The 288,358-nt window shown below is 43.0% G+C and overlaps 9 protein-coding genes across 13 annotated transcripts; 5 read left to right on the top strand and 4 right to left on the bottom strand.

Moving 5' to 3' along the window:
• Positions 1-15,155: 15,155 nt before the first annotated feature.
• Positions 15,156-17,116, bottom strand: foxa2 (forkhead box A2; the record flags this gene model as incomplete). The annotated part of the gene is made up of 2 exons (XM_084568691.1): positions 15,156-16,331; positions 17,045-17,116. 2 exons carry the CDS (start codon positions 17,114-17,116, stop codon positions 15,156-15,158), a joined length of 1,248 nt encoding a protein of 415 aa, XP_084424817.1.
• A 9,295-nt stretch (positions 17,117-26,411) lies between these two features.
• prkd3 (protein kinase D3) lies at positions 26,412-62,900 on the bottom strand. Of its 2 annotated transcripts, none has more exons than XM_084569535.1 (19): positions 62,602-62,900; positions 61,210-61,852; positions 44,281-44,419; positions 40,288-40,419; positions 39,626-39,783; positions 38,524-38,719; positions 38,361-38,438; positions 38,086-38,272; positions 36,940-37,063; positions 36,635-36,712; positions 33,637-33,913; positions 32,317-32,369; positions 31,863-31,935; positions 31,670-31,776; positions 31,357-31,518; positions 30,484-30,582; positions 30,127-30,394; positions 29,596-29,681; positions 26,412-28,344 (listed from the first exon to the last, which is right to left on the bottom strand). In XM_084569535.1, exons 2-19 carry the CDS (start codon positions 61,489-61,491, stop codon positions 28,171-28,173), a joined length of 2,673 nt encoding a protein of 890 aa, XP_084425661.1. In that variant the 5' UTR covers positions 61,492-61,852; positions 62,602-62,900; the 3' UTR covers positions 26,412-28,170. The 2 variants fall into 2 exon arrangements, with proteins under 2 accessions (XP_084425661.1, XP_084425662.1); XM_084569536.1 differs by having other exon boundaries at positions 38,524-38,716.
• Positions 62,901-63,268: 368 nt separating this feature from the next.
• Positions 63,269-70,622, bottom strand: mocs3 (molybdenum cofactor synthesis 3). The gene is made up of 13 exons (XM_084569762.1): positions 70,473-70,622; positions 69,006-69,138; positions 68,802-68,894; positions 67,389-67,509; positions 66,609-66,683; positions 66,283-66,400; positions 66,066-66,174; positions 65,914-65,976; positions 65,269-65,432; positions 65,071-65,118; positions 64,415-64,511; positions 64,199-64,306; positions 63,269-63,774 (listed from the first exon to the last, which is right to left on the bottom strand). Exons 1-13 carry the CDS (start codon positions 70,563-70,565, stop codon positions 63,617-63,619), a joined length of 1,380 nt encoding a protein of 459 aa, XP_084425888.1. The 5' UTR covers positions 70,566-70,622; the 3' UTR covers positions 63,269-63,616.
• Positions 70,623-71,217: 595 nt separating this feature from the next.
• qpct (glutaminyl-peptide cyclotransferase) lies at positions 71,218-77,956 on the top strand. The gene is made up of 7 exons (XM_084568787.1): positions 71,218-71,421; positions 73,941-74,087; positions 74,276-74,557; positions 76,064-76,231; positions 76,846-76,945; positions 77,354-77,470; positions 77,554-77,956. The coding sequence occupies exons 1-7, from the start codon at positions 71,290-71,292 to the stop codon at positions 77,733-77,735; spliced, it is 1,128 nt and encodes a 375-aa protein (XP_084424913.1). The 5' UTR covers positions 71,218-71,289; the 3' UTR covers positions 77,736-77,956.
• A 3,318-nt stretch (positions 77,957-81,274) lies between these two features.
• Positions 81,275-127,088, top strand: LOC311505532 (connector enhancer of kinase suppressor of ras 3-like). The gene is made up of 25 exons (XM_084569150.1): positions 81,275-81,644; positions 96,493-96,656; positions 100,572-100,774; positions 101,715-101,802; positions 105,462-105,503; positions 106,374-106,493; positions 106,702-106,761; positions 107,367-107,435; positions 107,534-107,680; positions 108,984-109,108; positions 109,567-109,754; positions 109,855-109,941; positions 111,423-111,673; positions 113,837-113,874; positions 115,348-115,390; positions 120,009-120,062; positions 120,499-120,538; positions 121,040-121,209; positions 123,221-123,294; positions 123,572-123,643; positions 123,730-123,791; positions 124,124-124,248; positions 124,432-124,750; positions 125,180-125,361; positions 125,525-127,088. Exons 1-25 carry the CDS (start codon positions 81,593-81,595, stop codon positions 125,723-125,725), a joined length of 2,976 nt encoding a protein of 991 aa, XP_084425276.1. The 5' UTR covers positions 81,275-81,592; the 3' UTR covers positions 125,726-127,088.
• A 2,989-nt stretch (positions 127,089-130,077) lies between these two features.
• scaf8 (SR-related CTD-associated factor 8) lies at positions 130,078-153,301 on the top strand (the record flags this gene model as incomplete). Its single annotated transcript, XM_084569846.1, has 20 exons — positions 130,078-130,206; positions 131,096-131,179; positions 144,493-144,537; positions 145,168-145,329; positions 145,689-145,845; positions 145,972-146,099; positions 146,270-146,446; positions 146,545-146,624; positions 146,748-146,859; positions 147,176-147,307; positions 147,451-147,560; positions 148,207-148,400; positions 148,485-148,585; positions 148,916-149,029; positions 149,213-149,369; positions 149,705-149,835; positions 150,412-150,553; positions 150,643-150,690; positions 150,784-151,005; positions 151,404-153,301. Exons 1-20 carry the CDS (start codon positions 130,177-130,179, stop codon positions 153,299-153,301), a joined length of 4,224 nt encoding a protein of 1,407 aa, XP_084425972.1. The 5' UTR covers positions 130,078-130,176.
• On the top strand, positions 153,269-241,312 carry tiam2a (TIAM Rac1 associated GEF 2a). Of its 4 annotated transcripts, XM_084569836.1 has the most exons (28): positions 174,154-174,216; positions 182,892-182,973; positions 195,456-195,538; positions 196,372-197,553; positions 200,666-201,119; positions 201,564-201,736; positions 202,535-202,759; positions 205,973-206,158; positions 206,447-206,590; positions 209,507-209,563; positions 214,874-215,050; positions 215,545-215,649; positions 215,743-215,821; positions 215,909-215,998; positions 216,089-216,307; positions 218,469-218,563; positions 229,419-229,652; positions 230,416-230,484; positions 231,477-231,602; positions 232,071-232,179; positions 234,278-234,457; positions 234,685-234,803; positions 235,563-235,671; positions 235,926-235,984; positions 236,094-236,196; positions 236,449-236,542; positions 237,574-237,728; positions 239,144-241,312. In XM_084569836.1, exons 4-28 carry the CDS (start codon positions 196,378-196,380, stop codon positions 239,842-239,844), a joined length of 5,238 nt encoding a protein of 1,745 aa, XP_084425962.1. In that variant the 5' UTR covers positions 174,154-174,216; positions 182,892-182,973; positions 195,456-195,538; positions 196,372-196,377; the 3' UTR covers positions 239,845-241,312. The 4 variants fall into 4 exon arrangements, with proteins under 4 accessions (XP_084425963.1, XP_084425964.1, XP_084425962.1 ...); XM_084569837.1 differs by lacking the exons at positions 174,154-174,216; positions 182,892-182,973 and adding an exon at positions 153,269-153,315; XM_084569838.1 differs by lacking the exon at positions 182,892-182,973 and having other exon boundaries at positions 174,083-174,216.
• A 3,448-nt stretch (positions 241,313-244,760) lies between these two features.
• tfb1m (transcription factor B1, mitochondrial) lies at positions 244,761-276,661 on the bottom strand. Its single transcript, XM_084568641.1, has 8 exons — positions 276,625-276,661; positions 274,425-274,571; positions 273,808-273,959; positions 273,565-273,673; positions 273,328-273,479; positions 271,935-272,054; positions 246,750-246,877; positions 244,761-245,798 (listed from the first exon to the last, which is right to left on the bottom strand). Exons 2-8 carry the CDS (start codon positions 274,555-274,557, stop codon positions 245,510-245,512), a joined length of 1,083 nt encoding a protein of 360 aa, XP_084424767.1. The 5' UTR covers positions 274,558-274,571; positions 276,625-276,661; the 3' UTR covers positions 244,761-245,509.
• Positions 259,064-260,044, top strand: LOC311505203 (claudin-20; the record flags this gene model as incomplete). The annotated part of the gene is made up of 1 exon (XM_084568642.1): positions 259,064-260,044. Exon 1 carries the CDS (start codon positions 259,316-259,318, stop codon positions 260,042-260,044), a length of 729 nt encoding a protein of 242 aa, XP_084424768.1. The 5' UTR covers positions 259,064-259,315.
• Positions 276,662-288,358: the final 11,697 nt, after the last annotated feature.

Here is a 288,358-nt window from a genome sequence, read left to right as displayed (position 1 = left end):
AATGGAACAAGTCTTTAATGCAACTGGAGGCCATTTAACATCCCCGCAATTAATTAACATGCCCTAATCTCAGTTTGCTCTCCATCTTGAACTGTCAATGAAAAGTCCAGGGCTCATTTCACGCCTGTCAAAGTGGGCTTTAGAGAAACAGGAGGGGAAACGGGGAAAAGAAAAAAAGCAACGCATGAACTTACTTTCACAAAGCAGGGCCACATTTATCTAGCGGGGGAGATTAGGTTTGCACAGCCACATTCTTATAAAGCACTAAAAGGGTCGCAGACAAACTCTTATCTTCCATTTACCTCAGCATGGCAATGGTTCTTTATTGAAAGTTAGTCTCGACCCCACCCTAACCGCCCACCCCGCCACCCCGAGCGCTAATAATACTGTATGGGACTTGGAGAGGATAGTGGGACCACAAACATTTATGGCTGAAAACGCGGCACAAGAGCGGGCAAAGTGGCCACTCAATGCAGGATGCTTGGTGTGCCGAGAGTCAATCATTAACGTGGCACTTTTAGTGATATCTGCTCTCTCTCTCGCAGACTAGAAGTCACAAGATAAATGAAGGTTGCGGCTCAGGGAATGAAGTAAGACTCCATCTCACAGACTTAGGTGCTTTAGCAAACATACCGACCCACTCACAGGTTTCCTTTGAGATGTTTGTAGACGGTTCTCAAGCCTCACTCAGACAATATGTTCTCAACGGCAGTGAAATGACTTAAGTTTTTTTTTTTTTTTTTTTTTTTTTCGCTGGCGTCAATAAAACACTTCCTGAAATCTATGATGGAAAGCTCTCTGCCTCTCAACCTTCCCCCATCAAATATACTAACTTCTCATTTGTTTTCTACTTCCTTATTTTGTTGTTAACAACCTTAATGGAATGATTTTCACCAAAAAATGCAAACATCGTGTTTCATGTCGATGTAGCATGACGGAGGAGATTTTCATTTCGTGTGTGAGCGTCATGCAGCAATAAATCTTTCCCTTTCTTACATGCAGCTTGACTTCACTACAGTGTGTTTATTTGCTTACCCTGGTCACCAGTGATAAGGGCCACCGATGTCCCCAAAACTGTAGCTCACAATCTACCTCTTGGTAACAACACGCCTATGTTTCCACCAACACATTTGCAGTGTGCAACCCACAATAACACGAAAATAAAGAAACGTAGGCGCTAATAAATCCTCTGACTCTGCTATCAGGAAATAAATTAGGTCGAGCGGAGTCAAAGGATGGGCTTAACAAGTGTATGTTTCGAACAAAAGTTCCTGTTTCAGGAGGGAAGGTGCATGGGTGATGGATAGCTCGGCAAACATAGTTGACATACCTGGCCAATGCCATGGGCCGGTCACAACCCAGGACTGAGAGGGACATTGTGTGAGTGTTTGAGTGTGTGTGAGTGCATCAGCTCTTCCACAGCTATCCCTCTTCCCTCCGAGGCTTGCTCTCCCTCCTCTCCTCCACTCGGGCCGTGGGGATCACTTCAGTCAGCAGAGCCCTGTTTGACAGAGACACAGCCTCCATATAAATCCCATCCTCCTATTTATTTGATGTGCAGTTCTACTAGGACGCCTTCGATCCGTCCTCAGGGAGCCCGCATCTCAAAACACTCAAATAGTCTGGGTGCGCAGATAAGCACGGGCCTGGAATTATACTCCCAAATTCCCAAATCCTTATAGAGCATTGTCCCGTTTCATTTTAAAGCATAGAATACATAGCCTGAAAACTGCCACGTGCTATAGAAGTGAGCTGCTGTAATTTAATATATTGTATTTATGCGTTATATATAAAAGATAAATTTGATAAAAAAGGAATTTATGAAGGGGAAAAAAAAAACATGTTTTTTTTTTTTTTTTTCAAGAGTGCTGTTTGGAGCGTGGGAGATGGGTCAGTGCAGTCTGGTGGATGAGTGGTAGACCTTTTACGGGGAACACCCAGGAATGTTTAGTTAACTCGCCCGTCGCATTCAAGCATGTGTGTCAAAGGTGTTTACAGGGTGTTGACACTCACACACTGGCAGAGAGGTAACGTTAACGGTATAGCCTCTGGCTGCACTGCATTTTCAATGGAACTGATGCGGAGCAGTGAAAATCCTCCAGCACAGAACAGAAAAAAAAACACTTGTGCAATTCATTTTTTACCTACACAGGTGTTAATGCAACAAACAAAAAGTGCCCTTTTCACATTAATTGTAAATAATACAACATTAAGAGCACATTTTTAATGATTTCTTATTTTTGTCAGTATGTAATATTTGTGCTTTACATTTATTTAATACTTCAATTATTATTTAAAATTTGCCTGAAAAAACACACAAAAAAAAGTGAGTTAAAACTGACACAGAATTGGCTCCATATAGCACAAAAACATAAATGGGATTGTCTGAGCTCCAGGGGAGAAAATCACCAATAAATAATTCTGGTTTACAGGAACCTGGTGAGACTGATTTCATCAAGTATTGACCCAAGAGTGAGTAAATTTGAAACCCAATATTAAATTATTTTTCATAGTATATAAAATTATATAGTTTGTTAATCTAATATATACATGTTTAGTTTTTTCTTTATAATTTATGAAATTTAGATAATTATCTGTCCTCAAATTCCATCACTACATAATGAGTTAGATCAATAATATTATTAGACAAAATGTGATTTTGAGATATATATGTATATATATATTGTAATTTCTTCTATAAAACCTGTTTAATCATAGATTAAAATATATGTATTTACCTTTTTAATCTAAGTAGTTTTCTTGATAAATCTTAATCTGGCCTTATACAGAGTTGTTTTTTGTGTTTTTTTTTTTTTACAACATTCAAATCTTTCTTATTTGTTTTTTTTTTGGTGGTTATAATATGAATAAAAGCTAATTGCTCTGGTGGTAAATTTAATGACGCAGTAATATGTGGTATCTCCGATTAAACCACGCTGATAATGTGTAGTTTAATTTCCCTTCGTGTGATGCCTTGGCAATAAAACACAATTACGCTGCCATATATCCACTCGCTGCAGCAAAGGGCAAACACAAGGTATGTAAATATAGATGTTTGATGACTGAAAATTGTGTGACTATAAATCACATTTCCACGTGGAAAAAAACAAAACAAAAAAAAACACAAAATTCTGTATGTGATTTGATATGTGTCGATGAAATATGACTTGTCACAAATTATTAGGTTTCATTTTAACAAAAAATGTTTTCATCCAACACAGAGGAAGATTTTGAATATTGTAATTTTCAACATACAGAAAAAGAAAAATACTTATATTAGTATTCAAATTTTGAAAAAGTATTTATAAGTCACAGTAATTTTGTCTGTAATATCTAAATTTAAAATAAAAACAGATGTATGAAAAAAATTGATCATAGATTGTGTTCTTTTTAATCTGAAATTGAAATGCCAAAAATCTAATCACACGCAAACCGTAACAGCAAGCTAGCTCTCTGCCTGTCTGTCTCTCTGTCCATATGACCACCCACAGAGCTGTGGGGCATGAAGTGGATGGCTCCAGCCATGTTCCTACCAGCTACACTGACCTACAGGTGACAAAACAGCCAACCTGTTAAAGTGCCTGTACATCCAATTACTTTAGGTCACATCACATCCACATTTAGCGACTGAACCACACACCAGAGAGCTGCAGCCATCACTCACACCGCCATTGTTTAAGGGTAATTGGAGGAGTGTTGTAAGTTTCCTATGACTCACGCGGCTCTTTTCTCCACCCATGAATGCTGGGAGATTGTAGGCTGTGGTTAACTTTAAAAACGGAGTCCTCTCAACTCATAAATTACACGGCCACGGACAACCTTAAGCGGTGTTGAAATGCCTCGAACAGAGCTTTATTTCAGCGTTGCTGGAGCGTGAAGCTGAGAGCACCACCCCACAAGGAGCCTGGCTCTCACAGGCACAAATAAGACAGCCATTTATCATGCCATACCTGAGGTCTGACATGCTGGCAAAACCCCGCCGGTGCACCATAGGTGGATGTGAAAACAAGCACTTACTGTTTCTCGATGATGTTTCTCTTTGAGGTATTGCTTCCGTAACAGGTCATATCTTTTTTTCTTTTTCTTTTCTTTCTTTTTTCTTTTGACAAGGACACCTGTGAATAAAGTGTGGTCTTAAATTTTAAATTTCTGCCCCAAACAAAAGGGTTTTCCTTCCTGGGACCTGCCTTGGCACAACTACTGGCACTTTGAAATCTGATCTGATAGATTAAGAGCTTAGCCAATAGAATAAACCATTGTGCAGTCATCGTGGGTGAAAAAAAGAACAGTTTAATGCAGTGTGTTTAAGTGTAAAAGATGCTTGTAACCGAATATTATCACCCTCTTCAGATACATTAGAACTCTTTAGAAACATATACAGAAGATGCATTTAAGTGCTTGTATGAATGTGACAATAAAAACAGAGCCAGTGGACATCTTTTCTCAAAGGCTTCCTTCACAACATCATATTGTGTTGAAATTATCCTCAGTCTGACCACCCAGGGGGTCCCTGACACCACAACCTTTACAGAGGGGGATGGGCTCCTCTGTCTGTGTGTTTGTGTTTGGGCAAGTGTCTGATCACATGCATGAATATGCTCCTTCATCTTATGTGTATTGATCTTCCTCTGACGTCCCGCTTTTCTTCATCTTGTCTTTTTTTATTTTTTTTAACTTGTTTGTTTATTTGCTTCAGATTCATTTACTATTGTCATTTTATTCCCGGCAGACCTCGGCGGGGAAGCGCACTGCTTCCATTTCCTGCCACGCAGACAGCGTCACACGGATCGAGTGTGAATATGCATTCGGCAGAGAACTGGTCAATGTAAATGCAAACACAAACCAACACACCAAAACAAAAGGGCACAATATGGATCCTTCTCTCAGCCAGGGCCACTACACTTGCTCTGTTTGCCCTCTCTTCTGGTTGGAGTTGCCATTAGGTCATATAATGGCCGCATCTCATTTCTCCCTCAAGAGCCCTCAGAGGCTTTCTGCTTTTGGCTGGAAAAGCACATTTCTGTCGGGTGCTAGAAACAAGAGTCCTGACTTTAAATTTACTCACATTCCACATCCAACTCTTAATTGTTGAGTTAAATAGATTTAAGCTACTCAGAGAGAAAAAAAATTCAGCCTCATGGATTAAAAAAAACAAAAAAAAAACGCCTGAGTTTCGTTATCGCACTCGGTGCTTGACTTGTGCTTCCTACTCTAAGACAAGAAGAGGGGTCAGCTGCCCCACCCCCTCGGCCACCAGCCTGCCTTTTATGGCAAAGTGAGAGCAATTCAACCCCTAAACGAGTACACATGCTAAGGTGAACGGAGATACACGCGATAACCCGTTCAATTAGAAAACACGGTCATGGCAGGCAGAATGTGGACAGATAAATGACCATACAGTATGGCGTACAATGGGAATTAAAAGTATAGGGCAGCTGGGCTCTTATCTGGCCGGGGAAGAAGAAACCAGGCAACAAAGGGAGGCCTAAGACTAAGAGGCTTGATGCATGGGAAAGCCATGGGCCGGCCATTGTGGCTGCCCTTCTGCTGAGCAAATAGTCCAAACTGTTCATTCCCCATCTCCCATTCTCTCGCCGGTACATTGTTTGTGTCCTTGCATTTCATTCTGACTGGGGAAGATTGCTCTCAGGGCCAGTGAGCAAACAGTCCAGAAAAGAGCCAGCTATCTCCTGCCGTTCCCAGGAGAACTAGCATTTTTATTTCAGCTCCAAGCTGTCAAAGGATTGGAGAGTTTATGTCAGGATCCTGAATTAATTGCTTTAAGCCTCGGGGCCGACGCCGGCGTTTTTATCACCAAATGTTCGGTAAAATGTTTCCTAGCAAATTATGCAGCCTCCAACCGCCCCGCCCCACTCACCACCTCCTCACTCAATGGCCAAACATTTGGTATTGGATACATACAGGATGAGTTTCACACAAATGATGTGTTTAGTTGTTGTGACGGCACAATGGCGTGAATAGTGATGGGCTATAGCGCGGCTGTCGAGGATTTGGTGGAATGAAGGCAAACAGAAAACTTTTGTGTGCGTGAGTGAGTGTAAATGTGTGTGTTTTCTTTTTTTTTTTTTCTTTTTTTCTTCCACAACGGTAGGTGCACGAGCCAAGCTTGGCAATAAAAAATGAGTAAGCTTACAGATGCCTCAATAAACCATAGCTGTTGAGACATTTGGTGGACCAAGCTTTAGAGGCTCCAAACTGTCCCCCTGAACTGCCAAACTGACTTCAGAACCGTCTGTCATGCTCGTATCCATCCCTTGCTCCTGCTCACTTAATAACTATACACTGTATATCATACATTTGGATCTGCATAACTTTCATGAATGCCTACAATCCATATGGCTCCATATAAGTACTACTTTGTCAACTCAAACAACTAATTTAAAGACAAACTTTGGACAGCATTTCATTGCAGTGCACTGATATCTTTATTAATAATAGAAAAAATAACACTCGATACAGTTTTGGCTTCTTGCACAATTTGAATCCAAATTGTATCTATCTCACATATCCCTTTTATCCTATCTTTTTATTTTTTGGCAGTAGAAAATTGCTTTTTACCAACTTCGTCATATCTGGATGTTGTGTTTTGATGGCCAACAAACATGACAAAAACAGGCAGTCCAACGGTTCCCATTTTAAAAGCCTGTGAGTGGAGCAGTGAACCTTCACATTTGCATCAAAAAGTATTAACAGTATCTCGCCATATTCTGCTGTTTGTATTAGTAAGCCCTCATACAGACAACCTGTCACTGACCCATTGCTGACTGCAATAAATCAAGGTGGATGTCCTCTTATCTAAATACTGATATGGCGTTCTTCCCAAAAATATTCAACTCATCACATGAACGTTTTGCATATGAAGGGAAGTCCGCGAGAAATTTGCATCAGCACATAAATGCAACTGACACCTTGACCTCAAACAGTCGCTGGTTATAACAAGTCTGAACCCACAGTGAATTTAACTGTTGCCAAAGGCATCGCAAATATTTTATGGTTATCATTCTCCCGAGCACTTGAAGATAAGGGTATCCCGGCTCTGACCAATAAATCTGCCGGTTGACTCCTTAATCTGAAAGGATATTAAGTGACAAACACCGTGATGTTTCTGTCAGCGTCAAGCAGGCGAGGGTTAAATAGTGTGTATCAGGGGACTACTCTGCAGTGGGGGAAACATACAGGCCTCATCCTTCACCATAATCTGCTCAACAGCCCTATAGACACCTCCCGGCTTTCCTCGATCCTTCAACCAAGCATCCGTCTCTCCTTTATAAATAACACGGCCATTTATATGGGATTAAATTGGGGATTAATTTGATTCAAGTCAGGGTATGGGAATTCATTAGCAGGCTGACAGTGGCCCTATACATGGGGAGAATTTAATTTGAATTTCCCCAAGGGAAGCACTATGAAGCACTGGAGCCGTGTTGAAATGGAGGTCTGAAAAGACAAGGGGGGATATTGTTACGCTCTTTAGATTTGGACACTGCTAAGGTGACTCTTTATTGCTGTTGACTGGTTGTTATCAAGTTAAGATGAACATTTTTATTAGATGAGAGTGGATGGACCATGCTTAAGGGAGAGATTGGTTTATCTGAAGGAAAAAGGCTAAGCCTCACATTTGGCCTTGTCTGTCTGTGTGGATCGAGAGAAGTTCTTGACATCCACATGACAGTGGGGAAGTATGCACAGCTTCTTTCGCACCGATTCGGTTCTCACTCGTACGGTATTAAAATGAGCACATTATTTGAATGTCAGTGATTCTCATGAATGTTGAAATGGCATATCGTCCGCAGCCATTCCCGACAAGCTGCGTGGTGTAAAGTAAAGACATTAAATTCAACTTGGGCCCAGATTACAGAATTCACCCCTGCAGAACAGCGTCCTGGCATTCTCTAAATTGGACAAGTCCCATTGTAAGATAGCCTATCATTGTGCACATGTCTGCGTAGGAGAACATATGCAGGACAAAATATTCCGTAGTTTGTTATTCCGAGGACAGCTCTGGGGGCACATGGGCTTGTTTGCCTTTGCTGGAAGAGGAGATTGGATTGGGGGTTTAAATGAATCGCTGGCGCGCCACGTTTATAGGTTTCATTAACTTTTAATGAGTTGGGTGTCCTTCGCTGTGATTGGCTGGCAAAGGATTGCCTTCACTTCCTGGAACTGGAGCTGAGGGGGAAGTGAGGAGATGCTGCAGCCTGTTGGCTTCCATGTCATGGCCATGTGCTGCTGAATGTACCACAGAGGGTGGAAATGGCTCAGAAAAAGGGGATATAATGTGGTACTATTCATCAGCGCTGGCAAGAGCTGAAACCTGGAGGTATGGAGCCTCGAGGGGAATAAGGAAACCGTGGCAGACCAATCACAGCCAAGCAGGCGTCTCTTTACCACCGCTGACTGACATATCATTTTATGGTAGCTCTGCCAACGAGGTTTGATCTCAAAGACGGGCATGAGACCCGCTGGGAAATGCCTGCAGAATTACCAAAAGAGTCACCAATACCTAACTTCATATTTTGAGCATCTTTAATCTCCATCCAATATGGTATCTTTCTGCCTGGTTGATCACACTTCTATTATCTTGCATGGAGGGGTTTTTCTGTATGCTTTATGTTTCCCCCTCAGAAGCTAATCTCCCCCTCCAATGTGAAGCTGAGCCTCACTTCAGTGCTCCTGAGAAACAAAAGCGCTGGCGGGTCATCTCCATTTTATCTCTGACATAAGATGGAATGCTCCTCTTCAAAAGTTGACATTATCTTCATCACCTTTGATATTCAGTCTGGTCCCTCTGTACAGACTGGTTTGGTAGGTGAAGGCTGCCTCTCGTCCATTTGCATGACGACAGAGCTGTGTTGCAATACTTCTGCGAGGATAAACGCTGACCATCCATCCACTTCCAGCCTTATAAAAGCAGCAGGGTAGTGAGAGGCGCCCCGTCCTGGCCTGAATAGATTGCCTTTAGGTCACTGCATGTCCCACCAGCTGCTGCCTCACAGTACTCAATGGGCATTGTTGACGGACCTCTCTCTCACTCCTTCTCTCGCTCTCTCTCTCTCTCTCTCTCTCTCTCTCTCTCTCTCTCTCTCTCAGGACATGAAGGAGTCCTGCACTGGAATGTCACATAGTCGTGTCAGAGTAGTGCGGACACATCACAGTTAGCGTCCGCATTCTCACCCTGTCCATCCTGCCATCTCTCTCTCTCTCTTTTTCTGTCTCCCCGGCGCTCTCTTTCGCACACACACACACCTCCTCCTTTTCATCATCATCATCAAAACACATCCGATGACCTTTCCACACATTTAGATGTGTCTACATCTCTGTTTTATTCCCTGTGAAAACTATCAGCATTTTACTGCGCATTTATTAATAGTGAAAAGTGAATAGTTAAAATATGAAGAAACTGCTTCATGTGCACAGGATAGCAATACATTTTGCACTTCAAGATCAACAAGGGGGCAGAAGAACAGCCTTCTGTATAGTTTCTTTCTCTTGCAGTTTGTAAAAAAATATCTAAATGATACACATATAGTAACTAATAAAGTAATACTTTTTTATGAAGAGGCCACACTCACTAAAACTAAGCAGCTCGTTTACAACAGGCAGTCTGCCTGTGGTTTAATTTATCCAGACTTTTGACATATTTTTCCAGTTTTTCCTTCTCTCAAAATAAAATATCAACTTAATCTAAATAACCGGCCCCAGACTAAACGCTTGAGGCCTTTTAGGAGCCCAAATGCACAATGCTGCTTGCAAATTACATAGCCAACAATTAGATTTTCAACTGCTAAATGCTGAAATATATTTGCCCAGTGTGCAATTCCAGTTAACTTTATGTTGTTTAATCAATGTGGTTGAAAATTCTGGGAAAACTCTACAATGTAGGTAAAGAAATATATGAATATTTATGTGCAGTTTTTACATTTTAAACTTAACATAATTAAAAACCTTATAATATGACAATAGAAATAATTGATTTTGCGTTTTAATTTACAAACTAGCAAACACATTTTTATGTAACAGAAATGTCTGTTTTTAATATTTTAATTTGTGAGCTCCTCCTGAATTCTAATAAATCTATTACAAACAGGCTAAATGAAAATACCTAACAATAATAAAACATGACGGTCTGTAAAGACAGCATGGGGACGGAACTGTATTATTCCAGCTGCAATATAGAATAAAATGTGTATTCATCCATCACATCAACAGACGATGACATTTAATATTTTCGTCCAAATCTTAATTCATTTACTTAAAATTTAAACTAAATGAATTTGCATCCCCTGTTTTTATTTTCAGACGCTTCTCGGAACAATTCAAAAATACATATTCCTCTGCTGATGAGCGCGGAGAAAACTGGAGACACGTACGGTGGCTGGACGGTCGGGACAGCGGAGCGTCGCACCGGTCTGGGCCGCCTGCTGAGAAACCATGGGTGGCTTTGAGTTTTGACTTTGTGGTCCCTTTAATATACTGAGGGACGGCAGTTTGCCTTGCTAAGATATGGGATTAGGAGTGTTTCTGGTGAAAGAGGAGTTAAGTCGGGCTAGTGTGGACGGTCCCTCCCCTGCAAAAGGCTGAGACAGAATTACAGCTTGTTGGACCGGTGTCCCGCCGTCGCCATGGAGACAGATCTACTTGGGTGTTCCAGGGCTGCAGCGCTGCAGAGAGCCTATATAGGTGCGGCAGGCACCCTGCTGTGTGCACTATATAAAACCATCTGACTCCCTCAAATTACAACCTGGTTTAATAAACTGACACATCCTGATGAGTCCAGCAATTACCAATGATCGAAGAGTGTTTATCATCAGGCCGATCGGAGGATTGATTCGTCTCATCCGCGCACGGATGCAGACTTGACTGCTCCGTCTGCTGCGCCCCTGACGCCAATAATCCTAAAATATTTCAAGCGATTTAAATGTATTAATTCCCCTCTTCCATGGATAAAACTCGGATCTTATAAATGGCAGCTATATGTGCCATCACCCTGCTATATCCTGTTCAGTTGACGCCCATGGGTGGATGCGCATGTGGCTTAAATAGCGTACTGAGTCATTCACTGAAAATAGGGGCCCAAACTCGCCGAGGCATTAAAACGCATCGCTGTAGGGGAAATGTCTCACTTTGCTGGGTCTGGTGCAATTAGAAGCTATTTAGAGACAAAGAAGAAAAATGATGCAAACCGTCTATTGTCTCGGTAGCCTACAGTCTAAACATTTGAAAAGAAGCCGTGATTTTGTTCGTAGACCGTTTTGTGGAGCAGAAAATCATCCGCTCATTTATTGATTCTGTGCATATTTGTAAAGAAGCTTTATCGGATTTCTATTCCATGTATTATTTTCCGGTGTAGTGGACCTGCAGCCGAAGTCAGATTGCCAGCAGAAGATGCGTCTGGACGCATTGTGCCTCTGAGAGAAAAGAAAAAAAAAAAAAAAAGACTTCAGGCCTTAATCAAAAAATATGCAAACATGAGCGTAAGAAATGCAGAGAAATCAGGTTAGCGAAGTAAAGAAAAGGAGAGAAAAAAAAAAAAGATCAACAGGCTGAACCATCCTTTATTCAGTTGCTATAACAACAGATGTGCTCCTCTGTGATGGCGCGGCAGAGGAGCTGCGGAGGTATCCTCCACCGTGATGGGGGAAGCCTGTATGAAGTTAGGGGAAGGTGCTGCGAAGTGGCCTCGGTGCACTTTCGTCCTCCAGTACAGACTGAGGTTGGCTACCTTTGAACCGGCCAATCTCCAAAAGGCCATTCCCGTCTCAGTGCGCGCGAGAGGGGGCTTGACTGGGGTAAAGGGTCGGAGGAGAGTTGGGATACAATAGTTTGAGGTATTTTCGAGTGCTCTCCTGCTCGTTAAAATTTAAACACGGACACTTGGACGTTATTTGTAAAGGCACCAGTGCGGAAATATTTAGCCACCATTATTATTATTATCATTATTATTATTATTATTATTATTATTATTATTATATTTTTAATAAGTTATTAATCATGATTTAGTTTTAAAAGATTACCAGGAACAATTGCTTTTACGCATCAAAGCGTTCCAGTTTCTGAACCAAATAAAGACGTGTAGCCTTTAATTTGTCCCTTAATAATTTTTTATGTATATTTGATTATTGTTATATAGATATTAGAGCATACAATTAACAATAAATCAGTCTAAATCGATGTATAGATTGTTATATAAACGCTGTAAGGGGTCAGTCGCTTTTATGGCATCCAGAGCGTCAAGCTTGATAGCAATCAGCCGCACACTGCAAAAAATACCATCATGTCCTCAGACTCTCATGTGTCTGTGAACAAGAGAAGAGATCCGCTGGTTTCATCAGCTAGAAACGTCATTGCTTTTCCAGAAAAAATAAAATATATGTTACATATTCTTTACATTATTTTCTTCCTTTTTCTAAAAAAAAAAAAAAACGCCAGAAATTGAAACAAGCGGAATAATGTAATCAGCGCAAAATTTGTTCCGAAAACTCATATCAACAATCGGCTTAATCACTTCCTTGCCATTGTTTTGCAGTGCAGAGACACTGATCCCTCCATCAAGCATCTCAGAGATACACAGAAACTTGACGCAGCCTCCAGCGCACAACCTGCAGATCTCCTCGGCTTTGCACCACCCTGTCGCGAAATCCAATACGTCTCATGAATTTTAGGATATCAGCCTCAGCCTCAGCCCCCCCACCCACTACCCCGTGCATGCCCCGGGAACGGCCCGTCAAATCATCCCTCCCTCCGAGCCACCCTCCCCACCCAAGAAAAAAAAAAAAGAACACAAAGCTTTAAGGACTTTATATAGAAATAAAAGCTTCATACCTGTGCAAAATAGCCGGCTCTTGTTGTTGGCAAGCCGCACAGGAGCCCATTGTAGAAGCTCGCCTTCTGCCTTCTGCAAAGGGCTCCAGACATCACGGCATTTATTTGAGCTCAAACTCTGTCACTGTTGACTTTAGCACAAAGCAAAGATTTCACTGCCCCGCTAGTTAAAAAAAAAAAATGATTATTTTACAGAGATATCGATCAGTGTGCTATAAAAAAAAATCAGCTTAGCATTATATGTCTAAAATGAATAGAACGAAATTTAATGTCTGTGTAAATTTACAGAGCCGCGGCGTCCTATTCAAAGTTTACACTTGTGCAATTTGGTTTGTGTGTGTGTGTGTGTACTCTTCCTATATGTGGGCATAGCCTCCACTCTATTGTTTACTGGCTTTGTTTATTCGCAGATCACGCTGTTTAAAGTACGATCTGTAAAGAGGGTCTGGAGAATAAACGCGCACTTTAGGCCCTACGTGTTCAGAAGTCGAAGGGCTTGTGGTTTGGTTATAAAGAGGGGGGGGGGGGGGGGGGGGACTGTCCCCAAACTGCCTGGCCTTGGATTTGAGCTCGGGGCAGGAGGGGAGCTGGATTCATTTGGTCGCAACTAGCCTATCTTATCTAACAAGAGGGGAGGGTCCGGCTACTTTAAAAAATAGGGAGTAGACAATGGAGGCCCAGATTGTGGGGAGAGAAGTTAGAGCATCACATTCAGGCGCCTCTGTTCCCAAATCAGCCCCCTTTTCCAGCGACCATTCTCCTGCGCCACGGGAGGCTGTTTTATGTGACAATGACACTTAATCTTATTCACTGATCTAAACTTTGCTGTGTGAGGGACAGAGGGAGAGAGAGACGTGTGACTGACAGGCAGACATGATGTTTGAGTGACATTTTCACTCACAGTGTGCCTCACTGTATGTGTGGGAATTTGATTGGCGGTTTTAATGCATGCAAATGCTCACTCTCCGACAAGCTCTTCTAAAATATAGTAATTAAATGGTACCCTACTATCAGTGTATTATTATTATTATTTAAGTTGTATTTCCTGATGTGAATTTCTGCAGAAAAACACACATGTCCATTCATCTGAGGCAAGCTTTCCTTTCCTGGGTTGCTGTCATCACTTTAGTTTCATAATATTGCAAAGTAAAAGCTGACTATTTATATATATATATATGAGAGAGATAGATATAGATATTTCTTAATTTGAGATGAATGAGCATATATTTGTTTTGTTTACATTTCCTGGATGACAAATTGTTGCGCATTGTTCCCGGATTAATCCAGCAAAGCTATTAATCCCTGCAGAAAGCGTGCGCCCTTATTAGAGGAACACATTCCACACCATGTTAAAAACAAAATAACTAGTGTCAAACCTTTTACTTTTTTTCACTTTTTTGCTTCTTTTTTTAATTTATTTTTTTTGCGCAAAATGTGTAGTTATTTTATTTGTGTTATTCTTCGTGCCAAAGCTGGATAAATGAGAAATAAGTGTGTTAAGATCTATGCTCCTCTTTACTCTCCAACGATTTTAATCTTTAAACATTTGATGAGTATTAGTAATGCAAATTATTAAAATTAGTTATTTCTTTTAATATTTATGCCTACAGCTGTGACATAAACACTGTGTGAGCTCTTAGTTGGAGCAAAAATCCTGCAAACCTAATTTAATATAATGCTGGAAACACTAATTTAATACTAAAATGTTAAGTTGTAAATAATCATAATAATAAAACAAGTAGAGTTCCAACCACTTTCAGTGCTTGAACCCATAATAATAATAGTAATGCAAATAATAATAATGATAATAATTGTCAAACACCATCGTATTCAGAAAACAAAACCATTAACACTTTAATATAGATTCTGTTCTTGTCACTACAAGAATACACATATACAAGCCATAAATAGGAATTACACAAATGATTGAAGAAATCCTGCGAGGCATTTAAATTCATTGAGGAATCCAGTGATGCAGATGGAGGCTATTTTACAGCAACTTCTTGTTTGTCTTTGGGGTCCATTCCTGAAGCCGACTTCTGAACAGATCTCGTCACATTATCGTTACTTAATTAATTCGTCCATTATTATTATTATTATTATTATTATTATCATCGTCATCATCAACAACATCCGCTTTCAAAATAATTAGGCTACTAACAAACTCGACAACTAAAACGGTGGGAAACGTCAAAAATATCTGAAATACATATTGTACACAAAGTCTATATTTTTTTTTTTTTTCGTCGTTTTTACAAATGTACAAATCGAATGGGAAGAAAGTCCACGTCGGCTGCGAGGGGTGCAGGAGTTTATGAGGAGTTCATGATTGGCCTGGAATACACGCCTTGGTAGTAGGCTGTGTCAGGTATGGATGAGGAATCCAGGCCGGCTTTCCCCGCCATGGAGCCCATGGAAAGAGCCCCCGCCATGGGGGAGCCGTAGCCGGAGTAATGCATCACCTGCTCGTAAGTCTTTAGGTCCATTTTATGATGCTGCTGCTCCGAGGACATGAGATTATTGATGGAGAAGGGGTGGTTGAAGGAGTAGTGGTGCTCCGGCTTCAGGTGTGCGTCGTGCGCAAGGACCGAGTGATGCTGAGACATGAGGTGCTGCCCCTGCGACACGGGGGAGGCGGCGGTGTGCTCCGGGCTCAGGGCCTGGCTCGCCTTCATGTCCGACATGGACCTTTTGTGGTCGCTGGAGGAAGTGTTGGAGTGCGGGGACTCGTTGCCGTTGCAGCTCTCTGAGCTGCTGTTGGAGGAGCCGCCGTCTCCAGGCTTGCGGCTGGAGTCCTTCATGGGCATCTTCTTTTCGCACTTGAAGCGCTTCTGCCTCCTCAGGTAGCAGCCGTTCTCGAACATGTTCCCGGAGTCCGGGTGGAGAGTCCAAAAGGAGCCCTTCCCGGGCTTATCCGGCGACCTGGGCACTTTCAGGAAACAGTCATTGAACGACAAAGAGTGGCGGATGGAGTTCTGCCAGCGCTGCTGGTTCTGTCGGTAAAAGGGGAAGAGGTCCATTATCCACTGGTAGATCTCGGCCAGTGTCAGCATCTTACTGGGAGACTGCTGGATGGCCATGGTGATGAGGGAAATGTAGGAATACGGGGGTTTGGCGTGCGTGTAGCTCCTGCGGTAGGTCTTAGGGTCCCTGGACCTGTTGATGTTAGACTGTCCGTATATGGGGCTCATGGCGTTCATGTTGGTGTAGGATGTCAGGGCGTTCATAGACGCGGGCTGCGCGGTCATGGGGCTCATACTGGGGCTCAGGGCTGCGCTCATGGCCGTCATGCCCGCGCCCATGCCGTTCATGGCTCCGGTGCCCGGCGACATGCCGGTCATGGAGGGACTCATGCCCGTGTTGACGTATGACATGTTCATGGAGTTGGCCGTCATGTTGGCAGTGCTGCTCATGCCGGACATGCTCATGTAGGTATTCATCGAGTTCATTCCCAGGCCCGTGTTCATGTTGCCAACTGAGGTGTAACACTGTCAATGAGGGGAAAGAGGCAATCATGAGTTTCATTTGGCACTGGCATTATTTAGCGAGGAATTAAATGGAACTGAAATGATCAAATACAAATATTAGTTATTCTTTAAGTCTAATAAAATCACATTATTATTTATCCAATATCATTTTCAGAAAATGTCTTCTTTTTAGTGCGCATCGCTTCGTAAACGCTGAAGCGGTTCAGTAGGCGTTTGCGCGTGAATCCGCGCAAAAACGCTTTAAAAATAAAAAGGCACATGCACACATTTAATAATGTATTTATTCCCGCAAGTGTGCCGACTAGACTGAGCAAATTAATCCGCTAAAAAAATGTGCAATGTCGCTGGAAATGTTTACACCCTATTTGACTGTGCTCACAGGGAAATAGCGACTGCAGCACAAATATTTGAATCAGCCTCCCCGAAATCAAACAGTGCAGATGTTTATCGAGAGGAAACGTGACAAAAAATAATCTGTTTTAGCAAAGACACGTATAGACTTATGAAATTATAATCCGAGTGAAAAGTTTCTTCCCCCCCTACATGTCAAGCAACTTTGTTAGGATAGCGCGCTGCGTGGAGATGGGGGAGGATTTGGAGGCGCCTCAAGTCAATATTTGATCACAAAGTTAATATTATCTCAGGGCTAATATTGAGTTGTATAAAATGGGATCGGCTTTAGACGGAAAAAAATATATATTTAAGGTACCCACCTCAGGCTCTCCGTAGTAGGTGCTCCAGTCGGTGTGTTCGTGTCCTTCCATTTTAACTGCTCCAAGCATCATGGAGGACTTTCACAAAGCGTCTCCCAGCAGAGGAAAAGCCAAAAAGTCTCTCTAATAGCAGGTGACTGGGGACCACTGGGCGTGTTTGGGTCGTCGGTGTGTCCCTTCGTCGAGAACTGGCGCATGTGCGTCTTATGGAGCCAGCCGTGAGACGCGTCTGTCAGTGACTGGAGTTCAAATGACGCTCCGTGCTGCTTGTTAACGCTGTGATATAGCTCTGTGCGCTAGGCAAGCCTCCAATCCCTACTTCTACGCCTTGGGCCCTATTTGAATAATCTCCTCGCACCTAGGCGTGAGACTCCTCAAGCTTCTCCCCCCACCCCCAATTGTACACCTGCGCCGACTGAAAAGAACAGTTTCATATGAAAAGCTTCATTATAAACTAATCTTATTGTATTTTGGCTGGGGAGGGAGGGAACTATAAAAAGGAATGTTTGGCGCTCTTCCTTGGTGTGCTTCTTTCATTACGCACATCCTCCAACGTGCTTATCATAATCCATTTTTATTGCGTTGTGTTCGAGGAATTTATAGCCCGAGCCTGCCAGTAACAGTTGAGCATTTTACTGCAGCAGCACCGAAGAACACGAAAAGGTTCATCGAGTAGTAGACACGCGCATAAATGAATGTTTTTAGGCAAATAAAACCACTGACTGATGCTTGTGTCACACACACACACACACACACACACTGCAAGGGTTGTGTTACAGCATGGATGCAGATGTTGATATTAAAGTGCACACATTCAAACATCAGTGATGTTTAACCTGAGTAGAATAATGATCCTATAGCTGCAGTGTCTGCAGTGTCTCCATGAGTCCAGCTTTTTTTTTGTCTTAAAAAGTGACTTAATGTTACAGTGACATTAAGTGAATAATATAAACGCTGTGAAACAATTCAAATTAAAACGTCCTTTGTTTCACGCGCCCTCCTCGTTATTATTTTCCTCAACTATTGCGTGACATTTGCCTGATTTTGTAATGACAGAATGACTGTTGTTTTAATTAGTGTTGAATGTGGCTTCAGAGCGCCCTCTGTCGGACGATTCCTCCAACTGGCTCTGCTGTTTGTGGCACGCTGAACTCAAGGAGACTGTGGAACATTTTTAAAAAATCGCTAGAATGTGTGCTTTTCTTTTGCGTTTTGACACCAAAAATATTTTTAAAAAATACTAAGGCACATTAAGGTGCAATATTAATATTAATAATAATAATATCGATCCCCAAACCCACCTTTTTTATTTGCCGAATCTAGCATATAGTCTATATAAATATTAATTGGGCTAATTTATCCATCACACAGACTGTTTTGGTTCCACTCCTAAACATTAGAGGTTTACCTTTACGCTTTGCCGTCGCAATAGTCGACGGCTAAAGGCCTGGTTTGACGAGGGCCCCCTTAATACTCCGGACCCGTACAGTATTTGTATGACACAAACATCAAGGTGAGGCTGCAGAGCGGTGCCAGCCACGTGTCAGTAGTTGTACATCTATTTGACCGCATATTTACGCAAGAGCATAACTATCAGTATAGAGCCCCATTAGTAAAGGCGAGTAAACCCGTCGTGTTGACGAGGGACTAACACGGTCTGCTTAACTTGGAAATGAGATCATGAGAAAAAAAAAAAAAAAAAAAGCTGCGTGCGTGTGTGTGTGTTTGAGGATTTGGGATTGCACCGGCGGAGAGCTGGAGGTGGTCAGACCTGCGCCTTGTCGGCTCCACTCACTCAATATTTCTAATAATTCAAATGGCATTCATTTTGACAGCGGCAAAACGTTTTAAAGCGAACATCCATCTAACGCTCCTGCAGACTAGGATTTGGATTCTTTTACGCAAAGATATGTGTTGTAATTCCGAGTCCACATTTTAAATATAAATAAAATATTAAACATTTAAATCAGCTGTGCTCGTATTCACGCGCGATTCTGTTGCACAAATGTTCTAAAATAGTCCCGACCTGCCTCAGACCTCTGTGTGCATGTAGACCAGCGTTACGCAATCATCTCGAGTGCCTTTCAATGTCAAAAATGTGGGACATTTTCCACGCAAGTGTGCAAACAACAATCGACTGTTTTCTTCAGTGTTAAGTCTAAAAAATCAAGTGTACCTGGCCTGAAAATACAAACAATCGATGCGGGCATTTGGAAATCTGCAGACACAAAACCCCAGTATTCTAAAACCGACCCTGACCTGTGTGACATTGTGTTCTTGAATGAGACATGTTGCTAATTCCGCGGTTAATCATCAACGTGACAGAGTCCTCTGGCATGGGTGAAGGTCACATTTTGGATTTAGTCAAAAACAAAAACTTCGCCTGAGGCCTCCATCCAGTTGCTATAGCACCCTTTTTAGTGTTTTGTATTTATCTTCTGGTGTGTGTGTGTGCGTGTGCGTGTGTGTGTCATATCTCACAAAGGTTCCTCCACAACAATAAAATTGGCACGATTCCCTTTTCACATGAGGCATAAAAAAAAGTTGGGCAACATCGCTTCTGGGCTATAGGTCTGCCTATGTAGAGCTAGAGAACTGTAACACGACTCCTTCATGTCTCTGTTAGGCCTGTCAGAGGGACAAATCCTCCTGAACAAAGGTATTGAAACCAGTTTTGTTCTGTTGATATGCTATTTTTAATGTGTTATGGTCTCGGTTTTTGAAAGCAGAGCAAATTGTGTGCGCTCACATACCGTGCTGGAGATTTCTCAAAGGCGCGTCTTCAGTTGCAACATCGCGAGAAAATGCACTATTTATTTACAACAAAAGCAACAAAGTCAGCCCTGCGAATTTGATCGAGCCTGCAACGGTGGTAGTAGTCGTGTTGGAGCCAGCTTTAGCTCGCTGATCCTTCATGGATGAGTGTCAGGTGATAAGTGAAATGCCACAGCTCCAGATGCACTGCGCTGCGCTTATACACAAACACATGTAAGCCCGTTACTGAATGATGAAACATTAAGTCGCATTTGCACTAATGCCACAAGCCATAGTGCAAATGAAAGGCATTTTTTATTTTTTTATTTTTTGAACGTGCAAGAAATGTGTTGTTGTTTTTACTTTAACCATACAAATTCCACAGCTCTCATTGTGTTTTGCACAATAAAATCTTGTGTAATTTTCTGTTATTCCAAAGGAAACTGAGCAACAGGCGTATTGATCTAAAGTCCGAATCTTCCAAACTTAAATGCAGTCAGATGATCAAATATTAACTTTGGTTTATTTCATCAGCGAGAGATTTTAATCTGCAGTGTGCAAGTTTTTAAAAAACAAAACAAAAAACAAAATGCTGTTCTCCACACACTTACGGGAACACAGTAACGACCGTTGCTTGCAACATTCCCTGTGAGTCATTGTGTTCCCTGCTCAGGCTTTCACCTTGTGCATACACTGCACACGAGAGCAGAATTGCATTTACTTGCACTCACAAGACTGAGTCAAAGCAGCCGGCGCAGCTCATAGTGGTCACGTAAAGTCGACATGGCTATTCCAGTGAATTCACATATATCTTAGTATCCTGACCATGTGACCACCTCTGCATCTGCTGCTAGATTCATCGCTCTCTCCATCAGTTAGCCTCCATGATGATCAGCGTTACATTTCACACCTTCAAGTGTTGTCCCTTCTCTGGTTATGACGAGGGAAACGGCTACTAAGTGGAGAAAGTTTAATGACTCAGTTAAAGAAGTGAAAGCACAGCACCTAGGCCCTAAAATGATTTCGTGGGTGCAGGCCGGGGGTGTAGGGGTGTGTGTGGGGGGGTGGAAACAGGGTGCTTTGGGAGAGGGAGGCGGAACACTTGGAGCATTCCTTCAAACACCCGGGAGTTGTTGACGGGAACGTGTTAACTTTAAGTTTCAGCTTTCAAAGTAAGGATTTTTTTTTTTCTTTCTTTCCCAACTGAAATTAAAAGATCCACTTAAGAATGTGCCCTTTTTGTGCCCTTTGTTGCAAGCCGCACAAAACAGCACGGGGCGAAAGGTTAAGCGCCTAATTCGTCAAAATAAAATTAATAACCGGAGTTTTCCTCTTGGAAAGTGTTGGGGGGGAAAAAAAAAAAAAATGTTTGCTGCCAACTTTGCCTGTGGTGACAGTAAACATTCCAGAGCCGGGCTGGAGTTTGGACTTGCCATTATCTGCCACAGCTGTGACAACGCCTGTTGGCTGCAGGTTTGTGGCTGGCCACACTGTGTTTACCTGGAAATGAATCTGAAAAGCGGCCGGACTGGGAAGGCACACAAGCCGGCTAAATAAAAACCCAGAGTGGCCATTGCAACGGGACGCGGTGGGAGGGAGTCCAAAGTTATTGCGCTGGCCGCGGCGGGCCGGGGCGCAAACACAGGCGTAAACGCACTAAGGATATCCTCAAACACGCACCTTTTGATATTGAGAGGAATGCGGCGAGGAATGCCATTCGATATGTTTTATGTTGACTGTATCCAGGGCAGTGCAGATCCAATACTCGCCTCTTGTCATGGTAAAGGGTCCTGTGTTGACCGCCCTTCATTTATCAAACAAGGTGACAGTTTATCTATTGGACCACAGGGGTAGAGTGAGGAAGGTGGGATCCCGAGAGATGCGCGGATCAGATGACACTAAAGAATGCACCGGCCTTTGATTGTTGCAGGGTGATGGTTTGATTTCCTAAAACAGGATGAAGTGTCATGTTCCAATTCATAACTAATGCGCTAAAATTTACTAGTGCTTTATAGTCGGACATCAATAAGACCAGATTGTAGGCTGCCAGGATGTAAAAGCTGCCTTCAGATCTATAAATAAAAGATTGACGACATTTATAACTGCACATTCGGTGTCCTTTTTAAAACAGTGGAAGGAGAACAACCTAAGAACAGGATTCTTTGTAACCTAGAGCCCCATATGTTGGTGTTTTAATGACTCATTTATTAAATATGCTAGTTGAAGGCATTTTAGAAGGGACACCTTGTGAGAAAACAATTCCTAATTTCATGTATAATTAAAGCTCTTTCTCCCTCTCAGGACAGGCATCAGGACCTGATAAAAAGAACTGAATCGATATTATAATTGAATACTATATACACATGCATTCTGACACTGATGCCGTGGCTCCTTGCAACGTCTGAACTTTCTAAGAAACGTGGCCGGGATGTGTATTAGAGCCGGAAGATTTAATATCACCAAATCAGCACATTGTTATTCATTAGTGGACCAACCGCAGAGTCAATACACATTTAATCACAGACTGGAGGCAATTAAAACGGGAGGGGGGCCGCTGGTGCTATGTTAATTGGAGTGCCAGGCTCCCATGGGAAGCTCCGCGGCTAAATATCACTACAATCAAGCCCAATGCGATAATCCGCGACGGGCTATTGGCGTTCGCACGCGCCCGCCGCGCTGTCACATCCCCAGTCAGCGTGGACGAGAGGGCAAACGTGGCCCCGTGATTAAAAAAGTTGCGCGGCGGTAATGAAATGGACTTTCTGATCCGAAGCGTCTCGAAGGCCGGTGGCATCCCTTCCATGACAGTTAAATTAGTTCATCAACGTTTTTTAATCTAGTGTCGGTTTGATACAGAGGTGTGAAATAGATGTATATGTCAAACCGCAGCGATGCTCGGCCTCCTTAAATCTGCTGAACGGCAGCCGGTGCTGAGAGGCCTCTTGAGAAAACACGTACGCGCACACACACACACACGGGACACACACATCTCTACATCTGAGCGGTCCATTTCCTTTTTCCATCAATCACTCAGTCAGCCGGCGAGTGAGGTTCATATCTGCCGCCGTCTTATCTGTATTCCAGGCTGATGGGGAAATTCAAGTTTGGGATTACCTCTGACTACTGACCCGAGCCCATCTCAGACAACCGGCCGACCCCGCGCTTTCATTATCCTCTGCTTTCAAAGCGCCACACAACAAAAACTCCGTCTCTCTCTCAGCTGAGAGGAGAATCGCTGCGGGAATATCTAAAAACCCAGAGCGCGGCCGTCCTTGTTTTGCATACATGAGGATGGAAATTAAAAGCTGATAGAGGAGAATTTCTATCTGCTCTACGTTAGAGGAGAGCCGATATCTTGCTGCCGCCGACCAGCCAGCCTGTCGTCTCCTTCCTGTAAGGGCCAAGGGCCCATCCATATGCAGATGGCTAATTTGTAGTGTTTACACAGGAGCATGGAGGGGGCCGACAACTCATGAAGAGGGCTGAAAAGAGGCTGCCTACGTGTCACCCCAGGAGTCCGCTGTTAAAACCTGCCCCACCAGAGCAACAACATAAGTGTCCAATCTGTGTTTGCTTACCCGCGGACACCGGTGACTGAGACCGGGGCCCATAAATTGTGCTTTTTCTTCTTTTTGTTTTTTTTACAGGCCCTGACAGCTAACAGGCTATTGGGAACAGGGGCCCAATGACACAGCCACTCAACAGATTAGCACCTCATCAGCCTCCTGCAGCTTTTAACAAATACGGTCCCTGCCTCCTTCAAGACACAATAGGGCGGCCACCGCTAAACAGCCCCCCGGCAGGAGAGCCCCCTCCCTCCACCAGCCACAAAACTTCCTGGTCTGCTCTTTCTCTGGGCCACAGCTGCACCAAGAGGGCCTTCCCCAGTCCCTCAGCCCACCCCGACCCCAATTGGCAAGACGTGTGTATTTCAGGTGAGCAAATATTGCCACTTGCCTGAGAGTTCAATGGCCGTCCCTTTCTGAGGTTGCGTATTGCGCCGGCCTGCCTTGCAGCAGGGGCACATGTGGCCTCACACAGCAACTGGTCCACGGGACGGGTCAGGGGAATTCTCCAGACACAGCTGGAGTCAGCAAATCAAACATACCTATACAGCTCATCTGCATTTTCCCAGCTTTCATTTCCTCCCTCCGCGGCTTTTACAACAAAAGAACGACTCGGTGCCCCTCACAAGCCACCACACACAAAGCTTTGACCTGTGTTCCTGCAATACACAGTCTATAACGCTGACACGGGAGCGTCCTACTAGAGCGTTATTATACTGTCGGCGGCTAAAATAGCCTGAAACTGCCATGATTCAGGCCATTTAGGTGAAAGGTAAACACGCGAGGGAATAGAAAGTTGATCTTGTCAACCACTTGCAATGTTTTTGGACATCTTTGTCTCCAATACACACACGCTCAAGGTGCACGCGTTGACGGGAGCATGTTAACTTTCAGCTTTCAAATTAAGGATTTTCTTTTTTTCCAACTGAAATTAAAAGAAGAATGAATTAAGAATGTGCCCTTTTTGTGCCCTTTGTAGCAAGCCAGGGGAAATACCCCGGGTGCTGTGAGATTGTAGATAGTGTTTCTTGGGCGGGATGCCTTTCATCAAGGACACAAAACACACAAAAGTGTGGGCAGCGTGTCAGTTCTAGCGAGTTAAGAGGAGAGGGCACATGACCGATAACGTGAGAACAAAGTATCGTATGTTTCAGTAAAGGGGCTTTATTGCAGCATTTACCGAAAACGTAGTGTAGTGAATCACTGTTTGCCGCCAGAGGGACGGCATTGTGAGGTGGGATGAACGCCACACCAACAGGTCCCTCAGATAAAGGCCGAGACCACGAGCAAAGAGTAACAGGGCCAGCTTGGGTAAAGGCTAGAGGCCCGTGGCTGCAGCCATCTGTGTATTGGGTCAGAAGATGATGTGTCAGCGCGCACTGAGGACCACCTTGATCACCCCTGGAAGTCAAACAGAACAGTGTGGGTAGCCGTGTCCTGGGAGGCCTCCTCTGCCATCACAGTGAAATGGAACCGGCCCAGAGAGCAAACAAGATCTCTCCCCATTCCCCACCCCACCCCAGACCAACCTCGTCTGGGTGATGGGTTTTTCTGTTGTTCTGTTTGTTTGCTTGTTTGGTCTGGAGCCCATGGATACCCCAGCATGGAGCAGAGAGGAGAAGAGCGGGAATGGAGGACGCGGAGGAGAGGTGGTTGCGGATGAGGGCGGCGGGAGGGTGTGGGGGGGGGGGGGGGTGAGGATGCGTAACACGCAGGCCTCCCCTTGAGGTGACGAGAGACCTGCCGAGAAGCCACCAGGAAAAGCTGCTCAACAAATATCCAGTATACACAGACCCTAGGATCAGGGGCAACAGATACACATGGCTGTTCTTGATCTTTTAACAGATGCTACTTCTGACATCCTGTAGTTTTTATTCAAATAAAAAATTAGCCTCTCAAATGTGACACTCTGCGATTCAGGGTCACTTCTACACGGTGCAGACTTTAACACTCATGACTTCATGGTAACATTTGTGACACTCGTTGTGGGGAAAATAATTACCTGTATCTATGGTATCTAGGTAACCAAATGTAGTTTTCAGACTCACTGTGGTGTTACAGTTTCAGAGGATTAACCAACAGAGAGTGACACCTTCTGGCTGGAAAGAGAACTGTTCTCTCATTGGACGTCAGCCCTGTGGCCACATGACATTTATTGAAGGAGACTTGTCAAACAGTCATTTCCTTCCATTCTAATAAATTATCCTCATAGCTTCTACATGTTTCATATCGTATAACCTTCAATATAAATTCACGTGTGTGCATAAACACTACAACTAAAAAATCTTTAAAGATCCCTGAGAGAAAATACTCTTTGGTTTTTCCCAGCTTATGTTCAGCAACTTATTTTTAATTCTTAAAATCATTTCCCCCCTAACTTGAAAAAAAAAAAAAAAATAATGTAGACACGAAGTGTTTACATAACTGAAAACTCTACTCTCAGTGCGACGTACTTTCCACATTGCGCTTCTGTGAGTTACAGACGGTGAGTAACTTCTGACCTTGATGTGGTGTCAAGAAATTACTGTGAAGTAGAGCTCAGAGACGTGTGAGTGATGAGTACAGGTGCAACGTTGACGGAATTTACACTAAATTCATCCTCAGAAGAAGAAAGCCAGGGGCGACTAAAACCTTCGCACCGCTGTCCAGCCAGAGGAGGGAGACATTGCATCTATTTTTGTCTCACACACTTCTTTACACGCTGTGTGATTATGGAAAAAAGCTGCGCCAAATGATGAGATATGTTTATCACTGAACGTTCAAAGACCAAACTCAGTTTGTTGTATTTAATCCTGTTCAGTGAGTAAATGTCTCCCCAGCTGAGGTTAATGGGGTCATGTGGACTGCAGGAGAAGTCCACATCTTGAAATAATTTAAGCTAACAGATAGAGGAGAGTATCGAGTATCTCTTCCGGGAAAAAAAAAAAAGATACCGCTGCAATAAGGTCGGTCATGATTGCTACCAGTGGTCAGTTGGTATCAAGAGAAGCTCACTTCAAACGTGTCTAAATTAATAACAGCTGTCTGTTGTACTTGACGGTGAAGTGTCCCCTCAAACAATAGGTCTATTCAGAAATATAGTCAAGGAACAGAAACATGTCATTTATTCAACACGCGTTTGATAATTGAAGGGAATTTGCGTTTATCATGAGGGATTTCAAAGGCTTCCACAAACCCCCCCGCGTCACCACCGCCCTCTTTAACTAAGTCATTACTCGCTAGTGGTGAGCGGCTGGCTCGGTGTGGTGCAACAATCACATCCAGCTGCTGTGAATGGGATCTGACATACGCAACCGCTACACGCACACAACACCATCATATATAAAACTACAAGCCAGGGCTGCTTATCCACACAAACCTTCTGTCTTTTATTGTGAAGCACTTGTTAGGTGAAAGGTGGTGTATAAGTGTACTTACTTTTGTACAGGTCTGGAGTTTGAACAGAAAGAGATCTTAAGACATCTGTTTACGGCTTTTATTCCATTGGTATGTACGGAAATATACAAAACACTGACACCTGCCAATCCAGCGGCAACAGAGACAGGAAATGGACAACAGGAAACAGGAACATACTCCCAAAACACACCAACGGGGCCCAACTACAAGACTGTAGTAATATAAACTCCCATGTGAATTAAATTGCCGATATACCCGGTTTCTACTTTCTCTACTGTAGGCAGAAGAGATGCTGAAGAAAATCATTTTGTTCTGTGTAAAATCTTCCAGAACTGGAGTCCTTTAAAAGTCACATTCAAGAAAAGGGAACACATGATGTTACAAGAGTCCATAGCTTGTTGTAACCTCATGTCGAGCAGGCTCCATCTCCCTACAGTTCAGGGTTATGGTCTTCACAAGTAATTCACAATTACAACAAAGGAAAAGAGTTTGGAAACGCTGAAATTAAGACGTTTTATTTGGTCAGGGTCTCTTAGTTTCTTCTCCAGGGAAAGTCGATCCAACTCCCACACTACAAGCTGCCACAATGCTCTGACGACACGTCAAATAACTGCTGGGATCTGTGGCAGGGAAGCCGATACTGTGTGAGCTACATAAACTTTCGACTGATTATCGCACTTTACCACTTTGCAACCTACGCTAAAAATGCAAAAACAAGTTTGCTTTCCGTAGCAGCGAATAGTGTTTCTATTCAGTTGCTATGTTCGGTAGTAACACTGTGCAAACACCTACCACAATTTCAAAAAAAAAAAAAAACATACAAATACATGTGATAGTTCCAGTTTCATGTCAAAGGACAGTCTCACAAATAGTTCAGAGATGAGAACAAACTCATGTGTTTAATTCTCAGGCTGTAAATCCCTTGTGAAAAGTGCCCTTTACTCCTGGTGTAAGCTTTTCTTTGTGGCTGAACTCCTCTCTTACATCAAGAACATAGCCATTATTACTCAAAGTTGTCCAAAACTGTGTGCATTAACATTATTTGTTGTTAGGTTCAACTTGTGGATTTCGGCTGCAAACATGAACCAAAAATTGAGCAAATCCATGGAATGTTTTCATACTGTAGAGAGAGAAAGAAAGAGAGAACCCTCCTTTCTCCAAACAGTTTCTTAATGCGTATCTGTGGCACGCATCTTCACCTGCTTGTAGCAGTGCATCACGCTACAAATTCTGTTGGGTTTTTCCCACTTTTACAGCCACTGGAGAGTAATTCTCCATCTGATTGGCTTCTTGGTTTCCACAACAAACAGTTCTGAAGGGAAATACCTGCTGCTCCCAAAGCTTCATGCAAAAAGTCCCTGTGACAATCCCTGTCCTCGATACATGTGATGTAATAAGCCCCCCGTGCCACTAGGGGTCCTCTTCCATGTCATCCAGGTTGGGAGCCATGATGAAATGTTTGGGGTAAACGAGACTGTGCTCGTCTGCGTACTCCTCCCAGCGGGCGTCGTCGCTCTCGTGGGTGATGTAGCGCTCTCCTCGCCGCGTCTCAAACTCCCGCAGGTCAAGCCACGTCTGATAGTCCTGAGGAAAAGAAACATTTTGTCTCGTCAATGCATTGTCCTCATTAGAGGGATACTGACATAAGGGGCATTTTGATTTCAACTCTTGGCATTTATGTTTTAGAGGACTTCTCTTTATGGACATACACACAACAGTCATTCACACTAATATCCCAGTCCATTGTTCTGAATTGTCTGTGTTTGATAAGAATGTAAGCAGGTTTTTTTTTTAAGTAGGTACAGTTTCCAATTAAGTCATGTTGGATATGCAGATATTAGTTGGGTGTTAGGAGCATTCTTTGGACATATTAAAAAAAAAAACACCTTCCATTCATATGTGTCTCAGTTGGGGGGTTTTTGCTGCAGTTTGCGACACACGCATCTGTTCTGTTAATAATCTGCTCTGTGTCAGAATGAGAATCAGAATACTTCATTAATCCTTCAAGGAAACTGTTTTGTTGCTGTTGCTCCCATAAAGTGACAGTTGCTAGTTAACAGAGCAAATACAATAGAATAAAAGTAATACAAAAATGTATAAAAATAAAGTAAGATGCATTTAAAGTAGTCTTAGACACAAAAACACTAGTCAACAGTTCGCAAGGCTGGTGATGCCCGAATGAGGGAAAACCTCACATTCCAGGTAGGAAGGAGAAACATGCCCACTTTAAAACATCTTAAAAAGTTTTTTGGATATGCGTCACTATCATAGTGCCAAACTTTTCTGAAAGGTGGTTGAAGGGATTCAAGTGGTTGAGAGGCCAACAGTGGTGGAAAGCTTTGGTGGAGAGAAGCAAAATAGCGGGTGAAACTAAATATGTATGGCAGTCATACTCATATCCATAGCCTTATTGTTGTTCTTTCATTTTAATTTTCTAATCATGATCAGAAAGTTTAATGTTGCCATGGCGATGGTGAATGGACAACCCTAGTACATGGAGAGTCTTGCAGAGACAGCTGTTAACAGTTCCTGTTTCCACTGTAACCATGAAAACTGTCTGTGGCTCTTGAATGAAACATCTTTAGTTCTTCAGTTCACAACTAAATATTCTTCTTGGATGAGTGGACAAACATCTTCAAGAAACCCTACAAGTCCAGTTGCCCTTGATTTCAGTTTTTTTTTTTTTTTTTTTTTTTTGGACACGATGACCTGGATGACTGAGAATCTTCACAGACATTATGAGATTGAGTTATGACTCACTCTGTGTTTTTATCACACTCATTCGGAGTGTGATTAAAAACTCAATTTAAAAGCGGCAATGAACAAATTTATCACCTGTAACCAGGGGTGGCTGAGACACTTGTCCACGCTGTACCTCTTCCTCATCTTGACTTGGAGGAGATTGTTGATGAGATCTGTGGCTGTGAGGGAAAATGATAATGAGCAGACTGTAGCACAAACGAAACTTAAAGCTATATCATCTCATGCTAACGGCATACAGTGTAGAGGCAAGATATGAAAAAAAAAAACTAACGATGGCAACTGCTAATAAAAACTAAATTCAAGCATTCTGTAGTTGAACCATTAACATCAACATCTTCATCAGTTGTTTTACTTTGTACTATACTGTAGAGTATGGACAGCTGGGTAGAACTGAAAGTGATTCATCACAGTCAACCACAGTCTACCAAATGTCAGGCGAAAGTTCAGACGACCCAGACGTGTAGGTGGGGAGGACACTCCTGTCTAAATATCAGTTTGACACCAAAGTACAGGTGGAACCAGGCCACCGACAACTTAAATTAAGCAAAGGTGAAATCTGGCTAGAAAGGAGAAACTAATCAGACACATTATTAGTCTTCCTACCCTCTGCAGAGATGTCCTTCCAGGGAGTAGGAGGGTACATGAAGGCAGCATTCTGGATCTGGTCATTAATGTCCTCGTCCTCATTAAAGGGGAAGGTCCCGCTCAAGCTGACGTACACAATGACTCCCACTGACCACATGTCTAAGGAGCGGTTGTAGCCTTTACTGCGCAGCACCTCTGGAGCCAGGTAAGCCGGAGTGCCCACCACCGACCGCCGAAAGGACTTCTCACCAATGATACGAGCAAAGCCGAAGTCACACAGCTTTACCTGGAAGAAGGCCCAAAAAGCGTGATCAGCATACGCACACATGCGTAAAGACAAAACAAAAAGATAAATACACATTTTTTTGTTTTTACCTGAGGAAAAGGCTCAGCAGAGGCCAGCAGTACATTCTCAGGCTTCAAGTCACAGTGAACAATGTTTTTGAAGTGCAGATGTCTCAAGGCCACCAGGATCTGTTGCAAACACAAGTCCCATAATCACAGACTTAGCTAAAAAAATCCAGATGACAAAATTGTAAACTCATGCGTCTAAAAGTTTTAATGTATGGAGCGTATGCTATAAACAAAGAGCTGTTTGTATAATGTATGCAGTGGAACCTCTGGTGTGGCCATATGGAAAAAATAGTAGCAATATAAGCATACTAATGCCCTTAAATACTTCCATCTTGACCAGTACCTTCACATAAAGACATATGATCTCATCTCATCATCTCATCTATATTCACGAGGCCTGGCGTAAGCTAGCGCTGCACGCATGTCTGCCTGTGGCCCTGCACCAAAACCACAGCAGGCCTGGCTCTCCTATCCTGACCCTGCGTTTGACAGAAGTCCTCCCTGCCACATCAGAGCCAGGCCCGCCGCAGCTAATGGGGCTGTTGTTAATGGCCCCGCTCCCGTTTGGGACCAGGCATCCACGGAGGCCCAGGGGCCCTGCTGCTCTTCTAATCAGGCCGCAAAGCCACCAGCACACTGCAGGCTGTAATCCACGGCAGGGGAGGAGGCCGTGATGCCATGCAGACCAGTCCCGTAAACAATTCCCCCCAATCAGCTCACCGCAAGAATAAACATGCCCTGTAGCTGAAGCAGAGGCTCATCGGACCCCAAAACAGGACGGGGAGAGGAGGAGGAAAGCCAAGCTAGAACTTTAAGGGAATAGATAAAAACTATGGAGCATTCTAGTTAAAGGTGGTATGAGAGGAAATAGGACGGAGATGAAGCTACACAGACCTGTGTTACTAGGAATTTTGTGATTCGTTCAGGCAGTTTGCTCTTCTCGCTTGACAGGATCATCTCCAGCATGTCGCCGTGCAGCTTCTCCATGACAACAAACACCCGCTCCGGTGTCTCAAACATACACTCCAAGTTAACGATACCAGGGTGATGAAGATTCTGAAGAAACAGAACAGATAAAACATGTGATATCTTTGACATAAATCACAGTCCTGAGCATGCGGAGTAAACCAAAAGGCACCGGAGAGAGCCTCTCATACTTAGTGTACATGCTATTTATAGAAAACTGTTGATTGGATTGTGTCATTACCTGTAATATGGCCACCTCGTTTCTTAGCTGGCTCTCCTGCTTGGTTGGAAATCTCATCTTGTCTATAACCTTGATGGCCACATCCCTGCCACTCTTTCTGTGTTTGCCTGAAACATTTCAAATTAGTAACTTTAAATAGCGTCCACATTTAACAGTATATAAAATGTAAGTTTTAATAAAAAGTGAAACATACCTCCATACACAATGCCAAACTGGCCTGATCCCAGCACTTCATCACAGAATATTTGGTACACCGAGGCAATATCCTACGCAGACACAACATGCACTGAATTACTGTATGTGCTAACTTTCCTTGCTGGAACTGGCAGTCATTAACAGTTACATCATTTATGGTTTGGATAAACTGTTGTTCTTCCAATATATTTTCTGCTGTTGCCAAATATATAACTTTCACTCAATGCAGAAGTGGAACTGAGACAAAAACCCCATGACCAAAATTGAGTTTTCAGCTTCCCCATTTGTGCAGAAGAAAAGCTTCCACTGGACATTTTAGTAGAAGAAACAGTAGGATACAATTTCTGATCTCACCACAACAGCTACTTTAATAGCACATGCATGCATGCCTTTGCAGGCTGTGCTGGGAAATTGTGCAACGGCATCTGAAAGAAAAAAGAAGCTCTACTCACCACATTCTCCTGGATCTGGCAGTTAGACACAGATATGCTGATGGACAGCTCTTCTGGAGGGGAAAACACATGATGTTTCCACATTTAACAACTCAAGAAACACCGCTTCACCACTGCACAAAGAAGCCAGTGAATCCTTAAGTAATTGTAGTCACAGATGAATTGCTCACATTCTGGTACTTCTTTCTTCAGTCTTATCACAGCTGCATGCAATAAGTCACAGCCCCACATAATGAAGCATTTTATTACACAATAAATTGGCTATAAAATTGATCTGGAAAACTATGTGTGACTGAATGGTGCAAGTATGCAATGCATTTCAAAACTGGGAATTTAAGCAGCCGCAGGGGCTAATTCTGCGTAGTAGCCAATGAATAGAGAGCCAGAGATAAAAGGGAGTAGAAAACTTAACGTTGAGATCGTTTAGCTAATGCCACACACAAAAATGTAATTTCAATCTTGGAAAACATGCTTTGATTTCGACTGACGGAAATGACCACATGAGTTACACTGATATTTGCAGATGAAATATTAATATGACTTCATATACTTAATAAATTAATCCAGATCTATGGAGCAAGAGCATCTTTAAACAATGTGTTTCCAATCCGGACCAGAGAAGTGGTTGTGTAAGCAGCATAATGAATCTCTTTTATGTCACTGCCTTGTCTTCTAATATCGTGGCAATGCTTAGTGTCCTCAGCCGCTACTGAGCACAACTCATGTGAATAACTGATCTACAAATCAATTTATAATGGTGAAACCTTAAAAAGATAGCACACAGACGTTTTAATCTCTTTTGAAATTTAGAGTAAAATCTCTGTCATAACCAATAAGAGTCAAGCTCAGTATCTACAGTCAAGCCACATTAGTAATCATCACTGTCATTATCAAACACAGACTTCACAGCCTCGCTTCCTTTGACCCAGACAGTAAAGCAGGAGTTTCCCTCTAGATCAAAAGTTAAGCCAGGTCATCAAAGTATTGTTCTAATGCCAAACTAAGGTTTTACAAAGAGAAGCCTTCTTTCTATTTGGCCAAACCTCACGTAATCAAAGTCAGAAACGCCTTTCATTTGTCATGGACCTTGCAGAAATCAGAAAAACCTGACAATATAACAAGTCATCACTGAAAGTGGAATCACAGACTCATGTGTGAACTCAGGATACAGTCACAAACTGACTGTGTTATTTCTTTTGCAGTTTTAGTATCTTTTAACCCTCTAAGTTCTGTTCTATGGTTAATATACAATTATGTTTCTAATTTCAGATGTTTTTTACCGTGTTTTAGGACTATAGAGTCGTAATAAATTTCACTTACTGTGATCTTTGCCCTGACCAGCAGCACTGGCCACGCTAGGCTGGGGGGTGACGGGCATCAAGGCCTGTCTGATGGCCTTCTCCCAGCCTTGGGCCACCTCCATGCCGACTCCAGAGGCGGCCAGCGCAGGGCTGTGGTAGTGGCTGCCGTTGTTCTCCCCGACATAGTAGACCATGGTGGCTGTGATGATCTCAAAGCAGTGAGGGTTGCTGCCCTGGGCCAGACTGCTGTAGTCTCTGGACTGTTCTACCTGGAGGATCTCAGACAGAGGGATTTCCTGTCGGGACAGAGAGGGACAGCTAATATGAGAAACAGCAAACGCTATAAACTGTGTTCTTCAAATAAATAACAAGCGAAAGATGAATTAAACTTTGAGGCATAAATTATTTGTGCTCAATGAATGAGAACTAGAAAGGAAGGCTCCAACATTAGAAGGGACCAAAACACACACAGACATACAGTACATGCCCAGCCACATACTGTTTGTATATATATGTTATATTTGCTTGGAAATAATAATAATACAAAAAAAAAATGTTAGAAAATCGAAAAATCATCAGAAAATACCTAAATCTCTAAATAAATGCTAAAAAGAAATACTTGTTCTTTAACAACTCATTTGACATGGTCTTATTTAAAGAAATGAAAACATAAAACCTTATCAAAGCAGAGAAGCTGGTCAACCAAATGATACAAATGTTATACCTACATAATAAAATGACACACAGTAGATAAACAGTACACTATAGATAGAGGTAGTAACACTCACACACTCCAAAAGTCTCCACACTCTGTATTTTCAGCTCTAACTTGGTCCTTCCCTCTTCTCTCTCTTATGAGCACCAACAGAAAGGACAGTTGCAGTACACTTTAAAAGTCCCCCGTTCCCCTTCAAACTCATTGTCAAATCAAGGAGCGGAGGGAGGGTCAAAAATAAGTTTAAAAAAAAAAAAACACGGCATTTCCAGCCAATGGGGGCTCACAGAGGCACACGCTGTCCTCTCCGCGTGGCTCACCACAGAGTATCAGATGAAGTGCTTGTGGTAAGCGGGGCCTGGTCACGTGAGTGGGCCCTGCGGCAGCCGAAGTGCTCTGGTTCCCTGATTACAAGGCAGGGCCAGCCAGAGGCCCCATCTGAGCACGAGCCGCTGGCGCTACCGCTAGCCACTGAGACGAAAGACAAGGCAACTACCGTTCCTCACCAGGGTAGGGTGTGAGTGGGTGGGTGGGTGTGTGTGTGTGTGTGTGTGTGTGTGTGTGTGTGTGTGAGACAGGACTCAGTCTGGCAGAGACAGAGAGAAGCCCCCTCACCCCATAAAGGGTTCTTCAGAGAAAGCCACAAGTACAGGGGTCTCATCTTCAAACGAGGAGCCGTTATGGCTTCCAAATGGTGAAAATGGCTGCCATGCCTGGCAAGCAAGCCACCACACGACCACCATTAATCAGATTGGAGGTATAAAGAAAAGGGGAGAAGGGAGGACAGTGGCCACACACTGATGAACAGCAGGCTAGAAACCAGGAAATGAAAGGAAAATGCCCAAGACACACTGTTTCCCCGAGGAGCTTATGGAGAATCTGTGGTTTCAGAAAAGAAACCTCAGAAAGAACCTTTTTTTCCCCTCTATGTACATGAAATGTTATTTATCACAGATAAATCTTCTACTCTGACTGAACAGGCATGGAACAAAGACTAAACATTGGAGCATAAAAGAAGAGCTTTACGGCTAGCCTTCAATTAGCCTCCTGAAGGTTTTTAACGTAGCAGAGTGCCAAGTTGATAATAAAGAACCACATAAAGCTGCCTGTAAACACACCCTGAGGAGTCGGTCCCCGCTGAGGTTTCCTCTCCAAGGCTTTAGTGGCAGGAGATACAGGGTGTGACAGAATAATTGGGAGCGAAGAGAGAGGGAAGTTGTTTTCAGGCTTGCTTCACAACCAACTTGGATGGAGATAGTGATAAAGAAGAAAAGCAGGACCCTAGATGCAGCTGTGTACAATAGCACCTGTTTGACACGCACAAGTGAACTGGAAACTCTGCATCCTACACACCATCCCACTGCGACATACCTCTGACCACAGCTCAAGGAGGTGTCAACGTCTCAAAACTCACAAAGCCACTCGAACAATATAGCAATTATATCCCCCTTCCTACACACACAACCACCAACACACATGTGGAAGTCTTTACCTTGTAGTGCTGTAGTTCCCTCCCTCAGGCCTCACTGTGTAATTACTGCACTATTAAGCCCCTGCGGCAGTGTAATGACTGACTACGGTGTTGCCACTGAGCGGGAAGTGTCACTCGTTCTCCACAACTGATTTTACACACGAAATTACAGCATTTTACTCAAAGCCACTTTAAAATGAGTTCAGATTAAAAAAGATTAAGATGTTAAAAGCTCACTGTGTTAATTAAATCTCAATTAAATCACATCCTAGAATAACTCAAAATGCTAGTGTCAAGCTCCTTTTTTTATATCGTCTAAATTTTGACTTTCCCTTCAAAAATATATTGTCTGAATTTTGACTTTCCCTTCAAAACCCCTTCAAATGTCCCATCTGTTGAGGTAGTGACAACACAAAAGCTGAAACTAAAACAACAGTTCATCAAGTTACCCTTTCACTTCATGCAGGGAAGAAACTAGGCTGCCGAGAGAAAAACCACAGGGGAAATTTCAGCAGCCTGAATTGACCTCAAGGTAGATTACAATTTTAACACTCCAGACCTTCAGCTGAGTCACCTACTTGTAAGAGTTCATTGACATACTGTAGCTCTCATAAGTGTGACAGACAATAGTTATACCTAAATGAGTGAGTAACAAGACAGAAGTACAGAGGTAAGACTTGACTCCTGGGAGGGCTTTATAGATATAATCTAACACAGATTTGCATTAAGCTGAACAGTTTTCTGACATTTTAATGAATGTGTGCGTTTAATGTGGAGGACAAGACATGTTTTGCCTTCACAACATGGCAGAGATGATAGATTTGAGCTTACTTTGTAGAACTTGGCTCCAGTGTCGTTCTGGAAGAGACTCAGACTCTTGCTGTCCAGCCTCCAGTAATGTCTCTTCCTCTGTTAACAGGGGGAAAAAAGAAGCAAGTTTACAAAATGGCAAAACATGCAACCACCTACCGATATAAAACGAGTGTAAATTTTTTATTTCACAAGGAAAATACCTTCTGTGCTGAATTCAACACATGTGAACAGCTTTGGAGAAGGAGTTTTCCCCAGCATACAGGCTGAGCACAGCTATTTCAGACTGGGCTCCTCTGTTGGGCTTTTGGGGTTATCAGTCTTACCAGGTTGTCCCTGCTTGTATAATGAACCATCCAGCCCTCCTTCACCACAGTGGAGCTCCGCCTCTTGGTGTGTTTGATGGACTGGACCACCCGCATCAGAGGGATGTTGCTGCTAGTGGAGGGGCTGGAAACAGAAAGACAAAATTTTTTATTGATGATTATCATAATTCTCCGAGAGCTCATTAAAATGTAATGCTAACTGATTATATTTTAATTCACCCATAACCATTCCATGAAGACTTTTATATTTGCTTTTCTAACTATCCAGTGTCTGGTAGGGCTTCCCTGACAGAGGTCCTGCATAGGAAGTGATGCGTTTTATGTTTTCAGCAATAGCAACGCTGCTGGAAACATAAAACGTTGCTGCTGGTGTAGAATAAACACACGAATTGGGCAGTTAGACCTGGTGGTTAAAACATAACCGCAAAGTCCCCGGTTTGAATCAGGCGGGTGACCTTTATTGAATGTCTCCTTCCTCCTTCCTCGTTTCCTGTCACTCTTTACTGAGTTCAATAAAGACAAAATCCTAAAAATATATATATATATATTATCACTGTGATAATAATGTCCACACCAGCCATTTTTACATATAACTGCCAAGTGAAGTTGAAGCAAATTTTGAAATATCGCAAAAGAGAAAAGACAGAACTAAGTTACACAAAGCTAAAGTAAACAGAATAGAAAATGGAGAGGTTGAAAACCAAAAATCAAAACAAAACCCGGAAGAAGAAGAAACTCTGCCCTGGAGAAAAATAGTAAGAGGGCATCTGGACTTTGTTCAACAGAGCAAGTTGTACTTATTATTTCATGTCAGCTACTTCGAAGTCAAGACAAAGAAAAGCAATGATTGTAATGCACACACCAAGGCCCACACGACAGCCATGGGTGCCATAACATCATCTTTCAGAGGAGAAAAAGAGTCTCTAGAAGATGAAACAGCTGGTCAGTTATGCGTGTTAAGTGTTTGCTATGCCAAGTATTTGGAAATAGAGTTTCCATCTTCAGTATAAACACTAACACATTTAAAAAGGCAAACCTCAAGCAAACTGTTTTTGTACTTTATGGAGACACAGCAAGAAAATTAACACAACACCAACAAAAAAATACAGAAGTGAACAACATGTAATTAAATCAACTTCTTTATACCTAATAGTCTTGATGGGCTCTTCATCCTTCTCTCTATCCAACAAGGGAGAATCCATGTCGAACATCCTCTCATCTGGGGTGGGCGATTCTTCTGGATCGTCCAGTCCTCTGCCACCATCCATGTCACTGCTGTCTACCTCCATGGTATCCATGGTAGTGTCTGAGTCTGGCCCAGGGCTGGCTGGCTCTTCACATTCATATCAAATGCGTTCAGTATTTGAAATTGCAAATATCAGAGATACAGAATACACTTTGAAACCGTACGTAGAACTTACCTCCGTTGAAGTCCACCTCCCCCAAACAGTCTCTTGGTACCTTTGAAGCACACCGTTTATGGCAGTTAAATCTGCAATCTGGTGAATAAATTATAAAAAGGACTCAGCAAACATTGACATTTTATTCTGAAATTAACTGCAATGTCTTCATCAGTTGTCCCACCTTTGCACTGCATGCCCTGGCGAAAGAGACCCTTGAGCAGACGCTTGCAGTACTGGCAGATAGTAGGACGAGTGTAGGTGTGAATAGCGAAGGTGTGCGGCACCTTAACCCGCGTCTTCTCCATCCTATCCATCCAGATAGGCCTGCCGCTCCAGGACAGGATGCGCTTCCCTGCCTCCTGATGAGACCTCTGCTGCTGAGGTTGGAAGGATGGAAAAGAGGGAAGGTGGAGGGATTGTTAGAAGAATTAAAAACCATATGCAGGAAGTAAGCAAAGGGAAGAACACAGGAAGAGCATCCTCAAAGGGAGTATTTGAGTGATAGAGCAAGACAGGGAGAAAAATGACATGGCAGTAGAACAAGGGAAAGAAATTACTGAAGGAAGGGGGGGGCTGTCATGGAGAGTTAGCATGACTTTGAATATTAAACACAACCACACTGATCTTAACAATGTTATTAGATCTGTCATGTTTTCCCACATATGAGCATTTAGTTGTGATTTTATAGGAATAAATTGAGCAATCTGGACGCTCCACACAGAAAGAGGAAGGAAGCTTTGATCATTCTTTGATCATATCTATTCAAACAAGTGAATAGATACATAAACTTGGACTTCAATAGACTTTTAATTCCATTAGCATAATTACATTTCCTGATGACCTTTTGCAGGGACACAGACAAGAGGGGAATATTTCAGTGTGGGCTTATGCAAAAACTGTTTCATAAGGCCTCACAGAGGATCTCTCCACAGAGCTCTGTGCAGCACAATTCAATTTTCTGCATCAGTGGTATTCTACAACACGGCCCAAGAGATTCACCAATGGAAAAGAGCCAAATATGATGAGTTTAGAAACATTTAACGGCGCAGAGATATGTGAGCCGCATGTCGATTGACTGCCTTACATTCTTGGCCAATTCACCTAGCTTCCAGTATGATTTACGATGGTGTCAAAGCTCCAGCCGGTTCATTTCATATGTGTGTATAAAAAAAATCATCACATCAACCCTTTCATTCACAGCTTAAGCGGATACTAAATTCTTTCTACACTGCTCCCTGCATAGTCATGTGGTTGTTCACTTCTGTCCAGCAAAAATAACTCACCTCATCCGGGACAACCACTGCATTTTCAGCAGGTAGTGGTCGAGGGACTGAAAGCGATGGTCCTGGCAGTGAAACATTGGACAATCGCCTCTTCCGGACACCAGTACAGTTATTTGGAATCTTGAAGGCACAACGCTTGTGGTAGTTCAGCCCACATCCTTGCAACATAAAAGCATATGTGAGTCACAAAAACTCCATCCGAAAAAGAAGAAATGTTTCATTTTGCAAATTGGCCACAAGGTGGCCCACTTATAAGTGACTTCACTGGTAAATAAATCAACGCAATTCATAGTTTGTGAAGAATTCAAATGCACACTAATGCCATGAAAAGAACATTATATCGATCTGATTCATCATGAAAAGTGAGCCAGAGTGCCTTAACTCCACTGGGATCTAACTGTCAAGCATAAATTGCTACAGAGGCCAGACCGAATCATTCCTGATTGCTTGTTTATGTCCCTGATACTTTCTCAAGGGCAGAGACGTGGTGTGTTTGTGTCTATCTGTGTTTGAATACAGTGAGGGTGAGGCTGGATTTTCCTCAGATACACTATAAGGTCCTGGAGAAGTTACAACATTGAAAATAACACTGTGGGTTCAGCTGCTTTCATGCAGGTTTGTGTGTGTGTGGGTGTGTGGGTGTGTGGGTGTGTGCTTCTAACCTTCACATTTGAGCCCCTGTCGGACAAGACCCCATAGCATCTCCCCACAGTAGTCGCAGAAGGTTGGGGCCTTGTAGGAGTGGACATAGAGGGCATGGGGTCGGATCTGGAAATCTTCAACTGTGGCTTGAGCTGGAACCAAAACAACACGTGGTATGACTAAAAAGAATTAAGAAAACAGTTTGGCGGTCCAGTGGTTAGCACCACTAATGCAGAAGTCTGCCTGTTCTCCCTGTGCTTTCCTGGGTTTTCTCTGGGTACTCTGGGTTCCTCACACATTCATAAGATATGCATGCTAGGTTAATCTTCCCAGGGAAGATCTTCCCAGCAAGTGCTCCTCTGCAAACATATAACTGCTATATCCTCATAGCAGCAGTAGAGGGCGTCACACCTGCAGTGACACAACTTCAGTTTAATCATCCCTTCTATCTAGTGACAGGGCACACCCACAAGGCACCAGAAAAATGCAGTACCGTCCCGTTATATCAGTCCATCTTTGTTATTATGAACATAAGATGAAATCCAGCAGAAGTCTGATCATGTCTCTCTTCCCGTTTCTCTCTTATTTTTTTCCCTTATTCCTCCGCTGTTTTGTGTGAAACAAGACACACTGAGCTCATTGTTGGAAAGCAAGACTTGGCTCATCATGGCAGTGAATCATCAAAGATGTGATGATGAGTAAGATATGGAGGTAAATGCTGCCAAACGTGTGTGTACATGACTGAAGCTTGTCTTCTCTGAGCATACCTCACTGTCCTTATGCAATCATTTATGTGTCCACAGTCACCAACACAGGAAGGCAAGGTTAATCTTTACACTTAAGGTTAAACAGCAAAACCTGTGTGGTGGTAGTGATGTCAGCTCATGTTTGTAAGTGCTTGGGCTTTGAGATGACTCAACCGAACACGACAAGTGAGGTTATTATCAGCTGTTGTTACTGTGACGAAATTCAGCCTTGAAAGACTCGTGGGCAATACAAAAAAAATATACATATATGTTTAAAACGAATGAGAAAACATCCGTAAAGTAAGACTTGAAGAAACAAAAACTTTAAATGTTACAAGCAGAGAAAAGAATGTTACATTACCAGAGTCAGGACAGGTCTGTGGTCAATTTTCACATCAAACCAAATAAATAAACAAGCTTAAGTTCATTTGAGTTATTCAGATTTAAGGTACCACTAATACTGGAAGAGGTCATCTGAGGTGACTCTGTTCAGATTGTTTCTTCATTTCAGAGAACTATGACGGCTGGTTGGCAGCTTGAGTTTGATTTGAAAGAGAAGAAAGAGATCAGGCATGTCACATGTCATGAGGCGAATATTGCTCCATGGCACAGATACATAAAAGGCGCCATTCATGAGCTTATTCACACACGTTTGCAAAACAACTGGCTGCTTCTCAGCAGTCGCACTATTATGTAATGCTTGCCGCGCTAATTAGCATCAGACAACACCAAACACAAACTTGACGCGTTGTTTTTCGCAGCACTTCTCACAGGGCTGAGAGGCTCACATGAAAGCACTATCTGTTTCCATTTTTGCAGACCCAAAGTTTCCATCTAACAAAATAAGGTTGCCAACTGTATGACAAACAGAAGTTATTGAAAAATATCAATTTCATGGTTGTTGTCTACCCCAGTGTAATCTTTCTCTTTTGTGTGCCTTTTAGGATTGTCAGCTTGCTCTCCGGCCGAGACCGGGTGATGTTCTTTGTTGTGTTTCTCAACAGGTGTAGCAGTTGCTGCTTGGTGTATCCCTCTTTTTCTCTCCATCCCCCCCCCCCCCCCTTTTTCTCTCAACTCCTGTCCACTCTATCTTTCTTTCTCTTTCTCTCTCCGTGTCAGGTTCAGCAATATTATGTAAAGGTCCATCCACCAACATGTATAAAAAATAAAATAAAGTTTAACTGAGATTATCAAGAGGAGCCTTATCATTCATAAAGCTCCCCTTGGCAAATCAAAATCTGCTCAGCACAATATGAAGAACAGATCATTATTCTGCTTGCCTCGATGCTGGACAGGACAAAAAAAAAAAAAAAAAAAAGAAAAATATCAATTTCACCGAAGAAGAAGCCTGTGAAAGTGGATGGGAATTTAAGAGGAGTGAAAAACAGAACAAAGGGACAATCGGTCAGGCCAAACCTCAAACCTCATGGGCAGAGATGGCCTGCGCAGTGTCCGCTGTGTCCAGGGCCGCCCCGCACATCAGAGCATGTTTACACTCCACGGGTCTACTACAATCACTTACTGCAGGAAAAACAAGCCCCTTTTCTTTGAGCTCACAGCCAAGAAAAAGCCACTTCTGCCTCTCTCTTGCAGGGAGGGAGATATTCAGACGACTCTCTCCCACAGCCGCAGAATCCAACAACACGCTGGTTGAGGGAAAATGAACGGAAGATGACAGGAGACAAATTGTGGGGCGGAAAAAGGTTCATATTTTCTCTGAACCAAATGAAAGGCTTGGGAATGTGGATCTCTCAGTTTGGGATTCTCAAACAAAGATCAAGTGTCTGACATGCAAAGACTCTCATGAAGAAGGCCAATTTCATTGAGATTAAAATCTAAAAAATGGCTTGCATTGCATAGTGTGTAGCAAATCTGAGATCCTCAGCAGCGGTTTTCATCAGTTATATCTCAGGTTATAAATCGTCTAGCTTCGCTGTTGCAGCTTACACCTGCAGATGGATTTGTTGAGGTAGGAGGGATTAGAATGAGAGAAAGCGAGGAGGGAAGGAGAGCCAGAAAGACTGACACAAAAGAGAGCACAAGACAAACACAGACAGTCAGAAACAAAAAGAAGGAAGTTCTCCAGTCTTTAGTCTACATTCCTCAGCCCTGATGCTTGAAGTATCCTCAGATCCTGAAACTATACAATCATCCGCAATCTAAATCCCTGCAAACAATACTCTCAGCTCAGGAGAGAGGGAGATATTCAGCACAGGTGGTATCAGGTACTTCCCAGTGGAGACAGATGGTGCAGGAGAACAGATTAGAGCCGAACAGATACTCTAAGCCATTTGTTGGTCTCAGCACTGCAAAGGAAGCTGATTCATTCATCTCAGGAAATGACAGAGAAAAACCTGACACCTGTGTAGCTGCTGCAAAGGTGGCCAATCTGCTAGATAGCTGTCACGAAAACAAAATGCAAACTTATTACTAAATGAAAGAGTGGAGTGTTGAGTGTTTCAGGCAGCAAAGTTTTGGAGAGGACTCTCACAGGGAGCAGCTGACCCACTGAAGTGCCCTTCAACAAAACACAACACGCTGTGTTTACTGGAAGGTGTGTCAACTATGACGAGGCACAAAATGTATCAAGTGAAGCTTCCTCCAGTGTATTAGTCTTAGACCATTGTTTGGACTTTAAAACACTTGGTTTATACTGGTCGGAGGAATTTTATGTCCATTTTTCTCCTGTTTTGGAAGTCTAAAGAAGCATGACAGTCTGTTTGGAGAGAAGCAGAGTGAACCAACGCTGTGCCAGCAAACACAGTGTAATGTATTAAAAGCTGTGTATAAGAAAAGACTGAAAAAACGCTGCAAACTGTCTGGACGAATTATATCTCAACTTTGTACCTGACCTTTTCGCCCTCCATGGGTCAAAACATATTTAAGGTTTCCTGCTGGATTTCTCTCAAACTGATCAATTTTAGCAGTCTTTATTTTCGCATCTTACACTGCATTCAAAGTTTAATAAATATGTCCTTAAATTACCAACTGATAATGACCCAATGCATCCATGAGGTATGACACTGAGTTATTTGGATAATTTATTTGAATTGTTTAAAATTAAAATAGTTACATCAAGATGTATAACCTCTGTAATTTTGTATTTTTTGTATATGTAAGAACAACAGTTCAAGAAAGTCTGGTGAGCCTAAGGTTGACGAAGAGCTGAGTTAGTAGCTGATTTTAGTACTACTTTGTTCACATCTCAGCTCAACTAAATGTGCAGAAACTCTTTGTCATTCCACAGTTCCACTCCATTTTACTTACCCGAGAGCACCACTTCAATGAGGTCTCCTTCATGGATGTCTTCTACAGAGGTCAGCTTCTGCAGGATGTTCTCGTCATTTAAGTTGTGGCGGAACAGCAGGATCTTGTCGTACATGCCAAAGAAGCCGCACTCTGGGAACTGGAGAGAAGTGGAGATACAGGTGAAGTTAAAACTTGAGTAAAAGCTCTAGTGAAACAGTTAAGATGCTTGTGAAATTCTAAGCCTGACAAATGATAAAAGATGTAAATTGTCTATACATGTCTAAGGCTCAAAGTCTGGACGTTTATGCACTGTGGAGGATCCACATCTAACACAGAAAACAAAAAGAGATACAGATAAACCAGTTCATTCATATTCACAACCTGTTCTGTTGCAAATCTCCTGCAAATACACTCAAGCACACACACACTCTCATATCACGTCTTGTCCTGCGTCTTACATCACCACTGGTATGGGGATTTGAGTACTCTGAACCCAGTGGCTCAGGAAGAGAGCTCATGTTCAACCTCTTTTCCTCCCTTCAAAGGAATCTACACCATAAAGTAGGGGGAAATGCAACTAAGAGGACCCTTCAGTGAAGACTAATACCACGTTTTCTCCACTGCAATCAAAATGAGCGGCCCACATTTGTTTTCATCAAGTCATAAACCCCAGGTGTTCTGCTTTGTGCCAGTTTTATGAGCAAATCGTTTTATTTCATACTATTTCCAGGAATACAATGACATCTTAATTAGAACCAGAAATTGTTCTACTGCTGAGCAACGTATTGGGTGCACGTTTCAGTTATAAAATGTGCACACTAATAATTTCCGACACAAAGACAGATCATCAAGATTCTAACGTTACCAAAGCCCGTCACCATCGATGCCAGGGTCTTGATCAAACTGTCATGAACTGGAGCTGAGTAAATGGCACTAAGTCATATGATCAACGACTGGGGCGGCGATGAGGGTGGGAGAGGGAGACGAGGAGGAGGAGGTAAACATCCTGAGAGGAGTAGAGGAGAATCAACGCACAGGAAGTGCAGCTCCAGTCAATACTGAGTCACTTCCTGTACTGAGGGCAGCCCTTAACCTCTTGGAGAGCAATGTTCTTGTCACAAGCATAAGGCCATAATGAAAATATATGACCACATACTGTACACAGTATATGTGCATACATCTACTGTACATATGGAAAAATGGTGAAGTGGCTCTGCAGCGAATCTTAATCATTCTGAAAAGGAATGTCACACCATTAAAGGGTAATTTAAAGAAATAATAATAAGACATCTGTTTAGCACTCTCCTTTACTCTTAGATTTTTAAAGCTCATGGGTGACATGTGTTTTGAATACCACGGAAAAGCTTCTCCATCTCTTGCACAGCACAACAATACTTTAGCACACCTGACACCTGACAGTGTGGAAAAAGTCGGTCAACAGTAGATGTTCAACGGTATCCTGCAAGGTTTGTATCAAAGTGGAAATTGGGGTATTGTAGTTATACTGTACGGCAAGAGCCTAGTATTGATGCCAAGCAGACTGGTATTGAAGCATCCAACAGCTGTTTCCCCATGCACCAGGGTCACACACAATGGGCCAGGCAGAACAATGCCACCGTGGCCTGGGAGCACCAGCGGTTGGCACAGTGTCTGGGCACGGGACACATAAGACACCTGGAGCCTTGTAACTGCCAAGAAACACAGAGACAGCAAGACAGATTCATGGCTTCGCAAAACACAGATGTATCAGATGACTTGTGTCAACAAAGATCGAAGGATGAAATGCTAAAATGTAAAAATGTAACTCTGCAAAGAAAGTGATCACTTCTGAAGCTTGTTGTAGTACTTGAGGCAATAGAGTGGACTACTGGTTGGATAGAGAAACACTTAACAAAGCACCTGGTCCCACTGATCCCACCCTGCGCTCTGATCTCCCTCTGTGGAAGGGAACAATTTCCCCTTAGGGATCTGCAAGCCACAACATCGCAACAAAAGTCTTCACTTCTTGTACGGCTATGGATTTTTCCCCACTGGTCAAGGGGTGTTGCTTACAAAAGCATTCATGAACTATAGACTCACTTCAGACAACATGTAGCTCCATAAATGAACAACACATTGTTTTAACATCAATGCTGCTTAAGGAAGATGCATTGCCAACAATGACATATTGTACTAAATATTAGGATGGCAACAACTTGTTGATGTAATCAGTGACATTGATTATGTAAATATGTTCATTTGCGCTGGATAAGTTTAAGCATTGCAATGTTTACATTAATCCAAGATTAAGGGTTTAATGGTTAGTGTGCACTTTCCACTGGCAAGTTGTAAGCTGTCTGTTTAGGTGTTTACAGACCTATAAAAGTGATGTAGACATTACGCTTTAAGTGTAATGTAACTTCTGACAGGTAAAAAATACAGTTGCATTTTCATTACAATCAGCACAAGCAATTGATGTTAAATCATACTAAATACCATCTTTGTTAAACTGCACCTCCACTGTACTGGAATACAAGTAGACATCAAACCACCAGATATTTTAAAACCAAAACTATCAGTGCTGTTAAATACTATTATTTGTAACTGTAATGTTTTAATGTAATTTATAAATATGGTATTATAAATATTGCTCTAACAATGTGGCAATTAAATGTTAAAAATTACTTCAGAACCTTCTATGGGGATCAGTCCTAAATGAAGGTACTAAAGTTGTTTGAGGTTAATGATTGCATTCTGCATCTTATGTTTATTTAACAAACTATGCTTCAAACTCAACAAAGCCCTTTCTAAGTGCAGTAACAGTCTGGATGTTCTCTTCTTATTCCTGTGACTTTTCCCTCTCAGACAAAGTGTGCTGCATTTGTTAGCACTCTATTAGACTGGTGACCTGTCAGGGCAGATGCCTCCTCTCTTAGCCTGTGCATGCTGCTCTAGTTGAGTCATTAATGTGCTTTTATGGCACTTGTAAAGTCACATTTCACTTTTTCTCCCATTCAGGAGATACATGTATGTGTTAAGCGATGATTTGTATTCATCTGACACACACTAACACATACATGGAGATATAATATGACATTCATTTATTTTATCCCTGTATATAGATAATTTCAGCTAAATCCAAACTACTGAAATATGAACATGAGAGACTAAAGGTTATACGGAAACAAAAGGTTATGAATGCAAAACAAGGCACGTGCTCGTGCAATGGAACGTTTCCAACTCGCCCCCCTTCTTCTGACATACGTACCTACAGCACATCCTAAAACCCTGTCACGCTTTCAGGTGATTAATGCTACGTGGCTCAAACCATCACCACCACAGCCGCGGGAAGGGGGGCATCCTTCCTGAGACGGCTGCAGTGTCACGGTGGGGTTTTCCTCCACTTGCCTGACACGCCTGCTCTCAGACACTCACACTAATATTGCAGTCGATGCCCAAATCTAGCCAGCTCAAGTCACCTCCTCTTGGCACCTTGCGCAGCACTTTCCACTGTACAGAATGGGTCCCATTCCAGAGCAGGAGCTCTGCAGGCAAGCACGTAATGGCTATGGGGGCAAAGGACAGTACTTTTTTCCATGCCCCATTAAAGCAAGAGGAAGCCAGAGGTACAAGAACAATAGATTGGCAGGTCTAGGACGCTATTTTAACAGTTTGTTGTTCCGATCACACCGATAAAGTGATAACTGATGGTTAACCTGTGGGGGCATACATGTAGAAAGCAGATTCCTATACACATTTTCTCCACCCTGCATGTAAAAATATACCATTCACCTACACCGTGCTCTCATGCATATATATATATGTATATATATACGCCCTTATACCATCACCCACACATGCTACAGCAGACATCTCTGAAGCCCGTAGTGACTAAGCATGTCTTTTGTCATCTTCAAACACAAATCCATTCAGTTGAGCAGCCGCGACCACACACGCACACCAAAGACCCGGGTGCAGAGGAGCTGCGTGTGAGGTCCACAAGTCAGGCTGGAAAGACGAGTGGAAAGGGGCTTTGCAGTAGTAAGCTTTTGTTAAACGAGCTAATCCGCCATTGATATGCTAAATCCTGTTATAAGGAAAGAGTAAGAGGCAAGAGAGAAGAGGAAGGAGGGGAGATGATCGAGGGAGTGGGACAGAGCTGAAATATGGGGACAAATTACCTCAAATTAAAAAAAATGATCGTGTATGAAAACCCAAGTGTTTCATTCTGCGCTGTGGCACATTGACACTAATTACACTGTGGTACACAAAATGATAAATTAGGAAAATTACTCAACCATGTTCATTTCACAATGCATGTAAAATTAAAACTGGCAAAACACAATCTCTGCCGAATCTCTTGGTACAGGTGTGCGATATCATAAAAACTATAATCTGAAGGCATTAAGTGATAGTGGCCATTAAAAGCTTTTATCAAAACAGTATAGCGTGCATTTGATTACGCAGTTAGACATTTGTGTTCCTCTGCATGTGTGATGTGTGGCAGAGGTGGCTGGAAAAAAGGAAGCAGGTTTAAAAGCAGAACACAGGCTCTGACAGAAGGCCATGTGATTACAGTAAGGAAAAGTATGCTGCATGACCTGAGGCCGCCTCGCACCTTTATTAGTGTGGCAGCAGGCCAGACAGATGTGGAGCAGTTACAGTGAAACCTTCTGCAACAGATCATTGTGCGTGAGTTAAAAGTTGGACAAAAATTGGCTTCGTTATTAAACGAGTGCTCATAAAAATGTGTAGGGCAGCACGCAAATGTAGAACTGCAGCTAACAATTATTTTCATCTGTCATCTTGTCTATGAAATGTCATTAACATTATATCAAAAAAATCTGCCTCATTTATAAATGTTTTCACGCCTACGTGTAAACTGAGGAAAAGCAAATAAGAAGGATGCATTAAAAATTATTTAAATGACAAACCAATGATCAAAAAACTGCTGCCAATTGTTATTCTGCCGTTAGCCTATTGATTATTTCAGCTCTTCAAATGCATCTGTTTCTTCTTCATTTTTCACTTTCAGCATTTCAATCACACAAACAGTGTTGTAGTCTACCAACAAAGGATTTTTGTTAAAAAAATACTCTTCAAAGTATTTAAAAAAAAGCTAATTTTGTAATACTAGCAAGGAAAAAGTGGTCTTGTTACCTCTGGCATCCCACTATCATGTGATTTGTTATTGATAATTCTGACTCATTAGATTATGCTATTCTTCCTTTTTACACTGTAAATAACTTCTCCCAGTCAGATACCCATTGTATGAGGCTGAAAGTGGCAATATCAAAAATGCTGATTTTAATACAAGACTCACTATGTGTCACCTAAAGAAGTGGCAAAATGATTGATCTTATGGCCCCTAGATAACATTATATAAAAATCCTTGTATTTATTGTATTTATTTGAGACTGTGTGTCTTTGGAGACATTCCCCCTAAAAATCACATGCCAGTCAGTGACGTATGACCCTTCTCCCAGCAGGGGCCAGCCTTCAACTGAGTGATGAAGCCACACAGGAGGCTCTGCAATTATCACTTATAGCCATAGGTGCTGCCAAATAGAACAACACTGAGGTCTTTGTGTCTGCCATTTTAAGTTTCACAGAAAATGCTGTGAACTTCCATTATGCAAAGCAATATAATCATCTTGTAAGACTTTTCCAAACTGACAGAACAATGCAATAACAGCCCAGCATTTTTTTTTACAAGACTATCTTCCAAACCTTGTGATCTAGATGTGTTTTCTTATGTGAAAAGTCTAAATATCCAACATCTTCTCTCTGAGAAGAGAGATTTGGGAATTTTGAAGTTGTTTTGGCGTTTCAATCGGACAGTGAACCTTGAGAAATAAACCTGAAAATGCTAGAGTGAATGGAAAACCTAAGACATGTTTCGTAGCCCATTCAAATTCAAATGCTAGCAAGGAAACTGTCAACGCAGAACATGAATAAGCAGCCCTCCCACTCCCCCTTTGCTTCTGAGGTTCCCTTGAGCAGACACTTTGCTCAGGGCGGAAGACAACTGTTCTCGTGATATCCTCAAGTGTAATTGTACAGAAATTAATGGATGCATGTACACTGTGCTAAAGCTATGCAACAGCACAGAGTAAATATTATCTAAAAAAAAAACTGTGAAGGTAGAGGGTTCTTGTGAAACATTTAACCAGAGTCAGGAGGTAGCAGGCCTCCATTCATTTAGCTTGAGGTGGCAAGATGAAGACTGTCACAAGATCAGTATGATACAAGGTGCTTTTATTCACCATATAAATACGTCCATTGATTGATAACCTTGCAATTATAATAGCGCTAAGATCAGATCACACTGCCCCAGAGACAGAACCATAACCAGAAGATGAAGATGGAAGATTTCTTTGTGGTGTAATACAGTTCACGTCTTATAAAGACATGAAAAGAGAGTTTATAAAATGGCCCACATTTTCAAATTTGTTCAATAACTACAAACATGAGCTTGATGAGTTTTGATGTATAGCAGATTTAATTAGCAACATGTGCTGCATCAGCGTGCAGTCAGTTGTGAAACCATGAGTTCCACTGAGCCGTAGTGAGGGTTTCAGAAATAGGAAAACTGTTTTTTTAATGTCTAAACAATGGGGGAACCATTGTTTGACTTTGAGGTGCATTTTAACGCCCACAACAGAGGAAAATACTCTTCAATACTTGAGCTCATCAAACGCCTGCATTGGAAAATCCAATTATGTGCTCACGAGAACCTAGGGGGAAAGCTGTGTAATTACTTTGTTGAAGTCACATCAAACACAATGTGGAAAACTGTGTTAATTTATTAAAGTCAACAGTGGAATTGTCTTTGTTTTCATTACACATTATTAATGTAATACCAAGCAAAAAGTTTTCCATGCTGCACGGTACAAGAAACACATGTGCAGCAGCTTACTTAACGATAACTAGATGTGGGCAATAGCAGCAGCCAAATAATTAATTTGTCACTTGGAGTGATGCATCAAAAGAGGGCACACTGGAAACACTCTGGTTTTCCACTGTCCCGTTCAACATTAAGTGCTCTTGGTCCTCCATTAACAGTTTCCACATATGTTGGCTGAATTAATTCTAAATAATTCACTTTAATGGTACAGATCTACCCTCTGTAGTGTAGGCACGAAGCAAATTAAGTAAAAATACGTATTGATTGAATTGAGTTTTATATAGTCTTCTCTCTGTTTGTTTTAGCTTTCACCCAGCAAATAGTCCCCTCATATTGAGCTGTACAATGTTGAGTTGTGATCAAGTAGGGAAGGTTTGCATGAACCACTCTCCTCGTGGAGAAAGCCAACTGTGCACAAGCAATTGTTGCTTTACCTAGGACTGGAGGTAATGCCATTAAACCATTAAAGAAAAAGTTAAAGTTATTAGCCATAACTAACTTAACAAGAAAACAAACATATTTCCCAGGGTTGGACTATTCTTTGTTATGTCTGTTCCAGCTCAAGTACATTTTGGTTAGCATCTCAGTGATATTAACAGTGAAAACTGATATTCGAGATTTTAAAAATGAGAACAATGCAGAATTTATTTTATAGTAAGCAAAAACTACAAAAGATCCCCAAACATGAATTAAACTGAATTAAAAAGGGTCTGTGGCCACAATATGTACTAACTACTAGTATTGGTATTTACATATCAGCTTCCTGTCAATATTGCTCCGTGTAACACCACAATATACTGTAGATCTAGCATGTCAAGCAAATCCCTTCTGCTCCGCAGCCAGTGTATGGAAAGAATGGTCGAAACGCATGCTTCATTTCAACAGCACATTACATAAAATTGTTTGCTCCTCCGTTTGGAAGCACAAGCCAAGAAAAACACACTACAGCTGGAGGCAGAAAAGTGTGTGTGTGTGGGGGATGTGTAACTGACTGACAAAGCACAACCCTCGTATGGTTTATATTCGAGAAGGTAGCTCTGCACACTTTTGGGATCAGACAAACTCTTCCCATCTCTTTAAAAAACATAATATGGGCTTCTTTTCCACTGCAAAAGGAAGACTTCACTTCAAGTGAACTCACCACATGCAACGGAAAGGAAACTCATGTGGTAGCTTAGCGGCAAGAGAAGCTGAGACTTTCTCACTCTACAGGCTGACTAACTTGTTTTCTTCCATGTGGTGGAATATGGCTCATGGTTCATTCATAGCTTTTACTGTATGAGGCTGTGTCATCACGGAACACAACACTGTGCTCTCCAAACCAATGGATCCAGTCTGTAACACACCTGATTATTCAGAATTTTAGCCGAGCATGAAATAAAGCTTGACTCAAAATATAAATGGTGCACAGTAAATTTCAATGTGCTTGACGGCGAAGCGATGCACTGTCAAAATTGTGACACACACTGCACAAACTAAAAACCTTAGCAGCAGCAGTCAGTCTGTTTTACGTAGCCAGCTCATTCTGCTGCTCTGTATGAACAGGGGTCAACATAATTTCAATGCAACTGATTGTTTGACCAAGATCTCAAGGCGCTGAACCACTTCTCAACTCTTGTCTTATATCTGTATGTTTCAGAGAAGTGTGAACACTGCGGCTCAGACATAGCTGACTCGTACTGAAAGATGAGAAACGCAGAGGTTTGAAAAAGTGCCAAACTTTCCTGTGCACTTAATTCACTGCTTTTCCTTCTTATTGTAAGCTGAGGCCTGTGTATGTGTCTGATTACGGCCTGTGTGAACACTATATTCCTGCTGCAGACAAGGTGGAATCACAACTCTAACCACCGTGCTTAGGTCTATGGCCGTGTCCAGACCACAGAATAGTATGAGACTCTACACCTGTCATTCTAGACCCAGTTCAATCATCAGGAGACTCTAGGAAAACTATACCGTTTACCCAATTTACATCCACCGAAATAGCTGATGGTTTCCAGCCAAATCTCCTCCTGGTTTAAAAAATGTCGCTGTGAAGCACTCCAAAGAAAATCCCACAATTATTTCACTAGGCTTTTGATTATTTGGATCTGGACAAACAATACTCTTCTGTGGCAATTTGGCCTAAAGTACAAAAGCACTGCAGTGAAGTGGAGATAATGGTGGTGAGGTCACTGTTTGGTTACTAGCCACTGAATCCTCAATGAGAGCCAGGTGGCTTTTGGCCTAACAGCACTAGTTTATTACTTATTTTTTTTACAAAAACTGCCCCATATCTTTTCAGTGACAATGTCCTATACATGTGTGGGTGTTTGCTCGCATGCATCTGTTTATGTTTGAGCGTGTGCATGAGCTATACATGCATTAACAGTGTCTAGAGGCCAGGCAGAGAAGAGGAAGGCTGAGTCACAGGATCTAAGGCCTCGCAGGAAAAGAACAGTGTGATCTAAGAGATGCTTGGCCAGGCCCCCGCACACTGCTGATGAGTTATAGTCCTGCTGCGATCCTCCACCCCAAAGATATACTGGAGAATACACTCCATCTCTCTGCCCTGGCCTGGATTAGCTGGGGACAGCCGCCAGATTCACCTCCACACGGGGCAAATAAACAGGTGAACGTGGGGGGGATTTGTGTGAGATTGATGGCAACTGCACTTTCTCTTGTTCCGGTAGAGCCAGAGGTCAGAAGGTGTGCAATAATAGCAGGATGTAGGAACAGGCTGCTGTTGCTCAACAAAAACATGAATAATTGCTGTGGTTTCTGTTGCAGAAAGTGGTTTAGGAGCAACTTTAGGACAGCTTGAGGTTTTCACTTTCTCTGTGATTAATAATCAGGACCTACTTTAACAGATGTTGAACTAGCCGTTTCACAGAAATACAACTGTACCTATCCAAAAGAACTGCGCTAAACTAAATACTCGGTGCAGCTAAATTCCAACACTCAAGCTGTCCCCTTCTTCAAAACAGAGACACCAACAGGCAATTTCTCTGAATGTTTAAACACACAGACAAGAATAATAGCAAGTGCAGCGTAGATGAAAAGCCATTTGAACGCAGACACACAGACTGAACAGGCTGTGCTGCTCTGCCGACCACAGCAGATTGGAGAGCGGGAGCAGAGAGAATATGGAAACAGGGAGCGGCTCTGAGGGGAACTAACCAGCGAGTGTGGCTGGAGAAAAAGACACAGTCACAAAGGGAGTCATGCTGAGTGGCTCACTGTTGCCCTTGGGTTTAAAAATTCCCAATCAAACTAAAGCGGAGTTTTTGTACAACTATGGTCAGTTTGGACTGTGGTGCTTTTTATTAGGGGAAAATGTTTCTTATTAAACGAGTATTTTATTATTAAACCAGTTCCTTTGTAAGTCAGGGGGTTTCTGGTTGTATCAACATGTAATTTCACTTCCTCCGCCACCTTCCTATCACTTTGACAGATCACTCTCTATGCTGAAAGACAGGAAAGGCACACAGCGCTAAGACCACAGAACAACAACACAGAATAAGACAGCAATCAATAATGATATGACTGAGTGGCCACAACAGGGACCATATGGTCTTTATAGCGTGACACTAGAAGCATTTTTAGCATGTTAACATGTTAATAGATAGAATATGGTCATAAATATAACATCTGCTTGTACTAGCTTTTTGAGCTGGAGTAACATTAGTGATTAACTAGGTCAAGTAGGCCAATGTTAATATGTTGAATGGAGTCCTTGTCATTAAGCCAGTTTACCTCCTTTTCTTCAGCATTTGTCATGCTTGAAGTCCTTTAAGAGTGCTGAGGTTGTCAGTAAGTGCAGTCAAGGTGGAACCCGGTTAAAAGATCGGAAAACTAAAACAGTTAATGAGTAAATTAATAAAGGAAATGAGATATCCCTTTTCAGCAAACCGTGTCATGCCACAGTTACAATTTTATGAATGGAAACTAGTATGGGTCTCTCAGGAAGTACACCTAAATCACTACATGTGGTTGGCTTCACAAGCACAAAGTCACCGGGATTCCTGAGTATTAAATAGTTCTGCATTGTTGCTGCCTACCACTTCAACATTATCACAATCAAAGCCCTTTCTGCCAGCATTAGAAGAGATTGGAGTGATGCGAGATTATCTCCCACCACTGGGTAAAGTCAAGTATGGTGAAGGGCATTTGGGCAAACTAAAAGCACAGAAAACCCAAAGCAAAGCCACACTTGGTGGCAGGAGCAGCCTTCTACTGATGGTTTTGGCACAGAACATCAGCGCCCACAAACCCCTCTGTGCCCCATGCTCAGGGCCTTGCCAATAGGGCTGTCCCAGCCTCCCCTGCCCCCTTTCCCCTGAGAGGACCACGCTTCTCCACTCTGTCATTCGCTGACTCTTGTGGCCTGGACCTGTGTTCTGCCTTGCCACTTTACATTTGAAGGAGAGCAAGGCGGCAGAAATGTGCACTGCAGATGTTAGAAATTACTTAGCTCACTTAACTTCAGAGATACCCCCCCCACCCCACCCCACCCCCCTTCCACAAATTACTCCAAGACTGGGGAAATTGATAGATTCCTTGTGCAAGGCTTTTGAGTTGTACATGGACAGACTTTTTTTTTCACAATCCCCTTCGTGATATCAATTTAGTCAATTCCATTGCTTTGGAGTGAGCCTGCAAATGAACACTGAAAACCAACTGAGCTGGAAAAAGGACCAGTACCACTGGTGAATATTAACGGGTGACCTGTTTCTTCTTGAGCAGGAGCTCAATGAGCTTTCCAGGAAACGTCTGGCCCCATGTATATCACACATAAAGCCTTGTGCTGTTGGAACGTCCTCTGGGGTGAAATATGTCCGTCAAGTCCATAGGAACATGCAGATGTGGGCTTACATTGTCAAAGGGCAGGAGGGAGGGAGATGGTGGTGATTTATTTCCCGTGTGCTTTGGTTAGTGTTGGTCGATGTGAAATGCAGTTTCTCCATTTTCCATCTGCACCCTTCTTTTGAGCTATATTCTTCTCTCATTTTCTTCCCCTTATAGCGTTTCATTTTACTCTTGCTACTTTCTTGTTCCAAGTCCCTGTAATGAAGCTTAAACCACATAAAGACATTAGGAAAGAAGGCTAGTGAGAGCACAGTCATTTATTGATTCTATATTCTATATTTCACTAAAGCTAGATATTCAGGTCGCAACTGAACACAACAGTCTTTGACAAATAGCACCCTAAGGTAGAATCACAATGGAAGCATACAAATGTAAACCAAAGACAATCTTCTCTACTGTTGCAACTTGATCTAATTAATCTTGAAAAGGAATGTTGAGCTGATCTTGTTTTCACTGCCAACTGTTACCTTGCATCATGCAAGTGATATTACTCAAAGGTTTAGAACAATCCAAATCCTTCTGTTTTTATAATACTTGCTATTTTCCAGTATGTTGTCCAATGTAGCCCATTTCTGTCTCAAAAAGGCCTTTGTCTCGCTAATTACAGAGGCAGCTGTACAGCCCTCAACCAGAGACTGGGAGTTACAGCACTGACAAAACCAGTGGGGAAACCTGTGGCCGAGGCAGCTGCCCTCCACAGCATTTCCAGCTGTAGTGAAAATACAGCAACATCTTAAGGACAAGAACTAAAATCTAAGTATTCATAGAACAATTTTTCCCATCACCTATGCCAAATCACTTCACATTTCCTTCCTTCTGCTACCATCCTCTTTGATTAAGACAGTAACTTTTAAGTGTCCCCAAGCAACACTGTAAATGATTGGCTTATATCAAACTGCCAACAATTCACCAGTTAATTCTATTGTGCTGTTTGGAGGATACTAAAAATAATTTCACAGAGACTTAAAAACTAAAATATGTTGAACACGCAATTGGCATTGCAGCAGCATTCATCAAAACTTAGATATTTGACAGATATTTAATAATACCAAGGCAAGTGTTTAGCTCCAAATATTTCAGTTGCCTTACAGTTTAATCCCACCCATACCCAGCAACATCACATCATCCTCCAAAAATGCCTGGGTGAGGAGGAATGTTCTGTAGCTGGCTGGCTTTCTAGGCTGACCAGCTGGCTAACTGGGATTCATTCTCAGAGAGTCGTGAACTTTTGTCCCGCCACTGCTCCCTGGCTGGCTGCACGAGAGGACTTGGGCGACACCAAACAGGAAACACTCAACAAGTGGAAGCTATGGATGTTTATCTCGCACCATTCATCAAGCCCCAAAATCCAGACAGAGAAGTCAGGACCCAGCTTCTGAAACAAGGCTGTCCCAACTTAGAGTTGCATGTAGCCACAGCGGGGCCGTCAAGGGGCCATCGTGGGTTAGATCTGGGCTTGACAGTAACAGACTGGGGGGGTCTCCGCCACCCTGGTTCCCCCTTGTGATTTCTCACAGTCTTCAAGGAGCCTGGCTTAGAGCTGATGCTCTCATGCCAAGTGGTGACACTAAAAAGCTCATATTTTTCAGTATTCAGTAGATTGCAGGAGCAGTGACCGTAATTGTTGCTCTGAGAGATTGAAGCTATCAAAATCAGGTTGCACCATACTAAGGTTGACCTTAACCGCTAAGGTTGATGATTGTAGCCCAAATCACGATTATCAAAACCAACTTCAGACTAGCACAGAGAGCATAAAAAAGTAGTTGTATTTTGTGATAGCTGGCCAAGTCATGTGGTTGAGTCTTAAGCAGGAAGAGGAATGAAGCGTACAAAATCTATACAATCCACAGCTATTTTAAAAGGCTGCCTGACTCTTTGTCAAACAATGAGACTGATTCAAATCTAAAGGATGAAGAAAAAAATACAGATTGTCCACCTTGGAGGCATGATGCATTATTCACAATAAAACAGAGCATGTACAAACATCAGGAAATTTTATAACTGTGCAGCCACCCCTCTAAAGCATTTGTGATGGCATACTGGTTTGTATCCGTGCAAATAATAAGTATATTTAATAATTGTTGTCTGGTAAACGAAAAGATCTTCAGTCAGTTTGGCAAGCCAGAGATGGTACTAAGATAAATTTAGTAGTAGAAAAGTAAAGCACTCACTCACAAAACCAGCGTCTGTGCTTAAGCTATGGTCCCAATCTTTAAGGGGATACCCAGACTGTGACTACAGATTTTACGATATCAATGCCACAGCAAAAATAGCAGACAGAGTAGCAGTAAAGCTTTCTGTTTATTAAGAGTGTAATTTTTTGTGATCGATTGGGCTCATACTTGCTGAATCACACTGTGCTGCATTTTCACCAAGAGGGTTCAACAAACAAAATCTTTCCAAGCCTTGGGCAGGCTTTTTTTTTTTTTTAGTAAACAGGTGGTAAATGTCAAGTGGTTACAGCACAATGTGTTTTGATCATGCACAATGCATTTGTCTGAACTTGTAGTGGTACGTCAACAAATCTTATGCTCAAATGTAATTTACGTAATTCCCTTACACTGACTATAAAACATGCTATATTAATCCTAGAGGTCAGTGAGAAGTAGTAGTTGGCTGTTTTGGCGGGAAAAGGCAGAAAGAAGACAAGACACAGAGGAGGAATTCAACTTCTAGTACGCCTTCAAGCCCATTTCCAAGGAAAAGTGCATCTAGCTTGCTGTTTTCCATGTGCCAGCACAGTGACTCAGATAATCAGCAGGGAAGGTGGACAAATTGCCACTGTAATACAAGGATGAAGATATCAAGATATCAACATGGTCAATATCACGGTTTGCATGCAACAAATTCCCATTCTGACACGCACAAACATCTGACACAGCAGAAAATCTGACAACGAACAGCACAGATTAAAGTTGGGATAAGAATCCCTGTTTGTTGCATGGCTGAGTGGTGAGTCACTTAGTGAAGCAGGCCAGCTCTCAGCGGAGGAAACAGCACCACAGATGGGGAATACACTTCCATCCAGACTCTATCTCCACGCAGATATTACCACATAAAGTTTAAAGCCTTTTCCTGTCTTGCCTCTGCTGACAGACACCTGACGTTCTGCTGACTGGAGGCATCCTGGGACTGCTAGCTGGGGTTAGAGATCCTCAGCTGGGAAAGCTGGCCAGGATGAGAGGACTTTGCAAAAAGGCTTACTGCTGTCATGCATATTTTAGAACAAGAAGTGAGGCAGGGATGGACTGAAAGCACACAAGGCCTACAGTCATATTTTCCATTGATATCAAAGCCATATGGCCGGATTTCATGAAATAGTTGAGGCAGTACACTGCTTTTGACAGTGTTTAATAGAAGAAATGCACTATAATGAGGATGAACTGGCTGGATATGCTCTATGGTGACCATGTACAGTGTACTATGATAAACAGAATATACAGAATGTCCAGATAGTTATCATGTTCATAGCTTTGTCACAGGTTTTCCCACGAGTGTCGACCATAAATCACATTCTTTCCTGCCACATCTTAACCGGTTCCATAGAACCTTTAGATGAATGCATGTGTTACACAGCGATAAAACTGTACAAACGTAAGAAATCCTGATCTTAGTAGATTATCAGCACTCGTTCACACTGATTATGTGTAAGGGGTTGCCTTTAAAGTTTCTCATTTCCCACCCTTTTCCTGTTACAGATTCTTGCAACTATGCCAATATGTTACAGGATCCATGTAAATATGCGCAGTGATGAGATTTTCTGCTCTGCGGACCAGAACTGTTCATAACTAGCTAGTGAGAATCAGCAGACCTCGTAAAGAACAACAACATTACCCTGCTCCTCTGGAATGTCAGCTTGGACAACATGGAAGCAGAGGACACTGGCTCCACACAGACAGCTCCTTCACTATCTTCCATTTGTTGTCCAACACAAGTTTGCTGCCAATTCTCTTTTTTCTTTATTTTAATTGTCATCATCTCAAACACCAGTGTGGATCTGACCTACCGAAATGTTCAGATTCGAGTGGCTGATGAAAGTGCTTTGATTAATCACTCTGTTTTATTCAGCCAGTGATAATTACAGCCACAAATGGAGTAATCATCGTTATTTGCTAGAGGTTAAAGAACGGCAACATGTGAAAGCACACAGAAGCCATTTCATTATTTCTGCAGGCTTTGCACACCATTAATCCCACACAGCTGTGAAGTACAGTTCATGGGCTCAAAGAAGACAATAGCTGAATAAGAGGTTCAGAGCACCTATATATGTTTAGAAATACTGTATATAAGAGACACATAATAGGTGCTATTAATTGCGGATTGTAAAATAAATGCGCAAACGTACTGTTGAGTTTCATTATTCAGTTTATGTGTAGTGCTTTTTGTATTCGTGGAAGGGCAATCAACATGTTTGTCTGACGTAGACAACCACTTCGTATAAAGGTCATGCTGCTTCTTATATGAGGCCGTTTCAAATTAAAAACAAAAATTAAAACGTTTAACCCTCATTCTTACTTTGATAAACAGGCACGCAACGCAACACAGACGAGGACCCAAACCAGAATCAGCGCACTGAAGCACAAACGAACGAGAACAGGGAAATTAAAGCTGGCGCCGTTGATTTGCACTTAGGATGCTCTCACACAACCAAATATGACATATAGAATGATGCACTTGTGTTTAAAGCATGTCATTATGAAGAGTGTCATTATGAAGCATTACCCATGTTTTGGAAAATAAAATAGGTCCAACATACACCAGAAGCGCATAACCCCTGTGTAATTTTGTATATCTGTCTGCATATGATTTTGTATACATGCACTTGGATCGTGTCCAGTAACTTTACGCCGCAATGTAAATAACTGGCACCACTCGACTGTGCCCTGTAACTGGAGGAGCATCCATGCTGTTGTGTGCATGCTTCTGTGGCGTTTGACTCATTTGCAGGCACATGGCCCACACGTCTGCTTTGGAACACAAAACCTAAACAGATGAATATGCTTGAAGACGGCAGACCACATGATGGTGCATCACCACGTCGGTCCTCTGCTGCCTTCAGTGTTACTGCTTAAGTTTAAAGCGAAGTGACTATAGTGTGTATGGATGTGTTTGTGGAAAACCTTTCACTCCTGAGTAGATTAGAAAAAGAAATGGTTGATGATGGATTACGACTGAAAACAGAGTGTGGGTTATATGAAACTTAATGACATCCCTACCTTCTGATCCACTATGGAGCACACCAGGTCCTTGACAGATGACAGCGACAGGTCACTGGCCTCCAGGTTCACCGTCTCTCTTGTCAGTCCAATCTGCAGCAGGAAGGAGACCCCATGGAAGGAGCTGCGCGAGTTGGTGGGGCTGGGGGCGCTGTGACTGCCGTTGGACAGCCGCGTGTAGAGCGGCCCGGTCGTGCTCGGAGACAGGGCAGAGGACGGGTGGTGCGGATGGAGAGAGTGGAGGAAGGCTCGAGGTAAGGACGGGGGAGAGGAGGCAGACATTGGGTTTCTTCCAGTTGCAACGTGAAGCGCCGAATAGTGGAGGATTCAATGAGAAAAATGCGCAGCTGGATCTCTGCGGGCAGGCTCGTGGTAGGGGGAACCTTTGGTCCTCATCAGTAGTACTGAGTCAGCCCTGGATGTTTTTATAATCTGGCATTGTCTTTTCTGAAATTAAGAGGATGATAACCTAGCCACCCACCTGAGCTGACACAACTCATTCACTAGATGGACAGGTGATGGAGGGCGAGTCTCTGGACAATCTGCAGACCTATGCAGTAAAATCCCTGCAACATACTTCATATCCTGGAGTTGTGTTCCTTCTCCTTACTGAAGTCAGTAATCCACTCTGACCACAGGAAGCCTGTCACCACAAACACACACAAACACACACACTGCCTTTTTTTTACGATGAAAAAAGTATTCACCTATCTGAAAACACTATAAAATGCCTGGTATGTGAATAAATCATCTATTGCTCATCATATTGTGCACATTTAATTCAGTTAAATTAATTGAGAAAAACACATTTTGTTTATATGCCTTTACTGGATTTCTTCTTAAGGTTATACATTGTTCTTGTAGATAATCTTTGAAACTATTATTTGTGCTGTTTGCCTCACTTTAGCCTTGTATCGTACTTCCCTATCTAAAAACCTATATTGCCTTGTATTAACTGAACCGTACTAAAAGTGCCACGACGTTAGCATTTGTGTATTTTATATTTACTTTGCACGTTTCTATCGACTTTTTTGGTCTTTTGGTCAGTTTAACATAAATGTTCCTACTACGTGCCTTCATGCTGCTGAGCAAAACAAGTAAATAAAAGCCGACAAGACACGTAAAAGTCGATAGAGCGTGTCATTTGAGTGTTTACACATATTCAAACTTCGCAAACATCTGGAAGCAGAGCTTCTGAACATCTGCACCCCTCCCACTTTCGATTGGCTCGCTGGCAGAGCACAACCCGAGCCGAGAATGCCAGCAAAACAAGTTATACAAGCCATGAATGTCCACTTTCTGGGGGCACCGTGATGCACCCGAGCCCTGTCTCCGTGTGAAGCCCGTTTAAAACCAAACGTTGAGCGGAATGTTTCTGAAATTATACTTTACCTTCACTCCCAGCGAAGGGCGCTTTTCTTTCCATTGTGAGCGGACTGAAGAAACTTTTTAACTCCATCAACGGAGGGAAGCGGAGACTACTCAAGTTCCTGCGTTTTTCTGGAAGTAACACACGAAAGCGCAGCGTCGTCAACTAAACACGATAAACTTTAGCTTTGCATTCGGCCTCGCTCAGTCTAACCGTGCCGTCCATTTATTTTCTCTTATCTTTTATTCCAGTTTGTAAATTCATGCGCATCTTATTATCCTTCCAGCTGTGACTACTCCCCCTGCTTGACGAGAACAAGAGCCGCGAGCGTCGCTGGGGCTTGGAGTCTTTTCGTTATCGGCGCGTAACTGACTTTCCGTGTGTGGGTAGGAACACGTGAACTACACTCCGCGGGAAGCAATGGCGCCTCCGACGGACCTCGACCCAGTGCGCATGTGCATTTCTTTTCCGTTATTTCAACTTGGCCAGAAGAAAAAAAAACTTTACTCCACATGACCCGGATCAGTTTGTAATGCATTGATCAAAAGTAAGGTGCAGGAGTCTAAGGGGCCCTTGAAGGGGTTCCTATATGTCTACAGCTAACCGAGGAATAAATTACACTTTCACTGATTAAATAAACAACTACAAAGTAAAGTTGTTTTCTGCTAAGATTTAATCTCCACTGGTCATGTTAATGCATGAACATCTAAGGAGTTTGTGGTTAAACGTCAAAGTTTACTGCAGTAAATACAATCCAACGTGAAACTGCTAACTTCTAAAGACCAACAGAAACAGGAAGGGGGACGTGATTTTGCAACTGTGCCTTCGTGTTATTTCACTGGCAACTCACTAATACGCTATAAATTACACAACCCGTTTTAGGAACTTTGCTATATGTGAGATTTTGCAATTCAGCAGTGACATTTAAAACAATGTACTCATTTGCAAGATACTCAGAACATACATAAATGAAAAACAACAAAGATGGCAGGCTGAATGCAGTGTTTTTATTCTTAAAAAAAAGTCATATCAAATGCACTAATACTGCGGGAATGCAGGGTCTATTCTCTTCGCCCAAGCCATGAGGCCACCGCAGATGTCTTTCGCTATGATGCCATCCACCTCTGACCCACTCATCTTCTCTAAACGTCGCACCGCCTTCTGAGAGTCGTTGCCTTGCTTGCAAATCACATACACTGAAAAAAATAAAAAACAGAGAGAAAACAATGTGAAAATGAAACTGCGGAGAGTTAACGTGATAGAGCAATTTACAGGATTCAACCAAACAGGAGTTTGAATAAAGAGTTTAAGGTTTAAAATCGCCGATAAGCTAAAACTTCACAAAGCTAAATTTAGCTCACTGATTAAGGAACGCCCCCAAAATAACATTTTGAATGTTAATTTCCCCAAAGCAGGCCAGCTGCTCAGGTTGACCGTACATGTTTTGGAAAAGGGGTCACCTAGCAACCCCATTACAACCCGCTTCTAGCCGTCCAAAATAAGCCTCCGGCCCTGCAGTATGAGACTACACAGCGGATTGTGAATATGCACAAGTGACTCTGCGTGCCTGTTCATTTCAAACAACACGTCCAGACTCTAAGCGGTGTTTTGCCATGTTACCTGTTGGCCGGCAGTCACCTGCCATCTGCTGTTTCAATCCGCTGATTCTTTCCTGAAGTAACTGGAGATGTTCACTCTTCCTCTCCTCTAAACTTGAAAGGGGAATATCTGGCAGCGGTATAAGGAGGTTAATTTCGCAGAAATGGAAACAAGGATTTAATATGAAGAGACAGTACATAATTATGGTCTTGTAACAACAACAAAAAAAAAGGATACTGAGGGAGAAAGGTAGGTGGCAGATATCCACCTCCACAAGAGGGCGCACATCCAACAAGAGATGGGGCCCAGCGTTGTCCAATATCGATTTGTAATCCTGTAAATACATTAAAGCAGCCCTTAATGCACAAACACTGCTAAAATAAGCAAGAGGTGTAGCTTTGTTTTGGAAAAATACATTGATTTATATCTTCAGTTACACAGGGAAACTAAAATGACTCACAGCAAATGTTGCTTGGATTTGTAATAGGGAGGGAGTATGAGCATTTTAACTGCTTTTCCCTAAATAGCAGGAAGCAAAACTGTTTCTAACCGGAGCCCCTTGCACAATCTCAAATGCACCCCAATCAATCATGATCCCCATCTCTGTGCTTAATGACTAAGCGGGTTTCAAAGCGCCAGTCCTGCAGAAATATAAACAGATGCAATCCACTACCAGTGCTCTCGGTGCCAAACAGAACGTGTTATTCTTTCCCATAGAAAATCTACAGGCACATTTTAAGTCATTTCCCATTTGGGGCTGGGTCAGCACTGAGATGTAATCAGTTTATGAATGCACATGAAAACTGAGAAAATTGGGAGTAATCATACAATAAACAGCGCTAAATAGGGGGAGTCACGCAATGACCAAGTGTTCTGGGGTATATAATCCCTACCTGTACAGTGATCCTCTGATCTGTGGACAGCAGGTTGAGCCTGCGGCACTGAAAAGAGAATTTTCCTGTAATTAGATGTACTTTCTAAATGTAATGGTCATGAAATTCAATTGGTGAAAGAAACACTTTACTCCAACATTCCAATGGAAATGGGCAAGACCCCATGATACAAGGTGCCCCAAGGTGCTTATGACCAACCTTATCTGTGGCAGCAGACCCACAGAAAGCCTCGTAGTCCACCAGCTCGGTCACACTTGGGTTCTCCCCACACACTGCACAGCCAGCCTGCTTGGGCCGAAGCCTGATGGACCTGAATCTGGGATCTTGAGCGTCGAACAGCAAGAGCTTCTGGCCGCAGGAAGCTGGCACGCCCCAGTCAAGGGAAATACAGCTTTTTGAAAAGTACCACCACATTAGTTGACTCACAAGATCCTCCCGCATGTCTCCCACTTGTATATTAATGCCACAGCAACATTCATGAGTACAACAGTACAATGATTCCCTGGCTGACGCATTATGGCCAGGTGTTAGTGCGTGTATGACAATGCCACGCAGAAGGCAGGATAGGGCAAGTCTAATCTCTGCTGTAACTCCTAGTATTAGCAACAGAGCTACATACAGCAGATTAATGAGAAAACACCAAATAGTCCAAAGAATGTAGACAAAAAAATGTCTGTTTTTGCTTTGTTTTCTTAGAAACACCTCTCCCTCCCATCCTTAACTTTGCTACAATGAAATCCCTTCCAGGAGTTCATTGTCGATTCATTCCAATGACTAGGCAAAAAACTCCATGAAGGTTGCTGTATGCTACATGGGAGTAAAAACCTAAAATAAAAAGGATACAGCCTTGTCCAGAGGCAATCTTGAGGACTTCCAAAGCTTGCAAGCAGCCCATTATCCCTGGAACTTAAATAAAAACGGAAAGTTTTACCAAGAACTGTTATTTACACAGACTGCTTTCAGTACAAAGTTAATGACTTCTGAGAAAGACTCACCCACTCCTAACACCCCTCCATCAGAACAGTTGGTCACTGTCTCTGGGGGTGGGGGCACAGGGTATAAACATCTGTAGCAGGGGCCTCCGCGGTAGTTATATACAGTCAACTGCACACACACAAACACGCAAATCATATGGCAGATCTCAAGCAGACTGGCCACATTGATGGGATGGGGGGGGGGGGGGGGGGGAAAGAGGGCCGATTTCCACCATACCTGACCCTCCATCCGCAAAGCACTTGCCGACACGAGAGGCTTGCCGCTGAGCACACAGGCATCATTCACCAGATAACGAGTGGGGACGTTATCGGAGCAATCAGCTACAATGTCGTATATGAGGTCAGCTGGAGTTAAGGTGTCCTCATAGGCAGAGTTCATCAGCACAACAGATTACTTCCAGTTTCCTGAAGTAAGGCTCTTCGCGAAGTACGATAAGTAGCCACAAGCCTGAGTAAGACCTAGCAGATGGCAGCTATAACATGTATTCATGATGGACAATTAGCCACGGGCAGGTCTGTGCAGCAGATGTAGGCTGAGGATACTGTTGAATGAGTTGCAAGGCGTTCTCCGGGGAGAGCTGCAGGTGGTAGGGAACGCACTCCACTGTGGAATTTAGCCTGCAGAAGTAAATTCACACTCAGATATGGCCATTTATTCATAAAAAAAAAAAAACTCTGATCTTTACTTTCATAATTAGCAGATCCAATACAAACAATGGTCTTAAAATATATTCTATAAGGTAATGTGGTAAATGGGCCAAAATATGAGTTCTGAAAGACATGGGAGATTAGACTGTGTATCTTCTCTGTCCCTACCAAGTCTTTGTGTCTACAATATAAAAGAGCCGAATGTAAACAAACAAAATCAGGCTAAACTTATTTTCTGTTGCAAGTTGTACTATGCACGTAGTACATTTACATTAAACATTAAATATGGCTGAGTTACTTGCTAGTCAGAGAAATGGCGCCCTCATGTGGCTGTAGCTACACAGTGTTCGTTTCAACCACAGCAGGCCCACTGTGAGGTAAAAAAAGGCAGCAAAAACAGCTGTCTCTAAAATAACATGTTTACACAATATTTGTAGACTGCGGAGAAATACACAACCGAATATAACCCGTGGTGAGACTGGAAAGCGCCAGTGTACATTATAAAGTAACCAAAGGCTCACATTAAGCATAAAAGTACACCATTTATCTCAGTTGCTGAACATTTACTAATAGCATCACACTACTTCTACGTTTCAGTTCCCTCAGCTGTTTTGGCACACAAACAAGAGTTGATTTCTCAGACACGCTGCTACATCCACATGTACGGTTTCCTACCTTCTAACAGCGCTGGCAGCAGACAGAGCCTTGGCTTGGCCCTGTTTCTCCTCTCCGTGGAGCACCTGTCTGTGCAGGTTACTGAGCTCCACTTCATCGTAGTCTAGCAGACCGAGGCGCCCTGGGGAGAGGCAAACTTGTACTTGTGAATCAGACCTTTATACCAGTGGCAAGCCATCGCCATTAAACCCAAATAGAGCGAAGTGACAAGGTGAACATTTGGCAGACCTCCCTTGCACTTCTTAAATATATATATACAAAATCTAACTGAAACATTAAACATGTAATGCAATTCTAACCCCGAAATATATTCCCAAAATAAGTCATAAATATTAACTTAAAAATTCTCAATGTGTCTCTTGTTTTGTTGATAACTGTAGTCCCACTCTAAGGAACCATTATTTCCACCTTGTGGTTGTATGCCTCCATCAATTCAGGTTGCAGGTTACATCCATGTCTGTCCTGCCTGCCTCATTTATATTAATGACGCTGAAGGAATCAAATGAAAGTGTTTTTCTTCTGCTTAACATCATAATGACCCTTTGTTGGCGTTCTCATTGGTCTGCTGACCACCAACCAGGCGGCTCCTACCATCAAGTCCCGATTTCCTGCGTTACTGTTGCTAGGTTAGACATGCAACGGTAGCCATGCGGGGGTCCATTCCTATAGAAAACACCGAAAACCTGTAATAACAGTAATGCATCTAGTAATAGTCTAGATGTAATGTGGTGGTGAGACAGCTAGCGTTAGCAGCTGTGCCGACATTGGAAAAATGACTAGTTTTATCATCAGTTTTCAGTTGTTATATATGGTTATTTCCTTCCACTGTACCCACACTTGTTGACTGTACATTTTCACATTTTTGAAGAATCATTTTTTTATCTCTCACCAACCGATTTTCAACATGTTTTTATGGGAATGGACCCTCGAATGACAAAAGTTTGTCTAGCCTAGCAACAGCAATATAGGGAGTCAAGATTGACAAAGGGCCCTCTAGCTGATAGTCAGAAGACCAACGAAGGCCAACGAAGAGTACGATTGGTTAAATTTCAGCCAAAAACATGTTTAGTGAGGTCAGTGACCTTTGAACATCCTGAGTTCCTTAGATGTTGGCGACTTTTTACTCTTGATATTTTTTCTGCCCTTTTGTATGCTGTTGTAAACTGCTATTTCCCCAGTGAAGGACAAATAAAGGTTTTTCTTAATCTTCTTAATCTTAATCTTACAAAAGAATAGGACATATGAACAGACGGGTGAACAGACTACAGCTGTCAGTGGTGCAGAAGCAAACTGTCGACAGCTTAACAACCACTCCACAACCATATATTTATTCAAAGGACAAACAAAACAGGGTAAATGATTTATCAGTTTGGCATGATGTCATAATGTGCATTGATCGACTAGATTACCTACCAATGCCAGCTGCTGCAAGATACTGTGCGAGGGGGCAGCCTAGTCCTCCACAGCCCACAATCAGCACTGATGTCTTGGATAAGTTTAGCTGACCTGTGGGCAGTAAAGACTCACTCTTTTGTATTCAGTCATAACATAAACCTCGCTAAACAGAAGGCTCACTGCACTGTACATTAGAATAACTCTGTTTGTGGCCAACTGTACCTTGTACACCCAACTCCGGTAGAAGGAGCTGTCTGCTGTAGCGCATGATGTCCTCATTACTGAGAGCTGGTTTGGGTGTCAGGGGGGTTAGGGGTGTCACTTTGTCATGCAGCTCTGGCACAGAGTCATGGCTCTGAAATCACATGAATATTATTACACAAAGTAGGACAAATTGAGTTTGGTCCCTATGTATTTGGACACAGACTCAGTTTTTATTTTAGCTATTTATCAAAACATATCCAAATTACAGTTGTAATTGCTTCCTTGGTGAAGAAACATGCCCATAAAACAGCTTTTGAGTCCAGTGCCAACAACATTTGACTGTATACCCTCAAATTAACTTAGCTGAAAGTCTCCAGTTTAAGATCATATACAATATATAACAATAACTTAAATACACTCACTTGTCAAAACATTAGGAACATCTGAGAAACAATATAACAGTGGACGCCCCCCTTCTCGACTGTTCTAATGTTCAGTTTATGTTGAAACAGTGTAAGAAAGGTGGTAATTCAAATGAATGATCATTGATTGGAGGATGTAAGTTGTGGAGCTGTTTAACTGGATTTAATTAAAAGTGTTTGTTATTTACTTGTTACTTATTCCATAGTACTACAAACCACAGGCTCCAAACTGAAAACGCAGTTCAATCAACAGCTCCGTCTGTTATTTTAAGCAAATTCTAAATATGATAACCTTCGTGAAGCTAAGATTTAATGCAGGACTGTTGTATTAGACGTCTTTATTTTCACAAGTGTACCTAATGAACTGGAAAAGTGTTTGAGCGTGTGTGTAAACAGCTAAAAGAACAACTGTGCCCAAAAACATATGAAGCTAAATGTGTATTGTACAAGGCCTTTGAACCTTGTGTCATCACATTACACAACATACTACAATAATATAATGGGTAATGTATATACTGCACGTCTTTTTTCTTTATATCACTTACTAATAAATTGTGTCTTTTTTTATCATTCTGAAATGTTTGGCTTGAATCTCTGAATGCAGTGATGCATATATCGCCCTGGTTTTAGTTCATAACTGTGTATTGATTTTCATTCTGTGTGATGCTGTGATTGTGTGATCACCCAGTTATTGAACAATTCAGACTGGTGTCCTCACGTGTTTATTTTTCAACGCTCTATTTGTGCAGGTTATTTATTGATCACTTTCACGTGTTCCTCTTGATAGCTGGGAAAAGGAGCTACAGCAATGTCTGTATTAACCATTTGTCTCAGCTGTCACCGGTTTCTACTGGTTAACTCTCCCCTCACCATCAGATAGGTAGTTCCCTAACTAACTATCAATCTAGTCAGCTGTTTAATAAGCTTCCAGGTTTATGCTAGCTAAAGGAGTAATTAAAAAAAAAAAAAAAAAAAAAGCAATGCAGTCTCAATTTATGTTGGCTAAACTAGGCTACAAGGATGATAGCATTAAAACATCGGAATGTATAACTCTGCTTCATACCTTTTCTAGTTGTGCCAATTTATTCTTCAGAGCAGCAATCTCCTTTTCTTTCTCCTCCAGCTGTGCCTTCAAGCAGCAAACCTCCTCGGCCATCGCTGCTGACAAGCACAGAGGGAAAAAACCCAAAAGAGAATCTTAAAGTCTGCTTTATGTGTGTTTTAACGGCGTGAGAGAATGATGTTGACATATGAAGCACACGGCGCAAACTTCCGGGTTGACCACGTGGAAACGAGATCACGTGACAGGTGACGCAGAAAGCGCATGCCGTACTTTCGGGGGGAAAAAATAATTAAATAAATAAGAAATTAAGAAATATTTTGCTCTTAATTTACTGGTTTAGCTTAGTTTTATTATTTAAAAATATAAAAGAAACAAAACAACGAAAAGTTCGTGTGTTTTTTAGGGCATCTTTTGTTGTTGTTTTTTTGGATCTGAGCTGTAACTTCAGTCTGGGAATCATTTTATATCATTTTGTTTTTTTGTTTTTTGTATTGTTTTTATTAAGTATGCCGTTAAGTAAGCCATTTTAATACTGGCCAGTAATTAAAAGACAGGTTGTGTCGTGTGACCTCTAGGCTGTGGATATACGTGTTGGTTAACTGGTGAAAATGATCAGTTCATTCAGAGGACTCAATGGGTTCATTGTGTTATCATTTGTGTTGTGACACCCATGCATGTGGGTCTTGGTAGTGGGTGAAGCGCGCACACACACCCACGCACACACACTGTAGTGACGCTCTGTGGCTTTAGAGAGAGCCTCGGGTCCTCCCTCCTGCTTTTCACATGATCTGAAAGCCTTCACAGAGGAGAGACAGGAATGTGGAAAGGAGCAACAACATCGATGGCTGAGCGAAGCCACGGTCCCTCCGTAATGCGTTTGTTTTACGCCGCGGCCATCTGGGTGACAATCGTCCAGTGCACCAACGGACTCCCCTGGACGCAAGAGAAGGTAAATGAATGAAATTGATTTGCTCACGTCTAAAGGTACTGTGTCATTCTCTGGCATCCAAAACGCTTCTAAAAGTGAAACCATTAAGAAACTTTCTATGTGCAGTGCCTTTACGTATCTATTATATATATAGCTTTCTTATGACTGTTCTGAAATGACTGATTGTAATTAGGAATTAACTCACAATATCTAATTTTAATTATTTAAAAGCATATGAATCAAATATTTATTGAGCCAGTCTAATTACAATAGGGGAAAATAATTACATTTAGTGTTTTTGTGTTGTGTTTGTGTGTGCATGTGTTTAATTTTATAGATGGATGATGGATGGATATTGTCTGTACTCAAGCTGCTATTATTCCTTATGAGAGAATGGCACTGCAAGTTGGCAAGAAGCATCTGAATAAATGCATTTAATGTGTAATGTTTAATTCATGATGCTCAAACAACTATCTGTGTAATTCTCCTGAGATGCACCTGGGCATGCCTGGACATTCATGATCCTCATCTATGTTCCCCTTCTCCTCCTCTCCTCTTTGCCTTGTTGCTATGGCAGCACAGCCATCACTATTGATCCTCCAATTGTGGGTCTTGGTATTTATAGAGCTTAAGTGGACCCCCTTTTAACCCTCCGCGAGCTCAGTGAGCCCCAGCTCTTTGGAGGGCTGTATTCAGCCTGTGTCACCGCATAATTATACCGTGTGCCACTGCACTGCAATTACGGGATTGATGTATGAGTCAGCCAGCACGGGTCCGGCTCACACTGAGAACAGGTTTTGTAAGTGTATGTTTATGCCTCAGTTGTAATGAACAGACTTATGGAATGTGCCCTCCTCCTTTTGTCTTCAAGGAAGTACAAACGCTGACTGTGATTTTCCAGAAATATAGTTCATTCTAAAGGCTTCCTCAAACCTAAGCGGTGCTGGAACGAGGAGCCAGTTTGTCAATCTGTCAGTCAAGTCAATTTATAATTTGAGTCCTTTATTAAGAACATTTGGGGGTTCGAACAGCTCAGATGGGAGTGAGAAGAAACTGAAAATAGTTCATTTTCCACCTAATATGGATTTAATAATTCTTTTCATTTCCACCACATTGCTAACTGCACTCTCCCAATGGAGGGTCAGTTAGAGGAGAGAGAATTAGAGGATGAACCAGTGCAGACAGACACTGGCGATGACTTGTCTCTGATATTTACCGTCAGCGTTTTCTCTCCTGCTCCCTGTCCATGTTTGTTACCAGGACAACCGAGGTTTGCAGCAGGTGAACTTTGAGACCAAATGAAAAAGAGCCATGGGATCGGAGGATCAATATGTTTTTCTTTTAAGCTCCTGACTGTAATTTAGCTTTCATTCATTTGATCCTTAAGCATGAAACCTGAATCCGCAATGTGTTCCTTAAACAGCACAAATCTAGCTTTTTTTTTTAAACTATTCTTGTCCTAGAACAAGAAACGCAGTAGCAAGTTAACATGTGTCCTTTTCTTATCTATCTCTCTTCACTAGAGCCTTGTTTCGCTAAAGCAGCCCTCAGGTGTAGCTGAAGCCTTTCAATCAATATCCCTTCACACAGCTCTAATTGGCTCTTGTGTCTCTGGAGATGTTTTCCACAGCTTATCTAGAACAGCAATAACATCGTTACCACAAGATCAAAAGCTTTTTAAGACAATACGCTTCTGTCTAAGGGACTTTGCAATATGTATCAACAATAAAACCGCCAGGCGTCAATGTGAATAACATTGATGGTCTCATTAGGATGTAATGTTCTTCTGGGAAACCTGGGTCCTTTTACGTCGAAGTTACTTTGATGCCTGCCACCACCTGAACATGATTTATCAGACCAGACCGCTTTCTTCCATTGCTCTGTGATCCAGTTCCATCGTGGTACTTTTGGCAGTGGACATGTGTCAGCATGGGAACCCTGACTGGCACCTTTCTATCAGAACCATCAGCAACTTTCTCAGCAATTTAACCTCCAGTATCTGGTCGATACGACCACATAGGCCAGCCTTTTGCATCAATGAGTCTTGGTCGCCACTTGCCCATTATTCTTGCTTCTAACACATCAACTTGAAGGACAAAATGTTCACTCACTGCCAAACATATCCCACCCACTAATAGGTGCCATTATAAAGGGATAATCAGCACTATTCACTTTACCGGTGATAATTACCAGTTGGTCATAATGTGTGGCTGACCGGTGTACATCCCTTGCACATGTGAAACACTGAAATTCAAAATTCCCCTGTTAGTTCACCTTAGTGAGTGTTTTCCTGTCATGCGAGCGGATGAACTGACTGTTGTGACACACTAACATCAGCGGCTCCGCTGTCTGTGTCATAATATTGTTACTCAACTTGAATGCATCATAGAAAGACTTCCCAGACTCTTATTACAGATTTACTGATGTAAAAGAATGACTAGTTCCATACTACAAAGGATCCCATCACATAATTGCTGTTCATGATGTACAGTTACGTCCTTTCTTAGTAATAATTTTTCGTTTTCTTCGGCCCCTTGCAGCTCCAACACAGAGCCATCACACTAACACAAGATGAGATCCAAACTGCCCTGTCTCACACTGATCTGGAGCAGATGTGGCAGAGGGACCTGAGGCCGCTGCTGGTCACCAGGTATCCAGGATCTGCAGGCAGCCAGGCTGTGCAGCAAGTAAGTTGTCATCACCGCCACCAGCATCACGCCTGTCAAGACATACATCTGTTTGATAAACGGCCAGAAAAATATTCTGGCACTTATACCTCCAAGGAAACGCTTCAGCTATTTATCAAGGTGGTGATAAGGTGAGGCAATGATTGAATGCTCATTACTTCAAGTCATCTCTGTGTGTCCTTTCGCAGCACATCAAAACCACCCTTGAGTCTCTCGGAGCGGGCTGGGAGGTGACAGAGGACAAGTTTGTGTCACAGACGCCCTATGGGTCCCTTCCCTTCAACAACTTAATCGCTACCCTCAACCCATCCGCCAAGCGCCGCCTGGTCCTGGCCTGTCACTATGACTCCAAGTACTACCCGCCGCAGTGGCACGGAAGGGAGTTCCAAGGCGCCACCGATTCTGCTGCTCCCTGCGCCATGATGTTGGAGCTGGCTAGAGCCCTGGATGAGGAACTGAAAGCTCAGAAGGTAGTGGACCAAGCTGCAGAATACAATATGATAAAATATTACATTATATATTATTATTAGCAATAGGCTTAGCAGAGATACTTAAGCCATTTATGGAGGGGTAATGTGTTTGGTGTGCTTTTGTGGTTGTGGCCAGCAATGACTTGAGTGTGGCCATGAATCATACAAACGTCACACAACAATAATACCAAAGGCTGAAAGTTCCAGGAAAAACATGAACAAAACATGTACCGAAAAAGACCAGTACCTAGAACTCGGTGACTATCACTAGAAATTGTGACAATATCACTCAGACTTGAAAAACACCTCCGGTAAAATGTTTCCCTTTTCCTGCCAACCTTGATGACGTGAATCTTCAGCTCACAAATATGGCTACTGTTTGACTGAAAAAAAGAATTCATGAAGACAAACAGCTAAAACCATAGAGGAAGGGATTATTACAGTCATAGACACATCTACCCATTCGCTCACACAAGCACGCACACATTCACACACCAGTGCCACGCACTGGGAGCAACTGGGGGTTCAGTGTCTTGCTCAAGGACACTTCGGCATGTGGCACATTCTGGGGATCGAACCGCTAACCCTCTGGTTCGTGGACAACCCGCTCTACCTACTGAGCCACAGCCGCCCCTTGTATATATATACTGTACATCCTTGTGCAGTAAATACAGAAACTACTGTGCCCATGTTCATAGGCAATGAAGGGACAGAATGCTCAGTGCGCCAGTGTGGCTCATCAGTTTTAGACACCAGTAAAGCTATACATACTATACTTGGTAACATCAGATCATACTTCATTTTGGTCTCTTCATGAGAATTATGAACTACAAAAAGTACTCCCAATAAGTCAGCAAATAAAAGGGGTTTTCCACCTCAGATATTTGACACGTCACAGCAGGAAAGTACATTTAATGTACCATCGCTACATAAAAGGAAACTGCACACTTGTAGGTGAAGGAAATCATTTAAATCTAAGTGTCTATTCCCAAACTCAAAGGCAACAATAACATTTTAATTGAAAGCTTTTTATATTTTGGTTGTTCTAGAGAACCCAATGCAAACGGCCCCCATTGGACGCGTAAAGAAAACATTAGCATTCATGATGCTCGCTCCTCTGCCCTTTTCCTGTCTCACAGCTGAGCTCAGACGCCTGTCTACTGGGTGGACAGTGACACTGCCCGTGACAGGGAGATCAGCCGAGGGTCATGTTTATCGGACTCAGCGGTCTCTCACAAAGGTCACTGTGAGAATATGAGTCACAGTGAATACAAATACATCGGCTGGCCTGGAGGAGGACATATAATCAATATCACAGCTGATAAATCAGGTTGCAGATATTGTTAGAGTTGCATATTTTTGGGAAAGGCTAATAAACCAAATTAAAGTTCAAGCAAGAACAACTTCTTATCATTGTATGTAATGTCACCTAAATACCACTAGATGGCAGCAAAACTCTTACAGTGGAAGCAACTGCTTAATCTTTTCTTTTTGTCTTCTATGCAGGCCTCCAATTCTGACCTGACCCTGCAGTTGCTCTTCTTCGACGGCGAGGAGGCTCTTTTCCAGTGGACCTCCACAGACTCCCTGTACGGCTCTCGCCACCTGGCCCAGAAGATGGAGAGCACCCCGCACCCCGCAGGAGCCACGGACACCAACCAACTTCACGGCATAGTACACATCAGCCCTTCTCATCCCTCTCTGTTCAGACTAGGCAGGATTAGCATAATCAGTTAATCACACTCAAGATCATCCTTTTGTTAGCCCACATTAGTTTCAATGCAATCTCCTTAGCCCTGATCTCTGTTTACGCACACAGCCCACACCTGAACAAGGGAGGTGCAAGCCATCCATTTTATCATCTGGGAAGCTTGGAAAACTTTATATGGATCGACATTTATTACACAGTGTATGATAAAATTATGTCACAGTGACTGATTATATTTTCCTGTATCCTAGCTATGGAGAGCAGCTATTTATCAACACACAGAGACATTCCTGTGTGCACAGACAGAGATAAAGCAGACAGCATCTTGTGTGTTATAGCACGAACGAGAGAAGCGCAAAAGTGCACGGAAGACGTGGAGAGAATGGGTGTGTTTTGTGCGGCTTGTGGAGAAAGTAATGTCATGGAACATATGATGTCAACATTACACCTCAAAGCAGCGCCACAGAGCCGTGATCGCTGTGGGAACGGGTTTCTTGTCAGAGAGTTATCTTCAGGATGTGCAGACAGAGTTTCTCACGAGAGCTCACCAGCGCCGTTTCCTCGCTCTCTTCTCCTCCAGGACCTGTTTGTGCTGCTGGATCTGATCGGAGCTCCTAGCCCTCGCTTTGGCAACCAGTTCCCCGCCACGGCGCCCTGGCTCTCCAGACTCCAGAACATTGGTGAATAATTACAACGATTTTTCATAATTTTAGGTGCCATAGAGGTCTTTTTGCTCCAGTGAAGGTGTGCCGCAAAGATGAATCATCACTAGTCATTGATACATCAGTCATATTGTTCAGCATCATATGGAGGCTGGTGTGACACATATACTGACACTCAAATTATTCCATTGACTTGTGTCACGCTGTACTTTTTACTTCATTGCTGCTTGTGCAACATTTGAGCCAACTGATGACATTCGTGAGACTTTCTTGCTAATGCTGCTGCGCACGCTTGATGAATGGCTGATGAAACCACATACACACAGTCACAATGAAGCAACTTCTTGACCTTTAAGCCATTAATAAATAATCCCCAAGAATGGTTTTCCCCTCAAACTAAAATAACTATTTTTGTGCTCTAAATAGAAAAACGCCTGCACTCCATGAACCAGCTGCTGGAGCATCCTAACAGCGTGCAGTATTTCTGGCCTGATCTCGCTGTGGGCCACGTGCTAGATGATCACATACCGTTCCTAAACAGAGGTATAGGCACCAACAACATCTCATGATATGACACCCACTGTGTTTGTCACTTGGGTGATCCTCATCCTGTGCTTCTCCGTCAGGTGTGCGGGTCCTCCACCTCATCCCCTCCCCCTTCCCCTCCGTGTGGCACACGTTTGACGACAACGAGCAGAACCTGGACCGCTCCACCATCCAGAACCTCAACAAGATCATGCAGGTTTTTGTTCTGGAGTACCTCGACGCCAGACCCACCGTCCCTTCGAACCCTCAAAATGCCCCGTAAACCTCCCGGCATACCCTTCATCTGTTGACGTTTCAACTGTGGTGAAGATCTTCAGCTGTTTGGACTAAAAGAACCCATGGCAAATACTATTTATACCTATCCACATGTACATCTTGATTAATGACTAAGATAAGATGCTGAACCTCAACTCTGGGCATCAGATGCTAGAAGTGCTTGACGTTACACACCTTTTATTTTGAAAGTCTAAATAAAAAAATCTAAGTAAATATTTTGTCTTTTGTGTGTAATATAAAATATATTTTTCTTTTCTAAAGATCAGGAAAGACTAAAGCATTGTATCTTCTTCCCTTCAACTCCCCGACATCAAGATCAGCACACAGGCTCTTCAGTGTACTGTATGTTTTACTACACTGGTCGCATTATATCAACCAAGGACCCTCATTTACACTTTGAAGAACTCTCTTAGCGTCGGATCTGGTCTGCTTGCCTCAGGGAGGAGTAAGAAGAACAGTGGAGTACTTTATTTTACATTCAAAAGTCAAAAGCTGTGATCATTTTATTGTGACCTATTGTGAGAACAGCTTAAGCCACATGTTTATAGTCTTGTAATGACATCAAGCATCCCTAATCTGTTGTGTTGTCTGACAAACACATCCACAGGGATGTTACAAAACATACCAGCCAGAGCAATCGGTGACGCACGTGAGGTGGTGCCAGCCTCTGTGTTTTAGCGACGGCGTATGTGACATTTCCTCTCCGACATTAAATCTCAGCAGTGTTTAGAGAACAAACCTGTCTGTAACAGGAAGTGCGGTTGATTTGTTCTAAAGCAACATTTTTAGCTCTTTATATCCTGCCATCTTAAATAGTGAAGTGGATGACTTCCTGTGCTGAAGTTTCATGTGTTGCCTTTTGTTTGTATGACATTATTAGCCTGATTTTACTGTAGATACCAGAATAATATACACTGCCAAACCTGGACTTCCTGTATGAAGACTGGCATAAACATTGATTCAGAAAACAAAGAAGATCATGCCGCGTTTGCTTATTTTTATACATCTTTGTTTTAGTGTTAGTGTTTCAGAAGCTGGGGATAAAGATCAGATCCCCCTCTAATGATCTAACGTGACCTTTTGCATGAGGAAGTGTGAACTTTTCCTCTAACTTGCAACGCCAAGAATAGCCGATATTTCTCCTCCGGTTTTGCGTCTCAAGCCTTTTCCCATCTCTGAGACCAAACACTGTTTCCATCCCTCCCTTCCCTCTCACCTCAACCACAGTCCCGTGATCCCTTTAATCCTATCAGGAGGCCCTCCCCTGAATTCCACACCACCTAAATCCCCTTCAGTCCAGACCGCTCCCGTGAAAAGTGAACAAGGTCTTGACCCCGCTTGCTGCAGGGAGAAATGTTTGCAATGCCTGGCAACGATTTACACCAAAATATGTCTTGTCTTTAAAGAGATGAAAAGCATAAGTGGGAAAGGGCCATTAGCAACACTGTTGTTTATGTGTGTGTTGTATAGTTTCCACCCAAAATACCTGCTTTATAGGACCCCCTTAAATTCTTTTTGGCACTAATCAGACTCATCCACACGCTATTAGTTCTTTTAAGCTATACAGATTTTATATATAAATTTACCTCAGACACTTTACCTGTCAGTCAATGTCAAAAATTAGGCTGCTTAAGAAAATAGCTTCACTTTGCTTTAACCAAAGAAACGGCTCTTTTTCACATTATATCTTTGCTCAGATCAGCCTGCACGGAAACCAGCAGGTTTGAACACAGAAGAAAAGGTGAGGTAAAACCAAAGTTGTATGACGCTGCATTGTGGTTTCCAGTTAGTCTGTGACAACAAATTGATGCATGCCCAGGTTTAACGACAGCAGAGCTTAATCTGCTGCTGATTACGGTACACAACAGCCTCCAGCTGAACATAGTGGAGTGGTACACACTCGCTCTCATGCAAGGTGTGATTCACGCTCCAAGCAAGGTTGTTTTTTTGTTTTTATTTTCGCAAGGTTGCTTACTTGACTTTAAAAGGGAAAGAACAAAATCAACTGCATGCTAAATTTAGGTTTACAAGTTTACAAAGCCTTAAAAGGCAAAATAACTTTTTAAAGTAAAGACACATTTTTTATTTTTCCTGGACAACATTTTTAAAATATAGATTCTATGTAACGTGACCTTTACACGTTCTCATTTATGTAGCAGCCACCTGTTGCATAGTTGTAAAACCGCCATAGCAGCTGCTTTCACCAGTGCCAGTTTGCATCATGTTACACGGTAAAAATCAGACCACGAAAATAAGAATTTGTAGGGTCGTGTACGAACTGAATGAATATCACATTTTACCACAGCCACTGGAAAAAAATAACAACAAAATGATTTCAGGTGGTATCTATGAAATCTACTCAACCCCTTTTTATGTGCGTTTCAACCGCGTTCCCTTTCTGTTCCTCTCTTTCAAAACCGCTTTCAGGTTTTTATGAAAAGACAATAGCACAACGTGACTAATTTCCTCTAAAAGAAGTATGACTGGGACTCATTATACTCATTATAGTCTGTGTGCTGGGACCGTGGAGTAGGATGCAACTATGTGACTTGCAAAGAGGCAATGTGCCAACAGAGAGCAGTGGTGAGTCATATTCAGTTTAACGGGAAGAACAAGTCTGTGCTGCCTCTGTTGTTTTCCTCACATGACATTCATTCATTCATTAATCTTGTGTAACCGCTTGTCCTGTGAGGGGTAGCGGGAGTGGGCTGGATCCTATCCCAGCTGTCATTGGGTGAGAGGTGGGCTATATCCTGGACAGGTTGCCAGTCTATCGCAGGGCTAACACAGAGAGACAGACAACCAGTCACACTCACATTTAAACCTAACGAGCATGTCTTTGGACAGTGGGAGGAAGCCGGAGTACCTGGAGAGAACCCACACAAACACAGCGAGAACATAGAAACCACACACAGAAAGACCCCTTCTTTATCAGCCCTAACCATCACTCTAATGTGTCACCCCTCACATGACACTGTGACTGCAAATCCGACTGAACAAATTCACCTAGTATCAGCTTAATAGCTTAATGCCACCTAAGCAATAGTTTTGCAGTGTTAGATAGACCAATGTATGATAGACCAATGTACGTTTAAGAACAAAAAACGTGCATAATTTATTTTCAAAATAACAAACTGCACAGCACACTGGTTAATAACACTGATACTCACGCCTCCACTTTTCAAATGAGGGCGGTGAACTCACAGAAACTACCTACATCACACGATGCATTCTGGTGCTCTCCGTAAATCTGTGTTTACCCCTAACTAACCGGTAATAAATACAACAAACGCTTAAGTACAAACATTTAAGTTGTTTTTTTACTAAGAATAATTGTAAAATTTGTTGTTATAAAATTAGTGGGAAAGGAATTATTGCGGCAGCAGAAATGAAAAGCATCACGGTGATTAGCTTTGGTTCGATAAACTTGTGCCTTCGTTAAAGGTATTTACATCGTTATCAAATAATGTCAGTGAAATGAGAATATCATTCATTAACTCCTAAACTAAAGGTTTATCAGTGTGCGGGTAAAGCAAACAGGCTCGGTTCTTGTCGGTTTGTTATTTTGATCCCAAATTGTCATTTTTCCCAGTATTCCCACCAGCACCTGAAGGCAGCATTAATCCCAACCCGGTCGGAGAGGAGCTGTGGGGGATTTCAGTCCTGCCTCCCGTCAAGCGTGTACAGAGTTGTTCAGAGAGTGAACACAAACACACGGACAGCACCGGAGCTGCTGAGAAGAATGTGACAGAAAATATTTCATTTAATTCTCTCTCAGCGTCGCCACGTTTTGTTTTTTGTTGGGGGGGCACTCATAGTGTCTGATATATTAGTGGAGAAGCCATGGAGCCGATAACGAAGTGGACACCAAAGCAAGTAGTCGACTGGATGAAAGGTGAGTCTGAAGCACTTTTATGCTAATTAACGTGTCGTCGCCAAATATTAGACTGTTATTAGCAACACCAACCTTAGCCCAGTACTCTTCAAACGCTTTTATGTGTTAACTCTGAGCCGGTTATCTCTGTTTAGTTTCGTAGAAACTGTGTGACAGCATACCTTCACTGAGGCGTTTAACAATAGGACTGCCTTCCCTTTACTCTCACTAACAAACGGTGACATACAGTTAGCTGTACAACTAGCTTCTTGATGCTAAATTTATGCTAATTAAAATGTTAGAGTTATACTATAGGGTTTTACTCAAAGTCACGTTTATAAGTTGGGCTTTATACTTTAGTTAGATGCATAAATGTTCCGTTCAGTCCCAAATAAATAGTTTTCCCAAATGTTTTAATTATTAATTTTTGTTTCAAAAATAATGTGAATCGACTCTAATGTAACCCTCCAAAAATTTGCCCAAGGGTCTAAAACCATGTTATTGTGTAACTTATGAGGAATGACTCGGAGCACTCTCACCACAGCATACACTCATTCATTTCACACATAACTTTTAATGAAGTCATGCTGATGAGTGTTCATTATCTTGTGAAGCTGAGTTTGGGAATCACCGCTCAGTGAACTCTGTGGAAGACAAGATCATTTAAAGAGATATCTTTTTGTTACTCCTCTTAAAGAAAACCACACACACACGCGGCACTTGTTTCAGGCACTGAGAGGAATGCTCGCTATGGCAGTGACATCATTATTCTCTGAACCTGACTTCAGTCACAGCATAGGTATGTCTAGGCTAGGGACGCCAAGTGTTTTGTGGAACACAGAAAAGGTGAAGTTTCTGTATATAATACAGCAAACTGAGTCATGGTCTGTTTATGTGACCGAGATATTTACTCTAAAGGACTTTCAGAAACTACCCTAAACAAATCATTGGTGGTTTACATGTGATCCCATAATATGTAACACTAGCAAAGCTCTCCTGTTAGTTTTTGGAAGTATAACGGTGTCGTTAAAGAGCTGATAGAAGCGCGCCTGTCAGTGCTCATCTATAGTTGGGAGTTAAGGGGGATTGTGCAGGGGTTAGTTTCCGTGCATGGTGTGAAAAGAGCCCGGCTGGGGCATACATGGATGGAGGATTAGTTGTCTATACAGACCCCGCTGCTGTTGGCATCTTGAAAATCTGACTCAGCAGTTGTCTCTGTTGGAACTAACGACTGGATTTGTGCACTCCTGCAAACACAGTTGAAGCGGAGAACTATCTAAAATGTAGCATGGGAACATTTCATACACCCTTTTCACATGCAAATAATTAATGAAAATCATGTTGAAGACAAGGTTGAAGACTTGCATTGGTCTTTCATTCAAAATTACTTCAAATACAAGCTTGTCTTGTAATTGTTGTCATGTTTAGACTTAATCAGAAGATATTATTGCAGCTTCATACTTGAAATTAAGCAAATTGTAAGATGCAGACATTCAGGAGTAACCCCAGAATCTTCTCCTTCCTTATTGCAATCCAGCTTGGCTAAATAACCATTTGTTTTAGTTAGAAAGTGTCTGTGGGTGTAGAATACTATTACTTTGCAAGCAAGTAGGTCTGCCTTTAAGCAGTCAGAGCCACAAAACAAACGAAGCACTCAACTAAAATTCAAAATACAGCTCTTGTTGTTGCCTGTAGCTGCAGGAACCAGTCTCTGTAGATGTTGTCAAGACTTTTGTTAAAATTAAGCATATCCTATTCAGGTTAGCTCGTGCTCCAACATCATTGTATTCAAGAAAAACAAAGCCACTAAAAGGAAGTCCAGAAGTCACCAACAATGTCCTTAGAAAAGACCTTGTTTTGTCCTCAGTGACCACTGTACAGTTTACAGCTACAACATAGCATGTAACCACTGATGTTGTTCGACTTAAAGACAGCTTGTGTAATCCTTTCATACCAAAATAAGCATCAAACTGAAGCAAAACCCATGTTGAGAGCAGGGTCATGGCCTTATATTGACCTGTTCACACCAATGGCAAACATGGCTGTTTGCAGATTCGTTGTGGTGGTGTGACAAAAGTCAAATTAAAGTCTGAGGAAGGCCTGGATGAAGGCTTCTGCTCTCATTTGCCTCAGGTTGTTTTCCTCTGTAGGACAAGGATTGCTCTTGTGTATTGAGGCAGTTGTTAATCACTTGCATTGTTCAAGGAGATCAAGTGGTGGTTGGTGAATGTTTATTGCCAGTGAAAGGGCGTTTGATTCTTTCAGTTTAAACACTGTTGTTTTTTTGTTTGGGGACTAGAAATGCCCCGAAGCGCATTTCCTTCACCGCAAGCTCTGATCTTCCAGCTGGACCTGTGGTGTCGTGTGATTGGTATGCCATATGTCATGCGTGGGACTACTTGCCCTCGGGGGAAGTTTGCACTTTCCTAATGACAATGTATTTTTGGTAAATACAGTTTTAGGACGTTGCAACGCTTTTTAAATTGAATTGGTGTCAGATTTGAATGCCTGAATCAAGTGACTTTAATACACTGACCTACATACTTAATGTTTGCAAAGTCAAAAGTTTAAATCATATGCTGCAAGTCATTTTCCAAATATAGGCTTGAATTCACATGGGTAGTGCTTCAGGCAGCATTCAGGAAATGTTTAGCTGAATAGTTCTCATTCACCAATTGCTTTTTTTTTTTTTTTTTTTAATACTCTACATTTGTCTGCCCTGTAGTTACTGGTAGTCTGTGACTGCCAGGTGTTAACAAGGCGTCTCAGACATGTAAACCTGTACAACTACTGTCTGCCTGCTTGCACTTCGGCAGACACTGGACGTCCGCCAGCGTTTGCTGTACTTAAATACTGGCTAATCAAATTTCAAAGCCCTGTATTTAGCATGAGGTCCTAAGTAAAGTTGCTGATCTAGTGGACATCTATAAGTTAACCCATTTAGACCGAACAGCCCTGTTGGACACACATTTATACATTTAACGACAGTTGCAGATGTGTGATATTTCCAATCACCTTCAATCAGAAGTCTGACCCGATTGGTCAGCAAAGGTGTACGAGTGTATATGTGTCAGTCTCATGCCTCTCAAGTAGCACCAAGGTGCCAAGAAGGCAATTAGCCTGTCAGAGAGGCGGCAAACACGTGCTGAATGTGCTTTTGTCTTTGACCAAGAGCGTGCCTGGAAAAATAGCAGGGTTGTGTTGGAGTCCACGCATGCTGAGTGACTTCGCTGATGGCTACTTTCAGCAGGCTTATCTGCAGAGATGATAGGAAGGTGTGGGCAATGATGGCCCATGATCTTTATCTGGCTAAAGCAGAGACTTCCTAAACAGGAGCGTGAACAGACGTTGTGCAGACACTTCTGCCTTATTAAGATATCCACTACCTCTGGCTCAATCAGGAAAGTGGAGTTCTGTGTTTGGATAGTCACCACAGGCATCATTAATCCATTTGAGCAACCCTTATGCTTCAGAGGCTGTGTGTATATGCATCCGGGATAACAGGTGTCAAATTAATCCAAACACATTTTTTAAATACAGCCCCTTACATCCTCTTTACTTGTAAAGGGAAGTAACAAGGTGGGATAATTGATTGACCTCAACCTTCCTGCAAAGTTAAAAGTCTTTGTCATTTACCAGTTTCCAGTCATCCAATTATGCAACTTTTAAAATGTACCTATTGTTCCCAATAGATGTGCAGATAACCATGGTACATTTCCATAGAAAATAGCCTTTAGTGTTCAGAAGTGCTGTAAGAGGATTCCCCCTGGAGAGATGCTACTGAAAGGGACTGTTGTGGTTTTGTCGCTGTCAGACCTTCCAGGGCCTGTTTCTCACACGGCATGGGCGTACCAGCCTGATAGCCTCAGGAGCTATGGGGTTTTATAAAGAAGTCATCAATTGTTCATGTGACTCTTCTAATCTAGTGTTGAAGAGACAAAGACAAAAACAAGAGTATGCGTTTTGATATATTTTAGGGCTAAATAATGTGTTTTTTTAAATTTTTATTTTAATACAATCTTCTAAACAGCATCTTCTGTTTGGATATGCCAAACTAGGACTTTTTCAAAATGTAGGATTTTTCCATTAAGACACGTAGGTTATTCTAACGTTAAGTCTTGTTTAAGGAGTACGTTCAGCATATGCGTTTTTTTTCTACAGTTTGTGATGCACGGCCTCTTTGTTACGATCTGCTCTGTGTGTTGTACACATAATAACCAGCCAATAGTTTGCAAGGCTGGAGACATGTGGTCAAAGGTAGAGTCCACATTTCTGGTCAGAATGTGAAACGCACAAACTGTACTTTTAAACATAAAGACTTGGCAGGTTTTCTTGAAATGTCACAAGGTCAACCTATTGTAGAAGGTGGTAGAATAATTGAAAGAGGCACACATTGTTTATCATTCATGTGTACAGCACTTTACAGAGCTGATGATTTTTTTTTTTATCAGCAAACCAATATTGTTTGAATTTACATATCTATTTAACAGAGGCAATGTCAACCTATATATCAGCCTACTCTGGGCAAGCCTATTTTGCTTTTTATTCAAATCTAAAATATGCATTGCAAATCTCCCAGATGATCCGCGCTTAGTAGGACCTACAAGCCCTAAGAGCATTGGCACAGTCTGCCTTAAGAGCTTTGGCCATGAAGCTGCATGCTTAGGTCAAGGAAATCAAAGCTCCAACATAAGGTGGCAGAGCAGGTTAGTGTTTAAATACAAGTCACACGTTCACTGGCCATCTCGTGCAGGCATGCCAAGTGCCTGCCCTCACTCACCGGTCTAAGTTGCATGCCATGATTATATCTAAAAACTCACACTTGATGTCATGTGACTGACATAGCCTAAAACTGCTACTGCACCAGATCTATGCTTGTACGGTGACTTAAACTCACAGAGAAGGAATGGGGAAGCGTATGCCTGTGTTGGTATTGCCATCAAAGCACTGCTAATGCATTTATGCTCAGATAATCACAAAAAATGAGAGGAATGCAGTTACTGCCGCTTTTTTTTCTTCCTACCAAACCAAACAAGCAGCTCTGTGAATGAGCAGTCAAAACAGGTCACACATGTTGCATTCGGGGCTACCGATAGCTTTTAACGGATTTAAAATGCTCAAGCCACTCAGGCTGATGGTCCTCCTCGCTACACAAAGCTTTTTCACCTTGCCACCTGCTTACGCTATAATGGAGTGTAATGTCATTATGATCACGAAGTGATCTGCAGTTTTATGAACTGTTATGCACTTTTGGGTTTAGCTGGGCACTTGGGTGAGTGCCAGGATCAGAGCTTGTCCTGTACATGTCCAGACTAGTCCACATTTTCTCAGTCATCCACAGAGACTGAATTCCTTACTCACTGTTCTCACGGTTTAAATGGCAGTCTGTGTTGGAAATAAAATCTCAAGGTTAAACTTTAAGATAATTCTCTAACTCCTATTTTGCAACCCATCCTGTTTATACTTGCATAATGAGATGGTGTCGGGGTCTTGTTTGTATAACATGCAGACTGTGTGTTGATCTCATTGCTTATGTTTGTGTTTTCACTTGACTGTGATATCTCTTTGCGTCTATCAGCTTTCTTTTTCACTGGTTATATTAGAGGGTGCTGAAAGATAAGGCTGCTATAATGGTCCAGTCAGTGTTTTCAGAGCATTGATGAGCCCTCAGGTCCACGATAGCATGTTTACTCTCAATGGGGAGATGAGAAACGTGACAAAAACACCTGGACAATTAAAGAAACCTCCATACAGTACTTGTGGTTGTTTGTCCACGTCAACTGTAACACACAAAAGGTGCATATGATTCCGTCATTGAAAGGTCAAGAAGCTGATAAGACGACACGACTGTGCCAAGCTTCTACTTTCATTTTGTTGTCATGGGAATCCTCAGAAAATTCCGCAACCACAGTCTAGTGAAGTCATCCTTCTACAGATTATTTCTTTTACTCTCTGCCCATTTTTGTCTGGACTTTCCCCACACAACCATGAGTACCATCATTTGATGATTTCCTTGTTCTCACTCCAGACAGGTAACTCATTGGAATACTTAGAAAAAACTACCTTTTTTTGTCATATTGGAATTTCTCCTTTCTACGTACTAAACTTAAAATCATCTGCTTTGCGTTTTGTTGGGGCCCAGTAGTCTACAAATGTCTTCATATATCTCAGCTAATCTTGACGAAAAGACTGGAAACCTCAGCAATATTAAAAAAAAAAAATTTCTAGACAATGCGTCGTTGAATGGATATTAGAGAAATGTGTGTTGAACTTGTTTAAACAGTGAGAGGTGGTTCCTCTTCGAGAGAAGAAGAAACATTCATGGGAGATTGTTGGTGCTTCCCTTTGTCTCCATTGGTGCAAACACCTGGGAATACCCTGTCACCTGCCCTTCATCTCTGTTTGTATGCTGTTTGTTTCCAGTCAACAGCTCATTTGTCATTCATATGAACACGGCTGTCTCTTTTCTTACTCTGTCATGACTGTGAGGGAAACCCACAACAGGTGCCGGCAAGACAACAAACACAGTTCACCTGCAAATGGGTGGTTTTTGTGGGGAGAGAGATTACCGTGTGTGTGTTTATGAAGAATCCATCATTGGTTGAAAGTATTAAAAAGATAATGTAAGGACACACATGCCAGAATATCGGTAGAGTAACACAATACAGCACAACATGCATTGTATGCGTGCGTCATAGGTGCCCTGTCCTGGCCTGTGGGTGACACAGTCATTCGCTGCTATCTTTCACTGAAGATGACTCAACCTCCCCCACCCTCGCCCCCTCTCAGCGGGGAAAAGGCCGTAGGCAGACCCAGTGATGCCTTACGTTACATAATTCATTCAAGTGCTCCATTCTGTTGTTTTATGAGTCATAATGAATTTTCAGGAAAAGCCTGTTCTCTCTGCACTCGTGTTTATGCGTCTGGTGTGACATTTGAATGTGTGATTGTGTGCTTTTGTCATTTTCATTAGACCTCTACAGTAGGATGGACAGACTAATGATGTTCTCACTCTTTTTGACCTCTTTCTGTTCTTCCCCTGACCTGGACACAAGCCAGCTATAAATTTCTGGATCGTGGCATCTTGCTCAGTGTCTCTCTCTCTCTCACTTACACACAGCCTCTTTTAATGTCCCCCAAAACCTTTGCGCCCCCACCATGCCCAACCTCTCGCCACTTCCCCTGTCACTATAGTAACCTTAATTACATTTACAGCCTCGGCCAGTTCTTGTTGACAGCCATTGTGGCTGAGGGGATGACCACCAGTAGCACTTTGCGCTGCCACAGCAAAATGCTCCGGCAGGGTTTAACTGGGGTAGAAAGCAGGCTAACATTTGTGTGTGGACAAGCCTGGCTGGCTAAGGGACCTCATCTGTGCCACTGCCAGATATCAACCCACTGTCAGTTTTGATTGAATAAATCCTCATCTTTGCTTGGCTTCAGATTCTTTCTTTCTACTTTTTCAGCTGGGCATTTTAGCAAGATTTGAGAGGGGATTCACCCTCTGGGAGATTTATGGCAATTAGCAGGCTATTATCCAAAGATGCTTATTGAAGTCCATATAAGGAATATAGCGAACACTATATCCATACAAGCCACTAGGGGAAAATAACTTGAAGGCTTGTTTTGTCTGTCTTGTCTGTCTCATAAAAGCCAAATAACGCATTGTCATACAACAACTGAGCACAATGGATGCAAAATTAAATTTGGCTCTCCAAGAAAATATACTCACATGCAACAGTAGAAGGATAGCACGCAATTCCCATGACAAACTAAATGAGTAGGGCTCATTTCCTCCCCCAAACCTTGTTCGTCTTTATTGTGGTTTCCATAGGCAGCTATTATGGTGCTGGTAAATTGGTCTGTAATCAGCATGCAGGGCCACCCTGCATCATACACCAGACATGTGATGGGAAAGTACTAAAGTGAGTTTTTCCTACGACCTGTTTATATGGCAGTTACATTGACTTTGAAGTTTACTGAGAGATGTCACATCCAAACATGTTTTTTGTCTTTCCGTGTCTTTCTCTGTGTCTTGCTTTCATTTCCCCACTTTTTGGCCTGGAAAGCACAGCACTCTTTAATTATAGGTTTTTTTTTTTTTTGTCTCAAGGCAGTGATGAATAGGTGTAACGAAGTGATTGTTTGACACAGGAACAGAGCTGTCTTTTATGAAACATCCCATCTTCAGTAGAGACTCTCAGGCCACACAGAGTGTCCTCCTTATTACTTTCTGATTGAGCATCTGTTATGATATAAACTGCAAAACAGTGACCCATTCTCAAAATACAAAATTGACTTTATCTATTGTATTGTTCACTTTCAAAACACAAAGGCCATGACTATCTTGTGTGTTGTGAACAAGCGGAACCACAACAATATGAACATTGGAGGGGTCAGGGAAGACACAATGTTGTGGTGGGCGGAGAGGGAGTAACTGAGAAGAGAGACAGGAGGGGGAATTTGAGACATTTTTGAGGTCTTTGTTGCTTTCTTTAGTGGCTGTTTATGCTAGTGGTAATGCGCTGCAGCATGGCCAGGCGGTCAACTGGCTGGAGAATGATAACCTCAGAAGATGTTGCTCCCACCCCTGCAGTCACAGTACTTGGACAAACAATTAGTGTCTCTTTCAAGAAAGACGGCTGGTTTGTATGCAGTTTTATAAGACTAACCTTGAATAGTCCTCTGGGGATGCGCCCATAAATATATAGAATATCCATGTACAACTCCATTTTACCAGACTTTCACATGTTACATAAAGAGGAAGAAGATTGTCCTGAGGACTTCAGTACATTCATCTGCTCCAGTTCCAGGGCACTGACTTGGAACACTTGGAACAGAGCTGTCATTGAAAGACTAGTTTGACATTTTTAGAAATTTTACTTTTCAAATCTATTAAATCACATTTTGTTTCCCAAACTGACTTTAGCTTCAGTCTTACTTTTTTTTTATTTATTTTTTTTTACACCTGAGCTTTCCCTATTCATTGCAAGCACAGAAAGAAATGTATCTGATACCCCTGAAAATGCTTATGCAATTCAGCATCTTTAATAATACTGGTTTCTCGCTATCAGGATGTACAGTAAGCTCTCCGTGTCATTGGTATCTACTGTACCTTTGCACGTCTTTTTCAAACTGCCAAAGCATACCCAGTGTAACTGGAATGCAGGGAATGCTAGGTATTACAGGCCATGTGGAGGAAGTAATTGTTAAAGGAAACTAATAATATCCATGGTTCAGAGAGTGCAGGCTACATTCTTGGTGTTGACCAATCTGGGAATCCAGTGGCTGTCGCCTGATGGCTCAGACTCTGGGGGCAATTGCTGATGTTTCAGTGCTTCTCGTGTAGCCAGTGGTTATCTGGGCATCCAGGGTCAAAACTTCCTCTTCAGTGTTCAGTGTTTACAGCCCAACTAGATACCTTGGATGTGAGAATGGTTTAGAGGCAACATCTACGACCAAAATGTTTCACTCGCCTGTTTACATTCACTTAACAGTTTTTGTTCGAGGTATTTGACAAAGGGTATGACTGGGTGTGCTGACTTTTTCTCTCCTTACGGACTAACATAGATTAACATACATGCATGCAACCAAAGCACACTCAAAAGTCATTGGTCAACACCACTAAAGAGTACGTACAGATTCTGCAAACAGACATTTACATATGTGTTTGGAGACTAGGCGTCGAGAAACTATATGTGAAGCAAGTCTGACAAGAAACAACTGAGTGATGTTTCAATTGTAAACTCAGTGACCCAGTCAACCAGTTTTTCAGATTATCTTTTCCACGCCTCAACTGTTACGGTTGCTGCTGTTTTGCACTCGTTAATGCCTCTAGCAGTTTTCTTATCCCCTTTTTTAGTATATTTCTTGCTCTATCATGTTTTTCCTCATCTTCTCAGCTGCTTGTGACATGAACATGCTGTGCTCCTCTGCTCTGACCGGCATCGCCTCCAGACCTGACCTCTCCCCTTTCTCCAGTCAATATTACCTGAGCTGTCCATCTACTCCCAAACACATTCAAACTTAAAAAACGTCCCGAGGTAGCCGTCATGTGACTGGGGTTGTGTGATGCTAGAGGTGAGGATTAACTTAACCCGAGGGCTGGTACGCAGGCTTGCTGATGTGCTTCAGCCACGACGGCCCCATGAACTTTGACCCTTCTTCTCTCATCAGTCATCATCCATCACCGTTTAAGAAACAGAGCTGCTTTTGTCTCCTGTGGAGGGGCTAGCCTCAGCTGCTTTTTCTCACTTATGAAGCCCACAGGGACATGTCACTGCCATTTTGTAGTTGTCTGTGTTTGAGATTAGGGTACATGAAGTGAAACACTCTTTGTTAGTTCGAGGAAGTAATGATAAGATTAGAACATGGGTTGCTCAGGGCCATAGCCCGTTAAGCAGTCAGAGATAGATAGTACTAGAAAATGCTGTCATGTGAATAAACTAGCCTCCATGTTACCAGCACCAGCACAGTTCCAGGAGTTACTTAACCTGATCCGATGCAGATCTTATTTAGTCTCTTATTTTGTCTCTGAACTATGACTTGTTCGGGAGTGAAGAATCCCTAAGTAACACCCTGTACTGTCCACAGATGAGGACACAACAGGCGCGACGGAGAGATGTAGAGCATCATTGTGTAACTCCTATCCCCAGTTCTCAGTGTGTGTGTGCGGGCTTTGTTGTCCTGTGAAGTCATGCATTAGAGGATAGCTTAGCAGCAGCCGAGAGGAGCTTTTTCTTTCTTTTAATTACAGCACGGCCGGGTCCAGCCAGAGACCATTGTGCCAGAGTGCTGCGAGTTCCCACAATGGAGCTGCTCAGCGGAGAACAATGAGTCAAATTCCTGCCCGTTCCCCACAGGTTCAGAGGCCGGGCTGACAAATAAAGACAGTGGAGTTACAGTGGCTTTGCTATTCTACACCCAGTAGCTTTCCCACTGGCCACCCCAGTGGGGATATTGGTTTGTGTGTGTCCCTATTTGTTTGTGTGTGTCTGTGTAAGTGTGTGTGTGTGTGTTGCACGCTGACTACAGGGTGGCTACTGCTCCCACTGGGAGCACAGGCAGGGGTTGAAAGATGGGGGAGGGAGCTTGTTTGGTTCTTTCTGTAGGAGCTGAAAGACTGTTCGCTCTTTTACAAGTGTAATCAAACCCCTGAGAACGAAAAGTTGGCAACCAGTAGCTGCATTGAAGGCATTGTTGATCAAAACTGATCAGCAATTTTCTAAGGACAGAGCGCTGGACTTGTGTGCGATGGCATGTTCAGACCTGTGTCCTGTTCTTTAATGTGTTAGTCAGCTCAAAGGGAGTCCTGGACTATACTGAATGTACTAGGCCACTTTAAATCCGGTCTCCTGTTTTTGTGTTGCTGTATGGACAGGAATTGTTGACATTAAGACAGGAATAGCCCAGCCATTTGCAAGAGGAAAGGTTCTGTTGTTTATATTGCCAAAAATGTGTGCTTAAACAGCCTTTAAGTAGGCTGCATAGCTTGAAGGCGTCCCACTGGGTCCAGTTCCATTTGTGTTGTACAAACTGTCCAGTTCTTGCTTGTCCAGCTGTCCCAAAATATGCCTGTTTGAGAGTGTTTATCCATACTTACACTGAAACGGTTGTGTTGGTAACCTGTTCTGCACATTATCACAGTTTGCTGAATTTCAGGTGGTGGGTGGTAAGAAAGACCCCACAGTGAACAGCAGGTGCCTCGGTTAAGAGAGACACTGGCATATGCCACTCACCTCCTACACCGTGTTACTGATCAGGTTTCCTTCACATCCCCCCTTCTTCCTTGTACACTTTTAATTATGTGTGAAAATACTACTCTGATCAGTTCGATTGCACAGACTTACAGGAATTTATCTTTCTTATAATTTTCCACAGTCAATCCACTCATAATAAATGTTTATGTTGTGGGATCTACTGTTTTTTTGTAAAACATTCTCTGAATGTATGGGGGCAATAGATGTTTGTCCAGCTTCGCATTGCAGTTGACATTGGTGCTTTGTGTCTGTGCCTCTGCTTCACAGTTACGCCCACTTGGTCTGGTTTGAGGACATTTGCCAAGTGGTTCACAGAGGTCATAAAAGTCCTCCAAAGTGTTTCATCCTTTGCAGGCTTTTGAGAAGCGTTCACACAGTGCCTCCCTCCTGCTTCACCCCTCACAATTCACAATAACGTGACAGTCTATCTCTTTTACTGGTTTCTCTGCCCTTAATGAAAATTGATAGTCTCTCACACATGCACATGCCCAAGCTGCCATTGATTGGGGCCCAATAAATGTTTTATAAGCCTCACTGTAAAGACACCCCTTTTTTATTCAGAAGGTGTCAGTGGTTGAGTCCAGAGGGATCTATATGGTATGGTGTGGTCCTTCTTGGGGGACCTGAATTTAGTTGGATAGTGTTTCATTTGCCCTATTCTCAGTAACTTGTGGGGTTTAAGTTCTTTCTCTTATGGGCATTCACATTTACAGATGTTTTTATTTGAAAACTCATGCAAATGAGATTGGAGTGAATTTCCCAATTCTCTGATGTTTGACTTCTGGGGCTGGATAGGTGGGGAGGAAACTCCAATAAATAAAAGAATAAAATAGAAATAAGGACAGATTCTGTTTTCCCATACCTAGTCTGTTTAGATGATATCATCACTCAGCTAAAGAACATGGGTACAACAGAAGCCTTAAGTCTTGGTGTAACTAAAACCGCAACTTTCTTTTGTTGGCGAAGACGGTGGCACCATTCCACAGGAAATGCCTTTTTAACACAGCAGGAAGGAGAAACTTTGCCCCCTCGAGATCCCAAGTCTTTGTTTGCATCTAATCGCATTAAGTGACTGGCCCAGTGTTTGTATTTGGCTTGTGCTCACGTCGGTGTGGAGTCCGGCCAGTGCTCAGTGCTTTTCTTGCAATTTGAAGTTGATCTGCTTGAAATGCCGGCCACTCGGGGGTTAAGCTTAAAATTCTCTGAAGTCCTGCCGAACAATTATCATTCCAAGGAATGAGGAAAATTTAATGAGCCTAGCTGGAGTTGACTTGTGTGGAGGCTAATGGTTAACAAGTCGTGATGGTTTTTCCCTTTGATTCAGAGGAAATAAATTGAGCTTTCACGTGCATAATATTTTCTCTGGGATTAAAAATGCTGCCATAAGTTAACTTTGATGCCATAATGTACTTTTAATGGCTTTAGATGGCGTCCTGAACCAAATATGTTTGAGCTGAACTTGAAGCAACAGAAAAATTTGAACTATTTCTCTTAAAAGTTCATGACAAGTAAGAAAGTTAAAGTGTCTTTAAGAAGTTTGAAGCAAAAGAATTTCCATATTTACTTCATGTTAACCAAAATAACCAACTAGTTGTCAACACATTTAGATTCATGTCTTTATGTTGTGCATAAATTGTGCATAAAGTGCATAGAAAAACAGTATGTGGCATAATATTTTTCAAACTGAGCCCCACCCACCTCAAACCAGCAAGACAAGCTCAGAGAAAAACATAAATTCCTCAAATGCCTCATGATATGAAATAACCAAAACTGTTCCATTTATAGTCAAAAAATGGTGTTCATGTAGAAATACCATCACTTTGATGACTGACAGAACAAGAGTCTTTACAACATGATAACAATTGGTCTAAACTTTCATTTATAATTCATCTGTGCTTGTTTTGTGTCAGCAATTTGAAACAAGATACTTTCTAATGCAGAATATGTGCTATGTATAGTTGCATTATTATTAAATATATATCAGCAAAAACATTCATTTTCTGGTTTTGTTCTTGTAGCATGTTGAGACAGTGCTCCAGTCTAGTCGTGTTTGGTCAGCGCTGACTGCCATATTGAATACACACAAGTGTCTTTGTCTTTGCTTTATGCAAACTGTCAACAACAGATGCACGGAGTGAGTGTCACAGAGGCATAAAAACGTGAGTGCCATTCAGAAATATAGCCACAGAACACACCCACTGGGTCTTGACTCATACTTTGAATTTTATATGGATGCATGTGCCGATGTGACATGTGGCTAAAAAGTCATGCTTTCTGCAACTTAAATGTCAAACTGAAAATGGATCTACCTAGGCTCGTCCCATGCTGGGGAATGTTATTTGTGTGTGTGGTGCGGTCTGAAAGAGTTTGGGTGTCTTGCAGCTGACAGGTCTTTCAGAGATGCAGGGCGCAGGGCCATGTAGCTGCAGCTGCCCCCTCTCAGTACACTCTTTGATGGGGAGAGAAGTGGCGTTTACTTCCACACCCGCCGCAAGACATGCACACAAAAACACATTCATAAAGGCTAACTTTTCCTCCTCTGTTGTCTCAACATTACTTGTTGGTCCTAACTTTGCATGCATAGCAGCAGTTTTGTGAATATGTAATGTTAAAGTATAGAATTACTCTACAGTATTAGAAAAGCCAGTTCAATGTAAATTCATGTGAGGTACGTCCTTGTATGTTCAGTAACCGCAGCTGTTGGCAGTGTAACAGTCCAACTCATTTGTTATTGAGCTCCAAATAGTAGCAAAGGGACGGCCCCTGATACTGGCCCGTTTATTGCAAACACCCACACCCACACTACATCCATACACACACACAAATATCCATTGTTTAACCAGCCCAACAGACTTAGAAGTCTCAACCGTTACTCTATTGATGCCGCGTTTATCTAGCAAAGATAGCGGCCCCACCTGTTCCTTATCTGCACTGTACATACACACATTTACAGTATAAGGGCAAATGCTAAAGGATCTAACAACACCTGAGAGCATTGTTTTTGTTTTGCATCGGGACAAAGAGGCTTATGAATGACAACAACACACTGGTGTATTTGAAGGTTTGTCTAATGAGTCCTCCTGTTTTCCCTTTTCGCCTCGTGTGGTCAGGTTTGGATGACAGCTTGCAGCAATATGTTACCAACTTTGAGCGGGAGAAGATCAGCGGGGAGCAGCTGCTGAAGATTACACATCAAGATCTGGAGGAGCTCGGCGTGGCCAGGATCGGACACCAGGAACTGGTGCTGGAGGCCGTCGACCTGCTCTGTGCTCTGGTCAGTACCTTTTAATGTGGCTGATCACATGTTTATCAGCAAGGATGTTACAGATGAAAGCATAACTGTGTGAGTTAATTATACCTTTAGGATGCTCTTTTGTAATAAATTTTTGGACACTGGTCTCTGGCCCTCCCCCTCTTAGTGTCCACAGCCACTAAAAACTCAGCCTGTAGTTTCTGGTTCGGCAACTAAAGGAAGCAGCGAAGCAGAAGGGATCATAATTTCCCACACAGCTCAGCGGGGTGTGGAGGCACCAAAACACACAAAGAAGCCAGAGGAGAACACTCGGAGAAGAGGAGAGTCTGGGTCAGAGGGGCTTTGGGCTCTACTTAACAGTTTGTGGGAGCTGTGGGAGATCATTAGAAGCAGTTAATAGTGATTATCATGTAGCATGTAGTGGCAGTTTGATCTGTTAGTAGATCCTTCTTTCTCTCTTTTTGCAAACATCAAATACATACATACTGAAGATATGTTTGCTTTCGGTCTCAAATATACTGACAGAAATATCAGACAACTGGTTTCATTCTTAATGCCGCAGCCTTCTGCACACCCCAACAGCTTTTGGTCCATTTCAAGATCTCATGTTTGGCTCCTATTAGTCACTTTGAGAGACAGTTCAGTAGGTGTCCATCATCCCAGCTCCCAGATGAACTTCCAACAAAAATGTCTCTGCCTTCAACTTTCCAGCACGAAAGGAGTGATGAAAACCGTCCATGCTCCAACTGAAAGAGAACCAGGTTTTCCAGCAGATGGGATCGATTTGGAGTTTTATCACTTCCTGTGCCATAAAAGTCCCAGATTGTGGTCCCTGCGTTTTGATCAGCGTCAGCATTTCTGTCTTTATGCTCTCTTAAAATGCTTTACATTAATCTTTTGCAGCATGTTTATTTTTACCCCGAAGAAACGTAAAAGTTCCATTTTTTCCTCCCATACGCGGGGCTGCTCCTCTCACAGATGCTGAAGTGAAAGCTGTGGCTTAAATATGTGTGAATCAGCTGATTTAATGTCTCAGGAAATAAAATTTCTGTGTCAGTGATCCATGTTCTCAGTGCACAAAAGCCATGTATCAGTTTTCGTGCTTCCTGAGCATTATCATTGCTTGGCTTTTTTGCTTTGTGATGGAGCAGATAAATTAAGTTACTGAGATAGGCGCTCTGCACGGCAGTCGGTAGCTGCAACCTTGAGCTGAAATATATCCTGTGATGACCAAGGTCAACAACCACTCTGTCTGTTTAACTCTGACAGAGACATGCAAATTTCATTCATCTATTTCCTTTGAGGATGTTTATCAGCATACACTGTTATCTACCCTGTTTCTCTCATCTTTCTATAAGATGAGATATGAACCTACCCTCTATCAGTTTACAGTGAATTATCTGCCTTTAACCATTTGAATGTACATACACACAGAAACACCTGGCACGTATTTGGTTCCTTCTTTTGCCTTGATGGATTTACTCCTTATAGAATTTGTGCCATATGGTACATCACTTGGCCCCATAACCTCTTTTATTATCAAAATAATCAGAACCAGATATTTGTTCATCCCTATAACCTTTTTGCATTGCTGCAGTGAAAGCCCAAGTAGTTTTGATCTTTTTGCTCTAATGTTCCCATAAAATGTGATGTGAGTTTGTAATCCCGTATATGTATATGTGTTTGCGCCGTAAAGTGTTATGCACTTAGGAGAGGGAAGTATTTGGCACACTGTACTCTCACCCTTCCTCTGTTTTCTCTAAGACATAAGGCCAGGAATTCTGCACTCTCTGCCACCTTTAACCTCTGATTGAAGCAGTGCAGCTAAATGTTTTTTGTCCGTTAGGGGGTTTTCTCATTAAGAATGAGGCCTCAGCATTACACAGGTCCCATGGGAGGAAGTGAGGCCCAGATTCAATTAGCTTTAACAGAGGCAAGGTCATTGCTACCGACAGGAACTCAGGCCACCAGCACCCGAAACCCCCACACTTTCTCACACTCTCCCCCGGACTTTCTCCTGCTTTATTTACTGTTCGGTCAGACACTTCCTGTGGAGTTGCTACTTTGGCTTTGGTCTTAATTTTTTTTTTAAATGTTGAGGCATGGGTACATACGGTATCTTTATGTCCTGGCAGTTTAAACCAAAATTGTACTGATTAATGACCGAGCGTATAGCCCTTTAGGAAACATTCATAGTCATGCTTCTCCTCCACTCACAGTTGAAACTGCTGTCTAGGGACAAAGAAAGAACATTTCAATTCATTTTACTGGACTTCTTTTAGCCTTGATGTCTTCTGCAGAGTCGGTGCTGAAACCTAACACATCTTTATTTGTACCCAGACCTCAGCATCCCACTCAAAGTCCACCACATCATGATATTCACACATACACATACATTAGCTGTATCCCAAAGCCGCTGAGCGTACAGTATATAACACATTAGCCGTAGCTCATCATAGGCTGCAGTGCTGCTGTAAATGTTAATCTGTCCCAAGGTATAATGTAAGACTAACCTTAGATGGTGTACTCCCTATCCAGGCTATAGACATTTGTATCTTTTATAGTCAAGTCAGATCTATGATGCCTGTGGTGAGGGCAGGAAGCTCTGTGTTATTATAGCCGTTCTCCATTTCTCCTAAGGACACTTAAAGTATATCAGTATATAGTTTCTTCAAAGAGGCCTGGCTAGAGCTTACACGAAAAAATATTCCGCCATGTTGATTCTAGATTAACGCAGTGCCCCTTAAAAAAAAAAAAAAAAAGACGCTGAAAGAATTTGGCTCGAAATGTTGTTATCGGAATGAAAAATTGTATTCGACTGAAACCACAGATTTTTCCTCAGACGTGGCTTCTAGCTCAGCTGGCAATGCGGGACAAAAGCTCGCTGGACATCTGTGAGCTAGTCAGAGCCGGTGTGACTGTGTGATTAGCCTGCTAATGAGAAAGCCAGGAGAGATGTTTGATCTGGAAAATGCTCATGCTAAAAGTTCCACTTTGAATATGCGATTGGCTGATTGAGAATCCAAGCCATACAATAATCTCTTTTTTATGTATCCCCTGATTATATTTGCGTACCTTCTAATGCGGTTTCAACAATCCGTTTCATATCAGGAGTGGCGTGAGTAAAGCTGCCTACAGCTACTGTTTGACTAGTCCAATTATTCCAGTGTTTTCTTCGGGACTCAAATGAGTGAATTGATCTGTTTTTTGAGCACATGTTGGAGCGTGGCAGTGGAATAAAGGGAGACACTAACCACTTGCAGATCTCCTTTGTTGGTTGCCAAACACGTGTTGTTATACTCCTTGCAAAGCATATTTAGCTGCTGGCATGTCACACATGGAGCAGCATTGCTGGCAGCAATGCAACACCCAGTAAGCTGATATTTACCAGGACAGGGGCCAGACTAGCCCTCCTCTGCTTACCTATAGCACATTACATATATAACACATTATTCCAGTCATATTTTTTCAGTCACAACACTCAGTTCAGTTGTAGCCCTGCTGTATTTCAGTTCATAGCTGGTTTGTACTGTACTTGGTGACCCTTCAAGACGCTGAGCATGGCTGCTTTGTGCATGTTAACAACCTATAAATAGAGGAATGCAGAGGGAGGAAGTAACCACAGCACAAGAATGCAAACTTTGCCCCACTCGATAGGACTCAGGTGATGGCACGTGCACACCCTCAACGCACTCCCTGGAACAAATTCAGAGACTGGCGGGGCAATATCATGCCCATGTTTTCCTCACAGACGAGTGCACTTAAATCATATCTGTCAAAGAAATGATTACAGACATTCACAGTGCAGGAAACAACATGTTTTCCTGGGGCAAAAAAAAGCACACGCCTCCAATGTGTAGACCGTGTAAAAGGATTTTTTGCTTAGCTCTTTTTCTTTCTTTTTTTTGTAAAATATTATATTTTGTTTTGTTTCAGAACTATGGAGTGGAGACGGACAACTTGAAGAATCTGGTCGTGAGGATGAGAGCTGCCACCAACAGTCTGCACATGGCTACATCTGACCGCAGAAAAAGCCCCGCGTACGATGGAAGCACCTCACGCAAGCCTCCCAATGACTTCCTTACCTCTGTGGTGGAGCTGATCGGCGCCGCAAAGAGCCTGCTGGCTTGGCTCGACAGGTACGAACACTCCATCATCACCGATTACCTGATCGAGTCAGATATCACAAGGGCAAATACCGCTCTGGTTTTTTATAGAGACCTTGTGGTTCCATACAGTATTTAATCTAGCTATAATGGTCAAGCAGATATTTTTTTTTTAAAACAGTTTGCACCAGCCATTGCATGTCAACTTAATATTATACACAGAAACTGGCAGAGTACCCTGTACTCTCTTGTTGACCTTCCCCAAACACATTACACCATAAAAGCAGAGCATATTAAGCAGGATGCCAGGATTAAGTGTTAGCTGGATGAAATTAAGCTTCTCGTTCTGTGGCAGGCTTGGCTAAAGCGGGCGCAGTGATGTCATTGTATAAAGGATAGCTGCAATGTTGAGATGAGAACAGACATTTCTGTGAACTCTATCAAAGAAATGTTGTAAATGAAGATTTTAATACAGTTTTAGTATTTGTTCTTTTAGTTTGTCAGCGTCTAAACAGCATGAAATGGTATTTGTTCACCGTCTTTTTTATAATGCATTGTCCTGTTATACTCAGTTTTAAGACAGCTGATGGTCGTTGTTCAGATGGAAAGTCTACAAAAATACTTAAGCACACAAGAAAAGTTAACTTGACTATATGAAGTAAGTTCCATCTGCAGGTCAGCCTGCTGCTCTAATCAAATATAATCATCCATAATGAGATATTCCAGGGACTGCAAGGTGGTTTCAGGAGTCATTTTGGAGATCATAAGTGTACGTTTTAGATAGAAAGACAGGAGAAAGAGGCAGATAAGGATATAAAATGGCACCAGAATGGTGACATTCTTGAGTAATAAGTGTTTTTGTGGCCAGTCACACAAACGCAGTCTTCTGAGTGACGGTTGAGAACTTCAACTCAACTCTGCAATCTGTCACTGGTTTCCCATCTTCTCACTTTCTCCCTTTGTTTGCTTGCAGGACGCCTCTTACAGGGATCAGTGACTTCACAGCCACCAAGAACAAGATCATTCAGCTGTGCCTGGAGCTCACCACCACAGTTCAACAGGTCTGCACGCCAGTTGGTTCAACAGTACACGTGTAGCTAGCCCCTAGGAAATATGCACACAAACACACATAGCTTTTTTTTCCACTGAGCACATACCACCCTAGGGGCACAGACATGCAGGATAATGTGTAGGAGAAAAGCGTTATGGGAAATGTGGTCTGGCAGCCATGACAGAAGCCTGAAGCCAGCAGTCTGAGCACATTATTGCAAAAACTGATGTTTTTCTTGGGATGTTTTCCTCCTCATGCAGGCTAATGAGGAGACCCCCTTGCTGTGGGGACGTTTAATGGTAAACGTCGCTTTTGTGTTTGCAGTTTCATAAAACCCATGAGCGTTCTTTTAAAGGTGGCTGCCAACATTCCCCAGGCTACCGTACTCCTTCAGCCATGTGGTTCCTGTTTTTGCTGCTCCGAGACGCTCGCAGTGGGAGACCAAGGCGTCTGAAAGTAAATTCCTGTGTGTAGGTTTAATGCAGGGATGAGGAGGCGGTGCATCTGATTGCCAGAAAGATGGCTTACAGATAAAATGGAGCAGCAGCAGCAGACATCCTTTATATTCCACTACTTTCTGCAGAGAATTGCTCTGGCATTGCATCATGGTACAATTTGCGGCCCGTTTCATGCAACCTGTGGTGGTTGGTCATACATACAGACTTTTAAACAAATGGAGCTGGTGAGTTTCTTCAGTATCAATGTCAGGAGTTGTACAGTATGTATGTACATTTTATCCCTTGTGGGTTTATCTCAAGTAAAGCCTGTAAGAAACTCATTTTACGCTGCCAGTGAACGTGACTGCTTAGACTGCAGGTGTCATTTTTTAGAAGGTTATTGCATCAAAATAAATTCCTTTCCCAGAGTGCCTATTTCCTAGCCAAAGTCTGGGATTTCACCAGCTCTGATGATTTACTATGGGTGTCTCGGTCATGGCCATCCAGGAGAAGCGGGGGTATACATTTCCCACACTGCCATTTGAAGTAGAGAGGTTATGGTGCAGAATAAACTCCTGGTAGGTGCTGAAAGAGTCTCGTAAGACTTCAGCGATTAGTTTCCTCTCACAGCTGGAGCAGAGATGCAGTTTGGTCCCCTAGCTTTAAAGCTAGTCAGATGAGGGAGGCCTATTTCTAATCCCATCATATAAGTATCTAGACGTTCACTTAGACTTGGAAGGCTCCTGACTTTGTTTCTCATTAGTTTGGATTTTTCAGTCGGCTTATTTTTCCTAACTTTTGGGCCGGCATACGAAGCACTGGTTAATAAAACAGGTTGCACGTTAGTCTGCCGCAGTGATTAGTTTTATGATGGGGGAGGGCGGCGTGAGGTTTGCCCAGGCCGTTCATGAACTTCAGCCAAGAATTAGGGCTTTTCAGATCACACAATTTATGTGTTCTGTCTGAATGCAGCCTGTGTGTACACACACAATGAGGCACGGTTGTAAAACTGTGAACGCATCACCCATCTTGGCTGACCCAACGGCTTGGAGGTTGTTGTCTTTCAAAGAGTGCATTTTTCATTGGTCCCCCATGTCTTTTGTTCATGCCTCCCACTCGTGCATTGTTGGAAGTGCATATGAAGTTTATTTCTTTGCGTTTTTTTATTTTTTTTAAAGTAGAAAAACAGATTCTATTGTGTAGGCTGAAACTGGGATTTATGAAGTACATCCATCACCACCATCATATATTGATACCATATGACTATCAGGATGTCAGAAGACCAGGTCTCCAAGAAATACTGCAGTCCATGGACTTTTTTGCTACTGATGTAAAGTCAATCCAGGTTCCCGCACCGTGCCAGCACTCCTCTCTCTCAGCCACTTCATTGCTCGGCCATGTAAATCCGCTCTGGTGGCAGATCAAAGACCCAGAGAGCTGCACACAGAGAGTCATCTGATCCACACTGGTTGTGGGATCAAGTCCATAATGTGAGGGATCAGTACACACAGAGAATTGTCCCTCAGCCTCTCACAGTGCTTAGTTAGGATCTGGCCCCTATCTGGTACAATGTCTTTGGTTTTGACTAAGATATGGGATTACTTTTGATGTCACAAACAGATTTTGGAAGGATGGTCCATGACATTGTTTACACATAATTTGATACCAAGAAGTAAGAGAAAAGTTCTGAAATATAAAAGAGACAACTCATGTCTGCAGCTCATAATTATGCTGTTTTGCTTCATGACCTCTAAACATCAAAATATGTATTTTTAGTTCAACCCTCTTGGCTCAGTCAACAGTTTAGTCATCCAAACATGGGTCAGTCTCTAAAAGAAATATGCAGTTGCTTGTTTACATAAGCTTAGTCAAATTCCCTCTGAACCCACAGTAGATTCTTGGCTGACATAGAATACATTGTATGGAAACATGATTTTGGGACCTGTGTAAGTCAAATCAAAACTATTGCTTTTTTTTCCTACCTTATGTTTATTTCAGCTTTTCTGTTTTCTGCTCAGTAAGGGGAACACGGCAAAGTCACGTGTATAATACATAATACAACAGAGCTCAGTGCTTCAAGCAGGGATTCAAACACAGATTGAAAAGAATATTTAGGGAGCACAAGATGTTTCGTGCTTCGATGTGAAGCCGTCGCTCACGGCCACAGAAAGCCATTGCAAATCTTGCGAGTGCAAACAAACCAACGGGGTGACAAGCCAAGAGCGCTTGAAAACACACGCTCCCCTTTAGCCCAGTGGAATGTGCAAGCTATGGAAATATGGAAAAAGTAGCTCGACCCCCATTCGCTGTCTGCACAATGGATTTACAAAGAGCAACAGAGCAGGCCTTGTGCACGATGCATGCCAGTGCATGTCGCTGATACCATAAGGACTACAGCACCAGTTTATTTTGTGTTGACAAAGGCTTGTGAATTGTGAGGGCTTTCGAGACACAGAGACTTGTTTTATATTTTTTGTGCTCTCAGGTTTTGGCAGAAGCCTCTCACCTGTGTTTTGACGGATGACTTCCCTCGGGTCATTCCCAGCACAGAGCCATTTTCATGAGCAGGCAGCCCCCCGCCCCCTCCACATTCACTGTGAACCCCCTTCCCTCTAACCATTGGCCCTTTCACCACCAACAACACAGTTGTCAGGGGAGGCTGTTGCCTCAGCTGTGTCAAGTCCAGCTGCATGAAAGCTATGTTAGGACACTTGGAGGAGACGGTGGACAGTTTCCCGGCTGACTTTGCAGATTATATCAGTGGCTTCTTTGCCCAGTCACAGCTATTGTCTTGTTAGACTTCCAGAGACCTCCTCCTCCACTGGCCGACACACTTGCCACTGTGGAAAGCAGCATTGCATCTAAATGTTCCACTGTTTGGAAGATTTTCTGAACACATGATCATATGTTTCCCTTCATGCCTTCTACACGTTGTTAGTTGTTACCGTTCAAGTGTTTATATGGTTTTCACGTTGCAGTATAGTAAACTGAACCACAGAGGACATTATGTAATTTTAGCATCCACATAATTTAGGCAAACGGGTCATTTAAAACTAAAAGCTGTTTATTTGTGGCTGTTTTTTTTCTCCGTTCTATATGAGGAATTCTGATTATATCGTATTTGCCCTACCCCTATACTTTTTCTCTCTCAAGCCATCGAATAATTTCTTCCTTTTCCGTGTTGTTTACTGCTCTCAAGCCTAATCTGTCATCACTGTCTTCTCTGGAACAGGACTGCAGTGTTTACGAGATGGAAGAAAAGATCCTGGACGTTGTAAGTATGCTGTAATTCTTCTTTTTGTTTCTCATATTGTAAACTAAACGAGAGCCAGAAGTTCCTATAAAGCGGAAAAAAAGTCATTTCAGTCTTTTTACGTAGAGATTGTGTGACATGCTCTCAGCAGCAAGGTCAATTTTCTGAGTGAATAGATCAGACAGGTCCATAGGATCGCTGGTGGAGGAGGCGGCTCTAATACGCCCTAGCCATCAATCAGTGTTTCCTGTTGCTGACACTCTCCAGACTCCATGGACTAACACTGTGCTTACTCTAGCACAGCCCACAGCGGAGTTGTCTTTGTCCCATCCTTTTGTACTCCCTTCTTTTTGTCTCCTTTTTTTTTTAATTCTGAATGTATCTTATTTGTCCTCATTTTCAGCCTTTTTTTGTTCTCATGTTTTGGGTTTTACCATAAGCTCAACTCCACATAAAGTTTAAAGCACTGGTTTTAAACAAAATGCTTTAGAAAAAAAACTCTAATGATGACAAATTACAGTTTTTACCCTTTAACGAGCAAGGAACAAAGAAGGGGTGTGTGCACAGGACTGATTCAGTGTTGTGCGTCCACTGTTACATCCAGCTAATAGCAGTGTAATAGTCCCTCTTTGTCTATTAATCTTTGCAGTAAACATACACAAACAAAGAAGCATTTCGATAGGGAGTAGTTTAACCTTAACTGATGAACGATAAGGTCTTTGTGTCATACAAAAATGTTATGAGTCGCAGTGTAACCCGAATAGTTGTAACCTGTAAACCACACAATAACTCCACTGACTACTATAGGCACAATGCACCATTAGAGGATTTAGCCTCTTGTTCATCCAAATGTATTTACCGATGCATTTTGCTGTGCCTTTTCCTCTGCAGTCTAAGATTTTGAACAACATCTGCGATCAGACCGTGAGAACCACCTCTGACCCCCTGATGAGCCAGTCGGCCTGCCTGGAGGAAGTGCAGCTGACCGATATCAATCCTGGCGAGGGTCTGGTGAGGATTCTTTTTTCTGTTCTTTTCTTTTTTTTGACGAACTCTAAACTTGCTGTCTGCTCCTTGGATTAGCTGACCAGGAATGCGTGCAATGTGTGTGAAATTGAGGCCTTCGCATCTCTGTCATACATTTGTCTCCCTCAGGGAACATTTTTGTGTTTTTACCCGAATCATAAATAAGGTTTATTGTTTGTTTTTCTAAACTCAGGGAATGTACATCAAGTCAACATATGATGGGTTACATGTCATCACCGGAACCACAGAGCATGTAAGTATAACCGTACGCTGACCAGTGAATACAGTGCAGCCCTTGATACACTCTGTCTTAAAAACAAAGCTGATATTACTTGCACTCTCATCCTCCTCCTCCTCCACACCTTCTTCTTCACTCTCTTGTTACAATATCTGAAGGAGTTAAGAGTTGCTCATGTGTAAAGGGAACAGTGTCTTAACTCGACTAACCAGTAAACATCACAAACAGCCTCCACAAAAAGAAGTCCTACCTTTTTTCTGCGCACTGAGACAGTCAGTCAGTGACTAACGCGGCAGCATCAATGCCACGGTTGGATCCTCACGCCTCCGGTCCCTAATCATGAATCAGAACCTGAATCATCAAAAATAATGACTAGTTAATCCCGTTTGCCGCCTGTGTGACACAAAAACAATTCAACTGATATTCATACACGGAGGGAGGCGTTTCCTCGTGACTTTGAACTTACAGTGTTTGTTTATCAGATTTCGTTTTTGAAATGAGAATTATAAACCCAGACTGTTGGAATCAGGCAGGAATAGCAGCAAAGTAGCGTCCAGATTCAGTAAGAATAATAAGTTGTGTGCAGCAGTTTTATAAATGTGTGTATGTTTGTTGTTTAGTCGCCTGCAGACCTGACTAGGAAGATCCATGCGGGCGATGAGGTGATCCAGGTTAACCAGCAGACAGTGGTGAGTATAGCATTTCACATATTTACATAGAGTAATACTGAGCACACAGTGGGAGTATTAATAGAGCTGAGTGTGTTGTTTTGCGTTCTGTTAACCAGGTGGGCTGGCAGCTGAAAAATCTTGTTTTCAAACTGAGGGAGGACCCTAAAGGTGTGGTACTGCTTCTTAAGAAGAGGCCCACAGGCACAACAGGTTTCACCCCCGCCCCACTTAAGAACATGCGCTGGAAGCCTCCGGTACCTCAGGTACACACACACACACACGCACACGTGCATTCACGTGTACACACTTCCTTCTTTCACCTTTGAATATCAACAAAAAACTGTGCGACTAATCATTGTCAACCAATTATCAGCTTTTTAGGGAGTTGGTTCCAAAGCGGCAAGTTTAGACAGAGCCACCCAGAAAACGCTGCTGGCTGAATTGAATGCAACATTGAGTTTTTTCTTCATGCACAACAATAGAGGCAAACAAAGTCCCATGATGTCATTCAGTCTTAGAGATAAAGCTGCCCACTTCTTTTGTTTGTGTCTGCTTAGCTCGTATTAGGTGATGTTAGAAGAAAACAATAGGATTTAAATAATGTATATGGGTGCACTCTGTTTTCCCAAATGTATGTTGTTCAAAGAAAGGTCAAAGGTAGCTGAGCCAATAAGGTTATATGAGTGTAATCCAATTTGCTATCCATCATCATGTGAACACATTAGGCTTACCCACATCTCTGCACCTGAGTCCCTTTTAAAGGACAGGGCAGCAACAGGCCCATTGCAAACCTCCGGCACTGTCTTATCATGCACAGCCTGCTTTATAGCTGAGAGGGCAAAATGAGATCATATCAGTAAGGAGTGGGGTTCTCAGAACAACAAAGAGGCTCTGAACACAAAGGTGTCCAGTGTCAACATGTGCGCAAAGCTTCTTGTTTTAACAAGTAGTCAGTGATATCAGAGGCAGCCATCTCAGTTTATCTGTGATAATACGGCTCCAGACGGAAAAGCGGAGACAACTCGTCACCTTCATACAAGAGTGAATGACACCAGCTTTGTATTAGTGTACAGTATCTACACATGGTAGCTATTTGGACAAGAAAAGAAGGAAGTGATTCAAGAGATCGTAGATTGGATGTTTAGTTTGTCATTATCACATCTTCTGCGTTGCATCTACACATATATCATTTTCTCTGATGAGACAGGCCGAGTCGTACATTTAGTCAAGGACACAGTGTTGTTGAGTGTTGGGAAACATAACTGTGGGGAATGAGTGCGTAACTCACAGGCTATTTTGGACTTCACTCACAATCTTTCCATACCTCAAACAAGAAGGTTTATGCTCAGTGAAATGCACGCGAGCACTTAAACGTCTCACCACATCTGGTGGGCTCCTCCCATTTGCCAGTAAGTCATATTTAGGCTTAATGTGGGATTTGAAGAAACGAGAATGGAGACTGATACTATACATCCAGTGAGAAGGGATAAGTAGATGCACGCTGTAGGTCATATCATGTGGTCTGAGAGATACTTTCAACTAATAATTGTCCTGTATGTTTTTCAGAATAATTCCTCCCTGATCAGAACCCAGTCTCCCTGTGGCTCAGCTAATGGATCGACCAAAAAGGAGAAGCCAGCTATCTTGGATTTGTACATCCCCCCTCCTCCTCCAGTGCCATACACCCCACGGTGAGCTGCCCTGTTTTATCTGCAGTGTTTACAATAGTTTTTTAGGATTGGTTTCAATGCAGCAAGTTGAGCTCAAAAACTTAAGGAAAAGTTAGATTTGCCAGCCTGCAGTGAGAACATCAACCTTTGCCACGTCTCCTTAGTCAGAACTTTAAGGCTGGTGGATAATGAGTGTGCCTCAGGCCCTCAATCGCCTTACTTCTTCCCCCTCCTACTGCACATTTGTTGTTCTTGTCTTCAACCCACTCTGCTCCCACCACTCGTAGTCCTTATGCAACAAGTGTTTTATCTTCCACCTTCCACCTCTTATTTATTTCACTGAAATTAGACAGGGTCGTTAACATAACATCACTTGCCTACAAATCACCCTCATTGTGATATGTGTCTTTGTACAGTAATACTGAGGAATGTCACGTGGACCTGTGATTAAATAAACAATCATTTGTTCCTCTACGCAGAGAGGCGAGAACAGAATCCTTCCCCAGCATTACTAAAAGAACAAAGGGCTCTGAGTCACCCAACTCCTACCTGGACCAAGAGAGCAGACGGCGCTGCACTGTCGCCGATTATGACAAGCTAAGCGTTGGCTGTCCCATCGAAGCCAACGTGATACAGCCCAGGATGAGGGAGCATAAGTCTTCACGTGGTCAGTAGTAGCCTCTCATCGTGGATGTTCCACTGATAGATATTGAGTAAACATGTCGGTAAAATTATGAAATTGACAAATATGAAACTCTTGTCTTAAGGTAAGCCTCGGCCACTGTCCATGCCAGCGGACACCAGCGTTGGAATATATGATCCTTATGCTAAACCCTGGGCTCATGGAAGGAAAGGTACATACGTACACATGTTTTTGCTTTTAGGTTAGTTAGTACTAACCTTGTAGTAACCTCACTTGAGGTTAAACTACTCTTCAAGTACTCCAAACTACTCCTCTGTAGTTTGACATGGGTGCTTTTAAATACTTAAGTTTGTACAAATGATCAGTGACAAAGCTACAATATAGAAATATTTTGCTAGGTGTAAGTGTTAAAAGTTTTTATTCATGTTGTCATGACCCCATTAAAATAAATTAGTCTGACTGAAAATGGGGTCAGAAATTCCTTTTGTTTATCTTCAGTAATAATGCATTTATTAAAACCTAAATGGGATCCGATAACATTATTTGAACTCTCTTCAGTGTTCCTCTGACAACGATTTCACATGTCTATAATATCAAATTGAGCATCATATTTTAAATGCGCTAAATTAAGTGCTCACATTGCTTTATTATGAAAAACAAATCTGAACAAAGTGAAGAAGAGGTAGAAGCATTTTTTCCCCAAAGTCTTTATAGATTTTTCGTTTGCTTACAATATTTATGGTTGGTATAGTACAACCCTCCATCCTACCTGTAGAAGCATATTTGTAACACAGGCCTTACAAACACTTCATACCAAATTTAAAAACTCTTGCGTGATGTTTTTTTTGTGAATAATAAATACAACATTTATTTATATATCCCTACATTAGCATTACAAAGAGCTTTGCACAAAACAAGCAGATCATAAAAGAAAGTAGTGACTGGATGAGATTACAAGTAAATAGAACAAATACAGTATGAATGACTTAAGATGCCTGCAAGGAGCTTTTAAGCTATGAATAAAAAGCTGATTAAAAAAGACTTTGTTAAATCTGGTGAGAGTGTAGGAGCCATAATAGAAATATATTTGATTGTTTGCTGCGATATGTGTAACTGGGGTGTGTCTATTAATCTAATACTACTAACTAATCTTGACCAGGTGACGTGTTCCACCTGAAAGGAAAACAGTTTTTGACAGCTGAAGCATCGTTCACATTGTGTTGTTCTATGGAAACTAAAGTTCCTTAGAGAATAAACAGACTCTGAGTCTACAATATAACATTTTGTCTCTATGTTTTTATTCATCAGTAAGATCAGAATGTCAATTAGAGTTCCGGTTCAGTGGCTTTAAATGTTGGCTGAGCTTCCATAACGAGGTTAAATCATTAAACACGAGCTTTCTCATCATGTTACACATTTTATACACATTTGTCTTTGCCAACCTAAAAGGAATGCCCTGTGTTGCTGCGAGTATTTGTGGGCTGCCTGATGACAACTTAATGAGAGGTCTTGCAGATTTCACATTAATAGCACTTGGCAAAACCGTTTTCAGTCTATGATTGAGGACTCTTGAGGTCTGTCTGTGCTTGTTCAATGTTATCAGAGAATAGATGGAAAACAACTTACTGTTTTTAGTAGCTCAACATACTGCGTTGTTGGAAACAACTGTTAATACTTGTCTGTCTGCTCTAGGCGAAGACCTCCTGTACAGATACCTGAGCAACGAGCGGATCCCCACCATTGCCGAGGAGGTCCCCTCAGTGTCTCCGCCCTACAGGCCCGCAGGGGAACGCCATCTCGTCCGAGTGGACCACATCCGGGGCAGCCGCTACTACTCCAACTCGGACCTCCACAACAGCGCCACCATCCCCTACCAGGACGACGTGAAAAAGGCCCCCGTAGCCCCCATCTCCAAGCGCACGTCGACAGAACGCTCACTACTGGTCAGTTGGATCACGCGGCTTAAGCTATTGACTCACTGATGATGTGCTTCCTGTCCGGGGCTTCCTGTTCCTGTCTTGTGTCCTTCTTCAGTGCCTTTGATATCTAATGTCCAGCTGTCTTTTTGGCAGCTTCGGGCTTTCTCACACTCCTCTCTCCCCAAACCTCCATACTTCCCTGGTGTTACTACTACTACCAACTACTACTCCTCAACCAAACTTGCTTTTGTAGTGCTCACCACATTAAGTCATCAACCCTTTAACACTGCCCACAACCCTCATCTCTGACTACAAGCCTCAGCCTCAAGAGGATACAGCTTGTTCAGGTTTAGAAAACTTTTGCCTTGTGTGCTGTTTATGGACTTGATTCTCTGTACATATTAAGTTATGTCATGTTTCATTTCAAATCTGGTACCGCTATTTAATACTTTAGACACTGACATTTTGAAAAAAAAACTTGCCTGATATCCCTTCAGATGTGCTTCTTTGGTTTTTATTTGCATAAATAATTTATAAGTGAAAATTGTGTGTACAATTGTTAGCGAAACTGCTTTTGTTTTCATGTAACTTTCTTGTTTTTCATGAACCGTTAGCTACCGTCATTACCGTCTGCCAATGGTTGCCTCTTGTAAGCTATGCACAAGATTTCCAGTCACTTTAGTTGACTATGCTGCATTGGTTGGCCGAAGGGTGTTTATATCTTGTCGACAGCAAATATTTGTGCATGTTTTGAGGCTATGCACTCCATTCACTGAACTTTTGTATCCTGTGTTTCAGTTTACTCTTCAATTACCCACCTAAAGGGCCTATGCTATACGTACAGCTGGTTGACAGTAACAACTGGTCTTTTAAAGCCAGTGTTTTGAACCAATCTTTTAGGACACGCAGGTTGAGCGGCCTTCTGTTAGCTCACGCAGATCAGACAGAATGACAGTATTATTTAAGAAACTACAGGGAAGACGTGTCTGCTGTTGCTTTATCTGCCTTTTTGTAAGATTTGAATAGCGATTTATTAAAAATTGGAGTTCATTTCAGTGAATTTTTGTATTGTCTTTATTTTACCAGTGAATGTGGAATGACTGCTAAATATAATGTATGGGATGGCAATGTTTGTGTCTATACATACTTTAAATTAGTTATTTTATCAGTACGTTAACAGTTAGTAAATGAAAGGCAGCTTTAGTCACCACACAGTCTCTCAAACCTGCTTCGGCCTTTGAGTTGAACCCTACGTCTGTTTTTTAAGCATGTGGTGAAATGGGATAGCTTATGTCGAGTTACCTTTTCTCTGTAACTCGGATGGTGATGGTTATGCAACCACTTCCCTCTTTGATGAACTTTAAAGTCCAGCTGGGGGACCATATGGTCAAAACAGGTTTTTCCAGCTGGGGATCTTTGTCCTGCACATATGTTGTCCTTTAAACATTTAAACGGCAGGTTAGGATTACCTGCCCATTCGTTTCTATTGATTTTTGAAGACCCTGAGAAGGATCGGCAGCTTTCATCAAGGAACTGAAGATCTGACCTGCCATCAGGAACGACCCACCGCTCTCAGCAATCCGCCCGTGTTTTTTTTCCTCTGTGCATGTATTTACTGGTCCAGAGGAGGCTCTTTTCTTATCTGTCCTTCACTTCTTCTTCCCCATGCCTTGCTCTGCCCAAGCTTGCTGAGCTGTAGTCTCCTGCGGTCCCCACTAATTTGCACTTTCCGAAAACCTGTGGTCTGCCTAAATGCTACCTGTGCTCTGTTTAAACCACTGCATAAGTTTGCTAACCACTAACATTTTATGCCTGCACATCACACATGGTTACAAGGGAATGATAAGCAGAATCATTGCTAGTATGTGCATGCGGATATAAACTTTCTGTCTTCTTTAAATACTCCCTTTTTTTACTCTCCAATCACAGATATGTATATATGGATGCAAAGAATGCTTTGGTCTAGATGTCACATGCTATTAAATGCATGTATAATTTAATTCCCTGCAAGGAAAGATAATTCACTTTTTTACTGCTAAATTTAAGGTACAACCACACAAATGATGGCAGCTACTTATATAAAATAATCACAAAAGGAGAACTAATCTGAAGGTTTGTTGGTGTGTCTCAGTCAGATTGAGGCCTTCAGAGCTCACGTGTTAACACTTAAATCTTTATGTATCACAGGGATCTGACTGGCACTCTAGCAGTGACTTCCTCAACCGGTGAGTTCCTCTCCCACACATGCATACAGACACACGAGAAAAAGTAGCCAATAGGTCAAATGAGAAGAGCAGGGTGGGTCTATTTTTCCAAGAGGGAGTGACAGTCAGCGGGCTGTGGAATCTTTTTAAAACAAGTCAGCGGGGGGGGGGCTGCTTTTATGATCAGAATCATCTGTTTAATTAACACTTCAAAGCCTTTACAGATGATTTATGTTTTTTCTGAGCATTACAAGCCTCACTTCTCACTTGTGAATTGATTTAGAGCTTGTTATTCAACTGGTTGATGCATTTGTAAACACATTTGTCTGTCTGGACCCCCGGAAGCCAACATCTCCCACTCACCAACGTGTCCATCCACCTCCGAAACACCATCGCACGCTGAGGAATCTTTACAAATGTCACTCATGTGACAAATCCCGATTCTTCTTCCAACTATAAATAACCCCACCCCACTGCGATACGTGACGACATTCGAGGATTGCTGCGCTCTCTCCAAATCCACTCTATCCGCTCTGGTCTTGGATGCAGGGCCTGAGGAAGCGTGACTCCCCACATTAACGCGGCGGTCGATGACTAAATGCCTTGCACAATAACCCCACCTTCCCCGGCATTTCTATTCCAAGAGCCTCTCACTAGAGCGTCACATCCGTTTCATTGCACACTTGATCAAAACACGTCACTCACATTTACCATACCTATTAGATGCCGTAGTAAAGCAGATGACTCATCGCCGGTGGTGTTCATGAACGAGTGACACCGGTGAAGAAAATGGTATTTGATTGACAGTGGATGTAATTAAATGTCGTATTCATTTTGGTTTATCAATCTGTGGAAACAAACCTGTTTCTTTCCTCACGACAAAGCATAAAATGTAATGTCTTTCTGTCATATGTCAAAAGTACTGTAAACAAGCATGCCAAAAATAATGATGATCAGGATCTCCTTCATCAAGCTACTCGTTTAAAGAGGGGACAAAGATGTGAAAATGTATGGGGGACAGGAGGAGAAGAACGAAAAAATGTCAGCAATCAAAAGGCAGGAAAAAAAAAACGAGTCAATTTCATACTCTGAAATTGCAGGGTGAGGCCCAGCTGAGGTAAATTGAGTATTCTGAGCAGTGGGAATGAGCTTCTTGTCTGCCCATGCTGCTGTGGCTGGTTTCCAAACGTATTATCAGAACCACTGGCACACCAGCTAAACGCCAGCCCTTAAACGGCCTCCGTGGTCGCCGTCTTTGTTCAGGCCAAATCAAAATGAGCCAGATTGGAACACAGATAAAGATAATGACTGGTTATGAGTAAGCTGGGAAGCAATGAGTATGTGTTGGAAGTTTTTAAAAGACACTTTTGTCTGAGCGAAAGTATGATGATGTTGGCTGAGGCAACTCGGCGCATGAGATTAATTTATGTGGCGTGTTTTGAAGCCTTTCGACTGTTGTGTTGACTTTTCATGTGTCTGTCTCGTTTCTTACAGGTATAACCAGACACATATACGATCCTGGTCCTTCTCTCAAGCTGTAAGTAACAAATCATCAGCGCCTCTGACTGAAAAAAAAAATAATTAAGCGTCACCCAGTCTGTGAAATCACCTCCTTAAATCTGAGTTTGCTGCATCTACAGTGCGATGTGAGGAATGCTGCTGGCCTCAGCGGGAGGTGGTGAAACCGAGAGCCTCAATTACAGGCTCATTACATCTCACACAGAGATAAGACAGCATAGACGATATCTCTATCACATACAAACTACCAGACAGTATGCAGAAATTCAACCTGCTGACCATGCTTCTTCCCTGAAGCTTTACTGCCCAGTTAGCACCTTCGCTTTGTGTTCATCCAAACTTAAGATGGTCATTGTCCACAGAGGACTCGTCTTAATGACTTTGGTGATCCCGGGGTTTTTCCACTATGAGGATGACATCTTATATTTTAAATGAAATGGATTGCCATGGAACTTTTTACAAAAGTTCCCCTGAATTCTTACATTTAAATCCCTAAAAATCCCCAGCAGGGTAAATTGTAAATTTAAATCTTGCACTATCAGCAGGTCAACACTTTTTCTTTTTTATATATTATTTATCATGATATTGTTAGCCTTAGCTTTACTTTGCTGATCACTAATCTGCAAATGTTAGCATGCTAAAATGCGAACCAAAAATGGTGCCGATACATACTACAACAGCAGCATGTTAGCATTTAGCACTTCCTTACACGGCCGCAAACATGGCTTTGTTTTTCAGTAGAAAAGTGATCGTGTCCCAACTAGCTTTGGGAGATGTATGAAACGACCATTAGTATAAACTGAGGATTGCTTTGTTGTCTCTCTGCACACACAGAAACCATATGCTGCATTACCACCATGGGTTACTGTCAGCCCCTCTGTGGCACATGCCACTTATATACGTCCTCAGGGGTCAGATGGATTAGGCACATAGTCCGTTATGGCAAGTGAGCAAGTCACATTTGGACAGATTTATGGTCCAATTGCGACCTCACTGTTGCACCAACCAAGGAAACCTTGACCTTACTGTCAGCCATTTATATACAATAGAGTATATACGATACTGTCAGTGTGTATATTCAGGTATGGCTACTGCACAGAAGAAAACAAATTCATCTTAACCAAAATCCAGATTTATTGTCTTTTAAACCTGCATTTACAGCTTCATTGAACAAGATCTAAACCGAGGTCGCGATCATTTCCAGGTCAACTGGGCAGTAACCACCAGCAGCAGGCGAGGGCCGTCAAGCACCACCAAACTGAGCAAGCTAGAATCTGATATCATTTCCAGCCCTGCACCCTTCCCCCCCCCCTTTACACTGTGTGAGATTCCCCAGCCGAATAATAGCTACTCTGTACTCTCGGTTTCTGGGTGGGACAGTGGGGGCCGTTAACTAAGTGCCATGACAATTCTCAGCATGGATCGTGATGGGAGATTGAGTGCTACAATGGTGTGACCAATCGGCATTCCCGTGAATCCTGGAGGCCTTTGACTTGAGTCGCAGGCAAGATTACCTCACTTCCACCAAAACACAGTTTTGGCTAAAAGCCTCTTTAAATCACCCCCGAACTGGCATGCCGCGGCGTTTCCTTCATCACAGAAATGACAAGAATGTGAATTGTGCTGAAATATTCCATTCACTTCAACACGTTTAATTGAAATGTTAAAGGATTTGTGGGGGTAACTCAAGCAAGTTACTTGATATGGATGAGAATGAAAGGGGGTGACAAATGGGAAGGGGGACAAAGAGGAAGCTACAGTGTGAGAATGTGAGAGATATAAAGGGAGGGGGTCTCTCTATAGTCACTTAAGAGCGATCACTGCGGTACAATAGCAAGTGGAAAGAGAGAAGAGGCCCCTGTCTATTTCAGTAGAAATGAATTAGAGACTATAATAACGCAGGAATGTGTCTGCTGGTTTGCCGCCACCCCTGCGCAGACAGACACAGGCCAGAACATCCAAGCCTCTGCACAGATACAGCCCGAGCAGTGATGTTGTGGCTGCAAAACCCGCTCCCCACTGAGAGAGCGAGGGGTGTTGATGGCCAGGCCACAGCTTCCCCGAGCAAAGAGTGGACTCTGTAACATGAAACACTTGTTTTTCCTCATTCTCCTGGGAGGCGGACTATTGGTGGTTTTCTCCACTTCTCTTAAAGCGATAAAAGTGAGAAATTTTTTTTTTTTTTTTTTTTTAGCACTCATCTAGCTCTAGTCATGACCCTAACACATTACTGATATGTGAAACTTATTCAGTAGGTGCGCTCTGAAGGACACTTTAAGGAATTTGACTGGTATTTGAAATGTTCTTGCAAATCATAACAGATGATTTCAATTACCCAAACAAGTCTTCTGAGTTGAGTAGGTCAGTCCAGTCTACATGTGATTTATTTAATTTAATGACGGTAGCTAAAATAAATAGTATTAAGTTGTGGTTCAGTTACAGAGAATGTGTCCTTTGAGTGTTTAGTCTTTGTTGCTTATTTGGCTGTTACATAGCGGGGACTTGGCGACACCCAGTGGTCAGATGTGGTAACAGCGAGTGCTTTTTGGGGGGAAACTTTTAATTTTGCCTGAGTGTAATATTTAAAATATGCAAAAACGAAAATCAGCTCATAGCTTATAGATGTATTAAACGAACGAAAACACGTGTAATTCGTGTTGCTTTAAGGTTTGGGGTGAGGCAGCTCCCCCTCTTTGAAGTGTGGAGGGTAACACCCAAAGGGAACCTGAATTCACCTGAAACCAGCCGAGCCTCCTTTCTTCTACTTTGAGTTTATCTTTGTGTCTGGGCCCTTGACATGCTCGCCAAGGTTTGGTCAGACTTTGAGCGGAGCTTACGGGGCAAACTACTTTCGCTGAGGTTGTGGTGGCAGGTACAGTGTGTGTGTGTGTGTGTGTGTGTGTGTTTTTTTGTTTTTTAAAAAATGTCTCAAACTATTTAATTGGGCTACTTCTGTTGACATTGTCCCTGCTAGCTAAAGCTAAAGCTACTAGTCAACAGCCACACATGAAGCTAGGTGCTAACGTTGCTAGCTGGAGTATAACCGCTTCTACTTTCTGTATTATTTGTGTTTTACTGAAAAATCTTGAACATTTACGTAATTTAAAATTTGAAAAATGTGTATTACTGAAAAGAGCTTAAAATAAATTTAGATTTTGGCCGCAAACACACCTTTTTTAATATTAATATTTTTTATTTTTCACTAAAGAACTATTTCTATTTGTCACAGTTTTTGTTCTGTTTGGAGGTTCAGTACTTATTTTTATTTATTTATTTTAACTTCTTTTGCATAACTAAACTGTTTTGCTTCAGTATCTCCTAATTTTGAAGTGCTCCTCTTATTATATCTCATATCTATTATATCTTAGATTTAAAGCCAAACATGTAGATAGCTGATGTTGGCCCACTGCTCGCACCAGTCAAGGAATACGGGGAAATATTGTATACAGATGTGGATCATGTCACAAGTCATACTGAATTCAACAGGAAGTTGGTTACTAAACACTAGCACTGTCAGCCAATGTAGTGCTGTGGTTTTTGTGGTGATCATCATCTAGCTGCCACAGCCAGCCAGCATACTCAGAGCACCCGGAAAACAAGATATGATGCACAGATGTTGTGCAAGACAGTAACACGCATGCACACATATTTATATATATGATGACTGATACAAAGCAGTGTAGATAAGACCTTCTGTCAGTGCTTTGCAATTACTCAGAGGATATTAACGCTTGACTACTTGCTTCTTTAAAGTCTGTGTAAAAAAAAAAAAAAAAAAAAAAAAGTTATGAGGCTCTCTTATTTCCTCTTCTCATTGAGGGCGTATGTAGATGACTCTGTGGTGAGTGATTGAATGAAACAACTGCAACAACACCCCGGGCACTTTGTGCGACCCGCCACCTGGTTCACATTTCCTGAGGCTGGTTTTTCTTGCATGGGGCAAAATGTTAAGGTTAGAAAAAAACTAGACCATGGGAGTGATTTTTCAGCTCTACAGAGAAGTGTGAAGTTGTGTGAAGAATATCTGTAAACTCGTCCCCAGTAGTGTAGTTAATCAAAAAAAGACTTTTTCTCTCTGGTCATTTTGTCGCCTTTGCAAATAGGGAACTCAGGACTGCAGAGGAAGTTGGTCAATAATGGCAACTTGGATTTCTCAATTTCATTGTTCATTTACGATGTTAAATTGCACAGTGAAAGGTTACAAAGTTTTTTTGTTACTGTTGTAAAGAGAACATTTTGGGTTGTAGTACTGCAGAAGATTAATCAAGTTTATTCAGACACCTCTTGGTACTTGCTGTACGTGTTATAGGTTAATGAAACTGCTGACTGATTCTGTGAAGTGTGAGTCAGTGCTTTTCACTATCGTTAACTTTTTCTGTGTTTTTTTTTTTACTTTGACTCAACTTCTGCTTTTTCAACTCTCAACTGCTTTTTCTTAACATTGATGTGTTTCTTTAACTCTACAAAACCAAAAAGCAAATTGTGAAACAGTGTCTGCTGTGGAACCATGACGCCACTTCCTTTTGTCACGATGGGGGAAAAAAAATTTGCCTTTTTCTACCCATTTATCTGTGGGCTGTAATACTTTCAACCTACACATCTGTGGATAAGGTGTTTCTTCTGGTTTCTTTCAACAGGCTGCCTTCCCCATATCTGTGACTCCTTCTATGGCCGCCGATGATTATAACCCTGTGAGTGTTTCCTCTTTGTTTTTTTTTAGTGACATTAACTTGTCCTTGCCACTAATGATATAGAAACGCTGTTCACCATTTAACAGAGGTGGAGACACATCTACTTCTCCTATTTTATGATGACCAAGCAAAGTAGTTTTAGAGTTAGTAGTTTATGTGTTGCTGGGTGGATAAGAGACCAAGGTTTGTTTTTCTCTCTTTTTAGTTTAATTTGAAAGGTGATCAAATAGAAACAAGCTAGAACATCAAGTCATAGATGAGGATGTTAGGGGGTGTAGTACTGTGTGTACAGAGAACAGCAGAGAGAAAATGCATGTGACACTTGATGTGAGAAACAGGATGTTTCAGGCAGCTTCTTCTTCTGAGGCTGCCGATTTGCCCCTCTCGTCTCCTGCCTCTGACTCTCTGACCTCCCTTTGTCCCCGTTCCTCCAAAGGTCTCCCTCCGACACAAATCCAAGAAGAAGAGTCGAGGAGGTAAGCCCACTCTCATCACTTTGACTTTTTGTGTGCCTGCAACTGTAATTTGGACCACCAGTGGGCGGGTGTGAAGTGGCAGGGCAATTAGTGTGTACAGAGGGATTTCAGACAACGCTTACTTACTTTCTCTTCACTTTCTCTTCGTCTTCACCAGCGTCTTGTGTTCTTCTAACAAGCTAACTTTAATTTTTGAGTTGTTATTGCTAACTGTTTCAAATTGTAACAGGTAGGCTGCACGTGTCACAGCACTTTTGAATTGACTGCCTCTGAATGTTGTGTGGGTTTGTTCAGTGCTATTTATAGAGTGCATTTTGTTATTGACCAAACGCAGTGGCCTATTTTGCCTTGAATGGAAAGGTTTTGGTTGTTTGTGTTGGGTCGTTACACTCTGCAACCCTTTGCTTCCTCTAATGCTGTGCTTGCGCTTAACTGTGGCTTTGTTTCTCTGTGGACTGAGGTGAGGAGGACTTTGTATTTATGTGTGTTTCATGTGCACAGGCAATGGTACAATGAGCAGAAGACGGATCTCAGTCAAAGAGCTGGGTCAGCCAGACCACCAAGGCTGGCTGTACAGGAAGAAAGAGAGCACAGGCTTCTTGGGTATCAAATGGAAGAAGTACTGGTTTGTGCTGAAGAAGACGTCTCTCTACTGGTACACCAACCAGTTGGTGAGTAAAACACCCTTTTATCACTAGACCTAATGATGTAGACGTGCTCATGTCCTAGCTTGGTGCTATTCAGATGAGTCCACACAAACCCTGTTTTTTTTTTTTTGGTACCAGAACAAATACAAGCACGAGGGAGTTACAGTCTCGGCAATCTGTCGGTGATCCTGTGGTCTTTGTCGCTTTTCGTTCTTGAATATTGTCCATTTCATCCATTTTTCTCTGAGTTGAGCTTCCTCTAGTCTTAGGCAGTGTGTCACCTTTTCCATTGTGTAGATATCTCCTACAATCTGTGTCCACTGATCCTGCGTAGGTGGGTCCTCCTTTCCCCAATTCATCGTAATAACTTTTTTACTGGCTATTAGTAATATTTTTACCAAGTATCTGTCCTTTGATTGTATATTTTCTTCACATAAGTTACATAGATATAGTATGTACAAGCTATATGATAGCGAATCATATGACATTTTCCAAAATTTTATTATTTTTAGGGGTGGGACTCGATTAAAAAATTTAATCTAATTAATTAGAGGCTTTGTAATTAATTAATATCGATTAATCACATTTTAATCGCAAAAAAAAATTTGCCCCAAAAAGCTACTTTTTTCTTTTTTTTTATGTATTTTAGTGGACGACTGAATGAAATAATGGACACAGACATGAATATTGTAAACTCAAGCTCTTTCAATGTCTGGAACAATGCTTTTAATTACATTTCAATTCAAAACAGTAGAAAAAGAAAGAAAATATCCCTGGCCAAAACCAAACAGACCTAAAGTTAAAGTGCTATTTTAAGTACTTTTTCAGAGCGGTATTGATTTTAAATGGTAAAAACAAATAAAAATAAGAAAAATGTTTGGGCTGCCGACACGTGTTGTCCGTACTCGGACCGGGACTGCTAGCGCTAACAGCTCTGGCGGTTTCTGTGCGGTTGAAGTGCTTCGGTGGTATGCAATTTTCACAAAACCCCACTTTTATCAAGACTTCGATGCAGGTTTTTAAAAAAAAATACAATTTGCCTTCCATCAGTTCTAGCAATGTGCTTTCATCCGATTCCTCCATTTTGGTAGCCAACCGTTAGCTGAGCTCTGACGTGTGTGGACATCTTCTGCTGCAGATGTGGTGGTACAGTGAATATTTATAGCAGGAGGATGCTAGCATTTCAAAACAACAAACACAACAGTTTTTATTAGAGAGTCATGAAAACATTATTATCAATGTTGTATTATATTCCATTTCTACTAATGGATTTCCCCAAATTCCAGCCATTTAAATGCGGCGTGAACTACATTAACGTGTCATTGACCCTAAACAAAAATTACAAAAAGCCTGACTGTAATATGTTTTAGCCCGAACTAATTATATTTCACTTCTTAACTCACCAGTTATGTCTGAATCTGTACAAGTCAAATCTTGACTGTTAATTTATAAAATCTAATAAATATTGGGATGTGTGATATTTCTATTAGAGTAAATGTTTTTTTTTGTTTCTCCTTTGCAAGTTTCAGAAAAAAATACTGAAAATAATTTTTGGTTTGAAAAAACTCTTCTTCTTGTCTGGCAACATTTAGCAAAAAATATTTGCAGCCCAGTTCTATTCATTGCATTACTTGAGCTGTTTTTGCAAACTACAGCAGGAAACCAAACACAGCTGAATCTTAATAAGGCTTTAACACAAATTTAACACCTGTTGAGTCACAGATGTGGTGTGAGGCACCGGGGGCTGCACATGAGTCATACTTCCACAGCTGTCTCCCTGGCAGATTGTCACAGTGCCACTGTGCTTCCTAAATGTGACGCTGTCACTAATAGCCTGTCAAGCCCTGATGCAGGCAGACGTAACTGACGTGTTTGATTTACTGGCATGATGACTTCAGTCAGGTCTGCCGTGTTTCACGGCAGGACAAAATAGAAGAAGTAGCCTTTTGCAATTCAGTGGCAGGTGTCAGTGTACGGAAGTGATTTGAAATCATTACTGTGTTTAAATCCCTGTTGTTCAATCTGTGTGTTGCAGGCCGAAAAAGCCGAGGGCTACATTGACCTCACCAACTTCATGATAGACAGAGCCATCGAGTGCAAGAAGAAACAGTAAGACTGTCATATCTTGATCATACCGCTGTTAAAACCCACCCACCACTAATGGTTTGGTTGAAAAAGGAACTATATTAAGGGCTGAATGACATATCAAGTGTTATCGCACAGAAGGATAGGTATCATGAAATGACATCAATGCTATCAGTGTAATAGAGTTTTACTCACACTTTTAATTTATTCCAGTAAGCAGTCTTCACTTTGTTGAAACAGTGTGCAAACACTTTGATTATGTGCAGATCCTGTGTTAACTGCTCTGTCTGCTTTTCCTCAGTGCATTCAAAGCCTGTCACCCACAAGTCATGATGTTTTATTTTGCTGCTGAGAGCCATGACGACATGAATGTGTAAGTCACGTAAGAGTACAACGTTAGACGTGTTGTCTTGTTTTACCGAAAGTGTGACTAAGTGGAATCATTCCCTCTTTTCTCAGGTGGTTGAACAAACTTGGACTGGCCTCCATTCAGTATGAGCCGGCAGAACGAAATGCAGCCGGTGAGTACCCGTCAGAGACTTCTGTGACGTGTCATTGCTTTTAAGTGAAACCCTGTGTTTTCAATATGTACAATACTTAAAGAAGTAAATTCCATTTCTGATGTCAGTCGCCTGGTTTTGAAATAGGCTTTGAACATTTTTTCCAGGATATTTTTTTTTACCTGAGAGCTCTGAATGAACTTACAGAGTGTTTACAGTCAATAAAGCCACTGACCTTTTAGGTTATGATAGAGCTTTAATAAAAAGAAGTATTTCTGTACTGCATCTGCCATGTTAAAAATTCTGATTTTTTGTGTGTGTGTGTGTGTCCCCTCACAACTGTGGGTGTTCAGAGTGTTACAGTGAAGCTAGTGACCATGAAGAAGCTGAAACAACTGAGATCCCCCCACCTCCATACTCTGAACAGACCCTGCGGGACTCTGTGGATGCGTCCGGTCCACCTGGTAGTACACATCAGGTCAGTAATGTTTCAGGATACACATACTATCCTAACTCCCCATTACTGCTTCATTCCTTCTCATTTCCTGATTAATAATGGCATTGTGTTTACAATCCTGAGCCACTGTTTTATTGTCAAACCCAATAATAATAATTATTAATGGGAAATGATTTATCTAACTGTGGTATATTTGGCTTTCAGGGTACCCTACCTCCACCTTACTCCTCAGCAGTACCCAGCGAAGCCAACGGTTCACTCTCCTCGCCTGTCAGCACGATGACATCGCAGAGCTCCGCCTCCTCCCTCACCAAGCAACGCCAGTCCTGGATGGACCTGGTTTCCCAAGCTCCTCACGCCGCTGGGGAAACAGCAGTAGTGTGCTCAGTCCAGGTCCACTCGCATCAACCTCCAGAGGAGATGGTGTCGGAGAGCTCGGTTCCCTCAGAAACGGTGTCGATTGAGGAAAGCTCTGCAGCGGAGGGGGAAGAACACAGGGATGTTTTACCTGCTCAAGAAGAAGGTGAATCTTAGGTTTTTTGTTTGTTTTTTGTTTTCACATTAAACCACTGGAATTTTTTTTTTCGTCAACTCTCTCATCAGTGGTGTATAATTTCCAAATGTCAAGAAACATGTTACTAGGAAACATGTTACCAGAAAACATTTCCTGTTTCTCACAACTTTGAGTTGAATTAGTTGTCAAAGGAAGTTCTGGGTTTTTTTTTTTTATTTCTAATTTTATAATGTATTTTTAACACTCTATTACTGAGCCGTGTCTCACTTTATTTATTTACATATAAGGTGGAAGATAAATTTTATCTTTAATGATTCCCCATAAGGGAAATTTACTTTCATTTTTCAGTTTTTCATCCCCTGAGAGCAGGAAGTTCCTCAGTGTAACCTTTGTGTTGTGTAAGCTGGCGATACAGTTTGTATTCTTATTTTGATGCAGGGAAGAGCTCAGACGAGATGGAGAAGCTGTATATTCATCTTAAAGAGGCCAGCCTGTCGCCACTAGGAGATCGTAAACCATCCACCAAAAGGGAATTCAGAGCCTCGTTCATAAAACGCTGTAAAAATCAAACTGTCAATGATAAACTGCACCATATCAGGACACTCAACAGCACATTAAAGGTACACGATCTGTCTGCCTACTTTAAACATCTGATACTCTGTTGCACTTTAACTGTACATGAATTTAAAAAAAATGTATGAATAGAAACAGAATGTAGTTGAATGCAGAGAATTATGACGTTACTGAATTTTCCTTTTTGCTGTCTTTCTTCTTCTGGCACAGTCTAAAGAGGCAGACTTGCAGACCATAGATCAGGTGCTGTCGGACCCAGAGCTTACCTCAGACAAGTTCAAAAAGTGGAAGGAGGCCAACGCGCCCTTGGTTCAGGAGATCTGTGTCAAATCGGACCAGCAGGTGGCGTCAGAGGCCACAAAGGCTGCAGCATCAGTCACTGCTGCCCCCGTGGTGGAGACAAGTCTATGAAGACTCCTTATGACTCTTTTTACTGCGTTTGAACTCGGAGGACATCACAGTCGCGTACTTTGGATTCAGACACTCTGCTGGGATCAATGAAGAGTTTTTAAGTGGAGAGGGAGATGTTAAACGATAAACAGCTCACATTGAAATGTGAAATGTGTCTTAGTATTACTTTACTGTTTAATTTGTAGGATTAGCAAATTTTACAGCTGATTATTTTGATGTTGTAACTCTGTGAACTTGTTCATAAACTGTTTTAATATTTGGAATGATGGAGTACGTTGAAATAATGGATCCATTGTTCTATTGGAAACACTTGTTTTTAACGGTTGTTTCATCATCATCTGTAGGGAACAATTTATTTTTTTTACAGTTTTTAAATGGTTTACAGTCAATTATTGGTGCCATGCACCGTCGCTGCCTGTTACACATGTTTTACTGCAACTGTTGTGGGTGATCTGCTTGCGTTGTTGGCCGTAGAAATAATGATGATCTTATTAGGAAAACTTTTCTAGACTGAACACTTGGGCCTACAACAGATTAAATGTTGCTAACAAATCATGAGAGAAGTGTCAAATAATTGTTGCTGTATGCAATTTAAAGCCAAGATATGTGCTAGCCCAATTTTTAGTAGAGAAGACTAATTGTCTGTTCTTCTAAACCAAAACAGACTCTTTAAAAGACTGAAGAATACTAACCTAATTGTAAAAAACCTTTGACTACAAACCATGACAGTATGACACAGTTTAATTTATACTTTTCTCTACATGTGATAAAGACTCTTCTTACTAACTGATATCAGCTGTATATATGGCACATTGAACTTGAGGCGGGATGTTGCAGTGTTCATTTGCATTTAAATGCAGAATGCATGGATCATTCTCAGGAAAACTCCCCAGGACCATACAGACAAGTCCAGTAGACCAAGCAGACACTGTATTAATTACAGATAAATGGATAATGACGTCTGGCATTATGTGTACAACACAGAAGGATGCTTTTTTTTGTCAAGTTTCATCTATTTTGTTAAATATTAACTCGGTGTAAATATTTGTACATGGATTTGTGATGTTAATTCTTTTTGTTTCTCCGTTCTGATATGAAAGTTATTGTTATTGTTTGTATACAGGGAAATAAACTACTGTCACTAAAGTGAACATTTCCCACATCTGCATTTTTCTTTACATTTTATTGGTTTTAATTTTACCAGTTTATTAGGGCAAGGTTCAATGCAAGAGCAGGAGAAAATGTTAAACGTGTGTATATACTGACACCTGCTGGCAGATATAGGACGGTGCCTTTGTATGATTTACACCAGCGTTGGGACTTACTGTGGTACAGTATACCATGTGTAAACCTCAAACTCTCCAATAAGTAAGAAGTAAGAAATGATACAAGTATTAACCTGGTCATTGACTTTTTCTTAGGCTGGCTACCGTGGCCACGTGGTTGTGTTACCCCTGCCATCAGCCACTTGCTAATCACAGCATAACTGAAAAATAACGCAGCACAGGATCATTTTAATGATGGTAGACCACATAAATGAAAACAACAGTCCAGTTTAGTAGCACCACAACTGTACCTAATAATCTGGCCTCATAGTTAATATTGTTTGTAGACGTCTGTTTGTTTTTCTACATTGCTGTCTCTAATACTTACAGGACTGACTAAATGTATGTCAGCGATAGTTACATTAGTGAACATGTCATGAAAAAAAACAATGCATACGACTGTCGCATGAAAGATATTTAAAAATAAATGTTGGAGACAGGCCTGTAACTAAACAAGAAAAGACAATGTAACAGAGACAATATGATGACTGTGGTGTCCACAACAGCTTTTCCATAATAGATAATGACCCATTGAACAGTGACGTTATTAAGGCTGAATCTTTAAAAAGGCATCATTTATTCTGTCATGACACAACTGTGATCATTTCTTTTTTTTTTTTAACTTTATTGCCTTTAAAGCACATTAACAGGCAATTAACATCACAGAAGACAACAAAAACTCATCTTGGGATTGGGTCTCGACTGTCACACAGAGATAGCATTGTATAAAAGGTAGAGCACATATGCACTTAGGGCTTTTGGCTACATCTGGTGGAAATGCAGCAGCACTGTGTTTGTATCTCTACTTTTTCAAGCCTTCCAGGGCCTGCTTGTGAGACACATCCCCACAGCATGATGCTGTCACCACCATGCTTCACAGTGAGGATGGTAAAGTTTGTGGTGATGTGCAGTGTTTAATGTGCAGTATGTGTAGTCCGATGGCTCATCAGACCAAATAATCTTTTTCCAATGGCTTTGGATTCTCCAACATGCCTTTGGACTGACTTTAAATTTAACAAGTCTCCCATAAAGCATTGACTTGTGAAGGGACGGTGAAACAGTTGTATGCATTTTTAGCGCCTTTTTAGCGCATTTAGTCTTTAGCGCCTTTGTTGCTGAAGCATTTAACTCCATAAGAATATCTAAGGTGTGTCCTTAGCCACTTGTGTCCTAACATGGTCACACACTTTGTGAGGATGGCCTGCTCTAAGAAAACTTATATGTGCCATGTTCCTTCCATTTCTTAATGATGCATTTAACTGAACTCCAGGGTATGTTCATTCTTTTTTGCATCCATTCAATAACTTATACTTTTCAGTAACCTTTTCTTTGAGTTGATTGAAATGTTCTTTTGTTTTCATAGTACACTTTAAAATGTAATGAAAATGTATGCAATCACTTATTTTACATTACATATTTTGAATTTATTGACATTACAGAAGTGCTCTCCACCATACTGGCTGTGACCATAATGTTTTTGCTGAGGCTGCTCATATAGCTGGCAGATGGGCTCTTGTGTGCCTTTCTTGTCTTTTATTTTTTCACTGTCTTTCTTCTGATTCTTTGTCTCCCGTCTCTTTCAGGGCAGAGGTTCTGGGAATATTTCTAACTTATTCTGGGCCCCTGTTCTTCCAGCTACCCTTTTGCCAACAAAGAAGATTTATGTGAAGTGTGCATGGCCTGAAGCCATTGTCATTAATTTACCATAGGTTTCACAGGGGCCTCCTGGCTTGCTCGGACTCCCTCCAGCTTAGTATGTGGCGCTTCTGATGGGCTCCTGACTAGAACTTGCAGTTACAATAGAGAACATACTGATGAACCGAAACAGTGATCCTGCAAAGTGTGCAGTTGTTACACACCTTCTGTTGGAGACTTTGAGTGCTTGGTCTTAATTCTTTTACTCTCCTTCTGAGCAGGCTGGGTCCCCCTGTCCCCGTCCTTTTCCTCTCTTTTGGATTCAAGGATTCAAGGATTCAAGGATTTAAGGATTCTTTATTGTCATTTCAACACATAAGTTTCTCTGGTCCCGATTCAAGCCATAGCAGAAATAGAAAATAGAAAAGTATAAATATAAATAAAATTAACTAACTAAGAATTATACAAAAATATAAATAAGCACTGTAGTAATTGGAGATTATTGCAATGAATAACACAGTAGTATCCAGTCCTGTACCACTGAGGTAGCGTACAAGTGGAGTTAAAGTGACGAGTGGAGTTAAAGTGACGAGTGGAGTTAAAGTGACGGCAGATGTGTCTATGGGGGGGCACATCTGGCAGGCTTTTGTTCAGAAGACTCCTCAGTAATCTGTGAGCTAGTTAATTCTGCATTACAAAGTTTAGTTAACTATCCACAGCTAAGAGAAAAATGTTCATACCCCCACTCATTTTGGTCTGACTGTGACAGGCATTTGTTGTTGGAGTAGTTTAGTTGTATGACACTGGTTTGACATGAACGACATCATGTGTAACTGCAGCTCTACTCAACAAGGGGGACTCATTTTGAACCATGTTGTAAAACTAAAGCTATTTCACATAACACATGGGGTTTATGGATGCGTGCCAACAACAATACTATCCACTATACCTGCATAAAGATAGAGATGGACACTAATCCCCCATAGGTTATATCGAAGGTGACACAGCATCATTAGAATAAGAAAAATAAGAAAATTACAGCATAGATAAATGTGCTAAGAAAATAACAGTAAGACTTTAAATAATGCATGTGTATATCTTAAGTACTCATACATAAAATATACATGTACATGTGCAAGGAAATGTACACAATGTACACAACGCAAGTATTTGAACCCCCAAGACCACTCAAGCAGTTGAGTTACAGCAACTTAAAAATGCAATTCACACTACCTACTCAGTGTGACCCTATATAATAACAAAAAAGTGTGACCTGTTGGTGTGACCACTGTCTACCTCTGGGTAAAACTTGTAGTGCCTCAAAGTTGACGCTAGGAGGCGCCGGTTTCTCTGCGTATTCCCCATTGAGGTTATGCGCCATATTGGCAGTCTCCTCCATCTCACCAAACGTCGGGCATGCATGTCTGTAACCGGTTATTGAGGAGACCTCTGTAAATACTTACAGGTCGCTGCGAGCCGAAATACAACACTATGGAGGCCGTCAAAGCCTTTAACAATGAGGTTTGTTTACAACCCTTGCAAATTGCTATATACCGAGAATATGTTGCCTAATTCAGTTAGTTGGCTAACGTTAGCATCGCTAGCATCAAGTAACAGAAAAGAAGAGGGGGGTAGCCTCACACAAGGCCGCTGTTTGTACACGGCAATGTAGCGATAACGTAACGATAGGCGGTCTCTAAATTACTGTCGAGAGTATAGCTTGAAAGAAATTGTGTTTCTTAACAAACGCCGTGTTACGTTCAAAGTATATGAAAACATATTTTTCACCGACTGATGCTGACGGTAACTAGTTAGCTTCCAAGTTAGCTTAACCGCCCGAGTTGCGTGATAACTTGGTTAAGCTAACTCACTGGTATGAACGTGGCTAAGATACCGTGCTGTTACTTAGCCAAAACAATAATACCACATGAATCAAATTTTAGTCAGCTGCTTGCTGTGTAGCATACAATCAAGCATAATAATGTTGCTAGCTTGACCGTTAGCTACCAGAAGGCTCCAAGCTATTAGCTCAACGATCATTTGTCTGCATCAATACTAAAGTGTGTCTGTGCTTTTCCACTGTCGATGTAAATGCAGACCCACTATCCACTCGTGATTACGGCTTATTTGATGGACAGTTGATTTGCTAATGATAATTTTGTTTTATTGATAATATAAAAACAAATGTGACTATTAGGCCATCGTTTTATTGTGAACTTGGTGGCTCTTTGATTACCAACATAAACCAAAATAAAGGTTTTTTAAATTCTGCAAAGAGCTTGCAGAAGTAGAAGCGGGAGGCTGTGGACAACTACTTAACAGTTTTTGAAGGACTGTTATTGTTTCTTATGTAATAGTAGTTACACTGTATTACAAGATGTTCTTTTTTTTGTCTCTTTTCATCCTTTAGTTGTACTCATTGAATGAGTACAAGCCACCGATCTCCAAGGCCAAGATGACTCAGATCACCAAGTCTGGGATAAAGGCTATAAAAGTAAGTATGTAGTATTAATGGATAGGCAGGTAATGGATAAATACAGAAATGGTCATTAAAGGGATTTGTTCCCCAACTCTTATCACTGTATATGTCTTGTTGTGCAAACATAAAGGTAAAATTACTCTTTAGGGGCAGTAGGCTCAGAACCATTTTAAATAAATATTAAGCCAAATTTCAGGCCCCGATACCCTGAAGGGATGCACCCATTTATGTTTTTGAATACATAACTTAGAACATAGCAAACTGTAGAGCTGATATTATTCCTGGACATTGTCAGTTTTAGCTTCAAACTGCATGCCAGTATGCCATTTAATTAATACAGCTTTTTAAAACGATGTGTTTACACATTTAATACAGTTTTACAAAAGAATGTCTGACTTGTAGTTGTTGAAACCAAAAAAATTAGTCAAGCCAACGAGGGTAAATACTACAAGATGAATATGCAAATGTAAAGTCTGTGGCTCACAGGCGCAAGTTGCTGTATGCCCTCATCGTTTTTTTGCAAGATGCTGCCCTCCTTTTTATGCTGGTGACTAGATCCATCGGTGCGAAGACAGCCCGTTTACACTGTACAACGTTTTTGACAAAATTTTTGCTGAGAATAATTTAGCTCAACATGTATACATGTATTTTATTGGTGAGATGTAAATGCTATATTCTTATTTGAGACAAAAATATACATATATAAAATAAATATAAGATCTTTTATTCTGATGACTATATACTTTGACAAATTTCTTGGAAAATTTTATTAGCAAGGAGGGCTGAACAAACTGGGAAGATTTTGCAAGATTTGGTAGTTGAGCATTGTCATTGTTTAAAATATTTAAGATGTGATGGAGCATTACCTCATGGGTCAGGTGTGCTGCACAACATATATTCCCAGTTGGGGTCTCTGCAATTTCCCTCATTGCTTTATTTCAAATTTCAATTGTTATTACCTGATTAGTAAAATAAAAGCATGTGTTGCTATTCAGTTACACTTTCCGCTAAGCCTCAAATCACTACCATCTACATGGTATGACTCATGGCATGACTCATGTCATACCATGTAGATGATAGTGTCATAATTCAGGCAGAGAGAGTACATTGCTTGGTTTGTGGAGAAAAAAATAGATTAAATGAGAACAGCGAGCCAAAACATTTTATTTTGGTATTTCTATATGTAGCAACTGTGGTTTTCCGTAGTGTAAGCACTGCCCAGTTCACAAGTGAATTTCCATACGGCCGGCGTTAAATAAATAATGTTGCTTATATTGATTCGTTTGTGTTGGAGGCATGAGCCACAGAGCTGCAGTAGCAATGAGATCCTGTGGGAGTGGATGACTAAGGTCAAAAATCCAGGAGGCTGAACAGGCAGTGTTAACAAAAGTGTATACTGTATAAGATTTAGCAAATGTTATTTACTGGTAGATATTAAACTTGTTGATTAATGTGGAGTAGTTACTGTTCCACACATTCAGTATGTTTGGAGTTTCTTAGTTTTTTTTTTTTTTCTTCACACTTTGACTTTTCATTGTGTGAAAAGCAGGTGTTAATAATAACATCAAGAATAGCTTCCTTCTAGTCCCAGTAACCGTCACCATACGCACAACCTCATTATTTTACCACTCTCAGTGCTTCTTTAGTGTTGTTTTAGTTTGATGCCATATTTTCTCTTGATGAGTTGTTGAACCATTTGGGAGCTGTGCTGGAGACTTAGTATTTAATTAGAGCTGAATACTTTATTTCATAATAAAGCTAACGATAGACATGAGAAGGTTTAAACAGGATTTAGAGGTCCAGATAAAAAGAAATGAGAACACATCCTGCGTAAACAGTCTTACTGTCATTATTGACGATGGCTGCAGCTTTTACTATTCCAACAAACAGGACAAACTTCATCAGTTTATCATTAACTGTTACAACTGAATGTCAGAAATACATTTTTTAGCCTTTATACTATACGTCACTATTACTGCATTTAAATTACAGAACCCTAGAGCTAGATGGTCTGTGGTCTGCCCTGTCTGACTTTGCAAAAGGACTTATTAAAAATGACACCATATCAATATTTTGTTGTAACTAGAAGCGGAATTGGAACAGGGTCTTTTAATTTAGAGGTCCAGTTAAATACATATCAGGAAGGGTTAAGGGGGTTATCAGTCGGTCTGGCAGATGTGTTGTCGAACTGTTGTAACTGACCAAACGAGAGTCGGCCTATATAGTGAATATTAGCTTAAAGATATATAGTATATATAAGTGTTTAGCTTTTTCGCCCAACGTGTTTTGGAAGTATTAACACAACATATAAGAGTGTGAAGTATCTCCATGGAAACATTGTGGGCAGCATTTGCTTTTTAAGCCACATTTATTGACATAAAGTATGGCAGGTAGCTATTACATTCACATACACGATTGTGTGGTGGAGAGTATTTGTTTACTGACATTTGCCCCCCCACCAAATCTGAGTGATTAACAAAATCATTACTCTTATAGCAATAACTGTTAGTAAATCACATATTGCAGGAACGGTGTGACATTTTTGATTCTTCATCTGAAACTTAGCACTGGAACATGAGACACAGTGACACAACCTGTTCCTAAACTCATCATCTGAGCCATAACCTCATCATTTGATTCTTGAAAACGTTTTACTGCACTGAATTGTTAGTGCCACATATGTTTTACATTTTTTTTTAATGCCCATATGAAACTTTTGTTTTTGGGTTAGATATCACACTGATCTGCAACATAAACTGTATTTGGGAAATGCCGCCATTTTTTACTGAATTGTCTGTAAATGTTTTTTAAGAGCTTTATGAGTGACCATTCCCTTTAAATCAGGATTTGTGTCTATTCTGCAAGAAAGTTCCTCTCTGTCGTACATCTCCATAGCTGGTTTCTCTGTGCCCTCAGTCAAAACATAGTTTTTCACATGCAATAATCACTGACCAAGGCCCATTGACCATTTTTGAGGCGATTAAGGGATAATCTCTGACAATTTCTTTTTCTTAGTAAATGTGTTGGTCTTATTATTACTCCTACATGTGGAATTGTTAACTTCTAGGTCTGACAGCACATGTTCATGGACGCCAGCCCTTAACAATAAATCTTCCGATAATGCATTTCTTAGTCCTGTTTGTACTCCTGTTTCTTAAGGAACTGCTTTTGGTGTTGCTGTGCCTTGTGTTGCCTGTGAATAACACCCGTTTCCCCTTCCCTCAGCAGCTCTCCCAGCTCCCCCAAAGCACTGAAAGTGAAGCAGGAGGATGGGGTGGAGAGAGTTACAAAGAGATAAGAGAATCCCTTACCAGCTTAGGTAGGAGTATGGGTTGTTTCACAAGGAAGATGGAAGAAGACTAAAATTATTTAAACTTAATTTGTTCCCACACACCCAGGGAAGCAGGACTTTTGCTGTTCTTGTTGTCATACATTGGTCGATGTTGGTTTGATCTCCTGATTGTGCTTATAGTTGAGGGTTCAATCTTTTTCTTTTCTTCTTGAATTAGCTGAGAGCAGTATTTGTGTTTTCACAGGCGTCAAATCAGTCTCTGTGTTGCTTCATGCTGAATGTTGATGGAGATAGAGGAATCATTTTGTTAATATTAGGATTTGTGACGAGGCATATGGACAGGTTTCCATATGCCTGATTTTTGATGATTTTTAAAATGTTGACATTTGGGTTCAAATGGCATTGATGCATTTATAGTAAACATAAATTCTTAGTGATTCAGCTTTCATCTACAGCACATATATATGCTTGTTGTTTGCGTGACATAGGATGACGAATACTTGTGTTTGATATGAGTGTTGTTCAGAACCCTCACTTTGTGGCAGACTCTTAGGGAATAAGTTGTAGTTCAAAAGCTGGTATCACATTAATACGACAGATTTTATAAACTTTGGTTATTTCAGTCACCCCTGAGGGTGCTCAATGCGTAAACCTTGAATGTTTGTTTTGACAAAGCAACAGGGATTCGTGTGTCCTGCACGCACAGTATCTTCATTTTGCTACATGGAAGATTTCAGTCTAGTTTGCTTTTCTGGTTGGTAGCTGACTTTAGATTTAATTTCATTAGATAATCCCACAACCAAATTTTATTAAAATTTCTTGCAATTTGAACTCCGCTGCACTGAAATGATGTGGATGACTACACCATTATTACTCTTCTGTACATCACTGCATAAAAGCCACACAAACAATTTGATTGGCCTGGCACATCTTCGCTCGTATAAACCGTTCCCAACAGACCCATTTTGCATAAGCGAAGAGAACCACAGGATGTTGAATGGCCTGTGCTGTACAATCGGAGTGCGCTCTCCACCGTAGTGGAGTACAAGGTGCAGCCTGTTGTTTCTGTGTGCGGCTAATTTTCATATCGGAGTGTTTATTACAGACAAAGTAAAAGTTTTACATTTGTTGTAGTTTGTGGCAGCCCTATAATCAACTCTTGATGGATCTGAAAAATCTATAGTGCCTTAGTTAGTTCAAAACACTTTGGTCAGGGCACTGAACTGCACTCAACAATTTTTCTCATTTTAAATGTTGATGAGCAGTGATGATGTTTATAATACAGCACTGTTGCTCCAGGTGCACAAAAACAGCTACTGTAAACTAGGCATTGCTGGAAACTGAAAGAGCAACACGTGGTTTTGTTTTGTTTTTTTGAGGTTTCACTTGCAGTTGAACTTCCACAGTCTTGTAGATAATCTGTCTTCATTTTGCTGGTATTTGCCCTCTTGGACAAATACTGGCCAGATGGACACATGTGGACAATGCCACACATCTGTCCGTCTGTAGATATGTCACTCTATGTGTTTTGTCTCTTTTGCATGTGCTGTATTTGTCATTCTTTGCTTCCAGCAGAAAGAGCAAATCATATAGTATGTGATGCTACACAGATCCCCATCTGTACGCACAGAAATATTTAGGACTTAAAATCCGAAATGTTGTGAAAGGTATTAAACTAATTTGATTAATGTATGCCAGTAGAGTTAAACAACAACACTGATGATATGGTCATCAAGAGCGAGTATAATAAATTTAGAATTGTAACCGGATGTTAGGAATTAATACATTAATACAACTGTACCCTGTGTTAAAAATATGTGGTGCTGCAGACTTATTTATTGATCATTATTAAGTCAAATGCTTAAGGTAGGAATTAGAGTAACTTTTGGCGGTAGAAAATTCATCAATTGGAGAATGTGAATAACCACTTCAGCTGTATTATCACTAATAGTGACTCAGGAGGCTGGCTGTTTGCCTAATGATGAATTTACAAGGTAAATTCAGATTTGGGAGTGTAAAATAAGGTACCTTGACTTGAATGTTTTCAATCATTAGTTAGATAATGTTGAAGCTGTGTAAACACTCGGACTGAATACATGAAGTGTCAGAATGAAAGCTAATATCGGATCAGTTATGTCTCTTTTGGTAGAGTGTCAAAGGGCTGTCAAGGGGTACCATAGGCTGTCCTACGGTAGGCTGTCAAGGGAGCTTAACATTAGATAAATGTAGAATGACCTGCCCGCCAAACTATCTGCAGTGACCCTTGTTTAATATTTCGTCAGTATCATCCACAACTAACTAAAAAGATAACATTATTATACTTTTTCAAAATGTGTCCACAACATTTGGACTCAACTCGAAAGAGAGAAAGGATTGTATTAGAGACAGACATTTATTTCTAATTTGCATAGAATTAAAAGTATATTTGATCACATATTTGTGGTATATTTGGTAAAACTTGATTCTTTACACATAACTGGAAGTAGAAAGTTGACTCCATAATATTTCCCATTAAAATACGAAGCTCTATTTGTAGTTTTTCTCCACGTACTGTTTAATATGATTAACATTTAATATGTGACCTCCATGACCATACCTGCAGCAGTAATATGACGGTTTGTCCCTTTGTCTTAAGTTGTTTGTTTGCACAAGATTAAAACTCCTTTGCGCTTGAGGCATGTGTAAAATTGAAGTTTCTGTGCATCTTGAGGACGGCTCGGACTAAGCACACCTATATTTTGTTGAGATTCTTGTCGTAATACGTTTTATGTTCCAATGTTGCATTTAACTTCGACTCGGCTCGTGTTTGTAGGGCAATTGAGAAAAAGTTCTATACCCTCAACATACACTATTGCAGGCAGATTTGTGATTGATTGTAATTTCGCGGGAAATTGAAATTTCAGGAAATAGATGAATAGAAAATGACCATCAGCAGCTTGTGAGGACACTGGTCTTTATTCTTGTGTTGTGGTTCATGTACCCTTGTTCTGTATATGAACCACGTGTTCAATTTGTTTGAGCATCTATATGGCTGCACTATTGCTGCCGGATGCCTCTGTCGAGTGTGCACTCTTTCAGAGATGCATTAAGTAAATTGCTTGGTTTTATAATTCTAAGTCTGGCCATATTGGTCAATGGGTAATATGTTCACAGTGCAAACGAACCGCTCCAGGGTGTGATCGCAAGCGGGCTCAGACCTCCCTCCTTAACCAGTGTCAGCTCAGTGGATTTGTTATGGAACAAAGTGCAACTGCTCTGTTCACAGCAGCCCAAACAAACTGACCCTGGGGAAGCCCTCCTGGTATTGGAACAACAAACTAGATGTGAAAGCACCCATAGACTGAACAAGTTATGTTTTTAGTCATCTTGACATAGCGGCTCGTCATAGCAGGAAACTGTGAAACACGTTTCGGCAGTGATGGCTCAGCTCCATTAACTGTGTTAGCTAGTCATGTGACTTAGCATGAATAAAATATAGGGTCCTGAAACTAGTACACCTAAATGTAGTGCAGTTATTTTTCATGCCATCAATTAGCTGTGTTTTTCTGCTATAACATGACAATATGCTGTGAAAATTGAACTTGACATGGGAAATTACTGGGCTCTCTGATGTGAAGTCAGTTTGGGAGAGGCGGTGGGATGGATGTGTCATTCAGGAAATTATTAGTTCAGGATTGTACTGGCCATCGGGAAGTTTAGGAATTTTCCTGGTGGGCCTTTTTTTATTTTTATTTTTTTAAAGAACAACAGCATGACTGATATAATCTGTGACAGTAGGTCATCTAGCACCTATTGCCAAAGCTTTGATAGAAATAGAAACCTCACAGCCAGCAGTGCAGGGAAGGTTTGCCAAAGAGGAAAAGCCTTGTTAAGATAACATATTTATTAAAGCCATCTGCTGGGGATGATCAGATCACTGACAAGGATGCAAAAATAGTGGTTGAATGCTGTTAACAAAGTAAAAAATTTAATGTTTTCTGTTTCAATGACTGCGTTTACACGTTCTTTAGTATCCCGATTTTGAGGCTTATCCCGGCTTTGAGCATATTCGGGATATGGTGTTTACATGGAACACAGAGAAACCCGGTTATTCATATCCCCGTATACATGATAAATACCAGTAACCCGTTTTCCGATCGCTGCATCCTATCTGCGCATGCGTGTTTTACGTCTTTTTCAATGTTTTCCAACGCGACCTAACTTGTTCAACGGAGCGAGGTGGAAAACCAGCGTCACGTAGCTTTTCCGCAACAGATTTGAATACATAAGCATTTCTGTGTTTTCTGCCATCTAAACACGTAGTTATGTTTAGTTCTTTCATTACTTTAAGGGAAAATTCTGTCTCTTCGTCGCTCCAAAAGTGAGAAGTTCTCGTTGCCGCCATGTTGTTTGTATATCTAGTGCGTCACTTGGCGTCACTCGCGCCTGCGCAGACAGTGGGCAGCCGTCAGAAATCGGGATAAGGTGTATAGGCTACATGCTCCAGTATCCCGGCTTCTATCGGAGTACTCCAGGTAGCAAAACCGGGTTTCTTGAAATCGGGAAATGGGCATATCCCGATTTCTGAATTCGGGATACTTCAAAAACCCGATCAAAATCGGGATACTAAAGACTATGTAAACATGGTCATTGTTAGATTCCCTTTGCTGGTTTAATTATTAAACTGATCAGACTTTCCACCTAAACGTCTTTTGTGTTCCAAAAACATCATCAGCGTCAACTGTTAATGGGTGACCATGTCAATTTGATATTTTCTTCTAGACTACTCAGTTCTTTATAGCCTATAAGGCGTGTGATGTTTGATGTTTGCCAGCACAGCAATAAAAATTATTGGTGCTATAACAAAACGATAATCCTCTTCAAAACAGCTGAACATGGTTCTGAACAAGAAAAGATTAAGGAGAAAAAGAAAAAAATAAGGAGAAGGGAGCAAGGACCAACAGAGATCCAATTAGAGGCACATTGTTGAATATTATTGTGTGACTGAAGGAAATAAGAGCTCAATATATCATTCATGTGAGTAAGTTGGATTACTTGATTCAAGTTATTGTTTCTTTGCAAGAAATGGAATGAATGGCAAATACGTTGCACAACACTTCATATTTCAAAGAAACCTCTTGTGTCAGTTCAAGTGATGTGATGTGTATCATAGGGCTACTTAGCAGGCAACTTTTTTTGCCAGTCCACCTAAGATTGGTTATATCCTGCCTTTTACAACTGCAGAGAAAAGGAATGCATCGAGGCACGAAAGGAGCAGGATACTTGACTCCAACGACTTAAAGCCTGTCTCATGTTGACGAGAGAGAGAAAATTATTAGAGCATCGAGAGAAATTATTGTGAGGTTAAATTCTGAATGCATCCTTTTGGCCAGGGCAGTTGTTGAAAAATTAGGTTAGTTTGTAAAATACACAATTTAAGTGCTTGCTTGCTGTGGTGTGCAATATGAGGGAAAAGTGTTTTTCCCGAACAACTTGAAGTCGTCCAACAAATCTCCCCCTCTGAACTTCTCATTCTTCGTGTGGTTATTATTCTTATTTGTTATGTTACAACTTCAGCAATTTGTGCCTTTTCACCTAGTGGAAACTGTAACTTATAACAAAAGATGCAAATTAGATAACTAGCAGTAATTGTCTGAGACCCTCAATTGTCTGAGCTCTGACTCTGAATTGTTTATCACCTGTTCTCAGTGAGTTTTCTTTCATTTAATTCTCACTGAAATCTCACAAAAACAAGGTTTCTTTGAATTAATTAAGTTTAGTGTCGGCTTAACTGATTTATATTTAGTTTTAAAAAATTTTATTTATTTGAATTTATTAGTTTTAAATCTGAAAATGGCCTTTTGGGTATCTATTAAAAAGAAAATGGCCAGAGGACCTGAATAGTTGAATAAAATTAAAGCTGTCGTTACTATAGAGTGATTAGTTGCTCTTTCTGTACACATTCATTTCAAAGTACATACTGTATGAAAATACTACTACTCAAGACACAAATGCCAACAGTACTGTGACCACCAGGAAGCATCATTTTTTATTTTATTTTTGTTGTGGCTGTTTAGTGATGAGTGGCTATTTATATGCTGTTGTTCAGGTCGTAGCTCTAATAGTTCAGAATGTGCTCTGTGCAGAAGATATCAACTAAACATTTCTCTCATATTGCATTAAAATATATTTGTCCTTTTTCTCTTCTCAGTCCATAGATTATCTGTAAATGAAAAGTATGTTTTGTTACAAAGGACAAACGCGATCATGTTTTAGAGCTGCAGTGTCTCAATGCTTTCATACACAGGCAGGCCACAGGAGCTGCTGCTATTAATATGCTGCTCATGCTAAACACCCTGTGTAGGCACAGAGTAAGGGTGAAAACATTGTTATTTTGTTTTATAACCCTTGATTGTTTTTTAAATGAAGACTGAGTAAGGCAGGGTAAATGTTGCGGGCAAAGTTCTTTGTATCTTTTGAACTCGCAGGCTCTGCACTATGCTTGGATCAGTTGCTTAGAGACAGCTCCACACTGCAGCAAGTTATGTATTGTTAAAGTGTGTTTTTCTTCTGTGATAACAGTTCATACTCTGTTGGGTGGCTGTATGTCAAAGGATAGAGAATCTAGTGGTTTAATTTTGTTTTAATTAGTGTTTAAAAACACTAATGGCTGTCTATCTACTTGTGATATGAAGTGTTTTTATTTCATAAGAAAAAAATGGCATTTTCTGACTAAATGAACAGTGTTTACTAAATGAAGTCAGTGCAGTCTATAAATCTTCACTCTGTTGCCCATCCTCATTGAGGGTAAATTTACATACACTTAAAAAGCAGGATTCGATAATTACTGTTGAACTGCCTGAGTCAACCTGAAATTATTATTAAAACTCAAGTCATTATTTTAAGAGCATTTTATTCATATATTCGTTAGTAACACATAATCCATGGTCGGTGGTGGTTGATAATTGCGATGGATCGTTCTCAGCACCCTAGTAAAGCTAGCCTTTTAAATAGACCAAATGGATACCATGTCTTTCTGATAGGTCTGAGATGTCGGTGCCTCTGTAATGTCTCAGTGTTGAATGTTGAACAGCTGCCCAGTCTAGATTAGTATGTGAGACAGCAGATATTTTCCTGTGGTTTGGAATTGGTAAATAAAGTCCTAAAGTCTTATCTTATCTTAATTGGGACTGCAGCTACCATCTGAATCTCAAAGAACCAGATATTGCTCTCATTACACTGTGACCTTAAATCCGGCTTATGTAGCAAACAACAAGAGATTGTCTGAGTCAGACTGATATACTGTTTTGTTTCGATGAGGGGTGGGTGGTTTTAACCAAAAACATTTGCTGCATTTTGCAGCTCTGACACGCTTCTCTGGGTCATGTCTAGAAACATTGTGGGCTGCAGAGCATGTATGAAAACAGATGTAGGTTGTATTCATTAGGCATGATTGCCTTGTACTCTACAGTTGTCACCCCTCACTCCCTCCTGCTGGCCTGCCCCCACTCTGTCCCAATGTAGTTCATGATTCCCCTCAACTATTAGAGTTTGAGTTGGCAGTCCCACCAGAAACATGCCTGTGTCCATCTGAACTGTGTTCAGTTCTAAAGGGCTGTTTTATGTCATAATCGCTGTATGTGATTCATCACATTTTCTTGCATAATGTTAACTTTTCATGACACTTTTGTTGTCATCAGTCATCATTCAAACTTGTTGTCTGTAAACATGCACGTGCAGTAACTAACTATTTGTTTAACTAAAACCATATTTCTACCCAGCATCTAGCAGAGTGTCTAAGCTGACTTCTGAGCTTAACATATTATCATCCCAACTCTAAGCATCATAGGGAAGAACCATAGTTTGGAGCTAGCTGGGTAATTTAGAGCAGTGTTAATAGTTAAATGGGTCCGTCCTGAAATGGACACAAAAGCAAAAAGACAACATGGTTGTTAGACCAAAAAACTTAATCCAGACTCACCAGTTCAAACAGGGCATGGGTTAAATCTTTACAAATTTGATTTGATGAAATTAAACTGAATTAGTGTCTGGACACAATGTCATGCTGTTCATTTACTGGAAGCCTTACCATACATAAAACCTTTCTCTGAGATAATCAAGGTTTCTGTTTTTGTTTTTGTAAATTATAAACGAGGTAAATCCTTCAAATAATGCTGTACTGCCTATTCCACAGTGAAGCTTTTTAAGTGTATATAATTTTACATTTACCACACGTGCCATGTTTTTCTGAAGATTTGTCATGCACTTGTTTTGGATATTCTTTTTCCTTCCGTATGTTTAGTTAAATGGGTTATTTTTAAACGGGTTATTTTTAATCCAGTGTGCTTAAGTCAAGTGTAATTTATAGTTAAAGAAGTCAGCTTCTGTTTTTGAAGAACAAAAGGAAAATTGCCCTGTAGTCAAGCACATAAGATTACTGTTACCAGATTGAGTGAGATAGTGTTTTTTAATTGCTGCAACTATAGAGATATGTGCTGGATGCTGTTGTTCTGATGTCATGGAATAATCTGTCTGATAAGCATGTTTAGTGGACTAATGCTTTCTTCAAGCTCACTGAGAAGTTTTCAAAAAGGCAGCAGTTGGTAAAAGTTTGTTATTCTTTATTAAACTTTATTTAATTAAAATGACTCAACAGTGTTTGGTCCATCACATGTATTATAGCCCCATCTGCTGGCTGATTGCAGAACTTTTAATTAGAAAACAGTTACTTTCCTTTGGTTTTGTGTAGTATGGATCTATAATAATAATAAACAAGGTTAAATATTCAGTCTTTGGAGGTTTGCCTCATTAGCTGTGCATTTTCCCAATCTTTTTGCTCTTTTGTTCACTGATGAACTGGGCGAGGAGTGCCTTCCGAGCTGACACCAAGTGGTACTGCTGCATCACATGTGACTGGGTGTTAATGTTATTGTTAGAGCTGTTAGACCTTTCCGGCAGACAGTGTGCCAAAATATGTCAAGTGTATTTTCATACTCCCGCACTAGGTGAAGGATGCTTGCTCCTAAGTGCATGGCAGTTTGTCCATGAAGATTTTCAGCCATCCAGGTCATAGTCTATGTAGAACTAAAACAGATGGGCAGTTCTGAAGTGAAGAAGCCACTTGGATGAGTGGTGAAATGTCTTCAAGAAAACGGACAGTTGCCCTTGTTTAGCTTTGCTTTTAGATATGTTAAGTGTAGCTACATGATAGCTGTGGTAATCTGCACAATAGTGTGGAAAAATGCAGAAGTTACTAACCCCCTGACAAAAGAAGTTCCCTAACAGATTGGGGCTTTGGTGTTAGTAACCTGAATTTGTGACAGCACGGTCTATCTCTCTTTTTAGGTATGTCCTAAACTAGTATTTTGGCTGGTCTCTTATGGATGGTTTGGCCTAAACTGCCATAAACACCCAGTTACCCACTCCTTAATTGTCAGCAACATTCATTTTTCAGTGGCTGTGATGAACCAAATACTATAAGGGTAAAATCTGGCGAGGCTGTAGATTGAACAGCACGTTGAACATGATTGTTTATGTTTGACTTGCTGGTCTTTGGATTTGTTTCCTTCAACTGAGATACTGTTACTTCACCATCTGTGCTCATGTACACAGTTACTTGGTAATCACTTGTTTTTCAATGTTAAATTTACACAAATTAAATATTCTGTCCTGATGATTGCTGTTAATGACTTCATTTTATTATTTTTTGTAGTTCTTATATAAAACACTGCATTTAGATTAGATTGATTAGATTTGATTTATTCTTTGTAAACATCTTTTGTACATGTTGTAAAGTTGTAAATCTTCCAGGAGACGAAATTATAGTTAATCCCTCTGTTTTGTGTGTCAGTAATGGGTGCTGGCAGTGGAGGTGTTTAAGAGCAGTGGGAAAACTGGAGAGGTGTTTTAACCAATATTTAGTCTGAATATTTACTATTTTCATGTTCTTAATAGAGCTGCTGTTTTTTTTTTTTGCCAGCACCATTACTGTGGCTCTAAGTACTGTTTCACTACTCTCCAGGTCACCCAAAATGTTTTTCCTTTGCTTCCCTTTCAGTTCTACAAGCATGTTGTCCAGAGTGTAGAGAAGTTCATACAAAAGGTGAGTTAAGCTTGTTACATACTCTGTGAGAAGCAAAAAATTGTCCTCGCTCCTTGGGCTGTGAGAAAAGAAAAAAAGTTCATTTTGGCCAAGTAATTTAAGAGAAACTCAAGTGCCAAACTCCAGGGAAGTCCCATAGTGCCGTCTCACTGCAGCATACTTCACGCACGCCAAGCATTGTGGGAGATGGACGACGAGAGGCACTTTTCTTATTATTTTCGGATGTAAAAATGACGGCATTTTGTTTTTGCAGCCCAGGGAGCTAGAAAAACTCCTCACTTCCCGTGGAGTAGATAACAGCCTTTATACTTTCAAATAGGATCAGTCGCACCCAACCAAGAATTTACACCATGAAGAAGAACACTTGCACTTTCTACATGTGATTGTGATGATCAGGTCACAAAGAATGTGTTGCTACAGCCAGGAAGTTAATCATGTTAATAGTATCGTATCGTGTTTTCTTGTCACTGTCAACATGTTTTAACAATTCCAAAAAGTGTTGGTGACCAACTTTGAGTAATACTTTAAATTGGTGCATTTGTTGCTTAAGTAATGCAGAAAGCACCCACAGGGAGTAATTGATCTCTCACTGTTTATATTCTTAACACCAGCTGTCTGTTTCTTCCACAGTGCAAGCCAGAATACAAGGTCCCAGGGCTGTATGTCATCGACTCAATTGTCAGGCAGTCACGACACCAGTTTGGCACAGAGAAGGATGTTTTTGCTCCACGCTTCAGCAAGAACATCATTGCAACATTTCAGCATCTCTACCGCTGCCCTTCAGATGATAAGGTCAGACAGTTTTTAATAGAGTTTCAGTTCCTCTCTGTTGCTTTTCTGTAGCCAGTGCTGTGGTTTAATGGGAGTTGACTGTAGACTTCTTGATTTATAGGATATAGGACAGGCGGTATGAGGAAAAAGACGATGTATTAACAATCCACCCCAATCCAAATACCCAAATACAATAAAGTATAATATCTGACAAAGGTTGTAAGGCAAACATATCATGATTCCTTTGTTTTTGGACCAGTGTTCTCCTGTTTTCATGTGTCTCATAATCATTTTCTTAAGGTGCACCTCTTCCAAAGCAGTGTCCTTGCATTTTATTGCTATGTCACAGTTGCTTTTATCATCGTTATTGGTGTTTACAGAGTAAGATAGTGCGAGTCCTGAATCTATGGCAAAAGAATGCTGTCTTCAAGAGTGACATCATTCAGCCTCTGTTGGACATGGCAGCAGGGATTCCTCCTCCCAGTGTCACGCCTGTCATGCCCAGCAGTGCTTCCCAGGTCAACAACACAACACCTGGTCAGTAAGAGCACACATGTGTATAGTAAGACACACACACCTATATACTCTGCCAGTGTGGTCTGAAAACTTTTTCACCACTGCAGAATAAGGTTACCTCATGTTGTCTTCTCCCTGTGAATCTAGGCACACCAGCTACACCAGCCACTCCAGCCAATATAGTCCAGGGTCTACCTGACTGGGCTTCCCAGATTACCAACACAGACACTGTGGCTGCTGTTGCACAGATCTTACAGAGTCCTCAGGGACAACAGGTTAGTGGACATGTTCAGTGTCTCAGTTACCAAACTATTTCTGAGTGAAAGTAATGAGTGAATATAGTTTTTCAAAACATGATGTGAGATGATACATGCTTCAGAGCACCATTTGCGTATCTGCCGGTGTTTAAAATGTGTCAACTACCCTGCATTGTCACCTGTTACAGCTTCAGCAGCTGGTACAGAGCCTGCAGATGCAGCAGCAGAAGCCCCAGCCATCTCTGCTGCAGGCCTTGGATGCCGGCCTAGTGGTGCAGTTGCAAGCTCTGACAGCTCAACTCACTGCCGCCGCTACAGCCAACAGCCTCAATCCTTTGGAACAGCGGGTCTCCTCTTTTAATAAGGTAATGCTCCAGACAGTAGTCATTGCTCTTTTATTATTTATGTTACATATTTCTTGTTTTATCTCTTCTAATGTGATTTCTTTGTGTCTTTGTTGCAGAAACTTTTGGGTCCTTTTGACTTTGGGAATGATTCTGAACGTGGTGAGGAATCTAAAAAGGACAGTTCATCATCTCAGCTGTGAGTTTAGTGTGCTTAATTATTATTAACTTGTTAATAATCTATCTGGAGCTCATGTCCCTTCATTGTTTCAGCTACATACCCTGAGTGCTTGTATCTAATCAATCCATTGACCACTTGTAGGCCCATGGTATCCGAGCCCATGAACAGCTCCCTTTTCCATCAGTTGGCCGAGCAGCTACAACAGCAAAACCTGGAGCAGTTTCAGAAGCAGCTGCTCGAGCACCAGCAGAAGGTATTTCACCTGCAGAAAAGGATCATTGCTTTGTTGTTAACTTTTTTCAGGATAGGTGATCTACTGTTTTAACATTGTTTTGTTTTATTATTTAGAATGTTATATTGTTATTACATTCCATATTATAGTTAAAGATTAAAATGTGTATACTATACTTAATTAGCTCCAAGTAGTTGAAAGGGATGAAATACACCTATTTACTGATGTTCCACACTATTAATCTTACAGGCACATCTAATAGGTACTAGTTAAACTTTAGAGAGACTGTGGCTGGATTGTTTGACGAAGAAATACATTCTGATCTTGTTCTTTCCAGGCAATGAGCATAGAAGGGCAGGATTCTATCTTTGGACAAGAGAACTCGGTTGCGACTGCTCAGAGCAGCAGTCAGTCACAGCTTACTGAGCCAGAGAATAAGGTGGATGACTCCATAGACAACCAACAGCAGGTATTCTTCATGGCCAGTGGTCCATTACCAAAACCCTGTAAATTATACTTATTTATACATGGATTGCTGCTATTCTGTTATAAACCTAAATAAGGTTTCTGTAGTTTACTGCATGCCCTTAATATTTACAATGTCCTCTGTAGGACATGGATCTCGACGAGGGCCCAGATGGAATGGAAGAAGAGATCTTTGAGACAGAGGAGAAAAAGACCTTAAGCACACGGTCCAGAACACGCTCAAGGTCACGCTCTAGGTCAGTCCCATTTATTCCTGAAATCTCATTTTGTGGCAAATGATTGTGAATGTGACTGGAATATTGAATTATCCATTAAAATTGAAGAAGCTATGAAATGTTAACCACATTGGAAAAAGTGCTTACTGTCCTAAAGGTCAAATGATGCTCAAGATAGCTGTATAGAACTGGTCCAGACAGAGAGAGAGAGAGAGAGAAACCAATAACTCTACTCCCTATAACCTTGTATATTTGTCTATTTTAGAATATGAGCAACAGTCAATACCTCTGTTACCTAAATATGCACAGAAATAACACATTTACATATAAGTACATATAAGATGTCACAGACTGATGACTGATTTTTATTTATCAAATCTATATCAGGAAGTGATATGGGTACCACATCTAGTTCAGTCCAGGGTTGTTGTGAACCCAAAGAAGCTATTGATTGTGTTTTCAACTAGATGCATGGAGTCAGTTAAAGCTCACATTAATTCACCTATACCACTTTGTAATAGTTTGTTGCTGTAGCTCCTAAATTTCAGTGCAGCTATAAACTGTCAAAACTGGGTTTGATATTCTAAAAGAAGTGGTCTCACACTCTGTATGTCAAATAGTCAGTCTGGATAGAAGTACCAAGAGTTTCTGTGTTGTTTCTTGGTAGGTCTCCCAAAAGGAGAAGGTCCAGATCCCGCTCTGGCTCACGGAAACGTAAGCACCGCAAGCGGTCACGATCACGCTCCAGAGATCGCAAGAGGAAATCATCACGGTCATACTCAAGTGAAAGACGCGCCAGAGAACGAGAAAAGGAGAGGCAAAAGAAAGGACTGCCTCCCATAAGATCCAAGACTCTAAGTGGTCAGTGGATGTCCTTGCTGGTCGAATATTTTACTTATTATTTTCTGAAATAAGTTTAATCGTTTTTGTGTTCTCCTTACCTAGTGTGCAGCACTACTCTGTGGGTGGGCCAAGTGGACAAAAAGGCAACTCAGCAAGACCTCACCAATCTGTTTGAAGAGTTTGGCCAGATAGAGTCCATCAATGTAAGCAGACTTCTACCCATGCGAATCCTCTGATTTATTGATAGCGTGCCAGTTCTTTGATCTTCAAAAGCTTAAAAAGAAATCTGATGAGGGATCTTCAATCTATCATTACCACAGTGGTGACCTTAAGCTTCAGTAAGCTGGTTTTCAACTCCTGCCTGACTTTTTCTGTCATTTTTCTTTACTGTATATTCCCTCTGATTTTCTTTGTCATTTAGTCTTTTCCTACCACCTAAGTCTATTGGTATTCTCCGTTATGGTCGGGTGTTGTTGTTTAACCTTCCCATGTCCTATGTAATGCAATCTGTGTGTTTGTGTGTCTCTCTGCAGATGATCCCTCCCAGAGGCTGTGCCTACATCTGTATGGTCCACAGACAGGATGCATACCGTGCCCGCCAGAAGCTCAGTACTGGCTCTTTTAAGATTGGCTCCAAGATCATTAAGGTCCCATTTCCTTTATAATTTAATTAATTGAATTCTCCAATCTCCTTGCTTTATCTTCTAATGTCATTTTCATTCTCTTCATTCTCTTGACCTCCACTGGTGAAAGATTAACTTTCCAAGCACATCGTTGTATGCTTCCAGCAAAATGCTGTTTCTTGACCTTTGTGTGTCCACCTGATGCAGATTGCGTGGGCTCTGAACAAAGGCGTGAAGCAGGAGTACAAGCAGTTTTGGGATGTGGACCTGGGCGTCACCTACATACCTTGGGAGAAAGTAAAGCTGGACGATCTGGATGGCTTTGCTGAAGGAGGAATTATCGACCAGGAGACGGTCAATGATGGTGAAGAGAAACACTTCTTTCTTTCACAGACACTAAGTCTGTTTGTACAGTAGCTGTGCTTGTTAAGAATAAATAGGACACATAGACAATTTTACATCCACATGATGAAAGCACAAATATCCAGACACTTCCCATTTATTCAATTAAGTGAATTTGTTTTCTGCCCCATTACTTCCGTTTGTTTTATAATGGCTATGCAAATCCTAAGGGATAAGGAATGGTATTGTAAAACTTAATGGAGAGTAAGATTCAGTTTGTTAAGGAAAACAAACTTCTAAATCCAAACACATAATTGGACAATAGTTAACTCTTCATCTTTTTGTCTTTGTCTGCAGAGTGGGAAGCCGCTAAGAATACTGAACCAGCCAAGGAAGCTACAAGTCAGCAAGTAAGCGCTGAGACTGCAGCAGCATCTAATACCCAGACTGAGACTTACAACCAGCAGGTCACCATGATGCCTGTACAGGTATGGAAGAGCTTCTGTCTCGTTCTGTAGATAGCTTGTAGACACTTTGCCTGACATAGCCCAGTTCTCATCAGAATATGCATCTGGCAATACTCCATTGAGAAAAAAATGTATCTCTTCATGCAGTTGGATAGTCCCACAACCAAACGGAGCAACATTATGTGATGAAGGCATTCTCAACAAATACTGTTAACTGTTAACAGTTTGTCTCTTAAAGTTTCATTCGCTGTCAATATCTTTAACAACAGACACAAAAGCAGTCTCTAAACGGCTCGTTTCTCCAACGGCAGCCATTTCATTGTAAACAAATCCAACTCCATCATGCTCAGGTGACCTTTATGACTACATTGCTGTTACTCTTCTGTCCATCACCACGTAAAGCCGAGCAAACAATTCAGTTGGCCTGGCAGACTGTTCTTCTTATCAGAAGTATGATCAGTTCCCAATGGAGTGGGAATTGAATTAACGGTGTTTTTAGAAATAGACATGTTCAGGAATTTACCATGAAACTTTGTCATTACACTATTAATGAATCATTGTTCTGTATGTACACTCTGTCATATCTCCCATATTCAGCTCTCGGTGCCCCAGGCGGTTCCCAGTGCAGTAGGTTTGGTGCCTCCTACCTTCCCCGTCACTATGAGTATACCCCCACCAGGCTATGGGCCACCACCACCCTTCATAAGGGCTGGCTTCAACGCCTCACAGCCTCCACCAGGTAAATGATGCAAGCAGTTGTATAAAAAAAAAAAAAATCAGAGCTACAGAAATTCTCCAGCTTACACCAAGATATTATCTGTTGTGCAGGTTTCCTGCAGGCTGCACACACAGCAGCAATGGCCTCAGCAACTACATGTAAGTATGACATTCTACCCCTATGACTAATGCCTACATAGTTTGAAAATCATAAACTCGGATTGAATTTGTTGTTTCTCTTTTCACCTATAGCTCTAGTCCAGCCATCAATGGCCTCCAGCCAAGACTCTGTCAAGGAATCACCATTCAGTGCAATGATTCCCCCAACAAGCATCCCTGGCGCCTTCATGCCCTCAGCCATCCCTGGAGCTGGTGTGTTCAACCCAGTGGGAGTCCAAACTCAGCAGACCACTAATGAGAAAACTCCACAGTCTGCAGAGGGTATGGATGCTGCCGCAGAGCTTACTCTGCAAGGTGAGCTAATGTTAGGTGATGGTATTTGGGTCCCAATAAAAATCATCTTTATTTTCAGATTATATGTGGGGGTTGTATCATTAATATGTTTATAGCAGAGGTGATATCTTTATATGTCTATCACCGCATTGGAAACAGTTCTCTGAGCCAAAAGACCTTGTTAACAGCCAGCTTGTTTGCTCCTTCAGTCGTATACCTGCAGAGCTAATGAGGTCAGTTTAAATGTTGCATAAAAGTGGTGTCAGGTGCGGTTGTATCTAAGCTTTTTTACAAAGATTAATTTACATGAGCACGGTATCATACTGACACCTGATACTCCGGTACCAGTACATCCCTTTGGGTTATTTCTGTTTGCCGTAGAGGAATTCTAACTTTATTTCTGTATATTGTGTCTCCAGGTATGCAGAATGCAGTCCGCAGTGGGATGGGTCTCCTTGGCATGCATCCTACAGCTTCCCTCACCCACACGCTGCATCAATCTGGTCTGGGTGGGCAGAGAATGCCTGGGCTGCTGCCCTTGGATGTGCGACCTAATCTCCTCCAGCCTGGGGCAGCTGCCCGCTTCCCACTCCTCATGCAACAGGGCCCCGCCCAACAAGCTGCTGGCCTCCTTGACGCTACCCTCCAAGCTCAGGCCCGTGCCAGGGCTCCCTTTGCTCAGCTCGACCCATTCAACAGGGCCCCTAACATTAACAATGAAAATGTATCTAAAACAGAAGATGAGCCTGCCTCTGGGGCTGATGAGGGCAAAGACCAGGACTACCGCTTCCCTCCAATGGAAAAGCAGAGCACAGGCCTGCTGCGGACGCCTCCACCAGAACATAGGGAGCCACTTGGAGGTGGCGGAGGAACAGGAGGTGTCAGGCCACCCTTGCTCCAGACGCCAGGGAACCCTCCAGCCAGATCCAGCCTGGTGGGACGTCTGCAGGCCCTTGCAGGCTTCACTCCTGATAACCGCTGGAACCAGACCAGAGGGGACTTTGATGAAAGAGATGGCATGCGTGGAGGCTCACAGACCCCAGGTGGTCCAAAAGGCTTCCAGGATGAGCGCCCCACATCAGGGCAAAATTTCCCGAACCGCTTTGACAACCGTCCTGGGACAGCAGGGGGGGCAGCCGGTGCTTCTGGAAATGCTGGATCTGTTGGGGGGGCACAGCCCTGGAACCGTAGTGGCGGTGCCACAGCTCCTTTTGACAGTGAACTTCATCAAGACTTAGATGAACGAAGACGCCCATGGGAGAGACAAAGAGACAGAGATGAAAGAGATTTTGACTTCAGGAGGGAGATGAATGGCAGTCGCCACAGCCGGGAGAGAGAACGTGAGAGGGAGCGAGAAAGAGACAGAGACAGAGATCGTGGCCGAGACCGCACCAGAGAGCACGAACGAGACAGAGACCATGAGAAAGATAGGGATCGTGAACGTGGAAGCTGGACACCTCTCCTCCCCCTTCCTACACCTCTCCTTCCAACTCCAACTCTTAATCCTAACCTCACACTGAACCAAGGCAAACTGCTCCCCCCCCTCAAATTGAACCCTCAGGTTCAGTCACGATTCCAGTCCCCTCTTTTGCCTCAAGCTCAGGCTAAACCTCCTCTCCTGGGTTTAAATCAGCTGCTGCCTCAGGTTCCTCCTCCTTCACAGAGCCAGGCAGCTGTGTCCAAGCCCCAGTCGGAAAGCCCTGCTCAGTCTGAGACATCTCAGACACAGTCACCACCCTCAACCCATTCACCTGAGCCGTCATCTGACAACAGTGGTCAGAGCACATTGCCTGAGGTTCCCACTCAGTCTGAGTCCTCTCCACAGCCAGAGACCCCTCCACACACGCAGTCGCCATCCCAGCCCACAGCCGAATCCCCCTCCCCCAAAACTACTCCTTCTCCCGATGTAGAGACCCCGAGCCATGCCTCACCGCTGGCTGAGGCCTCATCCCAGGACTCACCTGTGGCCTTCACACAAGCTGCCAGCCCCCCTGAGGATTCGATTCACTCTCTGGACGAGCAGGAGAGCCCACAGAGGGATGAGGAGGAGTCACAAGAGGGAGTTTCCTCTCCCCAACCTGAGTGGGGCAATGGACCTGGGATGGACAATATTACTATGGCTGAGCCCATGCCCGAGGCCTCTCCTGAGCCCGCACCAGACCCTTCCTTTGATTCTTTGCTCCCTGAAAGTGAAACAGAGTCACAACAGGAGCAGCCTGCCTCTCCTAAGGACGCAGACAATGAACAGAGTGAGCCCATGGAGGAAGCTGCGAGTCAGCCAGTGGTAGACACTGTCACAGACACTGAGGGGACATAATCATCACTCAGTAGGTAAAAGATCATTTTGTAAAGTTGTCTCTTCTTCTCTGTACTCATGTCAGATAACCACCCCCCCCCCACCCCACAACACGGGACATGACGAATACTGACTCACACCAGTTATTGTCTAATAACAAATGATTTTATCTCTCACAAATACCAGTGTACTTAAATAGAAGGCTCTTAGCTGTTTTATGGATAGAACATTTTGTTTGTATTTTATTTCCTTTTTCCTTTTTTAAATTTTAATGCCACATCACCCATTTTAATTAATGTAAGCTTGGTAAATCTATTCAATTGCCTGCCAAAATGTTTCAATTGTATATGGGGAAATTTAGCTTTGACCTTCCTATGGAAGAGAGTAATAACTCCTGGCTGTTCGACAACGGATTGAATGCAAAGACATGTGATACTTGAACACGGCAGCTGCTGGCCCAATTTCTGTCTCCTCTCCTTTTAAAATGCTGCTGCAGTTTTTAATGAATGCTTTTGTGCTGTCCTACAATGCTTTCTTTTTCTAAGCAGAACAAATAGCTTACATACAGCGAGACCAGTACAGCTGCTTGTAATTGGAGAAACATTTTTGAAATTGAAAACATGAAAATGTTGTATCCCCAAAAATAAATGTCTGTAATTTGTTTTAATTATACAGTGAACACAAACAGAAAATGACATGAGAGGGGGAGGTAAAAGAAAATGAACGGAGGGATGTTCTGATGTCGGGTGCATATTGTTTTAGTCTGAAATAAACATGCTTTGTCTGTTTAAAAATACATGCTTTTAGGACTGTTTTCTGACCCAGGACCATTGGAAAACGCAGACTGCTTTACAGACTCGTACACACTGTGTGCTGTCACTTCAGTCGATTTGATGTTCTCGTAACTCAAGTTGCTGCTATACCATCCATCCACAGAGCACTTTGTTGGATGCAACCGTGGGACTTGTAGCTTTTAGTTTCTGATGACTTCAGCCTGTATGTTTCCCTAAGCTCTTGCTGGGTGACTGTTGAGGATGGGATTGTGCCTTTTCTTTGAATGGATTTGTCGTTCACGATGTTATCCAACACTACTGTGTGACGTACACCAGACTGTGCGTGCGACTGGGTTTCAGACAGCTCTCTGAAACAAACGCTACCCGCACAGAATTGACTGACCTGCCGTTTGAATGGTAGCTGCGCGGTTTGTACAGCACTCACCTAGAGGAGAACAATATCTATACCCCATCGTTCTGTGCATGCAGGCCTGTAGCCATGTTTTAACCCTTCTGTCTCTCCTGTTCATTTCATACTTGTAGTGGTTTTCTGTTGAGACATACTACTAGAAATCCGTAGTCTGCTGTTCTCTCAGACCAAATGTCTACTGCAGGAGATGTGATGTTGAATAAAAGTTGAAGGTGCATCAGATTTCTATCCCTGTTACTGTCATGAATTTTAATTTAGGCCGATCAGTTGAATTTCACTCGCGATGGAAACTCGGGTCACTTGGATAGTTTCGACCGGACTCATTTTAGTAGATTAAAACAATAAAAATGGTGAGATTATGAGATACACATCACACATATTAATTTCTAAGCATCTAAAAATAACTCATCGGGACTACGAACGTCGGTTACATTAAGGCAAGTGTAGAGGCACACAGTAGGAGAATATACTAAATATTTAAGAAGACCAAAGATGCTGAAGGAAGGTAATTTACATATCAATAAACGTTAATATATTGTACTTCACCCCTAGCAATAAAGGTGTATATTATTACTACACACCCTCTTTTTAAAGCGGTCAAATAATTTCCTGAATTCTTGTAAAAGCATCAAACATTTTTTATTTGTTTCTTTATTTTTTAAAAAGCATCTCCACGGAACAAAAGGGAAAGAAGGGAATAAATAAAATAAGGAGATGCCGGCTACGTTACTCCCTCCACCCTGCCCTGCCAGGGACCCAGCTGCTACAGCTGGAGGAGGTGCTTACTCAGCAAACGCAAATACGAGCTCCTCTCGGCTCATTTATAGCCCGGCTAGTGTCACGAAACACAAGCCCGAGGATTTATTTAAACAATCGCCTCCATCATGGTGTCTACTGATGCCATTTCAGCGCTTTTTATTTTCACAACCGTGCAACAATGGGGCGGGCGGTGAGGGAGCAGAGCAGCATGCTGCATAATGTCTCTACCTCCAATTACATCTGAGTTCATGAGCTAATCCAAGCATTCGGGGGAAAAAAAAAATCTGTATTTCATAAACTGGCCGTGGATTAAGCATTTAGACACCGGACTAAAGCTGAAAATATCCAGTAGTGTGTCTTCTAGTGTGATTCAGTCCAAAAGGCCCAGGCAGTCAGCCAGGTTCAGCCTCCTCCCGTGACCACCTCACAGAAAAAGCCTGAGACTTTAAATCAACCGCTATCTGCCCTCAAACAGACACACGTGCACATTGTAGCTGGCTAGCGCTCCCGTGGACAACAACAAAAATAAATCCTCACTCCGTCTATACCGAGGTCAAGCATCCTTCAGCTGTTAAAAGCCGAATCACTCAGTTAGGCCGTTTTGATTAGGAGACACGATGAGATGGATTGTGTACGTGCAGATCTCGCTTTCAGACGCTTTTCTTTCTCTGCAAACCTTACCTCAGAGCCAGCACAGACGCGCACCTGTCCCTAATCTGATCTTGCCAAGCCATTTGCACATCATAGCCAGTTTATGCTCCGTATAAATGCTGGCCAGGCCCACGCACGGAGAGCAAAGCACGCCTGACCTTTCGCTGAGGATTACCCCAGCATGGGCAACTCATCGGGGGTACCGAAACTATAATGGCAGGGAGTAATGATACATTGCCAGATCAGGCCCCGGTGGCAGAGCTAATGTGTGGTTTTGACTGTGGGTCAGATGCAGAGTTCCCTGCTGTGAGGAAGTCAATTAGACAGGGTGCTGAATGTTAGCCTGTAAATGAGTTTTACTATGAAGTGGGGGGCAATGTAAAACCATCCTGTGCTATATTAGCTGAAGTTCAAGGCTCGACTCATTTTATAACGAGCCTTTCTCTGTACTTATTAATGTTACATGCTGGAGGTGCATTCCCACACCAGATGCCGTTGTAGGTGTAGTGGCAGTACCGAGTCAGACCATTTGAGGTCAGTGTGGCACCGCACTGGTCTGTGCGGCAGGCAGCGAGCTCAGTGCAGGCTTGATTCTTGGAGTGCGACAGCTCAAAATCTGCAGTGCTCACCTCTCTTACCTTCTGTTCTTTACTCTCTCTCACCACTGGCGTGGCAAAATTGATCTCCACGCAAAATCCCCCGCCTTTGAAACAACAAGCTTGGCGTAAGGACAAAAGGCGTAGAGAATCACTCATCCAGCCAGAATCTTCACGGTGCCACCTCACAGAAAATTAATTCATCAGATACCTCTTTCAGTACCTTTTAGGAATCAATATAGGAGCGGTGTGATAAATGGAATAAGGTCCTTTTTTTGTGAGAGACTTGGCTCATTCCTGCAGCTTTTCAGTTGCTGCATTCTTAATTGATTAAAGCTATCGATTAGGAGTCCCAAAGCCTCCAGACTAAAATCAGCCTCTATGTGCCATGGCCAGATAGCCAGATATCATACTTGCACACGGTGCAAGTGTGTGCCAAATGGAGAGAGACGGAGGGTGTTAGCGTGACTGCTCGCACCAATTCGTGAGCACCGGAGATCGAGTTAGAGGGAAAAAAACAGAGCCATCTATCTTCCGTCCGCCTAGTTATGCAGGAGAGGAATCCCCTATCTCAGTCGGCAGCCACAGTAATTACTCACCACTGTGGGTGTATGCATAACTTTTCTTCTGCTTTAAAGAAGCCACTGCCTGTCTGGCTCTCCGTTATCAGGGCCAGCAGATTCTCCTAGACTGGGAGGGGTCCAAAGTTCCCCCTCACCCAGGAACCCCGACCTCATCGCGAGTTCAAGCGAAGCCGCGGGCCGCACCCTGCTGCAAGCTGGCAGAGAGCGGAGGAAGGTGGCACAGTTGTCCCACCGCACCAAGTTAGAGCAGCAGCCCTGGAGCTGGTCGGTGGTGGGGATTTAGCAGCTTGCTCAAGGGCGCGTCAGCCAGCATTCAGGCTGGAACAGAGGTCTCCAGGTTTCCACTCTTTGAGACTCCAGTATGAATTTTAATGCAAACAGCCAGAGGGGGTTATTTTGTAGTTTTCAAAGTAAGAAAATTAAAGGTGCCCCGATCCTCACTCTGCAGCACAACATGACCTCTTCAATCCTGAAAATATGACGCAGTGGTGGAGTCGTAGCGTCAGTGCTTTGCAAATTCATTGACTCATCATGTGTTCTTGCTCCGTGTTTGCTTATTTACCATTCGTGGAAGAAAAGTTAGACTGTAAACACACCTTTTTGTTGTTTTATTCCGCTGTTAAATGACTTTTGTAACCCCACTTAAAATCTCTCTTAAAAACCTCTCAAATTTATAGTCGCACGTCACTTCTGCTCTACGCTGCGTCATAGCCTGAGAAACAAAGCCCTAAAAATGTAACTAAATGCATCGGCAGCGCAGGCCACAACAGCTGTGGTTGGTCTGAAACGCATTTCCTCGTCTACGCCTCTCAGTGGCCGGACAGGCTCAGAAAAGTCTCCTTCCTTCTGCCTCCTACACAACTAAGTGTTTAGTGCACGCGAATAAATGTCAGTACCAGCGTAGGCTCTGCGTAGATCCGTTGCGGAAGTATAAACCCCACTTAACATGTTCATCACAGGGGTTTATCCGTGTTTTGTCTTTATATTAGCACTAGCTACTCTAGGGATGTGGAAATGTCTCTTTAGAGACGTTCATGTTCCCCAGAAGATGACTCCTACTGTCCAAAAACCTGTCAAACTAATAAAAGTCTGGTCCGCCTCAGCTGGATTCTAATCAGCGAATGTCAGCATGCCAACATGCCAAGCTAAAGTTTTAACACTGTACTTTATGTAGCATTTAAATAGAATAGAACGGAAGAGTTTCAGTAAGTCTAAGTGTTACTGATTGTTCCCCACTAAAGAAAAACTTTCGCGAGGATATGTCATTTCAACTTCTCAAATAGAAATCTGGCGGCAAGTGTTCTCCTTTTTTAGCTGTGCTGGAAGCGGGAGGAGAGAAAGCCAGTGTTTGCCAAGTCAGTGTATTTGCATACTGAGGAGGGGTGTGTGTGTGTGTTATCAGTGGTCCACATGCCTGTCACTGAATACCTTTTCCCGAACACAACTTACCGTCGGCAGTGTGTGCGAACTGAGCAGAACTGAACCCATCAGTGAAAACAAGGTTTACACAGGCAGGCATGTTACGCTCACACCCTGGGATTGATGTCTAAAACTGTTCCCGTTGCTAGTGGCTAATCTTTCCTGTTAGTGGCCCTGTGTCAGCACACAAATATCAGTAAACACCCGTCATCTGTTTACATGTGGCTATCTGCCCAAAGTGGCTGTCTCTGAGTCGTTAGATGACAGCGGTTCTGCTTCTCGTCTCCAATTGTCTGCGCTTGATATTGCGGGGTGGGAGTTGGGTCACGAGGGCGTGAGAGGTCAAAGGTCATCCCAGTTGGAGACATGGGAAAGTAAATGAGTCATCAAGGAGACAACTCCAAGCAACAAATACCTTTGCCTGATTTCGGTCCAGCCGTGATTCACGGCAGGCGGAGTGTTTCCGCGTGTAATCTTAGTGACAGGGGAGCTTATTAACACAAACAAGGACTATATGTGTGTGTGAGTGTGTGTGAGTGTGTTCTGGGGAAGATGTGCAGGGAGGGAGGCGTGAGGAGATGCTGAGCAAGCAGGGCGAGCGGTTTGACAGCGCAGCACATTTTCCCCGAAAATGGGGGAAATTGGGAGCCATGAAATGTATCTGGAAAGACAGGCAGGTACTGGCTGCAGCCTCCCGCTGTCTGTCTTACATCTGCCCTCATGAGAGTGGGCGCATCACCACGCCGCAGCCAAACCCTCTGCATTTATATCAGCTTTCTGATTATAGAGGTGTCTGCTCATTCCAGCGCCGCTCTGCAGCCATAGAAGATGAAAACCTCAACATTCATTTACTGCTTGCGTTTTTTTTTTTTTTATATATATCTGCCTAATTCTCCTGCAGTCTGCGTTCTTCTCCTTTCACACGTCTGTCATGATTTGCAAATAAAAGACCATAAAAAAGCTGGTTATTAAAGGCTGACTCAGCTCCTTCCTGCAGATGTGACACCTGCTTCTCCAACCGCCACAGCAAGCCTCATTGTTTCCATTAAGGTGCACAGTGAGTGTGCGTCTACCTGCCCACACATGAACAAACAGAGTCCCCGTTTGTTCGTCCCCTTTTGACTCAAACCCCCCACCCCACCCCACCCACCTCCCTGCCGTTTGTTAGCGCCAGCAGCAGCTAGCTGGCAATTAGGCCCCGGAGGCCTCCTCGTTGTCTGCCTGTTTGTTTACGATGGTAAGAAGCAGATTCCCTCCCGAGGGTCGGAGGCGTCTCTCAGAAGTGTGCACAAGAGACGGAGCAGACGGTGTCAAATTAAAAAGATAGGAAATTCTTGACTCACAGGAATCGTGCTGGAGGGAGGGGGGGGTATAAAAGAGGAAGTTGACAGATTTGCAAGGATCAGAGTGGCGTGATCAAACCCGGTGGTGTTTTTACTGATGGATATGAGCTCTGTTTATCTCTTACAGCTAAATATTAGAGTTGGACTAGCTGGCTAACAGCTAACAGCATTTTTTATGACACAAAGTTGTGGAGCGCAAACTAAAAATCAAACAGCTTCTCTTTAACCGCTCGTGGTGTCCTGATGGAAAAGATTTAAGTACACTTACTCGTGTACTTGTACTTTACTTGTGTAATTATCTGACACCTTCAGTTACAAGTTACTATTCAGATTACAATGTTTCATCCCCTTCTCATCCAGTGAAAATGTCCGAACGAGCCGATTTGTGATTATTTCCCGAGTTGAGGAAATTCTCAGACTCCCAATCTTAATAAAACATTTAATAACCTTCTTGGATAAGATGGAAACATTTATTGAAAATGATGTTTTTCTGAACTCATGAGCTGACTTTTTTTTTTAGAGAAACTGATTCGCCCAGGCATTGAGATGGATGTTGTGATCTGAGACATACTGCAGTGGAGTTGTGTTGAACTTACTTTTAAATACCATTAACATATCATCCGTTAGAAGAAATGAGCTAAAAGCAGTGGCACTGACACTGTGAGGTCTAATGGCCGTCAAAGTAAAAAGTTGCCACACAGCATAACAAACTTCTTGTTGCTTTGGCTTGTTCCCAAAGTCCCCGCACTAAACCCATTCACCTCACTTTATTTTCACGTCTCTGTTATTTCCTGCAACATAGTGTAATCAGTGTAATTATATATATTAATGAAATTAAAGTTAAAAGAGTTGTGTCAATCTTGAGAGTTGACACAACACGTTGTCAAAGACATTCGCCTTAAATGATCCTGTTTTGATCCTGATGACTGATTTCTCTTTCTCTGACGCGGCACCAGGAGTTATCATAGATTTAAACATATTCTGTCGGTTATAGTGAAGCTGGTACCGCCCCACCACGTGCATGCATCTCAATTATCTCATGTGTCACTAGGATCATAGTAGCCTGTCTGGGATTAATGTTGCCTGTGATATAATCTACTTTATTTATTCAATCTTGTTTCAAGCCTGTGAAGAATCATGAAATATGTGGAAGTTTTCACTCCTCAGGCCCATTTCCACAATATATGCTTGTTTCTTTAGCCCCAGTGGCTGTTAAATATGTGTTTATTGTACGCAGTTATTATGAATAGGCCCTTAATATCTGAACACACATAAAAGGAGCTTTATATGAAGACTAGTTTGAAGGATTGCGACTAAAACACGCCGTGGAACAAAAAAAGCCACTGTCCTGCAAACGAGCAGTTAACCTCGCTTCGTGCCTCCCTCCCGCCGCTCGCCCAATCTGTCGAGGGTCGTGCGCGTATAGTGGTAGTGTGTGCGCGGGTTCGTCAATATCACCCACGAGGGTTCCCGTGGCACCCCGCTGATTGGGATTAAACATTCATGATCATGTTTATTAATGACCAGCAGGCATCAGGGATCTCCGGGCGGTCACACACAAGCGCGCACGCTTAAGCTGCACACAATTATTTTAATCTGCACACATTTGCACTTTCTCTCGCACACCTACGCGGCCTCCTTCTGCTTCACACGTAGCATCTTTCTGCTTTGCCACATTTTGGAGAAATGAGAACACACGCCCACCTACAAACATGCATTTGTCAAACACACACTGTTTTCGTACTCTTTAATAGTGGTAAGGTTTGAAGTGTGTGTGTGCGTGCGTGTGTGTGTCCCATCAGCCCGTTAAGTCGAAGCAGAACAGATTTCCTGTCTCTCTGTCTCTCTGGACCGCCGGTCTGAACTCTCCCAAGGGTGGAGGGATGGACTGAGGACCTCGCTGAGAACATCTGCGACGGGCGGCCCCAGCAGAGACTGCAGTGTGACAGTTCCTATCTACAGCAGATGTCACACGTGTGTGTGTGTGTGAGCGAGTGAGAGAGAGAGAGAGAGTGTGTGTTCAGGGTTGAAAAGTCCATGACCTAGAGAGGATGTAGAGGAAATGCTCTCACACTCTCTCCCTTCCTGACCCTCTTGTCATTAATCCTCTTTTCCTGTTAATTTTTGGAGATGTGGTGTTAAGGAGGCAGGTGGGTAAACATGACATGATCACCCTATGATCTAATATAATATAATAATTTGGGAAAAGTTTAATTTGGCTTCAATCGTTAGCTCTTCCTTTTAATTCAGACCCCATTTCTCCTCTGATGTGGTTTAAAAAACTATACATGCTTTGCCCCACAGCCTCTGCAAATGAAATGACAAATGAGCGATGAGCAGAGGAGCGCCAAAGCCACACACCCTCCCATCTCATTCCACACCTCTTCTCTCCTCCCTCTCCCTACTTTCCCCGTATCCCCCGTTTGCCTCCATTATTCTTTCGCTTCACTTCCTCCCCTCATCCCTTTTTTGGCCATTTGTGTCTAATTTTACCTCTCTGCCCTTTACCTCTCATGCTCCACTCTCCATCTTCTCCTAGCCATTGTTATTTTTTTTTTAAATCCCCCGGTGAAGCATGTCACAGTCTGGTCAGATTCCCTGGTAACAGAGCCCCTCCGTGGGAGCGACTGCCTGGATCATAAAACTAACTAAAAATACAGTTTATAAAAAAAAAATCTTGTCAGAGAGGCTGGAGAGCAGTAAATTACCCTTCAGGCTGAGAAAAATTCAGCTTAAAAGAATTCACCCTTTTACAGGGGAATCATCAGTTAGCTGGTACTTAGTAAAAAAAAGGAATATTGACTTTAATATGACCACATATATTCACTATTCTTACGTTTAAATATTTTCCTAGGACAAAGTTTTGGTTCGATTGTGGAGAACGCACATGAATGACGTTGATATATACCGTATATACCGTATAAAATAACTGAAAACATGCGGTTTCTTTGCCTCATTTTAAAGATCTAAAAATAAATATAAATGCTCTGAAAATCTAATATACCACTTAAAATCACATTTTACTTTCCTAACAGAGACCATCAACTTTATGCTGCATACTGTCCTTACTTTACTGAATGCTGTTGTTTACTGCCTTAGGGCTCATTTAGAGTAGGCTACTGGAGGACATAGACGCCATAACGTATGCACGTAGCCTACGCCAACGCGAGCCAATACTTGTGCGCTAGTCAGTCTGGCTCTGCTCTGTAACAACGCTAGTCAGAGCTGTGTCTTTTTTGCCAGTCCGGTTACGTTTTGTTTCCACTTCCTGCTTCATTTTAAACAATGGCGACCGAAACTTTCGCAGAAATTTCGCTGAAGACGAGTCATACAAATGTGTGTATCTCCGAACCTCCTCAGTCCATCTCTATTGATCCAAAACAATCAATTTGCTTTGTGGAAACGCGCTACTATCAAGCGGACCAATCACATCTCATGTGGTCTGCGCCGCCACGATGCATAGTTACATTTCTCGGGAGGTGCACGTCAGCTACTGCGCTAGGGTCTGCATATGCTCTGCGCTGTCACCGTAAACCACCTATTACCTTTGATTGGAGGTCAGTTAAATAATATTCACTGAAAATAGAAATACAAAGAAAATGTGTTTAACCCCAAAAAATGTACAACCGCTACCTTTTAGAAGTTACAGCAGTAGACTTTGTAGAACCCGTGAGGCAAAACCCAAAGCAAAAGAAACATTTAAATCACTTGTTTCTGCTGTTGTTGCCCATTTGTTTGCTTCATTTCATTTTTATCTGAGCACTTTAAAGACTTCTAGTAAGTGTGGGCTTGAAAGCTGAGACTGATTGCATCAAACACTCAACCTTTTTAACTGTGTTTTGTACACAAAGATTTGTGCGGCGTGTGCTAGAAAATCACTTTAGTTAGTTTTCACTATCAAGCACTACCTTCTCAATTTGTTTACCCCTAGACTACCTGAATACATCTGCATAATTGTATCAGAGCAGTCAGATTGTATTTTATCTGTGAGAAACTGTCAGTTTCTGTAGTCTGAAGAGCATTAACGTTTCTTTGATCCCTCGGCACAGTGTGCGCTAAAAAACGCAGACAACCACCAGATTTCTGAGAGTTAGCACTGGCGTCAAACAACAAAAAAAAAGTGTGTGTACAACGCAATATACCAAACATGCTACTTTTGTGGAGTCATGTTAGTGTTATGGAAATGGAATACCGTCATATTGAAGCTAATTTAATCTAGCACTAACTGCAGAACGCTGAGACTAAACTTGAGCTGGAAGCCACATTCAGAACAAGAACAGACGACCTTGATGGGGAGTTAGAAGAGGAGATACAGGAGGCGGGAGCAGAGGGTTTGACGGGGCAGGGTGAAGGAGGGATTTGTTCCTAATGAGTAAGCAGACAATGTGCTCTTCTGCCAACCCGCTTTGACCTTCGCACACACTCACACACACACACACACCCACACACACACACACTCTGCGTCGCCACATGGGACGCCAGTCAGAAAATAAGAAACATGAATCTGGCTCTCATCTCGAGTGTAAGAGTTACTGTATTAGAGGGAATATGGGTCAGGTCTGACCTGGCAATTCACAGCCGGGCCGGGCCCAGCGGGGGTAAAGTGATGGAGGCACAGAGGGTAAAAGAGCCTGCATCTATTTCGTAAGACAGCAGAGACTGGACAGAAGAGAAGAAGAGGGGGGATACGGTGAACCGGATTTCATTTATACCAGTTAAACTTGGATATCATAATCAAAAGACGTGAGTAAGACGAGGTATGGGTACACAAAAAGACACAATATCAGAAACATTACATTCGAAGCAGCTTTCATCATCATATAAAGTAATTACAAGTTCAGCTACACAGTCAGAGTAACCAATGTAGCAATTAGTGGTGTATGTCAGCTGTAAAAGAGGTCTGACGATCGCTTTTTAATGAACGCTGTGTGGCTTGTATTATATGGGATGTGGATTTATACATTTTTAAAATGTAATTTTAGGCTAATCTGGCTGATGTAATCGCAGTTTATGTTTGGAAATGTTTCAGTTCGGCAACTTCGTCATCATCTGCTCTTGTATGAAAGCAATAACAAAAAACTGTTTCAAAAAAGTACTTTTTTGACATCTACACAAAACTACCAGTCGTGTCTGCATTTAGAAATATCCCGATAGAGCAGCATCGATAGAGCCGAGATGACTCCTGGCGAGGTTACTTGACACAGTGTGACCCGCAGTAAAGTGTTGATTGGTAAATGATGCATCAAACTGAGAACAGCTGCTCTGCAGAAGATGGCTCTGTGACACAAGTCAAACCTCATTAACGGGGACAAATCTGTTGAAGAAATCCATGCTGGAGAATACATGTCAGTTTACTGGGACAAACCTGAAAGGCTAACAAGAACAGTTGTTTAGTGTTAGACATTTTAACCACTGCCAGGTTAACCCCCAAAGAACTGTTGGACCTTAATTTATCCCCATTGCTTCCACTCCCTTATGTGTTTTGTATGCTTCCGTATGACACCACACTGGTCCAGGGGTATTAACTTGATTAAATGTAATAAACAATGAGGTTATTGAACCAAGGCATTTTCTGATAAATAAGCACAAACCACTTAACACGCAGTTAGCCTAGATCTTCCATTGCCCCTAGAGTTCTGAGGTCACACAGCTCTCTTTTCATAGTTGGTAATTCAGTCTTAGTGCTGTAACTATATGGGCCATTTTCCTAATGCCCTTATACACGCATCTAAAACAGAAAATTGACTGAAAACCAAGACGAGCTCAAGCGGTTCCCATGACCTCCCAAATCACCAGGTCTAAACAACATTAAACCTGTCTGGGATGTCCCGTGTATCCCCCAAAGACCTGGAGCCTCTCCCCCTTATAGTAAGCTCCAATATCCTGTTAGACACAGTTCAGGATTTCTAACAGCAGCACAAGAAGACATGAAAATGTTCTGAAGGGGTATATGCAACTTTATATAAGATACAGCTAGGTTTTTCTGTTATTTTGCCCGTTGCGCTTTCCCACCTTCCACGTTTCGCAGCACCTAGCAGAACTAATCTGATTTCACAGCCCAAATGAGAATAGTCTGACATGCACACAGCCATTAGCTGTTACAGGCTAATATGTAGGAACACAGACGCACACAGAGGGCTGTGATAAAGAACACAAATGCCAGGGGAGACCTGCTGCAACAACTTGGAAACATGTTGAGTGCTTTTCTGTTTCAAATAGCTCTCCCTCATGAATAAACACAATATTCCAGCGCGCACTCATTTTAAAATTGACCTAAATAACTAATTACAATTCTCTCCTTTTCTTAGAAGCTGATGAGTCACATTACTTGTCTCTAATTTCCTTTGTATAATGTTTTTATAGCCCGGTTACACAGACTGACTTTTATATAAGTCTACTATTGTTACTGTTAAAATAGCCTTTCACGTCAACTGTGAAGCCGTCACTTGTTGTTACAATGGCAACACATTTACCCCTGTACGTTTTTTTTTTATAATCAGTGGTTTGTTGATTTCAGTCAGAAGCAGAAAATATCTGGCTGCTCATCTCAACCACCAGTCTTATTGCCTCAAATGATGAGTTATCTTGCTAATTAGGCTACCTCCATTATTTGTTGAGGACAGGTTGGGTTACTTTTTAATGCGTCCATATGACTCATTAAAAAACATATGCACTTTGTGGTGACATACATGTAAAAGTACAGTACAATACTTTGTATCTTAAAGTTAATGGTCTCTGTATGAAACATCTGAATTTAAAACACTGCAAAATTGGTATGTTTGATAGGTTAAATGTTGGGTAAAGGTGTCTCAGGTGATGCTTCAGACCAACTTTCCTCACATAGATTTTGGGAGTTTTCATAATTGTCTTCTTTGGCCTTAGATATAATAGTTTGTTATGCCACTTGTGACCTTTAATTCATGACATAGAAAGTTCTATACACAAAATGTTGGATGTTAAAGCAATAACAGCTATGAGTTGAGAGAACACCACAACTAGGCAACTACTGGCTAACAATTTAGCAAGCTAACTCTCAGCTAACATAACGTACCAAGGGCATGATGAAAGAATAAGGCTGTTGGGGAGGTCAGCATTTTCTGGACCTACTGCACACCGATCTACAAAACACCTATCTGATTTAATTTCAATGTATGTGTTTACTTACCATAAAGAAAGCAATTACTTTCCATGGCCACCTCCATTTCTGAAAACATCCGCAAATATGTTACAACCCATTAACTTGGCGCTTTCAGAAAAATTGCACTTTCAAGGTTGTGTTACAAGACGGGTGCATTCGTATCGACTCCTCTGATAAATACAGTAAACACAAGCTCATGTGAAGCGCCATTAATCCTGTTGAGTAGTGATTTAGTTAGCTAGACAATGCTAACGACTGCAGCATAGAAAGCACTGTTCAGTCCATTCCTTAAAAAAAACACTGCTGTCCAAATTGTGTTCAGTATCAGTCAACTCCATGTACACCATGTAAACCTAAAGCTCAACAGAACGGCTGTGCCTCTCTACTGCTAAGCTACAAATGGATAATGATTGTGTGGAGGAGGGGTTTAGCAACAGTCAATTAGCGAAGGTGTAATTCATTTGTAGCTAAGTGGAACTCTAATCAGCTCAGTGAATTGTAGTTTTACTGCATTGTCTTCTTGGAGCTAACTGAAGTTTATCCCCAAGGAAACGTTTAAAAAATGCACATGAGCCTAAAACACAAACTTGGACGTGTACGCCCACAAGCACAAAGGCTAATCCATCGTTGCCATGCGGGCTTCCACAAGGCCTGTAAACAAACCAGTTCAGATAGTTTGGAGGGGAAGTGTCAGCTTTCCATTAACAGCTAATTTCCTTCTTTGTTTAAAACCTGAGCTTCCAGACAAACAACCGCCCCGCTCGGGTTCGGTGCTTTCTGCATCGTACTGTTAGGTGATGATTTTGTGGGAAAGACCCGGAGCGTGTTTCTAATTAAGAAAGTGAAATGAGCAGATTTTAACAAGGTGGGTTTAACAGCCCAGCGCTCTGCTCCCTTCACATGGGTGTGAAAGTGTTTCCCAGCAGGGAGCGAGGAGGTAATGGGTGTGGGAACGTCACCTTAGTGGGCTCAAATTTGTTTCTACCACTTAAAATGGCTAGTAATATCACAGTCATAACTTCATTAATTGGTCAAATAGTAATTTTGTGGTTGAATGCTTTCCATAAAGAGTCATTCCCAGACTTTCTGCTCCGTGTTGTTTGTGTCTGAATTGTCTGGCTTGTTTTCGGTTTGCCTGGTGCCTTTATTAAATTCGAAAGAAGCAGAATTTAGCCTCAGCCCAACACAAATCACATTACACTTCAGAGTGAATGATTGCATTTGGCTCATTGGAATCAGCCTTTACCGTTTTAAAATGAATAGTGCTTTTGATTTTTAAGGTATGTTTGTTGGCTTATAATGCGTTACTCTTGTTTGCCTCACTTAAGGTTTATAACTCAATCAAATGTCCCTGTGTTTGCTCTGGACTCCTCTGGTGCCTGGCTACATGACTGTGGTAGTCACACTAACAGGAGCGAAGGGATTTGAAGCAGCTTAAAGTGTCACGCCAGCCCAGAGCAACGGACTGCTTCCTTATTCTCTTTCACTGAGTCTATAAAAGACAAGGCTTGTCCAGTCTTGATCTTTCTTTTATAACGTAATCTCCCCACAGTCTCTCAATCATTTATGTCCCATCCTCTCTCATGTGTGATATGTCTGGCTACTTACATGCTCTCAACTTTATCACTGTCAAATCTGCCCTACATTCAGGGAAAGAAAACGGACACTTTTGTTTTCGCTGGTGCATTTTTAGATCTGCGGACCTCACGTTGAGCTGCCCACCATCAGACCTACATCAGTCACGTTTCCTCTCTCCATGTTAGGATATGGTACAGTGCCACCATGTGCCAGACTTAACACGGTCTAATGGGAAGAAAAGCTTGTTTTTTTAGTAAGGGCAATTTTCTTTCAGGCGCTCCCTGTTAACCGCAGTGAGAAAATCAAGGAATGAATGTCTTTGAGCTTGAGAAGAATTGGTAAAAAGGTAGAAATTCCGTACAGATAAACTGAGCTCAAAGGGATGAAGCAGCCGTTGTTTTTTCGTGGAGTTTTTCTTGTATAGCACGGTAGCCTTAAGGGATTGTGTAAAGCTATAGAACAGATTTCACACAACAGATGCTCTCGTGTATCAGGAAAGCTTATCTGAGAGAGCCAGACATTGGGTTATACCATAAACTGTTAAGTGAATACACTCTGATGTGGGGTTTGTACAGCATTGGAGTGAAGTATATATATTCATTATAGGTAAACAAATGGAAGCGTAACCACTGCCTGTGTTACAATTGTATTCACATTGGTGCTTTTCTAATGGCACTTGTGGGGATTTAGCATAAAGAGTTCAATTGTGATGTGCAAAAATAGACTGCACAGCGATGTGGAATAGCTCCACTAGAGCAGCACTCACATTAACACTCCCACACAATAATCTCACCTACTTTAACAGACTCAACCTTTAGTGTACAAAAGTGTTTTAGTCTTTTATTTGTAGCCCTTTAAAATGAAACAATGGCTACTTATGAGCTTTTAACTTACAGTATGTCTTTGGGATGTGAAAATTCATTAAGTAATTAATTTAGCTCTGTGGCGTCACCCGTAGGATTCCTGAAGAGAGGTTTTAGACCTCGGTATAGGGAGCTCTGGCGTTCACTATCTTGGCAGTGGGTGACACCAACTATATCCAAGCTAATTTAAAAAGGAGCAAAGGTGGTGGAGAGAGTTTGAAACTGAGGCAGGTGGATAACACCAGACACTTGGCAACCCAAAGCAGCATTAACAAGGCTACTTCTTTAATTATGCATAACTTGATAATGATTTAAATTTAAGAATTTAAAAGTGTAGCATTTTAAAATAGAGCTCTTCGGGGATCGAGTCAGTGTCGGAGTCAGCCTCAAGTGGTCATTGTCGGAACTGCAGTTTTGGGCACTCTGCGTTAACTTTTTCATCCAGAGGTCAGATGTTGGCTGTCTAGGGTGGATACCACAGCTGTCTATGAATGTGTACCCAACCTGTCAATTCATATTGTGTACTACTGGAACCATTTTGACTCCTCCTTTTTCATTTGTTTCTTTCTTTTACTTCTTACACTTGTTGTATGTGTTTTGCACAATCTGCGACCGTCTGCTCTTTTTAGTACTACCGCGATGGCTGACTGATTACATAACGCGGTCTTAATAATCCCCGCTTCATTGGTGAGAGAGATGTGGATGCCCTCTGACAACCTCAGTGCACCTCAGAGTGATTAATGCTGCCAAAAGTAATGAGTGCCAGTAGATGGAGGTGGGAAATCAACTGAAATAAGAAAACCTGAGGCGCTTTCTCACATAATTTTGGGCGAGTTTCTACATAAACATGCTCCATATTATATATTATATTATATACAGTTGGTGTTTTATTAGATAAACAACAGGCATTTCAGTGTATTTTGCGGCTGTGCTGTCCTCAAGTGCAAATTATTTCCCCCTGTTGCAGGCTTACAGCTTTGTCTTATAGTCCCACCCTTGAATTCATCAAACGGTCATCTCAGGCTTTCCTCCTTACACTGGGACACAAAAGGCCGATTCAACTCATTACCCTGTCACGCCCTTGTGTTATTTTCTTCACCTAGAACTCAAGTAATCAACAGCTCGGGCACATCCAGCTCCCCTGCCTGCTCTCCGTCGCTCTCCTCTCAGTAATGACATGTCGGTGTGGCAGACGGGCGGAGGATGCAACGAGAGAGGGACAAATCCATAAAAAGTGTGCTTTCCCACTCCAGTGCATTTATACAGGTTTATATATCCTCTGATAACGGGTGCAGGCCACTCTATCAGGCCTCTACCAGCCGTCATTTTCAACTCTGGGATTTATTTCTGCGCAAAATGAAAACTGTTGAGTGACGTCTCTGCTGAGTAACCCTCACAGGTCTGCAGCTCAAAAAGACTCTGTGTGAGGCTCGTTACAATGAAAGGACTCAGGGTTTTATCTCATGCTAATGAAATCACATGTAAATCAGGGGATTTCAGCGCGCTGCCTGTCCTTTAAAGACCTGAATCGCACTGGCGTGAGAAGCCGGCCGCTGCGACACACAGTTCGCTGGTTGTCGTCATTGATTTCTCATTAGTTCGGCCCTCAGGAATCTGCGAGCTATCACTTGGATCAGACCTGTCATGTTCAATTAAAAGCCTTTTCTAGAAAGGCCGGGCTTTATCATACCTTATCGTTACACATGCACCTCTTGATCTTTTTCTATGTAAAGATTTCCTTTGTCTCTGCGAGCTGCTGCAGTGGCCTCTTTGTGTTGCTAGATGCTTTAAATTCGGCTGCCATATTTAGAAACAGGGTGTGGTGTGAGTGGGTCTGATCACTGCCCTTCCTTTGTCTGCCTCACACACGCTTTATGACTTCTCTTTGCTTGTGTTTCTGGACGGCGCAGAAACCGTCTTCCCCTCCAGACGGCTGCACAGCACCTTCAACACGATCCTGCCAGCCTTTTGCCCTGTATGAGGCCATTTTCTTCCAGCCACAGTGAGCCATTAAGGGCCACATCACAAATGAGCTCTGTAATTACACGTGGACACCGAATAGGCCAGACCTCGCACCTCAGCACCTCATACAGTGGTAATAATGGCGGATCACATCTCACAATAGGCAGCAGCGAGAAGGGTGAGAAAATCACTTAGCAGGGGATTTGCACTCCCCCCACCCTTCTTCTCTCACATACAGTAACACACACTCACGCAGACATGTATTTACTACGACGACCCTATTAGAGTGGCCGTTACGGCAGAACGAAGTGGTGACAGTGAGGACGGCTGGGCTGGGGGTGTTGAGAAGCCTCATTTAAGAGAAGGAGAAAGCTCGAGTGTTGATAAGTGTGTGACCATGTGTGTATTGTGGAAGCCCATGCCCATCTGCCTATCTGTGTAATGTTTTTTTTTTTTCACATCAGCAAAAAAGAAAAAGAAAAAGGAAAATTCTGGCTGAGCTCACTGTTTTTCAGCTCCCTCTTGTGTTTTAAAGCAATAAACTGACAATACCAATTTATTTCATGGGACCTCGACTAGCGGGTTCATGTGAGCAGCCTGGTCAGGGCTGTGGTCTTGTGCCAGACACACATACAGGGCTAATGGTTGATAGGATGTCAGTCAGAGCCAAATAATGAGAAGTGGAGTGACTAGAGCTCCTGAAAGCAGCCAGATGCCTCAGCGTAGCTAGAATTTAACCAAGGTTTTGCACTGAACATTATCATTAACTGGGTGTGGATCTGAAGCACATCACTGATAACGCTGAAGACATTTACCAAATGGGCAGCAGTTAGCACACTGTTTTCTCATTAAAAATATCTGAAATGTCATTTTGTCTTTACCACGCCCTTATCTCTCGCAATCATATTTGTCTGCATAATCATTTGACACTCCTAAAGATGCATAATAAGATATGATAGTTTCCAAACAATATGCTTGGTTAGCTGGAGTTAAATTCCTCATGGCTGTGTCCAACCAAAGGGAATGAAAGGCTGCTTGTTGTGTAGACAGATCCTGATAGGTTTGTGATGAAAGGGGCAGAGCGTTACTGTATCTGCTGCTACAATGGGCAGAAGACAGATAGTCATCTTTATTCTGGTCCCTATTGAAGGAACTGTAAAACAGCTGATATGCAGATTACATGGGTCTGGCCAGGCTGGCTTGTCTGGCCAAAGGTAAACGTTACGAAACACAATATTTACGGGCACGCAATCGCGACTGAAGAAAGTAAAGCATGGTCATCATAACTCATTATTTGAAAGTCAAGGAATTATCACAAGAAGTGACTGAGAAGAAATGGAGTACAGTGGCTATTGTGATCGGCAGCATTCTTTCTGATTGTCTTGAACAAACCTGTTTCCTATCACTCTGCTTATCAGTTCTTTAGTCCACATAACAGACAGGGTTGTTAGTGTTATGCAATATATACACACCTTTTTCGCTTCGGAGCAAAAATAGCTAGCTGAGAACCTAAGGGCAGGAAGCTTTGGAAGGTAATAGCCGGGCGTAGTTTTACAGGCTCGATTCCAATATCAGGAAGCTGAACTGATCCTAAACCAACTGTATGTGCAGTGGTTAAGGAGATAAAACTCTGAAATGTCATATTCTGTTTGTGTACATTCATCATGAGCACACCCGGGAGTAAGTAATAATATTAAATCTAATTTACAAATGTTGTGTGGAGTGTACACATAACTGTGTGAACAGGTCCATGAAGCAAATATTCACACTAGCATAGACATGTGCTTTTAGACCATTAATTATTTCAGTGAGTTACTGTTGCACTTGCTTAAACTTCAGTCAACAAAATACAGATTTAAAAAGGGCAAAACTGAAGTCTTTAATATTGCTCAAGCTCTAATAAATACTACAGTTCCCATAATACAACTAGTGTCATTCCTGCATTTCACTTACCTTTGAAATCAGAAGTCAGAGGTAGACCAAGCTAGAATACAGTGACTGCTCACTAGCTAGTTAGTTATTGTTGGCAGTACCAGTTGGAAACAGTGCATTATGATGTATTTGGAGCATACAAACGCCACAGCAACATGTCCAGAGACAGAAGTTGGGCAGTGCCGAGGGTATGGCTGATTTTATGAAACACTAATAGTCAAAGATGCCAATAAACAGTGTATTAGTCCAGCGTGTGCTATTGCCATCTTGGATTATGAGATCAGGGCAGAGCATTTTCCAAGCCGGACTTGTCAGACGTTCGGGTTAGAATTTCCTACAGTGAACTCAGAAAATTTAACTTTCTGCTTCAAAAGGAACACACAATTAGACCTCTTTTATTTCAATGTGTAAACATTGATTTTTTGTTGGAAAAACAGCACCACAGACTGATTGGTATCCATCATAATGTGAATTAAAACAATGTTCCTTTTTAACTGAAGTGAAATTGTGTGGCAGTTAAACTGTAGTTGATTTAGCTGAGGACCCTGACATCTCCCCGAGGGACCTTTAAAAGTCCACGAACCCGACTTTGGAACCCCCGTGATTTATCATACATTATAGGGCTGTACTTGTCACTAATCCCCCGGTACTCCATGTTATACTGAAGCAGACGGCCATCCCCCCTCTCGGTGTCCGTGGGAAGGAGGAGTTTAACCCCACATTGTCTGGGAGGAGTCCGTAGTCTCTTGGCGCTCCGTCCCAGGATCGTTTGGTCTGGAAACGGAGCTCCAAGAAAACCCCACTGTTTTTACCTCTTTTTCGTACAACGGCGTTATGTTTAAAGATTCCGAGGAGGGAAACATGTGAATGTAGCGGGAAGTATGTTTGTCGAGAGGGAACATTAGCCGGTAAGTTGCAAGCGAACTTATTTCACAGTCACGCTGCTCTTTAAAGGACTCCGTTCACCAGTGCGCGTTTTTACGCATCGTTAAGTTTAGATATTCGTTTGTTCCTGTAGAATAAAAAGTTTGTGGATGTTTTTTTTTTTTCTTTTTCGTAGTGGGCACTGATCTCAACACTGACTTCTCATTGGTTGGTGTATGAATTAAATCTCATTGAAGCAGCTGCGACAAAATCCTTGAAATTCACGCGATTGGTTCATGGTGAATGGCTTTTTATTTTGATAGAGGGCACGGACCACTGTATGAAAAGTACAGAATAGTTGTTCAGTCTTGCGCTTTATATTTACTCTTTTCTGCTTTCGAAGTGTCAGTCCACCTTTAAAATGCAATGTTTTCTGTCAAAAGCGGTCTGAAATGTAATTTGGTAGGATAAGGGAAACAAATTACACATTTTCCTTATGCGGGGCCTTGGAAATGAATTAAAACTAATACCAAAAGAATCTGGATTGTCATTACACTGATACAGTAGACCAGTGTAGGTGCTTTGAGAGTGTGGTTCAAGGTGTAGCCCACAACATTGTCAGAGAGGCTGCTTACTACTGCTTTCTTCCTTCTGATTTATGAACTCAGAGATTGGGAGCACCGGCCATTCCACTAAATACCGGAGCATGTTCTGATTTTGTGGTCGGATGTGATTTACCCTCCACTTGTATTGTTGTTTGGCCGTGTGCTGCGGTGGAAGGGCTCTCTAGGCTCTTACAGAAGCAACAAAAGGGCCACGGGGACCCCTGGAGTGGAGGGCCAACCCAGAGCAAACAGAGCTGTGGATCAGGAGGAAAGGTCGGGGCATGCCTTTTGCCATAGCCGACCCTCTGTCATGGAAACCCGCACAGGGAGGTATCAATATGACTGTCCTACCTTTAAAAGCCACCGAGGAGGGTTGTAATAATAAAAACTCAGGCTAATGTTTGACTCTAAGAGGCTGGTTTGCTCATTGATCGGTCTGAAGACTGGAGTCTGTCCAATTTTCTTGCAGCCATATCTTGGTGAAAAGGATTAATCTTCAGGAAGTGTCATATAAAAGTGATAATTAATGTGATTAATGATTATTGAAAGATGGATTGGCTAAGTGAGTGCACTGTAAATGCATTTAATCTATTCCTGGATATTTTTTATCCAGGAATAAGGTTCAGTCTAGGATGAGGGCAAGAGGAAAAAAATACTGAAGACTGCCTTCTGTTTATTTTTCTGCAGGGGAAGCATGCTGTGTGATTGGTTTATATTTCCTCAGACCCCTGCCTGTTTAATGGACTATACAGAAATAGTTATTTACTTACATAATTGCTGTTCTTCTAATGTGTGCGCAGAGTTTTTTTTGTGCTCGTGATGGAGATCAGTAACAAAAAAAAAAAAAGGTGCCAGGTCATAAGCACCATGTGGATATTTTGGCCTTTGCGGTTCACATTTTTGCGGCTAAGAAATCCTCCACCACAAGGAACAGTATGTTTTTACTATTCTGTTTTTCCTCGGGTTGGAAAAGGGGCCTCGAACCTACTGATCGAATGTGGCCAGTAATTTCCTTTTAGTGGAAAACATGTGATCGTTCTCCTTGTTCGCTTCTTTCCTTTTGTGACACGAGTTATGAGTTACGCTTTTCAACTGGTGGGGACGTCACTTGTCAGAGTTGTTTACCAGTGACAAAAGGGAAATTCAATGCTACCCCTCGCTCTTTGGGTGGCACAGTGTTGCTTCAGAGGCATCTCCAGCTCATCTAATTTAAGTTGAAGGGCTCAGTAACATCGCAGAGCTGTGACATAATTACCACTGGAACTTCCCCCATGAAACAGTCTGTTTTGAAGTCAGTTGATACGCCGTGTGTAACTTTGTAGAGTTTTGTCAAGAACAACAGCCGAACTGTTGACTGCTCTTGTCTTTGGCGCTTTGATGCTCTGTGTGAGCAGCCATCTTTGTCAGCGTAGAAACTTGGAATTGTTCTCCTCCCGGCAGGCTGCATGTGTGTGTGAGTGCCCGTCGTCGTTAATTCTCAAGTGCTAGCATGCTGGCCGAGAAACGCCAATGTTTCATGTCTTCTCCCCGGCACATTTTTCTCCATATAAGGCGTCGTGCGTGTGACTTATCAGGCACGGGTAACATCTGTGCTTATTGTCACACAGGGATGAAATGAAGGCCTTCACTGTCTTTAGGTACAGAGGCCCTGCAGGGGGAAACTACAGGGGCTCCGCTCTGCATGATGGAGACAAAAGCATTTGAAATGGATTCAATTGAAATGAGCAGAACTTTCTCTTCCTGTCTTGTCACTTCCTCGATTGCAGCGTCATTTCGAAGGCTCTGTTTAAGTACAGACAATCCAGTCAGGGAAGAATAATGGTGGCCTGTGTGTTTCTATTTCTTGTTGCTGTGGTTGACATTATATTTGGCTTTCAAAGTGTTTGCTGGTAGTGTATGGCCAGCAGTGTCTGGAGTGGTAGCTATAAAAAGCAGGTGAACTGAAGGCTGGTGTTGACAGCATCTTGGCCGAGGATTCTCATTTGCTACCGCACTCGCCGAGATGCCGACTAAAAGCCACAAGGCTGGCTTTGACCCCTTCTCTGTGCACACAAATGCAGGTCAAAGAGCTATCAGTAACACTACACTGATATTACCCATCCTGTCTTATGACAGAGAAAAGTAATTACTGAACCATGTGACTAAAAAACAGCCAAAAAGTGTACTGCAGCGTGTTGCATAATTCAGCGACTCTGAATTTAACGTGTTTTGCTGTGACTACGTCTGGTACACACACACACACACACACACACACACATCCACTTTGGATTTGTTCAGTCAGATGCACTTTGTGGATATGCTCCAACACAAGAGCCCCCTGCTCTACTGCACATACAAGAACCTTCTGTCCAGCTCAGCAGAGCAACGCGGTTTCATCCACCTGAACCGATGCGTCCATTCATGCTCCCACTTACAGCGACGACTCCTGGGCCTTGGGGAGATTAATGCACAGGTCTAAATTGAGCTACGCTTGTTCTGGGTCACATGCTAAAGGGACGGCCTGTAAGGACTGCAAAGAAAATGAAGATTAAATGCAGTCAGCCACTTTAACAATGTGCCAAACGAGGTATCGGATTGAGAGTTACCACAGCAGATGATTGGGTTGTAGGTGAAGTAGAAGGCAAGGGAGCTCTAAAACAATGCCAGACGACGGCGCGTGTGATTCAGACTTTCATTAACCCCAGAGAAATAACTGCAAGACGTGCTGTTACAACTCTTTTATTGATGATCACATAAATCACGTGGCAATTGGCGTACCACAAGGCAAAAAGCCCCCATGACAGCAGCTGAGTAGCGGTGCATGTAATTTCTGTAAGCTTTCCAGACAGCGTACAATATTTCAGTCTGGTAAAGGTGCCATCTCAGCACTTCCAATCCGACTCTGTGATTTACAAGCTGTAGATATGCGAGTAATAGTTTGATTACCTAAATATATGAACAGTGAAACAAGGAAGAGATGGAGCACGGCGTCCAGGCGTATTGATCCATGTATGGGACTTTGGTATCTTGACAGTACGACTGCTGCAGGGAACCCAGTTGGAGTTTGTGTCATCTTTTATGCTCATAGCATATTCTTTCAGAATGTTGGTGCTGTGTGTAAACACCGGTTGAGCCTTTGATCCCGATTTCAAGCTGGAAACAGCCAAGCAGCATCTTGTCTCTGCAGTCTGCACTAAAGTATGCATATACATAAGATTTGTCTTTCTGATATTTGCTTCAAAAGGCCACGCGTGCTGGCACATTCATCAGGCGATCAACAGCTCCGTTTGTATGGAAATACCCCGCTCTGCACCCCCAACTCATTGTCTCTAAGCCTGCTTACCGGTCAATCCTCAGGACAATAGAAATTGTGATTGATCTGCCCTACCTCGGTCCAGTAGCCATAAGGTCCTACTTACTATCCGTGCCCTATTGGAAAGGCAAACACAGCTGGTGCTGCAGCCAAAGTGCTCGTTGCTGTGATGTTCAGTTGGCGCCATGTGTCTTGTACTTGTGTAGCCCCCCAACCTCCCCCATGATGGATGGAGCAAATTTTCTGGGTACACATTTACTCCAACACGTCCCACCTGCTCATCAGTGGGTGGAGATTGACTATCTTTTTGTTTCTGATGAAAGCTAAAGAACCCACGCTCTCCTGATCTTTTTGCACTGCGCCAGAAGCTAGGTGGTTGATTCATTCATCTCTTTGATATTCATATTGCCTCAATTTGTGGAAGATAAATTTCTTTTTTTTACGGTTAATTTTGACGAAGCATTTCTGCGTCATCGTAGTCCAATCCATATCACACTGCGATGTGATTCTGTCTAAAGATGGTAAATGACAAATGCTACAAAGTTGTAAAGAGCAGATGAGAAAGAACGTTTAGATTGCACAAATCCATCTCTGACCACACATGGATCCAGCGGTCCATTCATCACAGTCTTACCTTCAGCAGCCACATATCTGTCATCACAACACAAAAATGGCTATAACTCTGCAGTCTTCCATGATATTGATGTTGTTTCCCATCTTTTGCTTGCTCAGAAGCTCGCTCCACTGAGCTGCGTGGAACAAGGCACGGCCTTATCTGCGGTTTCCTGGGCTCTGCGACAGACGTGAAGTGCTTTGGAGGGTCTTTGGCAGCCTCTGTATTCGTGTTAGGTGGAGGAACATTTTCAGGCTCATTAGCGCTCCTCTGCCTGTCCAGCCCCCTCCCCTCTTTAACAGTCGGTGGTTTGATCTCTGAGCAAGATAAGCTCTTTTCTCCACTTTCCCGTCTCCAGGCTTTGTCATGTTGGTTCAGTCATTTGGCGTCCGGCCAGCGTAAACAGAGTCGGGGTCCTGATTGTTTCAGGTCGACGGCAACGCTGGCATCCACTCAGTGAACACGCTCAATTAAAGCTTCCTCAAAAAAATCCTTTCCCTCCAAAGAGGTAAATGTATCTAAATAACCTGCTTCCTGGGGTGATATTATCGTCAAGGCTTGTTTGGCTGACAGGCCTCAGTTGTTTGAAGGAAAAGGGCAAAGGACCTCACTGTGGCACATGTCAAGATAAGAGAAAAGAAACAGTAGTTGTCAGAACGTTTGATCTGTTTGATGGGTTTTTGCCGTCTACGCCTCGGTGGGTGAAGTTGCAGAAAATTATGCCTCCTTTGCAAGAGAAAGATCAAGAGGATCAGCCAGGCCGCTGTTGTAGAGCCTGTGGGTGGGCTTGCTTATTTTTAAGGCACCCTCTGGACGCCCCAAAAAGTGACATGCCTTTCTTCACTTTTCACCTGAGTCGACTTGGGTTTCCCTCACCGCCCAGAAACTTCCAGCTCTGCTTTTGTGGGTCCTCCTAGCACCAAGGCTTGATCTACGCACAGCTGTTACATAAGACGTGTTTAACCCTGGCTTCACTTCCCTGGCCCAGGAGGACCACCTTACTCATTGACTGGCTAGCTCTCTGTGGAGGCTTATCTGCCCAGGCTACTGCTATGGTGGTTTTCACAGTGGATGGGTGCAGGTGCAAAGGACCATCTGGACTTATCTATCCAGAAAGCCTTTTTCCACTTTGTGTGCTTACAGTTCCTAAAGCACAGGAGCTCTTCCCAGTTCTGGTGTATTTGTACTACTAAACACTATGTAATGAATCATGCCATGCCTACAAGGACACAGCCTTTATAGAAAGTCAGGAGGGTCAGTATCATGGCTAGATGGTTTCCCTGTGAGTTTGCTAATTCAAGCAGGTTACGCAGAGTTCAGGTCACTTCCTGCAGCTTGGGACAGTTGTACAATATTAATAAATCTTTTTGCCCAAACTGTGTCAAAGCAGATGCCTCATAAATGCCGCTTTTTAAAAGTTTAAGCAGAAGTGGGTTCACAGTCGTGTCAGAGGATTAATAAGTCTCTCTACTCACAGAAATTCAAGGCGGGGGAATCTTAGTGAATCTCTAAAGCCTGATGTTGGGAAATGTGGGTGCAACCAGTTCACCGTGGCCGCGGTAAACACACCAGTCACATGTGTGAGTTGCGTACGTACAGGAGACACCAGGGGCTATTAATGGGATCTGACATTCAAGTGTCATTGGAGATGCTGGCTCCTGGTTTGTCTGCGGCTCAATCCTAATGTTATTAAAGGTGCTGGAGCCAAGAAAGTGAACTGCTTGGTTTATAGACTCTCACTGATCTGGTTCTGGTTCCTCTGTCCAAGCACTGAACCGTAATCTAAGAAAAGTTGTCAGATGTGTTGAGGTTTTAAGAAATCATTTGAACTTTTTTGGGAAATACACTTGTTACGCCTTTTTCTTGCTTAAGGCGAGTGACACCACTTACTCCATGTATGAGACAACTGGCACCACACATGGACATGGAGGCAACACCCAGCCTGGCTCTGTCCAAAGGTTAAAAAGGGTCAGGCAAGCAAGTGGGCACTCCACGAAGTCAGTGCTCCTGACCAACAAATAGTTGACCCATATTTCCTTATCCTTGCATATAGGTATGTTATGTAGTATATTTTAATGCATTTAAAAAGACTTACTGTTTCACTGTCTTCTTCTAGCCCTTATGCTGAGCTAAGTTAAAAGCCGGCTTTATATTTAACAGATAGAGAGGAGTGTTACACAATCTTCTCATTAGTCTCTCAGTGAGTACTTAAAAAAGGGTCAAAAGTGCCACTAAATGCTCTTGGCTTTTGTATCGGCCTTGAGACCTTTGCATCCTCCTTTCTATAACATTTTGAATTATTGTGTTTGGATAGTCACAGTAGAGATGGACAAGACATTTGTGGAGAGGGAGCCGGGAATAGAAATACAGTAAGTTCAGGATTACCAGGAGTCAAACCAGTAACTGCTGCACGTCAGTGTGGCATGTGCCCTGATCATTCACCGTGGGGTCCCCACATTTTTTGATGTCCAAGCCAAGACTTAATGCACAGCTTGGACAGTAGCTCAAACATCCCCGGTGGTTTGACAGACTCAACAGGACTTGTTGTTGTCTTGTCCACATGGATTTCCCAGGATGTGGAGAATGTGTGAGCACACAGTTTAGACTGTCTCTTTGTGGTGAAAAGGGGAACAACTGACTCACAACTACAAGGGATGTGCATATCCTTTGTGTGAGAAAATCACTAACGAAGTATGTGAGGCCACTGTGCTGCACATGTTGTATAGAGGCTCTTGCTGCATTCTTTTTAGCTGAATAATAAGGAGCCTGTGTTGGTCTGCATATCTCTCTCATAGCCTTCAGGATCCATGTTGATGGAGTAGCAGTGTGTGAACAGCCTCTTGGCTTTCACGGGGTGAGTTAGGATCTCTACCTCAACTGCGTTTTATTGCATCCAGCAACCGGCCTTTCATACACTCATTGATATTCGACTTGCATGTGACAGGATCTGGTGTAAAGTGAATACATACAGCAGTGAAGTCATCATTATAAATCTTTTCCCCTTTGGAGGGTGAAATCATTTATCCACACTCTCATGAGGGTAGTGATCCAAGGAGCACGCCCTGACTGGTGACTAATAGGTGGATGATGTCGTGTCACTCAACTCACTGACATACAGCTGATACACTGTGGTGACTGGGTTGCTGCAATACGTCTTCGCTGTCAATACAAGCAGCGGCTAGAAAGCTTAGTTTCACTTATTGTTTTGCCTCAGGTGCCTTCGCTCATGCTTTTATGCGGTATGACAGTTTTTTATTTGGCGATTGCCAATTTCCCCAGTCCAAATGTCTGCCTCTCCTGGCAGAGACTCTGACTGGAAAAGAATGACTCTAATAACGGTGATATCTCCTTGAAGTTATTTTTGAAAGCCATCCTTGTCTGTTTAGGCGCTCGTCCTGCTCCTCGGTAGTAATTTTGTGTATGTGCGCGCGTGCAGGGCGAGCGGTTTCGTCTCCAGCGGCAAGCCCTGTGGTCTGCTCACGTGGAGAAATCGGGTTCACTGGAAACTTGTGGTGGCCGTTTTTGAAAATACTAATAACGATACTTTACAATTCTTCGGTCGGTGCTGGCGTACCCGGCCATAAGCTAATAATAACGGTCTAGAGAAACGCCAGGAACTGGGTTTTCCTGACAGTTATGATTGTTACAGTTCAAGGAGCTGGGTGAAAGCTGTACTTACGCAGTCATGTTGTATTATTAGCCTCGTGTATCATTTCTTTCTGTGTTTTTTTCCCTTTCATAAGGTAAACTGTGGTTGGTGACATTTTTATTTAATAAGCAGAAACTTATTAACACATTTCAACCTCTGGTTTTTCGGTCTTGGAGACTTAATTGGCCCTATTTGTGGTGCAAAAGAAAATACGCTGGTAGTCAGTGGGCAGCTTTTCTAAAATGATGATGTGTGTTTGTGTGCCTCTAATGGGGGTTCGCCGAGTGTTCACGTTCGGTCCCAGACAGGCCTGCTGCTTTTGCTAATTATCCTATCATACAGTGCCACAGGCTTTTTTTTTTGTCTAAGCCAACAAGTATTTTAACAAGCTGGAAGACTGCACTCATTCTTTCCGATCTTTTACCAGCATCTATATCATCGAGCTTAATGTCTGGACCTTTTGGCAAGCTGTAAGCCTTGGCTGGCCGCAGGAGTCCCAGGCCAAGATACATTTGAGCATGAAATATGTTGAAAAACTGTTTGTCGTCTCCTCCATGCAGTGTGCAGCCGCGCTCCAGAGCCACTTTGATGAAGTCTGAGACAGAACAGCCTCGCACAGACTCTGCAGACAAGTCGGATCAGGTTAGATTGTTTAAACTGCTATATATACCTATGTGGTCATTATTGCTGTTTAAAGTGGGCTGCAGTGCATTAGTGCTGGCAGTGAGTATTGTCAGAACACCCCATGCTTTTCTGTTACTGTCTAGTCTAGATGGCAGCGCTTTCTCTACGCTCAGGAGTCAGATCATCTACGTTTCTCCTCATGTTTTTCTCTTTGTGGGTGGAACAGTTGCCGTATCTTCACCAGGAATGAGAGAAACACTGGCTGTTTTGTAGTCAACTCTTTGCCCGAAGGGTTAAGTATCTCCGTTCCCTCTAAGCCCATCCCCTGCTTAGGAGGCGAAGCTTGTGAATAAGTGCCACCCTTGTCCTCCCCTAATGGAACAGCTTGACCTTTCGTGACCTCTGCTGGTCGGAGCATCTGCCTGTCGATTCCCCCAGCCCGTCCTATGGGACATCACCACCAGGCTGTCACATCTGCCTGTGCGCAGTAATTCAATTAGTCGAGGAATTTATTTCACTGAATAAAAAATTAAGGATAGCCCCGCAATTTTTCGGGTTTTCTTTTCCAGCCGGAAGAGTAAGCCTCTCAGTTTTATCTCACTGTTGATTTATTGTGTGTAATCGTGTGAAAGTTTTCCTTTCTGGGCGCTGTGCACCAGGACTGCATAATGAGCATGATCCTCATTGACATTCTTGAGCCTCCCTGTATGGATGGGATAGTAATGAGTTTGGCAGGGGCCTTAATTCAATCGTGTCGGTAAAAGGAGGCGCACATGTGGCACAGCTGCTAGCGCTTAGCCCAGCCTTGCCGTGCCGTGCCCTCAGATGAGGTGCCGTTTCGGTGCCCGTGGTGGCTTGTTTCTGTGCTATCGGCCTTTATGAACCACATTCCTCAGTGAAAAGCCCTCGCAGGGCCGAACAAAGGAGTTTGTTTTGAGGAGGTTTTACTGCGTCTTTTCTCAGCAATCGAATTAGCTCACGTGCGTCTGCGTGACTGGTGGAACTGGTTGCGCAGGTCATTTTGTTGTCGCGTTCATTTGCCTTTGCTGGTTAAACACAGTTGCTGCTCGAGCGCTTTTGTCGAGCACCTGTTGTGGTTTACGGGTCGATAAATGGCCCCCGGCTAATTTCTTGTGATAATTCAACAGTGAAGTCTAATCTGACCTTTGACCTATGGGATCCGTTAGGCTGAGGTGTAAAAAAAAAAAAAAATCAAGTGTAATCAGTTTCTGTTTAAATGGACAGGGAGTCAGTGACAAATCTTACACAAATACACGTTTAAACATTTACGCTCATGCACTTTCTTCAAACAAATTTCAAACGGAACTCTTTGTGCTCCAGTGATTTGCATGTTAACCTGTGACACAGATTTGAGGAAAGAATCTAGGTCATGGTCAGGTTTTGAACCTGAACCTTCAGGAGGAGTTTGGTGTGGTGACACACACCTGTACACACTTCAATACTCCGCATTAGCTTGATGCTAACAATCGCATATAGTTTTAATTGTCAGGTGTGGTTGTTTACTAGCTGCTGTTATGAAATAAAGTCAGAATCCGATGCATAAAGGACATCGGCGTTGATCAAATAACACTTCAACTTGTACAAATAAAAATGTGGCATGAGTTTGCATGGAGCCCGCGTGTGCGCAGAGCTGCTTCCCCGTACAACATTTGCAGATATTTTAAAAGAGCAATGTGTAATCTCAGACATCCACAAGTGGTAGCTCTGGTGACGAGTAAAATCTGCGAGTGTGTGTGCCTTCACCAGCTGTCTCACCCATCATCGGTGCTTTCAGGATGCTGAGCAGGCAGCCCGGCTCAGATTTCTCTCCTCTCCTACTGTATGATACTGTATGCGTGTACAACACATACAGTGGATTTTGGTCAGCTGGACTCGAAGCTACAATAAAACACGTAACAGAAGCAATAATGTTTTGCTGTGACAGTGAAATTGCGTTACGCTGGTCTTAATTCAAATCTTGTTGCCTGCTTGGGGAATTTACCCACCTTTGATCACCAGCCAGCTCAACACAGAATATTAGTTATTTATCCTTTTCAGTGCAGAGCCAACAGCCGTGTGCAGTCTTACGTCAGAGGATGGTTACTTTATGTGGAGATTTACGTGAGCTTTCTGTGCCTGTGAGCTCAGCGCTGTGTTTACTAAAGCTCTAGTGTAAGTGGGATACGTTCTTATTAGAGGCTATGCGAGTGTTCAAGGACATTTAAATGCTCAACGTGAATAAACACACACGTGTGTAGGCTCTAGGTGCAGCAAGACACGTCCAAACAGAGCCGGCTTCACCTGATGGATGATTTGTGTGACCGTCCAGGCTGTGGTCCTGTGTTTACAGGGCTCTGATGTAGGTCCATGACCTGATGCTGACAACTCCACCACTTTATCGCACCATCTACTGCTTGCCGGCCGGCTCCTCTCTGCTCAGCCGGAGACGAGGATGTATCCCCGTCTCGCACAGGCCTCCACAGTGTGATGAGAATACTAAGGCCTCTCTGGTGAATCATCGCAGTCATTTTCATTTTAAACAGTGGATTCGATGCAGAGTCTTCTGGCTTTGCTGCTGCAAAAACGGCCGACCTGGAATTTGTTTCAAACAAGTTAATCCAAGCCAAGGATAATCCTGCTTGTTTGTTGCTGTGTTTCACTTGTTTCAGGAATTTCTGAACAAGGCGAAACAGATCAGTCCTGCTGCATTGAGAGAAGTTTAACCACGTGAAAGGTTGATTTTCGCTGAATTATCTCACACTACTGCAAACGTATTCGTGCTGAATTAAGCTGGTCGCCTCTTGCTGACTATTAGTGTTCCCACCAGGTAACATCCCTCCTGAGCACTTAACAGAGGCGATCTTTTAGGCCTGCCAATGAGGTAACGAAAGCCTTTAATAAGGACATTAATCGCTTCAGGTAATGGGCCCTAATGGCCTGCTGAACATGAGCTCCTTTGTTATCTATGTTAACCTTGACCACAATGAGCAAACCAACCGGACGGGCCCAGACCAGTATAACCCCCTCTAATAGACTTAAAACATCATCGTGGCTTTTGCCTGTCAGTTTGTCAAAGTTTAGGGCTTCAGCAGACGTGACGGTGATGTATAAACAGTGGCGAGAGTGCTGAGCCAGCGCCAACAATTGCTCTGACCCCGGTCACTGCCTTATTCTGGATTTCTCTGCCCATTTATCATACGTAAGGTCACTTACGCGTCAGATGGTCTCCTAACCTGTAAAGTCGAGAGAACAATGCCCAATAATTTGATCAGAGCGAGCTGAGTGATTTATGTTCTGTTTGGCCCTACTGCGATCTACGCTTTGGCCCTTAATAGACCATAAAAGACAAGACAGTGCCAGTCGGAGTGCTAGTTTACCATGAACATATGGCCCTGCTTGGCAAGCGAAGGTAAAATTTGAATTACCGTTTTCATTAGCGTCAACCTGTCCTCTGGCTTTCCAAGCTTGAATCACGTGTTGGTGATCCGTCAGCTCACACAGCGCCAACAGATTTTTGAGTTTTATCCCTGCAGTGGGCAGAAGTGGCTCGGGGAGCTGTGGTCCACACCCAGGGTGGGGGAGGCCACAGGGGCTTACTCCCTATGGCGTCAGGGCTCCTCAAGAATGCAGGGAGGGATTAATGCATGCCTGTGGCAGTGATGGATGGGACTGGGAGCCACACACACACACTCCCACAGACATATACCCACAGAGCATCTGGATGCAGACTGTTTGGCCCTCCTCTGCTGCAGCAGGTGTGTGTGTTTGGTTTGTGTGTGTCTGCTGGGACACAGCCAGACTTGGTTGGTTGTCCTACTACCCCAGATAGAGCTGTATTCACCAGCCCGCGTGTCGTTTTGATTTCACGGCGCAGCTTTTATCTATTCTAGTTCACCTCTGTGACACTTTGAGCGATTCACTTTGTCCTTTTTAAATCACAGATGAATCGATTTCTGCTTCCTCAATAGGGGTTTCTTTCCAATTGCGTCCGGTGATTGATGCTTCACACGTGGGTCTGCGGGTTTCAGTCTGTACGTGTGTCTTCAGGTTTTTTGTATGAGAACATTGATTACTGTACGTGCACGCGTGTGCCTGCTCCCAAATCCCCAAAACCCCATTGTTTCCCTGAAACCTCTGGTGAGTGTATGTGACCTCTAGCAGCCGTGTGACTGATTCCGCTCTGCAGTGGTCAATGATCTCTGATGGATCACCTCAGGGAGTCAGGAGTGTGTCTCACATGCCTGCCACAGTACACTACGGCGGCTGTTGCTATGATAATGAGCGAGTGGGTCGCGGGCTGATCTAGTATTAATCACTAGAGCTCACACCACGGAGCGTTTGACGGATTATCCCGCGGCACACAATGGACAGCCGCAGTCACTTCCAGTCGAGATAATACTTTGTGTGCACTGAGTTGAATGCAGGTGTATTATGCAGACGTTCGCACTTAGATGTGGAAATATACAAAGTCGCCGTGAACCTTGTAAAACTTGCGAAGGTTGAAAAAGGTTTTGTTTTTATTGATGACGCCTTAGATTCAAACTGCGCTTTCTGAAGGTTAGCAGCTAACATTGTTCTTCTTTTTCCTCAAAGGCACTTTTCTCTATCTCTTATCAGCAGGGAGATAATTAGATACCTCTTCTTTCCTTTGAACGGGGAAGCTGTTGTGCTTTGCCCCATCTTTCAGGGCACGGCTTGTTTTCCCAGAAGCCCCGGGGTCTCTTATATGACCCTACTGGCTGCCGCACACTCTGGTTCCCCCAGTTTCTTACGGGGCACCGCCTGTCATTCACTCTATTAGCTGTTCCATTCTGGTTCCTCCAGGCATTTTCTCTGTAACTTCCTCTAAAACCTGAAGACTTGGTGTAGGTACATGACAATGGGATGAAGCCAATGAAGCAGCTCGGCTGAGGTGTTCTTCTGCGGCACAGATGTTAGGTGTGTGTGTGTCAGAGAGAGAGAGAGCATGCGGATTGGATAGGAAAATCAATCCAGCTAAACTGTGGGAGTAGCAGTCAGTCAGAAAGCCAGATACTGCGGCTCTGGATTGAGTTCAAGTGCACGCTGTGTGTGCGTGCCTGTCTTTTCCCTTCACCGACTTAACCCTCCAAAACGACCTTCCTCTGTCCATTAAGCTGCTTAATTGGCAGAGAAGCTGATTTGCACCTGCAGCCGTCCAGCTGTTTGCTAGAAAGCCGTGCACGCTTTATTCAGTTGTTAACCTGTTCCTCCCTGTGCCATGTTTAAAAGTGAACCCACATATAAAGACTTGTCACGCTGCAGATGGATGACACCACCCCCTGGAGGACGTCCCGAGTCAGTGTCTCCTCTAAACGAAGTGGCGGAAGATGTTTATACCACATTCTTCATGTTGGGTTTCTACACCGCCGCTGTCAGGAGACGATAATCCCTCTGGCGTTGTCCTTTTGCTCTCATCATCCCTCTTTTGTGAGCAGAGGACCTGCACGCGGCGGTTCATTTAAAGTTGTCGCTGAACTCTCCCTGAAGTCTTGGGCGGTCTTGTCTGACAGTAGCATCAAACGGCAGAGAAGGAACTAGGCTGGCAGAAAAATAGAGATTTCACATATTTGGAAGAGAGGGATTAGGAAGAAGATCGGAGGAATAGAGGATAAACTGTTGGAGGGATGACCGTTCAGTGACAGAACATGAGGCACAGTTTAATTACTTTTTACATGTTTGTAGTAAAAATCCAGATATTCTTTAACTAATTTTCACTTACAAAGAGTTATAGTTGAATTTTAAAATACATGGAATGGGTTACAGGGTGGAACCCAGCACCAAACAAAAGACTTGACCTTTCACCCCGACCTCAAGCATCCCAGCCTAAGCAAATTCCACCAGTCTCCTCGCCACCCCCATCTGCCCCATACGCACACTTCCTCCACCCCGCTAGATATTTTAAATCCATACATGAAGCGGTGTGCTAATCGCTGCTAAAACGAGCAATTAGGATCCATTTATTCCCCCCCTGTGGATACCTCACCGCAGACTGCAGTCCCCAGTGAGTGCGATAATCAATGGCATCAAACCATAAACAGCCTGCAGCCACCAGAATGGCTCCGTCGTGCCGTTTATGAGGGAGTGGAGAAATATTAGCACGCTAACTGAAACCTCATATTTCTCCCGTCCCTCGCCCCGTTCTTCAGCCCGCCCCCACGAGCGTCATAGTGCGAGACGGATTACTGCGAGTGCTCTTAGTCTGGGAATAATCGTGACATAATTAATGTGTTTTACTTAAAAATAATCGTTTGCATGCAAAGTTAATGGGCCTACGGCAGCACATTAATGGAATGGATGTCTAAGTAACTCATGAAGCGCCGTGCAGTCACGAAGTCAGATACGTGCAGGGTCTTTAAAAGCATTGATTTCGTTTTCCTCCTATTTCAAAAATTGTCTTCACATAAATTTAAATGTCATGGTAGGTTTTAAAATGCGTTTTTTTATTTTTTTTTCAGAACTGGATATAGTGTTTCATGATCATAATAAAATTAGCAATTGGTATCACTTATACTTCTTTGAAGCACATGTACTTGTAAGTTAACATAACATTAAATGGCATAATTTGTGATTTTATATGTGTCAGAAAAAGTTTTATATTTCTCCCGTTGAACAAGCTAAACATGCACTTTTAGTTTGGGCCACTTGGGGTTGATTTAATTGTTGTTGTGCTCTGAAATCGGAGGATCTGTTGGGGAAGTGGAGTCTGTGGCACTGGTATTATTAAGTGCAGTAACAAAAAGCCCATCAGGAGTCATCGGGATTTTACAATGAGAGGGGATTCCTGGTATTTCTAAGCGTCACCCCGATGAAGTCCTCAATCTCTGTGTCCCACTAATAAAACTCTGGATTTACTCCATATGAAATCTCTCTTACAGCTTTCGTTCCACTTTGTTACCCATGGGCACGAGTGCTACCTATCAGTATTTTCTTAAGTGATGTCATCATGTAGTGCAATGTGACCTTCAGCTTTCACTACCAAGTTCGGCATGAGTTCAGCAGTGGAAGACATGTGAACGGAAATTGCACCGAGACGTGTGCAGAGCTTGGGTATAGAGGGATTTGATTTGGCTCTGGAGCTTGTTGGAGCCTTAATTGATCATAATTAGAGGTCAGATCATTTGGCCTAGCAGGAATTAGACCCAGCACCTGCTCCGTATGAATATGCATCACAGCAACACTCCCTGGCTTCTCTTTATTTCTCAGTGCCTCTCTCTTTTCATGCCCCCCAGTCACTCCGGGCGTGTTGTCGACCAGCCTTTTAGCTGCCTCTGTCTATAGCCGAACAAAGGCCTTTGAGAGGAGCATGGTCTAGGCCACAAGGACTATTGTGTTGTCAACAATGTTGTTTAGCCGTTGTGAACGCTGCTGATATTGTGTCCTGGAGCTGATGTCTCTATGTCAAGCAGCCGGCTGATGGAAGACTACTCCACAGCTGCTCATACAGCGTGGCACAGGCATGACTTTGAATAGCCATTTAGAACAAAATGATTTTCCATGGAAGAACCCAGTCTAGCGTATAAGCTCTTATATTGTCAGTGTAAAGTGTGCGGCGGTGCGTCCCCAAACATCAACAACATTTTCTCAGTTGCTCCGAAATAAACAAGCGGCTTCCCGAGAGACAGCGTTCAGACGGGTCTGGCACGCGTCGTCCAGTTCTCAAACGCGTGTTGTGTTCTGGTGTGGCTTTCTGAATGGGTCCAGTTTTTTCTGCGCGACCACAACTATGTGAACCATAGACAAATGGAGGCATGTGTGCGCTTTCAGACTGACGGCGGTCTCAAGTTGGTCTCTGCTGGGGTGAGGCTGAGTCACAAAGCTTACAGAAATCCTAATTCCAGGGACGGTTTTGCCTCATTTCTTTGCGTTTTAATTTGTCTCTCCCCCATAATGTGCTTCATTGGTGGCCCTTCTGGCCCTTAGAAACTTTGAAACAGGCATGTCGCTGACTGTTTCCTTCTGTGTGTGATTTTCTCTCTGATCCTGCTCTTTTTCTTACCAAACTTCTGTCCTCACTATGCTTTTTCTCCTAAACTCACTCATGCCTACACACTTTCTTTCTCTCTATATATATATATATTTCTGTCTCCCCAGTAGCTGGCTGCCTTCCTGGCCTCCTCCTGGGGTCATTGTGGTATTTAGGGTCAGACAAGGGCTCCAGTCATTGCGCCCTCCCCAGTGCCTCCCAGGCAGTGCTACAGCATTACTCGCCAGCTTGTCTCGCCCAATCGCCTCAAACGGCTACAGAAAACCGCCTTGGCTGCAACAAGCCCTGCATCCTCCTCCGAGCCAACGGAAAAGCTGCATATAGGAAAAACAACACCGTTGAGCAGTGGAGACTTTTTTTTTTTTTTTGCAGTAGAGACTCTAAATGGACAAGAGCTATAAAACATCCTCGCTTCTCTTTCTGAGAGAGCTTTTCTGTTGAGAACTTTTCACTTTTTCCCCCCTTGCTCACTGGCGTTTCCTCTTGGCGCTCCGTTACCCAGGGTTACCCTGAGAGGATTGTGATTCGCTGCTTCTCCAAAGCCGGGAGGGAGTTTCCACGTGTCCTCCAGTGTGTCTGGGTGTGTGTGTGTGAGTCAGATGCAGTGTGTTGCTTTAAGACTCAACGAGCCTTCGCAGGGAGAATCCACTTGGAGATCAGAGAACACCAGCTAGGTTTCTCCTTTGCAAGCTCTTCAAAGAGCTTTTAGATTAAAGCCCGGGCCACAGAGGTAAGGCATGTTATGGACTCTGTGTTTTATCCCTCTCTGCCTTTGTTTGTCCTGTTTACTGGATTAAGAGGAGGCCAGGGTGAAGAGGTTGCATTGTGCCTCCCATTGTCCAGATGTGCAGGTGTGGGTTTGCATGTGTGAGTGCTATTTATCTCCACCTGTGTCTAACAGAGACCAGTTTGTGCTTGAGTTTTTATCTCTATTTTATGGTGTACCTTTCTGTATGAGCCCTCTGCATGAAGCCTTGTAAAAAAGTGACCTCTCGCAGTTTCAGACTTTATCACTTCTGCTGGTGTGTTTCAAGGTTGTCAGCGTTTTATGCCTCACTCGCGTTCACTGAGAGGAACAACTGATTTAGACGAACTTACCGCCTCGTCTAAACTTTGTATCCCCTGTCTACTGGATGCTTGTTCAGTGGGAGAACACAGTATGGAAATATTTGGAAACATTTTCTTGGCATCACTCTGGAATGACAGTGGCATACATGTATAAATCTTTCAAGAGGCTGCCATGTCATTTTTGGTCGGGCGCCAGGCACAGAGCCTCTAAATGTATAATGAAAAAGTCCAAAAGACACTTAACAAGCCCTCGGATGGATGTTTGGTGGCTTTGGCTGCAACAACCACGCGATAATATGGGCTTTCAGCGAGTGATTCATAGATGGACATTTCTCCTCATAAGCAAACAACCGCAGGACACTTTAAATCTGGTTCCTATGACAAAAACTCAGTAGGAGACGGGCCAGTCCTCGGCTCCAATAGCGCTATTCTCTCTTCTTCTTCACTTCCTGTTGTTGTTTTTGCACTGAAAGAACTTGCGGGCGGCCTTGTGTAAGTTTGAATTCAAGCTGCGGCCGAGAGCTTTAGGCGCGCTGTTCCTTTAAGAGTGGAGTTGTTGCAGCGCCAGAGGAAAGTGATAAGAGACAGGTCCCATGGGCTGTGATTTGACAGGAGGAAGGCAGTGCGATTGTTAAACAGTCACTGCCAATAACAAATTACCTTACAGCTCCTTTTTCACGGCATTATAATTTAAAAAGCACAAAACCTCGTTGCTACCTTATTTTGTATTGTACATTTTGACATTCGTGTTGCTGATTTATGACTTTTTTCCCCCCCCACCAGAACCATGTGTGAATGTGTACTGTTGGGAAAACCAATGAAAAGAGTCCTGCAAGATCTCTGTATATAAGATTTTATGGCAGAGTAGGTTAAAAAACTGCGCTAGTAGCATTATGAAATTACTGCGAGGCTTAGTTCTCTGGGGAAATTGTCCTGTGTTTCACACTGCTGTGTCAATAGTTATTTCTCAGGTTAAGATTCAAGGACGTGAGGGTCACAAACTTAGACTCTCTATGCGCATGTGTGTTTATGAGAGAGCTTGAGGTTATAGCTACTGTTCAACAAATGCTTGGTGGTCTTCAAGGAAAGAAAAAGATGGTTACTTACTTAACACTTCATGTACCTACTGTGTTTATACCACACTGAGGTGTGGCCCATTCTTCACCATTATCCCAGACCTAAAACACACACAGTGTCAGACTAAACATGGAGCTTAGGTAGGAGTCACCCGAGGGCAGCCTGAGAAGAATGCCAGGTCATAGGGTGTGCTGAGGAGCGATGGGGTGGCAGTGGTCCCTTTGCCCCCGAACAGATGGCTTGTAGGAAGCCTTTTGACCAGAACAGAGGACTGAAGGGGAAGAGGGAGGGAGAGTTCAAGACTGGGCGCAGTGGTTTGCAAGTAAAAGGAAGACTTGTCTTGTTGTTCCCTCAAAACAGTCGCACAATACTCCAGTTCAGCCCGCAGCAGAAGGCAAACGTGTGCGTCTTAGGGTTTGTGTGCTGGCACGCCTTTGAGCTTTTCATAGTCACAGACCCGCTCTGCCTGAATAAACTTTGCAAGAAAAGCATCAGTAGTAGTGTTAAAAGAAAGCCGTCGTTGTGACAAGTTCGACAACCGGCTTTATTTTGACTCTTGGTGTAGTAGGCAGCTGCTCTTTACTCCAAGAAAGAGCATTGTTTACTCGCTCTTCATTCATGCAGACGGATTTTGAACCATTTAAACTTCACTTCCTCTGGAAGCAAGACAAAGTATTCTTCTAATCTCATAGCTAACTTGTGAATCTAACAGAGTCGGGGGTTGCTTAAGGTAGGAATAGTGAAGGTTTAAAATAATCGGAGATATGAAGGAAAGATTGCGTTTGAGAATAGGCCAGTTTTCCCACTCGTTTCCAGGTTTTTGAAGGGTAGTGAAATGTTTGGAGTTGAAACATTCAAGCGTAGTTTACTGTGCAAGCATAAACACTACTGGCTTGGGTCTGTCCAGGGATCACATGAACCATGACCCCAACTCAACTTGAATGACAAAGCTGGAAACTGTTGGTGCATTACTGGGAAAAAGCAGCTTTTCTATGTGGGTCCATGATTACAGTGCCTAGACAAATCTCCCAGTATCACTGCTACTTGTATTTAACCTCTCTGTTTAACTCATGACGAACGAAGCAAGTGTTTAGTTAATCCCCTGATCAGCTCAGAGTGATGGATCAAGTTCATTACCAGGCCTGCGTGTCTCCAGCCAAGTTTCCACTGTACTTTCAAGTGCTACATTTTCACATTCATTCTAAACAGTTGCAGGAGGAGAGAATAATGTCCATGTGTGCCTCCTTGTCATGTACTATTTCTTTTTTCGTAACACTATTCTGGATGTCTGCCCTGTCCTTGAACTTCAGGATCTAGTGCCTCATGTGCTTTACATTTAAAATCTTCAAATCCCTTGGAATTGCCTTCTCAGATTCATGTATTAAACATGCCATTTAACAGTAGTCCATTTACTCAGCCATTGCTATTTAATCTCACCTTAGAGTCAAGGTGCATTCAAACAGGAGCAGATAAACTCTTAATACTGCAGATCACTTAATCCAGAAGGTTAGGTCTTTTGGCAGTGGGCTGTTTACAATGTAACCTTACACATGTTGTACGTGTGCTGCAAGGCTTAGCGGAGTTAGCACTATTTGAAAGCAGTCTTGGAGTGTGAGCTACATGTGTGGGTTATATTACGCACACAAGACAGGGTCACACTGCTTCAACATGCTACAAGGTGCCCGGGGGCCGCAGGAAAGAGCGTTCCTCAGCCGATTCTTGCTTCAGATCCTGCCCCCCACGACAAATTTGGCAATGACGAGTGAAAAAAATCAGCAAGCTTGAATTCCAGAGTTTAAAAATAAACAGACCGTAAACTGTAGCCGTCTTTGAAAAACTTTCCCCAACCCGATCAAAGACGACGTCATTGACTTGTGGGGAGGTGGAAAAATGCGACAAATGTTTGGTTTGGATGGCTGATTGGGGAGCGTTGGATTTGCAGGGGTGGAGTGAATTTTTGAACGAATCATACTGTAGCGCCAGGGTGGCACTGCTACACTGTGCTGCCTTGTACATTACACCACTGGCATCACAAATGAGAGTGAACCTCATTGGACCTGTTTGATACTTTGCATACATTTTTAAAGGAAATGTGATAAGGGCATCGTTTCTTTCCCAAGCTAAAATCTGAAAAAATCTAAATGTGAGACTCACATAGTGGTGTAACCACTTTATCTTGATGCGAAGCAAGTAGTGCTGCCTACCAGACACCAGTGCCACATGCTGGGGATTAGGTCTATTCTTTAACTGGCACACCTGTTATCAAACATGGGCCTCATTACACACAACTAAATTACAGTGCTGTGGACAGAGACTAAGCACTAAGTCAGCTTCTCCCTGTGTGTTTCAGATGAGCCAGACGACGGAGGAATGAGTTTATTTTGAGAAATGAGGCGCACATAGGAGCTCCAATCGCAGAAGACTTTCAGAGAGGTGAGTCCAAGAACACTCCCTTCAGTTCTTCAATTTTTTTGTTCAACACATCCCACAAACTATGGCTAGGTATTAACTCTTTATTCCACTATATCGGTCCTTTTGATATGGTCAATATTAGGTTATTTTTAACACTTTCACCATGGTTCAGCATGCTTTGTTGCTAAACAGTTTTTAAAAATGTCTTCCATCCCTTGCACTTGTTGTAGAGAGGTTACTTTTAGTTGCTAATCTACTTGGTTTAATTGAAAGGCTCAAAGGCTGTTCGGCCTTACCATCGCTTATTATGCAATCGCAGGTGGGAACAGATACAGCACCTGTCTTTTACAGGCAGTCATCATTTTATGTTCTATGGCTCGACCGTAAAATCTCTGTCTGGTCATGGCTCTCGCTGTCACTAATGTGAGAGTGTTGTGGCCAGTCTGGAAGCGATTCTTTTTATTGTCCTGAACATTGTCACACATAAAAACCGTGACAGCCTAAAGCCTGTTCGTGCTTTTCAGTTGACTTTTCTGTAGAAAGAACTGAAGAATGCAGCTAAATGTAAGGCGGGTAGATCTTAAACACTAATGACCAGATGTGATGGAATGGCATGGCTATTCTCTTTGATAGGCATATGAAAGATATTAGACCTGCTGTTGTTTTACTCTGGAAACAGGCACTGCAAATTAAATGATTGCGAGTGTGTGCATGGTATGAGTAATAAGTTAATTTTATGTCTCTGATGAACAGGCATTATGCCATACTATGTCACTATGTATATTACAGTGGCTTGTGTGAGTATCAGGAATTTTCCCGGTGTACAATTTGCTTTTTTTTTAATTTTCATTCAGGCCAGGATGGGGAATTCGGAAAGCCAGTACAGCATCCAAGGCCCCAAAGGCACAAGCTTTATCTTCCCTGGGAAACAGAAGCCATATTCATTGAAGCTCGGCTCAGCCAAAGATGACGTTCTGTCACCGCACACGTGGTGGAAAAGTGCTCCAGTAGGCTCAGGGTACAAGGCCAGGTGTGTTGGCCGCGGTTGTCTTTCCCCTCCTAAAAGCAGACAGCCTTACTCCGCCAAACACTGTGATTATGTCTCCAAGGGAGCGAGAGGCAGCCCGAGTCAGCATCGCTGGGATCAGACCCCTGGATGTGGTATACCGAGGCGGCATGTGTCAGATGACTATGAGGATAATCCGTATGGGGCAGAGCTTAATGGGCACACCTTGAACGGACACAGTGACGAGCATGAGGTTTTAGATGAACAGAGCAGCCCACGGGTGGTGATCAAGAAGGACGGCAGTCTCAGGGTGGAGTTCACCAACACCTCAGGAAATCCCCTCCTCCTGGATGGGACCTCTGGCCCTGTCCAGCTCCTCAAGTTCTCTCCCAATCTGGAGTCTGCCTCCAACCCCAGTTTGCCCGGTTCTAGTGGTAGCAGGCAGGATGACCCCCGCAGTGGTCCACCACCAGCCTCTACCTCCTCCACTGCCAGGACTAGCAAAGGAAGCTCACTGAGCTCTGATGGCTCCTGGTATGACTCTCCATGGGGGCCCAGCACAGAGCTCTGTGAGCAGGACCAGCCTTGCTCTGCCAGCAGAACGTTACTGCCCTCCCCCATCCACCAACATGACTCCTTGGCAGAACAGCCTGCCCCTGTGTCCATCAAAGACCTTTACAGGAACTCCACAATGTCTGCTACCTTTCCCACAGCCAGGGACTTGTCCTCCCAGATACAGGAGCCCCAACCAGGCCAGAAGCCACATCGAGCCTCTTTTGCATCTGTCCTTGATGTTCCTTTGGAGGAAGAATGCCCAGAGGCCCGCCAGTACTCGTCATACACCCTGCCCTGTCGTAGGCCCAAAGCTCACACCATTGGCGAGAACTCAGACCAGTACCCTGATCAGGAACAGCACCAGGATCAGGCTGGATCTGATTTCACCTTCCATAAGAAGGACTCCATCAAAAACCGCATCAGACGCTTCAGTGATTGGACAGGAAGCCTCAGCCGTAAGAAGAGGAAATCTCAGGTGAGTTTGGCCTGGATGAGGTTTGGGAATCATAAAGATTTAGTCTTGTGCTCAGCATTTATTAATGATTTACACTCCTTTGTTACTGGCAGGGTTCATACAGGGATCTTGTCAACATGGTATGTAAAACAAAAACTTGCTCAGATAGCATTGTAGTCATCCCATAGATCAGAGCATCGTTGATAAATTTAGATTTCCGTAGTCGACTGTAGCTCCTCCATAACCCTAAACATTAGAGGGCATCAGTAACAACCATGCACCGGCAGCTTCCTGCCTGGCAAGGTTTATTTGATCCTGAGCCACAGTGGTTGTCCTGGCATGGCTACGAACCAACCACCGTCCTCTGGTCCTTTAGCACCAAAACACCAGCTGTCTGAGGACAGGGCGCAGTGGGGTGGCACAAAATGAAATTTGTAAGGCGGCCAGGGCTGGGTCTTGTTATTGTGCGGATGTAACAAGGATGGGAATGACTTTTAATACAATGCAAGACATGGATAATCTTCAACGGAAGAGAAGTCAGGGGCTGATATGCAGATGTCACGATGATATTTCCTGGGTGGGTAAATATGAAGTATTATTGCGTACTGATTGTTTGTGATTAGCTGTTGATCGTATTGTACTTGTTGCATGTTATGATTTTTTAGCTCCTTTGTTCCCAGGTTAGAAGTACATGTAGACTGTAACAGATTTAGCTCTATGTTTTTTTTAATATCTGTGGGCATTATAGCCTAATAATTACAGTATGTTGAAAAGGGCTTTGAAGATTTTAACCGGCATCTGAGGGAAAACATATGGACATGAAGTAGGATGATAAAGTAAAAAGCAAAAAGCATCGGAGCACAGACAGCTGATGTTTACAAATTTGATTTCCGAGGAGTAAAATGATACTTGTTCCGTACGGGCACAGGTCAGAGGAGAGGTTGGAAATACCCACAGCTTGTCTGCGTGTTGCCTTCACATGTTTGTAAGAACCCTGCGATGTAGTCGTACAAACACTACATTCTCACCAGCTTTAATTTGACATAAAACGCTGTTTAAACTGAGCTTGAACTCGTGTCGCTCTATGTCTTTGAGGCTTGAAAGCAATTGTTTCTGCATTAATTCGTTTAGCTTGGCCTTGTAAAAGTTTTAAGAATGCTGTTTGGGTACTGCCGAGAGAATAGCTGTAAGCCTTTGAGAGGCTCTGTGGAGTGAAACTAAATCCTTGCTGAAGATTTAACCCCACCCCTCCTCTAATGTTAATGAATGACTTATGGTTGTTCTGGTTGTTGTGTTCAGATGTTCTGGTCTCCTCTCACGTTCCTTAGAGGATAAATCTTCTAATAGGGATTGGTGTTAAGTCAGTTGGGTCTTAGAGCAAAACAAAGGACAGAATAGAACAATTATAGGATTCACAAAGCATTTCTTATTTGCTGGTGTAAGACTGTGTGAGCTTCTCCTTGTGCTGTAACAGCATCTTGAGTAACATATGAGATCATTTGCGTATTCATTTTGAGTGTCTTTCACTTTATTTTAGTAGCGTCTCCCCCTAAATCTCGTATTTGCCATGCTAATTTATGGCAATGTGTTGACACTTAGCTAGTTTTAGGGGCAGGCTAGGACCAACAATTTTACTTTTGTTTCCTGATTCCAAATTACAGCTGACATAAGATTGATTTTCTTTTGCTTGCATAAAACTTTTAAATTAGAAGAAAGACATTTTCATTGCCAGTTACAGCTATTGTCAGTAAACATAAATGCTTAAAAAGACTTAAATTTAGTTGCAGCTTGACACAGTTCACTGGTCTTTTTCTAATTTTCCTGGGCTGCTCCAAGTGATAACTGTCAGGGCTTTCGTTTTCTTGGTGACCAACAAGGCCTGTGACAAATTTAAAGCCACTGAGGTTCTTGAAACTGGTCTTGGGACTTTGGGAGCCATTTTGTTGTCAAACGTTAATGTGCCATATATCTCCAAGGGCTGGCCACAATGCCTCCTTTCAGCAGTTCAACCGAAATCAGCAGCACCTCCAGCTCCCCTCCATTGCTGCATTCCTCCCCTCGTTCCCCTCCACCTGGACTTGTGGGTATTAAGGTCACACTGTGACCCTGATGCCAAAGACCAAGAACCTGCACGTAATGAATGACAGCTGGAAGAGAACTGGGAGAGGATAAATTTGGGCTGTGTCGGCTAACGGAAACTAGGGAAAGTTAAGGAAATGCCTGCCCTATGGACAGTTCGCATTTTCCTTTGGCTGAACTATACAAATATTGTGTATAGCTCAGAGGCAGGTGGACAAAATTAAAAACAAGGCCTGTCCTCAAGTGAACGCTGTGAGTTTACTGGGTTCTTTGCTGACCTGGAACTTAAACATAAGTTCTGAGCTGTCTGGTTATTGGATGTGAAAGGGAAAATGTAAAATTGCTTTCTAAATCTGAAAAAGGGGTCGGTAGAAACGGCGTGAAGCGTGGACAGAGCGGAGTGAGGCACATGAACAAACAAAAGGCGAAGACTGAGCTCTAGCGTGACAGCTACTCTGCATCTGCATGTGGAGAGCGCCCCACTCTGTTGCCAGGGACAGAATCGATGCTGCAATCTAGTCAAGTGTAGATAGATTGTCATTAGACATGAAAGGGTGCAATTCCATCAAGTGTTCATTTGGGGAATCGGGAAGCCACATCAGACCTCAAATGACGTGAAATTGTCTGAGCCTGGAGGGTTCCAACCTCCCAGGTGCCATCACAGAAAAATTTGTCCCACTTTCTCAGCCTAGCGAAAAAAAATTGTGACTGTAATGCAGACTTTGAAGTAGGTTGAAGTGGTTTGACGAGATCTTTCTAAAGTTTTGCATTGCCTCAAGGTTTAATTGAAAGGAGCACAGTTAAGTTGGGTTCCAGCGTAAGCTCACAGGATTTGGCGTACATACAGAGGTGTGTATGTCTGGGGGGTGAACACGGTGTGTTTTGCTAAATGTAGATAGGAACAATGTGTCTGAACTAAGTGTGAAATTTACATGCCAGCCCAACACTTCCACTGGTAACTGCTGTGTTTTAATGTCATGATGATCTACATCCTTCTTTCTTTCGCCACCTGACGGCTTACACGTCCTAAGCCTTTTCTTTTGTGCCTCCTTAGGAAACTAGGTACAAGGACTTGACCGATGCCTTCGACAGTGGGGTTGATGGTCTAACTGCAGACACCAGCTCCCCCTCTCAGGTCTCTAGCCTTCTCTGGTTCCCTGGAGCTTCCAGGGCTCAATCTTCAGGAGCCATTCACCAAACAACCAGCGATGCGGTCCGGCAAAACATCTATGAAAACTTCATGAGGGAGCTGGAGACGGGCACTGGACAGGGAGGAGGGTTAGGGGGCGACAGAAGAGACCCATCCACTGGCACGGAGGAGGGCGACAGCAGCAGCGAGTCGGCTGAGGGCTCCCTGGAGGAGCTGGACCTTCAGTTTGAAAAGGAGCAGGGTGTGGTGAGACGGGCGGGCTGGCTTTCTTTCAAACCCCTCGTAACCCTGCACAAGGACAGGAAGCTGGAGCTGGTGACCCGCCGCAAGTGGAAGCAGTACTGGGTGACCCTGAAAGGTGAGCTTGAATCTCCTGTCCTTGAAAGTTAGCTGTAGAATTTGTTGACTTGTGGTTTTGAAATAATTCAGAGTTAAGGAGATTAGCTTAACGTCTGCTCTGTAATTCAGTTTTGACCAGCAGGTAGGTCCCTATTGATTCTCAGAGGTTTTTCTCTTACTCTTGGAACAAAAAAAGACGAGATATATATACAGGGACAGTCTTGTCATTTGAGATAATGACAAGACTGTTTATTTCTTAGACGTTTTTACTAAGACAGTTACAGTCTAGACAGCTGGGATAGGCTCCAGCCCCCCTGCAACCCTTCACAGGACAAGCAGTTGCAGAAGATGAAGGATGAATGAATGACTTACAGTCTATACAAACTTTTTGGCTTGTTTTCTATATCTTTCACTTGCGCAGTTCTGTTTGTCTTATTTTTTTTTTGTCTTCCACCTTTACTAGGATGTACGCTGCTGTTTTATGAAACTTACGGTAAAGGCTCTCCGGAGCAGGAGCTGTCGCCTCGCTATGCCCTCTTGGCCGAGGACAGCGTTGTCCAGGCTGTTCCCGAACACCCCAAGAAGGAGAACGTGTTCTGCCTCAGCAACTCGTACGGAGACGTCTACCTCTTCCAGGTGAGGCACATTACGCTGCTTCTTCATCAGTGATAAACCTCAAGAATGTCATGCCTTTAATTCCACTGTTGAATATCTTAGCTCTGCACTATAACAATACTGTCAACTGACTTAAAAAGAAACAGAAATATGCAGAACATAGTTGAATTGCACACGATATACACTTTTTGTCTTCCCTTGATACGAAGACACATGAGACAACCAATTGCAGCCTGAGAGGAAAGTGCCCAAATTTTCCAGCAAAGGGGCCTGAGACATCACTTTTGCCTGTTGTGCTTATTGACCCACATATCCCTACCAAATCCATATCCAGCCTCTCTCTATGTTACCTCCTCCACTCAAGATTAAAAGCTTCCCAGACGGCACTACATCATGTTGTCCAGACCTACATCTAATAAAATAGCTGTGTATGGACCTGAGATGGGCCCCAGAGGGAAGCAACTCTGTAACGTGAAGACAGTCTGGGTTTTATCCCTTGTTTCCACTCACATGGCCTGTTGAGCATGAGTCATACTCGTTCAAAAAGGGCCACAACTGATTTTCCAACCAGTATGTTGCCAGAGTGATAACATTATAGTAAACATGAAACACCTTCTGAATAAGGAAAGGTTTTAAACAACAGTTCATTCTCTGCAATTTCTCCTTGAGACACTGATAATCAAGTTTTCTGTTGTTGATCCTTAAATTCTAGTCTTGCTACCCAGTAATCTCTTTAGGCTTCAGATCCCAGCTTGTAAAGGGAATATTAGCCTCTCTGCTTCATCAAATTGAACTCTGTGTCCCTCTTTGCCCTTTCAGGCCAGCAACCAGACCGACCTGGAAAACTGGGTGACAGCCATCCACTCTGCCAGTGCCTCGCTGCTGGCCAAGCGCCAGGGGAAGGAGGATACGGTGCGTCTGCTGCGGAGCCAGGTCCGTGGCCTGCTGCAGAAAATCGACATGGACGGGAAGATGAAGAAGATGGCCGAGCTGCAGCTGACCGTAGTCAGCGACCCCAAGAACCGCAAGGCCATTGAGAACCAGGTGAGCTGTTTTTCTTTTTTAAGAATATCAGAGACCTAATGTCTGTGCTGCATCTATATGTGGAATAGCGTCACAACCACGATATGCCCTACTTAATTTGCCTGATTTTGTGACTGCGGTGACAAGCCTGTGTTTTATTTTTGTCTGTGGGTGGGTGAAGTGGCCTAAATGCATCAGTCCCCAAACACATCGCAAGGGGCCCAGGGGAGCAGCTAGCTCCCCGGGCATCAGATTGGGATTCCAGATGTTTCCCGGTAATGGGCTCTCAACATGCATTATCCTCTTCCTCCTCCTCACAGCCTGGGGGAAAATCCAAAGCACCCAGTGCTGTGCTGTAGCCTACATACTGCAGATTAGAGAGGGGCATGAAAAGCCCCTAACCTGTAGCTACGCAAGAGCACAAATTCTTTAACAAGAAAATAGTGTTGTGGAGGATGGGGAAAATCAATATATATATTTTTTTTTTATACCTGCGACTCAGGTGGTCGGTGACTTCAACAGCATCTTAAAGTCATACTTTCACAATCTCCTTAGCAACAAGCGACTGCATTTCGTCAGCTGCTCAATCCATGTGCACTGACTGGTTATCTGCTTGAAAAGTAAAATGGGTACTTGCTCCCGTAGGTGCCTATCCTGGAGTATATTCAGGCTCTTACATGGTCTTTAGTTAAAGCCCTGCGAGGAGATGTATGTTATTATGAGGAGCAGTCAGGAGACCAATGGAGTTGTCATTGCCTAACTACCAGACTGACTATGCTTAAGTCTGTTTTCAATTATCCAGTGTGCCACCTCAGAGTAGACAAAGAGACAGGCGAGGTGGGAGTCAATGATAGGGTCAGAAGGGGTATGGGACAGGACTCTGATACAAGCGCCTCCAGGCTGATGATAGATTTAAGGTTTCGGTCGGGTTGTCTAGCACCAACAGGGCACTACTTTGATGTCTCCGCCTACCCCCACCCATGTCTGCTGAAATCAGTGCCAGGAGATCTTGTTTGAAGTTTGCCTTTGCCCCCTGTCACACACACATATACAAACTCTCACACACACACAAGATGTGATCAAGTTGCACTGAAAGACTTATTATGCTTTAGGGCTTTTACTGAGAGTGGGGGGCAGATGTTGAAGAGGGCAAATAAGAAAAGATGAGAATCTGTTAAAAGAAAGGCTTCTGCTGAGCTTAATGGCTCTGAAATGGATGTAAATAAGTTGTGAACGCAGACCAGATGGGCCCGAACATGCCTTGTTTTTCACTGATGTCAGTTGATTGTTCCATCGCGCTTATTCAACCCGTTAGACGCGAAAAGCAATAAACTGTGTATGGGCTTTAATCAGGAAATTCTATTTATCGCTGATGCTCCCCAACATGAATCATCAAATCGAATTTTATGCACAGGACTATTTTAGGACACCCCTGAATGAAGACTGTTGACAAATAGATCCAGATGGCGGGCAAATCAGAAGCATGCGAGGATCAGGTTATACATAGACATGAATTTTTTTCAAAGGAGCAACTCTCCTAAATTTGTCTTTGCTTTTGAGGAAGGAACTTATCTGATTTAGTCAGTAGTACCTCCCACTCCGTCTGAAGTCATCGTCAGACTACTCAGTGGAATTAAATCACAGTCCCCCCAGAACACTGCTTTTATATAATGCCCCATGAAGAGCAGGATAAAAAAAAGCCCTTTACCTTACATCAGAGGATTAATGTAGAGGGGTCTTCAAGTTCAAGATGACACCAACCAAGAATTGAATAAGAAGCGAAGACCCTTTGAAAGTGTCAACTTTCCTATTAAGTTATGAAAACGCTCACACAGCAAAGTCATCCATGTGTCCTCGCTGAATCACTGGCACGTGTGAGCACCGCATCCAAGCTAGAAGTTAGTGGTGGTAGAAGCTCGTTTTCGTCATGTTTGCTACCACTATTAGATGAGTTTAGCTGCATATAATCCCTGTTTAGCTCATACTAATTGCTGCTGATTAGTTTCAAAATGTACAGTTAAAGAGAGGCTCTATAATTTTTGCTAACCTGTGGCTATAATTACAGGATGATGCATAATTCTAACACTAATCAAAACTGGAACAATAACCCAAGTAGAGAGTGAGGCTGCCGCAGTAAAACCCTTGAATGATTAGAATTAAGCGTGGCTGCATAGTAATTACAGTTTTCACTTGTATGAAGTAAAACTTTCAGAAGTTGAACTGCCTTGCTTTAAGAGTAAGCATCTGGCATCCAGGGAAATGCTCTACAAAGGGCAGAACCCAAAGGAACATTTGTGGTATTTCAAATGTATCCTTAGAAATATGCATTCCTTGTTGATTGTTCATTTTTCAGATGGTACAGATGGGTCGATTGCCAAATGTGAGATCATTTTCAGGCCAAGAATGCAGATTCCTAGCTGATCTCATCATGCTCTAAGACTGGAGTGTCTGAATGTCATTGACTCGAGGCTTGTTAACTGAGGCCACCTGCACCGTTACATACATGGAGGTTTCACAGAGCACAATATTGGTCCCCATAGTCATTTCTGTGCCAGCTCTTTGTTTACAATGTTTAGAAAGTCAGGGGTTCATAAAACGCCACCCCGCGGCCCTTTCTCAGTTTGTTCCTAATCCTAAAGAATGCCGTCAGCGGGAATGAGGCCTAATGGGACCACGCCATAGGGTGTGCTATTGTAAATGAACTCACAGTGCAGACGAGACCTATTAAAGTCAGTTGTTATGGAGAGTTGTTTAACTTCAGTGTTCTCATTAAAACCGGTCTCCAGCCAACAAAATAAGCGCTTTCTTATAGCTTACATAGTGCAAACAGGGATAGGGGATACGCAATGGCAAATTGTGTGGATGTTTGTGTGCGGACGTTTTAACGGGTGGTCTGTGTAACATCACAGGTCTCTCAAGGCTTGCATTAAAAAAATGGTCGTTTGGAGTTACTGCTCACACACACACGCACACACACACACCCCGCTCTGCTAGATAGGGAGTCATCCCTCACTATCAATCCTCCACCAAGTTATGCCCTTATACCCTCCAACATCTGCAAGCAATTGCTGCTCAAAGTATGAAAGCACTCAACTGACCCTGGACCTCCCTCTTTGGTTTCTCCTCCCCCCTCTCTTTTCTCTCTCCATTATTTCTCCCCAGCTCAAATTAACATTCAGAACTTACACCAATCCTAACTAAGTAAAAATGTATTTCTTTTTTTAATTACTTTAGATCCAGCAATGGGAGCAGAACCTGGAGAGGTTCAACATGGATCTCTTCAGGATGCGCTGCTACCTTGCCAGTCTGCAGGGTGGAGAGCTGCCCAACCCAAAGAGCCTGTTGGCTATCGCCAGCCGCCCCACCAAATCTACACTGGGACGCCTTGGGATTTTCTCTGTGTCGTCCTTTCATGCACTGGTGAGGAAGCCTAAGTTAGGCCTTGCATATGGATAGATGAAGGACTTATAATTTAGAATAGTGAACCAGTAAACCAGCATGTCCAGATGCTTTTTAGCAGTCCTGTTCCTGTGCTTCTATTCTACTTCTAACACTTTCTTTGTAACCTTGAAAATATTTTCATCATTTAAATGTTAGAAGCGTTCCCTAAACCCTCCCTTTCACTGTAGGAAAATAAACTTTTAAAGATGGTTTTAGAGATTGAGATGGATTAAATGATTGCAGTCCTGATGCAGCGCATCTGTTCAGATTTGTTCCAGAGACGAAGCCACGGTCAGGAGGCGCTCATTGTCCCTGACATACAGACAGCGCAAGAGGGGCCTGTTCTCCTCGCTTAAAGGCCTCGACAACCTCACCAAGAGAGGCCGGGAGAAGAGACCCTCTGCTTCACAGGTACTACTCTTGTGTTTCTATCTTCAGAGTTATTAAGGAGGAAGCATTACACATTTTCTGTGCTTGCAAATCATGCAAAACAATAAAGATATTTGCTTCAAGTGCAAGGTGTGGGTGCAGCAAGAAAGAGTTGAGATGATGGAATACATAATGAACTACACGTCAGTATCTTTGTGTTCTCGAAAGCCTGACAGCTCCACTTAGGCGTTGAGGTGACACTAAATAATCTCCATTGAATCCCAGAGTAATGAAACACTTCATGTGGTCTGGATTAACAGATCCTTAAAGCAGGATCATCCACCTCGTGTATTCAGCAGCAGGGGAAGATTCTCACACACACACACACACGACATGAGCATGCAGAATTCATGAGAGCGCAGTGTTGACATTTAATGTACATGCTTGTATGTGGGCTCAAACTCTCCAGGGACGTACTGCTGAGAAATAACTTCCTGCTCAGGCCCCGGTGCACAATGTGCATATTCCTTAATGAAAGCAACTGAAAACACGTGTTCATTGCTTTTCATTGACATAACAGAAATCGTTGCAGCACATTTTACCCCAAAGGAGTTTTTATTAATTAAAAGCACATAAACTCTCATCCCTCCTGCTTTCCTGTAAGTGTAAACCTCCCATCAACATAAACACAGGGGAGCATTCCTCACCCAGGTGCAGAGGGTGAGGACTTAATCCTCTCCGGTTAGTAATTAGACTCATGCGTGCTGGTTATTTATTGATACAGAAATCCACCACTCTGTACCCTGAATGTGCGGCCCTGGAGAATACGCTACTCTCTGTGGCCTATTTTAAGAACCGCCACAGGAAACGCTCACTTATGCAAGTCTTTTATGGACCTCTGTTTATTAGATGAGGAGTTCACCTTCATTTTTCTCTGTGCTGTGAAGTCATTATGGTGTCTTATTGTCTCTGAGCTAGCACAGCTATGAGCTAATGTTATTCTCTGGTAGCTGAGCCCCGACTCCTGACTGCATACAAAACGTTGCCTGTCCTGTCTCGCTTGCTCTCACCCAGCTCATCTATCCCACCACCTGCCTCTGTGATATTTATGTTTGCGCATTTGTGCGCCTCTCCCAGCGACTAGGTTGGTGTGCATGTGTTATTATTTTCCCGGGGAACTCCAGCCGGCCGTCCTAATGAGGCCCAGTCACATTTCGCAGTGCAGAAGGCCGAGGTGGCGCTGCAGCACACACATGAATTATTAAAAGCCATATGTGGTAGATGGCATTCCCTGCTCTTTCCTCAGTCCCGCAGACACAGGCAGATGGTTGGTGTAAAGTCTCTAAATATTAAATAGCCTCCGTTTATTTTTTTCCCGCTGGTTTCCCTTCTCTTACAAGCGGTTTTCTTCTTTACTTACAGGCTAATAATGAACAGTTAAGTGCTTGTAAGTGCTTGAAGGTATTTTTGTGTCTTTTTTTTTATTGCAGTCTTAGTTTCGGTTTTCTGTTACTCTCTTGTGGGAGATTGAGCCGTGGCCGTTTTAAATGACATCATCAGCTCCTTGGCTCTCCTCTCATGGGGCACTGACTCGTCTTTGCTTTAGAAGCATTTGGACAGCGATGCCGTCTCAGGAGCCAAACTCTCCTCCAAGCACTTAAACTGTTCTTTACCTTCTCAGGTTCTCGGTCTGTGCCGTCTCAAGATATCTTCCTCGCTCCCCTCCCCTTTCGCTCTCCATTCATCCCCCTTGCGCCCGCTCAAATACACCGTCTTTCGGCTTCTTCTTTTTCCCTGCTTCTTTAATCTCTTAAACCTCACGTTTCAGCTCGCCCTCGCCTCCAATTCCTCTCGCCATTTGTCTTTCGCTTTTCTTTTCCACCTCCTCCAAACCCGCTTGTTTCTCAGAGCGTAAACATCAGAGCGTTACCCGGCGGTCCTTCTCCTGCAGTTTCCATACTGACTCATCTGTGTTGACTAAGTCTAAATCCCGTTTACCACAGCTCCACAACCTTGCCCCAAAGTCAACCCCCCCCCCCCCCCCCACCCCTCCACCTCCTTCCCTCTCGTTTTCCCTTTTCTCATCCGTCTTAGCGGAGCTCTGTGTACAGTAAGGAGCTGGCCGGCAGTCGGCTGTGGGAAATAGGCCAGAAAGGTCTGAAGATTTGTGGGAGCGTTGGTAAAGCTTTCTAAAATTAGCCAGTTTACGGCGAAGCAGCACTGTTTACAGCCACTTTATAAATGTGCTCGTGTAGGGGGAGGGAGATCAGGTCAGACAAGGCCTCTTACTACCATATCAGGAGCTGGAAAGTTTTTTATTTCTCTGATTGTTAAAAGGTCAAAACCTTAACAGCAGCCTTTTTGAGCGCAGACTGGAACTGCCCTCGTATAACAGATGCCTGTGTGTCATCGCTGTATTATAGAGTTATTGAAGCCATCTGAGTCTGCACAGTCACCTCCAGCAGCAGGCTTAGCCCAACACAACTTACCATCTCAAGCCAGGGAGAGGAGCTAGAGAGAGGAGGCTGAGGAGCGAGCTAGAACGAATCAAGAAGTGGTGGGATTTCTACACTGATGGGTGGATGTGAAGATGGAGCGAAGGGAGAGCTTGTCCTTTTTTCATCTGCTATCAGACCGCTTCCCCCATTTCATCTCTCTGCTACACAGAAACAACTCGGTGTCCATACAACCCCCCCCCCCCCCCCCCCCCCACACACACACACACACACACTCACACACAGCATATTTCCACCGTTGCCCCTTCAAAGGCTACAGATCCCGTTTGGAGGTAGTATCAAAGCGCCGCTCCCGCCGCACATAGTTTTTAATTAACTACATAATGGCACCGTGTGTGTCTAATATTGTGTTGCTTAGGTGCCGAGGCGTTTAATCCGCTGTGAGTCAATCAGCGCGGGGCCCCTCTGTCTGTACTTCTAAACGCCTGTCTCTCGATTTCAGATCTTTGAGAGCGACGCTGGAGGTCAGACGTATGCCCTGCCCCCCAGGAGCTCTGAGGTGAGTCAGTTACTTTGCCCGTCGTGGTTTGTGGACCTTTTGATGTATCTTTTAAAAATTCCACCGCCATCTGTCCCATCCATCCAGTTGTGGCACCGTTTTACGCCAACAATTATCAGTTACAGCGTGACGTTGACCTCTGCTGTCTTTTACGGCTTTGACAGTGGGCTGTGTAAAGATATTTTTACTCATACGCATGTGAGGGGATCAGAAAGCATGGCGTGTGTGTCTACCTTGGTATATTACTTGTCCAGGATCAAAGCAGAGACTCCTTTCATGTTGAACTGCAGGTGTCTGCAAGATAAATAGACAGCATATCTAACAGGAGGATTTTAACGTGGTAGAATCCAGTTCAGGAACTGCCATGAACAGGGATCCAGTTCACACCATATTTGAGCTAATAAAGGCTGTTGAGTGTATGTGGGAGTGGTAGAAGTGTTGATTGATGGATGAGTGTGAATTCTGGCCATCTGAGCAGCCAGACACTGGAACGGCGGCACTTGAAGGGTATTGGGTTGTTAACATGCCTGCATCATCAGCTGTGAAACATTGCTGTAGGCTTCAGCTTACTTCCTATTGTCAAGCTTTTGCATCTTTTTGTCCTCACGAGCAGCCTTTTTGTTTTCCATTTCAACACTTGTGATTAATTAGCCTGCGTTCTGAGGGGTAGAATTTGAGCTGAAATCCTCTTGACAAGGCTCACCTCCTGATTATTTGAAAAGCTTATAACCTTAAAGGTGCTAAGATAGATATTTCATCTTAATCATAGCTCCTCCAACACTGGGCCATTGACTGGTGCCGGTCTGCAAAGTGTTGGGCCATGGGGAAACAATATAATTTAGCCATACTGAACATTAATAATAAACATAAACCTTCCGGGCTAATGGAGCGGTAATTATACTTAAGTGAACACGCTCCGCCTGTGCCGCGTTGCCCCTCACCACAAGGGGGAGATCATTGCCCAGGGATTTGGAGCCGCTTGGGAGATTTCTTTTAGTGAAAAAGTCCCCACTAGTGACACAATTCAGCGACTAGGGGCGTTTATGAATATGCATTCTTGTCTGCGTTTGTGTTCAGGGGATTTTTGGATCACCACGGCCACACAGAGAGTCTCACCAGGACAAAACAGAGAAAACAAGTCACACGAAGGGAGGGAGTTTGTGATTCAAACACAGGAGATGAGGGAAAGATCATGCTATTGCTTGGTTAGATTGACGTGTCTGGTCCGACATGATTAAAATCCGTCCTTCTCAGTCCGATCCACCCCTCACCCCACCCCAGCTCCTCCCTCTCATACAAATATGGGCTATCAGTATTTGTTCTTGTTTGTTCTTGTGAAACGTCATTGGTCGCTGCCTGTGCGGTTTCAAGTCAAAGTACGCATCTCACCAAGTAAGATCCCAGTATGAATTGGGACAGCCAAGTACCCCTGAATGCATATTTAGAGCGTCATCAAGTAGGTTCTTGTCCAGTTAAAGAATGACCCTACTGTATCCTCTCGTTTCCAGAATCCATACTTCTAGACTCAAGTTTGCATACTTTTTGCATACTATTGAGAAACACCCAAGGACTTGATTGCTAAACTGCTTATTTGTGTAAAATATTCAACTTCCTCACTTCAGGAGGAAATTACTGTTGTCATTTAAGTTTTTCAAGAGTGGGCAGAAACACATTTGACATATTCTCAACATTAGCTGGGATCTGGGGAGCTGACTGACTGTCCTTGTCTCAGCTGGTATGAAGTCACCTGGTTTGCCTTCCTCACACCCTCAGTTGAATGTACAACTTTTCTCTGTTTCTGAAGGCTGTCCACTGTGTAAAAACCATTTGCAAACTCCTGATTGATTAAAGTACCATTTGCTTATTAAAGAGATCATTCTTAGTGACAAGCCCACCTTAAATCATAATCAGTTGCTGCAGTTCCCCATAGCTATCTTTTAGGGTGTTTAAGTTCATTGTTTTGGCATAGTTTTCTCATAGTGTTGGATTTGACCAGAGCAAGCAATTAGCAGACAAAATTAGCATCAAACTGGTGAACATAATGGAACGCTTAAGCCAAAATAAATCTGATGAAACAATCAAAGTTCAGTAGCCACAAACATAACTGCATATACAAATGCCCAGCTATGCTAACTGCTTGCTAGCATGATGTCAGTATCGAATATAAATGGTGCTAGCATGCCAGTTCATTTCATTTCCGATGCAGCCCGGAAAACCAAACTAAATTACCCATCTTGATGACATGTAGCAGTGACTGATGAGTGTACTGGAGACAGAACAGTGTTCGTGTTATGAAGGCCTCTCTTTCACAAGATGCAGTGAATCATAGTATGAGTTTGTGGCGAGTGTTAAAACTGCCCTCATTAAGGGTCTAGAAATGGACTCAGAACGGGAAGCGATGTGGGGGGAACAATGATGGCTTTCATTGGGTCAAAGCTTTAATGTGGCTTTAAATGTGGCGCCCCCCCCCCCTCGGTTGTGGGTTTAAATCTCGTAGACTTGGACGTGAATGTGGAAAACGGCTCATCACGAGGATCCATTTTGATTCGGAGGAGATTAACACTCCTCGGGGTGGGAAGTGGGAAAACAGAGAGGCTAGCACAGCTGTATTGATTTCTGTCGACACATACACTTCTCCATTCCTGTTCTGATGACTTTGCGCCTGTTGTGCTACTTGGGATCTCAAATCCTTTGAATGACTCTAATAAGCAGTCATCTTCCGCTAATCCACTGAAGTGAAGTCAAGTTGAAGGGTGTGTTTGTACCCAGGCTTCGACGTCGCAATGCCTGAACATCAGCGGGTGGTTACTGCCATTTCTACATGATTTGAACCCACCAGCTATTCCATCTGACGATGTGCCAATAGTGTGTAGCTGTAGCATGAAGAAGTCGAAACAAGCAGTACGTGAGGCGTACCTGTCAGTGCTGCAGCTGCCTTGGCCTCCGCAGAGGTTAAGACTCAGTCTGACTGGCATAGTTTTGCACTTCCAGTCCTCTATCCGCCCACACCTTCTGTCAGCGGCGGAGTGAGTCAATATGTTTTGACTGCTAGAAAAAAATAAATAAAATGACATGCTCGACTCATGTTACTTAGAAATCAATTGTTCTAACTTGTCGTGAGCATTCTCCAGGTCCATTTTGAGCTTTTTGCGCGCATAAAGCCAGAGAAATTGTTTCCACTTTTGTTTTGAAAATGATGGAAATATACAGCGGTATATAAGTCTGAGGATTAACTCTTTCCTTTTCGTACTCCTCTCCTTTGGCAGTCCCCTGTCAGAATGACATACCACCGGAGACAAGTGCTCTTCCATTTTTTTTTCCTCATGACCATCTTCCTGACATGACTGATCCCTCTTTCTGTGTCACCACCTCTCACCACACTACACTACCTGTGAGCACACTTCTTTAATTCTAAAAGTCTGGCCAAGAAGCTGTCAGCGGTGCTAGCCAGTCATTGTGGGCGGCCATTATTGTGCATGACTGTATAGAAAAGTGTCATAATGGTGGAAAGAGGAACTTGGGTGGGGCTTCAAGGAAATAGAGACTAATACTCTTTTAATAGGAGGAAATAGGCTGAAATTATGTGTAACTGCTTCTTCGTGGTCAGCCCATCTATTTAAGGCTGTCCTGTAATATTTGTGTTACCAAGTTACTAAATGGAACAGAAAGGGTGTTCTTGTGCGGCAGCCACTGAGTGTCCGTTACTCCACGTTCCATCTTTAGAAGCACCAGGGTGGAGGATGGCTCGGCTGGAAATAATTTCCACACTCGGGAGGAAAGACTGAAGTTTCGGCTTGACTTATTTGGCCGAGCGCAAGCATAAATAGCATTTACACGCCCGCCACACAGAGCTCTTGTTGAAGTCCAGCGCGTGCCTGGGCTGGACTCTTGGCACAGGTTCGTGGAACGTTGACGGGGCAACCGTCGGCCCGTTCGCGGCCCTCTCTGACCATGAATGAGTGTGCAGTGTTAGTCAGCCCCCGGTCAGGTCAGCGCAGACAACCAAATCTTAGTTTTCCGGTTACGCCGGTGTTGCTGGGACACAAACGGGCTGGTTATGCAACCGGTTGTCATGATGGCCTGTTTTTCTTTTTTTTCTTTTTTTTTTCTTCATCCTCCGTCTGTAAGCATGACCTCACATTACTAAAGGTGCAGACGGAGGTGGGGTGTTGAAGTGGTACCTTGTGTTCCTTCCCGGCAGGTTAGGGAAACATTTTTGGTAAGAACATTGGTGGCTTTTATTTTGGCTCCAAAGTAGACTAGTCACGGGGGATATCAAGATGGAAAACGAGGCAAATGTTTGTATTTATCCGAGAACACTGCTTGTGTGTGTGTGGAGCTACTGTAAGTGGCGCTCTGAATCAGATACTTTAGCCTGTCCCTTTAGGCTTTTTGTCTGGCAGGAAAAATGGTCTTTTTCCTCTGAAGGTGATTCATCAGCAGCAACCAGCCAGCTTCTGAAATAGACACAAAGCCTCACATGCCACTTTATGGTCCCATAATGTATTTGTAAACATCACCATACACCCCAGACCTAATCACCGATGTCGTTATCCTTCGGCGTCCCATGTCTCGGTTTGGTCGAGACATCGTATCGTCTCTGTCAGAACTGCTGAATCACTGGTTCCTTCAACCCATGTGTTTCATTTGGTGTGAGCGAGCCTCTCCTCGTAATCAGGGGGCTTGATAACTGTGGTCTTCGTCTCCCCACAGCTCCACATCGCAGCTGTGGCGCTTTCTCCCTGCAGAGACACCAAGTCGCAACCAAAAGCCCCAAATGGCTGGCTGTGAGGCCGCGCTGCAGACCAGCTTAATACCCAACTCCGACCTCACTGTTACCCACCACAGATAATGCAACACATAATTACCTTGTAAAAGGTTGACTGATTCTTAAATAAATTGTCGCTACAAATCACTGAAGTCAAAATGATTCTTGTGGCTTTTAGAGAAAAAAAAGGGGAGAGTCCTGGAGAACAGCGCGGATATGGCCTGGACCTGCCAGGCGACCCTTGCCAATCCTCTTGTGTACACGACCGTTATGATAACTATTATGTGGAGCAACTGCCGCCTATGTTGTCAAATGAATTTCTGAGAGGCTAATTGTATGACATCTGCTTGATCCGCTGCCAAGCGTTTAGACTAATGGAACTGTATTGATTTGTGTGCCGTTTCTCTCACTCTCACTCACTTTCACCTCCCTCTCCGTTTACCTCTTCCTTCCAATTTTTTCTGCATTCACTCCCTCCTCCATCTCATTATCCTCGCACCTTTCTGTAACCTCACTTCTTACGTTCTTCCCTCCCCCTACAGAGGCTGGACGTGCTGGCCAGCATCTACTCCATGTCGCCCCCTGAGGGCAGCGCGTGGGACAGCTTCGGTGGCGTCGCAGACGTGCTGGTGTGTGTCTACATGCCAGACGGCCTGACAGTACAGGTTCCCGTCAGAAGAGACCAGACAGCTGCTGACCTTCTCTGCGCAGCCTGCAAGGTTGGATTTTAAAGAAATGACGACGCATCAACACAATGAGGGAACAATATTTCTGACAGTTGGTAGCAAAGAAATAAAAAGTTGTGCCATTTAGTGGTATAGTTGGTGTTTATGGTGGGAATGTAGATGTTTAATCACATGAGAATACAAAGAACTGTGGTTTTGTCAAAGCAAAAATAATCTTTTGTGGAGCTTGTGTAGCAGCTAATCTGCTTTCATTATGCACCTATTATACACCTATTCATTATGTGAGACTACAGAGAAATGGAGACACACACACACACACACACACACTCACAAACAACGTCATACATGCAGTCCCATGGGCGACGCGTTTTTGTTGACGGCAAATTTCCCATCATCAAGTGTAAACTCTGTGAATAATTCACACCTCCACGCAGCAGCTGTCAGACTAAGCGTTGGTGCATGAAATGCGCCAGATGATGATGATGTGCACGCAGGCCGCTGAACATTAGGGGCTCTTGTGTAAACAGGTGAAACAGCTGGACCCGGGCCTGCACTGCCTCCGACTGCGCAGGCGAGCGGGACAGGACGCCGAGGCTCGACACGTGGCTCTCGGTGAATTCCTCCGCGAATTGGTGAGAAAGGCAAACACACACAATGCCACTTTCTAACTTTGTGATCCGCTCTTTCCCTAATGAGCATTGATTCGTTTCATATCGCTCCCGTAGGTGAATGATCAGCTGGAGGTGGTCCCAGCTAATGTGTTTACTCTGCACATGAGCCGGCCGAGCGGCTCCGGAGACTTTGGTGAGTCGGCCGCATGCCCAGAAGCTGTTGTTTTATGTACACCTCATGATCCTTTATGTAATCCTCTTGTTGAACTCTTCCTCCAAGGGTTTGCAGTAACAGGACACATAGACATCCAGAAGAACAGCAGGATTTTTGTCACTGAAGTGCTTCCTGACGGACTGGCCTTCAATGAAGGTGCAAACTTAAACAATAATATCACCAATGTCGGTGTCCCGTGTGTGTGATCTGAACTCTTGTCTGAAGCATGCTTGCCTGTGTAACCAGGTCTGCGTCCGGGCGATGAGATCCTGGTGCTGAACGGCCGCTGTGTGTCTGGTCTGGACCTGGCGTTGATCCAGACGCTGTTTGCCGAGCAAACCCTGCACCTGAGCCTGAGGCGGGACGGCCCCCTGCCGCCAAATGCGTCCTCAGACTGCCCGGCCCTTCAACGCAAACACAGCCTGGAGGTTCGCGGCAAGCACCACCGAGCCAAGTCCTCCTCAGGTGCTTTAATCACACACACACGGACACTAATGGGGCTGTTTTAGTGTTAAGAGGGCTTTCAACTTTTCCCTATGGACGCATTTAACTGTAAAAAAAAAAAGGGAAGTTGATATTGATCAATTTTGTTTTTTGGTGAGAAGGTGCTGCCTTGTAAGGTTGCAGTTTTACAGGTTTCTCTTTGAAAAGCTGTCAAGCTAACCACCACTTCTCAAAGTTAGCCTTTCCAGTATTTCCCTCTTTTTTTTTTTTATATAGGTGTCACTTTTTGTTTTGTAACTGATTATCGAAACAGGTTTGATGTTTTTAAAGGCTTTACTGCAAAGAGAAGTTTCTACTGCTGTTATGCTGCTCTCATTAATGGGTAGTTCATGTCACCTCAGCCACAGGACAAACACCACGCTTCCGTTTCAGTTAAGCACTCCACTTCCTCAAACAATACTGGTTCTCTTTTGTGAGAGGAAAAAAAAAGCTAAAAAACAAAAAAAAAAAAAAAAACAAAAAAAAAAAAACAGAAGAAGCTGTAGAAAAGCTCCAGATGATGTCTCACAGTTCTGCGTATCCTGGAGGAGAGGATAGGCCAGGAGGGGCTTTTGACCGCACAGGGCTCATTAACGCTGTGAATGTATAGTGTCCTGTCAGCCCGGTTTAAGCTCACTGCGGACGTGAGGTGTCAGAACTGAACAGTAAGGTCGCACATGTCGTGGAACACAGCTGATACCCAGCCGCTAGAGAAACGCTTTATTTGTTGTTCAAGCCTTGAAGAGAAGGTAAGAGAGATTTAAGCAAAGAAATGTTATCTGTGAATTAGAAGAATCTGATGTAATTTCTCAGTTATTTGCGTTCAGAATAGATCAGATCATAAACTGAGTTGTCAGAGCAAGAAAGCGTTAAAATACATTGTTGAGGATTAGTTCTATAAGTCTTAAAAAGAGCAGAAAGTAAGGCATTTCAAACATTTCTCTATGGTTATCTTTGTGCGTTTTTCACTTTTTAGAAAGTGAATAGAGATGGTTGTTAAGTGATTTGAACACAGGAAGTTGTCGGTACATGGACTGAACTTTATCACACTAGATTTTTAAAGCTGATATTCTATAGCTGAATGGATATTTATGTGCACCGGGGGGGATGTGTAGAACACTTTGTGTCTCCCTTATTGCACGAAAAGAGAAAAGAAAGAGTCAGTTTAAGAGAAGATGCTAAGTGTCATCTTAATGATAGCAATTCATTAACGCTTCCTCCACTGCAGCCATAATTAAACACAAAGGGGATTAATGACTTGAAGGCTTCATTATTGCACAAGCGATCAAAGCGCCTGCAGTTGCCTTCTCGGTCTCTAGAGGGCGCATGGTCCCAGGCGGGTTGATAAGGAGGCAGGGAGATGAACGTCAGCATGTGCGGGGAATTAACACTTGTCTGACATGAATTACAAAGAAAGACCTGACGATGGTTCCCTAGAAGAAAGATGTCTGTCATCGGATATTCAGTCTGCCTGATGCAACCGTATGAGACAAGAAAACTGAAAGGAGACGACTGGAGGTCTTTCGAAATTCTGCTCTAGATATTAGGCATTTGTTGACAATGATTGTCAGCTTAAAAATTTAGAAGTTCAGTTCTGCGGGAGGCCCTGAAGTTTTCTTTTGTTTCCTGCCGTCACATTGGCCTGCCTCCCAGACAGGAATAAAGCCTTTTCATGTGCCAACTGCCAGAGAGTTTGTCCTCGGGACCTTGAATTTAATGAGAAGAAGGCAGTCAGGAAAACATTTAGCTAAAAAAAAACCTCTGTTTATTCAATAATATCATACTGTATATAAATTATATTTAGACGGAGATTTAGGGAAACAGAAGTTATCTGCAGAATAGTTTTTTTTTTTTTTTTTTTTTTCAGGCAAACAAGGAAAGAAGATAACCCAGTCTCTAATTAGGATAGCATTCTTTTTTGAGATTACTGAATGCCTTTGTCGTTTTTAGTTTGGATATATTTAACTTGTGTTTGACTGACGCCCATGACGGTTTCAGACTATGACTATGCAGCTTTGTTGGTGTTTTGTGGTCAGTAGAAGGGTGATCTTTACCTAAAACTATTATAGCACTTGGCAATGGGTGAAATAGAAGACACACGGTGACACTCTCTCTCTCTCTCTTTCTCATTTTCTTTCTCCAGATGTGTGCACTGCAGCTGACGGGGGTGAGGCCCTGCGTGTAGGACTGGAGAATGGTCACTCCCACTGCGCACACAGGCCTGTTCAGCACAGCAAGGTAGGAGGAGCTCGAGGGCTAGGAAGACTCAAAGACATTCTCACACTCTACCTCTCTGTCCTCTCTGTTACGTGCCAATGAAAGTGTGCATGTTCAATTTGTGCCCGCTCACGGCGGCAGCTGTGTGGCCAGAGACCAGGCGGGCACCAGTCCTTAGCATTACCATAATTAGGATACTCTGTCATAGCCACTGGTAGAAACACAGCTTATTACTGTCAGGCAGACAGGATGCAGACTGAAGGGAGAGGCTGTGTCACCACTGCCTCCTACACTCACACACATATTTATGCTGTACACCAGGCATAACATTATGACCACCTTCCTAATATTGGTCTAATATAGGTCTCCCTTGTGCCTCCAAAACAATTCTGACTCATCAGAGAGTGGACACGGGCCTTCTGAGGGTGTCCTGTGGTGTCCTATGGGTTGAGGGGAGGGGCTTCTGTGGATCAGACTTGTTCACAGATACTTGATCAGTTTGGGATCTAGTGAATTTAGAGGCCAGGTCAATACCTTGTGCTGTTTCTCATGTTGTTTTAGTTGTTCCTGTGTGTGTGTCTGTGTCATCCTGCTGGGGATGGCTGCTGCCATCAGGGAGTGTCATTGCTATGAGGTGGGGGTGCCAGTTCTGGTCTAGGTGGGTGCTACATGTCTGAGTAACATCTACACAAATGCCAGGTCAAATAGTTTCCCAGCAGAACATTGTGTTGTCACAAGATAATTTAGATCAGCAGGTTTTCTTTGCCTTAAAAGTCCAGAGTTTAATGTAACTACACTTTAGATAATACAACAATACAACTCTTCCTTTCAAACCACTTTGGAGGAATATCTCCTCTATAAACATGCCAAATAGTCATCTCTAAGGAAATATGTCAGATTGGCTTTTTCTGTCCTCAGTTATTGAATATCCAGTCAGGTTATTTCATATGTAAACCAGCTTTATTGAAGCCATTACACCCACCGAGAGCCAGGAAAATCTGTATGCTGGTGTTCATTGAGAGCAGGAATGAGCGTGTGTGGTCATCGCAGAGAGCTATGTGTTAATGATGTAGGCATGGCTGTGAGCCTGAGAGCGTGCGCGTATGCTTGTGCACCTTCACTTGTGTCGTTCGGCTAATATTTCACGTCCTCCACAGCCGTTTACAGTGGCTGTTATTATAATTGTGAGTGCATGTTTGGCGAACTTGCTCGTTATGTAATACGGGCTAAATGAAAAGGGAGCAGGCATTAGTGTTGCTCTCATTTCATCGGGGATTCATTGATGGTAAATCCAGGCCAAATATCCTGAAAGCATTGCTAATTGCCATAGCTGCCATTGCTTTCTCCTAATTGCCTGTGTCAGAAGATGCCGTGCCACGTTTGACCCCAGGTCAACCTGGAGGTGGATTAGAGAGGACAGTTTGCCCTCTTGTCCTCTTCTCTATTCAGGCTCTAGTCATTTCTCTTTTTGTTCGCTCGGTGACATGAGTCAGTCCCACTGCACTGAGATCTGCACTGCACCACTTCTGCCGCTGCTCAGCTCCCCGCCGTTTGTGTTTTACTGAGGAATGAATGGGAGATTGGTGTGTGTGGGTGCACGAGGGAGGCTTATGAATGTGTGTCTCTAATGTCTCTGCGTACGTGACGCACAAAAGGAGAAAAATCTCTCTTCTTTCCATCAGGGAGAGTCAACCACTGTGAAGGAAATAAAAAATAAAATAAAACACAGGGTGAGATATTGGTGCTGGTAAATCAGATTTCTGCTGCCATGCAGAGCGGGCTTAATCACCATCAGTTTGTTCTCTGGGGCGGGGAGAAAGAAATCGAGTCGCCGGGTAGAAAATGAGCCATGCATCAGCATATAGGTGCACACATGCGTGCACACGGGGTTCTGAAAGTCAATAGAGATGGATGGAAGGGAAGGACTCATTCCAAGCCTCTTGTCACACCTTGTAATCGGCCGCCTCACCAGACTAACTTTGATTAATTGGTCTGTTGCGTTCCAATTTGTGCCCACGACACGAGAGCGATTCATGTGTGTGTGCCTGTTTGTGTGTGTGTTGGAGGTAAGTGCTTACTCGGCGCAGTTAACAGCACTGTTTACCATCAGGGCACTGATTGTGATTCTTGTGCCTGTGAGTTACTCAATGAAACATTCGGCTGTAGAGCACCATAGCAATTGGTTTAACATACTGTTATGAGCTCAGCCGATCGATGGAAGAAGTCAGCTGAACTGGTCCCGGTTAACCCCCACGAGGCACCTTAGATCGAACTGAATGGACATGGATTGCAATGGTAAAGTGTGCTTGCTAGGACGTGCACAATCAAAATCTGTGTAGCTGTATGCTTCACCTAATCTTTACAAGTTGACGAACTAAAAGGCTTGATGGGTGGCTTGATGGGGATTTGTTGGCTGGCAGGACATCAGCACGCTCTCATGCATACATGAGAGCACACACTATGAGAACACATCTATAGCTTTCCAGACAATCCCAATAGACAGATGGAGGGACATGGCGAGTAATCTGGCATGGTCCGGTTTCACCACATGGAGCCAGTCTACTGTGGGGAGGTCTCTCTCTCTCTCACACACACACACACACACACACACACACACACACACACACACACACACACACACACACACCCACACCCACCCACATGCACACACGTAGCCATGTGCACACAGATGACCCAATCAGGATTCTTTGCAAACGTTTCTTACTTAATTTTAAATCTTGAAACAATCCGTTGAACAATAGATTTAATTGAACAGACTTTTCATACTTCTCACATGTGAATACATGCTATTTCTTTTTCTCTGGACTGTGGGAGGAAGCCAGAGCACCTGGAGAAAACCCACACAGACTCAGGGATTCTGAGTCTAATGAACTTTATATGCCTTATATGGTAAACAGTTTTGTTCTGTTGTTCTATAATTAGCAGTTTGACACGTTGTCTTGTGTGAAAGCAAAGGTTAAACACTGGACGGACATATTAAGCTTCTTTGCATTCGCCCAGACCAGACATTTCAGTAAGAGCATTTAAATGGACTTATGAAGAGAGCTATGACTGGAGCCGCACTCTGTCTGGCTGTCAGTGAAAAGAGATTTGGCTCGATTCAAGCACTGATATTATTGCTTTGCCTCCGAGTTAGACGTAGGCTTCTACGCAGTATGCGAAAGCATGGAATTTGATTAGACTTTTCAGGTCTGGACAAATATGGGGAAAAAAAAGGAAAGAGAGTATGAAAAAAATGTTTGTGGGTATATAAAACTCAGCATTTCTAAAAATGAGCAGTGTTTTTTATTGCGACTGTAGCCGGAAGCCAAAACAGTGTGAGAGAAGGCCAGAGCGAAATTTAAAAGTTAGATTATTTATCTTTTTCAACTAATTTCTTCTTTTTAAAAAGAATTCCCACTTTCATCTATCTGGGATCACATAACCTAGATCTGTAGTCTTTAATTGGCAACACAATAACATAGTTGTTAACAATTTTACGTGATAAACATCCGGCATCCAGTGCTTGGATGTCAGACATGATCTGAATGATGATCTCAGAGTGGAAATGTAATGCTGGTAAAGTATGGTGTTTTGAAATGGAGAATGTGTAGGGTATATGAGCCATATCCATACATTTAGTAGACTGTGACATTTGTGCTGTTATTCTTTGTTCAATCCTCCCTTTTTACTTGTCTCAGTGGATCTGAGTGAAAAATGTTTGAAGAGAAAGATTCAGTCCTCCTCTCTTATCACACATCCTAGACTTCAAAAAGATACGGTACATGCCTGCAATATTAGGTTGTATCTTCTTCAAACATGATCCCGTCTTCCTCGAAGCCATCTCCTCCCTAAACTTTAGAGAGTCTGCTCTAACCCACTGGTGTTTGCGTGTCTGTCTGTTGGAGTTGGGGGGATAATTTGGGGGAAGTGTGTGTGTCTGTTATGACTAAGCCCATCAGTCGCCATCTGGCCGTGAGCAGGCTAATAATCTGGGCTTACTGCTGTCAGCACAGTTAATTCTAGCCTGCGCTTGTCAGTCCACTCCACTATAAACAAGTTGGAAAAGCAGAGTGGGAGATAAAAACTTTAAAGGAAGGAGCAACGGAGGGACCACCGGGGACCCCGCTTCACAATGACCCAATTCTGGCTGGGATGACCGCACCGGAGGTGGCCAGTGCGTCCATGACGGTAGTTGTGCCAATCGTAGCCCCAGTGGGGAACGATGAAGGACCCCAGCCGTGTCTCTACCTCACTACCTTAATGGGGCTCTTTACGCGGGACCAGTCTCCTGCCCAGGCCCTCTGCTCCCTCCTGGCCATGTGCTGGTTCTGGCCATCCAGCTGCCAAGGAGAAGAGAAGGATCTGTTCCTGGGATCTGCTCTTCTCAGTCTGGGACGTCTCCTTAAAGATAAACTGGCCTGCCTGGCCCAGGACGTGACTACCTGCCTGCCCTGCCAGAGAGACACCAAAGGGGACAAACAGCCGGTAACTATAGGGTGTTTGATTCTGTGTGGCTTTAAGTGTGAGAGCTGATACTACGAGTCTTCACACTTGAGCTGCTGCAAAATTTCACACAACTCCTATAGTTGTCACTGTGTGTGTGGTAAAAATGAGTGTGGGACAATAGCAATAGCATTGCCATTGTATCTTGTCATACTGGTATTTAGAAAGACCTTCATTAACAGACCCGCTTATAGACTTTTTGTCAAAGTTTGTCAGTACACACTTGGTTTATACTCATGCAACGGATCCACGGTTTGTAGCGACAGCAAATGGGAAAAGGTCACCAAGTTGCTCTGTCTTTCCAATGTTTACTGCTACATTGTTATCTCAGCAGCAATCTACAGGTTCTGTTAGAATTAACGGTAGTGGTGTGACAAGCAGTTTCTGTCTAATGGGTGTGTATTTACTCTCCAGCGGTCACCCTGTGTGCTCATTGGCTCCATTATCTGCTGGTATCATGTCATCTTTGGCAGTTGTACAGCGTAGATAGTTCAGCGCGTGTCATTTGGTTCTGATTCACCCAGATTGAGTGTTTTCCAGTTCAAGAGGGGGAATGTGAGCAGCACCGGGGTCGCTGTTAGTTATGCCACGGACTTTGTTTGTCATCAAGCCATGCTTAATGTTGGCAGCAAGCATTTCCACTTAACCTTTCATTTAGTTTAGGCATCTTGGAGGAAGAATGGCGACGAGTGCGAGCATTACTTTGCCTTTGTACTGGCAGTCATGCAGAGGAGGGGCTCTGAATAGCCTAGGGGACTCCGTAGAATGGGTGCTTTAATCTGAAGCTGGCTTCATTATTAAAACACACTCCTCTCCCAAAGTCCTCCGAGACTTGGCGGGATAATATTTGTTTAGGATGAATAATAAAAGGCGAAAATGGGCTTGAGTGGAGCGCGACGGGACCAGCCCTCCCTCTCATCTTCCTTTCTCCTCCCCTCTGCTCGGTTTGATTTATGAGAGCACGTCTTCTTTTATTGAGCTTTGAAAAGAAGATGGCATCGTGGCACTATAGCCCACTAACATGGCAAATGAATCACTGGCCTGCCTACCGGCCACCGGGCCTCCTCTTTCTGCTCTCTCTCCCCCTCACAGCGTCATGACAAGGCTGTTTCCTGTGAGGGATTGGTAAAACCGGCCCCAGGGACACGCCTGTATTTCATCCCCTCTTCTTTATCCTCTCCCGCCCCACATTTGTTTGTTTATTTCTGCTAAGATGGGGCTTCTCTGCTGGTAAAGCGCATGGCTTCTACTTCCTTTGATTTGAGCAACGTTTCATCTGCAAAGCAGACGGACGACTGTACATAATGGCTCCATCGGAGCATTAAAAGGGAGATGGAGATGGTGTTTAGTGTTTATCCCAGTCAGAGCTCAGCTGGGTCCTTTTCCTTCCCTTTTTGCATTTGTTTATTCCCAAAACTTGGGGAAAACAAGTATTAGAACATGACTGAAAGGGGACTCAATGACTTGCATTGCTAGCTCAGTAAATTAATTTTATATGTTGAAGTACGCTTCAGATGACATGCTTGTTTTCACACATCCAATTTCAGACACTGCCTTTCAAGGAAACACTAAAAATAGACAAATAAAAAAAGGGTGAGATGTCAAAAGATTGCCATGGGCTGAGAGGAATCTTGAAGATGCTAGCGTCTTTCTTTCTGTGGTGGCATGGTTTAAATTTCAGCAGCGGCTCCTGGCCTGTGATTTTTCATGCAGTTTGTACCACTGTGTGCAGGTATGCCTGTCTAGTGCTGAGGTGTTACCTTATCACAAAGTAACACCAATCCTAAGGATGTTCTTGATGTCAGAACAAGTATGGACATGATTACTCTCATGGCTGCAGAATATGTCGTACATATCTAATCGGTGTGAAGGATGATGGGTAAATGTGCCGACCATGAACCGCGGCAGTCAGACATGGGGGACCTTTGTGTGTCTGTGCCTGTCTAATAAAAGTATGAAGTGTCATAAAAATATCTCATGGACTGAATTGAGGAAGGGAAGCAGAAAAAAACCTTGGTACAAACAGTGACACTGCAACAGACAAAAGTTAAGTTTGGTTTCTAATTCCTTTCAATAACCGAGGGGCTGTAGTCTAGTCAGTTTATAAAAACCTATTTTATTTTCATGGTGCTGTCTTCATCTGTTTATTTATTCCATGAGTAAAGACCCTGCGCGCTGAACGATACATGTCACGTTTTATTCTTGTGCGAGGCCATAGTTAACATTCCTGCCCCGTTACCCCCACCGGCTCAGAGCCTCCCATTTTTGAGTCAGCCATTCCTCTGTGTGTGGAGGTAACAAGCCAGAACAGTCGACATTGTACTGCTGCTATTGAGAGACTGGACACTGATGCAGCCCACGGCCTCTCCATTCAGCCCTCTGCAAATCACGCCGGGGAGTTCACCTGGAACCGTAAAGGAGTGGAAGAGGCAGGGGAAGAGGAAGGAGGAATGGGGATATCTGGAGGCAAATGGACAGAGGGAAGTAGGATGTATAGCAAGGTGTGTAGGTAGAGACATAGGAATAACACCACTGATGAGAATAGACAAGAGTAAGAGGTGCTAGAGGAAGAAATATCTCTCCGTTTAGCCAGACTGTCCACAACTGGCTGATATGCAAAACAAGACGGCAGCAAGCACTTTTTCTCTGCCCACGCTCGCAGGACTGCAGGATTCAGGATCAATGTCTCGATCCCAGTCAAAGCCCAAACTGCCCCAGAGACAGAGGTGTACCTAAGACTGAGGCTTCTGACCTGGGCCTAACGGAGAGAGAGACTGCAGCGAATTAAAGAGACAACTAGGAAGTTGGAGGAAGCTGGAGAAAGTGGTTGAGGGGATCGACTGATCATCAGATGAGAATTACAGGTGGACGGAGCAAGAAGATAAAAATCGGCAAGACTGTTAAGACGACCCCTGTCACGGATATTTTCGCCAACGGCACACACGTTTTGCAGTCATGCCAACATCCAGAGGAAGCAAGCTACGGAGGAAGGGCTGCTCGCTGGCCCGAAGGACCCAAAGGCAGGCCACAGCAGCGTGGAGGCTGCTCTACAGACTGCTCTTCATGGTGACCAGAAGACTGGGAGAGGTAGTCAATAGGTTTAACTTGTATGTCAGGAGAATTTCTTTGGTCTGCTTGGAATGAAAGTGTGCCTGGATTTGTAAAAATAAGAATTTTTACTTGACTTGAAAGGTATGCATTTTGAAATTAAACCTAGGGGATGTAGGAAGTGGAAATTCTGCTAGATGATGTCAGAATGCCACCGGAGACAAAGTGACAACCATCTGAGTTCATTTTATTTTTTTTCTAAACTACAAAGGTTGACAAATAATTCTTTTCTAAATTGACTAAAGGGCATGAGCACGGGTGGAAACATGATCCCGAGCTGACACCTGTCAGCAAGGAAACCTGAATAGGAATTCACAGCAGCGCTGTCAGCTCCACTCGACGTTTGTGGCGCTCCCAGGCTTTTCTCCCGCCTCTGCTGGCTCCCGTCCTCAGCTCTTAATTGCTTATTTGGGCTAGCTGTCAGGCTGTGTTGGTGGGATTGTTGTTAGGAAAATTCAATTCCTGAGTCACGGCTGTGCAGCCCCCAACCATCCTCTTTTCCTCATTCTTTCTGCCCACCTTGTCACGCTCCAGTGCAGGTATCTATCATTTAGTGTTGATGAAACTCTTACTCGGGAAGCTGTGTGAGAGGCGAAAGTGTGTTTCGTGTGCACATGTCCCCCAGCATCCAACCAAGCATATTCTCTCCCTTTTTCTCCAGCACTGTGGCTCCACCATTATCTCATATATCCGAGGTAAACATGAGACCATATCGTCCCACTGTGGGGGTGTGATGAGAATTACTCTGCACTCGAGTGGCTGTATGTGCTACCCGGCGCACACATGTTTCTAAAGACCTGAACAAGCCTCCCCTTTGGGTTCTTGTAGCAGAAATAAACAGCAGATATGACTGTTATCTGTCTCTGCAAGGCTGCTCTCCCCTGTCTGGAGCAACCAGTGGGCTATTTGATGAATATGTCGCTCTGATATCCTTCAACCTCTGTGTTTCCTTCAGGCAAACTCGCCCTATCCGCCTGTCTGGCGCATTATGGAGCTTTCCCAGAGCGTGCATCAGTGAATGAAAGCTGACTGACACTGTGGGTGGCAGCATCATCACTGTTTGAGGCAGATTTTATGATCTTTTAAAGGGATAGTATTTGTCAGCAGCTGTAGTTACATTGCACACATCAATCCTCATTTGGCTTGTGAACCCAGTAACATCACGACTTTCACATTAAATGTCTGGAAACATTTCTTATCAGGTCGCATGAGGATGCGTCTGCATTTTAGCATTTACACTGTGGGCATATTAACATACCGAGGTTAGCTTTTACCTCCAAGACCAGCTGGGCTTGTGAACAGCATTACAAGCTTTTACTCTTGTTTTGACCATTACTGGAGCAGAAGGTCATTTGTCAGCGCAGTCTGCGTGTGTTTCATGTACAGGTATGTCCATTTGCAGCGTATGAGTGCACCTTGTGCCGTCCATTTGGAACATTAGTCCCTCCACTGACGCACAGGGAGACATTAAGTCCCTTCATAATTATCGGCCCACATTCAAAGAACTCCAGAGTGGAGCGCTGCTGTGGGCGGTGGATCACTTGAAAGAGGCTTAGCCCAGACATACATAGAGGACATGGAGAGGAATTTCCCCCTCCTGTCTCTTCCTTCTCTTTTTTTGGTCTCGGTACACGCAGAGTATACTGGAGTACTGCGGGGCCGTCTCTGGAGTGACCATGCTATAATGAGCGAGCTGATGAGTCTCAAGCTTATTAATGAAAGCCTTGATTGTCTGTGGGCTCCCAGGGAGTGGGTAGACGGTCGGTTATTGGGGGGTAGCTCACAACAGCACCAGAGCTAACCGACTCAGACAGGCCTTTGCACACTGTTTAGGAAATGTGCATGGGTGCATATCAATGCCTTCAGTGTCAGAATGAAGGGTGTATCGATCCATGTCTGTTGCTGCGCAGTCTTTGGTAGATGCTGCACTTGACTGCTTGCTCAAGCGATATTTTAAATACCAGCACACACACAAACAGAGGTAGGTGGAGAGTGCTGAGCAGCTGTTTTGCTTGGCATCACGGCTGTCCCGCCGTGCTGTGTTGCTGTGCAGCGGATTGGAACCTCCAATTACTGGCACTTACCAGCCTCTGCTGATTTTAGAGCCTGGCCACGGATCATAATGCTACATCATGTCATTCACTTGGACTAAGCAGGACTGGCCATCATGAGACTATTTTTAGCACTGAAATCACATCATAATTGATGGTTTCTGCACTAGAGTCTAGCAGAGCTTGCTGCAGATGAAGTGTTGTGCTTGACTAGCTTGTCAGGTTAGAAATTAGGCAGGATTTTGATTAAGTGTACATACATTTATCGTAGTGGTTGAACAGCCTATACCTGAAGGAGGTATCCACGGTGGAAAGTAGAGCGAACAGAGAGGTTTCTTATTTTACTTCCCAGGGAGTAGAACTAAGAAGCTCATAATGTTTCGTTTTCTGCCACAGTTGCTCACAGACTACAAAACCATACCTGCCATAGGCAAGACTTCACAGTATGGTGCCGCCGTGTGAAGTTAATTTTCTTGCCCCAGGCAGTAGTCCAGTATAAAGTGATTCAGATTATCTGTTTCTGTAAAAGTGTGACGCTGAGTTCTTGGTGGGATTCCACATACTAAGGGCTGGAAGAAATTATATATTTTGTGAATGAGCAAGGAGAATGAATTACTACTAACCCCTCCTCCACCCCATCAAATAGAAACTATTACAAACTAATACATGACCACTTAGGATTTCCAAGCATGTCAGATTGTCTGGTATTGATGTGACACAAAGCTGCAATAACTGTCCATTATGGATTTAAAAGAAAACTGAATAGTTCTGTAAGGCTATCTGCTGGGATATCCAGTTAGGGTTTTAGATGCACTGTAAAGTCTTTGATGCAAAGCCAATTAGCACAGAGTGCATAACTAAATCTCCATAACGATCTTAGTATACCCGGGGGATCACTGATCATCCACAGTGTAGATTCTGTACATCATTATTTCGTAGCTTTCGAGTCAAAATCATAGTGAATGGTTAAAAGAAGGATGGGTTTATCCTTGAGAACATGTGCATGTGCAGTTTCTCTTAACAAGGGTGATCCTCATTTTATCCAGCCGCCTGCTGTAATCCATGAGCTAACCTAATAATACCACCACTCACTTTCCCTCTCTCTCTCTCTCTCTCTCTCTCTCTCTCTCTCTCTCTCTCTCTCTCTCTCTCTCTCTCTCTCTCTCTCTCTCTCTCTCTCTCTCTCTCTCTCTCTCTGTCGCCCCCTACAGAGCGTGGACACGGTGTGCACTCTCTACCAGTCCTTCCAGGAGGGGACAGGCTCAGGGACTGGGGGTTTGATGGACGACACCCGGGAGGCTTCAGCGAGGCAGGGAGGGGAGATGGGCTCGGCTCCTATGGGAGAGGCTACCCTGCTCAGACCTTGCCCCAAGCACATGAGCGCCACGGAGAGGTTACGCAAGGTCATCCAGGAGCTGGTGGATACAGAGAAGTCGTATGTGAAGGTGAGACCACTGTAATGTAATTTCTTCTAAAGGACAGCATGAATTAATGGCTGCATTCCTTCTAAAGATTTAGGAAGCTGATCCACTGTCTCTTTAAAAGAATAATTTTGATGTGAGGTACTTTTTATAGTATATTACTTACAGAAGAATATATGCTATTTGGCACAGGTATATATGCCTCCTCCGCCTGACTAGGTTCATTCATTTCCCTCTTGCCCAAATCATCTTGCTGCCCCCGTGTTTTCCAATTTGACTCCATTCTCCCAGACGCACATTAAAAGCCACGATCATGAGCTTCTTGTCTCTGCAACTCGTCATGGCGGGCTTTTTTCTTCATTTCCTAATTTTTCATTCAGCCCCTTTCCCCATGCACTCCCCTTCTTCTTCTGCCTGCCGTTGAATTGTAATTGAGGGAGAATATTGTCTTCCCGGAGTGGCTTGATGCAGGCCTTTTCGCCCGTATCCATGCACCACAAACCCGGGGAGGGGAGGAGGAGGAAGCTCATAAATCAACCTAATGAGAATATCCCCACTGATACCACGACAAGCTACAGCCACATTAAAGGAGTCGGGGGGAGATATGGGGGAGAATGGAGGAGGAATGAGGTGATTGTGGGAAGGAGACAGTTGGAGGTTATAAAGGGAGAAATAAAGGGTGATCTGATGATGGAAGAGGTTTTAAAGGACAGGCAGGTTAAGAGATGATGTTTTGTCTTGTTGTTTAGTTCTCGTCACTGACCTTCGTTTGGGTGTTTTTGTGCAGGACCTGGCCTGTTTGTTCGAGATCTACCTGAAGCCCCTGCAGAATGAAACCTTCCTCACACTGGACGAGGTAGGTGCAGAGAGTGTGTTTGTATGAAATATGGAGCATAGAAGGAGAGGTGTCGCGCCCAGAGGTGTGTCCTGGGAGGTTCCTATTCTATATAGGACATCACTCTCATCGAGTGTTCATTTGTCTATCAATGAATGCATCTCCTGTATTATTACTCCAAGTGCCTGGAGGACAAATTAGCATTCCCCTACACTGACCTTCCAGTGTCCCATAGGGACTCGCCAATAAAGACGGTCCCAAGAGTCGACCCACCCTTGAATCTTTCACCTCAGTTTAATATGCCACAGTATAAATGTCCACTGACTTCTGTGCTTGTTCTTCAAGAATGTGGGATTTGTCTCCATTTAAAAACTCCTTAAATAAAACCATTTACTGTGTGCTTTTGTGACAACAAATAGTGTCGCTCCAGCATGCTAATGACCTTAGCGGGGCAGCTCTGTGCAGCTCTGTGCAAGGCATGACCTCAAACACAGGACGTACCTCCCAAGACAGACTGGTCGATAGGCCACTGAGCACTGGGGCAAATTAAAAGGCCATTACAGGACAGAGGGACGTGTCCAGACACAGAACGGACAAGGGCATGTTTGCCCGCGAATGGCTTTTAATAAAGAGAAGTGGTGACCCTGGCTATAGAGAGTGTGAGGGAGAGTGTGTGTGCTGGATGGCTGAAGTTTGCACGTTTATGTGTTCGACTCATTTCTAGCATGGTGCCATATCTTGTCCCTAAGTGCCTTTGTCAGAGATGGATCCATCAGAGTGGAGGTTTTATAACACTCCGGGGTGCCTCTCTGACTGACTGTTATGAATTACGAGCTGTCTTGGCTCTTTTTTTTTTCTTTGTAGCCTCATATTCCCTCCTCTCTCTTCCTCCCACTCCGCCTGTCTCTGCTGTTCTGCTTTCATCCTTCCTTATCCATCCACTTCCCCACAATTTCCCTACCTCTTTCCTCTCATCTTTCTGTCCATTCTACTTTCTCTTTCTACCTCCTTAGATGGAGAGTTTGTTTGGCAGCCTGCCCGAGATGCTGGACTTCCAGAGGGTCTTCCTGCAGACGCTGGAGGAGAGGATCGCCTCCTCGCCTGACTTCAGCACTCTGGAGACCCCTTCCCAGTTCAAGGTGAGACATATAATAACATACCACAGTATTGATTAAATGTCTAAGGATTCAGTGTGGATTCAGTGAGTATACAGAACAACATTATTCTCAAACCAGGACCTTTTAGCCACTATTCCAAAGAAAGGTATGATCCTTGAGATATTGAGGTTTATATATAATTGAGGTGTGAAAGCGGCATCGTAGGATGATTTATAGGCTTGACATGACAAGGTGTGGGGTCTATTGATTGAGGCAGTGGTTCCCTGGTTGGATTGTGAGCTGCTGAATGCTAGTGTACTCCAGAGGTTAGGCGAGAGGGAGAGGACAGAGGGGGCGTCTGAATAGTCTTCCAAGAGAGGGAAGACATAGGGATCCGGTCATGACTTGACATGTTCCCACTCCTTCATCCTCTCTCCTGCTTCATCTAGAGCCAATTTCTCTCCATCTGTGTGCAGCACTCACCCTCCGTCTTTGTTTTTCTCTTCACAGAAGCTGCTGTTTTCCCTCGGGGGTTCATTCCTCTACTACGCTGACCACTTCAAGCTCTATAGTGGCTTCTGTGCTAACCACATCAAGGTCCAAAAGGTCCTAGAGAGAGGTACTAAAGCTACACCTAAACACATCATGTATACGCTCCAGCTGCACAGAGAGATTGTGAATTGCATATAATAATACATCTAATCCAAAGTGTGCCACACCCCGGCCACATTCCGCTTCCTTGCACCTGTGTTGCATCAGAGACGCTTCTCTTTCGGGGAGCAAATCAATTATGTATGAAAGTAAATGTCCCAGAGAGAGGGACAGTGGATGAAAGTGAGGTGAGCGATGCCCCTCCAATTTACAACAAGCCCCGCTCCCTCTCCAAAGTCCTGCACAGAAACAAACATTACATTACAGATGCACAAGGGAACGTTCTCCACCTTTCATTGTGTGATATACAGTTTCAAAACATTCAAAGCGATTACCTGTTTAAACAAATGCATGCACATATTAATGCGCAGACTTTGGATAACCTTGCCCACCGGCAGCAGATATGTGGCACTGACAACCTGAGAGCCCTAATAACTCCTTGCTTCTCCCACAGCATGTGACAGAGTAGAAATTTTAAAGTTGATTTATGCCCGCTATGACGCCGGCCTTTCTGCCACTACTTGGGACCGCTGCCCGGTACAGAGAGAAATGTAAGAAGATTGGCTTCTTTGCCGACGTGGGAGAGTGGGGAGGGGAGGGCAAATTGCCTCCTGTGCTGCTTAAATCTGCCCCATTACCAGAACTGTGAGGGACATTTCTCAAAGTAAGCACCAGGATGGATATTTAATAGGATTAGACAGGAGAAATACACTGTATTCTCCTTCTAGGTAATTCTGACCCATCAGAGTCTTGTGTGTGGCAAATATGGTAATCAGTCAACACTGGTACATTAAAGGGTTTCTGGAACTGTTAAATGTCTTGATAATAAAATGATGTTAATGATATACAAAGCTGCAAAACAGGTATTAAATAGATTTGGATGTAGTCTACCTTTAGAGGAAAAGAACTAAGAATTTTTAAAATAAAACTATTAGGAAATGTGAAGGTACCTTCATATTTATATGGTCAAAAACTGACTGGCCTTTACAAAAGCACCTGTGATCTTGGCATAGTGATTATTCTGAAGTGCTTCAGTGTGTAGGTGGTGCCAGCTTGGCACAAAATGGCTCCAAACGTTGAGTGAGGGAAAAATTATGCCAGATTCAAAGTAGCAGTGTTCACAGCCTTTATGCACCCTATCCTTTAACCAAAGCTTAAAATGTCAGGGGGTGCTGTGTTATAGTAGGTGAGCACAATCAAATATTACAATAACAGGTAGCACAATGATTGCATGGTGCAGATATAAACCGCCTGGCACAACGGGCCGGTAGCTGCGTAGCACACACTCAGAGTGTGCGTTTGGATTAGCATGACGGAGAAAACCCTGCACAGCCTGGTCATAATGAGGTGATCTGTGGACGCAGAAGAAATCCACGGGCGTGAGTCAACCCTTTAAGTAATTATATGCCCGTCTCTGCCATCTTCGTCACCCCCCCACCCCTTCCCCATCGCACCAAGTTCCCTGGGATGCCTTAGTTTCTCTGTTTATTTGTCGACTCGTTAATTGCCTGCCAATTACTCTGGGAGGTGTCGATGCGGCTGCCTGTCTGTGGCTGCGTGTGCTATAATTAATACTTTAATAGCCCCCCTCGGTAGGCGTTGTGGAAGCATACTGCTCAGGGAAAATGTCACCACCTTTACAGAAAGGCTATTCTGTATAATACCTGCCGTTTCACACTACGCTGTTGGCTTCAGCTTAAACTAAGTGGTCCCAACTTGATTATTTTATCAAGCTGTAAATAAGACAGCACTAATATTTTAGCATCTCACAGTGACTATGCAGGGTGTTTTGAATTAAACCCATTGTCTTCAGTGTACTGGAAGCAGTGGGATGTTTACACTGATACTGCAGTGGTAATGGCAGGTGGAGGTGAAGCCTACACCACCCCCTACTGGAGACATGTTATTGCACCATGATTCTGCACTGACCCACATTTATCTTGGATGTCTGAGCTCAACAATGCAGCCACGTGTTTCTTGCTATGTAAGCTGGGGACAAAAACAAAGATAGGAAACTGCCGATAGATTCGTACTAATTTAACATATGTGTGCTTTTCTCTCTTTAGCTAAGACGGATCAGGCGTTCAAAGAATTCCTGGATGCGAGGAACCCCACCAAGCAGCACTCTTCCACTCTGGAGTCCTACCTGATTAAACCAGTGCAGAGGGTACTCAAGTACCCCCTGCTGCTGAGAGAGCTGGTCTCCCTTACTGACGCTGACAGTGAGGAGCACTACCACCTCACTGGTACGAAGAGACGTGCACAAACTTTTCCACACCAGTGCTCACACATTGTGTGCCATAAATACAGAACATGTCTAACCTTGGCCTTTCAATGTCACGCTGTTACAGATAAGAAACTGAACACAATGAACACACAATGAGCAAGGGAAATCTGCTTCCGCTGTGCAAAACACACGCTTCATATACAGCCATGATTTGATCCCTGTTAACACCTTGTTTTGTCCATGCAGAGGCCCTGAAAGCCATGGAGAAGGTGGCCAGCCATATTAATGAGATGCAGAAGATCTATGAAGATTACGGCTCCGTGTTTGATCAGCTAGTTGCTGAGCAGACTGGCCACGATAAAGAGGTAGATGCACATTTTCATTTATCATCATTATCTCCTGGCAGGGTTTGAAATTAACAAGTGCAAAAGGCCCGTGGAGATAAGAGTTTTACTAGGTAGATCACAGGAGGCTGTTGGTCACACTGGTATGTAAGTGTTTGTACCGAAGGACAAATTGTTTTCCACCCATGCATCTCAAAAATCCAAACCTCTTACCATCTCTGACGCGCTACAGAGTGAGGAGTCTGACGGGGTATTTTAACTGATAGGATAGGGTTTGCAAGACCTTTAAATTGGGAGATCAGTACCAGTATTCAGGCTTGAAATTATTAACTGTTCATCAATGTATTTACATATTTGCTTCACATTTTCTAGTTCAGTTTGTTATTTCAATAAACTGTCAAAAAGTGAACTGACTCCAAACACTGAAAATATGTACAAGGTATGGGTGTATTGTTTACACCGTCCTCTGTGCATTGCATCAAGGGATTGAGTACATTTACACATCGATGGAATATTTAGCTGGTAACCACTGCAGTATGAATATTCAAAGTGAATGCTAAGTAATGATGTCTAGGGTACGGTATGTTTTCATTCTGTCTTAAAGACCATATAAAGACTTGAAAATCACCCTGTGTACAAACATTAGCCTGTAGTTCATGTGTGTGAACTCTATTAGTATGTAGTGTATCTCACAGCGTCCTGAAAAGTCAGAAGTCTGGCTTGTTATTGTTCTGCCTTCACTCTTTTAAATGGTTCGCTGTCTCTTGTGTCCTCTCTCAGGTCACAGAGATTTCTATGGGAGAGTTTCTCATGCATTCCTCAGTGGTCTGGCTCAATCCCCTTCCGTCGCTGGGCCGCATGAGAAAAGACCCTGAAATGACCGTGTTTGGTGAGTCTGCGTCTGTTTTCACGTTGCTCGTAAAAGAAACTTCCAGTTAATGGTTTCATCAGAATAAACCAAGTGTGTTGTTGTAGTACCGCACAGCACAGGATCGTGTGTGCGCTCAGACTGAAGTGAATCTGAATATCCGTATCAGTAACGCTGATATATGCTTTAAGGCTTCAAGCTGGAATCTAAAATGCTTCCGCTGCCTTTCCCCAAGGGGCGTTCAAAAGTAAGACGCTGATGTGTTCTCTCACCAGTTTTCAAGAAAGCGGTGATATTGGTCTACAGGGAAAACAACAAGCTGAAGAAAAAGATGGTAAGCATTGTGTCTGTTGCACTCAGTTATTTTCTCATGCCACAAACAGTGTGTGTGAAACGCCGTTCTTCTCTTCACCACATGTGGCTTTCCTCTACGTGACGACCAGACCAACCCACGTTCAGCACTTTCTCACGGGGATTCTGACCCCTTTAAGTTCCGTTGGCTCATCCCGCTCTCTGCGCTGCAGGTCAGGCTGGGAAATGCTGCAGGTAAGAGGCCCGCACACTGCCACATTATCCCCACTAAATCACTCACAAAGTACATCCACTAAATCTTTCTGTTCCTTTGGTTTCCCACCCCACCTCGCCACACATACACCCCTAAGCTCATTCTACGTGCCAACACACCCCTCTCCTGGCATTTCCATTCAGCTCCCTCCCTTCTTATCTCCTTCTGAAACCATAAACCATATTTGGGCTGTGTGATTAAAAGCCTCCCCCTTTATTTCCTTGCTCTCCTAGGAACAGGCACTGAAAGCAGCTGCATCTGGGAGCTGATTCACTCCAGGTCTGAAGTGGAAGGGAGACCAGAGACAGTCTTCCAGCTGTGCAGCAGGTCAGAAATCAAACTTTCAGGTGGAATTGAAGATGAACAATTCCTGTATTCTATAGTCCGTCTTTTTTCAATGCATATAATTTTTCCCCAAGTATCAGTTTTCTTCAAATTATTCTGTTTTTGTAGATTTGGCCAACATTTATATCACTGTTTTTATACTCAAAGTAATTATTAAAAGCTGGGAGCATAGTGATATCGCTAAAATGGAGCCCAGAAAAGGAATTGAAGCAGTCAGGCTGTCAGCAAGCCAACAGTTTATCCAGATTATGCGGCCCACTTTATTTGGAAGCAAAATGAAAAAGAGCTGGCTCATAAGGTTGGTTAACTCTTGCCGCACTGGGAAACTGTAGATAGTAGAAAGTGACTAAGCTATTCTTTTGGCGGTTTGTCAGTTCCTACTATCTCTAGCTAATCAGTTAACATGCTGTACCTTGTTTTAACACATTTACATATTAAAATAACAATGTCATAAGAGGTACAGTTGTTTTATACCCTTGGATAGCCTTTTCTTAATTTCCTTTATCCAAAAATAATTCATTCAACAAATGAGAGAGGTATCTGACTCTTGGGAAACGGGGAATTTAAATGTATTTCACAAAATATCAACCTTTTCCACTAATTACTCTTCATTAAACAGAACATGATGCTACATAATCAGGTTACAGTTTTCCTATGTATATCAGTAATCTAATATCGTTAAGTCTTTGATTCTCTATCGTGGACACCAGAGTAGACACATTAGGTTATTGGCTTAGGATTTTGTCCCATGGATGGTCCCTGTGTCTTCTGTTCTTTAAGCATCTGACTGCGTACATGGAGACTGTGGTGAGACTGAAGCCTGTGACCAACTTGGTAATTCTCATTACACGCTGTGAAATTGGGATCAGTCCTAATGAATTAAATCAGCCATTTCGCTGGGGACACAATGGAACTCTCTCACCAATCCTCTTAGTCTATATTTAGCGTCTGAAATCAAGTATAACATACCCCGTGCTCATGTTACTATGGTCCCTCTGATGTGTCCTCCTCAGTGTGCCAGAGAGCAAAGTCAGCGTCATCAAGGTGATCCGCTCCATCCTCAGGGAGAATGTGAGGAGGACTATGAAGTGCGATGGCACGTTGGAGAAGAGCTGCAAGGAGCGCCTGGCCCCTCTGCGCAACACCCGGCCCTCCTCCGCCAAGCTAGGTGAGCTTTCAGGAGAACTACTGTGAAGAAATAATTCTGTGCATTATATGGAGGAGGAGATACACTGCCTGGCCAAAAAAAAGGTCATTGTACCGCTTTTAGCTTTGATTACGGCACACATTCGCTTTGGCATTGTTTTATTTCCGATTTATTTCCATCCAGTGTTGCATTAATTTTTCACCAAGATCTTGTATTGATGATGGGAGAGTCTGACCACTGTACAAAGCCTTCTCCAGCACATCCCAAAGATTCTCAATGGGTTAAGGTCTGGACTCTGTGGTGGCCAATCCATGTGTGAAAATTATGTCTCATGCTCCCTGAACCACTCTTTGACAATTTGAGCCCCATGATTGTCATCTTGGAATATGCCCGTGTCATCAGGGAAGAAAAAGTCCATTGATGGAATAACCTGGTCATTCAGTATATTCAGGTAGTCAGCTGATCTCATTCTTTGGGCACATAATGTTGCTGAACCTAGACCTGAGCAACTGCAGCAACCCCAGATCATAGCACTGCCCCCACAGGCCTGTACAGTAGGCACTAGGCATGATGGGTGCATCACTTCATCTGCCTCTCTTCTTACCCTGATGCGCCCATCACTCTGGAACAGAGTAAATCTGGACGCATCAGACCACATGACCTTCTTCCATTGCTCCAGAGTCCAATCTGTATGCTCCCTAGCAAATTGAAGCCTTTTTCCCTAGTTAGCCTCACTGATTGGTGGTTTTCTGAAGCATACACAGCTGTTCAGTCCCAATCCCTTGAGTTCCCTTCACATTGTACATGTGGAAATGCTCTTACTTTCACTATTAAACATAGCCCTGAGTTCTACTGTTGTTTTTCTTCTTAGATTTGATTTCACCAAATGTTTAAGTGATCACGCTCAATCAGGTTTTTTTTCCTACTTCCTGGAAGACGATGGTTCCCCACTATCCTTCCAGTTTTTAATAATGCCTTGGACAGTTCTTAACCAAATTCTAGTAGTTTCTGCAATCTCCTTAGATGTTTTCTCTGCTCGATGCATGCTAATGATTTGACCCTTCTCAAACAGACTAGCATCTTTCCCACGACCACAGGATGTGTCTTTCGACATGGTTGTTTAAGAAATGAGAAGCTACTCGTTGCATCAGTTGGGGTTAAATAACTTGTTGCTAGCTGAAAGATAATCACCCATGCAGTAATTATCCAATAGGAGGCTCGTACCCATTTGCTTAGTTAAATGCAGGTGGCAACTTTTTTTTTGGCCAGGCAGTGTATATTTTCTATGTTAACGTAAAATTGATTCTTGCTGTAAGTTAGCACGTACTTGACAGATGATCATATCTTACTTTTTAAGTCATAAAATGCTTTTGGTTCAAGTGCTTTGCTCAGATAAGGTTGACATTTCTGACTTTAATCACCACCTTTGTTACCAGGTTCCTCCAGAGCTTCCTGGTTGTGTAAGCCACCGCTTGGGGAGCCTCCCAGCCATGGAGGAAATGCTAAACTGGGCCCAGACTCAGACGAAGGAAGCCTAAGCAGTGGAACCTACAGCTTGTCTGGGGCTCCTCCAGCCCCCTCCTCTGACTCACAAACTGCCCCTGTGCCACAGAACTGGTCTCAGACACAAGGCTCCGACTCCCAAGCCCGCTCCACCTCTGTGAAGGAGTCAGATATTCTGAGTGATGAGGATGACGATGGCTTTAGTGAGGAGAGAACGAGGAGGAACAGCGGAGACAGCCATTCCCCAGCTAGTGCAATTGAGGTTCAGTTCCTTCAACTTAAACTGTCAGAGGACGCTGTGCCAAAATGCACACCGGCTCCCTGCGTTCAGCCCGAGGCAGTTGGGGACACTCCAGAAACTCAACCCAAGCTAATGCGAGGACACTTCAATGCTGTCAAGAGGAAAGCCAACAGTTTCAGGAGGAGCCAGGGTGCACTGCTGAACATGAAGCAGCAGAGCAGGTCACTGGATAGCCAGGCGGATCCGGCATCGCCGTCTGCGGCAGTAGACCTCAACACGTTGCTGGAGAGAGAGTTCAGCGTCCAAAGTCTGACTTCTGTAGTGAACGAGGACTGTTTCTACGACCCAGCTGAGAGCTGTGCCACTGACTCTGGAAATGCCACCTCCTCGTAGGGGCCAGCATGCACAGAGCAGATCTATACTGTATCTGGCCCTCAAGTTAGTGGCCATAAAGGTGAGGGGCCTAACTGCAGGCTCTGCCAGGGTGACTGTGAAGCTTTGCCTGAGCTCTGAAGTCAGTTTAGTAGTCTCACACCCGCCTGTAAAAGGTTAGACATAAATGATCTGTCCTGATGGAAGCCTGTTGGCTGGCAGACTAGGCTTCTCCCTCAGAGAGGCATACTGCGGTGATTTCTGTCCCAGTGATAATGACTGCAATGAATCTGCCAAGCACTGATGTGTGCCCGCGATCTCCTCCGCTCTCTGGGCTCTGCCTCCTCCCCACAAACCTGAGTGGCATTTTCCATTCAAGCTTCCCCTCGCAGCTCGCATTGATTGGCAGTTTTTATTTGGTTTTCAACCTTTTTCTGTGAAGAAATGAGGTGTATGTCCTTGTCTGTCTGTCCCAAATGCAGAAAAGAGGGGGTGAAGTCCACAGTGCATGTATATTTAGCCACGGGACACCGAGATGAATTAAGTTTCTCAGACAGGCATGCTAGTGATTAGGCACAGTTTGCCAGGCAGCAGGCTTCCGCATGGGATCAGCATTGAATCGTATTTGATTTCACAGAATAAAACACTGTAGGTCACTGCTAGTACAAGTAGGAGGCACTGAAGAAAAAAAGCTTCACAGATCTATGAAGATCCACCCGAAGAGCTGCAGTGGTCAGGTCAGACTTCCTGAGTGATGCCGTTAGCTCAGACAGACAGGAAGGTGGCCGACGTGCATAACAAAGCCTTTCTTGCTGTATTTTGTGCACTAAAGTACACTGTTTGCCTATATATTTGAAATATTTTTTATCTGTACAGGTTTTAATGTTATTACTGCTGTTTTTATTTATTACTAGGTTTGATTGTGTATATCTTAGCTGAGAAACCTTTTGGGTGAAGGCTTGAACTCTTGGCTACGGATTTGGTCGCCTCTTGAATAATAATTAAAAGAAAAAAAAAGATAATACAGTTTTATTCATTTTAAATGTAGCCTACTGGATTTGGTTGTGTTCCGCTGAAGATTTCCAGCGTATGCGTTGGAATGTACACGCTCTCCTAAGGTTGACTGATTGACTTAAATTGCAATAATGTTTAAAGCCCAGTGTTTCTTTTTATGTTTATACGTATCCTGTACATATATAATCTTTTCTAAACATTTATGTATTCTCATACATACTTGACACTGTACAGGTAAGAAACAAGGCAGGAATTAATGCAATAAATGCAGCTGATATTTTTGTAAACCTTGTTTGCCATAGCATAAAGTACACGCTGAGGTACATTTAAAAAAAAAAAAAAAAAAGGCAAACCACTACTACATGCTTTACCCTTTCAGCTCTACTTTACCATGCCTTTAATGCTAGCATACCAATGAATGTGAATGCTCCGTTCTTATGGAATTGTTTTATAAATAAAAGTTTTTATCTGTGAATGATATTTGGAGAACAGTGCTTTCTTCTTCCCCTTCAAAAGTCTGCCACTACAGTTTTGCATATTTTTATTGACAGGTAAAGCAGCGCTGCGAGGTAAGTGTCTTATCTCGGGCTCAGTCCCAGGACTGGAGCTGAGGGACAGTCTCTGATTAGCTGTCATAAGAAACACACAAGTCTGTGGCCTGGATTTGGAAGGAAAAGGTATATCCTCAATAGAATACATAATTATCTGACAGAAGTGGGCCACAGTCGCACGAACGCAGGCTGGGAAAAAAAGATTTACAGCGGCGCTGTGAATTTAAACACGGACGTGTGCAATTAACCAATCCAGGGAATTTCTCTACTGGCTGATTACGTTTAGCGTCTCCACAAGCAGAATTAATTTGTTTTCTGTTCATAATTATCTTCTCTATATTAAAGCCAACAAACAAACAAAAAAAAAAACACCCCAAGTCTCATTCATATTACAACACAGCCTCATTGCTTTCTGCTTGGCTGGAGAGATTCGGCTTCATTTTGAGACGTCTGTTGTAATTTTGCCAAAATCCAAATGAGAGCTGCGTGTAATTCATTTGAGTTGCTGAAAGCCAGCCTATGTAACGTTTGCTGTTCTAGGCCTGTAAGGGACAATTAGTTTGTGAAAATGTTTCATGTTCTAAAACTAAGTGACCCGTAGCACAAGAACGGAAGAGTCATACAATCTTTAAAACACTACTAAACAGCAGGATCTAAATTAGCCACAACATTGGTTGTACTAGAGCACGTCTTAGGTAAAGCAGCATAATCCAGATTAAATGTGAGCTTTTTATTGATTGTAAATTCAAATTTCTTTGTAGGAGGTTCAAATTTTCTTGCAAATTCTTGCTTTAAAGTAGCAAAAACTAGCAATGAGTTCCTTCTTGGGACGTTTTCATCATTTACAACCTGCTGCCAACACATTATTTTCATATCCTTGCACTGGGCCACACAACAAAACCTGAATGTAAAGCAGTGTTTAGCATTCAACCTGAACCAAACAGGGTTTTTTTTCATGATATGATAAAAAGGTGGGTGGCACTACCAGACAGCCAGGAGAAGCATGTTGTGCTCTTTACTACTAAAGAGTCACTGCATTTTACAACCTGTGACAAATCACTAGGAGTTAATATGTCAAGATGGTGGCTGGTTGTAGCCCCATCAACTGGCTACAACGCTGTTTGGTTCTGGTCGGGGGTGATTTAAAAAGTCAGCAAGAGATAATCCAGCAGTAGTTCAATAGCAGCGCAAAAAAAAGACAAAAGAAATCCCATTAATTATGAACGATGGTGGACTGAGGGTCATTATTATTGAGCATCTTTTTGCAAAAACCATAGCGTTTCCTCTTGAGCGTGGAGAGCTCTCAGAATAACATGTCAGATCGCACACCATCAGAGTCATGAGTTATCGAGTAAAAAGCTACGAGAGCACTGCGCACAAACAGTGAATTTAATTTACACTCACTGTATTTCAGAGGGGCATTTTATACGGACCAACACAGTGTCGGTGGGTACAGTTTTAAACAAGTTGTACCATTGAGTATATCGACTTTGTGACACTTAATACTGCACATGTCAGATGCCAATATTGCACCTCGAACTCAGCTAAATTTATCTGATTGAGATGTTACAACAAAAGTTAAGTATTTCAGTTAGCTCCACCTCTGCCTGATAGGACATCAACTGTTTAGAATTTTTATCAAATAAATATATTCACTTGTCAGTTCATTTAGTATACTAATGAAACTTAATGCATTCTCATCTAACAGTCCTGCACTTAATCTACATGAAGGTATTCAGATTGTTTCAAATAACAGAAAGCAACAAAACATGTTTCTATTATTTTGACAACCTTGTTGTCAGAAACACTTTAGTGTTTAATTCAGTTTAACAGCTCCACAAACTACATCCTCCAAAATGATCATACCACCTTCCTGACAGCATTTCAACATTAAACTGAGCATATAAATCTTGAATGGGATTAAGTGCAGGACTGTTGTATCAGAGCGCATTCATTACTACACTAGTTTACGTAATAAACTGGCAAATGAGTACATAAATACATTTAAAAGTATTAAGTAGTAGTAAGTGACATTAATGCGCAGCATTTTTTCCACTTATTTTATGTTTGTATTTTTCTATTAATAATACTAAAAAACTCACAGTGGTGGTTATGGTTATTCTACCTTCATTGTTAGGACAGGAATACCTTTATCCTTTTGAAACTCATTTTTGAAACTGGGTTTGCCAAGACTACATCCAGCAAAATTAATAAATAAATAAATACAAATTCATTATATGTAAGTATATACACCGATCAGGAATAACATGACCACCTTCCTAATATTGTGCACATCTCCCTTGTGCCTCCAAAACAGTTGAGACTCATCAGAGAATGGACATGGGCCTTCTGAGGGTGTCCTGTGGTGTCTGGCAACAGAATGTTGTTACTGAGGGCCTTCGGGTCCTATATGTTGAGGATCAGACTTGTTTCAGTGCATCCCACAGATACTTGATCAGTCTGGGATCTAATGAATTTGGAGACCAGATCAACACCTTGTGCTGTTTTTCCATTTCATTTGTGTGTACCCGTGTCAGGCTGCATCCTGCTGGGGATGGCTGCTGCCATCAAGGAGTGTCATTGCTATGGGTCGGGGGTGCCTGGTCTGGTCTAGGTGGGTGGTACATGTCTAAAAGTTTCCCAGCAGAACATTGAATTGTCACAAAATGGCCAATGTTATTCACTTCTACTGTGAGTGGTTTTAATGTTATGGCTGATCAGTGTATGTAATAGGTGGTTCTTGATAGCAGGGTGTATGTCACATACAAGACATATTTACTAAAGATACTATACACAGTTATTTTAACTGATACCTGGCAGTTTTGGTCTGACTCACCTGTAACTGTAGGTACTGGACTCTTTATTATCACTCACACCTGGTCCTCACATGAAGTCTTTTCTGATGAGGCTGCTGGAAACACCAAATATTAGTCTTCTCCAGATGTAGAGTAGGTTGTGGAAGTAGAAGTAAAGTGCTGAAGGCATCGCTCAGTCCAAACAGACTCTGATCCCTGCTGCACAGGTGTATCTCATCAGTGTATAATTACCCTCCTCCTCCTCCTCTCATTCCCCCTCCCCCTACCAAAATAAAAGCTTCTAAAGACCACATCACATTTCTCTTGGGTCACCGAGCTAACCGGATAACTCACGCCACATCGCTCCTGCGTATCTGCCATGGAGGTTCTCGGTTGTGGCAGGAGATCATCACTGACCGATCATCAAAACTGAGCGAAATCTCCCTTTGGCAAGTCGACCCCGGCCAACCATCTGCCACGCTGGCAGGGAGCGGCACCGCCACGTTCTGCTGGCGACAATCTGTTCAACCATTCAAAGACTTTTTATTGTTATAAAACCATGAAGAATGACAGCAGGTTGAGCTTAACTTAAAACACCATTTATAATGTCGTCCAAAATGTACAGCCATCAATATTTCTGAGTCCATTTTTAAAACTTGATTCGTTTGCCAGACAAAAGTTAATTTGGCATCCTGAGGCTACAGATGTACAGTTATAGGCAAGCATACAGAGCTTACATAATATTACTCAAACATTAACCCACTAAAGGACAGCTTTTTAAACAAAAGTGTTTTTAAAAGGAGACATCTTCCTTGAGCATGGGAGCCTTTGTGGAAATATTCACAGCATTTTTTTTGCCCCTTCAAGCTCTGTCTCCCAGGTGACTATGCAAGTACACAGTGGAAGGGAAAAAATGGCCTGGATATGGTGCTGCCATGTTGTTCTCATTCTCTAAATCGCCCTGAAAACACTCCTGACGTTTCTTTCAGGTCCCACAGGACGAGGTGTTACGCGAGATGGATATGAAGTGAGAATTGGGACATAAAGAGATACTAGCCGCTTTCTTCATCTCTAAACTCCTAAAAACATGAATTTGCTGTGGGCTGTTGCATCCTAGAAAATGGTTTTGGAGCAGTCCATGATCTCTCTCTGCGTTGTTTCCTGTCCCAGGATTTCAAGTACACCGAATAACCTATTGCTCCCTGGGTGCAGGGAAAATGTTTAAAAATGCATGTTTATGCCAGGTGGAAACGTCAATGCTAAGAGCAGTCCGTTGTTTCCCTGCGCTAACAGAGGCTATTAGTGGACCTCTCTTGGTTCCCATGCTTATTTCAGCAGATCTGCAGTGGACTCTGTGGCGTGTTGCTTGGGTGGCGTGTTCATGAGTGTATCTACAGGCACTTTTCCTTTCCTAGCCAGGTGCCTCAGTCTGAGCTCGTCTCTGAACTCGTAGTCAAGGAGGCCGGGCTCGCGCTCGCAGAAATGAGCGTAGGAATCCACTAAAGCCCTGAACTGGGCCATGGTGAGCTGTGTCGGGCGTAGAATGGGGTCCACGTCTGCCTTCTGCATCAGCTCCTGTATCAGCTCCTCGCGACACGCCTCGGGGAACAGCTTTCTGCGGAAAGAATGAGAAGATATGATAGCGCAGATTCCTACGCTCAGGTCGCTTTGATATCTTAATGATCATGCAAGTTTAATGGCATTAGGAAGTTCAAACAGAAAGAAATTATCCCTCAGCAATTATTTCAGAGCTGTGAAAGTTAATTGAAATCACACAAAGAACTGCTCATGAATTGTTAAATCTGTGCCACTGCCATGCTACATAGTCAAGGAGGGCTGTCACAGTAAATGCGAACTTCTCCAACATAAAGAGGGTACTTGCGATTTAAAATTTTAAATACTAATTTATTTTTCTGGCTCTCACCCTGAAATTCTCTCACACGGAGCGGCGGCAGCTTATTTTTAAAGACTAGATAGTCTGTGTTCCTTTGCCGCAGGTACGTGAGTAGTAGCCAATTCCACGCACTCTGCAGCACAGATGGTTTTCAGGTGCTTCGGCAATGTTGCCGCCTCCCCAATTTGGAGCTGCTGCCGCCAACCCACTGCCGTTACATAAAATATTCTGCCTCGTCTTCCTATGCCACCTCGATGACTCATAATTACGGCTCTCTTTTACACAGCCAGTGTTCCTTTGTTATTCGGGCCTACATACTCTTCCCTAACAGGCACGGGGGCGATGGGCAGCGCGCACATGCATGCATGTGGCAGTGTGGGCTTGTTGCTAACGGTTTTGAAGAGAGCTCTCAAGTTCTGCCACTGTTCGGGGTTTGGTTACAAAAAGCCTCAAAAGCTGGGCCTTCGTTTCTCAGAGTGGTGCCAGCGAGAAAGTAAAGCCAATCAAATGGCATTTTAATTAACGATGAGATGAAGACACTGCTGTTAGAAAGCAGGATTAAATATGTAGAGAGGGAATGACATATGAGGATAAGGCAAGATTAAAAAGGAAAAGACAGAAAGAGGAGATAGAGGCGGCATGAGCCACAAATAGTGGTATAATTGCGCTTACTCGAGTCCTTTATAGCAGTACTTCCTGCGGAACTGGAAAACGTTCCTGACGACTTTTTCCACCAGCTTAAAGGGCTGTTGGATCCGAGGCTGAACCAGAGGGGTGAAGTGAACTACTCCAACGTCCACCTACGCACACACACAGACAGAAAAGAGGAACGGAGGGGGGGGTTAGTACAGACCTTGAAACTAGATTGCAAGTGGGCTCATGGGAACGTAGAAAAAAAAAAAGAACAAAAAGTGCCACGAAAGAGCGGGCAGGTGTGATAAGAAAGGAGAATGCGGAGTGTGGAGAAAAACGCCGGAGAAGAAAGCTCGCCTGACAAATGGCAGGAGGGATACAAAGCTGGGCGAAGAAAGAGAGGTAGAAGGATCCAGACACCGGGATAAAAGAAAAGAGGGGAGGCAGAAAATAAGATGACGCAGCATGGATGGCTGGCGAGCCGGCTCCAGTTGCCACAGTAACACCTGTGCGATGGACCATAGAAACTGAGCTTCTCTCTGTCGCTGAATCACCACTGAGTTTCTCAATCTCTTCAAGCCTGACTCATTGCACCGTGCATCTCTTCATCTAACTATCTTTGTCCATCCGGCTCAAGCGTTTTCACCAAGTGTGAAACCAATGCAGAATAAACACATATACACTATATTACCAAAAGTATTCGCTCACCCATTCAAATGATCAGAATCAGGTGTTCTAATCACTTGGCCTGGCCCCAGGTGTATAAATTCAAGCACTCAGGCATGCAGACTGTGAAACAAGACATTTGTGAAAGAATGGGCCGCTCTCAGGAGCTCAGTGAATTCCAGCGTGGAACTGTCATAGGATGCCACTTGTGCAACAAATCCAGTCGTGAAATTTCCTCGCTCCTAAATATTCCACAGTCAACTGTCAGCTCTATTATAACAAAATGGAAGCGTTTGGGAAAAACAGCAACTCAGCCACGAAGTGGTAGGCCACGTAAAGTGACGGAGAGGGGTCAGCGGATGCTGAAGCGCATAGTGCAAAGAGGTCGCCGACTTTCTGCACAGTCAATTGCTACAGAGCTACAAACTTCATGTGACCTTCAGATTAGCCCAAGTACAGTACGCAGAGAGCTTCATGGAATGGGTTTCCATGGCCGAGCAGCTGCAGCCAAGCCACACATCACCAAGTGCAATGCAAGGCGTCGGATGCAATGGTGTAAAGCACGCCGCCACTGGCCTCTAGAGCAGTGGAGACGCGTTCTCTGGAGTGATGAATCACGCTTTACCATCTGGCAATCTGATGGACGAGTCTGGGTTTGGAGGTTGCCAGGAGAACGGTACATTTCAGATTGCATTGTGCCAACTGTGAAATTTGGTGGAGGAGGAATTATGGTATGGGGTTGTTTTTCAGGAGCTGGGCTTGGCCCCTTAGTTCCAGTGAAAGGAACATTGAATGCTTCAGGATACCAAAACATTTTGGACAATTCCATGCTCCCAACCTTGTGGGAACAGTTTGGAGCGGGCCCCTTCCTCTTCCAACATGACTGTGCACCAGTGCACAAAGCAAGGTCCATAAAGACGTGGATGACAGAGTCTGGTGTGGATGAACTTGACTGGCCTGCACAGAGTCCTGACCTGAACCCGATAGAACACCTTTGGGATGAATTAGAGCGGAGACTGAGAGCCAGGCCTTCTCGACCAACATCAGTGTGTGACCTCACCAATGCGCTTTTGGAAGAATGGTCAAAAATTCCTATAAACACTCTCCTCAACCTTGTGGACAGTCTTCCCAGAAGAGTTGAAGCTGTAGTAGCTGCAAAAGGTGGACCGACATCATATTGAATTCTATGAGTTAGGAATGGGATGGCACTTCAGTTCATAGAATGAGTAAAGGCAGGTGAGCGAATACTTTTGGTAATATAGTGTAGCTCCAGAGATAGGTGCGTTAGGCAGCCATAGACCACACTTCCTGCTTTATGGCAGACTCAGTGGACAGCTAATTCTCAGAACAGAATTACTGTTATCATGGTTGTATGCCTCCGCCAACCAGTCAATCCATGGTTTACTTCAGTGTATGTCCAGACTCTGTATGTAGAGAAGACTTTAAAAGAATTTAATAGTATTCTTGCTGACGTTGACCTTTTGGATATGTCATCACATCATCATTTTATTGTATTAGACATTTGTGTGACATGTCATAATCAGCATGGCAGGTTGAGTCGAGACCAAAAATGTGTTTGGCGAGGTCATGGTGACCTTGGAAGGCAATATCTGAAATGTTTCCTCCTGAGTCCAGGTGGAGATTTGTACCAAATTTAAAGAAATTCCCTCCCGACATTCCTGAAATGAAGTGTTCACAAGAATTGGACAGATGGACAAACTGAAAACAGACCGCTAACACCCTGGCTCTGTGACGCTTAGCTTAGTGAGTACACTTTGAAAGATGAAAACACTGAATACAGCTTTTGAAGATCATATTGGTGGAAATAGTCCATTGTTACACGATGAACCGGAACAGTAGTTTCAACCTTATCTGTCAGATACACCTCCACGGCCCAGTCACATAAAATCCAGCACCCCTTGGAGACAACCCATAATGTCCTCAATGTGATATGATTGGTTTATACAGCTCGTAACCCGATGAAGTAATGACTGAACTAATGTGTAGGTCCATGTTCTGGTTTGCACTAATATAATTTCAGTCATTTGTCACATACACCGATCAGACATAACATTATGACCACCTTCCTAATATTATGCAGGTCTCCCTTGTCTCCAAAACAGTTGTGACTCATCAGAGAATGGACATGGGCCTTCTGAAGGTGTCCTGTGGTGTCTGGTAACAGAATGTTGTTAGTGTGGGCCTTTGGGTCCTATGGGTTGAGGGGAGGTTCCTCTGTGGATTGTCCCATAGATATTTGATCAGTTTGGGATCTAGTGAATTTGACGGCCAGGTCAACACCTTTTGCTGTTCTTCATGTTCTTGTTCCTTGACCGTTTTTGTGTGTGTGTCTGTGTCAGGCTGCATCCTGCTGGGGATGGCCATTGCTATGGGGTGGGGGTGCCTGGCCTGGTCTGGTCTAGGTTGGGTGCTACATGTCTAGGTAACAGACAAATGCCAGGTCCAAAAGTTTCCCAGCAGAACACTGAATTATCACAAGATGGTCAATGACTGGAGAGTCCTGGCTAAACTGTCATCCACGCCGGACAATGTGTCCCACCCCCTGCATGGTGACCTGACAGAACTGAGGAGCAGCTTCAGTGACAGACTGCTTCACCCTCGCTGTGTGAAGGAAAGATTCAGAAGGTCTTTCCTCCCTGCTGCTGTTAGGCTCCACAACAATAATAGGTGCAACACCACAAGGTGTAAAAACTTCATAACCCAGTTACACCTGTCCATCTATGCAATATCTGAGAATTCATTTTATCTCATTATTTATATTTTATACCCTACCCTTTTTACTCTTGATATTTTTTCTGCCCTTTTTGTATGCTGTTGAAAACTGCAATTTCCCAATTGCAGGACAAATAAAGGTTTTTCTTATTTCTTAATTCTTAATGCTATTTACTTCTCCTGTCATTGGTTTTAAAGTTGTGGCTGATCGGTGTACATTCAGCTAACTATTACAACAGTTTCAACTGTATATTACTTTTAACTAAATACATTTGTATTTACAGTATATAAACTGTCTATTTAATATTTATAAGTTTTATTAATTTATTTTACTTTTTTTATTGAGTGAAGTCTTAAAACCCTGCTGGTTGCAACACATTTATTATTAGCCGAGCTCCAGACTGAAGAAGCTACTTGAAAAATGTCTTCAAGAAAGAACAGTTGCTCTTGTTTCTTTTGTTGTCGTTTTTTTTTTTAGGGGGAGGGGCGATATACCAGGACCTGGATGTCTGAGAACCTTCCCAGACAAATATATTTTTTATTTTGTCAAATTAGCTGAGCTTCCCTCACATAGTTTACACATACCCCCTGTCTGTGTACAACTAACCCTGCTAGGGAATCTGAACTGAACTGAACTGCACAGTGAGGACTGCTGGTGGGAATCTCGGCTCCGGTTCCACACTGGCAGCCGCCTCCCGACCGTCCCCGTGCCAGCTCTAAGTTGACATGACACGCTGTTGAAGTAATCGTGCCAGACTCGGCAGAGCGCGGCTCTCTCGCTCTCAGATCTTTAATTTTCAAACGCATATACATCCGCACGTTCTCACTTTATTGCTTGTTCCCCTGTAAACAGCATCCTCTTTATCCTCTGCACGTCATGACGGAATCAGAAGAACCGAAATACATTATAGCGACTATTTCTGAATCTCACCATCTTTGCTTTTGCAGCACAAAGAATGCCATCATCCTACAAGGGTGTTTCACATTTAGTCCTGCAAGTTGTTGCCTAAGGGGTTACTGCACAATCAGGGTGATATTCCACTGTGTGTGGACCAATGGCACAGCCTGACAGTGGGCAGCAGAGCAGAGCAGTCTCCTGTCTGTCTTCCCATAGTTGGTAATAGCCTTACTTCCCTAGTGAGGGACCACTGAGAGGAACTGTTCAATGACCGGCTGAGCAGACTGACAATGAGGCTCTGTGGAGACACATCTGCAGCACAAGTCATAACAATAATACATTTCATTACCCTTTAGTGCTTTTTGACTTCGAGTGCTTTTAAAAATAGTGTTCTACAGAAAAATAAGCATCTATACAAGTAGCTCACGTGTCTATCTGAAAGGAAAATTTGTAATCAGAAAGTGTAATAGGTATTTTTTCCTTTAAATACAGGCTTTACAAGTAAAAACTGATAAGAAAGAAAACAAAAGACAGCAGGTATGTGAATGGAGATAAGGCAAAAGCTGAAAGGGAATGAAGCATGCAGGTGCATTATTGGCAATGTTACACAGCGTGTTAATTTAAAGTTTAAAGGCAAGACAAACATGCAAATACCCTAAAGACAAGACCACCCTCCTCCCACTCAAGCTACGCCGAGGTAAAATAAAAGGACATCTAATTCCTCTCAACAGCCCTCCTGTAGTGGCTACATGCCCTGCGGAGCTCCTCATGCATCCTTGCAGCTTGTATTTCTGGATAGTGTGACTCACTCTCATTTACAGCTGCCTTTTGCGTTCCTGGGCTAGGGGCTGGCGTCGATAATTAGGGGAGGAAAAACTAAAATGGTCCAGGGGTGAGCAAAAGATGACGATTAGATTCCCCTCTTCCTTAAACAACTCAGGTAGCGTTCGGGAGGGCGCGCTTGTAAACTGCAGCACTATCTCTCATCACATCTATAGATCCCTGTGTAGTCCAGAGAGGGCTGGCTGCTGCTGAGCTCCTTGCCGCAGTGGCGTTTAATAGGACGGCAGTTGTGAAAACTGTTTGTCTCAACAGCCCTAAAGGCTATGCGCTATAAAAGTAGAGAAGGCTTTAAACTCTTGGGTTCAGCATTAGATGGTTCAACAAGGCGGAAGGAACAAAGGACATTATGATGTGCATGTGCTGTTCAGCTGTTAATTACATTTCCAATTCATTTTTAATGTTGATGATTCATGATTTACTTGTGATGAATAAGTCTGTTAGTAAGGCTTTCAGTTTGTATGACGCATTTAAATTATAAAGGCCATGTGGTAGGTGCTGTCAGTGGTATTGAGCGTTGTGGCTGCATCATTTGACTTGCGTTATGAGAATCAATTCATCCGCCTGTCACATCAACATTTTGGTCAGGATTTCGTATTTGGCTTCTATCGGTGCATCAGTGTGATACAAGATCACAGCACCATCTGTTAGGAAGAGGCAATAAAAAAAGGAATGCCTTTAATTTCACTCTCTGCTGGAATAATTAGGCCATTTATATTCCGCAGTTCATGATTTAAGAGAGGGGCAAGGGGAGAAGTCGATATTGCGACTATACAGGCAGCAACATTTCAGCCGTCAGCTTGTCCAAGTCACTTTGCTGCTATGATTTATGTATGGCCTTGCTACATGGCTTCACTAGGTATCACGGCGGTAATATATCCGGCTCCCTGCCATTAATTCTCCCCCTGATAACCTCAACATGCAAGGAAACTCCATCTTAAATCACACGCCATCACCTGGCCCTTTTACCGAGGTGCGATGAACATGCCCCCCAAGACCTCCCGGCAAAACCCCTAAAATACCTTGCGTCTATTGGGAGATCCTGAACTTGAGAAGCACACTGACTTATTGACCATATCTGTCACCCTGGTTCAGCCTCCTATCGCTTACCCTCTCCCCCTCTTTTTTACGAGGGTAGCCGCGGGGATCTCACATACAAAACAGAGACCGGAAGTTCTCTGACATGAATCATTTCTTGCAGAGAAACACAAGTGACTCACTACCACTAATTTGGCCTCTTGATTATATTTTTAGCATTTTGTTGTAAAGAAATTCAACTCCATGGCGCTCAGATGACGCGTACGACTATGTTGCCGCTACTACTCTGTCTATCGCCTCATAAAGCCCGCTCAAACAATCTGATTGGCCTGGCAGATCTTTGCATTGGAATGATCAGCTCCCAACGGAGTGACCCGAGCCAACTTATGCCGCAAAAATGGCGTGGATGGGAGAAATGGGGCTGGCTTCCAGGCTAGTGCTGTTTTCTTTTTTATGCCAAACATACATTTGACAATTTAGGGCAAAATGATCAATCTTGGCCTCATCACACCACAACGCATGGTGGGCAGTTTCCTCCAACTAATGGTAAATATCTGGTTTTAACAGACCCCAGTCATGCTCAGTTTCTGATGAAACACCCACAGATGGTCCTATTTAAACCCAAACGTCCCACCAGTCTTTTATAACTGTACAAGCTACTTGGATGGAAGGTGAAATGTCTTTAAGAATCTCTATAGTTTTATCTTGTTTTTTTGGATAGGACATGAGTTTTTTTTTCCTTCAAAGTTTAGTCTGTCTATTGTATATATTCGAAAAATCTCGCTGCTTGCCACCTTGTCCCAAAAGCCAAGACAGATGAAGGATAGAGAGATAGTTGTCCCATCTGGGAAGCAACCAATATTTGCCAGGCCTGCAGTTCCTTTAATATCGTTGTCTCCCTCTTGACATGCTCCCTGAGCAAATTTTCTTTGTTATCTCATCAATTTTGCCAGAACTCTTGGTTCTTGGTAATGTCATTATGTCAAAATTTGCCATAGTTATTGATGATTGTCTTTACTGTGTTACATTCATATCTGATCCCTCTGCATTATTTTGGAGTGCTCGTCTAAGTGTTATCTTTCAATAATGAGATGTTTCTGATGCTTCGTAAGCTTTTTTTGGACCCAAGATGATGAAAACTCCGGCAAGAACAGATGTGATTTATTTGGGGTTAAACTTGTATTGACTGTAAGTGAATTTAAGTGTGTACTATCTGTACTGTACAGCCTGTACTCACACAGGCTTTGATTCTGAACAAAATCTCAATTATAAAAAGCCTGTTCAAGCTTATGCAGTTAGGTTGTTCTAGTTTTTTTTTATTATTATAATCTTTTCCTCAAATATGACACAGCAGATTTCATTATGAACTGTAATTTTTCAAATAAAGATAAAAAACTTCTGATATGATTTATCTTTATTTGTTAAAACGGGATGATTTTGTGGGGGGAAAAAAATCAGAGGTGTATAGACCACTGCATGGTATATTAAAAGTCAGATTAACCAGCAAAGAGAGCATGCATTTCTATGAAGAGTGACAGCTTCTGTCTATAGTATTATACTGGGGATTCTCCTGACAGTGGGTTTGAAAAGGGCAAAATATGAGTGATCTCTATCTAAAAGTCACACGTCTACTTTTGTCCACAACTCTAGACCTTTTCTGACCCACTTCAGCACAATAGTCAAACATCCATATTAACACACTTGTGCATTACCATAATTCACGTGTTTGACCTTCCCAATGCTCAGCAGGAAACTCTATTACTCTAGCTTTGCCCTGTCGTTCTGTAGCTCCCCTTTCCCCATTTCCACCTCCGACGTGTCTTTCTTGGCGAGCCCTTGCCCAATGGCGTGTGAGCAGTAATTTGTCATGTCCCTCTAAGCGTAACCAAGACGAGATGGCAGGGGGCCCTGGGGCACCAGCCACTGCCCTACCTGAACCACCAACGCTTGTGCTTACATAATGGCAGGTTCTGAGAAAGAGCAGGGGGATGGAAGAAAGCTATATACAGCCAGGGAATACGAAGGAGAAAAGCTCACATGGATCTTACATCCAAAAGGGGGGAGACCTGCATAAATCATGACAATACCTTGTGAAGACAACCTCCATTACATCAGTGGAAGGAGACAGCCTCTCGGAGAGGAGAAGGCAGCAGTCAATGCCACAGAATATACCAGGCTAATATTGCTTGCGGGCTTTAAGGAGGAAGGGCTTTGGCTTCCTGTGCTAGCAATCCAGCATACTTCCCATGGAATCGCACATGGCATGCACACAAGACCCTAGTCCTCAACAAGATCAGCTCCTTGGAGAGACGCTGTCGTCATAGAAAAGCTTGAACTTTGCCCAGAAATGTGAAATTTATCGTAGTAAATGAGAACAGCATGGGGACAATAAAGTCTTAAATGCCAGTCCAGATTGTGCATGTGGGAGTCATGTCTTAATGGAGTGAGCTAAAGAGACTCCTTAATCAAGCCAGTGCCGGTAATTTTGCGACATGTCACAAGTGTTTTGCCCGAGACAGGTTTGCACATATTATGTATGGTGAAACTGGACCCGGGCCCTGCCACACAACAAGATCGCGTTGACAGCGGCATAACAGCCATCACACGACACCTTGCATCTGAACTGTGAACAAACCGCCTCTGCAAGACGATGAGCACGAAACACCAATTACACAAGGGAGGACATAAAAGGGGGAAAATGCTAATTGAACGATAAAAGCCCCTCGTGTGAGCAAACGGGATCGTGGCTGGTCCGGCTGTGCCTTACAGCTATGCTGCAGAAAGGCTCGAGAGCTCTGCTGTGAGGTGATAAAATAAAGGGGACCACGCTTATAATAGCCTGCAATATCTTCACACATCACAGAGTCACACATCTGCACTCACCGGATGTATGTTAACAGTATTTTGCTTTTCACTCCTTCCCACATTTTTCTCTCCTTTCATCCATCCCCTCTGAAATCCATTTATTTATTTATCTTACTCCGTGCAGAACAACACCAGCATCAGCACTTAAGATCTCATCGGTTACAAGGAGACAGGTCACACAGGCTACAGTGTAGTGTGCCTGCAGAAAACTGAAAAAAATTCTCATCTTGCTGCAACGGTATCCCATACGGAATCCCGAGAATGTAGTGCTGAAAGATCGACACCATCCTCACACTGGAGGCAATGTGGTGTGCACCATCCCCGCAAGCTGGCCAAATCTAATTTTAAGAAAGGGGTCTCTTAGGGGTAGTTTACAGGGAAAACCGTTGAGGGTGGGGAGAGCACTGGGTGGAAATTAAACAAACAGATCAATAGCTAAACAAATCAATTGCTACCAACCTATCTACACGTAATGACTACACATCACTGTGGCCAATACCTGGTCCTCATACTGTAGTTAGGGGGGTGGGCAGAACAATTTCCCACAGCTGGCTGTTTTTTGTTGATTTGCCCATGCAGCAAAATAACAGCAACGCCCATCTGCGTTTACAAGGATATCAGGTCTATTAGTCCTGCCTGATTTTTTTTTCACCCCCTCTCTCATTTTGTCCTCTTTGTCATTCATGAATCAAGGCCATCGTAGCCACTCCCTGCATTGTTGTATGTCCTCCACAGAGAGGAGAGGAAAGACAGGCAAAGACAGGGGAGCAGCTGTGTGAGTTTTACCCTCCTGCTGACTGACGCCTGATGAAGATGGCGCTCCAGGGAGGGTCAGTTTTGGCATGGTGGGGTACACATGCTCCTCTGGCCTCTGGACCAGCACATCAACAAACGAGGCCTCCTCAAACACTAAATCTGACCACCTCATCTGCTCATAATGATAGCGGTAATGTCTTCTGTGTTAATTAGATTACCCTTCCCAGTTGTGAAGGGAGGCTATGATTGGAAATCTTATCTAGACTTTGAATCTCTGCCATTTCTTATCTTGTAACAACAGCAGGTTTGAATTACCGTTACTGAGCAGCTCCGTGCAAGAATGGCATGGGTTTAATCCTGATTTTGTTAGTTAACATTACAGAGGAAGAATAGTTCTCTCCACTAGAATAAAGTCTGGAGTGCCAGTAACTCTTTAAGGACAATTAGCCTGTATGCACCACAAATACCATACTGGAAACCTTTATACATTCATATTATGGTAAAAGAAAAATGCCATTTTTATTCAGATCAATTCTGTAGGTAGCCACATTTTGTCTAGTATTATATTTTTGACAAAAATCTATTCATCAGTCGTATTCACAAGTAATCTCAGTAGACTACACGCTGTTTTCAATGCTTTCACATAATCCCACTAGCTCTCTGTGGAGACATTATTAACAACCTATTATACATAAAACTGAGAAAAAAAATCAGACATAGCTATTACATGCTGATGTGTTGGGAGATGAATTCTACATGCGGAATTTTCTGGGGAATCAACAAGTTCTCAGAATTCAGAGAAAGGTTTTCATGGGAATTTTTTTTTTATTAACAAGATGTTTTATAAGCGAGAGAAGCACCCATTTAGCTACTTGATTCCTGAAAGCAAACAATGTCTCTCCCTGTTTAGTTTAATCCAGTTTTTGGTTTGAGAGGAGAGAAATAGCAGATACTTCCGTCTTTAAGTAATACAAATGATATTGTTATTTGTTTTTCCACTTTGCGCAGGCAACCCAAGACATTGTGGTTGGTGGAACTAAAGTTGGGACCCAAAAGTTGTACACTGCAATTTGTCTGCAGGATCTTGTCAATTCAGTAAAACAAAAGCAAATTAATTCATTTTTAATTTATTTATTTTTTAAATCTTAGAATTCTGAGATTGTGACAGGAATTAAAATATATCAGATATCTGACATGATAAATTCAAATTTGTTTTTCTAACATTTTCTCCAAATTCTGCAATAATAATTGAGTAATTGAGATAATCATCTTGGTAATTATTTTTTTTTTTATTATATTAAAAATCACATTATTTTTTCTGATGCATTTGGCCTCCATACACTGATGAAATTTGTAGCACTGTTTACAAAGTGCTAGCTAACGAGTTAACCTAGCTTTATAGCTAACTCTAACTAAGCCGCTTTTTCTACTGATGTTTTGACCATTTCCGGTAGAATAATGCAGATTTTACAGAATAAACGACGCAGCGCCGACCGGCAAAGACAAAAAACAAGTGTTTGAAAGTAGCGCAGAGTTCAGTGTTTGTGAAACGGTTGAGATAAAGGAGCAGTTAATCGCTGTCTGTCTCGACAGGAGGAGGTGACAGAAGTACAGGAGCAGCAGTCGGGAGCTGCACCGTGAGGACTGAGTCGTGTTTGAAGTTGTGAGGCAGAGACTGCTGTTCTCCACACACACACATATAAACCAGAGAGGGGGGAGACAGAGAGAGAGAGAGAGAGAGAGGGGGAGAGTTGAGCGGTGGAGAGGAGGAGAAAGAGAGAGAGAGAGAGAGAGAGAGAGAGAGACGGCAGTACGGTCATTTCTCCCAGGCTCCGTCCGAGCCTGTGTGGTCTCTCTTGCGCTGTTGCTAAGGAAATGGATGGCTTGAATGGCTCGGCGGTCCGGGCTGAATTGTCCTCCTCGCCCCCTCACCAGGCTGCTGTCTCTCCCTCTGTGACCGTGTGTGTTTACAGGAATCACTGCGAACAACGTGACGCGTCAGGGGCAGCTCTGCACCAGCCGGGGTAAGGGCTTATTTTTTAATTCTCACTGGTTTATAAAGCGACAGCAACAACTACACTGAGATTACTGAAGAATCTGAAATGACCCGTTTGTTTAGATGAGGCAAGAAAGTCTCACGATATAATGATGATAATAAAAACCCGTACCCAAGTTTAAATCTGGCATCTGACAAAATTATAACTAACCATAAGATGCTATTATATTAATTTTGAAAAGCAAGGCTCAGTTTATTAAACGGCACTGAATTCAAAGTGCTAGAATATACTGTAAATGAGTGGGCTGTGGGCACTGCAGCTTTAAGTCCACATAGCTATTGAGCATTGCAAATACCACAAACTCATTTCTCCCTCTCCAGTAACAGCTCTACGGGGCTCTGTAAAGGCAGAGGCAGCATGTAGAAAATGCACACATGCACAACAACCCTCTGTGTTTTGCTTACCTATAGTCGGGGCAGAGCCAGCTCTCGTCGCTCGTGCTTCACGCCTGCCCTTTGTTTCCAGCCAGAAAAAGTCTGTGCTTGTGTGAGGTGAATGAGATGAGAGAGAAGAAGCGACCGCGAGGAGACCCGCTCAGCTTCTCATTACTGTCTCTCTCCTCCAGTCCAGCGGAGCCGCGGCTGAGGAGCTGAGGAACTGGGGATTTGACTGGCAGCTGGTACGCCACCGAGGCAGGAGAGCGAGGCGGCCGGGCAGTGGGGTCGACGAGCCTGGCTGGCGCTGGGTGAATGCTGCCTGGAGAGGACAACGGCTGAGGCGGCAGCAGCAGCAGCATCGACTTGAAAAGGAGCATGGCATCCACGGGCATGCAGATATTTGGATTTGTCCTGGCGCTGTTGGGCATCATGGGAGCCATGGTGGCCACGCTGCTGCCCAACTGGAAGGTCAGCGCAGATGTGGGCTCCAACATCATCACAGCGATCTCCCAGATGCAGGGACTGTGGATGGACTGCACATGGTACAGCACAGGCATGTTCAGCTGCACACTGAAGTATTCGGTGCTTTCACTACCTGCGTACCTGCAGACTGCTCGCACCACCATGGTGCTGTGCTGCGTACTGGCGGCCATGGGCCTCTGCCTTGCATCCTTGGGACTAAAATGCACACGCTGGGGAGGTGGACGACGCTCGAAGCGGCACGCTGCGATCGCCAGTGGTGGCTGCTTTGTAGCTGCAGGATTTCTGTGTCTGGTGCCTGCTTCTTGGTTTACCAACGAGGTCATCACCAACTTCCTGGACTCCAGTGTGCCCGAGAGCAATAAGTTTGAGCCAGGGGGTGCCGTGTACGTGGCCTTTGTTTCAGCAGGTTTCCTTTTAATGGGTGGGTCCATCTTCTGTATGACCTGCTCGGGGAAGAGGCATGGCCCCCAGGACCTGGTCCTGCTCCCTCCCCCTGATAAATTGCTGCTCCAGCAGCAGCAGCAACAGCTGCTCCAGCAGCAGCAGGAGCTCCAGCACCAGTACTGCTCTCTCTCACCATTAGACAATAAGACTGGCTACAGCCTGCAGGACTATGTGTAATAAAGCGGCGATGTGTACGCTACGGCTAAAAGGAGACAAGCCTGAGGGGAAACCATCACAGCTTAGGCTACACACTAGGCTCTACTCCAGATGGAGGTGGAGAAAAAATGAGAAAGGAGGGCAACAACTTTGAATTAATTTCCCTTTCTCCTCTATCTTGCTCTTCTCCTTTCTTTCTGTTTTGCAAGCACAAGCAGTGGAGGTATTCCCTGAGCAGCGCCTCGGAACAAACAGTGTGAACGTGTAAGGAGCCAGGGTAAGGTGCTGCAGGATCGAAGGGAGCCGCTAACCAAATGCAGACATCCTTCATCAGTAAATCACAAAGAGTTCCCCGGGGAATGGATTAAGCAAATAAGGAAGCCTTCCGTGTAGATTTTTTTTTCCTCGCCAAAGGTTTGAATTGAAAGAGAAAAGCAATCATTTAGCTGCTATTTACAATCGTTCGGTACCTTCCCATTTCACAAATTAGGCAATATGATGCCCGAGAGCAGTAAGTAAAAACCCTTTCATAGCAAGCCATTGTAGTTTTTCGTATTCCACTAGAATGCAACGTGGAACGGACTGAAATAAAAGGTCATATTTTTGTTAGCTACTAGAATGATGTTGATATTTTGCCTCTAAAGCATGCTGTGTGGAGTCTGTGTATTAATACAGCGGAATGCCTGGTAGAGGACTGAGACATAGCCACACAATGCCTGTGCCTGAAAAGCTGTAGAAACATTACCCTGCTGTAAGTGTTCAAAGAGGACTGTCAGGAGGAGTAGACCGTGGGCTGCTGGGCTGGATTTAAGAAGAAAAATGGAGACAAACAGTTGCCTGCGTCTTTCTCTCTGCAGGTGGGAATATGAGAGAAATGGAGAGAAATTGACAGGAAGCAATCCAGCGTACGAGCAGAGTGGACTATCTGCTAGGCTGATTTCATATTACCATCCAAACAATAACAATCTGCCTGTAAGTAGCAGCTACCCATCCCAATCCTTGCCAGACACGCACACCCACACATACTCATGCTCCATGTAAACACTCAGACACGCCGGCTTTTTGCATGTGCTTCGCTTTTCACTCCTGTCATCCTCCTCCACACTGCCATGGAAACGGAATTCAGCAATCAAACATGTTCATTGTCTGGGGGTATGTGCTTGTCAGTCAGGGAAGATGTTTGGACGAGGAGGTGGGGGTGGGGGGGTGGGGTGGGGGGGCATCTTTTGCTCTCGCCGTAAGCTTTAATCGGAGCCTCTGCTCACAATACTTTTCACTAAACCCCTTTATTAGCAAGTGACATGAGGCAGCAACCCCGGTTGGAGGTTTTTAGAAAATGCTCCTCTTTGGCTTCTCTGCCCTGCAACCGGTCTCTCGTGGCTGAATCGATGTTTAATGGCGCAGTGGCAGGGAGGCAAAAAAACAAAGAAAAAGGAGATGCTTCTTGAGTCATGGTCGACTGGATAGCCGTGTGTGGCGGGCTGCTAAAAAAGGTTTGAGTCATTCTCCATATGTGACTTGTTTTCCAAGTGCGTCAGCAGTGCGCATATGTTACCAGTCTGCACCTGCAGAAGGTCTGTCTTAAATTGCATCCACTTGGCCATGTAACCATTCCTCTTTTACCTTACCAGTCACTCTATCTCTCTCTCCTTTTTTCTTTTTTTTTTTTTTCACTCAACCCTCCTGTCCTGCTTGTGCCACATGTCACACGGACTGACAAGAGAACGCTGATGCATGTTGAAAGCATGTCCTCCCCGCTCGCACATAAACAAAACTCCCCCCTGCTCATATGTCAGTAGATATGCTTTCACAGGTCCCGAGTGTGTCGACTCTTCTGAGGGAAAGATATGAGAGGAATACTGTTTTTATGTTTTTATGAGACAGGCCTTGGCAGTGATGTATAGGGCTGCACATTCTCTCCTTCTCTCTCATAAACATGCAGCTTCCTGGGGGAGAGCAGATGGCTAAGCCCAGCTCGCCACCTGCAGGCTGCTGCCGGCACGCCACGGGCATCTCCGTGGGCATCGCTGCCGGTCCAGGCAGCCTTGCGAGGGCCAGCTTTCTACCCCACCCCGACTTGGCCCTCGCGCCCCAGCTCAGAATTTAGCCGACAGTACCGTCCTCCTGACAACATCTCACTCTCCAGGCACCATAACCAATGCAATAAACAGAGTAAAGAATGTGCCATGTCATCTACTAATACTGACACGTTATGTGTTTCGAGAATGTGCCAAATCGTCTCATGATGACACGTTTTAATAATAATAATAATAATAATATCTGGAGTTCTTTCTGTTTATTTTTTTATCGCGTCGTTTGTACATGAATTATACATTCGCGGATGTTTTATGGATTTGTGATTTGTTCTGCCAGACTAAGTCTCAAGTCAACTGGATGCTTGTGTACAGGCCAGTGCAGCTTTCGAGGGTTATTTTAAATCCTCTTTATTCCTTTATTTCCCAAAGCACAGCAAGACTTCACTGAGAGTTTCGCAGGAAAGACACGAGTGTGGTATTTTCTAAATGGAAAAAAGAAAGAAAAAAAACAACATGATTGTTACAGGAAGTCTGCGTCGCTGTAGGTCTGTGACAACTGTACACAAGTATCCAGGATTTTACGATGTTTGTTTTTAACTGAGGGATCAGGATTCCTTCAGATTGTTTCAATAAGATACAATACCATGTCCATGCCATATCTTCTTTATAAGAAGACTACTCAGTGCACCTTTACCTGTGTTACTTTATTTCACAGCAGACTGGTTCAAATGGCTGAGCATTGCAAGCTCTCTGGACCAGTACAAATACATTACACAAGTGGCACTCTGGAAATGAATAAATAAAAGGGAATCGATTTCTGTCTGATAGGATTCAGCTGGGAAGTAGGAGCTAGAAATTTCTCTTTTTTTGTGGCTGTGCAGCTTGATCATCAGCACGCAACTTTCATTAGCTTATAAATGGCCAGAGTGCAAAGTGACTAGGTCCTAAAAGTCTAAAAGAGTTACAACTCTTCTGCGTATACTGTACCAAGACGTTAATTTTTGATAACCGCAGCTTATTTTTGTGAATGCTTTAGCACTTCTTACTTTGCCAGAGCATATTTGTGATGATGAACAGTTCACAAGTTCTGATACAGTTGTCTCAATGTGCTTGTGCGAGTAGTTCTATTTTTTACCAATTAAAACTATTTTGTGAAAGCAGCGCGCCTACTGTGTATGTTGTGTGCTTTTACGCGTGCGGCCGATGAGGATGGAGATAGCATTCATCTTCCTGCCAAATCTACAGATTGCCGGATGGTACAGGCTGTTCTGAGTGCAGGCAGGCAGACTGCTCGTATGCAGGAACACAGCAGTATGAGCCCAACTAAAATAGGCATCTACGAAAACATTACTATGTGCAAATGGGTTTTTAAAATAATAAATAAATAAGGGGTTCTTTTAATACCACTCCCAAACTCTTCCAGTTATTCCTTAGTGAGATGATAGCAGAAGTCAATACATGAGTAAAATAATAACAACACCCCTGGGAGGCTGAGGGAATGGGAGTTATCTGAGTTGGCTTACACAAAGTAATGGGATTACCGACAACATGAAACCAGCCGCGTTGATATGGACCGGCATGGAAAAGAACAGCCTTTGAAAATAATTAATGAGGACCACAAAATAGATAACAAGTACAGTAAGAGGGTGTCTATGAGATGAGACAACTCACGGCAAAAATAGACAACTGCTGCAATATGTCGCTAAACATGAGATCAATTACTTGGCGTGTACTGGCGTTGGCTGATATATGACAAGAAAATATAGTACAAACAAAACGGCCAGCTTTAGAAACAGTGCCTCCATAAAACATCAGAGAGCTCTGATGATGATGATGGATGAGTTGACCACTAGAAAAATAATAGAGGCAACATTTTTCTGAAGGAAAAGAGCCAAATATTCACTTTCTTTTCTAGCTACTTAATGGTGACAATTCACTGCTTGTCCTTAACTTGACTGTTATGTTAAGAAATTATAATTTATCCTGTCACACGATTGGTTGCACAATAAATTTATTCCCTTGAACAAGAAATTATTCAAGAAAATGATAAGCAGATTTATTAATAACGAGGTAAATAATCACCTTTTTTGAGAGAACTAATACAGTTGTATTTCCAATTGTAGACAACACAAGCCACTGTTAAATGATGCTCAACACTGAGCATGCTAATTAATGGCAGAATCCATGGGCCGACTGGGGCCTTTCTGTGTGGAGTCTGCATGTTCTCCCCGTGTCTGCGTGGGTTCTCTCCGGGTACTCGGTTAATTGGTGATTCTAAATTGGCCGTAGGTGTTCATGTGAGTGTGAATGGTTGTCTGTCTCTCTGTGTTAGCCCTGCGATAGACTGGAGACCTGTCCAGGGTGTACCCCGCCTCTCGCCTGACGACAGCTGGGATAGGCTCCAGCCCCCCCGCGACCCTTCACAGGACAAGCGGTTACACAAGATGAATGAATAAATGAATGAATATTGTAACTCAGTAATACAGTCCTTCCTAATTGGGTCTACACTGCATAAATCTTGACTTTTGTAATGAACACGATCATTAGGTAAAAGTTTGAAATCCTTTCTTTATTCATAGAGTTCATATTAAAATGTGCTATAATGAGAAAATGTTTGAATAAACGCTTATTAAAGGTAGAAGTTTTGGTTATTACTTAGGGTTAAGTATATAATACAATTTTGTGGCAAATTCTGGAAATACTCATTAATCTGGTTTTGCTTTAACCATTTTATTTCTTTTTTTGCTTTTACATAATCCTAAATTTAAACGGTAGAAATGGCTACATGGAGAAAGAAAGGCCTTAATACTCAAACCATGATTTCTTCCCAACTTGCCGCGTTAGAATGTCTTGAGCTTTCACCGGGGTTTCTTTTAAAATCCGCATACAGCACAGTGTGTTCTCCAGCTGGAATACGTGTGTCATATATGCTATATACCCTTCACATGGAGCGCTTATTAAATTACTTGGAATCTGGGCTCTCATTACAGCTGATTGGAGCCTGGTCGACGGAGAGCGAGAGTTGGAATATGCTTTCTCGAAACAAACATGGATTATTCAAGGCTCCCTCTCATTCTCCCACTCCTCTTGCTTATGCAACAAGAGTGCAGATCAAATAACTACTCCTCTCGTGGGGGAACGCTAATAAGATCTGCTCCTCTGTGTATTTAACCTACATTTTTCTTCAAAGGCTTTCACCCCGGGTTTGCCGCTATGACAGATCTGGAATGTAAGCTTTTGGAAGAGGGGAGGTGAGCGTTTGTCAGTCCCGGACAGGGGTTAATTGCGCGTCAGCCTTTTTCTTAGAACTCCCCAGATTCACAGATTATTTTGCTGACCTTCGTGACCAGCAAATATCCTCTCCAGAAGATCACAGAAGAAAAACAGACGTGTGGAACGATGACAGAGCGAATGCACTACATGAGACACAAAGAGAGAGAGAGAGAGACAGGTAGGAGGGGGAGATAAGAAACTGTAATGCCATCGATCACCAAAGCTCCATCAGCGATCACCACGTCGCTCAAAATGCAGTGAGCAAATAGCTCTAGTATGTCACCGCACTTTGTTTTGGACAGCCATTACGCTCATGAAGGTTCAAACTGGAGATATAATGCTGCCATCAACGCTGAGGGAGGATGACCTTCCTTTGTTGGAGCTGCTGCGCTCTGGTCCCAGCGCTCGTGTGAGGCTGGGGAATAATAGCAACGACCTTGGCTGCGCAGTAAACTGCTGAGAAAGGCAGTAAAAAGCTATGGAGATGACAAAAGGAGCGCATGTAGGAAAACAATACACTCTGACAGTTCAAAAGGAGGCCGTTTAATATTTCAGCTTTGAGCACGGGGCGGGACGCGTGGCTGGGAGGATTCGGTAAGCTGAAGGTGAGGGAGGCTAAACGCTCCAGGGGCGTGGACGCATCGCTTTTCATCTTTTGCAAGCTGTATTTCTTGTGACGAAAACAATGACTGTAAAGATGACATATTGTATTACGGAAGACTGAAATAGATTAGCGGGAGTGCTGAAAGACAATAACAAGCCAAGGCAGAGACGTGCCCCGCATGCTTTGACGTGTGCAAATACTAAAACATTGATGAAATGCCCTCTTAAGCCACTTTTTAGCTTAAACTACATTTTCTTCACTTCAGCTTGTGCAAACCCGATCGACACGCCCTCTAGATTCCATCTACACCTTCAGTTCCTCTAAAAAGCCTGAAATGAAGTCATGAAATCACAGTGCATGAAGTTTAAATTGGAGCGTTCACATAGCCCTTCAAGTTAATAGCTTATAGATTGATGCCTCCCACTGTGCTGAGGCTTCTTTCCACATTTGTTATCAGTGTTTTTTTAAAACACTGCTTCACCCATTTGCACCAGCAGAGCCTTATTTTCTTTTGGAAAACAGCCAAAGTTTTACAATTATTTTTAACAAATAGTGTACCTGCTCGTTCCATAACTAAACAGAGCTGAATTTGCTAAACTCTTGGCGCTGACTCTGATCGTAACCGGCACAGTTCCTCGTTAGTAGGAGCAAAAGGTCTCTGGAGATGTTCGTAAGCCAGCTCTGCCAACCTCGGCATTTTGTTTAAGAAGAGAGGAGGAGGAGGAGGAGGAGGAGGAGGAGGAGGAGGAAGAGAAGTATTTTTAGATTTTACCTTGGGTCTGTGATGTATTGAGACCGAGCCTTAGGGCGTTTTCAGCGCTTGCACGAGTCCCTGAAATAGCTTTCCTTGATACTCCTGATACCACGTTTGACCCCGTTTATGTGATGGGAATAAGGCCTGGATGAATTGTCTGAGGGAAGAACGTGTGGCCGGAGGTTAGAAACCAGTACAACCCCTCTGAGTAGATTCTCACTCCGACGGTGGATGGAAGAGCTGGGCCACTTCAGGTCACCGATAAGATATCCATTGCTGTGTCTATCCCTGCGATCCACCGGTCTGATGTGGGTCACATTCTACACTGCTCAAATTCAAAAGATATAGTCATTTTGATACGTGGAATACCAGCTGATCCTGAAGAGAAATTGAAAAAGCACGAAAAATCTCCAGCTAAAAACAGATCTGGTGTTTATGTTTGCAGGATTGCATTAGTCCACATACTCCTTGCCAGCTATAATGGATTTTCAATGCAGCATTAACAAATTTAATTTAGGCTCGCCTCATCTGGCCTGTGCTCTAGGTAGAAGACTGTGTACAAGGCGAACATGTGTAGAGCTCTCCTCTCGTGAGGCTCAGTTGGTTGGTGGGTGATGGCTGATGCAGCCATTACTCAGAGTGGACTGACGACCCACCCAGACAACCATCTGCTGGAGGTACACCTCACTCTCCTTCGGAATCGATCTCTGTCATGAATCTGTCTTCTGGTGCTCTGTATTGGCGCGGTGGAGGCTTTTCCAGCTTTTGTTTCATTAGATTCGTCGCATCTCAACCTTCCAGCAACTTCTGTTCTCTAATAGACTCTTTCTTTTTAGTCATTTATAGATCATTTCTCTCCATGCTGTGTTTTACGACATCTTAGACAGATTTTATGGTTATAATATACTGGATACTACTCTGACAGCTACAACATGACACCTCTGAACGTGTTCGTAACCACGATCATGTATCACATCACAAATTTGGTCAGCTGTGCATGTTTACTTTCTGCGGTACGTTCCAAAAAAGTAGAGATACACCAAACCGACATCGGAGGAATATCTGCAACGAAGGGCCAGCATTCCCTCACATCGAATGTGCCAGAAAGAATTACCTGAACAAGCCACAAAGACAACAACCAGTTGTCAGTGGGCACATATGTTCTGCGCCTGCATGAAACAAAATGATTCTTCTAGGAAACAAGAAGAGCTTCGAGGAGAGGAAGCCTAAGATTAAGAAGTAAAACCATAAGAGCCTTCTGTCATTTCACTTACTTTCCGCTTTTCTTCTCATGCCCTGGTCAAGGGTCCAACTAGTGCCAACTACCCATAAAAATGGGGCCACTCGCGCTTGCCGATGGCACAAAACCAGCCAAACATGGGCAATGTCGTTGAACACTACAGTTTGATTGGTTCATGGACTAGAGATAACCTGCAATTTGTCTGAGCTGACTGATAATTGACATAGGTTTGCAAACGTATGCGGTCAAACCATACCTGATGCTTTGCTCCACTGATGGAGATTGATCAAAAACACAGTTTATAAAGTCCTATCTATCAGAGCTGTTGTCTTCTTTGCCGTTTTAGGTTTGTGAAGCTCCAGTTTCTTATTACCCCAAAGTTCTCCCCATTGACGCACGCAGTTTCAGGATCAAATTGCATGGGGATGCATTCCTTCATAATTGCTTGCAGTTTTTGTTTTATTTTGTCCTCAACCACCATGTTATTATTATTTCCTTATTCCAGTTTTCTTTACTCATTTTCTTTTACTGCTTCTTTCACCTCTATTAGTATCACCGTCTCCTCCTGTCCTCCTCTCAGTGCCTCAATTTGTCCCTCACCTTTTTTAATGAATTCCACACTTGTTAGCACAGCGTAGGCCTCGAGGGGCTCTACAGAAAAGACAGCAGGTCGCTTGTGATGAAGCATCTATTGCACGACTTATAGGCCTGCCTGTGACGGGTAGAAGATGATTTTAATCATATTCTGCCCGGACGCAGGGAAGCAGGGGATAAGAGATGAGCAAGTCTGCACACACTCCTTACTCTTTACAAATCAGCTCTTTTCTATGTGAAGAGGGAGTGAAGATGAATGTGGAAGGCTGGATGTTCATGTTGAAGATGCACATGTCTGATGACAACGTGCTCTCAAAGATTCCTTGACCCCAGATCGGAATATAAATCAGAAACACGCATTAAGCAACCGCAGGAAACGGCTCTCAGCTTACTTGAAGAGATCTTATGGATATACAGCTGTGAATGACAGAAGCAATTTAAACACGGCTCAATCTGACAACTATGTGAGAATTAACAGGAGGAGTGTGACTAATGAGGAAAGGGAGGCAGGTGTGATCTGCAGCAGGACAGACCTAGGGCACTCTGAGCCTGGGGGAACACCAACAAAGCAGCCAATCACCACTCTCCGAAACCTTCAAGGACAATCTCAGTCACTCAATGTGACACTAGAGAGGTGCAGCATAGTCCTGGGGCGAGAGCGACAAGACTGACAAATTGAACAGCAGGGATAAGAGCCTATCTTCCCACCGCGCGTCAATATGCCCCCCCCCCACCCCCAGCAGCCCATGTTAAATGGATTCAACATTTCCTTTCTCATTAACCCGTTAGCCCGCATTGGTCAGCTCCTCTAGGTTCAAATCAACTGGCCAATCATCACACACACACACTGTCACACTTTCCGTGCCCTCCCCCGCAGTGAGCTGATGCCGGTTTCTCATCATTTGGAAAGGTTTTGTTTGATCACGCAGTATTAAACCACTTCAGATGCTTTTCATGCTCTACTAATTGCCATATGCGTGTCACAGCACCTGCTGTAGCGCATTTTATTTACTGCCCTTGTACAAAAAGTGCCACGGTTAAATGTAGCAGGGAAGAGAATCTGAAACCGATTAAGACAATTTTGAGAAACGGTTTATCAATACGCGACTGAGCCGACGTGATTAAGGACACGCCAAGGACGGACAAAAAGAAAGCCCAGTTGTGCTTCGGTTTGAACAAATTCCTCTTCATTAACACAATCAGCGATCCCAGAGGTTTAGTGGGAGCAAGATAATACCAACATTTAGACCGTTGGGTGGATTTATTGGCTATAGGTGTGTAGCGCGGTAACACACATACACGTATACTGCCTCAAAAGTTACACACAAACTGTAGCAACCAGAAGATAAACACACAAAGACTACAAAGAAAATTACATTCTAAATGTATCAGATAGTGCTTCTCCCTCATTATAATTAACTTAGGGCCCAAAATTAGAATATTTAGCCATCATTATTTTTGAAAACTGGGTGTGGGATAAGATGCATTTACACTCATTTGCCAGTTCATGAGCACACTAGTGAAAACAAATGCATTCTAATATACAGTGCTGCACTAAATCAGCGTTGGTTTCAAATAACTGAGAAAGTTGCTGATTCAATGGTTGATTCGTGGTTTGCGGTACTAATGAATTGTGTTGTGCTGTACCGACACGTTTCTATATTGACAACCCCATTTTAGATTACACTTTTGTGTTTAATTCAATCCAGTTTAACAGCACCACAAACTTCAGTCCTCCAAAACAATTATCCGGTTGAATTACCATCTTTCTCACACAGTTACAACATAAACTGAAAATGATAATAGTCTAGTCGTGACGATAGATATTTACTCCAGGACTGTTATATTGGAATGCATTCTTTTCCACTAGCGTACCTAATGTTTTGTTAAGTGAGCGTATTTTTATAAAAACCCTTTCAAAAATCTCTGTGTATTCATATCGTTTTGGCCATATACATGCTGTTTATTCCAATCAGTCCTCTTCTTCCTCCTAGCAGTCACTGATGTTGTCCCGTAAATCAGGCGGGGCATTTTTATTGTTCACGCACTTCTGCGTAATTACTCTGCTGTGCGCCAGTAAACAATGCAGAGCTGCTGAGCTTTTTATGAATTACACTACATGACATAGTTACAAAAAAGGAGGCCTGCAGAATGCAGTGCCTTTATTGCATTAATATACTCTACGTGCACTCTGATCTTTTATAGGACACCAGCAGCAGGAGGCCTGCTCATCAAACCGCTATCATCTCTCCTAATGACATCAATTCGACCAAGTGCCCATTAAAGCATTTAGTGGGGATAGATGGCCAGTCTGGGCATGTGGGAGGCGCTGGTTCATCTGCAGTGCGTGCACGCACGAGTCTTCTTCGTTCGCATTTGCATACAACACGTGCATGTCAACACACGCGCACATTTACATCACAGACAAACAAGCTGAAAGCCATTAAGCCACAGTTTGGCGTACACTAAAATAAGACGCTCAGAGGAAAGAGAGAGGCAGCTGAGTGTGATGAAATAATCATTGGGAGCTACTTCTTCTAAGAGAATGAACAATCAGTGCTGGTCCCATTCACTTTGCTTCGTTTTACTCCACATAGCAGATTAAATATTTACCAACAGCGGGTGTCCTAAAGAGCCACGCTTCTTCAAGGGACCAGCAGTCCCCTTCTGGCATCCACCTAACACCTATCCTTCAGTTCAGGAAAAGAAAAACATGCTTTCATTTGTACAAAGATGTAACAGAGCTCCAGCGTCTTTCAAGAGACTTGTGCGTGTTTCTGTGATTTCAGAGTATTTCTCAGCGGAGCCGTCCATTAGCCAACATTGATATTTCAAATTTCGCAGCAATTCTTTTATTTATTTAATGCACCCCCTAATCCTGCTATACATCTCCAACTTCAAATCAAAAAACACTCATATTTTATAAGGCTGAACGTCTTTCTTCTCCTCTGACAGATGCACATGGACTGAAAGAAGACACAGACAGAGAAATTGAGTCTAAAAAAGAAACAAGGCCCTCATTACAAGGCGCAGTGTGATGTTGCCACATCTCAAATACCCACCAGGCATCATTACAACCTAGAAAGGGTCCAAAGACAGAAGAGAGGCAACACTGATTCACCACAGTCTTAATGACGCCTTAAAGGGAGAAGGGTGAGGGAGAGATGAGCGATGGGGACATGATGAGGGACGGGAGCATGGGACCAGACGTGGAACAGAGATGTAAAAAGGTTCCACTGTAGCCTGGGGGTACAAAATCCACCATCTGCCATCTTTTCCCAATACTGATACCAACGATGTCAGAATTTCAAACAATGTGTTCAGAAGGCTGAAAATTTATTTTAAGATGGCCCACAGAGAGAGACACCTGGAAAATGAACTGACCAGGAATAAAGAAACATCTCTCCTACCTCTGGTTTAGGGACGAAGGCCCGTCCAGGGATGATGAAGCATTTGTGGACAGTGCAGAGATACTGAGCCATGATGGAAAGGCGGCTCCTCTGACTGCTGCCTGCGCTGGCTGTCAGCCTCTGGATGGAGAGGAAAAATACTAAAAATTAGAGATGCATACTCAGCAAGATCAGAAAGGTTACAGAGAATGGCCTGAAAAAGAGAAAATATCCAATGAGCGCCAGTTCTCTGGACCAAAACCTTGTTGATGTCAGAGGTCAGGAGAGAATGGCCACATTGGCTTAAGTTGATCAAAAGGCAACAGTAACACAGACAACCACAAATAACCTTGAAGAAGATTGGTTTCATCAGCAGGAGACCACACTGAGTGGCATTCCTGTTAGCAACGAACATAGAAACTGAGGCGACAATTCACAAGGGCTCACCAAAATTGGACAATAGAAGACTGGAAAAACATTGCCAGATCTGATGAGTCTCAATTTCTGCTGCGACGTTCGGATGGTAGCGCGTGAACAACACGAAAGCCTGGATCCATCCTGGCTTGTATGAGCAGTGTGGGGGATCCTTCACAGACCTTGGGCCCCTTAGTACCAGCTGAGTATCATTTGAATGCCACAACTTCACCGAGTATCGTTGCTGATCATGTCTCCCTCAATCTCTACATCTCAATCCCTTCTGAGGGCTACTTCAAGCAGGATAACACACCATGTCACGAAGCTAACATCATCGCAAACTGGTTTCTTGAATATGACATATGACATATAAAAACTCTAATGGGCTCCCCGGTCGCCAGGTAGCAATCAAGGAGAGCACCATTGGGATCCCGTGGGATCAGCATAGATGTGCAGCCAACAAATCTGCAGCAACAGCTTGATATTGTCCTTACAAAATGGGCCAAATTATTGAATCTGACATGAAGAATCAAGGCACTTCTGAATATAACGGGGCGGTCCAAACAGTATTATTAATGCATACGTAAGCTTCCTACCTTCAAATCTCTGACAAAAACACACCTTTTTAAAATTGCTTTTAATGTTTAGCTCAGTTTATTGTGTTTTTGATGTTATATTTCACATTGTTTTGCTAATTTGATGTCCTTTTTATGTAAAGTGTCTTTGAGTATCTTGAAAAGCGCTTTTAAATAAAATGTATTATTATTATTATTATTATTATACCTAATATGGTGGCCAGTGAGGTCCAAAACTGAAATAAAACATAAATAATAATAAAAACTGACCCAAAGTATAGTATTAACTTGCAAATTCCAATTAATAATCAAGAAATCAACATTTAATCATAACAATAAATTAATTGTGAAATAGTTTAATGCAGTAGCGACTGCGTGACTGTATTTAGGAAGTTTTCTTTCTTGACGCAGCACATGACACTCACCTCCGTCACCTCTTTCTGGAAAGTGAGTGTGAGTCTGGTGCGTCCATAGGCGAAGGGCCCCGTCCTGTTGGCTATGTTCTCCATCCACTTGATGATGAGCGGGGTCGAGACATTGAAGGGAAGATTCCCTATGATGTGAAGGTTTGGCGGGTCTGTGAAGCCACACACATTTTGGTCACACGCGTTCATTTAATTCTCAGACAAACCTCGGCAGCTTACGTCCCTCCCTCCTCTCACCTTCCTCCCACGGTTTGGAGATGTCTGCTGGGAATCCTCGATCCATCCGGTAGGTGAGTATGTCACCGTGGACAATCCTCATCTTGCCTGGTGCCGCCTCAGACAACAACTACGGAAATTAAATTAAATGAGAAAACCACTTAATGCTGCAACTGAAATGAAGTGTTTTCATACAATGGAGCCGTTTCTGAATGACCTTGAGAATGCTGCAGAAATCAGACTTGATGCAGCTGTTCAGTTTACCTTCAGCCCAGGGATGAAGCGCGAATCTTTCTCCACAACGAGCAGATCGGCCACTCCAGCGTTGAGGATGGAGCGAGTGAGGCCCCCGGGACCGGGCCCAACCTCACACACATATGCGTCCGTCAAACTGCCTGCCTGACGCACTATTTTGTCTGAAACCACAAAGAGGGATAACTGTCAATTATATATTAACCAATTCAACATATAAATTACAACATACCGCTCAATCAAATGTCTCCATCAGAGTCTGGGGCATCTAAATTAAGATTAATAGTGTGTGATGCTGCAATTGCTGTATGCCTCCGTTAGATTAATGTGTCTCATCGTCATCTCACAGTCACCTTGTCCAAGGACGAGAGAGCGGATCAGACCTGCACTGCATCACTGATAATTATATTAAGGCTCCGACTCTCAGGGGCTGCAAACAATTGAGTCGGTCCATTCACATCAGATCTGCTGAACCTCGCCCCAAACGGAACAGCCTGTCAGCTTCAATGGCTTTGAACAAGCCAGCGTGGAACTGTGCAATCAAGTGACAAAACACACCGCTGCGCCCAGAGCAAGAACCCGGCAGGTACACTGGAGACGAAGGAAAAGAGTGAGGCAGTGAGCCTGACCTGTGAGCCTCAAGTCCAGCAAGAAGTTCTGGGACAGCTGTTTCTCAGCTCGCAGTTTGTAGAGCTTTATCAGCTCGCCTACAGTCGGCAACGGAGGCAGGCGGAAAGAAGCCAGTTTCCTTGAGGCAGCCATCGTTCAGGTGCACACTGTCAGAAACAAACGACACAAAAAAACAGGTGAGAGAAAATAAGATCGTTCAGCAGCAAAGCAATTCAAAAGCTACACTCCTGAATGAGACAAAAGAGTGAGGCATTATCAGAACTAATAACCTCACAGTAGTAGCATTGTTATGTTATCATGTCTGGGGGATGTGTGGTTAGAGAAGTGCCCTTGAGCCAGGCACCTCACCACCAAACTGCTCCCCAGACAGCCTTGTATGGCTGCCCACTGCTCCTAGTGTGTTTACCACTCTGCGTGTACAAAGAGATGGTTTGCAAATACCAAGTATGTGCTGTGGTGGATATTTCAGTTCAAATATAAAGTCAGAACACTATTCTTTCATGCTTTTGACTCTTCTACGTGTCATTTAGTACATTTAATTCCACATCTATAGGTGGGCACAAGACACAGAGCAATGCAGGTGGCAAATGAGCAAAGGATACACAGAGTGTGCTCTGTTTTGTCAGAGTTAGAATACAAGGTCATGACAGCGCCAGGGAGACTGAGTTATTCATTCTTCAGTTATCTGCTCAGCCCTGGGAAACAGTTATGAGCAACATTGGTTCAGATACAGTGCTAAAATAGTACATACACCAATCAGGCATAACATTAGGGGTCTCCCTTGTGCCTCAAAAACAGTTGTGACTCATCAGAGAATGGACATGGGCCTGATGAGTGTGCCCTGTGATGTCTGGCAACAGAATGTTTTTACTGGGGGCCTCTGCATCCTATGGGTTGAGGGGGGGGGGGGGGCTTTGTGGATCATCCCACAGATAATTGATCAGTTTGGGATCTAGTGAATTTGGAGGCCAGGTCAACACCTTGTGCTGTTTTTCATGTTTTTTTAGTTGTTCCTAAAGCATTTTTTGTGTGTGTGCCTGTGTGGGGCTGCATCCCACTGGGGATGGCTGCTGCCATCAAGGAGTGTCATTGCTATGGGGTGGGGGTGCCTGATCTGGTCTAGGTGGGTGGTACATGTCTAAGTAACATTCACATGAATGCCAGGTCCAAAAGTTTCCCAGCAGAACATTATATTGTCACTTAGGACTGATTGGTACAAAACTTTACTTCTCCTGTCAGTGGTTATGATATATATACTTGGCCAATAAAGCTGATATACATTTAAGTGTCTTTCATTCATTCATCTTCTGTTACGGGTTGTTCCTGTGAAGGGTCGCGGGGTCTGCTGGAGCCTATCCCAGCTGTCATCGGGCGAGAGGCGGGGTACACCCTGGACAGGTCGCCAGTCCATTGCAGGGCCATTTAAGTGTCTTTTTACCCTCAAAAGGTTTACAAGCAAAAGGTTCTTGGTCTGTTGATTCCTTGTCTAATTTGGCAAACTGTCATCAATTTCAATTACTGCTAAATCAGGTTATGAGATAGATTGTTCCCATAGTGATCGAGCTGTGGTAATATTGTGTTACAGTAAGATCTCGTGCACCACCCAGTGGTGCTACAACAGAAAACTAAATGAGGAACACGATGACAACATCCAGGATTATCCCCAAAAAGCTGAAAACAAGGGCAACTGGATTTGTGGAGTTTCTTAAAGACGCTTCGCCGCTCATCCAAGTAACTTCTTCAGTTCTAGAACTGTTCTAGTTCTATACTATGACCTGGATGACTGAGAACCGTCACAAACATCCAGGATCACTGTTCCAAATGTTGAAAACGCGTTCATGTTAAATAATTTCACACCTAAGTGTGCTAGTTTACGGTGAACAGCACCACAGCTATACGAAACACTGCTGCACAGAATTAACGTTTACCCGATAATGACGGTAACTCAACCTCAAACCCCAACAATTAACTGCACACTGATGCTGACAGTTGTGTCACACTCTGACACTCTGACACAGTCGTTAGCATTTGCAGCTAATGTTAGCTTCATAGTCTAACGGCTGTAAACAGAGCTCGCGGAGAGGGCTGTGAACTTAAACAAATTCATACTATTTCTAAACAGTGATAGAAGGCTTGTAGTAAACCACAGACACAATACAAAGAGAACACAAAGGTGAGAACACACAAGGGTTTACCCACGTTTCTCATCGGTGCCGTCTTTCTCCTTCACGTTTCCTTATTCGTCACTGTTTAGAAGCCCGTGTATCCAATGAGTTTACGGGAATTCCAATAACAACCAATCACATTGAGATGGGCGGGGCTATCCTTTGCCCTTGAGAAGGCGTTTGTTGTTGATGTAATGGTGCTTCACAGCCAGGAGAGGGCGACATTTCAGCAATGTACTGCATGTTCACAGGAGGACTTTTGGTTAATGTAGTTCCAAAAAAGCAAATCACTGGGTCTTTGTTAACAATTTTTAAGCATTTAATATATCAATAAAAACTGTGAGAACAGCAGGGGCAACTATTAAATGAATATAGGCAATAAAATACAATTATTTAATATCAAATCTATGCTCATGTATGTTCACCAACTACCAAATGGTTCCAATCCATTGTCATCATTAGGTTATACCCACCCACCTAAACTAATGATCAGACTACATGTCGACACTACAGGACATACTGTCTATTCATTGTCTAAGTATTTTGTCACAGTGGATGATGCACAGCTGTTGTTTGAAATTAACCCCTGGCCCTGTGGTCTCCCCTACTACACTGTCAGCCCACGCTGTGTCACTTTGTACGAGCTAGATATGGAAATACCCTTCCCCTCCAGTGTTTAGCAGATGACTGGCAGCTCTGTGTCTTGCTGTGGCTGACCTTGGCAGAGAAAAGTTGTGGTGGGCGAGAGTCATGGCGGCATACTGCTGTAAAAACTACTTTAAAATGGATCATGGCTGATTTTAAAATAATTGCATGTTTAACGTTGTTCCCCCAATTTAAGTGTATTACACTTAAACTTTAATTTGAATGAAAACTACAACACAAGGGCGTCAGACAGTCACGTCCTCTGTGCACCTCTAGTGTGTGATCAGCAAAGGCAGGAAATGAAACACAAGTAATTAACATTTCTGAGAGTGTAAGTCATCACCAGAGCTGGAACATCAGAAGAAAAACAAAGCCTGAAATACTTAAGAGTATATAATTTCCTAGCCAATTTAGACGCACATCAATAAACACAGAAACCACAAGAGATGAGATGTCCGTATGTTCAGCAATAACTTCTGTTATGATGATAATTCAAAGTTGAGTCAGTATTATTTTCCTGTTAGGCTGTGTTATGGATGCTGTAACAAGTTCAGCAGGGTTAAAAGCCCGGAAAGCGAAACCAGATGCATGTTATTATGAATACACTGTTTACTATGGTAACACTGAATTCCACAAAATACTACATTTTTACTACTACATTTTAATGAAATGCAACAGGAGCTCGGAGACAACAGTGTTAAAGGTACATTATGGTAAATGGTATGAGTGCTTTATTATGGATAAGATGAGAGACGGTACAGTGACGAGAAGAGAGAGGAAGCATAAAATAGGAAGACACGATGCGATACGATACGATACGATACTTTACGATACGATACAATACAATACGAAACACGATACGAAACACGATATGTAAAGATACGATACAGTATAGCTTCATGTAGATGTGAAAACTGTAACATATTTGTACAAATAAAAACAAATGTGCACATTATCTGCTATAAGAACAGAAAAAAATACCAACTGTATGCATATACACACAGTAATTCATCTCATCAACTGATCAGGTGAATCGTCTTTTTTTCTGATACCAGAATACAGTTGAAACTTCAGTAAATAGTGTTAAACATGTGGTTGACCTCTTAAAATAAAAGGAGTCTGAATGTGTATGGTATCCGGCTCAGGAAGCCTTGCAATGAATAGTTGTTAGAGTTAAATTGTTGTATGATGTCATTTTGTTCCTTTTTATAAATGCCAAATTATGCACATTTGTCATTTTTGGTCAGCACTGAGTTAGGAAGTGGAAAATCTAAACCCTAATTAGACATACATGTCTGTCAACCTTTTAAAGCAAGCTCTATGGTACAGCACCACATAAAAGAAGCGATGGTCCTTCAACACTGGAATTCCTGTGGTGATAATTGTGATCCTGTGATACATGTGTTGTGGTATTTTTGCGGTATACTGAGATTTGTTGGCCTTTTTTTAGGATAATTTACTATAAGACATTGGGTGTTCCGTGAAAGCACTCGGTGAGCCTGACATTGTAGTTTCTTTTTGAGAAATAGAGCGCAAAATACCCAGGTTTCCTGTATACTGGGTGTTTCATGAGATAAAAATCCAAATAAGGCACACCGCAGGAAAACTAATGGTAAGTCTGGAGATGCTGTTGACAAAAGTTGCAGTAATATTATACTGAGACTGGATTTAGTTCCTTTCTTGCTGAGAAGGCTGATACCAATTCATTGTCTGGAACAACAGCTAGTTAGCTTAGCTTAGCATAAAAATGAATGATGGAGAAACAATCCCTTAATCAAGCTTTGGCTGATGTATGCTTGGATTACTGTCTGTTAGTAAAAGTTTGACGAATGCCACGTTTCAATTTATGCACTGAAGGCATCATATTCATCTTCAAAACAATGTGATGTATATAAAAGTAATCCAAACAAATCCGAAACCATGAAACTTACAGATGTCACACCATTGATACATGTGCCTGCTTTCATCAGGTCGTCTTGTAGGTTTTTTGTCAGGTTATGCTTAGATGAGCTCATTAAGAAAAAAAAAGAAATACAGAATTGCTACAGCACCATGTTTTAGACCACACCATGTTTGTCTCTAAAACCTGAAATGTCCGAAATATTTTTAAACTGTCCTTTTGGCATAATGAAATATGTTCTTCTCTTAGATTCTTCATGTTTGCTACTCAGCATAGACATCTGCATAAGTGGGATTACACCAGCCATCCATCCACAGACTAAGGAAGGTATTCCAGACATCCCTCTCCCTAGCAACATTTTCTAGTTCTCCATGAAAATTTGCCACCTTAACACTTTGGTTCTAGGCAGCTATGCTGTCCGGGCAAAAGATCTTAGTATGGATTCACAAGCCAAACAGGTCCCAGGGGAAAAAGAGGAAACTGGGGCCCCCACCTGGAACCAAACTTGGCAAGGGAGCCCCCTTTTAAGCATCCGGTGGCCAAATCTTGGTCCAAATGGGTTCTCCGGGCACAGTCTGAAAAACAACAACACTGAGCTGCTGCTCTGTTGGTCTTTAGCCATCAGAAATAGGCATTTGGGGTTGTTTTCAGTGCAAGCTCAGCAACAAGCAAAGGCATGGATCGTGTTGTGCTGACTGCTGGCATCCCAGACTGATTTTTACTAGAGCTGAAGTAAAGTTCAGGGTTGTTTTGCAGTTGACCCTTAGTTGGCCTTCTGGTTGACCATCAACCAGAGGCCTCCTAGTCCCAACTTCCTATGTTACTGTTGGTGAGACAAACATTAGCTATGTGTGAGTCCATTCCCACAGAAAAACATTGAAAACTTGCGATACAGGAGTCTCTATAACGTGCAGGGATCAGTTAATGTTAGCTGCTGCTAACATTGGCAGACATTAGAACTTTTGGAATAGTCTTTTCACCCAAAAAACAAAACAAAACAAGGAAACTCATCCAAGTAGCTTCTTCAGTTCTAAACGACTGGTGCCCACCTGATAATCTTTTATCATCGTTTTTCAGTCCTGTCTCTTCAGTTTGCTCATCTGCTATTTTTCTTTAGCATTCATCCATTTTTCTAAAAGCCTCTTCGGTGACTCTGTGGCTTCAGGCCAGGAATACCACATTCCCTGTTGTCCTGGCCTTGTCTAATCTCACTCCGCTTAGACAGCTCATTAGCATCTGTCAGCGCACCCCAAATCTGGAAACCGCTGAGAGAACTGAGGTGATGTCTGGGCAGTGGAGAGTTGCTAATGTTACAGGAGCAATTCGACATGTGCGTTGGATGAAATCTCTGTCATTACTAAAACGCTTAGGTATCTGTATGAAAGATGGAGGTTACATTATCAAGTCAAGTACACAACATCATGAATTAATTTGCCTGACATCAGATTGTCTTCTCTGCCTATGTTTACTTTCATGAAATCTTGGACAAAGATTTGACCTGAAGCTTTATCGCAAATGGATGACGGAGCTGTCTCACAGCAGCATTTTATCACCCATCTTGGATTAATCAGATGTGAGTGCTTTTCATTCTCATCGCATCATATAAGTGGGAATGGCGGCTACTTAGACCAGACCCACATTTCTACTCTGATTCATAAGAGGCGCAGCCCCAATGGGCACAGACAAGACCACCGTCCTGTGGGCATTATATACACAGACTGAAATCATAACAAACCTCTTCCCCACTGGATCCCACCATATGACTTCATTTTGGGTGTGGGAATCACGGCATTCAATCAAAATACCCTTGTCATGACCTCAGTTTGGATAGATCTTCCTTTTTGATACCACATGTAGGGGGATGACTTCATATGTGGGGAGGAAGGCGCCTGTCAAACAAAAAGGCTTTGTTTTTGGAGTTTTTCTTAGCTCCCACATACAGGGACAACGAAGAAGCAAAGATGGCTTTGAGGTAGTTACAGAGTTGAGGAACTCTAAGGTGATTTCGCACCTCCAAGTACAAAGAACTGCTTTGGAACGTCAGTGAAGAAACAGCAATTAATTAAGAATTAGGAACAAGAAGAAGAGCCTGAGTCTAGTGTGTCTATCTACGCTGAGTTGCGTATTCATTTCCTCGAACAAAACATTACATCAGTGCCACACCCACGTAACACGGCTATGTATGAACAAATTGACACTTGGGTCAGATATGCATTGCACAGAAGAACTGACAAAGAGGGAGTGCTCCCCTGTCCACTCCCTGGGAAGTTAATCTACTGTGTCTTTTGTTTGCTTTGGTTTCCACCTAGAGATAAGAGTATCATTGTGATCACCAGGCGCGTGTGATGACCAGGCGAGACTTTCACTTAAAGGAACAGAAAAATGCAGACTTTTGTGCGCACTCCCTTGACTCCTCATGATTCATAATTACTGTAACTATAGTCAGGATTAAATCACCCAAAAAATGTGGGGATGAATAAGAGACAGTCAGTCATTATGAAGCGCTGCTCCATATCAGAAAACGCGTCAGGATGGAAAGAAAGAGTTTAGACGTGGCAAAAGTTTCACTTCAGCCCAGATGAAAATGGTGGCAAAATATTGTACTGGATCTTATGTCTATGTCGACAATAGATGATTTTCTCTGAGCATAACCTCTCCTACTTCACTGTATCATAGGTTACGTGACAAGTTACAGCTACATGCAATGGGTTAACCAAGTCATTTGACTTCAGTGATTAGATTAAGATTATAAAATCCTCTTAATATATAACTTATACTTATATGGCTTTAAATCTGATGCCAAAGTCAGTGCCGTCGTTGATCGCTTTCGTTTTTGGCCTTGAATCCTTCCGGTGCGTTGGTGTTGCAATGGAAAACAGATTAAACTACAGATTAAACTACAAATTAAAACTCTCCTGTACATTAAATACAGGAAGATTTACCTGCAGTTTATTAGCATAATCAGTATTGTGTGCTCAATAACTTGAATGCAGTTGAGGTTCATGTACATGAAAAAGTCCTGTTTCCAGTTCTAATGGAATGTATTGTTTTGAGGGGACAGACAAGTGTGGGATTGTCCAAAAAAAGTCTATTCATAGCTTTGTTCAGACAGCTAAATGCAGTTAAGTTCCCATCATCTCAGAAAGTGGTACAGCTCAGAACAGAGCTCTCCTGCTAGCATACCGTTGCTCTTTTGTATATCAGCCCCCAAAGGAGGATCCAATGAAAGAGGACGGTGCAACGCAGCTATTAAACTACAAGAGACTGTGTCTGGAAACTCAATTCTCTCAGAGGTACGAGTTGTCTGTGTGCTTGGTGTTGGACAGAGATGCAAAACAGCCATCTCTTTATATATACAGATTTTAAGCCTTCATGTGGAACAGCTGACATTTCATGGGACAGTTGTGACCTAACCAAATACGTGATCTCAAATGTTTTTCTTTTAAAGGCAGTTTAGCTTAGTTTACCTCGCGCTGTTGCTTCACGTCGGACTTGAAAAGTAGTCTAAACCACAAATAACCAAGTTTAAGTTTGTTTACTTTATAGTACAACCGTGCTAACTCAACAGTGCCCTGGCAGCAAGTTAATTATTCCCATTGATGCAGAGCACAATTACTGTACCTCAGATTTAGCTTGCTGCCTTAAATTAGATTGTTTTCTGTAAGCGGGGCCAGAGAGAAAGTCTAGCTGCCAAAGTCCTGGAGAGTTTGGCCACGCTCGGCCCTCCCAAGACAGCAATTGGCGGTTCCTTGGACCACTATTAAGGCTTGGGTGGCTGCTGTCACTGGACTTTCCCAGCATGAGAGAATGGCATAGCACGGTTCAGCTGTCACCAAGGGGTCAGCGGGGAGAGTTAGCCCTCTAGTCCCAAACATCTAGCATTCGGCTAGCCTCAGCTGCTAACAGCGCCCGTGCTGGCAAAGAGAGGATGAGTTAAATATAGAGCATTACTTTTGACTCCGGTCAAAAAGAGCAGAGAAGGACAATGGAGGATGTCGCTGAGTGAAAAGATCTGGCCCTGTGACAAAGGCCATCACGGAGCACCTCTGCCTTTCTGCTCACCGGGCAACGGCCCCTTTCAACCGCACAGGGGGAGTAGAATAGTGGCAGCCTTCCTCCCTCACCCCCTCTCTTCTTTTTTATTTTCACACAGTCATCAACTGACTTTTTGGAGGGATAGGAGGGAAAGAAAGTGAGAGGTGTGTGTTAGTTAGCTGGCTGTGTAAAACAGAGCTGGATAGGCTGTGGGAGGGAAAGACGGAGGGAGGGTCAGAGAGAGACAGAGAGAGAGAGAGAGAGAGAGAGAGAGAGAGAGGGAAGTTACAGTGCTCTGTTATTGCACTGTACCATTCCCTTCTTGACCTGAAGACCTGAACGGAGAGAGCGAGAGAGAGAGCGAGAGAGAGAGAGAGAGAGAGAGAGAGAGAGAGAGAGAGAGAGCGAGCAGAGCTTGAGATGGCTCCTGGCACCACTCAGTATCAGACACCACAAGTGGACCACACAAGCCAGAGGATATAAGTGGACACTTTCCTCTTTTCGAGACTTTTCCAGGATTACACGGTGCGGCTGTTAATTGCTTAAAGCTGGGGACATCACAGCAGCAGGTGAGTCAACTCCCTTTCTCATGATAATAAAATAAAAAACAATCCTGTTTTCCCTGCCCTAGCCACAGGCAACCATGTGCTTCTGTGAGAGCGAAAGAGAGTTTATCAGCTGGTCTGCTTTCAGACTGAAACGGCTGAGCTGTCATCAGTTTTACGAAGCCAATAAAAAGCGCCATTATACAAATTAAAGAAAATCCACTCTCTTGGATTCGTCCGCGCTGTGGTCAGGACACCATATGAATGGAACAGCTATTCCCCCAGCATGTCATTAATTCAGCTCACTTTTCGTCCATTCAAACAAGTATGGATTTCCACATTTTGCATTAATCTTTCTATGAGAAGACAAGAGGCTACTCTTGGTGCGGTTAACGGCAGCACAGCTTTGGCATTGTGACTGCACATACAGGAAAGTCATGAATCAAACATTTCTCAATGAATTACATGTTATATCACTGCATGAATAAGACCATTTAGTGCAAAGAATTTTACGCTTTGCGTGTGGGAGGGGAAGCCCACAGATCCAGAGGATAATGCAGACGACGGCGTTTCAGTGAGGTTTTACAAACGTGAGATACTACAAGTGACCTTTGTCCTCCACCTCCAACAGCCAACGTCACCACGTCTGCAGCACCGCGTAGCTCTAACCGTTGCGTTGCGAACTCACAACACCAACGCTTAACATTAACAAGCTCAGGGCTTGATGGTCTGCAGCGAGATGACATCTTTCATCTTGAATATTTATGGGCTGTAATGACGCCAAAATGAATTACATTTCATCCGCATGAGGTCACCAGCGTTTCTGAGGAGACACATGGCTCCTGCTAGTCGCTGTTTGTCGGGGCGTGCATCTCCTTCCATCTTTCTCCCTCTCAGCCAGCCAAGATAGTGCAGGTGCAGCTTGTGTTCTTATGATCTTTCCCTTCAGTGTCCAGGGTCGCTCGCTCTCTCTCTCTCTCTCTCTCTCTCTCTCTCTCTCTCTCTCTGTGCAACCTCTCCCTTCCTGCCTCCCACCCTGTCCAGTTAACGCGGCCTCTGCGCACTCAGTGGTATCACCACTGGCTGAAGACAAAGAGAACCGGTGCAGAGATATGGCTCGTTAACATTTTTGTGCTTGCTTCAGCCCTACCAAGAGCAGCCTCTCTGGCTCTGGACGCTCTGTGAAGTTCAATCAGACAAATGGACCCTCAAAAAAAAAAAAAAAAAACGAGACAGATTTGTGAATGTTCACTGGGCGGTTATCAGTCCCAACTTGTAAATGAATCAGTCTTACTGTAAATCAATAATGTGGTCCTGAAATCAAGCTAGCTAAACTTGGGCATTTGCCAAAGCAGCATTGATTTGAGATGCACTAAATGTGCCACTGGCTTACCTCATGACATTACTAGAGCTCTATGTCACTGGAGTTGTTGGTCACACAGCGGGTGACATAGTTTAGCTGTGAGATGCGTTAGATCACTGCCATGAGGTTTCTCTTTGTTGCAACTTTAAGTCAAGGGCACAACTAACACCATAGCACACTGTGCATGGGCGACTAGGACTCATGATATGGTATTTGCATGTAATCCTTAGTCCTTCAAGTTTCGTGCTTGTTCTTTTCTTGCTGCTTTATGCATCTGTGTTGTTTGAGGATATTCCTGTGTGCATGAACAGAAACAAAACATAGAAGGCGGACCTCATCGCTGCCTGCACTGGGTGTCTTTCCCTATAGGTCTGGCAGGCCTCAAGAACAGCTGTCACTGACACATGCACAGCTCCAGTCGTATAAGGGCCTCAGGTCTTGAATTCCAAAAATGCAGTTTAGACACATTTGGATGTTTCGCAGAACAGTGGCGCTTATAACTCATGCTCCGCTTCGTTTAAAAATAAGTCCCTAAACTCCATAGCAACCCAAGATCTTCTCAAGATCATTCGATATGCGACGCGTAAAACGGCAAAGCATGCTTGCTATAAAGAGTAGACCGGTTGACTGCTTCTCCTCAGTGTTTCATAATATGAGAACCGGTGAGGTCATTCATTAAGTTTGCCAGTTGTCTATGTTTGTTGAGGGAAAGTGACATAATCATGAGTCTTCCAGCAAACCGCTGGGCGATGATGATGGCCGCCATTCTGACCGCAGCTGTCCAGTGACGTCGGTGATTTGGAGAAAATACGCTGACATACACTCACCGGCCACTTCATTAGGTACTGTAATGAAAACGAAGGCTTTCAGATATAACAGCCCTGCGGTAAATGCTCCTTTTCAACCGTTATAATGTTCAGTTTATGTTGAAACAACTTCAGAAAAGTGCTTCAGTTAACTGTTTGATCATTTTGGAGGATGTAGTTCGTGGTGTTGTTAAACTGGATTGAATTAAATCGAAGTGTTTCTGTTTTATTAGCCTAGCCCACTGACTAAAATGGTCAAAATAGGAGAAACGTCAACAGCTCTCTCTGTTAAACACATGCTGAATACCATAACCTTCATGAAGCTAAGGTTTAGAGCAGCACTGTTAGATAAGAACGCATTTTATTTTCACTAGTGTACCTAATGAGGTGGCCAGTGGGTGTATGTATATTGAACGCACTGCTCTTGTGGCTGATTGTTACAAAACACTGAAAACTAAAACCCGCACAAAAATTTCATCACAGTCCGCCACTGCATTTTAAGCTTTGTCCCACCTGCAACAATGCATTACAGTTTGTATTCTTTTCCTAAGTAAAAAAGTAAACAACTGACAATGATACCAACACAAAACAATAGCAATACCTCCCTTTCAAACTTAAATTGGTAGTGGTTTGGTAATTTGGAGCAGTGCGGTTAGCCATGTATTACATTATCATTCCAAGAACTCTGGAGTACAATACTGTATGTTTACTAGAAGGCCAATTGCTTATGTTAAGTTGAATTTTCTGGCTTTTAGAGGGGGGAAGTGGACTCTCTTTTCACCTCTGTTTTGGTCTCCACCACCAACAGAGAAATGACATCTGGATATTTACTAGATGAAAAATAAAATAGGTAGATTTATTGTTTATTAATGTAATTATGTTGCAGTGTTAAGTGGGTATCCCATTTCTGCAAATGTAGATACTGTATTTCATCAAAAGTAACTAAGAGCAGGACGGTAAGCACAGATCACTCACTTTATGCAGTGTAGTTGCATCTTGCCAGCAGTAACATACGTGAGACTATTAAAGTTAAATACTTAAATATACAGTCTTGCATAAATACTACAATATGTTTCAATGGCAGGGGGCAAAGCAGAGTCTGTCCAATCAAAACAATGCATTTATTTGGCATAAACCTATAACTGACATGTACAAAGTCTCCAATAACTTGTAGTCAGGCAGATTAATCAGTTTCTCCTCTGACAGAAAGCCAAACAAGAAATACAGTTCCATCAGTCAAATTCAGATATAGCTGCATTCAGAGGAGAGATTTCAGACAAATGGCTGACGCCCTGACACTACCACATTTGAGTCTGCTCCATCCATATGTTGCCTGCTGTTTCTAATCATAGAACAGCCAGAACTTGATCTCTGTGCTGTAAAGATGATCCACAGTCCGGTCTAGAAAAATCTGGTGCTTGATTACTTGGCGTTGGTTTACCGATGCGGAATAAAATGCTGTTGCTATGGGAATTGCTGCTTAAAGTTCAGTTTACAACTTCACACGTTCAGCGCGTAAGAGAAATTGATGTGTCCGCATTTTCCATTTTGCATCAAACTAATCATGACAGATGGAGGTGAGTCATGTTCCAGCAGCTGCTCCAATCCATATGCTTGGTCACAGTGTTCGGGCTGTGCGACTGAACACAAAATCCATCAAAGTGCCCCCACACGTACAGCCGTGTTCATAATGTATGACCCAAATTAGAGCATGTTTCAGCTTGTAAAGGTTGGATATAGCTCCTGTGGGTTTTATGCATTAATTAAACGAATTCATTAAAGACTTCAGTCAATATTTAACCAACTGCCACCAGCGCAGCTATCATAAAAGTGCCATATTTTATGAGTGATAGCTTCGGGAACTAAAGGTGCCGAGTTTCTTATGAAGTAAAGAGGCTGAATGTTTGCTCTAATAGTAATACGCACAGCAACACCTATGCCCTTCTTAGTTAGCTCATTAGTGAAACCTTAACTGCTGATCCTTTAAGTGTTACATCTAGTTAGAGGATCAGGTTAACGTGACATCAGGAGAATACTACAAGATGAAACCCATCACCTTTGCTGACATTTTGCTCCAGTATGTCATGCCAACGTTAGTTATTGTCGCTATGAAGTATTAATAGAAGTCACCATTACTCTAAGACAAGCTGTAAATGCTTGAGTTTTGTCCACAAAAGTCTCTTTGACAGTTCAATTTAATACTTGAAAATAGTTTTAGGCAGTTTATATAAAAGTCAGGGTCAGTGTTAACATCTGAGCTGTCATCCTTTCCTGCGAGCATCGTCTTTATTTTCCTAGAACACGACTGTTATGTAAAATTTGACCCCGGGGGGGTCAGCACCTTCCAGCCTGGATGTCCAGGCTGTCCATCAGAATCCTGGAACAGGCTGCGGCTTTGCATCTCAGCGCACGCACAAAACTTTCAATATCGGATGGATTGACTCGTGGCTCCGAAGCTCACCCGAAGCCGCCGT

The sequence above is a fragment of the Chelon labrosus genome (assembly GCF_963514085.1).
Source record: "Chelon labrosus genome assembly, chromosome: 20".
Lineage (NCBI taxonomy): Eukaryota > Metazoa > Chordata > Actinopteri > Mugiliformes > Mugilidae > Chelon > Chelon labrosus.
Note: the sequence above shows the minus strand (reverse complement) of the source record. Positions and strands in the feature narration are given on the sequence as shown.

Excerpts from the sequence above, each read along its gene's own strand:
- tiam2a (XM_084569837.1), top strand. The coding sequence starts at position 196,378 with ATGGGGAATTCGGAAAGCCAGTACAGCATCCAAGGCCCCAAAGGCACA. Across the intron at positions 232,180-234,277 it reads CCAAAAGGTCCTAGAGAGAG|CTAAGACGGATCAGGCGTTC; the intron begins GTACTAAAGCTA and ends TTCTCTCTTTAG. Across the intron at positions 235,672-235,925 it reads CCCTGAAATGACCGTGTTTG|TTTTCAAGAAAGCGGTGATA; the intron begins GTGAGTCTGCGT and ends TTCTCTCACCAG.
- prkd3 (XM_084569535.1), bottom strand. The coding sequence starts at position 61,491 with ATGTCTGCCTCCTCTCCCCCGTCCTTACCTCGAGCCTTCCTCCACTCT. Across the intron at positions 44,420-61,209 it reads GCTCCATAGTGGATCAGAAG|TTCCCAGAGTGCGGCTTCTT; the intron begins GTAGGGATGTCA and ends ACTTCTCTCCAG. Across the intron at positions 36,713-36,939 it reads ATACAAGCAGGGACAACCTG|AGGAAGAGACATTACTGGAG; the intron begins GTAAGACTGATA and ends CCCTGTTAACAG.
- qpct (XM_084568787.1), top strand. The coding sequence starts at position 71,290 with ATGTGGAAAGGAGCAACAACATCGATGGCTGAGCGAAGCCACGGTCCC. Across the intron at positions 76,946-77,353 it reads CTCCAGACTCCAGAACATTG|AAAAACGCCTGCACTCCATG; the intron begins GTGAATAATTAC and ends TGCTCTAAATAG. Across the intron at positions 77,471-77,553 it reads CATACCGTTCCTAAACAGAG|GTGTGCGGGTCCTCCACCTC; the intron begins GTATAGGCACCA and ends CTTCTCCGTCAG.
- tfb1m (XM_084568641.1), bottom strand. The coding sequence starts at position 274,557 with ATGGCTGCCTCAAGGAAACTGGCTTCTTTCCGCCTGCCTCCGTTGCCG. Across the intron at positions 273,480-273,564 it reads CTCCAAACCGTGGGAGGAAG|ACCCGCCAAACCTTCACATC; the intron begins GTGAGAGGAGGG and ends GTGGCTTCACAG. Across the intron at positions 246,878-271,934 it reads CCTTCGTCCCTAAACCAGAG|GTGGACGTTGGAGTAGTTCA; the intron begins GTAGGAGAGATG and ends GTGTGTGCGTAG.
- LOC311505532 (XM_084569150.1), top strand. The coding sequence starts at position 81,593 with ATGGAGCCGATAACGAAGTGGACACCAAAGCAAGTAGTCGACTGGATG. Across the intron at positions 115,391-120,008 it reads CCTGGTCCTTCTCTCAAGCT|GCTGCCTTCCCCATATCTGT; the intron begins GTAAGTAACAAA and ends TTCTTTCAACAG. Across the intron at positions 123,792-124,123 it reads GGCAGAACGAAATGCAGCCG|AGTGTTACAGTGAAGCTAGT; the intron begins GTGAGTACCCGT and ends GTGGGTGTTCAG.
- mocs3 (XM_084569762.1), bottom strand. The coding sequence starts at position 70,565 with ATGGCCGAGGAGGTTTGCTGCTTGAAGGCACAGCTGGAGGAGAAAGAA. Across the intron at positions 69,139-70,472 it reads AATTGGCACAACTAGAAAAG|AGCCATGACTCTGTGCCAGA; the intron begins GTATGAAGCAGA and ends ATGTGATTTCAG. Across the intron at positions 65,977-66,065 it reads TGGAGGGGTGTTAGGAGTGG|TTCCAGGGATAATGGGCTGC; the intron begins GTGAGTCTTTCT and ends TTTTTATTTAAG.